This window comes from Acanthochromis polyacanthus, chromosome 1, assembly GCF_021347895.1.
Source record: "Acanthochromis polyacanthus isolate Apoly-LR-REF ecotype Palm Island chromosome 1, KAUST_Apoly_ChrSc, whole genome shotgun sequence".
Classification (NCBI taxonomy): Eukaryota; Metazoa; Chordata; class Actinopteri; family Pomacentridae; genus Acanthochromis; species Acanthochromis polyacanthus.
Genome location: NC_067113.1, coordinates 42,172,838 through 42,387,743, shown reverse-complemented (window position 1 = coordinate 42,387,743; position 214,906 = coordinate 42,172,838). Strand labels below are relative to the sequence as shown.

Sequence of the window (214,906 nt, the reverse complement as noted above, 5' to 3'; positions counted from 1 at the left end):
TCACCAAAGACGCCTCAATTGGAATGCTGGCTTTAAAGTGTCACCTCAGATATCACTTAGTTTGGAGATAATGAGGTATAAAAGGTGCATGGGTAGACACAAATCATTCTCGGGCTGGTGGCTGAGAAAATGGGCTCCTGTGATGAAGTAGACCAGAAGGAATGGGCAGAGGAAATTGCAAAAAATATGTCCAGTATCATCCCATCCATCCGTTTTCACTCTTTCTGGCGTCCTGACCCCTGCTATCCTCTGTGCGGATGAGTGCCTCCTTGCTCCAGGGACCCTGGAGATTGAGGAGATTGGTCGAAGAACCAAGAGCATGAAACCAACTGATAATGAAATATGGCCGAGTGTCTTCAAGAACAAGATAAGGCCTGCTTCTCATCTCCGTCCCAACTATCAGTCTCTCAGGATCTAATGCACTTTGTGGAAGAGGGCATGTCTATTCACAGCGCAAATACACAGCAAACAACACAATGATCATTATTACAAGCTGGCATCAATAGATTGATTTGAAATACAACAAAAAATGTGATGTTAGATACACATTGTAAGCAACCATAATAGAAGACGTAGTTTGATGCAACTGAGAGGTAGAGCGCGTTAATCTTAGTTGTTTTCATAACAGTTGTCAATGAAAATCAGTCTGACATGACACAGGCAGAGATCAGGCTCACAGATAAGGTACATTTATGTCGTTTCCTTCTAATGACTTCGCCGCAAGTAAAATTAGCTAACGAAATGTTAGCTTAAAAACCCACAAGTAGCTACTGTAGCTAACACTATGTGGTAAATTCAGTAGTGTCATTGTTACTAGGGTCAATATATACTTGCAGGACTTTTGTAACATAGCTGGCAGGTATCATAGTTGACATTTTTGCCGTTTTCAGGCCTAAAGTCAACATGGCCGCCTTTAACCAAACACCAGATGGCATTTTTACAGAAAGATTCTTCTAAATATTACATATACAACTGAGTAAAATAGAAATTGAAAGTTATTTTCAAAGACATTGTAGTAAACCTGTTGGCATGCCATAAATCCACACTTGACTCACACACTACTTTATATTAAATAACTCAGAAAGCCTTGGAGTCTGGCCAGTCTTTTCTTCAGGAGGAAATGACATCATGTGGAGCAGGTCATGTGATCTGGAATTAACACACTTCCTGGAGAGGTGTTTTTGTAATGGATAACTTAGTTGAAAGTGATACAATTTGTTATTTTCCATATAGAATTTGATTTTTTGCCAAAAAAATATCCGTCATGATTACCTCAACTTAAAGAAGGAACACAGTCAAAACTTTTTCTGAATGAGCTCATTTTATTATTGTTTAGCTAATCAAAAGGTGGTTATTAAATCTAGATGGTTATTTAGTTGACATTTTAGTGATATCCAGTCATTTTTTATTAATAAGTGAGTGCTTCCATAATAATTCTCAAATTTGTAAACAAGGATTATCATGAACATAACATTTTTTTTCCACTTTTAATACCATCACATCACATGATTACAATCCTACTAAAAGTCCACCACTGCAGACTCATCGGGACTTATCAGTCAGAAACCCTACAAGGAACAGCTGATTAAATTGTGGGGGTGTTTCCAAGTCCCATCAATTCCTGCCGCCAGCTACATATTTAGGTCACGTGATTCGGTATCCGTATTTAACGTACACATGCATAACACACGCCTATACGCAGCACAAAGCAGCATCTTTTCAAATGTAGACACCAGGCGATTAGGCCTCCCAATGAACCTGAGGTTTTTTACACAGAGGTGTTTTTCTATCTTGTCCCCGACAGACACAGCAGGGCAGTCTTGTTCTCCTGTTTCAGTTGCTCTTTATCAAATATTTCTTTTGTGGGACGTGATACGACTGAGCAGCCTTGGATTACTGCGCTCTCTGAGTGATTCACCTGTTGTTAGATGTTATAATGCAAAACTGTTATACAGTCTACCTTTGAGCCTTTGCAGCTCTCATGCAGGTTCATTACAGTATATAAACCTGAAAAATCATCAGAACAAACACATTATGAATTAACTCAAGCAGCAGGAGTTGGGATAAGATTCATGACTTGTAGAACAAGGCTTTAGATTTCGTTTTTTTCAAGTTGGAATCAAACAAATTCACTTCATACTTTTCAGAGCTTCAGTGTTTGTGGAGATTATGGCCTGGGAACGCCTCGGGATCCCCTAGGAACAGCTGGAAAGCGTCAACCGGGGAAAGGACATCTGGGATGACCTGCCTGGATGGATGGATGACAAATGGAGTCTTCTCGGTCACCTTTCAATTCTCTCTGTCACTGTTGAAACAGAACTTTCCCAATGTTAAGGTTAAAGGCATGTAAATATAACCATGAAACATTTTTTCTGTTTTTCTCTGATATGTCACATAGATGTTAAATGATTACATTTGTTGTTTTTTTGCTCTGTAAACATAGAACTGTATTTCCACCAGATTTCTGCAGACACAGGTTTGTCATTGATGAAATGCTGCAGGCATTTCTTACTAACTTTCCAGCAATGTATTTCACAAACTAATTTGAAAATTAACATGAAGATAAAGCTTGCAACATCTGCTAAGTTTGTGCTCTGCTACATGTGCTGCAGTACAATAAACCAATGAGTTTACTGGACAAACTATGACGATGCAATTCCCCCAAACATCTTTTTCTGTATGAACAACATATACGCTGCTACTGATACATCAGCAGCCAATAATATCTGCCACACCATATATCGGCTGGGTCACAAAACTCGCTATCATTCAATCGTTTTTTCCACTATACAAGACAACACAGATCGTGTCCAAATGTTTGCAGAGCTTTAAAACAAAACCCCCAGATCCTCTCTACACAAAGATTTGCTGTGTTAACACGTAGCGAAATTTGCAATTTACCGAGCGCTGATAAGACAGAAAGGACTGTGTTTCCATCTGAACTTTAGTGCAGGTCTGATGGTGCCGCTGAGAGCCGACTCGCAGCCTATTGTGACAAACCAAAAGGCAGATATGAATTGTCTGTGCCCTCTGTGACTATTCCAAATGACAAACCCTACAACTTTCCATAAAAATGCTAATAGGGATTACGGAGAGAGCCTCCAGCACTTTCCATCATCCAAAAGAGGCCATTATGTGGAAATTTAGATGACATTAGTCCTGATATGGTCCCTATATGGATTGTTCCCTCCTCATTCTGTCACTGGGTGAGGGAATTAATGCGTTTCAGTAGCATAATAAGTCCTCGAGGTGTTATGTCCCAGCAGCAGTCAGGTTGGTGATTGGCATGTTGAATCATCGTCAGCTGCGAGTGTACGTGTGCACCGGTAGCTAAGCAGAGGAACCGAACCCCCCGCCACCGTCACATTGCATTACCGACTCAGTGGCATGGCATCATCACATCAAATTAGTCTTAATGAACACAAGCGAGTCGACTGAGGAGAGAGATAATCAAACTTTTATTAAATGACTTAATCTTCTGTACATGCATAATGTAATGGAAAGAGAGATGGATCTGTGATGTCTGTCTGCAAGGGGACGATCTTTACCCCCTCAAAATGTGTACGTGGAAGCAGGTTGACCGACTAAAGATTATTTGCCGCAGCTCCTCGCTGGGATAAAATACAGAAAGAGAAAAGCTACCACCAGCCAAGCCTTGTTCCCTTGAGTAAACAAAAGAGATGCATTCCAAATAGTATGTTCCTTCGGTTCATTTGGTTATCATACAACAGAAAAATGCACTCCACGCATTTTAGAGGCTAGAAACAGAGTTGCTAAACATCTATGAAATATTGCAAAGACCGCAACTTGTAAACGAGAGCAAAATGCATTTTATAAAAGATTCCACATATATACTAGACTGAAACATTTCCTCGCTGACAGGTATAATACTCAAGATGTTAACATTGAAATGCGTAAAGCATACAAGTGATATAGTCTTGCTTCAACTTCATTGTTTTCAATTGGATATATTTAAAATGCAACTTTATTTATTCAGAATTGCAGACACCCGAGTGGGATTAAAATGTACCAAGACGTTGCTGGAAGAAAGTAAATCTGGCACAGTTGTTCATTAATAAAGCTCCAGGCTTTAACCAGTTAAAAAACACAAATGACTAAAGAAAATCTCACATGCATTGCGAGGCACTGTGCCCACTTTGGCTGCTGATACTGTAGCAGTAATTGTGTTGAATTTGGTCCAAGTGCTCCGAGACGTCAGACTCAATTCAGACATTGCAACACTGGAGATCTTTTTAAGTTTATGTGGATGGCTGCTGTGTGCACAAAATGGAATTATCTCTAAACAAGACTTTGTGCTTGTTTTTGCAGCACATACATTCATTGTATTTTTTTTAAACCTCATCAGAAATCAAAACATGAACAATCTAAATGGCCTATATACAAACATTTACATTAAATATGTATAGAATGACAGATAATCCTCCACCACTCAGCTCGGCTTTCACAACAGAAGGAATAAATCCACCCCAGAGGGATGTGTTTTCAGGTGGGGGAGCCTCTGGACGACTAATTTACAGTCTCACCTCTAACAGACGAACCGAACACAAAGAGAGGTCATGCAGCTGGACTTGACCGAGGGCAGGAGAGAGAATAGAGACGCTCCGTTCGTCACGGCGAGGCTGGTTGTTGTGTCGGGTCTGAGCCGTGCAGAACACTTCTACCTCGTCAGCTGACCTACCACTTTCAGCAGAGTCTTGTTCTCCTGTTTCAGTTGCTCGTTCTCGTCTTCAATGTCATCCAGGTCCTGTTCAGAGGGCACAACACACACACAGCTCTGGGTTTAGTACCTGTTGGTCACATTTGAGCTCATGAATATTCATCGCCCTGCCTCTGTACCTTTGAGGAGCCTGATCGGGTTGTGGAGTGCTAGTCTGAGACTTAAAATGAGCCTTAACTCGCTGCCAGGTTTCCCCTTGTAGTCGTGCTGGCTTGATAGCGACAAATTAGACATTAACAGCTTCAATTAGTTGCAAATGAGAGAGGCTGCAAGTTGCCGTGGCGCCGTCTCATCAAAGTGACACTCCTCATTCTGGGTTTGCTCCATCATCGGTCACGAGACTTTAGGGAACGAGATGAACGACATTTACAGGAACTTGAAGAGTCAAACCCAGGAGGCTGTGAATTTATGCACAACAGTGATGGAAAGTTGCATGAGATACAGATACTAGAGACGCTACTCCCCATTTTGGTGGTATCAGTACTTCAGGAACTACAGGGATTTAACAGAAGCCTTTAAGTGTGCATTTTCAGTACTTTGCTTCTATTCTCTGCAGGTATACTGGGTGTTCCAAAACTTTTTTTCCTCTCTCTTAAGCTACGAACATATAGCATTATTTTGCTCTGAGCCAACAGTTAGGGCACAACAAAGACCATCTGTAAAAGATGTTTTTCCCCACACAGACCAAGAGAGCCAGCACATTCAGCTTAGCAAAGCAGCCGACGTGTTCAAAGGATTCAAAGGGGTTGTGAATGTGACTGACAGCATGATCATATGCCCTCAATTAAAACGCAAACTGTGTGCTTTATTTTGCGACAAGTGGACTTTTTTCACCACTGCAGTTTGACGAGGCAACTGAAGGCAGTGATTAGTTTAGCTTTATCTTTCTAGCAAACATCTCTAAGTGCAAACACGAGACTTCGCACCAGTAACACCAACTCAAGCTACTAAAAATCAACTGAATACCTACAGAAACAATGAACTTGAGTGATTAAAATGTGCACTGCTGGGTCAATATATAATTGTGGGTCTTTTTGTATCATAGTTGACATTTGTGCTGTCTTCAGGCCTAAAATCAACATGGCCGCCTATAACCAAACACCACATGACATTTTTACAGAAAGATTCTTCTAAATATTATATATACAACTGAGTGAAATTGAAAGTTATCCATAAAGATATTGTAGTAAAGCTGTTGACATGCCATAAATCCACACTTGACTCACACACTACTTTATATGAAATAACTCAAAGCCTTGGAGTCTTGCCAGTCTTTTCTTCAGGAAGAAATGACATCATGTGGAGCAGGTCATGTGATCTGGAATTAACACACTTCCTTGAGAGGAGTTTTTGTAACGGGGAACTTAGCTGAAAGGGATACAATTTGTTACTTTCCATATAAAATTTGAAACATTGTCTAAGAACAAATATCTGTCATGATTATCTCAATTAAATTAAAAAAAAACACAATCAAAGCTATTTTTGAATAAACTCACTTTATTAAAGTTTAGCTAATTAGAAGGTGGTTGGCATTAAATTCGGACGGTTATTTAGTTGACATTTTAGTGATATCCAGTCATTTTTTATTAATAAGTGATTGTTTACATTATAAATAATTATGGAATTTGTAAAGAAATGATCCTAAAAAAATCAGCTTTCATACTTTTAATAAAACATATGCAAGATATATCCCATGAACTTCAAAAGGCCCTCAGGTACATATTGACCCAGCTTAGTTTCATCTTTTTAGTACATTTTTAATATAACAAACATCTCTAAGTGCAAACGTGTCCCTCAAACCAGTAATGTTAACTCACGATACTGCAAGATACTAAAAACTGAACCAAAAAAAAACAAAACAAAAACTGAATACCTACAGAAACGATGAACTTGAGTGATTAAAATGTGCACTAATAATAACTTAATGATGAGGTCCTCAAGTTCTGGTTGGATATGAAACTGATTGCAGTATTTCACTACTGCCATTTCATTGTTTTTTCAATTATCTTTAAGTAATAAAAAAAAACACAGTAAATGCTCAGTTTCATATTCTGGCATATGTTTTTATGCTACATTCCCTGATGTAGGTTTTTGCTGTGGTGTTGAAAAGACTACTTTTAAATCAAATCTTGGATTCCTCGTGTTAATTCAGACTGGCTGCAGTCAATATTTTTAAAAACACCAACGTGAAAACAATGTGAAAATGGAGACTTATCTCAACAATCTGCAGCTTTCCTGGACTTTATGAAGCTTTATAGCGAGTTTTATTGCCAGTTGTTTAGCTGTTCAACCCACAACTTTACAGTTCTGGCTCCTTATCGCTGCTCACGGTGTCGTAAAACACAGTTTACACCAACCAGCAGACAGACAATGTAGTGGATATTTTATTGTCTTTAAAGAGACGCGTTTCCCCTCAGGAGATAATAAAAAAAAAAACAGAGAAAGGGAATGTGACTATTGAATGCTGATGTTGCTCTGCATCTCCTGCATATGCAAATAACAACTCAACTTAACTCGCCCAAAAAACAGTTATTGCAGGTTTGACGTTTAAAAATACAAACTCTCTCCAACTTTATAATTAGACGGATGATCTCATCAGCGTCTATGCCACGACTGTGTGAGCTTTGAGGGATCTGAACTCTTTGCAAGATAGGATTTCTCTCTTCAAAGCATATCAAGGGACAGATACACATCCAGCATCGGTGCTTTATCTCTTCTTTCTCTCCCAAATAAACTTCTACAGTGACTGAGGGGTTCAATCTTCCCGCAGAGACTGGATCAGCTGTTATCTCCAGCTTTAACATCAAGGCCTGCAGGAGCCTCTCTCAGGGACATGTCTGATGGCTCTCACTGCGCTGTCCTTCTCTTATGACCATGTGATGTTATCAGTATGAGGTCTCCTGCAATATTGCACCCTTTGTGTTTGCAGATGGGCTGTATGTCATAATAAAAAAAGTGTCCAGATAATAACCAACCAACATGTATTGGACTTGGGTTGAAAAAAATCTACACACCACCGACTGCTTCATTCATTGGCAGAGTTGAATGCCTTGTTTAGATCTGATCAGCTCCACTGGGGAGAGCTAAGATCTATTTTCTCTGAATATTTAAGAAGTGAAAGTCTTTGAGATCCGTCCCGTCCTGCAGCGTTTGCCTTCAGAGATGCAAAAAAAAGAGACAGAAACAGAGATTTTCCCCACCAGAAAACACAGACAAAGGCTGCAAGTAGAGGAGGGATTGTTGACAAGTGTGGGGTGAAAGGGAGACGAGGGTTCAGAGGGTTGAGGGAAGTTTCACTCGAGCCGCTGAATATAAAGAGACATCAGCTAACATGTGGACACCCTGACCTCTCAACCCTGACCGCTGTGTGAGGAGGAAACAGGACCTTGATCTACGAAGCCAAACATAAAAACACACATAACCCTGCTGGTGGGTTCACTTTAGAGTGAATTATCAAACTTACATGGTCTGAAAATGTGTCAAAAGCTCTTTTCATGATAAATTTAGCCATTTGTCATGACTTGTCAGGGCATTCCTGTGTCTTTAAAATCTAAAAACACTCAGTATTATCACTTATTAACCTTTTTTTCCTCAATCCATCTGAGCTATGTCAGTTTGAACGTGTCCAAATGTTTTAACACTGCTGTAGAAAGATGACTCCACACAGTGAGAGAAAAGAATGTGTCCTTGTCGTAGTCCTTTTGAAGCAGCACTTGGTTTGTAAAGGTTAGAGGCTGTCGTGTTTTTTATTCATCCTCGCTTTCTGCACAAGTATGCGGGGAGGCAAAACTGCAGCGCTTTGACGGACAATGTACATCTGTTCAGGGAGTAGCCCTGTTATTTAGCAACCAGACTAAAAACCTCTGTTTTCAGAAGAGTAGGAGCAGAAAATATCACACGTGACAGCTGTGTTGTGGTAGGTTTTCATACCTGCGTCACATCCTTGGATTAGGATGATTCATCTTTAACCCTCAGGAGACGTTTTGAGGTGATTTTTCCTCACAGTGCTACTGACATTGCTACAGCCCATTTAAATGAGGTGTTATTCACAGTACTCTGTACATCAAGTCTATAACAATATTTCACCACGTATAAAGTGCCCTCCAACAACTTTCTTCTCGGTATGCTGTTTATAAAACATGGTGCATTTATTCTATTGATCATGTGTGTTTAAATTTCCAGTCCATCCAGGAATTTTTTTTTCCCTCCAGCAACAATCAATGCAAATTCAACCAATCTCCTTGCAATTTTGTCCAATCACTGCAACTTATCCGCAATTATGGCCCGCCTCCCGTGAGCTCCACCAATCAAAGCAGTCCCCATCAGTAATGCATCACCGAGTTCACTTCCTGGTTTATGGTTTGAAGATGCAGGCATGCCCCATTCTAATGTCTCTCATTAACCAACAAAAATTACTGCTGAAGACCGTGCAAAACAATTCCCTGACGTTCTTCACAAAAACGGAGGTAAACTGTTTTGCAATATTGCGGTGGAAGACAAACGGAAATCACTGATCGACAAACACTTTTCTAGAAGAACAGCTAAAACGAGTGGACCACAGACCAGACATAAATGTCACAATTTTAAGGTTAGAGGTTTTGCTAATTATCCTGTCGGAACATTTGAGGAGGTGGGAATTTTGAGAATCTGACAATTTTTCTTGCTTTTACAGTGTCTGACTTTGATGAATGGAATAATTTTAGCTTCTTTTTGTTTTTTTAAATCCACTTGAGGTTTAGAGGGTTAAAACACGATTTGGCAGTCATTTCAAGAAAATCTTTCAGGTATTCTGGTGAGTAAAAAAATCTCAATTACAAAAAAGTCAGAGAGACAGCAAACGTGACCTTTACCAATAGTACTCCACTGGTAATTAAGGTAGAACCCCATCATTGTACACACATCAATTATGGCCTAATAATCTGTCATAATTGTACAACTAACATGTGAAAAGGTGCAAACACTGGAGAATGACCTTTGGAGTACAACAACCAAACATATCAGTCCAACAATGAACAACAAATGTGCCGGACTATGGATTCATTCAATAACAAAGATCAAATTGTAATCAACAAAGTCACTCCTGTGGTTTAAAGAGAACCTGTAAAACGTTTCTTTGAGAGGAAGACCAACTGTGAATTAAAGTCACTCTTCTAAATGGCGGCTGATTGTGATCTTTTCTTTCCAACAAAGGTACACTGACAATACCACACTGATTGGGTGAAGCTGGCTCAGTTGTAATTCAGTGATTATTCAGTTTGGCCTGTCGCTCTGCTTTACTTAATATGAAAGCCAGGGTGAGATTAAAATCACTTTGAAAGTTTTAATTGGAGAGCCTTTGAACTTTAAAGGCTGGTGACTTTTCGTCTATACCGGCAGACAGAACATCAAAACAAGATGAAGCGAAGATGAAAAGAATGGAAATAGGTGGTTAAAGTTAAACACTGTGGTACTGTCTGCTGCCGACGCGCAATTTCTTTCTTATCGATTGCTTTCTCAACAAAAACCGTCTGTCCAAGCCCTGTGAAAGCAGCCACTGGAGGACTGTTCGTCCTTAAGTGTTCGTCCAAAATGGATGAAAATAGGCTCAAATTTAAGCGGACAAAAAAATCCAGTCTCTCTCAATTTTCTTGACAGATACAATCATGTTTGATAAATCAGTGAAACATAAATATTATCTGCCACGCTGACTTCTGCGGCTCAAATATCATCAAAGTACTTGTGAGTGTTCGTATAGTGCATAATCTCCAATGTAACAATTATACAGATCCAAAAATAAAGCCTTGTGGACATCCAAATCCTAATGGACGAAAAGAAAAACACATAGCTATTATACAGAACTCCAGGAAAATGCCAGATGATGATTTACAACCCCCACAAGCCGCCCACGCACGCAAACACAAAGGAACGCTCAAAAACATCAGACATCAGAGCAGAAAACAACGGAGGCTGGACTCACTCTGTTCAGCAAGTCGATTTCCTCCTTCAGCTTCCCGATGAGATCGTCTTTGTCCTGGTGGGCCTTCAGCAGCCTGGCGTTCTCCTGACGCTCTCTGGCCAACTCCTGAAAACACAGAAATTACAAACATGATTAAATGAAGGCAAAGCAAAGAGAAACTGTGCATTAATGTGTATTTATCTTCACATATATAGAAATAAGGACTCTGTGTTAAGTTTAACTGTATAAAAAATAGGATTTCTCACATTTGCATGGGAGCATTGCTGCCTGAAATCTGTTTATATCAGAATAAATACAGCCAGGATTATCATAATTGGTTGTTTGCTTGCTGTGAAAAAAAAGAAATAGAAAGAAACAAACAAATCTTTGGCAAACTACAAGAAAAACAGGCATTCATTGCGTCTTAAAGTTTCTAAAAAGTCAAAGCTTATCAAGTGAGTGTATAAAGTTTTTTTTTTTTAATAAAACTGGGGTTATTTTCCCCAGAATTTAGCCATTTATCATCGACCGTCTCTAATGTGACGCTTTAAATTTTGCAGAAAAATGCATGACAAAAACACAGCTAGTGTTCTCTGTCTTCTCATACAACCCCAAACTGGCACCATGACACTGATATCGGGGCTTTGTGGAGACCTTTAGATGCAGGACACATTTTGGCAGCACGGTTGGGGGTTCTGTCATTCTGTAGAATAACTTTGGGAGCAATCCAATGCCTCCTTAATGGATGATGGTCGACACCATTAAAGTACTTTACATAGTGTTTTATATGCTGCCGGGAGGAATCGCGCATGGTGAAAGGATTATACAGTATATTCCATCTGGCTTGGGATAGGATTGTCATGGAGGAGCTGAGGGATGGAGCTTTGGAGAAAGTGGCCTGAGCCACATCGCTTGGTTTGCTACCAGCAGGACCCATAGAAATGATCGAAATGGACAGAAGATAGATGGATTGACAAATGTTGGTTTTGATGAAGAAAATGGCACACCTTTAGCTAGAGATACCTTCTAATATGATGTGTCACTCTTTCACTACATTTCCCACAGTTATCCACAATTCTTTTCTTTGTTTCTGTCTATCAGACCTAGGGCTGGGCGATGTGGCCAAAAAATAAAATCTGGATTTTTTTTTTTAGTCGTCTTGGACGATTACGATTTTAATCGATTTTTGTTGTTTCTTTGCGGTCTGTTTGCTATGGCTAGTGCTAGCCATGCCAGCACTCTTCCCATTCTTTAGGATGCCTCTGCCGGAGGTGCTGAAAGAGGTTAGTTGTGCTGCTACTCTTCGTTTTCACAGTACTTTTGCAAACCTTGCACATGACTGTAGTTTGCTCTGTGTCAGTCTTGTCAAAGCCGAACCACTTCCACATAATCGATGTAACATCAGGCCCTTTTCTGGCGACCAACTCTTCGTCTGCTGTTCTGTCCGCCATGACGGGGGTGAGAGTGTTTTGGTGGAAGGAGATGAGAGGCGAAAGCAAACGCCAGTGCACAAGTCGTGAAAGGCAGAAGAAGAATCTGTATTGTTATATATTTAAGCTCGCCTCGATTTTACGATTTGGCAAATTTTCAAATCGTCAGGTTTTAAAAAGGCGAATTAATCGAATTAATTCAATTTATCGCCCAGCCCTAATCAGACCTCCTCTCACTTTTTGTTGCTGCACCTTTATATTTGCCAGACTTCTAGATTCCGTTACTCTTTGTTCTTTTTGTCTTACCCTCCATTACTGATTAACAAACATACGCAAATGAACCATTATTGACCCTTGTATTTCCACTTTGACCATCCCTATAAATTGTGGACTCTGCAAACGTTCTGGGTCGGCTTACTTTCACAGACTCATGCTCTGTGTTGGCAAGCCCACTGTATGCCGGAATACCAATAAACACCAAACTACAGCAAACTTCAAAGGACTAAAAGTGAAATTCCTTCAACAGTTTGTACACAAACAGGACATCTGTCACAGAGAGGTGTATTTTATAGAAAACCTCTACATTGAACAGGTTCACTCAGAAACTGACTTCAGTGTGAATTTATCTAAACTACTGTCCAGCTTCAGGCAGCTTTGGACCATAAATCTGAACCTGCAAACAGCCGTATCAAACACTTGAATATTAATGGCCCTAATATTAATCTCGTGCAAGAGCTACTTTATTAAAAACACATTTTATCTGTAAAAACACTGGCTTTGAAAAGGCACCACGATGTTTTGACTTTTTGTGAAATGACAGTTTTAACAATTCCACACACTCTTCAAATAATCCACAACAATGATTGCCAGGGAACAATGCATTTAAAGTTCCTTTTGTGTACTTTTGTGTTTCTTTCAAACTGTACTTTAAAAGCCAGTGTGTTTGTCTCCACCTCCTCTGTCAGTGAAATATTGTTGTTGATGGTGTTCCTTACTGAGCGAGACGGGAAGAAACACTCACGTATTCAAACCGCTGTGTTTTTGTAATGGAAATACAGATCAGAACTGAATCTCCACTTTCTCGTTTCACTTTTTTGCTTTTGCAGAGGAGTATGAAATTGTTTCCATAGAAACCAATCGGGCAGGTACAGTAGAAGAGGTGATGTAATGAATCTGACGTGAATGTGCTCGCCAAAGAAACTCTATTCATGCTTGCTTTTAGAGGTACTACGGATAACTGCAGCTTTGAATTCTTACAGAATGCCCTCTCAGAGACACCCGAACAAACATCTTTTTAAGACCAACACAGTCACGTAGGCGGAATCTCCATTAGCAGTTTCACTCTGAATGAGTCGAAATGTGTCATCTGACCCTTCTCCATGACCCCTCCATAACCAGAGTTCACTCTACAGGAGTTTTAAAGTCCTGACTGATTTTGAAATCGAGTTGTATCACGCACATAAGGAGTGCTGTTTTTTTTTCACAACCCAAAGCTAGACAGTTTACTTCTGTAGAGGAAGGAAGAAACCAGAAAATATCCAAATGTAAAACAGTAGAATCGAATAATTGGGACATTTTTTCTTGAAAAAGTTACTTAAACCTTTATGCAATTGTCTAAATAGTTGGCAATTGATCAATTAATTGTTGCAACTAAAAGTAACAAAAAACTAAAGCAGGGGGCTAAATGAGTCTGAACGAAATTGTTGAGAAAATGGGAGTTTACATTTTTTGTCTTTTCTTCAGCAAGAAATGGAGGGGACATTTTAAAAATCAGTTTTAATACCTGGAGTTAACATTAGCCTTCGGGCTTAGCATTGCTTACTGCTATGAACGCTAGCATGATAAACATAATGATCAAGATTTTACCTGCTAAATATATCAAATATTTTGGGCTAAACATCAGTCCAGACTAGACATCTCTTGCAATTGAAAGTAGGGTTGAAATGAAGTGCGTCTGCTTTGGAGAAAAGGCAATTCCAAAGATATAGAATTACGAGATTCTACAATATTTCTGTACCTTTGGGAGTTTTCAGCAATGTCTAAGGATAAATCAGCAGCCTGGAGTCTCTGAGTTTTGGCTGACAGTCATCTCTTATGAATAAACCTGTCATACCCACATAACCTTATATGAGAAGGAAAGAAACAGCATGCACAAATATAAGTGTCTGAAATCTGACTTCAAAAGTGCTTTCTGGTCATTTGACCCGGAGAAATACCTCCCACTGTGGTCATTGAGGTCACAGCAGTACGGACATTAAAAGCCTTTTTTTGAACGCCGCACAAGTGACATTTGATTCAGAGTAGAGTTTCTGCAGTGGGAGCAGTGAAGGGTTGAGAGTCTGATAGCAGCAGAATAGAAGGTGAAGACATCTGGACTGTAGAAGGTCATCTTCTCAACCATACCAAGGAGAATTTCTACCAGCGCCACCGTTTCTACCTGAAAATCAGAACTTGGGCAGCCATGTAAAAGACTTAAAGTGGAAATTTAGCTCAACAAAGTTTACCGATAAAAGTTTTTAGGTGCTCAAAGGACTAACATTGAAACATGGATAGGATCTGATGGAGACAGCAGATAAATCATAAAACTCAAATTTTAGAAATCCATGGTGCTCCTGCAGGTCAGTTCAGCTTTGGAAAGTACAGAAAGGAAAATCTGTGAAACTCAGCACAGGATGTTCCCTCTTTCACTGATTGCTTAGAAGATTATGTGTCCTATTTTGATGGTGTGATTTGTGGTTTGACGGTCTAACAGTGGGTGCTCTGGAAGTACAGAACATTTTTTTCAAGGTTTTCCAGACATTCACAAATTCAAGATTTGTCAGGATGCATTTTTCTAATTTTAAAAACTGGACCGAGCATTAGTCCTTGGAGGCAATAAATAAATCTGACTCCCAGGGCTTTCTTCTTTTTCTATCAGAGGCTACATAACAGAGCTGCACTGAGCACATCCACAATTAACAAGGCGTGGGCGAATTAAAAGACGAGGCCTGAGACGAAGGAGTGTACATGATTGTTCTCCCATGTCAGACAGTATCACACAGCTAAAACATCACACAAACTGTTGTATTCTAGGAAAAAGCAACGGTTTTCTTACTGAAATGTCATCTGTTTGTAATCAGGGTGATTTCTGGTCATGCCGTAAACATATGCTGGAAATGCAGGTTTGTTTTTAGCAGCTTAGGGGAAGTGTTGGGAACCTGATCCACTCATGGTGCAATAAGTTCCTTATCTTTTGCAAATAAGTAGGAAAACATGGCTGCTTTGTTTGGAGTGGTGATTGCACATAAGTTAATGTGTGGAAAATAGACTCAAGTGTGTTTGCAAATACATTACATCTGGGAAGATTTTAAAATCAAGATAGAGTACTAACTTTTTTCCAGACTGAGGACAAATGTGTTGTTTCCTTAAGTAAAGCACCTTGATGTGAACATTCATTTCTGTTGTTCTCTTATCTTATACACGTCACTTTCAAAATAACTGCATTGTATTTAATTTAAATATGACTTGATGTCTGTGACTATATGTTTAAAAGAAACTTAAGAGACATTTTAAGTTATTTTCTGAGGCGAGAGTGGCGCTGGATGAATTTGGTGTCACATCTTCAGCATCTTTCAAATATTTTCTTTCCCTTTCTGACAAACATAACTGTTGCAATGTTTGGTATCTGGAATAGGAATTAAATCCACAGAACAAACCAGAAAAATTCAAAGATTGAAAAGAATTTGCGAAATCGAAGAGGCAGTAGTTGAGTGAGAAACTGAACAGACTTTTTAAAAAAACACATTCAATTCTTTTTTCATAGAGGTTAAGCACCTCCTTTACAAAAGCAGCACATAAAAGTTTCACTCGGGAAGGTGATAGAAATCGCCGAAAAGACTTGGAGAACTCTCAAGAACAACAGCCGCTGACCTTCTCACAGCAGGGAGGCAGTAAAACCTGCCAACATGTGTATTCTGACTCATGTGGACCCTGAACGAGTCCAGTGTTAGAGCAGATGCTTCCATTTACTCACCTTTTTTGCCCAGAAAAAAACAAAATCCAATGTTTTCAGACTGATGCTAACCATTATGAAGTAAACTAGACAGCAGAGGGAGGTGCAGCGCTCATTTAACACATAATATGCTTGACTTGTGTTTACACGGAGGAGGTTCAACTAGTTAAATGCCATCCATGTACCTTCTCCAGCTCCTCCATCCTTTTCTCCAGACTTCCTGCTGCTGCAGCTCCTCCATCTCTGCCGTGACGGTTGTGTCGTTGTCTGTTTCCACCCACCTCCTCCTCAGACCCCTGTCCTGCAGAGCTGTTACAAACACAAACAAACAAACATGCTACTAGTACACATAGTACAACTTTGAACGCTCAAGTGACTTAATGTCAGATTATTCACAAGAAGAAGAAAGTTGGAAAAAGGATGACATTTGTGTTTTGCTTCCACGATTCAAAGTGTCCGGTAGTGTATTCACACCAAAGCTGTTTGAAGGCATGAATCATCCCCGCATTATTAAACTTCAATGGGGTGACACATCCATCATCAAAAGAACAGGTGGGAATATCTTCTGCGCATTTGCCATTTCAATTAGGCATGCATTATTAACAACCCCTCTTCCTTTTATTCCTTTAATGGACAAAAGGCCGTCAAGGATTTGCAACTTGGGTGCAAAAAGGATTCTGATTAAGAAACAATTTACATATTATAACTTCAAATAGACTCAGGAATGGCAGTGGAAACTTGAGCGTCACAAAAGGTTTTAAAGGTTTTTGCACGCAGTTTGAGCAGAACATTAACCTTATCTCCTTTTCACCTCCTCGCTGCTTAGAGACGGAGTCTGAGGCAGCTGGGAATAAAAAGAATATTCATGTGCAGCTTATTTTCTTATTGACCTTATTCCAATAAGTATTGATGTGGAAACTGGGAATGAATTTCTGGCTCCAAACTGAGGACTACAACAACTCCCAGTCCCCGTTAGGAACAGACTGATAGGTTTAGGAACCAAATTATTTGGAAATTGCTAGGATTCACTGAGCAGTCTGAAGGGGGCTGTGGGCATATTTCTGAAGCTGAAACAGACAGGAGAGATGCTTGCAAGACGAGGAACAAAGATAACTCCTTTGTACCATCTGCACTCTTTTCAAGGTTTGCCAGACATGAGGTCTCTGGTATTAGATGACTTCGCAAAGCATTTTTAACTCTGGGATTTTAGAAGCGGTCGTGGGAATTGTGGAAATATCATAACATATTGATTTATTTATTTTTGTAACTGAATAACAAAGTGTAGAGACAAACAGGACATATGGCAAGAAAAAAGGTTGTGAACAGCCTGTCTTTCTTCTTTTTTGGCTAATTTTGTCAGTTTAACCTGAAAAAATAATGCGTTTAAAATTCAAATTTTCAGGTAAGAATTTGGCATGTAATGCTTGCAATAACAAGAACAAGTACCAATGTCTCATTTGTCATAGGTTTTGTATTCAGCATTCAAAAGCACCAGCAACTAACATCAATACAAACAAGTATGTCGGCAACACCTCAACCCCCGCTTCATTTTCCCCTACAACCAGAAAGACTGTGTCACAAAAACTAGTCCAGCCACAAACATTAGCCTGCACTACAACTAAAGTACACTGAATGGGTTTAGCCAGTAGGGCTGGACCCGCATATCCGAATATTCGGTCGTTGTGGTGGTATCCGAATATTAATTTTGAGATCCGAATACTCGGCTCCCCCACCCCCACACTTTGGATTGGCCAGTTGGCTGGCTGTATCACACAGACCTACCAACTCTGACACCACGCTTCCCTTCGACCACGTTTGTAAACGGAAGACAAAATGACAAAGACTGAGATATCCATGCTAATGCTAATGCTAATGCTGTCAGACTCCAATGATGAAAACCCTGTGGAGCAAGATCAAAGTGCCAAGCGAGACATGGAGCAGTATTTGGTGAACTCTACCGGAAACCAGTCGGGTTCACTTGGATGGTGGAAACAAAACTGTGACCGCTATCCGAAACTGGCATTAGCAACCTGTGCGTTCTGGCTACTTTCACCCCATCAAAGGGCATTTTCCCCCCTGGACGAGCCGAATATTTGGATATTAGTCATTATTTGGGCCCGAATATCCGGAGCCCAGAAAATGCTAGTCGGACCAGCCCTAGTAGCCAGCTGTTCTCCACTCCAGTCAAGCAATCTCATTTCAACTCTCTGTCCAAGTTTTTTCTGTTGTGTGTGTCTGGTGTCACAGTCAGTCAGACTGGAGCGACTCGTGTGGAAACAGAGAAACACAGACTGGAGCAGATCAGACACAAGCTGAGGAGAAGCAGAGGACAGCAGCAACATGGCAGTAGAGCTGAGACATGGAATGAAACATGCACACAAACCACATTTTATCTATTTTTTAAGGGCAATGGCCAAACTGTGGACTTTCGCTTGGCCCATGCAAAAGTCATTCTCTGTTTATGAACATGGGGAAGTTTCAAATGGAGGGACCTGTATGCACTAACATCAACTTACACCTGGACTGTCAATCAAAACATAAAACGAAGGAACTCAAATTAAAACAGAGTAAGTGTGATTTCATGCTATGATAAGGGTATCTTTACTATCCTGCTATATTTATGTTCATATCTTGCATAATGCACATTCAAGGGTCCTGAAAAGGCGAATATTCGGATACCAAAATTAATATCCGGATACCGCCGTAGCGAACGAATATTCGGATATTTGGGTTCAGCCCTAGATTTCACAACATCTGAATTTGAGTCTGACAACAGTTCATGTGCTGTTTCACCAATGCCAATTAAAATGAAGAAAAGCCCACTTACACAGTCCTGATGAAGCTGATTAGCTGAGCTTTAGAGTTACAGACTTGTTCAAACGTGACTGCTTTCACTGTTGTCTCTGTAGTCTTAAAATGTTCGTGTTTTAGAGAAGTACTTAAGGTCTGAAAGCCCTTTCTGGGGCCTTAAAGATAAACACAAACAAAAATATGTTCAATGGACTGAACAATTTGTTCTTAAGGGTAAAAACATTTCTAGAAATATCTAATTAGAAATGCTGTATCATCTATGTTCAGTAATTCCCCCATGTTAGCACATTGTGGATTATCTGGAACTGCCACCGCCTCATGATTCATCTTGGGTGAAAGTGTTACAGCTGAGAGATCTGGGAAAGCAATTTGCACACGGGAGACGGCTGAACTTCATTGCAGAATGTATTTGAAACACATCAGAATGTGCATTTTCATATCTCCCAAGTCTAAGCAGCACGACTTCTATCTCTATAAGGACTCGAAGTGACAACGGTGACAAACGACAGAAACAAGCCTTATATTGTAAAATGTTTTTTCTCTCTCTCTGAGGTTTATATCTGTTTTTGTCAAATCAGTCATTCTTCTTTTCTCTATTGAAGCTGCCGAACCACGTCCTGACATCTGCAGAGGCGGTAGTTTTTTTGTAACTTGACATTTACAGAGCCAACGGCTTATTTTCGCTCATTCTTACAGAGAGCGACACATTACAGTGACCATCGCTTCTGATCAAGAGGGAGTCCTTGAAACGCTCTTCTTGGTGCTCGCCTACACCAAGATAAAGTGAATTTCATTTGTCTCTCTCACTGTGGCTCTTGAAAGCTGCTCTTTGTTTATCAGCGCGACCACACACACAAGCACACATGCATATACATTACAAAGTGCGACAATGAATACATCAGCGTGCCATGATGCCCTAAAAAAAGCCAACCGCAAAACAATAACATGCCTTGTGTGTCTTCATTCATGCCTGCCATCTTGTTTCGAGAGATACGTCCCTGGTCGCACCCACAATCAACACACATACACGGGTACTCGAGGATGCACAGCGGGGGCCGAAGCCAAGCCTAAACATCCATGGCCTCGATACTAAATATCACACCGGGGCCCATTAGTGCCCCGCCGGGTGAGGTCTGGGAGAGAGGGAGGCTGAGCCAATCAGACACTCCTGGGTGCCTCAGCAGGTGGGAGGCAGAAAGTACAGACAGGAAAGCAAATAACAACAGCAGCCACAAGTATAACAACGTCTCTCCACAAACGCAATCGTTGATGTGGAAAAGTCAAAGCCATGCTGGAAACCACAACACACAGTATTCAAGCATCTGATTAATGCCCTGTCTAGCCTTGATGCGTGCCGTTCCTTCAAAGAGCGAGAAAACGCCAAACAAGTTTCCATTCAGAGCTGATAGTTGCAGTCACTCCCCTGTTACCTTAATGGATGTTGGGATTTCAGACTTTTCAAACGAGCAGAACAGGCTGTGCTCTGGTTTTGAATGCTTCAGTCTCTCAGGGCGACGGACTCTTTAAGATGAGCTCCGTTTGAAGTTTTATTTTTTTCTTTTGAAAAGGTAGAAGCTTTAGACGCAGAAAATTTTTCAATATCACAGTATTGCCGATGGTCACATCCAGCCCTAACCGCAGCTACAATTTTCAAGACGTTTGTCAATTAACGGATGACATACACAAGTGAGCCTTTTATTAGGAGGCATGGCAAGTTCCTGCTAGCTGAAAAGCATGGTGTTTTTCATCCGACTCATTTTGTTCTTTGCATAGGTGTGGCTAATTCCCAGTGAAAATATTAGTTAGTGGTAGATAAACTAATCGTTGTTACAATTACGGCTGTAGTCTAGATATGATCTCAAACAGTTTTTGGTTGAACCAGCCAACCTACAGCCTATAAGAATTAATTCATTCCTTTTGGCAGTGGGAGGAGCAGACTACTTGTAAAGAAACTCTGAACTGGCCCAACATAATGGACACTGATAAATGTAACTTATTTAACATTTACTCCATTGGTGTGGCTGCATTTTGTTCAAATGTACGGCCAAAAAGTTGAATGTAACTCTGCTGTTTGTCAAAGCTCAACAGCCAACATGGAACATCATCTAATATTGGTCGTCTAACTTGTTGGCATCATGTTCGTCAAGAGTTCTTGTGCTGATATCACCAGTTAATTAAGCTCAATATTAAGAAATCATAGAAATCTCAGCAAGTGCTCTTAACTGATGTGCTCCACGTCTGCTGTTACAATGTTGGTATACAATAATCAGGTTGAAATTATTAGATATGTTGTAAATAGACTGCAAGATGTTATTAAAGAGCAGTATTTTTCTGGTGGCATCAACAGATCATGTTTGTGCTGTCTGTATCAGTGGAGCCCAACCAGTGTCTGAACAGTAATTAACTTCTGTCAGGCATGTTCAAATGTTTGAATGAGATTTGGTGTGAAATCCCTTCATAAGATGGAACCAAAGGGTTTTATGAAGCGCAGGGACTAACTGTACTGGAGAATAGTTTGAAAAGGAAGTGAATCAGAGGCAGACATGTACTTCTAAAGTTGCTCTTTCAGCCATCTTGCGCTGCCCAGCCCACCTGGCGGGTTACCCGTTGCAGAACCGCAGAGCGTCCAAGTGTAGCCGGGCCAGCTGATGAGAGCAACAGCCATAATTACATGGCCAGATTGAATGTCAGCTGGTGAACCTGGCTGCTGGGGTTGGCCACAATTTCTCAATTTGGTTGCAAATAAGGCAAAATAAATACACGCTAGACTCAAGCAACGACTCCTAAAGGACTTCATTTAACGATGAGGGAAACAATTTTCTGTAATTCACAAACATATGAAATCATTTTTATCATCTTCATCATTTGAACCCCAATACTGTGTCCATAAACTTCTACAGTAAAATGTGAGAAGGACAAAATATCAGCACAGCATGGCGTCTTGGTTCAAACATTCTTTTTTTAGTATGTAAAAAGAAAAGAAAAGAAAAAGTGTGAAAGTCCCTTATCCAATGCCAAAGCAAACTTGACCGAGTGACTCATTTTAGACCCAAAAGCTTTCAAAGCAAATCATTTACTTTCGACACTCCCTTCCAGCCACAGCAGGGGAGTGATGGCCTGACCAAACTGTCCGAGGTCCAGATGGTCTCCTGTCAGCTACTGTTCAAAACAGCCATCAACCATCATCCTTCTTGAACCAAAATAGCAAGAAATAAGCAGCATGGCAGGGAAAAAAACAACAACAGTGAGACATCAGGAAAAAAGGCCCTCAGACAATTTCAGAGGAAATCTGCTATTAATGACTCAAACTGCTGTTTTCTCATACCAGCCTGTGTTCCTTCTTTTGACACATTGCTACTGATGCTGAGACAGATAAACTCCACTCTTAGTCAGGATTAAATAAATGAGTCTCACCTCTTGTGGCGGCCACTTCCAGATCTGGGGGTCTCCTGGAGAAAAAAACAAAACATGAAAAATAAATGCCTTTAGTCCAGGATTAAGAGCTCAAACACGTAAAATGTATTATTAGTGCTTCAAGAAATGCAACATTTTAAGTGAAGCTGTTAATTTCAAATAGGTATCACCACCATATTGCGTTCACCTGCCTTGGGTTGTGTTAGTTCACCAGAGAAGAAAAAATAAATGTATCAGGGGCAGCATTCACAGAGAGCCTTTAGGTTGTGTATGAACGTTTGTGAATTGCAGCCGCTGAGCTGATACATATGAGCTTTGTTGCATTTAATAGCTCAGCAGCAGCCCGATAGCCCCGAGTTGTGGAGGGCAATCTTGTTTTGCAACGTTGAGGTTCATGTTCATCTTATTTTTCCCATTTCTGTATGATCTAAAGGTTGTTTAGATCCATACAACAGTGACACTTCAGTAAAAGCGCCTTCGGTGAAATAGCGTTTCCGTCAAAAAATGAAGTGTGTGTCACAGATACTGTGAGATGAATACGTATCTTCTCTTTCCTGAGGTCTTGTGCAGTGAAGGGTCCCAAGTTTGATTGAGGAGCTGAGGCTCTGCTCTAATCTATCAGTCAGAGCTTGGCTTTTGCCTGATTCTCAGCATATTCCATCCTCTCCGTCTCACTGACACATCATCCATCACATGTGGATGAAATCCCGACCCTCATCTCTTCTTTGACTCTTCTCTGGATGAATAGATTCACAAAGATGAAGGACAGTTAAGAGGGCACTATGTGGCAACGGTAAGTCTACAGAAGATCACATCTAAGCATCAGGGTTAGTTCAAGCAGCACCTGCAGTTCGGAGCAATTTGTTGAATAGTGTCTGTCAAACTGACATTTTTTGGTACATTTCTTTCAGCTGCTATTTGCTGAAGCGGTTGTGTTGCTCTGTCATTCTCTTCAAAACACTCTAAAGGCTTTGTGTAGTTTTCACTTTTTCTTCTTTAGAAGCTCTTGTTTGATTTTGGCATTCTGTTTAGGATTGGTATGCTGGAATGTTCCTTTTCAGTCAAGCTTCTGCAGACGGTGAACCTTCTCGTCAGCCAGTATGTTGGCATGTCCACAGACATTCACGGTGTTGCTACTCCGCCAAGGAGGCGCAGCAGAGTTATGCGATGATTCGCCTGCGTTTGTCAGTGAATCTGTTTGTCTTTCAGTGTGCAACATTACTCAAAAACAGACTAATGGATCTGGATGAAATTTTCAGGGAAGGTCAGAAATGACTCAAGGACTGCCTCATTAGATTTTGGCAGTGATGTGGCTTATAGTCTGGATCCACGGATTTGGTAAAGATTTCCCATTGCAAAGTAAGCATCCGATGGGATGGCATCACTGTAACTATGACAACAAGTGAACGCTACATCAGCTGCCTGCTGACGATCACAATTGCGATCCTACTACTGGCATATCAGGATTTATCAGTTGGAAAGGATACAAGGCACAATTTATTAAATTGTGGGGGTGTTCCCAAGTCCCAGTTGTCATCTTAGGACGGCCACTGCGGCTCTATTTAATGGTTCTATGGTTCATTTAATACCTCCTAAGTACGGCTGCAACTGAATTTTACTTGTTTATTATTGTGCATAATGCAATTATTGAGAGGTGATGCAATTTTAAATTATTTAACATTTAAGTGAATTTGCACAGAAGCTTACTCAGTTCTGTTTTATACTTCAGTTTTACTACAAACTATATTTGAGACTACATTTGACTCTGCAGTGCTGGCACAGCGCTAAAACAAAGTCTAGAGACAGGTCTGGCTATGTGAGAGCAGCATTATGTTTTTCCTTTCTTTTGTCCCTGCATTTTCCTGGAAAGTTGGTGCCCAGTGCGATACACAGAAATCAGTCCACAGGATGCTCTAGGTAAGCAAGGATTTTTTAAGTCACATTGCAATCCTTTAGCAAATAGGCAATACAAAAGAGACTAAAGCATCTAAAGTGCATCTCATTTTTACACATGGTACTTTTACTGTCAGAGAATTATACAGAATGAGAATATGACTGGTACTGCAACAAAACCACTTTGTTTATTGTGTAATATGTCAGTTATTTTCTGGACTAAGATTGTTTAGATTAAAAATTCTGAGCTTTTGTCATCGTTTGATTTGAGAAGCTGCAATCACAATTAAAAACCGTGAATTTTTCAGTCAAACAGGTCGACGTATACAAATAAAAAATGCTGTCTAAATGGAAATGTGGGTCTACACTCTGCCTCTCATCTCAAAAAACTTGAATAAACCAGCAGGATTCTTTGAATACACTGAATAAATTGACCTGGAAGCCTGCTGGTGTCCCAACTTTGTAGGAAATAATTATTTGCTTTCATATTTCCCTGGAAAATTCAACACATCTATTTTGTAGGACATTACACGAGCCAAGGTTTCATATACCGAGTCCATCGGCTGACAGATAAGGATCAATGAACTGCACCGATTATTTTCTGAGGGTGAAATATGAGTCAAAACAACAGTATGAAGGAAGGTCACAGCAGTCAGATGCTGGTGGCACTGTGCCAATCCTCATTTGCACATTGTAACACGCACACTCAAAACAAAAAACGGCAAGAGTAATGTGATACAAGTACAGCCTCTCCAGCTATGGCACAATAGTTTATACTGTAAATAAGCATGTCAAAGTAAGCATTTATGAACCTTTTGACTGGAAAATAATATGCAAAATAAAACTCAGTTTTTGTCAGAATCTGTGAATATCCCCATGCAGCCTGCTAGCTGCTAAAAATGAAACATTACAAAAAATAATTCTAAGCAACTAAAATCCAAAGTATTTGACAGCAAATGAGCTGCAGTCTTCCACAGTAAATAACCTGGAATATTACTGATCTATTCACAGCAGTTTGATATTAATAAAATCCTCATAGCTCATCTCCATGATGAGGCTCATGAACGCTAGCAGTGTTAGCAACCTCGGCTGCTCCAAACCTGCCTTAGCATTTGAGAATCCCAGCTTACCATTAGCATGTGCCACAAGTAACTAGCTAAACCAAACCACAACATGTTGGTAGAGATTTCTTTAGCAGGATTGTTAGAGTTAGCAGTCAGATATCGAGGAGGTGCGCTCGTTTTGTAGACCTTTGTGGGCGGTTAGCAAGCAAACACACCTGTAACTCCAGGCTCCATCCGCTGGCTTAACCGGGTGGGAACAACATAAATAATTATTAGTTTCTTTCATCAGTTTCCAATCACACTGTCAGAATCTTGTGCTAAGTCGTTATCTCACACCATCCACCCTAATTCTCTTCATGCATCAAACAAGGCTTTGCTTACATTAATTTCACAAATACTTCTTGCAAAAAGCAATAGAAAAAAAAGTCCATTTCCACTTTTTACATCATCTAAATGTCACAATTATTTGTATAAAATACTATAATATCAATCACTGTAGCAGAAGGAAATCCTTTATACTATAATAAGTTTCTGATTTGTTGTAAAGGTCTATTTTTAAACCTGTTAAAGAAGGCTAAATTGTGCAGTACCAAGCATTTTTAAGGAAATACAGTAGGTTGCAGGCTGTCTCTCCTTTCACAAAGGAAAACCACAGAGACTCAAAGCATAAACTGATTAACCCCTGATTTGTAGCCAGAAACTTTACAGAAAACAGACTTAATTTGCCACATTACTGCAGCACCTTCAAGCAGCGTTTCAATGTGCAAAACCTGTCTGAGATATGAATCTCTAAGGCAAGGTCAATGGAATTCATGTACAACTACTTCACTGCACACAATAGCAGCCGGTGCAACTTTATTATCATGCTTGAGGGGCGCTGACAGCTCCCATAAGCTGCACTGCACAGCTCAGAGTTACTAAGAAAATACAGAGAGACAAATATCTGCAGTAAAACAATCGCTGAACTCAAGCACATTTCTCCTTCATGTACATTTCTGTGGGTGTATAACTGCTCCTTTTCACAACACACCATATCACTTTGTGATAAAAACCCATTCAAATGTCTCGCTTGAACACGTTTGGCCTGGTGTGATCTATAATTTATGACTTGACAGCTCATTAAATTTAAAAATCCCTGAAGGACCGCCGTCCTCGCCCATGAAAAGTTTTTGAATTCCATCCAGTCACCAAACAGCCTTGCACTCAGACTGTATTTCTGTACAAAGCTGATAAAGATCACAATTTCACTGGAGGCATTCAATAAAGTCTGAGAAAGACCTTCAAATAAGACCCATGACTTGCGTTTTAAAGAAGTACACAACCCAACGACATCAAGCAGCAAATCGTGGCACCAGATAATCCCTGAACCCTGGGAGAACGGCAGCTACTGCTGTGTTTGTTCAAAGAAAACAGATACACGTGTTTGCAACTGTGCATTTATGATGTCTGTGTGCTTGTCATGATAATTATAGGCCAGCGTTGCACCTATTGTGCCTCAGTGCTCTGTTGCTACAGATGAGATGTTCTGCAGTTATCTCACACGTTGTATTAAAATGCTAACCACACTTTGCTCTCAGAGTCTTTGATGCCAGCTGATGAAATCAACGTGAAAACCTGAAATGAGATTTACCTATAAAAGCACTGTAAACAACTACAAAAAGCCATGCTAACCACATGACCTTTTTAAAACCATTGCATGTGTGTTAGTCAAACATATTCCTTCCCCCAAAACTTTTACAAGAGCCTTCCTTTTATACAAGCAATGCCTGTATTAGAAAAAATCAAGGTTATTTTACTTGTAATTGCACCCTAGCTTTTATATTTTTATGTGTTCATATTTTAAGTTGTAAGTTAAGCTAAGCTATTGAGGCCCTCCTGTCAAAGACAAATATTGGTGTGGTTTAGTTGGTTCATACATCTAGAATCCTGAAAATCTTAAAATCAACACGTTTGAAGGTGGTAAAATATTGTTTCAAGGAACAAAATGAAAAGCAGTTTGCTGTCAGCACACGCTCTGCTGCTCCTGTTGGAAATGCCATGTGATGCTCAGTGAACATTTCCCTGCTGTTCAGGCAAGATGCTCTGCATCAGCACCATTATTGGAATGAAAGGTGATAATTAAAAATGCAAATGAAGCTTGTTAAAAAGTGCTGGATGGAGACTGCCACCAGTATGTCCTCTCCAGGTGACAGAAAGACGGAAAGACCGTTCTGCTGTGAACCTGGCGCCTCATTGAAAGCAGATGATCCCGAGGAATGCTCCATATGGTTCTGTCTGCTGGATCACAGGAACAGGTTTCCTTGTAGGACCTGCATACCAGAGGGAAGTAAGGCCAGATAACCAGGACCACATGCCTACAGAGGGCCTCTCCGACTATCACAGAGCCCACACATATCAGACACATGTGTTCTGCCACATGGAGAAGAACTGTTTGTGCCCACAGTCCAGAACACGCACAAAGAACACATGTCAAACTCATTTAAATGCATCTTGGGCGCTTTAGAAGGAGGTGGAAAAAAGACGTCATCGCAGAATTTGAAACATCTGATGAAATATTTCATACTCTATGATTCTTGTTGCACTTTCCATTATGTCTTCAGCAGCGAACACAGAAGAGCCACGGCTTGTTTTGGTTGGAAAATGCTCTGAGACAATTAACAGCCACTTGGCTCTGAACAGTAGTTGAGCGGAGTTTCTTTTACAAACTTCTTGCCCAGATATCTTGATATCAGCTAAGAGGCCTGGCTCGATGCTGTATATCATAATGGGCCTGACACGGCAATTGCTTGTCTCCAGTTGATAAATGGGGCCCGAGAGGATCGGCACATTTTTGAGATGCTCTGTCTTTACAGATGTCTTACTGACAGCTCTGCAGTAAATCCACTGACCGAATTGTATCTCTGCTGCTTTTTATTTCTCCCCGTCTGCCTCTTCATGAGCAAGCTGGCACAGGACCCCCAGCAGAATAGAAATATCAGTTTTATATGAGTGACAGTGAGACATCTAATGGTTACTCTCTGCATAGCCACATCTGCTCTGCATTAGAGCAAACAAAGGTGGGAAAATTAGATTCAGTGGGCATGATTGGACATATTCTGTTTCAGATGATGGACTGAGGGTCTCCTAAAAGAACCAGATGTGTGGCAAAGCATCAGAAAGCCAATTCTACTGAACAGCTTTCTGTCTGTTTACATGCAGACTACTTTATGTAAATAGTTGAATCCTTTGCTTTTTTCCCCTTTATTTTATTGAGGCTGGGTCTCAGCAGGTGCTGTCACAATCTTCCTGTTATTGTGGCATTTGTGTACATATTTCAAACACAAGGCTTTGCTTCGCGTAAACAGCCTCAGACAGCCCAAAACAAAATAAGCCTGCTGATGCATAACAGCCTATCCGTGTGGAACACAATTCCAAGCTACATCCACAAGAGTTGTCACACAGCAGCAGTGCCATTTGATATTGGTTTATTTCTTTTAAATGGCAATTTTCATGTCAGTCAGACGATTTTTCTACAGAAACACAAAAACAGACAGGACGTTTCAGCCACTGTTATCCAGCAGGGGGCTTTTCATGTCCTCTCTGCGCAGAATTTGATATTAAAAAAAATCACTCTGTGAGCGTTTGAAGCGAGTTTTGAAATTACACACTCTGCACGGAATATAAACTACTGTTCCTGTCAAAACTAAAACACCCCATTTACTAGCATGTCCTTTCTATTTGTGTTTCACTTCTATTAATTCATCTCTGTCCTCGTTTTATGGAGCACCGCCTTGACTTATTGAGAAGAAGAGCAGACTGTTTCTGCAAGGGTTCATTTCGATGGAATAAACGCAATATTGCCTGCCAAGATAAAAAGATTCATTCTGTAAACATCAACAGTGTCAGATTCACCCTCGTAAAAATCAGACACCTTAAACACAAAACAGATGTGAACACTAAATCCAAATGAAGTTTGATTCATGTGGCTCTCGACTCCACACAGCTCTACCCTAAGCGATGGACTGCAGCTAATCGTGACAAAATAGATTTTGCTGAGTTCAGCCTAAAATAGTGGCAAATACTCCTCATAAGTGCCCTGAGCCCTCGGTGACACCCATAAATTTCTTCTCCAACCACAAACCCAGTGATGCATCATTTATTAAAGTGAGTAGCAACACTTCTGTTTTGGAAATATCTCAGTGTCTCAAAGAAAAAAAGAAAAAAAACACCAAAGGCTAAAAGTTCCAGACTTGTAAGACCTCTGTCTCCAAGTAGCTTTAACAGCAATTTAGGGTGTTTCTTTTTGCTTTTAACCTGATTTCTCAGTGATGATGAAATACCGAGACACCGTTTGGTTTTGCATCACTCCGGCTTTTCACAGTACTGAGCTCCTGAGCTCTGCTGGCGTCTCCCTGAGCAACAGTGCCTCTGTTTGGCAGCACCGATGTAACAATGTAGACAGCACGCATAACAACATCATGTGCCGATTCAATAAATGGCTTTCTTCTTCTTCTTCTTCTTCTTCGTGTCATGCTGCTTCTTACCAGTAAGGAGCCGGTGGCAGGGTCAGCTGTCATGGCCTCATTCTGGAAAGTGTTGGCCTGGACCAGCTCCTCCTCCTCCCTCCTGTCCTTCTCCCCCGTGTCATCATCATCCAGCTCATCCAGGCTCTGAGAGGAGACATTAAGAGATGAAATCAGACAGCTCACACACACTCGGCCCATTTTAGCAAACTTACAACATTCAGCGCTGGCTTCCAACTAAAAATAAATTCTTGTACGTAATTACGATGCATTTCACTCTTCAGAAGAAATGTTGTACACGTAAAAGGCCTGGAGGACTTGCAAATTTGTCGGGAATTACTTGCGCAGCCACGATTAAGTGTGCTCAAAACAGGCCCCAGGTTACTGTTAAACCCATCAGTGAGCTAACTTCTTCACTAGCAAAGCCATATTTTTAGCCTACGACTGTTAATTCTGAGCCCATTTTAAGATATTTAATATAACTTTTTACCCGAGCATCTGGACAGACTAGACCCTTTGGTGAATACATAGGCTTCCCTAGCCAGGAAAAAGTATCTAACCCTGCTATTTTAGTTTTAGTGTCAGATACGTTTCTGACCTTTAATCATTTTCGATAGCTCTAGCTGCTCAGTTAGCCTTTAAACTTTGCCAGGAAATCAGTTTTCCCAATAGAAATCTCGGGTTTAGAATCAGGTTTCATGCATTTTTTTCCTGTGATGTAAAGTTTTTCGCTTACAAAACCAGCTCCTGCAGAAAGCCAACAGTAACTTTGTCACTTCAGATGGCACAGTGACAGACAAGGTCATTCCCACAATGACAGTGATATTGACCTCTGCCTCAACACAACCAGAGTCTCCTCTTAATCCTCTTAAGACATGATCACATTCACTTCCAGGAATCCCTGAGGAGCAGCAGCTAAAACGCTACCCCAGCACCAGATGGACTGCAGTAAGGCAACAGGAAAGCAGCCTGCATAAGGGCCTTTCACCTCCTGGGGACAGTCCGGGGGAATTTTTGAACAGTGGAATGTCCCTTGAAAACACAATAAAAGACAAGTATAAACATACTGGGAGCTCTGACAAAGAAGAAGGGAGTTAGCTTTCATTATTTAGGCAGAGACCATGCACATTGGCTGGGAAAACCTCCAACTTCACTCCTCTTAATCTGGATTCTTTGCTTTATCTTGAAATATGTGCACAGCCTCGGCTTCCTATTTGCATTACTTTACAATGAACAGTGCCACAGAGTTAGCGGGTTCATCTGTCGGGAGTGGAGAAGACGCACGGCATAAACAGAGCCTGACATTAGGATGGACGCTCGGATCGTGACGAGAGACAGAGGCTGGGGTCAAACTCCCAGAGGGGCACAATGCAAACCGGTCTTTCCTGTTTCATGCTGCACGGCGAACAAAAGATGCCTGCTCAACAGTCCCTTCAGTGGCAAAAATAGCCTTACAAGGTTAACTTGGAATGCAGTCATTTGCAAGGCCTTTCCTGCCAAACGGTTTATCAGCTGTCCTTGGGGAAAATGCCAGCTCCTGTTCTCTTTGACTCTCACTCAGGGCTTAACAGCGCTCTCCATCGCCTCCTGATGCAACTCCCTGCATCTCTCCCATGCACGTACAGCAGCGAACAAGCCCGGCCAATAAAAATTCTCTTATTAAAAGTCATAGGTTTTGACTTTCAGAGCGTGCCGTTCTCGCATTGGACACAATTTCGTACTTGAAGTGTATCCGTCATTGTGCACACAATGCAAATAAAATGTTTTTCTACAGCAACTTACAGTTCCCAACTTGATATGGCATCATTTTGGGATTAGGAACTAACAATAAGTGGGAAATGAGACATTTCGGGGCTTAGAAAAACGACATTAAACAGGAGTCTGTCTGTGTCAACAACACACAGTGAGTTGTGCAGTGACTAACCACACTGCTATGCGCAAACTTGCCCGAAAAGTGGGATTGGGAATCTCAAAGTTTATTTTGGATAGAGATGCAGCCCGTTTTGCACCCTAGTATTGCAAATTGCTCTGCATTTTCTTCTGCTCCAAATAAAGGGAAAAGGGGATCTGTGTGCAACCATATAAGGGATGTTTTTGCCCCTGACATCATCAAAATGTGTGTATTTTTCTGGCCGGCTGAAATAAGCGCTGAAGGTGCTGAAGGATGACCAGTTCTTTGACATTGAATGTTTTGAGCAAAGTGTTCACCTTTCAGCATTACAAGGGGTCCAAAGCTACGAGTTACTCAGAACAGGACAATTTGTTAAGCCCAAATAGAGTAAAAGGCACAAAACAACATTCTTTAGTAAGACAGTTGGCCTAAAGTTTTCAAATGTAAGTACAGCTCATTGTATATAAAAGCCCTATGTATTTAGATATCTTGAATGGCTGCAAATAATGTTATCTTGTGGTAATACTTTGCAGGATTAAAGACTCTAGATCATGTTTTTAACTGAGAAACTATTCAGAAGATAAGCGTTAACACATGTAACCTTTTCCCCAAAATGTTAATTTTAAAGTCTCCTAAATCTGAATCGGTTTTGGAAAGTTGCTTTCATGCTGCCCAGATGCGACTGATAGCATGTGACAGAAACAATTTTATTCAATACTACAACATTAGGTAAAATCCTACCCATTTCCCACTGAGCCAAAATTTTGATACTGCAGCAAAATGCAGCCAAAAGTCCACGCACATAACTACACAAACAACATTTCCGGTGAGGATGACACAAGCCACTCCAAAGACATTAAAAACTTGAGTGGCCAGATCTCCAGAATCGTTTTTGCTTCCTGTTTACAACAGGACAGAGTGTCAGGGCCTCACAAGAGTGTTTATGTAAGTAAAGCACGTATCCTGGTCTGCTCCAGCATCAACAGCCATGTCCGTCACTCTGCACATGAAGAATGAGAGAAACTACATCTGGAGCTGTGCTTCATGGTCTATTAGAATGTCTGTTGTGGTTGGAAAGTCTCTCCTTGGGGAGGAAAATGATCAGTCATCTATTCTGAAGCTCCATCTCTGGCTGCAAGAATGTGAACGCATCTCTGCGTTTGTCTGCAGCACAGCAGGCCGTGTGCTTTACCCTTCTATGTTGATATTTGCCTTTTAAATGACTGTCAAAGCGACGCTGTTTGATGGCAAAACAGGTACGAGACGACAAGCTGCCAGACTGAGAGTCTACTTTGAAACTGTTGATATGAAACTATAACTTCACTACAGTATTATATGGTAATAATATTAGAAGTAGTAGTATGAAATCAGCATTCACAAGGCAAATAAAGTAAATGAAATTATTTGTGAAGTGGTAACATTGATGCTCCTCTAGAAGTTTTACCCCCTGCATGCTTTTTTCAAATCCATTGTTTAAAATGAGCACATGAATAAAAACTCAAACTCAACGTGAAGCGTGCTGTGCCGATTACTGGCTGCATGTTTAATGACAATGGTTTAACACGCAAACAGGTTTCAAAGGGACTTCAAGTCTCTGCAGAAAACTGCACAGCAGCAGTGACACAATAGAGGTAGTTAAAGCTCTGGTGGCATCCATGGCAACCAGTGCCGCACCAATACAAACATATACAGTAAAATTAACACTGAGCTTCACACCAGCAATAAGCAACAACATTACAGGACTATATAGTAAGTCATATATATTTCTTGATTAATGTCAACAAAATGCTCTTCTTTACTCTGCTCATATGAATGATGTTCAGACAAATGTACCATTGAATCTCAATATTGATACATATTGTACAATGTATGTAAATACAGTCACATAAAATAATCAGTATTATATTAATATTCTACTGCTGCACATTATGTAGCCCATCGTAAAACTTTTTCACACATATTTGAAAATAAAATAAACCCATAAAGATGTTTTTGTTTTAACTAGTTTGCTTGAAATCCCACATTTGGATATCGGACATTGGTAAAATGACTTCACTTAATGACTGAAAGGCTTTGAACAATAACCCTGGCATGCAGCACACACTCCTCCACTACACTACGGTTTAGTGGTTGAATGTTTAGCTGATCTAACAACCTACCTGCTGTTCCCGGAGCGCCCAACATGAACATACATGCTGTTTTGTCACCCTGCCAGTGCCCCGTCCACTTAGTGCTCGGATTTATCTCTAAACTAGCAAAGGGCACCTCCACCAGAGGCACGCTCTTCTGCAGCAGAATTAATGACTTGTGTGTATTAATCACCTGCCACTGGCCACAGCACAGTGACTTCATTACAGTGATCTATTGGAGGAGAGGCGCGCTGCTACACTGACGCCCACTGTCTTTTAATCAAGGATGCCAGTCAGCTCAGGTAACAGACAGACGCAGCGCTGGGCTCAGGTATGGCAGAGATCAAAGTGAGGACATCCACCCCGGAGCTGCTGGCTGATTAATGCGACACCACCGACTGCCAAGGTCAGCGTTTGGTCCAGCCGAGGTATGCCAGTTCTGAGCAGGAGTGAGACATCGTTTGACAGCCTCAAAAAGATGTGACTGGGTCATCCATGATCTGTGGTGAAATGAGTAATGACAGCATGTTTTCTGTCACCTGCCGTGACCTCTAACCAAAGACATGCTTTAATCAAAAAATCATAAAGAATTAAATCATTAAGAGTTACAAGTGTGGCGTGTGGAGGGTGCTCAATACCTTCTCTCATTTAAGTTTAGCATGTAGAAATGGTCTGTATGTTTTTCTCAACAAACCTTTGCTTGACAGAATCAAAATCTCATTTCATGTTCAGACCCAAATGGCAGTATAATGATGTGACTCAGATCAGCCAACATTCACAGACGAGAGGAACAAAAGGAAGAAAGCATAAAAGGCATTAAAGCACTTTTAACAGCGGCCCTTCTCTGAAAAAAAATAGAGCTCTACATTTTAAAGATTTACCATTCATCTCTAATTGCAAACCCTGTCCAGTTATAATTAGAGCTGGGCGATTTTGCCTAAAAAAAAAATCTTCGATTTTTTACAAAAAAACTCGATTCACGATTCACGATTCGATTTTTTTTTTCGATCACAGAAAAACAAGTGCTGACAGCAAAAATATGAAAAATACATAAATTTATTGTTTTTGTTAAAGTGCAACAACAAACCTTGAACAAGACCAAGGAAAGGTCATCATTTGAAAACAGCAGCTAAACAAAGTGACACTGAATAGTATCTTGTTTGTGCATCCTCGCAACTGAGGGAAAATAAGTGAAACATTTTAGTAAGTAACTAAAAATGATCTGGACTGATTATCAGCAAATAAAGCAAAATCATTTCCTGAGATACCACTGTTCAAAATGTGAACAACATCATTAAACATGAAAAGTTCCATTAAACATTCTTTGCTAAAAAAATTAGCCGATCAACAACAGCAGGCTTAAGGCAAGCTCGGTGACAGGTGACAATACCCCCACCTACACTAAAGACTCTCTCCGACGGGGCACTGGTTGCAGGAATGGCCAAGTACTTTCTTGCAAGACGACTGAGTCTTGTGAAGTTGGGTTGGTGCTGCCTCCACCACTCTAGTGGGTCAGTGTCTGGATCCACCACAGGACTCAAAAGATAGGAGTTGAGCTCTGCTTCAATTTTGTCACTTTCTGTCTGGTGGGGTAGTGAGGTTGGTACTGCTTTTTTGAAGAAGGCAGCTAAAGTTTTCTTCTTTGGTGGAGAGTCTGAGCGTTGATTTTCACACACTGATGTTTCAGAACTATTCTGTGAGTAGAGAGCAGAGAGTTCAGTCACAGCTCTTTTTTTAATGAGGTCTAGTTTGCTAGGGTCAATGTAGGTGCTGCGAAAACGTGGATCCATAAGCGACGCCATGTCTAATAACTCATCATTTTCAGGGTCACTGTATTTTTTGTCAAGATAGCTCATGATGTTTCTTTTTATTGTAGCAGTAAGAGCTACATCTTCTTCTTGTGGCTGCAGGAGGCTAGTTCTAAATAAATGGAGGACAGGTTTAATATAGCTAACACTAACGTAAGCCTCCCCACTCAGTGCATCTGTGAAGTCTTGAAGGGGCTTGACCGCCTTATTTGTTGCTTCCAGCACTTCAAGATCTTGCCACGTTGGTACAAGATGCCTGCTTTTCTTATCTGCACCAAGAACCCGGACGATCGCCTTTTCTTGTTCCAGGAAACGGTCAATCATTTTTTGGCGTGATCCCCATCTTGTTAAGGATTCTGTAACCAGCTGATGAGGAGGAAGACCGAGCTCTGCCTGAACTTCAGCCATGTCCCTTCTTTTCTTCCAGCTGTAGGAAAAGGCTGAAACTGCCTTTTTGCACACTCCTATCGCCCGGTCTATGCGTTCATCTTTCACACCATTAACTGTAAAAGATGAAACAAAACAAAAAAACATAATTGTATTTGCATTTTACAGCTTAGGTTAACTGAACTGAAAAAAAGTTACCCCTTAAATTTACAACTACATATATCCATAAATATGCTCTCTAAATTTAGATGGTGACAACTAAACCCCCATTTTTTAACAAATACATCTAGTTTTAAATCTAATTGTGTTACAAAACAAACACTACAACACAATAACTCATAAAACCCTGTTTTACCAGAATCATATTATTAATAAAAGTGAAGTCTACTATAAATTTAATACTTGCAACACCTCATAATGATCATACTACAGTACATACATGTTTGTTTATCTTCTCAAAAACGTACCTATGGCATTGTGTAGTCGATGCCCAAAGCACTTGAGGTTTGGCCAGTTATTGTCCTTCATAGCCTTGATTACATTGGTGCCACTGTCAGTTGTCATACATGTTAGACGCTCTTCTGAAAGGCCCCACGAGTTGAGAGCATCCTTTAGCTCTTGACCAATCGTATCGCCAGTGTGGTCCTCGGGGAAATATGACGTTTGGAGACACACGCTTCGTAGATTCCAACTTTCATTGATATAATGAACAGTAAGGCACATGTACGGTTGCATGGTTCGACTTGACCAAAGATCAGTGGTTGCTGCATAAAAGTCAATGTCCTTCAACTCACGGTTTATCTTCTGCCGAGTCGTATTGTAGAGTTGTGGAAGTGCAACATCAGAAAAGTACTTGCGACTGGGTACAGTATATCGAGCGTCCAAAACACTAAGCATGTGGTTAAACCCTCTCTTCTCCACACTGTACACTGGGAGCATGTCCGTGGCTATATAAAAAGTTATTGCCTCCGTAATTGCTTTCCACCTGGCTCCGCTCTTCTCGTATGGGACACCGCGTGAAAAACTTTGCTCAAGAGTCCTTTGCTTTACAGCCTGGGTGCTGTCTGTGCTGCTCGTGCTTGACTGATTCTCACGTCGAAGAAGACGACACTTCTCCCACTCCGGAGCATGTTTTCTCTTCAGATGCTGAAATAAATTCGTGGTGCTGCTGCAGGCCACAACAACAGCTTTCTGGCATATTTTACAGCGAGGCGTTGTTTGGCCCTCATCTGAAGCCGTAAATCCAAACCAATTCCAGATTATCGACGTCGTTGTACCCTTTTTGGGGAGAAGCTGCTCTTTTGCACCGGGTTGTTCTGCCATTTTGTTTGTTGTCATTACAAGTGCTGCGCGCGCAGGGGGAGGGGGCCGCTCAAGATTCCCGCTCCGCAAAACTACGGAAAGCCAGTTGGCGATTGCAAAATGTGTGGGGTGGGGGGAAAAAACTTGAAAAACTCGATTTTGTGAAAATATGAATCGATTCGGCCTCCAAACTCGATTTTAAAACAAAACCGATTTTTTTCCCAGCCCTAGTTATAATCATCCTCTCCAAAACTTGATGCCTTTTCGTTTGAGTCGAGTCCCAAAATTGCACAACAGGGTTTCTTGTGACAGGGTTGTTTGGGGACAGAGCCGAGTCAAACAGCGTTCAAGATATTCTCAAGGATCAAAGCTTGTACTGGCCTCAACGCCCCGGGATGCTTTCTTTTAAACGGCCTGTTTATCAAGTAAAATCCTTTCACTTTTCTTGCTTTGAACTTGAAGTCTGTTTGACCCTCATTTTCACTCCAACTGAGTCTATAATATTTTAATCAGCACTTAGCAAGACCTCAAAATGAGCTCCCTGTACATAGGGGGTACAGCAAAAGAAAAGAAGAACAACAAAAAAAAGCTTTTGGCAAACAAGCAAATGGAGTATGGCTGTGATTGTTGACCCAGAGAGCAGCATCAGCATTCCTCTGAATGTGTCAGACTGAGCTAAAAGCCTGAGGGCAGGCCAGCTGGGTTCAGCAGAGCCGGGCAGAGATCGTTGACTGTCTGTAAGAGCTTTAATACGTCTGTGGGAAACGGCTCCCTGCGCACTTTTAAGTTTGCCAAACTTGTTCTCTTGTCTATAACCTCCACAGTAGGTTGGAACGGAGCAGCGGTTTCAGCCAGGCTTGTAAAGAATCCGGCTGTGGGTGTGTTTATGTGTGTGTCTGCAGGGCTGAGAGGACAGAGGGATATTTGCAGCTTCAGGGGGGTCAGTCTGTTTGGGAACACCGCAGACCAAGGCATAAAACCACAGGGACCCCACTCTGCCCTCTGCTCAGTGATGTGGGACACGGCAAGAAGTCTGAAACTTGATCTGGTCCAAAACAGGCAGTACTGGACTTCTGCAGAGAAATCTGTGTCTGCATGTCTGCTAGCAGATACGCAGAAAGAAAATGTTTAATTGGCAACATTTGCTAGTTTATTTACCTTGTTGCAGAATCTGGTTTATTTTTTATTATCCTAAGTACTGAAACTATTATTGGCATGAAAAACCTGGTTGATCCCACAACAGATGCCTGTAATTAGTCCCCACCTATGATGTCGCCAGCACAACACTAAAGTCAACGGGTGAATTACAAATTGAACTGTATTGTACTTTAATTACATTCCTCAAAGCAAATTGTATTTACATTGTAATGTACAGCTATGGTGGCCTTTAAATTTTGTAACATTTAGGGCTCCAGACTATCTTTTCTACTGGTAGTACCAACTTTCTTGATAGGTAGTACTAACGCAATGGTCACCAAAAGTAAAAGTATAATTAAAAAGTACTATTTTCTACCACATTGGCTACTGCATTAGCTGCTGATACTGGCTGGAAGGGCACTAAAGCAGCCCAATAATCATCATGCACTGGCACCAATGTCGGTACGTGAAAATTTAACTGGAAAGCTCTCAAAAAATAATCTATATTACAGTCTGGAGCCCTGACTATATAACTGGAGATCCATGTAGGCAACTTCAAATCCCCCTCTGTGTGAAGAGAAGGTCACAGTTATGTAAACACTGTGTTAATGTTGTGTTATTCACCATGACGGGGGGAGTGTGGCAAGCAGAAGGTTACTTTCCTTTGCATTACTAAAAAAGAGAAAACTGCTTTCCTCAAGTCCCTTCAGTACCTATGCTCTCCAAAGGCAGGAGAAATTTGCACAGAAAGAAAAGAAAAGCAGCCAAAACCGAGCAAAAAGCAGCCAGAACTGACCAATCAAAGTTCTTGCGGTCTCCATGTTGTCTCTGAAGCCAGCCCTGTCTCCCACAAATGATGCTTTTATACAACTAAACTGCATTCTCACTTATAATTTGAGGAAAACAAATTTTCCACCAGAGTACGTTTGTTTGGAATATATCAAAAATACGTTTGCAAATAAAAATATGTGTCTCTTATTTTATGGCCTTAGTGTTCTCCAACCAAATGTATATTAGATCGGGAGGCAACCAAGAAAATAGAGGAGAGGTTTAAATTATTTTGTGAAAGGGTTGGATTTCAACCCATTTTACAAAATATTAAAAATAATTGTGGCGCCTAAACTTTACCCAGATGTCGTTTTCTTTGTGAAAGTGTCAGCCACAGTGTTGCACTTCTCCAAATCTACTCATGTAGTTTTGTTGCCTAAACTGCAAGTCAAAACTGAAAGCAAACACTGAGTGAAAACAGAATTTCAGTCTAGTCATAATGGTCAAAGACAGGATGTGAAGGTCAAAGTCCTGTTGCTGACGTACGCCTGCATCCTCCCCTTGTACCTCCTTGTGTGGATTTTGTAGCTTCTTTAAACTAGATGCCTTTAGTGGTACTATTTTTAGAGAAGATACATTTCTTTTTAAAATGTAAAAAAATTATAATATCAATTATTCTTACAATGCTTTCAAGAAGCTATATGAATAATAAGACAGCTATGAAACATGGATTACAGAAAAGAAGTGTACGAGAAGTCAGTACAAGACCTCAAATAGCTCTCTTTCCTGCTTTAGACAGGATTACCGCAGTCCCACGCTGTAACTCTGACCCCTCGGCAGACCATAATAGTCCAGCAAGTGGGACCCCTCTGCATGCACAAACCAGCAGGCTTTAAAATTAGCGGTAGTCTACCAAGCTTGGCACTGCAGGAGCTCTACCCAGCTGAGTGTCAATCCAAAGAGTAACCGTATCAGTCTAAAAAACAGACGCATTTTGCCTGTCAACCTGTGGTGCAAAACAATGATTATCAAATCAAACCAGAATCCAGCTGTGGATGAGTTCAAAAATGCTTATTAAAAGTGTTCAAATCAAAAGGCAGGTGAAATGAAGAGTTGCAGGTAAGTGACACCTAATGAGTCAAACAGAAAAACAGAAGGGATAAAAAAACGTACATGAAAAGCAGAGTGAAACTATAAAACACAGCTAATGGAAGACATTAACTGATTATGTTAATGCCATGAAATTATTCAAGATCACGGAAAACTGTGTAATTACATAGTTTTCCCTTGATCCCCGGTAAATATTTTGCTAGCAGTTGAATTAACCAATTAATTTTATGCAACTGCGGGGAAAATGCCAAATCATCACCTCCACTACTGCCTGAATTAGAGATTTCAAAACATGTGTGTACCTTAAGCTCCATTATGCATCCATGGTACCCAACTGAGGCAAAAACAGAGAAAACAAAGCTCTCAATAAGGTCCATTTACTAGTGTGGGAGTGTGTGCAAGTCAAACACATTTTCCTTTTGTTTCATAAACCCCAACCAATATCTGTTTTTTTGTGCCTTGGACAATGTTTCCTGCAGGTATGAACACCGTCATCCCAGAACAGAGAGCAGACTTGCCCTGCTGCGTAGGAAGTTTTTATCTTTTTGTGTATTTTCTCCAGCCTCTGCCTCACTGACAGTGCTGACCTGCACCTGAATGGAAGATAGGCACCTTGTAGTTACAGCTAACGTCTGTCAAAAACATCATTTATTTGGATATGTATATGCCATGTCTCCCATCGTTATTAACTTAATGATCCACATCATATGTTTGAAATACGACGGCGGAATTTGGGATTTTTTTTGGCCATTATTCAGAGAATATAAATGAGAAGAACTTTTTTTTTCCATTCATGATTAGATGAAGCCATTTATTGTCGAGCAACTGTGCTTACTCTTTTTAAAATATAACGACAACAAACTACCCAAATAACCCTGATCAAAAGTTTACATACCCTGCTGATTTTGGCCTTAAAACACGCACACAAGTTGACACAAACAGGTTTGAATGGCTCCTAAAAGTAACCAAGCCTCAAAACTTCTGGAACAAAGTCATTTGGAGCAATGAGAACAAATTTTTTTTTTTTTTTTTGCCACAACCATAAACGTTATTTTGAGAAGACTCAACAAGGCCTATGACTCAACAAGGCCTAGGGATGTGAGAGCTACAAAGGCACAGGAACTTGGTCAAAACTGATGGCAAGATGAATGCAGCATGTCATCAGAAAATACTGGAGGAAAATTTGCACTCATCAGCCTGGAAGCTGCACATGGGACGTACCTGAACGCTCCAACATGACAGCGATCCAAACCACAGGGCCAAGTCAACCCGTCACTGGCTGCAGCAGAATAAAGAGAAGGTTCTGGGGTGGTCATCTCAGTCTCCTCACCTCAATATCACTGAACCACTCTGGGAGATCTCAAATTTGCAGTTCATGCATGACAGCCCAAGAATTTACAGGAGTTGGAGGCTTTTTGCCAAGCAGAATGGGCAGCTTTACCATCTGAGAAAATAAAGAGCATCATCCACAACTACCACGAAAGACTTCAAGCAGTCATTGATGCTAAAGGGGGCAATACACGGTACTAAGAACTGGGGTCTTTTGATCAGAGTCATTTGGGTAGTTTCTGTTGTCATTATGATTTACAAAGAGTGAACACAGATGTTTGACAATAAATGTCTTTACCCAAACATTAACCACAAGTGAAAGAAAAGTCTTTATCATTCATATTCTCTCACAAATGGCCAAGAAGTGATACTGTACATTCTACTAGCGTATGTAAACTTATGAGCCCAACTGTACATGTTTAGCACATTATCTATACATACATTTTACCAAACAGATCTGCATTGCTAAGCTGCATTTTAGAAAATTGGACAAGTTAAACGAGCGCTTTCAGTATTCCACTGAGTTCTATTTTATGCAGCATTAAAATTATTAGCTGACAACTGAGTTGTGTAATCCATCAAATTAAATAAATGACAGCTTACATTAGCATCATTAGGTAACCCACTGCTGTCTTTTTAAAATTATAAGCACATAAATTACATTACGAAGACACTTCAAGCAAGTTTTAAGAGTCAGAAATTTTGAGTGTTTTCAAGTGTTGAAAATTCGTCCAAGAAAAAAAACCTGAATGATATCATTTAAGACAAAACTCGCAAAAAAAAGTGTTCTTAAATCAATATCACTACTTAAAAAATAAGAGGACACTTCAGAGGAAGATCAGCAGCTTAAGAGGCTGGAATACATAGAATGGTTAGGGAACATAAAACTATATGAAGGAGAAAAGTGATGAATATGGTAGTTATCTGCAGGGTAACAAATGTTCAGCCATCCTGACAGGCCCATACAGACACTCATCCTCCTCTTACATGACATTGAGTAATAACTGCTGTCTCTTTCTTGAGATAGTTCTAACATCTGTACGTCCCGACCACAGACCAGGATGGCAGTAACTCAAGGCAGAGGGAGCCGGCCAGCGGTGGCGGCTGCTAGAGCGTTTATCCCGGCAGCTTCCCAGTAATGAATCCTGCTCCTGCAAGCCAGCGCTAATAACGGGGTGCCTTCTGTGTGCCGTCCTGAGGCTGCAGGGGGAAGTGGTGCTTGTGTTTTGTCTAAACCCTAATCTTGTTTTCACTCCAGTGCTGGCATGCGCACTTCTTCCTTCCTGCCCTGATGGTTTTTGCACAGCACGGCACGGAGCATAAACCCGCACGATGGTAGCGTTCCCGAACTTTTAATGTACATATGTTTTCAACAAAACAAACCCGCTGAGCTCTCCTGATGTTTTCTATCTTGCCCAAATAAAAGCAGGATTTAGGAACCCACAGAAGGTGCTAAAATTCATACAAAGGAAGACTGAAGAAGGCAGAAAACAAAAGGACACCAAGATAGAAATCATCATCTTACCTAACATCCTACATTATGCTCATCTGCAACCTGTCAATTTGGAATTTTATGATAGAAAAACACAAAAATATGTGTTAGCGTGCTAGCCACAAGCTAAAAATATTGCTTAAATATATCTTTTCAGGCATAATATGACAAAAATAAAAACATCTGTGTATGTACTTCACTTCTTTCTTCACTTGACATTACCAATTTGTGCAGATGGGATGATCGTTCTGTTATGAAGTGTGATGTTATATAGAAATAACAACCACTTATTCGCTTCTTCTACAGATTTAAATTGCATCTCACGGTGAGCAGATGGAGTTGGTTCGGTTAGCACAGTTTGCTGAGAAAACTCCAACAGCTGCTGGGCATTTTTTTCCTGTCAAAATAGTGCGGTATTCAAGTGGAACATAAAGTCAGTACGATAGCCCAATTAAACTCCAATTCTCCTTTGAAAAAAAACGCACGGCTGATAACGTGAGCTTTTGTCATTATTTTAACTTCTCAGCTACAGAGAGCATATACCATATATCTGACAGCATACATGTTTGCCTTCTGACGGGGAGAGATAAGAAGGATATATTGTTCTCAGCTTACAGTTAATAACGGCCTATCTCCTGAGCATTTTATCATAAGACTACAATGTGACCTGTGACCCTGAGCTGTGGCTGACAACCTCCACTTCACCACAAACTTCTTTCAAGGAATGTCTGGCATCTCCTCTCAAAGTACGACTGATCACTGCCCTGGCCTGCAGCATGATGCCAAATGGGTTGTTGAACATCTGGTATCCTGGGCCATTCTTCTATTTTACCTACAAAGCCTCCTGAGTGTGTGTTGGCCCCGGTCTACCTCGCAATCTGGCATGGACTGAGCTCGTCCTCTTGGCAGAAGAGAAGCGAGCACAGCTTTCAGACAGAGAGGTATTGTGTCAGCAGACCCTTCTCACGATGGACACCTCACAGAGACGTCCTGGGCCGACGTGGAGCTTCGACACTTGAGGAGCAGAAATCCTGCCCTGCCTCTCTATTGACTGGGTTTATCTAATGAGAGCGAAGCGATCGGGGAGCCAACGGCCATTCAGTCCTCGCTGCCTTTCTGCTGGGCCAACGTGTTTCTTGGCGGCTGGCGCTGGGTTTTCTTGGCCCAGGGCTCGAGCTCATTCAGAGCTCTAACAACTCTGGGACTATTCAGGTTTCATAGACCTATCAAAAGAGCCACAGACACGCTGGGCAGGAGTTAAGCCAGGTCCACTGCATCCAGGAAGCTACAAAAGTGGCAGCAGAAACCGCAGGGGCAACTGGTCTTCACACACTGTCAGCCTGCTTGATGATACTTCTGCAAAGCGTCCTCTAAGTTGCAGAATGTACAAGCCTCACAATGTAATCCACAGCCATGTTCACACTTCAACAGTGCACATACATTAGAACTGGTCTCTAAGTAACCTGCACAACATGAGTGTTTGCTTTGAAACCTGTAATAGTATTTGTCTTGTGTAATTACGCCCCATAGTCAAATATTGGAAGCATTTTTACCAACAATGGCCGAGCACACGCCATCATGCAAGTGGAGACAGTCCAAGTGTTTGTTCTCTCCCCGTCGAACAGGTTTGTATAAAATAGATTTCACAAAATCAACAGTGTTAGACCAAACCCAGACAGTTAAATTCAGAGTGCACCTCTGCATGTTTACGTCTCAATGGGGTCGGTTACAAGAGGCAGAAGAAACACTCTTCTTTGACAAGTTTCTATAATAGTTCCCTACCTTTCTGTAAGTTTATACAGTGCAGCTAAAACAGACGCAATGATTTCACTGAAAAGAATCTGAGTGGATTTATGACCTTCTTGGTGGGAGCACTTGACAAATGAACATTTTATGCAGGGTGGCAGACCTGACCGCACATATATTTCCCTTACAGTTTGCCCAAAGATGATGAAAATCAGAACGAGAGCTGATCAAATCTAATAACCCCAGATATGTGACCGGCCTAAATGAAGTCTCTTCTGCACAGCACATAAGATTGCCACTGAGATGGCCTGCACCCGCTGAGTGACTAATTCTGAAGATTATGAGGAAACAAGAAGCAGTGAGGAAGCCTGGCCTTCAGTTTGTGCGTGTCTGTGTGTGTGACTTTGTTGAGCTGGGCGGCTGGACAGCAGTAGCAGCCTGAGGGCACCTGATGGCAGTGCTTAACCATCCTGTTTCACGAGCGACACCTGAGAAACACACCTGGTAATAAAAGGTTTTGTGGTCGTGTCACATCTCCTGGCAAACACAGCTGCTGCCATCGAGGAGTCTCACAGGAGAAAGATCTAAAGCTGTCCTGAAAAACACCTTTGTGGCTGAAAGGTCAGTTTGTGTCGGAGAGGAGTATCATTTTATCGCAGATTATCTTTGCGATATGTTTGTTGGTCTGTAAAGTACATTTTCGGTTTTATAGTTGCCTTTCATAAATGATAAAATCCTGTAAAATGTAACTTTCTTTGGTTAGCAGGAAATAAAAATAAACAGCCCTTTAGCCCATGTGAGGGTTTGTTCATAATAAGTTTAAGAGAAACCTGCTAAGTTTGATATTTGCTAGCTATTGTACAATTCATGAGTGGAAAGCACAGAATTTAACAATCTGTGTGCAGTTCTTCTCCAATAAAGCCCCTTTCAGAAATGCTCTTTTTTCCCGTTATTCTGACATATTCTGACACTTTCATTACACAGACTTAAACAAATTTTCTGGTAAAAACATTCCTATAGAAATACATACTTCAGCCAAAGAGGAATGCCGTATCTTTTGAAACAGAGCCGGGGTAAATTTAGCATTCATAAAAATACCACACAAAAACACTGTGGTCCACTCAAGATGCCAGGACGCTTGAGTATTGTCGTTTGCTCAGAGCCTTGATCTAGTCATTAGTGAAGAATGGCTTGGAAAGCAAAGATTTCCTCCAGAGCTTGTTCGCCTTTTGTCATGTTAAAGGGCCTGGCCCGTTGGAGAGGAATTTCTGAGCCTAAATCACAGCCTAATTAAGGAGATAATGTCTTGTCGAAACCAAACAAGTACCTCTGGCAACCAGCATGCCCGGCATCTGCAGAGCAGGTCACAATTCAATTATTTTAGACGAGGCGTCTTGCTAGGCAAATGCCGTCTCTTAAAAATCAAATTTAGCAGTGGGATTAGGCTGCTTTACAGAAAATAAATTGCCTTCTTTGTCTTGTTAGCTCTGGATCATTTTGCATTTTCCACCTGATGTGCTTCCTTTTTTTTTTTTAAGTCAGAAGAAAAGCTCATGTTTTGCCTTGTAGTCAAAGAAAGGACTAATAATTCCAAACAAAATCCAAACACGTAAAGGTGTCTTTCATCGATTTGTCCAGATTTCACACAAGAGAGGACATTCAGTAAAAAGTACTCGATGAATCTGCATGCTCTTATATTTAATGCCATCTGGTAAACAACCCTAAGACCCTTTGTGAGCGCCTTACAAATACACAACAGCATCCATCTGTTCCTATTTATTTTGCACATTTGATTTTGTTTCATAATAGACCTTCAATTGTGGGAGAAAATTCTAACAGGAAAAAACGTAATTATTCACAAGACAAGGCATTTCTATGGATCACTGGGAGTTGCTGCTGTTATGACCGTACATTTGGAGTAAACGCATCCACTACAGGCGGTCCTCGACTTACATCAGAGTTCTGTTCCTACAGATTGATGCAGGTCCATTTCCAATGGAAGTCAGAACTCTGGAGAAAATGTAGATAAAGCCGTTACGTGCATCACGATATTGATCAGTTCTTCATAAAAGTCACGAATACCACGACTTTCATGCATGTATGAGTCATTTTACAAGAAGATAACAGAATACATCTCACTGTTTTTACAACTTGATCTAATAATGCCGATATTTGTTGGAGTTTTAAATCTAATTTCACTTCCATGGTGTGTTGCCCTGAAGACAGAATAATTAATGAAGGATTTATTTACATGTATTTATGTTGTCTTAGTCTGTTTTTGCTGCAGTTTTCACTCTGTAATGTGTACCAAGAGCCACAGTAAAGAAGCAAGTTTGCTACGACTCACATATTTTGAAAGCACGAGTTTAACTAACCGGATGGAGGTGGCTTTTCTTCCCTCGAAGCTCTGCAATCAGAAGAGTCCGACTTACACTTGGGAGCCATAATGAAGGGCAAAAAGTTAGCAAATGTAGCACAATTCTAGGTATACAACTGGAGAATGTAAACAAAATGACGCCGCATGATGACGTGTTCGTCCGCTCCACTGCCAGCTGGTTCCGACGTAAAAACGAAACGCCGTAGGTCGAGGACGCTGTAAACTGAGGACCCCCCGTACTAACAATTTAAAGCAACATGTTTATCTTTTGTCCTGACAATCGTAAGAATATTCACAGAATTATACCGTTCACACTGCAAAGAATTCTGTGTCCTTACACATATTTTATTTATGAAGCTACACTCAGGCTGATGTTGACACCGGATTAAAGAGCAAATTTTACGCACATTTATAGAGTCATACTTGTGTTTAGGGCTTCACTACGGGGTCCACCACAGCTCTGGCTAGGAAATAATGGTGGAATTTGTGGAAGCTGCTCATTCTGTTTAGGGGTGTGCCCAATCAGCTGTCAGACAGGCCTTATGTAAATACATTACACAGTGATGTAGATGAGGAATAGAAGAGAAGGCTGCACTTCAAATGAGACGTGTCAGGCAGCTAAGCAGCAATGTTTCTGTGGGAGGGAAAAATTCCTCACAGGGAAAACCCAAAAAGCATAAAATAAGCTCTTTAACTTCAACTAATAAACCTAATAAGTGTATTAAAACACATGCCAAATGCAAAATCTGCTTAATATTAAAGAGCATGAAAATCATTCACTTAAAAAAAAAAAGCATGCTAAATTTTAAGTGCTTCATAATATCAGTTAGTTGTGCTTCATGTTGCACAGCAACCTGTGCGGTTAAACCCAGATGTGCCCAGTTTTAGGCCATAAGAGCAGCTCCTCCAAACAAACAGCGGACCGAGCACCATCGACCTACCGCACAGCGCAGCAGGAGGGAGGCCTCTGGGACTACTGTAGCTATGATTGACGCAGCTTAGAAAGAAAAACAATGAGTAGAACACACAGAGAACACTTCTATTTAAAGCCCACGTCTGACAACCTATTCTCTGTGCGGCACCGTTCCCCCTTTTCATTTCTATTCACGATGGCTCCTGTTGAGAGAGGGACCATTCCAGATGAAAGAGAGGGAAGCTGGATGGCAGATACACCAAAAGTGATATGTAATCAAAATAAAAGAGGGGTGACGCCCTCGAGTTCCTTATTCATGAAAGGCATGAGTGTTGAAAAAAGAGTTGCGCTTCTGTCAGTGATCATAATTAAATCGCTTTGTGCTGCGTTGCAAGCCTACAAGACAGGCAGTAAGGTCACTTCAACAACAAATTCCCAAACCATTTGGTACCATTTAAGATCTAAAGTATGCATCGTTTACGCTTGTGCATGCCTTTTTTCCCTTTATAAACCTTGACAATTACAGACTACTCACAAAGACTTGACTAATTTACCCTGCTTGTAAAAGTGGGGCGTTGACGTGAGCAACAGGCAGGTGCTGTGTGAAATGGAACAACAACTAGACGCTGTTCAACAGATGTGATGGACACCATGCACATGTTTAACTGTCTGGGAATTTTTGTTTGTTCACAATCAAAAAAAACTGAATGTTATCATATGAAAAGGACTGTTTAATCCATATGCCAACAGTATGCAAACTATGTGGTCACCTGGCTCTGCAGCAACTGAATAATCCCAATACAAATATGAAATAAACCATTTGTCTAGCAGCTTCTATACCGAGGTTTTATAGGCTGTTTATGTTTAAGATACTCTTCTGCTTTATTTATTTGGATTGAAATATGTTCCTTGCATTGTAATACAGGGTTCCTCCTGCTTCAAAAGGGCCCTATGGGGAGAGATCTCACACAACAGAAAGCATAAGCATCATTCTGTGTAAAGAAAAGGTGTCTGTTATTTCAAACCAAGTGATTAAAAATTTATGAATTACGCTTGAGTAAATTAATCTCCAATTCGAAAAAAAACAACATATGATTTTTTTGTATTCTCAGTCCCTCCCATTTTGGCCCCCTTGGGACTTGCTAAAACCTCGTGGGAGCTAGGGCTGCAACTAACAACGCGTCGACTAGTCGTCTGAGCACGATACGTCATCAAAAGCGGAAGTGAGCGCGCAATGCAACAGAAATCAGCGTCCGACCGGAGCGCGGAACATGGACGGACTTAGGCGCTGATGTCCGCGTTTAGATACAGCTGTGTAGTAAACGCTGACATCAGTGTTTACGATAGATCGCGGATGTCTGCGCTGCATCGTGCTGCATAATATATGCACGATGCAGCGCCGATGTCCGTCCGTGTTCCACACTCCAGTCGGAAGGTGATTTCTGTTGCATTGCGCGCTCACTTCCGCTTTTGATGACGTATCGTGCTCAGACGATTAGTCGACGCGTCGTTAGTTGCAGCCCTAATGGGGGCATCAAAAAACAAAAGCAAAACCCCTACAATGTATTTCTACCATGGGGATATTTTCCCTCAGTTTTGAAAAGTAATCATGTTACTTCAAAAAATAAACATTTTCATGTGTTTTTCTGGCGTCCTAGGATTCACAGCTTCTGGAAGATGATCAGAGGCAGCATGGAGAAGGTTTTAAGAATCAAGATTGCTTTTTGTTTTCAGGTCTTGTACTGGGGTAAGATGTCAAAACAACTCACTGGTTCCCCTAAGATATACTTGTATAGAATTCTGCTGTTTACCAAAAAGCCATTACCAAAAAATGGCTGTCAGGACTCACCGTCAATAGAAGGCTAGTTCAATGTGGTGCATGATATTTATGTAAAGGAGAAATTAACATTCTCAGACATATATGTTTGAGAAATGTTGAAGTGGTTGGATTGAGTTCATCATCCCATATAGATCAGACTTTAAATGACATAATATAAATTGTACTACAACACCCCTGTTGTCTGATACAGTTTTTTTGGTTTGTTTTATTTTTGTTTGGTTTGTTTTTTCTTTTCTTGGTGTATATGTATGAGTTCTATTTTTTTATTATTTCATATGTTTGCTCTGTATGTCTGTTCATCTACAAAACTGAAAGACAGGTTGCAACATATGTTTGTAAGAAATTGTTCATCTGCTGACTTCTTTATGGAATAAAAAAGAGAATCTCAAAAACAACCTGTAGCAAACACTTATTGTCATGACTGACTAATTATTTCATATTCAACTGTTAAAAAGGGACGTTTTCTCACTATGACAACTTTTGTTCGAGCACGACTTTTCCTTGATTTATTGTTTAGATGCAGAACCTTGGATACCGCTTTCTCTGTGCTCTCTTGCTGTCATGTTTATAAGTGCAAGTTACAAACCCAGTAATGCATCTACAAGGCCAAAAACAACCTTATAATGTCCAGCATTTTCTTCTTACCTGCTAAAGAAATGGTGTTTTTCACATTTACATCAGAAAGCTTAGTGCGGACAAAAGCCAGGTTACTTGGGTTCACGTCTTAATGAAGCAGCTGAACAAGCTCTGACAGTTCAATAACCAGCGCTAACAACCACAGGACTGTGACAGCATTTATGTGAGTAGGGAGTGATTATTTGCAGAACAAAATGATAATATAATAAGAAATGAGAACAGCGGAAATTGTTTTTTTCAATATGAATCAATATGAAAATTAAGCATCGCAGTAGCAGTGGCATATGAGAATGGAAGCTTCTAGTTCTGGAGGAAAAGGTAATCAGTCTGAAGAAAGACCTAGCAGTGTGCGGTGAGCCAGGTTTCAATATCAGAGGAATTTCAATGAACTGCGAGTTGATCCCCAGAGCCACGGCAGTGGGACACTTATCAAGTTTCTGTGGGTTTGCTTTGGCAGCTTACACCACATTCTCTCCAGAGTCAGCTCTTCTCGCCAGCAAAGATGAGTAGCAGACACTCAGGAAAATAACCGTTTTTTTCCCCTGTGCAGCTGCCGAACATGAAAATTGCATCTGGGGGAATGATTAAACCTGTGTGGCCACTGACCACTTAAGCCAAACCACACTTGCTATCCCACTGCAGATGTACGTGTAAGTAGAGTAAAATAGAAAGTCCTGCTTCCAGGCCGGGATATAAATTCAGACCTCGGAGATAGTGTTGACTTTGCACTGAGAGGAACGCACGGTGTGTGAGATTAATATGACAAGACGGGCTACCGGTCCCTGAACAGAATCAGCGTTCAATAAGTGAGCTGATATTATCCGAGGCCTCACAATAAACAGACTTAGACACCAGTCTCATTTCTCTGGCAGGTACAGTCTTATCTGACTTCAGCAGGCACATATCAAAACACAAGACAACACAGATACAGCTGGGAAGATGAAAGCGAGTTACTCGTCTTGTACACTGGTGGGCTTGCTGCGCTTGGTATACCCTCAGGCGGAGGACAAAGGATGTTTTGCCGAGACTGGCATTTAACCAGCTTCAGATATGAGCACAAAGCAAACATGTCACTTTGCTTTTCTTCTCTTGCTGCCTGCTCGCTGTGTTTTGATGCTTTCTTCTTAGTTAGGGATGATAAAGGGGCCAACAATGTGGTCCCCAGCAGTGCAGAGTTTCATTTAACATCAAGTAAATGATAAGAAAATGTAGCTCAGTTCCTTACTGCATGCCACTAAATCAGTCTTATCTTTGGCGTACACGGTTTCAGAATTAGTTTCCATAAAGTGTTGTTCTGTTGATTGTTTTTGTGTTGTCTGCTGTCACCTCCTTCATCCACTTGTAGCATCTCTTGCCTCCTCTCCTTCTGTGGGCGTGCATCTATTTGTTCTCTCCAAGTATCTGCGATTGTGTTGGTCCAGGTTCTATGAAGACTTGGAAGTTGCTGGATGTATTTTCTGATCTAAATTCTTCTTATAGGGTTTAACCTATGCATCACCTCATTTTCAGGAGGGTCGTAAGTTATTTGTCTACTTTTACATTCCCAAACTCTCTTTTTGTTTTCTGTTAAAGTTTGTTTTTGCGAGTGTGTGGGAATTATCTGTGTCTAAAAAAGATGTCAAGATCTTAAAAACATCAGGCTAACTTGTCTGTCGTATATTCCCTGCTATATTGGTTTAATTCCCAGATATCATAGGAATATGGGAAGTTGCACACCAATAAGCTCATTTCAGTAGAAAGTAATGAGGTTAAAATGATCAAGTATGGTGAAAATATTAGTTTTTGGTGTTTATTTATGATTCATTTAGGCTAACATTTTCAAATAAGATGCTATTTTTTCCCTTCAAGATATAATTAGATTTTTTTCTTTCCATCACTATCTTCTTCCTTGCTATTAACAAAAAACAACGTACAAAACTGATCAGCAGATATAAAGTGACATTCAACAAATTCGAGTTTGACATTTTAAATATTAGGTTATGTCTATTTTGCTAACTTAGAATTAATTCAATTAAATACATTCATTAGAGGACTTTGATTTCAATTGATTGATGCCAACGTAGAACTGCAGTAAAAAAAAAAAAAAAAAATGCCATTTTTGTATATTATGCTCCTGTACTAACAGGTAAAATGCAACAGAGGCCAATTAAAGGTGACTTTGAGACGCTAATGCTAATTAAATGTAAAAAGGACAAGGCTAACATGCTTTGTGTGTGCTCTTTTAGACGTGCCTGCAGCAGTCTCACTACTACCCACAATTGGTTTTGATTTTGTCCTCTCATAGCAAAAAGATTTTGTTACTTTAGTGGGCGCACTGACGTCTTTAAATTTAATTTTGTCGACTCAAAACCTGCTTAGAATTTAGACGTAGTCTGGAAATAGAACACAGCGAAAGCTTCGTGCCCAAAATAAACATGTGGCAGAGCATTACTGGGGGGATTTGATAAAGGCAAGAGAGGAAGAATTATGTCTGTCTCTGTGTGTGTGTGTGTGTGTGTGTGTGTGTGTGTGTGTGTGTGTGTGTGTGTGTGTGTGTGTGTGTGTGTGTGTGTGTGTGTGTGTGTGGCTACAGCAGCCTGTGATTATGTTATGTAATTTCCACTGGAGGTAACAATGGTTTCCCTCTCACTGCTGCATGCCAGCAGCCCACTCTCTCTCTCTCTCTCTCCACACCGATTACCTCCTTCCCGGCATTAACGGGGTCAAAACGGGCTCTTATCTTTTTGGGGCAGGGGTCTGTTTTTCCATGCGGGCTGACTTTGCATATGTCCTCCTTCCTCATCCCTCAAAGTGCACGAGCAAACAGAGGGAACTAAAAGCTCCCATCTGCTCTCCTTAAGGCAAACTCTCTGGAGCAATCAACACTGCAATTTCAACCAGAAAACAGCGGTTAAACGGATTTCCCTGCGGACAAACTGGAATTTGGAGTGGAGAACTGAAACAAGCATTAAGCTGACTACACATCCCAGCATGCTCAGTACAAAAAAAAGCAAACCAATCAGTAATAACTTGGCAACACTCGTGCAAATTACGATAAATTCAAATGAATTACTTTCTAATGAGGACTCAACTAAACTGGTTCCACAAGTTCCAAACAAACTGATCTGATGGGCGTTCACAAGCAGCAAAGCACGTAATCAAAGCAAACACGACTTTCCCACACTCACACTAACGTCACTTACTGCACTGCATGAACATGTGTAGAAACACGTAGCTGGTTATTATATTTACGAGCTTTTATGATGAGCGTTCACTTATTCTAGGTCTCTGCTGTCACAAATCTTTCCCAGCTCGCTTTAACCAGTCGCTCAGAATACATTCTGGCACAGAAACGCTCAGGATGAATAAATGAATAACTTTGTGTGCTATGAGACTATAATAGTAACTATAAAACTACTAACACAATACGCCAAACTCAGCAGGGAGATCCCCCCTTGAACTTGGGTTGCCCAAAGTTTTTACGAATTTTCGTCAGTTGTGGTCATCAGTGGAGTCTTTCTTGTGTGCACTGAGGGTTTAAAAGCATTGGCGCTAGAAAAGCTATGCAGGTTTTGTTTCCCCAACATGCTATTTTGCATATTGGACTTTGCCCGTCTGCATTTTATGTGGCCGTGCTCTGTATTACATAATTACACATTTTGATTGGCTTTGTGTATTTATGGAGGCTGTAAAAAAACGGCTTAAACTGGCCCTGGAACAGGCAGTGATGACAGCTCTGCAGGGAAGAGGAAAGACAAACAGTCATAGTAACATGTGAGTGTTAGAGAACTCCTCTTAGATAACCTCTAACCCTCCCCTGTCTAACTCTGCTGTAAACCATCTGCCTGTTCCTCCAGCAACAATTCTGTCAAACTAATCCTTAAATAACAAACAAACTGAACACTATTGGAAAGAGTTGAACAAATGTGCAGTACATGTCTGTAAAAGTTTATCATGCTCAACTAGGGCTGGGCGATAAATCGAATTAATTCGATTAATTCGCCTTTTTAAACCTGACGATTTGAAAATTTGCCAAATCGTAAAATCGAGGAGAACTTAAATATATAACAATACAGATTCTTCTTCTGTCTTTCACAACTTGTGCACTGGCGTTTGCTTCCGCCTCTCATCTCCTTCCGCCAAAACACCCACACCCCCGTCATGGCGGACAGAACAGCAGACGAAGAGTTGGTCGCGAGAAAAGGGCCTCATGTTACATCGATTATATGGAAGTGGTTCGACTTTGACAAGACTGACACAGAGCAAACTACAGTCATGTGCAAGGTTTGCAAAAGTACTGTGAAAACGAAGAGTAGCAGCACAACTAACCTCTTTCAGCACCTCCGGCAGAGGCATCCTAAAGAATGGGAAGAGTGCTGGCAGCTACGGGAGTGCGGCATGGCTAGCACTAGCCATAGCAAACAGACCGCAAAGAAACAACAAAAATAGATTAAAATCGTAATAGTCCAAGATGACTAAAAAAAAATCTAGATTTTATTTTTTTGCCATATCGCCCAGCCCTACTTTGTGGTATGTAGCGATGCATCCAGTTCTGGCTTTACTTTCTCAGATTTTAAGATAAGATAATCCTTTATTACTCCCCGTTTCCAGGGCAATTTCCCATGTTACAGCAGCATACATCATACAACAATAGGAACAATAAACAATATCTACTCCTCTGCCTGCTTCTGATTTTCCGATTATCTACGTACTGCTTGTCGTGCTCCAGCAGTGCCAACCACTTAACTCACATTAACCTAAAATTAAAATAACTGCATTTATTTAAAGTCTGAAATGAAGGTGCTTTTTAAATCCATTGATAGGTCATTTCAAAGTGAAGGTGCATCTTGAATCTTGTATGATCAGTACAACAAAGAATACTTAAATTCATGTCATTATAATCAGAACACTATTAATTTTAGACACAATAGATAATACTAGTGCAGCGTTCATTACCAGCTGCAGCATTAGTCAAAAGCTGGGTTCCACTGGAGTTCATGTTCAGATGTTTGAGAGACTCACAATCTTTGATTCAGAGGTTTTTTAAACCGAGAAGCTTGACCTGATTTTCACGACACAAAGGGTTATTGTTTAGTCTGCTGCAAAAGACACACAAACCGACACACAAACCGACAAAACAAATGCAAAAGGGAAATGCTGCATACAAACCCCGAAACAACTGCAAGAGAGAGACACTATAAATTCACGGAAGGTCGCCAGGCCACTAGGGGGAGCTGTTCTGATCGGCGTCCCTAGCAACGGTCTGCTAGACAGACGCACGCTAATATTTGCTACGTAAATTTGCTGCTGTTGGATAATACTGTAAGAGACTAGGGCCGAGTGTTTAAAAAACACATAAGGGAAAACATACCTTTTTATTCTCCTCTCCAAGTGTTTGCAAACTTTCTTATCCCGCTGTCTTCTTTGCAACTTCCTCCTGGGTATTTCCTGTCGGTATAAAAGATCAGTCCCTTCCGTATGGTCAGCTCCCCCTAGTGGCCTGGCGACCTTCCGTGAATTTGCAGCGTCTCTCTCTCGCAGTTGTTTCGGGGTTTGTATGCAGCATTTCCCTTTTGCGTTTGTTTTGTCGGTTTGTGTGTTTTTGCTTTCGCAGCGTTTCTGTGAATGCATCGTTTTTTTGTTGCAGCATTTCTCTGTTGCATTTGTTTTATGTGTTTTTGGGTTTGCATCATTGCTGTGTTTGCAGCGTTTTGGCTGTTTGTATTGCGTTTTTTTGTTTGCAGCGCGTATGCCCTTGTCGGCCACCGTAGTATTGTGACTCACATGAAAACACAACTCGCTGCACCTGCTTTAAACTATTGTTGTTATACAGTCAAAAGTGTCATGCTAGCTCCATATCAACCACAGAACCTTTAATCACCTCAATCAGGATCCGGGTAAAAGTGAATTCTCAGTAACCCGACACCGTCTGAGCTGTGACCTAAAACACCTTGGTAACAATCTGTTGAAAGCAGAACAGCAAACTGGACGCGGTGCAGCATGTGACGGACGGCGCATCGATCATCATGTGAGCGGCTCAGAAGCTGTCAGTTTGCTTTGACATTTAGAACAATCCCAGGGCTTTCGTGTTTTGACTGCTGGCGTTTCCAGCCCTGACATCTCCTTATCCACTCGACACACTTACAGAGACGCGGGCTGGCTGATGCTGTAAAGGAGGCAAGCCAAAAGAGAGGAGGGAGGATTGTAGCAGCCTTTGATAACACTGATAATTGGTTGTTTTGTCAATGAGAGTATGTCTGTTTGCTTATTCTGGCTGCAGTTATCTGCTGCTTTACAGGTCAGTCATTTATTGAGTTGAATTCTAAAGTAATGATGGACACTTGTCACAGCAACAGCATCAGCAGTAGCTCCTTACTATATGGTAAAACAATAATTTTCTCATATTTTCTCTCGTCTATAGCTGCATGTACTTGTTGAATCACCGTGTTGCCCACTTTTTACTGTAAGAGTTAAACGAACAAAACAATCCAAAGTTTTCAGTCATTTTTAATTAATTAAAAACATGTAAGTGGGAGTTGAGTGTTGAGGGTTAATGAGTGTAGCAGCCGTTTAACCCGTCAACCGTGCCACATTGACAAGAGCAGCAGCAGGCAACGGGCTGATCAATCACGTTGCACATTCGCTTTAATAAGAGCAACTAATGAGAACAGCGTGTCACGATGTCTGCGGGAGAAGAAAGAAAACCTTCCGAGTTATTACAAGTCGAGAAAAGTAGAGACAAACAGCCCAATCAGTCGTAATCAGGTGCCGATGAGTGAGACAACAACTCGGATTCTAAATTGGAAACGTTTATGTTCTTGCGCTATCACACAATGCTGGTGGCAGGAAGCCTGCGACTTGAATGAATTTGCAATTTAGTCGTCACCTATTGTTCGTCTGAGGATTAATTGCAACACTATTATCGGCAGTCAGTCAATCTGAGAGTGACAGCAGTACCAAAATATTCAAACTTCTAGACACTTTCACAAAAACGAAACTCAGAGGAAGACAGACAAATCTATGTTTTCTAACAGTAATTCTGTCAGTGATTAGAACAAGTAAATTTCATGAAAAAATATGCAAATCAAAGCAAATATGTAGGGCTGGGGCGAATAGTGGTTTCTGGCCTCCGAATATTCAGGCCCTATTAAAGACGAATATCCAAATATTCGTTCCGCCCCGTAACGTAATATTGGGATCCGTTCGTCTGGTCTCCCGGGTCCAAATTTTTCCTATTTGTCTTCAGTTAAACTAAAGAATTCCCAAACAGCAGAGGTCTTCAGCATCTTGTCTTGTGTTTATGCAACGAAGTGAAGCGTGACTTCAGAGTCGGCAGCCACCCGGCTATTCGGGTGGTGGTAAGAAACACGAATGGAGGAGCTGAGATGAGCCGAACACGACGGGATGAGCCGAAGTGGGCCGAAGGCGAAGGGAAGAGAACAGCTCCGAATATTTTCGTCTGGACAGAGGAAGGGGTGATCGCATCGACATATTTGTATATGTTTATGTGATCACACGACGAGATGAGCCGATGTGGGCCGAAGGCAGAGGGAAGACAGTAACACCGCATATTCTTTCCGCCCGGTAACGTCGAATATTCAGATACCAAAATGAATATCTGGATACTCCCGTAGCGAACGAATATTCGGATATTCGGGTCCAGCCCAACAAATATGATTAACTTGGTGCAAAAAAAAAAACAGTAACTGGATTTGATGACTATGCCTTCAGCAAGAAATCCAGAAACTTCACGGTGTCTCAAAACTCAGCCATCAGAAGAATACACCAGAGGGAAATAAGGTAGGCCTAATGATAAAAATGTACTGTGCTTCACTGTGCTGCAGGCCAAACCATCAAATCATGTGGAGCCTGACATTTATTTCTATAAAATGGGACTGGTTTCAACGTTACACTTAAAGACCAGACCTGCACTACAGTTTTACTGCAGGAGAGGAGAGCACAGCATGTTCTAGGAAACAATAAGTTTTATGCTTCAGCTCAGAATAAATCTCTTTGCTATGTAAAGCATGCAGCTCCTGTGCCGACAGTTCTTTGACTGCTTAACTGTGGAGTTTATTGTCTCGTAAATATTTTTTTAAGCAAACACCAAGGGCTTACAAAACATACTGCAACAAAAGCCATCTATCATAACTAAGTAACTAAGCGCAAACGGTACTGATAACAGATAACAAAACTTAGGTCCGGAGATGAGCTTTGAAGTACTGTGAACATGACTTATTCGTTCTCTTAGGGGCAGTTCAGCTCTAGTTTCTGTGTCACAAAATTCCTGTCATAGCAAGACAACAGGACAAGATTGGGAAGTCGGGGGGGCTTTAGGTCTTCCTGGAAGCCCAAGACAATCAACATTTCCCACTCTTCCAGCCTTTTTTTTTTATCTGCATGTCACTGTGTGTCACATAGAAAATGAGAAATGGTTGAAACCTGCGTCGTTTTTTGTTTTGGTTTCCAACTGCAGACAAAAGGTAGGGCAGCTGGTAAGGGCGGGGCAGCACAGTTGCGTGATTAGTGCATTCCTCACCACTCCACCCCACCAGTCAGTGGATGAGCTCAAAGCAACACATTAAATTTCCCTTCTCCATTCCATTCTAGCTCCCTCAAAAGAGCCGATTCCACGCATCGCTGCATTCCCGTATTTACATATAAATAAGAGAGAGGATGTGGATGGTTATCACTGCCCCCCCTCCCCCCCTCTCTGGGTCCCTGCATGTCTGGGTGTTTGCCAGTTTTGCCCTTTTCCTCTAAAAGCTGTAGGGATGTCAGATTAGGGAAGCCACTCGATTTGCCGTGGGCTATTCGAGCTGTGGAGCTTCCTGAACCTGGATAAGACAACACAAAGAGGATGTGAATGACAAATACGACCGAGGACTTGAGATATCAGCCAGCGACACTGCACTGAAACACACAGGACACGTGGAGGATGGCAGCTTTTAGATAAAGTTTTGTGCATGCTGCATCGGCTTGTCAACTTCCTCTGGTGAGAAGCATGTCAGAACTTAACCATACTGCCCTTTTTGCAAAAACACTGCATCTCCATTGTTGCTCTGTTGAAGGATGTAGATTTATTGCTCATGTTTCTCCTTCTGCTCAAGCCCACAGAGAGATCACCCTAGAAATTTGCAATAAAATCTGTGGGGCTTTCAGAAGCAGCCTGAAGGTCTAAGGTGAGGGAGCAGAGAGGAACAGAGCCAGTGTGAACTCCCTCCCCTGAGCAAAAAGCTCTGTTTGTTATTCATGAGAATGCTGGCTCTGCTCGTGAGACTCTGGGAAAACTATACTGCGGGGGCTGGGCAAATGAACTGCTTCTCTCCAGCGCTGGACAGAAATGGCTGCCGTCAGTCCACAGTTCTTCCATGACCCCGCGCCCCGCTGCAGCTTATCTTGCTGAGCAGAGAAAAAGAAGAGGGTTGGATTTGTCGAGTATGTGAGAGGAGGATGAGGGGCGAGGAGACTGAGTGGGGGAATTAGTTCAGTATTTCGATAATGGATATGCTTGGAAGAAGCCCAACTGCTCATCAGGGCATGAGGAGGGGGAATATGCCGGGAGGACAAGAAAGGGATGAAGACAAAGAGTGCAAAGCAAATGAATGCGCACTCAGGCATGTCCTGAAGCTAAACCCAAGCTCACTAATTGCAAAAACAGATTTGAAATAAACATATTTCTACTTTAGTTATAATGCTAAAAAGGTACAGCAGCATTTTGTCTTCAACACAAAATGACCCGCTGTAGAAAGTGAGCAGCAGTGCCTCTTCAATGACGCAAGAGAGGTATTCGTTTACGACTCCTGCCACATAATATATAACCACAGACAGCTGATTGGAGGCTCTAAATATTTCAAGACTAAAGCTCTTTATCTGTTCTTTGAAGTGTCACTGGAGGAGAGAAGGGCAGTTCTAACGCAAAAAGAGAGAGAGAGCGGCGGGGCTTTGCATGCAAATGAGGAAGCCAGCTGGAAAACACGGCCAGATTAATAGAGAGCACCTCAGTCCAGACAGCACACAGCAGGTCCTGGACTAACACTCGGGCATCAACACATGCCCGTCAGTGTTTGGGATCCCTGCTGGAAATAATGATCCACACATAAAACTGGACAGCTCGTAACTCGCAAATTAGTCGTGTCCATGAAATCCCAAATCGTCTGGTGGATGTAAGAGCGGCGGAGGTGTATCGGACCGGCTCCTGTGCAGGGATTCGGTTGCATAACAGCACATGCAATGCAACATTATGTAACTGATCTCCAGAGAAAATCGATCGCCACAATAAATCGTTCTTCGCTAAGAGCAGTCGAGATTAACCAGGATTTTTACGGTAGGCGTTCAGAGGCGGCCACACAACCTCCCTCACAGTTTCATCCCTCTGCCTCCTGCACGCAACGACACGCCGGGTGTCTACTTAAACAACTGTTTGGGAGGGAGGAGAAGCATCAAAGTGGAGGGTGGACACGTGCTCAGCAGTGGCAGGCCTCCTATTAACCCTGAACGAGTAGGAGGAGAGTAAACTACCTACAAAGACGGCTGGGAGTCAGACTGAAATGTGACAGCAGAGTTATTACTTCTTGTGTTGCTCCTGTGGATCTCAGCAGCAACATTTCTGTAAAGCAACATCAAGCAGTACCCTCTTTCCCCCAGTGGAAGAAAAGTCTGGTGCACACAAGGATAACTGGCAGTCAGCATGTGATTGGCTGTTTCTTGAGGCTGTGCTGCTTCAATAATCCCACTGATGTTCATGAATGTGCCACAGGTCCCAGTGGAGCTCGACTTCAGAAGCGCTTTTCTCTCATGTTAACACATCCTGTTTAAACTTTTCCTTTCCACTCAAAACGAATACAAGTCGATATTTTACAGTAATGCAATGGGTTTCTCATTGTAACAAGCAAACAGAGAGACTTCACTTGCAATTTTAAATATAAACAAGCAATTAAGATGTTCTTTATTTAACCATAAAGGTTGGTAATGGAGGGATTTTGGTCCAGCAATCGTCTGTTAGAGCAGTCACACCAAAAATACAGACACAAATTCAGTCTCCTGCTAAAGGAGGATAAACACCAAGGCTGGTTATGGCAATTAAATGTGTTTGAAAGCTGGGGGTATGTTGTCGAGTGCACCTTGCCTGCTTGCCGAGTAACACAATACTCAGATACACGGTATCGGAAACCGTTAAAGCATGTTTTGCATTCCAGCAGGAGGGAGGCAGGACTATTGTGTACAGAGGCCATTGTGTCCACTGGCAGACACTGAACCAGACTATGAGTCATGCTAAGTACAGACTGAACTCCTCACCAGCGGCAGCAGCAGAGAGGTTAATGTCTGCTCACCACACGCGCTTTGAATCAGCTTAAAATTCAAGCATGGCTCACCTTTATACCCGACTATCATGACTGGGAGGATATCACACAAGAACATGAGCTTGGAAATGAAAGATGAGTTCACAGTCCAAAAGAATGCACCGTGTAAGTAGTGTTCCTGGCAAAATCATGCTGCTGTGACAAAACAAGGAGCACTGCAAATAAGAAATTCAATTCTGCATGTCACACTAGCTACAGCAGATGGATGCTCTCTACCAGTCAACAGAAAAGATTGAATTTCGAGGTTGTTTAGCTCTAACTATATCACCACTTTCTGCTCTTTTGCAGTCATGAATACGGATCTAGGAGTTAGTCACATCAACAGGGCAATGTTTAATACTGTACTGCCATATTTAGACAGCAAAGTCTTTTAATGGAAGACAACAACAGCTACTTTAGTGAATATAGACGACCAGCACACACCCAAGCTTTACTTGGTCTTCCATTGCCAGAATAATTCAACCAGCGCTAGCAATGCCAGGTATAATGGCTCAATATTCCCAAAATTCAACAGGCAGTTCAGTCAAAAGTGCCCCCCAAATCACTCCCCACGTTGACCGAGCCGCTCTAATTCAGTGGTACTCTAAGCGAGGGTAAGGACTGCCCCAAGGATTGCAAACACCGAGGAAATTCAAATTAAATCCAAAAACAATTATGGATAGTATACTTAGCTGCAGTTGCTACGAACAATAAAAATATGAATTCCATTCAAAATAAAATACTCAGTCTTGTTATTGTCTTTTTCCCATATGATCCCTGAAGCGATTATTTTAGCAGGTTAGTATAAGGACATGTCTGAACTAAAAGCTGAGGATGATCTCCAAGAGTTGAATGGACTTGTTGTGCTCCAGGCACCCATTAGGTCAGTTTAATATTGAAAATGAAAGAAATGAGGAAAAATTCCCATTGTAACTTTGTACAATACAGCAACAGGATGGGAGTCTCCTGGTAATTACAGACACTAGTGCAGCATTAGAATTTAAACATGGAGATTACTTTGATGAATTCTGATACAAGTCTAAACTAAATTGCTACAAAATCTAATTATAGTTGTTGGGCTGTTTAGCATCGTCATTATGACAGCGTTTAGATAAGGCTGGAGTGTGTGTGAATGGATCTGCAGTGTTCGTACGCTTTAATCACCTCCAGGGAAAGTGCAGGTCTCTTGTACTGTTATTTTGGGGGTTGAACGGTTTGGGAACCACTGCTATAAATAACATTTTAAAATGCAACCATTTCTATTCCTACACCTCAAACTAAAAGGTTAACTCATGGAGCGTCACAGGAGGCGCTTGTGTTTCATTGCAGCCTCAATACAGGTAAAAAAAAAAAAAAAAAAAAGAGGTTACAAAACTGTGCTCAACTTCATTTTCAGTCACAATAGCCACAAAAATATCCCAGGAGGACCAATCTGCAGCCCCCTAACTACGATTCTCCCTACTGTGGCTCCACTTTGCGATCAGGCAGAAGTACTTGGATGTAAACATCAAGTCTAGTGTGGCTTGAAAGCTGAATAGAACGGTTATGCTTTGTGTATTGCAGAAGCAGCCAGTTTACGTTCAGTAACATCTCAAAAGATTTCCCAGGGGGGGATGCAACTCTCTCTCTCTCTCTCTTTCCTCTTGATAATGTTGAGCCGACGACTGTTTGCACTTGATTGTGTGACCTTTCAGGCTGACACGAGGAAGATAAATCCAGCCCCATGGACAGAAGGCGCTGGTGACACCGGCCCATTCACCGTGCCCTGGACAGCTCCACATTTGGCTACTGGACCAGCGGTGAAAAGGACGGGAGAGAGGGAAAATACAGACGAGGAGAAAGAGAGTTCACACGGGCCACACACACACAGCTATACCTCATGTTTACTTATGAGCTTGAAGTCTCAAGTCTTTAGACGCAAACGCATGACTATGGATGCATTCAGGCTCAAGGACTGATTTACTAATGAGCTGTTTGAGGAGATGGCTGAGAGTTTTTAATAGAATTGGAGAAGAAGAGTACAAATGAGAAAAGGAAAATAAACGGTCTACATGCCAAATACCAGAAGAAATATGAAATACAGAAAGAAAGGGACCAGACAAAAACACAAACAAGGAGCTGGAGGTGGAAACACACACAGTAGAAAGCAAAGTATAGTCAACCAGGGCGGCGTGTGATGAAAATCCAATCTGTCACAGTGAACACAGAAGTTTCTTTGGCTATGAATCTTTTAGAAGGCCGTCAGCGCCACAGGCAAAGGTTAATATCCACAGAGGAGAGAGGGCTACGAGACACCGCTCTGCTAAAAATTAACGCTCCGCTTTTCCTGCACACGGAGACATGACGGAAACCTCTTAGCAACTGTAATCAATCTTGACTCGGGTTTTGACACAGTGATACAGGTAGCAGCCACTTAGCTACAGCATCAATTATGCATCGCAGCTTCTATCAAAAGAGAGTTAAAAAAAAATGAGAAAAGAAAATGGCACAGACAGAACAAACATGTGCGTAACACTCCAAAATTTCACCCTGGAGTCTGGAATATTCCACTGCCGTGATCAGCTCAGTTTACAGCACAGAGCGTGGATGATGCAAAATTAAAGGGGTGAGGGAACAGACCCCCGAGGAAACAAACATGGAGGAAATTACATGCTCTGTCTGCACTTCACTGAACATCCTGTTACAAGTCGCTCTCTGACGATGCATCGCAAGTCGTGTTTGTGTCACCTCTCGTCAGTTACTGTGAACGTACCGGAAAGTCAAAGCAGATTGGTTGGTGCTTTCTAGGGTTGGCTTAAATGGTAGGCAAGAGGCTTTTTCTCTCGTTTTTCGACTATTTTAATATTCATGAGTGTTCAAATCATCATGACCACCTGTCAGCATGTTCAGAGCCAAAAAGGGCTGATGACTGGGCTAATGTGGGCAGGTCAGAGATCAGAGGAAACACAAATCAAAGTGTCAAGTTCCCGCTCTGTGCTGTGACCTTTTTTTCTGTTCATGGCAGGCATTTTAAATGAATTTACTGCAGTGAGAAGCTTGTAAAACACAGTGAAATATAACAACAACAGGTGTTCTTAACTGCAATAAAAGGAGAAGAGAAAAGTGAAGCAACTGGGATTAACGGAACAAAAATCACCAACACAACTTCAGGCTTAATGGAAGTTTTTGCAAATTCTTTTCTACTAAAACAAAAATAAAAATAAAAATGATGGAGTGAACAAGTATGTTGTCTTACATACGGAGAGCAAAATTTGTAGGCTGGGGGCATCTCTGTAGCAGCACAACTCATTTATAATGGTGTGTTGTGAGGGATTTTGATTATTTAAAAATAAAAATGCAGCTCCTGCAACTTGGATACTTGGTACTTGTCGATGTACTTCTATTTTGAAAAACCCTTTATTGTGAAGTTGTTGACAGTTGTCACTTCCTATCATGACGTTTAGCTTTACACATGTACATGCTTTTCTGGATGCACGGCTCTCTACTTTGTAAACGGCAAGGGGAAATGTCATACATAATTAGCTTAATTTTTGGACTTACTGCTTAAATTAAAATGATTTATTTACATGTATGTGCGTTTGTAATGTAAAGAAGTCAAGTTTGCTACGACTCATGATTCACTTTGCAAGCACAAATTTAACTAGTCAGACAGGAAATGCCTTAAGTTTTTTTAAAAGCTCTGCCATCAGAACAGTCTGACTTACACTTGTGAGCTAGCCTAGCCGCGCTAGACAACCCACGGCAACGAATTTAATTCTCTGCCAGGGTGGGTCTAGTTACCCTCCATAAGGCTCGAGGTTGGATGCTCCTAAAACTGGCCGGACCAATCACCATGAAGTGTAGAGTCAGAAGGCGGGTGTAACTAAGTGACGACAGAGGTGCGACAATTCTGACAGAAACAACCAGAAACAACTACCCTAGCCGTGCTAGACAACCCACGGCAACGAATTTAATTCTCTGTCATGGTCGCCAACAAAAACGACAACAGTCGTTGAGCTCCATTAGCACCGACTCTGAATAATCTTTCTGTTAACATGTCTGTAATATACTTGAGCTTCACCCATTGACTGTATAAATAAGGCTTCACCGAACTACCGCATCCTCCGATTTCCGGCGCTCTAGGAGCCTATTCGTTGCGCTGATTGGTTGTATACCTACCCAATTGCTGCAGAGTGATTTGATAGACAACCTTTTAGCCCGCCTCCCTCCCTGTCGAGCGTGCCTAGACCCTTGTGCCTTCAGAGCATGGGTCTAGCACAGCTGGGCTACTTGTGAGCCATAATGAAGGGCAAATAGTTAGCGAATGTAGCACAATCCAAGGTGGTGTACAACCGGAGAATGTAAACAAAGCCATCTTATAGCGGCTCGTAACAACGTATTCATCCGCTCCGTTCGCCAACTAGTTCCACGTAACCAGTTCTGACTTAACGATTAAACGCCATAGGTCGAGGACATCATAAACCGAGGACTCCCTGTATATTCATTCATTGTTCAGGCCTAAGAGAAAAATACATTTATTATCAAGCTCTCTGTCTGCTGTCCCCAGGTTTGCTTGAAAATAGATTACTAAACAACATCGAAGACAATCTGGGTCAATATCCGCTGATGACCTGGTGATCAGGATGACGTTAACACCCAGAGATCAGGGAAGATTTTGCAACAACAACATCTGAAGCCAAATGAAAAGAAAACACAGCAAAGGTAAACATGAGTCAGACAAGAAACGTTCACAAACACAGTGAACCTCTGATGATCCACACAGGTGTCATCATCTCAAGAAGTGACGCAGATCTTGTTGTTTTGTTGTTTGAAATGTCTGACACTTGACAGACAGCATGCCGTCTTAGTAAATTCATCAGAGTACAAGACTTCAAACGCACAAAAGGATAAAGTTAAAAACACATCAAGAACCATGAGTCACTGAAAGGTGTCTGATGCAGCAAGGCAAAATAAGATCCTCAGTATGGGGTGTTTTGTGTTGGTCTCAGCTACAGCAGAGCCACATTTTAATGTCAATGATTTTGACATTAACATGCTGAAATTCAACAGTATTTATGGCTGTAAATCCACATAATTCAAACGGAGGCAAGTGAAGAGCTTCAAATTCAAGAAAAAAGATAAAAAGAATTTCAATAAAGTCAAAGTCAATATGTGGCTGAAGTATCAGACATTCCATCAAAGTTCTGCCACTGAACTATTGCAGTAATGTTCTCTTGCTTGTTAGATTAGGGTTTTTTTTTGCAATGCTTAAAACAAACACACATCGTGACTTAGCTCCCATGACTCATGCAGAAGGTCAAGAACATTCTCGGTTGACCTAAAAAGCTACAAACATTCTTAAAGCTATCAGGGTGTGGCATGGATGAGTGTAATATTTGTCTGCATTGTTGTGAAAGAACTGTGTTTACTTTTAACTTTCATATCACAACTCGACTCGGTCACCGTACACCAGCCTCACGGCATCGTAATGAAACAGCAGCTTTATCGAGGTTCATTCATGACAAGTTTGTCAAATTCTAACTTTATTCAATCAGTCACTGCGCACATATTATTCATTTTTAAGCATTTTTCCTTTTGTATCTTGTGCTTCAGGACAGCGGTTCCATCATTAACCCGTGGAGCTTGTGCAAAACTAACGGCATTAATGGCAATTTTACACAACTAATCAAAGGCTATTGTTTTAAGACTACAATGATATTCCTTCACAGGTTTTCTCTTCTGCTAGAGAAGGTGCATGTTAATTAAATAATTGCACATTCACCATCCCTTTAACTGTCTGTTTAAACCTCCAACAGCATTACTGTTCATACTGTTTTAAAGATATAGACCGATCAGCCACAACATTAAAAGGGTCAGTATAATTGAGGGACTTTTGAAGTCCAGGGGATACATCTTGCATACATTTTTATTAAAAGTAAAAATGCTTTTTATGTTCATTATGATCATGTCTTTACAATTTCCAGATTTATTTATTATGGAAACAATCACTAATTAATAAAAAATGACTGGTCTGGATATCACTAAAATGTGGACTAAATAACCATCCAAGTTTAGTAACAACCACCTTCTAATGAGCTAAACAATAATAAAATGAGCTGATTCAGAAATATATTTTTATTAAGTTGAACGAATGAATGAATGTATATGTACCACACAGAGCCTCAAACACACGGTGAGAAGTAATTTTTTCCAAATCAGCAGGAGAGCTAGAATGAGAAACCAGAGTATTTAGTGGGTGGCGCAGCATACGATCGCTCCCTGTTGAGTGTGCTGTGCGTCAAAGTGGCACACTGCCTTGGTAAACACGACTGAATACACAGACATACAAACAGTACATGCACAAACACAAAGGCACTCGAGTTTCCAGGCAGGAGCAGGCTAGCTGGTAGGCCGTTCTCTCGACTGAAGCAGGCTCCTTTGTTGGGAAGGAAGGCTTAAAGATCAAGGCTTTGTGCGTTTGGCAGTTCAGAGCCACATATTTATTCAATTTCAAGGGTTCAACTGCATTCCTCAACTGAGCTGTGTTTTCAGTACTGTGTCCTTTTGAAGTGCGACTTTCTGTGGCTTATATGCATTTTTTTTTTTTTCAAACAGCTATTAGGAGAAAATCCTCTGTGTCTGTGTAATACTCAGAGTTTAAAGTAGAAAATTAAATCAATCCACTGCTGTTGAAAATATTCTCACTTCTGCCTCAATTACCACATAAATCCTTATATGTCTTGTTCTAATAAATCCTATTTGTTTTCATTCAAGGAAACGAATGTGCCAAGAGCACCACTGAACTTCAATATTAAAATGTGAGGTTTCTGGAGTTCTGTTTATGTTTGTGAAAACGAGGTTTGTCCTCTCCATGGTAAGAAATGAGAAATAAATTGGCCAAACAAAACACTGGACGGCCTCAAAAACATCATCCCATTCAGCCAACATTCCTCAGTCTTTCACTTTCCCTCCTAACTGGAACAGGAGGAAATTATGTTTGTTCATCATTGCTCAAGTGCAGGTTAGGTAGCACGTGTAAAACCGGCTCATCTGATAACGACGATGCTTATCACGAGAGAACAGTTTCAGTGAGCGCCATGGTGACATAACAGAGGCAGTGCATGAAACCTGTTGGACAAAATCAGTTTGTTGGTGTGCATTCACTCATAAACATAACTGAGGCTTATTGTCTCTCATGCAATAAAACGGCAGAGTGAGCAGGACGGGAATGTGGCTCCATCGAATGTGGAATCTCAGGTTGAATTTCAAACAGAACTGGTTTCATTTTGATCAAACTATGCTTTAGGTTTGAAATGTGAAGAAGCATTTGAGGCTCAGCTGGTCAGATTTTCTGGCACGATGCCGAATGGTTTTGGTTACTTTTGAGAACATGCCTGATGCTACTGTTTTTTTTTTAAACATTTCTGACTTCAAAAGGTCACTACGAAGGTTAAAAATCCATCTGGTTCTCCACTTAAACCCAAATAAATCCAGATAATGTGGGAATCTTGGGGAAGTTTGCGTTCATTTAGATTCTTTGATCATTTGTCGCTTCAAACGTGGACACTTCATAGTAAAGCTGACAACAGTTGGGTTTTTAATGCTAAAGAACTCATTTGTTGTCATCACAGAGCTTTTCTACCAGAGCTGCCATTGTCTGCAGCACATGTAGCAGAGTACAGATCACAGCCGAGCAGATGGTGGTGCAGGATCTAGTCGAGTCTTCATTGTAAATCGGTGTGACGTAATTCGATTGTCGCCGTAAGTCGGAACTTGAGTGAAAACGTAAACAAAGCCGTTACGTGCATCACGATATCGATCAGTTCACATATTTGTACGACTACAGTAATGAAAACAGTCATTATCTCACAGTGAAACACAACTCGGGAGGAAAACATCGCTGAAAATGTAAACTGTAAGTCTAATCTACGCTTGGGAGCCATAATGAAGTTAGCAAATGTAGCATAATCCAAAAATAAAGCCATCTTATAGTGCCACGTGACGACTGCACAAACAGTGTTCATCCACTCCGTTCGCTGCATGACGACGCATTGAGGTGTATGAGGAGCTCCTTGTCTATGGGTTAACCCTAACCCTAACCCATATACACTAACAGTCAAAAGTTTGTACACACCTACTCATTCAGTGGCTTTTATTTAATTGTTTATACATTGTAAATAAACACTGAAGACATCAAAACTATAAAAGAATACATATGGAATTATGTTGTAAACAAAAAAGTGTTCATCTTCAGTATTGATCTACAATGTACAAAATATTACAAATGAATAAAAAGCATTGAATGAGAAGCTGTGTCCAAACTTTTTTTATATACACTGGTAGTGCATATAAATAATTTCAGCCGATGTGTCAACATTAAAATTTTTCACTCCTTTAAAATCAGTGTTGGCATCAGCCCCAAAAATCCAGTATTAGCGAGGCCCGAATCTCGATTCAAACAAACTTTTCTCAAAATCCATCAATGAGGATGCTGCGCTTGTGGGAAATGTGTTGATGTATGACGAACATTTGGCGATATATGCGTTTCTTTGTTTTTGTTGGGTGTCTGTGGTTCCTGTAGTTGTTTTAAAATAATCTGCACACCTAAACTCCCAGCCCCACTGACACCTGGTGAATTCTCCCACATTCTGATCAGAGACAACAGCTTTGAGAGGACTGAGAAACAGGCCTACTCTAAAATAGAACACAGTGGGAAAAGGGAAACTACTCTCCAAGTAAATACTTTAATGAATACAAACAGACAAGCTCCCAAATGCCTAATCATGCAGAGTGGCCTGATTAGGGCTGACTCACAAATTCCCCAAAGTTGTCAGCAAACACACAGGAATGTCCGACAAATAGGTTACACGTTGCAGTAGCACAAAATCACAACAGCCATTCGTCTAATCCACGACTCCATTACTTAACAAGCCCTGCTGTGTGAGTGTCGTGTGCGTCTCCGTGTTGTCAAAACACCAAGATGCCCGACAGCAAAGTACAGAATGATCCTCAACGACTACACAACAGGGAGAGTCTTACTTCCAAAAAGCCAAAGCATGAAACTGATTATCGCTTATCTCTGCATGCCTCTGTGAACTATTAGGATTAAAATCCCAAGCAGGGCATTTCTATAAACCACATGTCAGTTACCACAACACACACGGGATTGTGTTTATGTTCTCAGAGTAAATGCTGGTAATGAAGGAAATAAAGAGAGAGGAAATTATGACAGAGACTCTGAAAAATGTGTACACAAACTTAAAGACAGAAAGTGTAATATTACACAGTGAAGACAGGCTGAGTTGAACTTTCAGGGCAAAACAATTGCCTCAACTAAGGGTCAGATTAGGACATGGCTATTCACCCTGACATTGTTTTGTGTCTGCAAAGAAAACAGTCGGAGAGCCTTCGGTCAGACATTTACGAGGGTTGTGCTGAACACTCTGTTTAACCCTTTTTTTTTAACAAAGTCTTTAGAATGTTTGACAAATGCAAACATCACAGGATCAATCATTTTCTGCTCTATTTAGCACCCTATTTATAATTTCAGGCCGACGCCAATACAAGAGTAGCTCAGTGAAACCAAGCCTCTCGGTCCTGGAGAGGCTGTTAAAGATTAGCCAGAAACACGGCATTTGTGTCACTCAAGCAGTAGCAGGGAGGCGAGTCATGTCACAAGCAAAATCCACATGCTTCCGCGTCAGAAAACCAACCTTACCAACAGCCTAGCGTCAGAGGTTGGCCATGTTCCCCTCAGCTGACCAGAGCTCTGTGGTAGAGTTCACTGAGCTTTTAACTTTTAAGTGAGGGGAGTGGAAAGACAGCCTGCAGGCGAACACGAAGTCTCACTTATTCATGAAATGTGTGCATGAGACGTCAGTATTCAGGGGCAGGACAGTTGACGGTGCATTCCTGTGCTCGCTGTGTGGGGGGCATGTTGTTCTTCGGTAATAATCTACAGTCTGCTCCACAAAGGTCCTGAACAGACATAACTAAAGAGCAGTGACCTAGATGAAAGACACTTTGAACCTGAGGTGCAAACAATAGCAAAAGTCTGACAGTAAAGGTCAAACCAAGAGATCAGCCTTTGGATATCTAAACATAAAATGTTCCGAAGATAACAAGACAGGCAAAGATCATCAATGTATGCGATTCTTTTTGTCACTGTTTTAACACAAGACTGCACTTCTCTCTCCTCTAATAACATCACTATGTGAAAGCAATTCTGATGCGAATTAGTAGAAGCATTTAAGAAACTAGAAAAGCACTCAGAGAGCACAGACCTCCGCCAAGGACAGAGAGGAAAACAGGAAACCCATGCAGTAAAGGATCATGAGCTGGAATCGAACCTGCATCTCTGACACAGTTCTGTTTACGAATCACCTTCTTAACCAGTTGAGCTATCTGGACACTCCATTTTGTTGGACGACATACTAACCTATGATGTTTTTGTCATATTTTGGACCACATACTACAACACACTAAAAAATTCAAAGCAATCCAGAATCCAGGATCCTTTCCGGATTGCCACCAAAATTAAATCAGTTCTTCCTCTTACCATAGTCTACATCCCCTCAAAATTTCATCTGAATCTGCCCAGGCGTTTTTGAGTTATCTTGCTAACAGACAGACAGACACACAAACATCGGGTGTCACATAACCTCCTTGGCAGAGGTAACAAAATACATGCTTTAATCCTAGTATGACTTTTGACACAGCCATATTTGCTCATGTCTTTGTCAGCTGTATCAGAAAAGAAAAAAAATGTTTTAGTGTGTTAAACTACCCATAAATGGAGTGGAACAAGCAGCTGGAAATGACGATTTTTGCTGAGCTAATTATGTTAATGAAGAAATCTCAGAAATGCTCATGAGCAGGTGGTGCTGATCAGACTCAAACAGGCAATTTACAACAAGTTTGTGTATTTAAGAGTTTGGTAAATCTCACTTGCAACACTTGTAAAAGAAGTTTGGGGTGAAAATACAAACATATTCATGCATCACGCTCTGTGACTCAACACATGGAAAGATAATAAAGGGACAGTTACCCTAGAAACAGCATTTCTGTCTCCTTAACAGCCCACAAATGCATGTAGTCTGATGCTGCATTACATTACCCTACTTGGAGGAACGCTGTGTTTCAATTCACAAAAGAAACCAAACTCTCCAAACATTACATTTTATCCGACCATAATGGCACTTCTACAGAACTCTGCCCAAATAAAAATGTGTTGGCACCAACTACTAAACAACATCAGTTTCTCGAGGCTACACTCGGATTTTTCCCTCTCACAGCCTCTCTAGCTCTGATCTGGTGATCAGATGCCATCTGACAGCATGGTGGGTGCTCACCTGGTCAGGGGCCACTCTAATGGGAACAAGCGTTTATGTAACAGTCGTCCAAACTGAACTAAACCACATGCCACAGCCCATTACCAGAGCGTCGTGTGTTTTATGAGGTGCTGAGAGACCCCCAGGTGCCTGTATGGATAGGAGCTGAGCTGGGAAAGACTTCATCGCAGAAGCAGACAAGCAGCACTTCCTCTTTCTTTCCTTTCCCCCTCCTCCTCCTTTGGAATTCCCTTAAAATTTCACACAGCTGCTCTACTGGGACGCTTTTTTTTTTTTTTTAAATCAGTCACTCCTTTGAAAGATTTCCAGTGACAGTGGCCCTCATAAACAATCCAGAGTTCATTCCAGTAAGTCAACCAAACAAAATGTTCTTAGTGGGAACTGGTGCTTCTGGCTTGGGAAACTTCACTTTGAGAAACACGTGTTTTAATTAAAGAGTTTAGCATTCCTGTTGTTCAACCAACAAGTGAAAAGTAGGAAACAAAACACCCAGCCTAAATAGCTCCTTGCTTACCTAAGCCTATGATAAAACCCCTGAGGTATTTACTGTGATGATGTGACCTTGTTTGGAGAAGGATTTAACGGCGAGCAGAATACGCTTCACCCCATGCAAATGTACATTCTTGCATTCTTTTGTACAGCTGTGAACGGAGTTTCTAATAATCAACCTACTGAAGGCTGTAATTTCTACTGTCAGTTTATTGCAGCTTCAAACTATGTCCAACTTTTAGTGTTGAACAAAAGCTTGAAAAGAAAAGCTATTAAAACTGTGAAAGTGCCATTGATTCTCATAAATATCCAGGAGGCCCGAGGAGGCAGAAAGGTGAATATGGTGAGTAAATTTACAGCCACAGTCAATAAAGCAGCAGCAGGGGTGAAGTAACATGAACTTAACCATTCACAAGTAGACTACACTTTAGTAAAGCAAGATATTTAATAGCCTTAGGAAGATGTGATTGCTTTTTCTCAGTTAAACACAGAAAAATAACAAGCAGATGAATTAATTATCACCACAATCATCGCTGGACTGAAGCAAAAAACACGTGCATCTTCATCCATTTTATTACACCAGCCTCCAAATATGCATTCTCTGCAACTGCACTGGCATGAAACTGGATTTAAAGGAACTAAACTCTGCTCTCAGCACAGCGATCATCCAAATATACAACTTCACCCTTCACTGAACTTCACAATGGAATAAAACGGAGCAGAAACGAATTGGCAAACAAACGAGGCAGGGTTGTTTGCATTTAAGGCATTTGCTGATTAATGCCAGCACAGTCCATTTTAAAGAGAAAATGCTGATGAGAAATGAGGCAAAAAAAATGATGTGATGACATGAGACACATTGCTCTGAACTCACATTTATATAAAGTGGAAGAAAGCAACGAATAGATCAAATTTAAAAATTTAAATTTAGCATAGTTTTTGAAAATGTATAGCGACAAATAAAATCAAACTGCTGCTTCACATGAAATGTAAGTGGAATGTCGATTCTTAGAACACATTCTGCATCTGCTTGTTTCAGCTTTCAACTCAATTGCAATTATTTTTGACCCCAAAGACGAATTTTGCAGAGAAGGTCCTAATCTATGGTGCTAACAACATTTACAATGTCCCAATTTGAAGGGATTTTTGCAGCCATTAAAAACACAAGTCTTAAGTTTTATTATTTCACAATTTTAAAAATTGATGTGGGACTTTTTGGATCATAGTTGACATTTCTGCTGTTTTCAGGCCTAAAATCAACATGGCTGCCTATAAACAAACACCACATGGCATTTTTACAGCAAGATTCTTCTAAATATTATATATACAACTGAGTAAAACTGAAGTTGAAAGAAATTTATAAAGATATTGTAGTAAACCTGTTGACATGCCATAAATCCACACTTGACTCACACACTACTTTATATTAAATAACTCAGAAAGCCTTGGAGTCTTCCAGTCTTTTCTTCAGGAGGAAATGACATCATGTGGAGCAGGTCATGTGATCTGGAATTAACACACTTCCTTTAGAGTTGTTTTTGTAACTTAGTTGAAAGTGATACAATTTGTTATTTTCCATATAAAATTTGATATATTACCAGAAAAGAAATATCTGTGATTATTATCCCAATTTAATTAAACAGAACACAATCAAAACAATGTTTGAATGAGCTCATTTTATGTTTGTTTAGCTAATTAGAAGGTGGTTGTTATTAAATCCGGACGGCATTTAGTTGATATTTTAGTGATATTCAGTCATTTTCTATTAATCAGTGATTGTCTCCATAATAAATAATGATGGAATTTGTAAAGACACGATCATAATGAACACAAAAGACTTTTTTTTATTTTAATAAAAATGTATGTAAGACATATCCCATGGACTTCAAAAGTCCCTTAATTCCATACTGAGCCTTTTGCTGAAGCTTTGGGGGGGTCTTCTGGAACGTAAACTAAAGCTCAGAGATTTCTCCATTGTTTGCATGATCATACTGACATCTATTTGACTATCCTGCTGATAAAATGACACCATTCCAGTGCCTCAACAACAATTATGCAAATTAAACAGTGTTAAAATGTTGTGTTTCTTCTAAATAAATGCTGCATTTCTTCTGTTTTATTGGCTGTATGCACCAAAACCAAAGTTGTTACCCCATGTTTTTGTACTACTCAAACAAAGCGCAAGACAGCAGAGTTCAAGAAGTTAAGATATGTTTCTATGAAGCATAAAGCATATGAACAACCCTCAAGTTCCACCAAAGATCAGTTTAAACAAAGCCCCCTCTTGTCTTCCATAGCCTCCTATCATCAGGGTGTTAACTCCCTGAGCACTCAGCGCGGTATTGCACGTTGAACCTGTTGACCTTTCGAGTGAAGCTGCAGACAAATAGCTGCGAGCTGCTGGCGAACTCCACACTCCCCAACAGCAGCAACCTCTGCAGGATAGATTCAGCCAAGAAACGAAGTTCACACTCCTCGTCTGGAGCGTCTGACCACAGCCTCATAACTCAGACTTTATAAAAGGCAGCAGCACAATGAGCGACATGAATCACCGTGAAACCGCATGCGGCGTGACCGAGCGGGAAACACGCTTACATCACAACCCAAAACACTTTCATGTGAGCGAATTCACTGAACACACACACTCCCTCGTTCTCCACATTCCTGTGTTGCATAAGCGTGAGCAGGTCAGAGGTCATCAACAATGCCCTCCGGTCCGAGCTAGCGGGCGGGGTGAGAGAAAGGAGACACCTTGCTGGATTGCAGGAGGTGGTTTTGATTGATGCCGTGCAGAAGTGTCTTTTCTCCTGCAAACCGGGAAGCCTTTATCGGGTCATTATAGCCTCAACGTGCAGAAGATTGGGTTCCCTAGATGCTCTGAAATCCCGCTCAACAGCTATTATGCTGCACAGAACGAGTGGGGAGATAATCCCAGGCATCTCTATTCACACCTGTCCACCCATATTCACATCACAAAGGGAGCTTGTGTGAGCGAGTCTTCATTTGCATAGTTTGGTCCTTCATGCATGCAACAGGGGGAGAAAGGAAAAACATTTAACAAAAGGAATATATACTTGCTGCATGACCAGTTCTTGTGTTTTGTGTCTGATTTTAGAGGCTTGCAGGATCTGAGACGATGTGATGAAACTTCCTTTGTTAAAGGCAGACTACAAAACTGGAGCTGCAATGTAGTGTTAGTGGCTACAGTCGACTAAACAGCTCAAAATGGAAACTGATGTATTGCCAAAACAATAAAGAATCTCAACACATCATCAGTTAGAGATCAGATGTGTCAGGAACAGGAGGTAGGATAAAAATCACATTAGCTCACTAAACATTTTCTCTTTGGGTAAAATGTGTAGAAATTATTGCTTGAGTTATTAATAAAGTGTTCAATTAGCAGCAGAGTGCAGCAATTTTTGCTAATCCATTTATCATTTTGTAGTCAATAATGGTGAATATTTATTGGTTTGAGCTCTTTAACAGTGAGTGTTTTCTATTTTAAAGGGTCTCTATCATTGCTAAAGGTCTTAAGTTATTTTTAAGGGGAAAAGCCAGAGCCACCATGTGATGATGTGACTAATAAACTGTCTTGTTAAAGTTCCTTAACTTTGAAGATTTCACAATGACTCCATCTAGACACCTTTAAGACAGTAGGGTTTAACTATAGGAGGGGCTTTTAACACATTTCATGCCCATGGGCCCCGTTACCTCTGAGCTGCTTCATGGTTTTGAGGTTTTGGAATGCTGGTCAGAAGAAAAAAAAACAGCAATTTGAAGACATCACCTTGCGGCTGTGAGCAGCTGTGATGGGATTATCCACCAGCTTTTTGCTTAATTAGTACTGATCAATTGTGAAAATAATTATTAGCTGCAGACTGTAAAGCTGCTCGTCTCAAGTTTTAGTTACGGAGCAAAAGAAAAAAGTACTATATAAACTATGTTACATAACTACACACAGCAACCAAAAAAAAACTGTAAAGGGGATGTAAAATACCATACATTCCTCTGACATACTTCTCAGTACTATAGATGTGAACAATTATGTCCATTTGGGGTTTGGCATGACTGATGCAGCTGCCAAATGAAACCACAGAGGATCATATACGGTCTCTGGGATGAACTACAAAGTCACACCACAGACTGGTAGCCTGGCTCTGTGAGGAGACAACAAGGAGGAAGTGTAAAAACATGTTGTGGTTTTTAATAGCGTTCATGTCCTCGTTGGCTTCTTCTCTGAAAACTTCCTGAAGTCTTGGCTAGTTTGCTGGCAACCTCACAGTGAAAACAATACTCTATTGAAGAGGAAAAAAAATAAAGAACTATTTTGATGGTCTGGTGTAATTTAGTCTGATTCTAGACAGCGAGTCATTCATCATCCAGATCTGCAGTTTATCCAGCAGTTCAAACAGGTCCAATGCTGTGCCAACCGTGGTCTATTTCTGGAGAAAGCTGAGTGTTTTTGACAAGAGTAACTATGAAGATGTCTTCTTCCTATACAACTATCTACCTGGCTATTATGAGATATGCACAAAACATGGAGCATTTGTGAAGTAGATCAATGTAGCAGTCCAACGTAACAGATATCTGCATATACCGCAGAGAAAAATCAGGTATCTAGAGTTATCTACCCATCTGCCTAGGGTTCTGAAACCTCGGGAAAGGTTTCAAAATATGTACAGGAAAAAACGCACAACAAGGACATCAATAGCAATGAGCAATGTAGAGATTGGGGACAAATAAAAGAAAAAACTAACATACGTGGTGTCTCGGTAAGGTGTTGGTCCACACATGCGACTAGAAGAGCTTCAGTGCTCTCCACAAGAAGAATGAAAAACACTCTTCCAAAAGATATTCCTTTATTTTGGAAACATCAATCCAAAATCTCTCAAAGATGTTAATTTGTGTTGAGATCAGGTAAGGCCATAGTTAGTGACCCCTGGTTCTCTTAGGACGGGGACATCGTCATCCTGGAAGACACCGCTCCAGTTAGGATGGAAGTGCTTCACCATAGGAGAGCAGAAGTCACTCAGATCAGCTTTGTATTCATTTGTCGTGACCCCTCTGTCTAAAGGCTGGGTTATGCTTTCCGCACAAACATGATACGTGGAAATAAGACGCTTGGTAATCCACTCGAGAGAACATGTGTGGTTTTATATTCCATGCGGCATCTGCTCCCAAGCTGCAGGGGGCAGTGTATCACAAACGCATGTCTAAAACAGCGCTACACTACAGCAGAAGAAGTTTGCCATCGTTTACACCACTTACAACACAGCGTTTTTACGAATAGTTGCATTTCAATAGTTAGTTTTAATTTTATGCCATGAATTGTTCATAACCCGGTTATCGCAGTGATCTCTGCTGCTAGCAGCTCCTGTTCTTCCACCAGGTTTTCGGTGCGTCTCCATCCACGTTGTTAGAAAATTTGGATGTGCACGATGAGGAAATTTTCCACTTGAGAAGGGCCGTGTGAGGGGGCGAGGCTGCTAAAATGATGCAACTCATCCGCACGGACTTCACAGACGCGTCAAGCATAAAACAAGCTTAAGGTGACAGGTGGAGCCAAATGGAAATGACCTCCACAGCATCACAGAGGCACCCGATCCCCTCAGTATAGGATCAAAGGTTCAGGTTTTTCCTTTAATTTGTCACCAGCCTGTGTTTACTATATCACACAGACAAGGTGCTGACTAGGTTTACTTCTACAACCTGTACTCAGACCTCAGTTAGGATCAGAGACTTGCGGTTCTTTCTTTTCTGCTCCACTCACACAGATCAGCTCACCACCTCATTAGATTACCTCCCACCTCTCCCCATCATAGTCTGCTCACCCACTTTACTCCATAATCAGTTGCCTATGGGCTCGATCACATACCTGGCACAGACCAGGGTGCTGAAGCCCAGCATTACCGCCTGGCTTGTGACCAGTTTTCAAACGGCTTTGCTCGGCACTGCTGAGCGCCTAATAACAGGATGTGGAGCGCCAACCGACGGACTGGTCAAACTCCAAGTTGTGCTGCCTTGAGGGCACAAAGTTCTGGGTGGTTATCAAATAAGGGAGAGAAGGGGATACAGGAAACAGGGTGGTTATGGAACACTTCTAAAGGCATCACATCACCATCACCTTAGTGAAAAAAGAAACATGTACTCCCACCATTCTGATATAAATTAAAAGCTTTGAAAGCGCGTGTGTGAGTGTATATAATCCCACACGGCGCTGGCTCACAGTGTGGCCTGGCACAGCTTCATATCAGAGTTCCTGCATGTGTCTGAACCGCAGGAATCAGGCTGGAGTGTGACATGATTTAAGTTCAATAACAATGAACATACAACGCCGCCTTCCAGCCCACACCTCCACCAGCCCACGACTCCCTCTCCCTCCCTCCCATCATCCGAGAGCTGCTTTCATTTCTTTTCGCTGCGGAGGGGCCGATTAAACAAGACACATGTATGGGAGGAATTTGGAGGCTTGTGGAAAACAAGTGCCGTTCTTTTGAGGTAAATTATTCATGGAATTACAACAAACACCGAAGCCCAGCAGTAATATGTTTCGGGGAGAACATTTTTCAACACCATGTTGAAAAGCTGTGAGACAAACAAGAGCATAAACTAACCCTTTTAGTTTACATCAATCCATTTCTACATTTACCACAAAAATACAACAAAAACAATCTTAATTTGTCCCCTATCAGTGGTATCCCTTGTCTGTATTTTTAGTTTATACTTTATCTTTGAAGCTTTTGTATTTTTTTTGACTCTGCCCATTTGAAACATGCTCTACAAATAAACTAGCCTTGACTTGCCTCTGTGAAACCTCAATGCATTTGGAAAACTTGATTTTTAATAGCAGGCTGGATGGCTGTTTGGAAACAGGATAAAAGAAGGGGGCTTTTGCTACTTTATTTACTTAACTTGGCATGAGTGCACATTAGCCAGGGGGGTGCTATGGCCATGACTGATTGTTATTTTGACAAAAGGCGTTTTCGGACGACTGGTCAGACAAAACAAGCACTCAAACATGTCTCACTGTCGATAAACTCGACAACCGATTGACAAATGTTGACCCAAAAACAATATTTATGGTCTGTGTTGTGTTAAAAGAACACAAACAGCTGCTAATACATTTGATTTTCTTTAACTTCGAAACATCAGGATCAACTTCAACCTCCAAAAATCAGTATAACTTGTTCTGAATTGACAAAAAAAAAAAAGGTTTTTAAAGTTATGACAACCTCCTCCATCCCATCATGGGACTCCATATTCTCCTACTTTGTGTCAGCAAGGATGACCCAACCCCTGATCGGCATAAACAACCCTGTGACCTCTGCCCTCCCTGTGGACATGTCACCCTGCAGAAAAACTATGCTTTACCTGCAGGGGAACCACCAGAATTGTCTCAACGTGACACTGAAGCTGAGCAGGACTGACTCACCTCATTGGACGGTATGCTGACAACACCTGTTGACCTCCTCTTCTCCCTCAGCTTCCTCTTCTCGATCTGCCCTTTGCCCTTCCTGGCGCTGGGGCCGCTGCTCTTCTTCTCCTTGCCCTTGCCGGGTGATGGGCTCTCCTTGTCGCTGTCGTTGCAGGCCATGGGGCTGGAGTCCGGCGACTGAGCCTTCTCCGTCTGAGGCGGGGCCTTCTTCAGGTTGCCCCCCGGGGTGGCTACGGGCGTCGCGGGGTGGTGCGTTTCCTCCTCGGGTCTCTTCAGAGCCGAGCCGGAGGAGGACCGAGCCACCGCGTAGGAAGAGGGGTGGCAGTTCCCGGCGGGGGCGGCTCTCTCCTGGTTGCCGTTGTTGGTGAACTCGGTGCCCGGAGGAGCGGCGTGGCGGCTGCTGCTGCTGTTTGTGTTTGTGGCACCCAAGGGAGCACCAGTGGCTGCGGCAATGTCCCCCAGCATTTTAGCTCTCATTTTCTCCCGCTTTGCCTTCCACTCCTCCAAAAAGTCCGTCGTGGCGTTTGATTTAAATCCACCCGTTGCCATGATCCCTTCTTCTCGCTCGTTGAAATTAACTTAAAAGTTGCAGCTACTGTGAATTTTCAGCTCTCGGCTACCGACCTAATGGCACCACATTCCTCAAGTGATTAACCCGGGAGCTGCTGACAGGTAGAAAGAAAAATAAATCAGCTTCACGGTAAACTTTTAGGGCTCATTTTCAAACCTAAAAGCATTTTTTCTTACGTCGGGCGACTTTTTAAAAGTTACTTTGTTGCGAGCTTAAACGCTTGAACTGTCTGTTTATCTAAAAACAGAAGTTTTCCTCCGATAAAACAAACTCAAAAGTGGGGAAAAGTTGACGAGAGGGCAGTAAAGTTGTATATTCAGGTAGAAACTCACCTGTATGGAGCTGTGTCAGTCGCCGAACTGCTCTGATCGCTGCGACCAGGTGTGCCCGAGGTCCGCTCAGATGAATGGCTCTGCTCGGTGCTGCTCGCTCTGCCCTCTGGCACGCCGGGCGAGCCCGAATATGCACGAACGCTTCCGACTGGAGCCGAAGTTCAAACCGAGCCCTCCCCGAGCACAGAGCTGCCGTAATGGTCTTTTAATTTCCCCACAGGGGCTTTCAGCAGGTGGTTTACGGGGATGTAGAAGGGCGTAGGTTTCCTTTGAACATTAAGTGAGTTGTTCAACTCAAACACTTAATTTCCTGAATTTGTGGAATTTTTATAGAAGAATTTGTGGGTTTTCTGCATCAATTTAAAGTGGAAATGTCTATTTGTATGAACAAAACACAAAATTCTATATGGAATGTCGTGCAGTGAAGATCTGGGATTAATTGTCCTCATTTAATGCTGTCATTAATTATCCTTTTGGCATTTTTTTAGGTTTTCACTGAGGGAACAAATCTTCTAAATGTATATATCATATCTATAATACGGTATCTCGTGGTATTTTTGGAATATTCCCATGAAGATAATGATGAACATGTTGTTTCATGTTATGGCTCTTATGGCTTACTATGCTTTCATTCTCTCTGACTATGCCATTTATAAAGACATCATGTTATTTCTGTAATTTCATGGCTCACTAATGTACAAAATATTCCATATTATTATTATTATTATTAGTAGTAGTAGTAGTAGTAGTAGTATTGCACTTTTTCCCCAAGCAATAGAATAAAAAAGCCATGAAAACATCAAGTTTGAAAAAATTATGAATTTATTTATTCATAAATAAAATACATTTCAAATGTTTCTTTAAAATATTTGCTTTATTTATTATACATAAGATAATATATTTATTTTACTTACTTATAAATTTAAATAATATTGTTTAAAAATGACAAGAAATAAAAATGTAATATAATTCAAATAAAATAAAATATTTATTTTAAAATATTTACTCCATGTTTAAATAAAAATACTTATTTTATTTATTAATAAAATAATATTTTAAAATAACCAAAAATGGCAAAATGTAAAATAAATAAAATAAATTAAATATTTATTTGGGAATATTTATTTTTAGATATTTACTACATTTATTTATAAATAAAATAGCAGAAAATAATAAATACAAATAATATTAAAATAACCAAAAATAAAAAAATGGTAAAAAGAATAAAAATAAATACAAAAATTAAAGTCAGTTCAAAAGCAATGAACACTCAAATTCAAAGTTCAAAATCAAAGGTGCATATTAGAGGTGCATAATGTTATCTCATATTCAGTTTGTTCTATAATTTTTTCATTTTAAAACTTGTGTTGTGTGAAGCATTTTTTACAGTTATGCAAAAATGAAATAAAACTGTTAACAATATTTGCAGCATAATTATATTATGAATGTGGGATGAAAGCCTTTTTGGTCCATGACTGTAATATGTGATTTTTCTTGACATTTTAAATAACTGGGTAATAAAAACTGAAGTACAGAATAGCTGCAGCCTCGCACGGGTGTGTGATGAATGTGGCGTCCTTGTAAAACGTGCAGCATGACGTCCACCTCCTTTATAAAGGAATGTCATGTCGACATGTCATATTAATTCAGACTAAACCCTTTAGAAGTGTTCTGAATAACGCAGGAATTGGCTTGTTTCCACCTTTCGAATGACGCTTTTCTTTTGCTTTAAGAGTGTAGCAGAAGTTGGAGAGCTGAAGGCCTTGAAAGGCATGGAATTTATCCCATCAGCCAGACGCATGTGTTTATAAAAGTCACCGTGCACCTTCAAGGTCCCGACGTACATCAACAGCACAATGTCACTCATTCCTAGCTTCAATAGCCCTTTGATAATTGCACAGTTGGAGTGCAGCATTGGAGCGTTTGTCAGCGATTGAGTCTCCCACACAGATCCCACAGACTCCCTCAGGCGCCGGATGACTCACCGACCAGCTCTGATCAGGGCAGCACTTCCTTGTTCGAGTCCACGAGGCAGCATACTGATGTACGGTACGAGCTGAAGGGCAGGTTGAGGGTAATATAAGAAGACTGACGAGTTTATTTCTTTCACGTTATGATGCTGCGTTTCACGAGAAATGTGATTAGTGAGTGTTGACATCTCCGCCTGTCCACAGGAGCGTCCCTCCAGTGAACATGATGTCTCTTCAGGTTTGGCAAAACATTCACTTAGATTCAAATATGAACTTGCAGGTCAAAGGTCATCTTGTAAATCATGTCTTTTGTCCATAACTCAAGAACCCATGCTCTAACTATGACCAAATTTCACACTAATGTCCAACAGAATAATACAAAAATTATTACTAACAAGCAGACCGAAAGAAATCATGGAATCCTAAAAGCTGTTTTTGGCAGAACAATGCCATAGCTATTGATGGAAGAACTTCAGTGATTTTGGCTATTATCAAGAAAACCATGGAACATGTCGAGATATCAACTCTTACATCAAACTCTTATGAGCCACTTTTGTTGTTGTCATGATATTTGTCCAAACAGACGGACCTTTAGTTGTACCAGGCACTAAAATAAAGAAGAAAACAAGAGTGGTCTAATCATTTATTTTTCCATGACTGTAGGTGACACACACCCACATCAATCATTTTACCTTTAAAATTCTGAAGAACACACGACCAAGAGAGTGATAACCGGCTTCATGCGTGTTCAGGGGTGTGTTTTCACAGGAATAAATGTAATCACACCATCTCAAAGAGGAGTGATACGCTAATTTGTTGATGCTAATATGATGGTATTCCTTGAAAAGCAAGCTATGTTTAAACACCAATCTGAACTTTAGTATTTCTTAAGATTTGTCTGTGTTATTTTGCTTACTTATAAAGAACACGGGAACTCTGAAAATGCTCTATGTTCACTCATACCATATCTTCAACCTTTGTGAATATAATCCCTGAAACTGGTTAGCTACATCTCGACACCTTCACTTTTGTGTCACACCTCGACTTCTGTCACGTCCCGACATGCACTGGTTTGTGAGGACTCGTTCAACGGTTTAATTTGTCTCATTTTTGTTGTTTTTTGCCTTTTTTTTTGTCTGACTTTCATCGTCGTGTTTCACGCTTTTGTCATTTTTCGCCATACTTGAATCATTTGTCCATTTTTTTTGTCGCTTTACAACTTTTATGTCTATTTTTTTGTTGTTTGTCTCAGTTTTGTCACTTTGTTTCTCTTTTTTGTTGCTTTGTGTCTCATTTTTGTAATATTTTGTTTTGATTTGTTGGGTTTTTTTTTGCTTTTTTAAAGTAAAATCCTATATCATTCAGTTTCAGATACCTGTGACTAAATATTGTGTTCCTTTGTAGACACTCTGTGATCTGGAAGTTGTAACGTGTAAAAGATAAACTGAGGCATAATGTTGCTGAAAATGAACAAAAACGAGTTTGACATCCCTGATCTACAGTGTAGATTGTGAATTTTCTTTCGTGGGTCAGTAAAATTTGACTTAATCTATAATATTAATCCATTTTTTGAATATATTTTATACTATTAAACCAAATCTACAAAATACCAAACAAACATAGTGAAGTAAAAAATTAACTGTAGTGTAGGAGAAGTAAAAGTGGCAGAAAATGGAAATAATCAAGTGAAATACAAGTAGCTCAAAGTGCACTGAAGTGCAGTGCATGTACTTATAATCATGACACTTTCCATCACTGTAAGTAACAGCCTTAAGACGTTTGACATGATAATAATGATAATAAATAGAAAATATTGTGTTTGTTTCGCATTAAGGAGCTTCTGTGTGAAGGTCTAGTCGGCTTCAGTCATTTTACCACTTTTGAAAAACGCTCCACAAACACATTTCAGCTCTAATAACATTAAATTAAGGATAATCAGAGGAGTTTTCTCTGAGGACGTGAGGTACATTTGTAGTTTTACGAGGGAGTCACAAATGACACATTTTTAAGCTCAAGGACAAACTTTCCGTCTCCACAATGAGCTCATCTGATCAGACAAGAAGCTGATTAAAACACGGCAAATTAGGTTTTCATCTCAGCCTGATAGTTTAACAGACCACAGCCATTTCAGACTCCTTCTGGAGCTTCTCTCGTACGATTAATTTAGAAATCTGCAGTCGTGGCTGCGTGCTGATGCAAAGCTCCACTGTCATAAGTCTACACGGCGTTCCAGGGATGTTCAGTCGGAGCGTTTTCTCCCCACGCTGTGATTTAAACCTGCTATAGGAGCTTACTGTCACAAAGCTAATTTCATGCCACGATAACAGCGCCATAACTTCACCGTGCTGAAGGGTGCGAGCCTCGTGCTGTTAGATTTGTGTGCATCTGGCCGGCTCCCAAGGGTGCTCTGACTTCCAGGGCAGTTTATCACTGACATTTAGACGTATTTAAGAAGAATCCGTCCACATGCTAACAGACCAAAGGGGCCGTAAAGATCTAAAAGTGTCACACCCGTCCACATCCCACCGGTGAGTGGGAGGTCAGGCATCCAGCCATTATCTCTCCATGTGCCAACGCTGTTCCAGATAATGAGAAAACCTGGGTGGAGTAAAGGGAGTGAGGCGCCTTTTTCCTCAAAATAAACCCCTGATCTATGAACTCAGGTCACACTGCTGCATATTTTGCATATTTCTGTCTGCTTCTGAGGAGGATAAAAAAAGGAACAAGGGTGCACAAAGGTTGTCGCTGAGCGTTTCCTTCCATGCCAACACAAACGCTGCTGTGCTGCTTTGAGCTAAATTCTATTTAACATTCCAGTAATGCATTTCTAAAATAACTCAAACTGCAAAGATTCTTTTCTTTTTTAACCCTCCTGTTGTCCTGCAGCTCAAAATTGACCCGTTTTAAAGTTTGAAAATGCGGGGGGAAAAAAAATCTATATTTTCACAGTGAAACTTTTGATGCCCACATTTTCAACACTTCTGGTGGGAAAAGAAGAAATGTTAAAAATGTTTCTTGAGATCATTCACAAAAAAAATCAACCTTGCCTGATTTTTTGTGTGAATGATCTTAAAGAAAATATTAGAATTTTTTTGATATATATGTCGTCATTTTAGATATTTTTAGGATTTTTTGGAAGGTTTTTACTCATTTTTTTGAAAACATTTACAAGAATTTTCTTGCCAAATTTGGGGATTTTTTAAATAAAAATTTTTAAGGAAATTTTTAAGCAATTATTAGAATTTTTTACTGAAGGTTTTGCAAATTTTCAGATATTTGTTGGATTATTTTTCAGACAAGGAAACAATATTTTTTTGGTGTTCGTAAATGAGGACAGCAGGAGGGTTAATGAATGGCCATATCATGTTTCTAAATGGGAGACTAGTCAGACTGTAAAACGTAACTAACCTGAATCTTAGATTAAGTGTGACACTGTGTAATGGCTGCTCTTGCCTTCACACATTTTCATTTATTTGACAGTAGTGTTTCAGTCAGAAGCTATTAGGTGGGTAATTCTGCCTGCGCTGAGCTCACTCCCCCGTGAAATTGTTTATCCAGTAAGTAAGTTCAAGAGATGATTCTTCCAAGCTTCCCAGATGTTGCGCACAGATGTTTAGCGGGGCAGGAGTGATCCGGTTAGCCGCCGCCACACATCAGTCCTGCACACGAGGGAGAGTCGAGGGAATCACGGTTTTAACGGTGTCAGTTGATGCTCATGAAATTAACTCAACATCTATACCGCTGTGATAAAGTCACTTTTACTTCATTCATTTTTAAAGAAATAGTTAGCTTTCCTGTGTCTAAATTTATGATGGTGAGCCAAGAAAACTGATTCCAGGTGTGTTTTTGCTTTTTTTTTTTGTCAGATATAGCAAATAAAGTGGACATGATACATAAATGAGCTTTTGAGGTGCCAGTTTTGGTAATTTTGGAGAGAAGTAGGTCGGCTTGGCTCCCGGTCATTATGCTCAGCTAAGCTAAGCTAAGCTAAGCTAAGCTAAGCTAAGCTAAGCTAAGCTAAGCTAAGCTAAGATAGATGCATTGGGTTGGGGACTATAGCCACTTTCTAACATTTATTTCATTGTTTTTTAAGGTTTGTTTTTGCCTTTATGATTGGGTTATGCTTAACTCCTGGGCAAAAATCAAACCTCAACCACTACAGTAAAGCCTCAGCCTTTGTCCATGGTGTGGATTATTTCATAAAAGAATGGATGCTGTGTGTTGTGGAAATCAAAAACCTCTTTTCTCATCACAGTGAGCAGCAGCCTGTTGTTTTCTCAGGTTCTGTTTTTTACATTGAAGGTGAGCCACTGCAGATGAATAAGTTCATTTTTTAACAAACAGAGATGAATCATTAACCATGAAACACGATTTCATTTATTTAATGCCTAAATATTCAAATGAAGCATTTTATATATGAAATACTGTCATAATTTGTTTTCTAGAACAGAAATCTAAACACTGGATATTTTCTTGGATGCCTCTCTGTAAATCAGAAAATACTGTGAGCAGCCAGATAAAAATAATCCAAAAAAAAATCAATTTTCACCATGGTTTAAGGAATGAAATGTTTTACATAGCAGGCTGCTACTGATAAATAAATAAAACCTTCAGCAAAAACCTTCAGAATATGAAGAGGACTTGATTGTATCTCAGTCGTAAAATGCAAAGTGTAGCTTGTGAGTGTGTGTTTTGGATATCTTCCCTCCAGTATTCTGAATAGCCTTTTTTAAGTTGAGGCTTTATCTTTCTTCCGAAGCTCTAATTAATTTATACCACTCTCTATTTGAGCCACACCTAAATTATTGTAATGTCATCTGGTGCAATACGCACCCTAGTTATTTGCGGAAACTAATAGTTCTTCAGAAGAAAGTAATTTGTGCTATATCTTGGTCTGAATATTGTGCTCCTTCAAATCCTCTGTTTCACTGACTCAAGCTCCTGAAACTTATTGAATGTAATTATTTACATAACGCTTGTATCATGTATAGTGTTGTACATAAATTAAATCCAAGATTGAGTCAACTCATTCCAATCACTAAAGCCTCCCATGAACATGATACCAGAAAGAAACACCTCTTGAGAGGAAAAAATCGCACATTAGAGTGTACCAGACTTATTGTAGCGTATAAGGGTCCTCAGATCTGGAATGAACTTGACGACAATATCAAAAAATCTAAAAGTCTGGATTTATATAAAAAGAAATTAAAACGCATTCTACTGCAACGATATGCCTGTTGCAGGAACAGTAGTAGACAGTCATTGTAATCCTTTGCTGCATCCTAGAAATTTGTTAGTAAAATCCCTAACACAAATCTAATAATAAATTAAAAAGTTAAATAAATAAATTTTGATGGATTGTAATAAATTCTCTTCTGATGTGCCGTAAGTAGATGGACAATAGTGCTTTTATTGTATTATGTAGTGTTGTAAATGTATTATGTATATAAATGTATTCTTTTGTTTTTGCTTCTTTTTGTTTTTTGTTTTTCTGACTGTTGAATTTAAATTATTGTGGACTTATGGTGGGAGGGAGTGGACATTGATAAGTTCTCTGAACTTTTTCTGCTCCTTTTTTGGGCACAAACTGAATTGAACTCGCCCTATTAACTCAACAAATGTCTGCTCAAAATAAACAAATAAAATAAATAAATAAATAGTGTCTCACCTTCAGTGAAAAGTCATTACCTCTCACTGATAATGACCAAAATTAAAGCAGCAGCATCCAACTGTGAAAGCTCGTGTGATCATCGTAATTAACTTTTAGAATGTTTTAGGTTAAGGAACTAAACAAAGGAGGGAATATGCTAAAATATGGCCATTAGCTATGAGAGAAAGAATAAGAAAATGTGAACAAATATCAGATTGAGTGCTTTGCTTGAGGAGCATTTAGTGAAGGCTGGAGGGTTTAGTTTTGGTTCACTTTGCCCACCTCGTTTGCTGTGGATTTGCAGTGCTCAGCTGCTCTCCTGCTGTGGTTTAATCCTCCTCCATGTTCAGGACTGTGAGTCAGCAGAGCTCTGCACTCAGCTGCAGACAGGAAGGACGTTCGACAAAGGAGCAACAAACTTTTAGGTGACACACTTCCTCCACAATACGACAGAAATGCAACAGGACTCCACGTTCCCATGCAGTACGTGAATCTTCAGTTTGAGTTACTCTGGAACCAGGATTGAAAACGAGTTAACACATTATTATGGCTGCATAATGAAGCTGTTAAACAGTCTTTATGTTCCCTCTTTTGTTCCACAGATCCTGCCCTCTGTCCAGCTCACAGGTTTGTCCGTTATCCCGTCTGTGGCCTCCCAGTACCGTCGCAGTCCCATCTGTTGATGATGATTGTGGGTGACTAGACAGGTCACCGTGGCAACCTCCTTACATCAGGCTCCCTGTTACTAATTAATAGTGCAAACTGATAAGAGTTTGCTCTATTAATACTAGATTCCCAATAAAAACTAGGAAATGATAAATTAGTCGCATTTGCGTAAGTCAGCTAAGTTGAGAAGTCCCCTCAAAAAAACAGGTGTTGTTGTTCACAGTTTTACCCTGTTAATACTGTCCAATTCTTCAGTTTTCTTTGGCAGAAGTATCTGAGATTCTCAACTGAAAGAATGAGCTACACAAAACATAGAGTAGTTGGTTCTGGGGTAATCAGTCCCATATTGATGTGCTTTCATCCTCTGCTTCTGTTTCCGTTTCCTCATCCGATTTTTCAAAACTTTTTTGGCTTTTAAACTCATAAGAAAAGGTCAGTTTCTCTCAGTTGGTGTTGCAGCTACAAGTCCAATTCTCAAACAGGAGGATAATTATTGCATATTACAGTAATTGTTTAGTTCATATGAAGTCAAAACATCCCCAAGTTGCTCATTTTGAGTGAATCATTGTTAATATACTTTACATTCACAATGAATAGTAGCTGCATCCATCCATCCATCCATCCATCCATCCATCTCCACTTAAACAGGGTTGGGTTGTGATGGCAGCAAATTAATCAAGGTATTCCAGATGTCCTTCTATCCAGTAACATTTCCCAGCTCCTTCTGAGGAATTTCAAAGTGTCCCAAGGCCAGATGAGATACGTAATCCCTACAGTGGGTTCTGTGTCAACCCCAAGTCCTCATCCTATTTGAATGATCCTGGAAAAACTCTAAAAGACAGTTCCTCTGAGGCCCAACCCCATCAGATATGAAGACATGAAGGAGCAATGACTCTACTCTGAACTCTGTGCCCAACCACACAGAAGAAAGTTATTTTGGCTGCTTGTACTTGCGATCTCATTCTTTCAGTCACTACCCTGAATTCTTGACCTTTAGTGAAGGTTGAAATGTAGACTGACTGACAACTCGAGAGCTTTGCCCTCCAACGTCTTCATTACTGCTGATGCTGCACGAGTCCATCGCTTCATTTCACGCTCCATTTTTCCATCACTTACGAATAAGATCTCAAGATAGTTAAACCCCTTCGCTGAGGGCAGGAACTCACCCCAGAGGGAGTGATCCACCAGCTTCCAACCATGACCTCAGACTTGGAGGTGCTGACTCTCATCCCGGCTGCTTCACACTTGGTTGCAAACCATCCTGGAGATGCTGGAGGTCATGGCTTGATGAAATACGCCATTTACAAAAAAAATCAGAGACTGAGTACCACAAACTGGACACCCTCCTTAACTTAGCTGTGTCGTAAAATCCTGTTTGTGGCAGTTACAGACAGGATCGGAGACCAACATTTACTGGAAATGTATTTGAATCTGTGCCAAGGATAAGACATCTGGCTGCTAGTTTTATCTCATTAAACGGATTCAACAAGTGAAATAGCTCATTAACTTTCTATCATTTGACTAACCACACTCTACTCTCCCTGTCTAATCTCGTTAATGTTCCCAATATGGAGCAGGATATTTAGTTTAATGTAGATGCAGCTTCCTGACACCACATCAGAGAGTCAAAGACGTCTTTATATCCTCTTTTCTAGCTGCTTCCACGGCAATCCGTCGCTGCCTCCAATCCCATTTTTCTATCTGAGTGTGTTCGTCTTTGTTTCACTGACAGACTCGAGCTGTCACTTCATCCAGACCTCTCGATTTGTCATTGTTTGTCATCGGAGAGAAACCCCGCTGCTGTTTGTCCTCGGAGCAGAGGGGTTTTTGCTCAGCCAGTGTGTCTAAGTCTAGTGAGTGTTGGTTGAGTTCAAAAATTGAACTGGGGGAGGAGGTCTGTTTGGATTGCTGCACTCTACAGTAGGGAAGAGAGAGGGAGATTAGGCGGCTGTGGCAATAAAACGAGTAGAGAGGATGAGTGCGAGTGACTGTGTGTGACAGCAGATCCCATTCTGTCTTTATGGGACGATTTCCAACCAAGAAAAGCGCATTTCGTCATCTATGGTGGAGCTACAGGAAGGAATCAAAGAGAGCAGCCAGCAATCAGGAGAATTTCTCCAGGTCTCTGCTGTGGTTTATTACTCATCATGTTTCTAGTGACCATGATGCGTACAAGGGCACGCCAATGTTTTATTCCATTTATTTCAAATTATGTACCTTTTTTCTGACAACTTCTAAAAGAATACTGCCCTGTTGCTGATGTTTGAAGTGGCCAAAAACTAAAAAAGATGTCATTCTTAAATGACTATCCATGGGTGTTAAATGCTTTTGGCTTTCTGGTTTTATCCATCACACAGCGATACAATGGATGTGACTCATTCATCGAAGGTTTTCACCACAGGTTTCACAAGTTAATTGACGGGAAAGAAATGGAAATGGAAGAAAATCAGGCGTAAAAAGGTAAAAATACAGGATATGGAAAACAAAAATGTGAAATACGCATAATTACTGTTATGCTTGTATTGATAGCAGAGGTTTTGACTGAAATATCACAATAACTATCGGTTGCTTGACCATTAACCCTTTGATGGGCCATTTTCCATTGGATTCGGGTCACTTTTGATCCATGTTGTGCATCAAAGGGTTAAATCAAGCATTCGTGGTCCAGAAATAATGAATCCTTTCCATCCTCTAGAACTCAAGCGCTACCATGGTTGACATATTTTAGGATTTTCATGAGCTCAAGTTCTTTATAGTCAAGTTACATCCCATGGAAACCTTCTTGATAAGTTAGCATCAGCGGTTATGTCAGGACCAGGCTCCTATATCAACAAATAGAACAAAGAGCCATTATTGTAAATTTAATGGTAACCGATGCAAAAAAAACCTCATGTATAGTCTCACCAGTCAAATCTGATTTTAAAAAAGCCTAAAAGTTTGTCGTCTTTGTATTAAAATGGCATTTAAAAAACACTAAAAGAGTTGCTATGCATGGTACAACAACACGATTGGCTAGATTTTTCTTGGTTTGGCAACTACCAATCGAACAGTTGGCTAAACTGATGAATTCATGAACTCAATGACCAATTTTTAAGACTTTTTCAATACAACATGAGGTTCATTTTGTAAATTATGGTCCCATTTAGAGTGAAATAAATGACAATAAACACTTTGGGGCGGGTCTAGCTTGTGACTGACATATTGGGGTTTGTAGTGTTCTTCAGCTCTCAGTGTGATTAAAGAAAAACAAAAATATCAGCGGCTAAATTTCAAACCTGAGGCCCTAAAACAGCAGTCCACAAACCTGGTGGCTACATCCTTTTTAAAAAATAAACAGTCTATGCTAAAATAAAATGTCTCCCATAGAAAGCGTGAGAAAAATCTGTTTTAACACGTTCTAGTAGATCTCAAAAATAGAATGACAAACCTGTGAATGTGCAGAATGTGGGCTGTTTCAGTTCAGTTATGACTATTTAAACATGTTTTTAAAACATATATATATTTTGTGTATGGGACATTTTGAGCATATTTGAATTTTAGTGAAGGTTGTGTCCCCCCTCAGTATCTAATTAGAGCCTAAAGTCATTCCCATTAGTCACACCTCTACATACACAAATCCCAGAACTTGAATGCAGGTCAAAGATCACCAAACACACACTGACGCTGCTGTAATTACAGACGCTAAAAGCCTCACGCTGTCCCTTTAAGCCCTTTCAGTCTTTGAGGGATTCAAACGTGGTGGAAAGGCAGCATTAATTCAAACCATTTGTTGCTATAATTACATGGGGTCAGTCTTAAGGCCAAGAATCCGTCTTTTTTCTCCCAATTATCTCCTGCCAAAGTCCTCGTGGAGACATTTTGCTTGCTTGAGGAAGCGTGTCCGTGGCACAGAGATTTGTTAACCGCACGCTGAGGCAATGGAAAAACAAAAAAAAAAGCACGACACTTTTGCGTGACTTTGCGCAATTAAGGCAGCTTATCCCCCAAAAGCTTTCTCTAAAGATTGGAGATCCTCATCACAGACAGTGAGATCAGGCCACACCCAGACACAACAAGCAGAAACAAGGGCTGACAGGGAAAGTAGCTCATCAATTAAATCATACAAATCAGTGGTGGGAAGAAGCAGCAAAAGTCTACTACAAGTCATCAGGATTGTGTGTACTGGGCTGAACTTTAGCTGCTTTGAAACCACACAGTGAGGCATTTGAGGGTTGATGTAGAACTTTAAAAGACAGACAAGATGGGAGCTTTGTGTTTCAGTTCTTCAAAGTACAGCCTTAAATACCGACATGTCTCTGATCAGAGCTGCATCCATGGACCAAACCTCCTCCTAACTGCAGTGAATGATGTGAGCTGCACCTGACTGATGCTCTGTAAAGCTGTGCACCATCTGCTGGTAAGATGGAGAGTAGCAGCAGCAACAGCTCAGTCTGAAAGGAGTGTGAAAGACTTCAAAAGTGTTGACTTCATATATTGACACACACAACCGGTTATAGGCACAATGTCAGGAGTTGATTTGTTGGTAAGTAGTCAGTGCATAGTGTGTAATAATTCATTAAAATCTGATCGGCCAGCTTTGAAGAAGTTCTATCTTCGCTGTGGCATCATTTCGATCATCTTCTGCAATCTCATAGCATCTATTTCTGTCCAGAGTTGGATTCATTCTCTACCAAGATCTTATATTAATGAAGTTAGAGTCAGACAAAGTCTTCTCCAGAACATCCCAAAGATTCTCAGTGGGGCTGAGTTCTGGACTCTGTGGAGGTCAATCCATCTCCTGCTCCCTGATCCACTCATTCTCAATGTGAGCCCCATGAATCCTGGCATCATCATCTTTCAACATGTCCATACCATCAAAGAAGACCATTTATGGAAAGACCTGATCATTCAGTATATTCAGGTATCAGCTGACCTCTTTCTTTGGGAACATAACATTGGTGAACCTGACCAACCCCAGATCATAACTCTAACCCCCACAGGCTGGTAGACACTAGCCATGATAAGGGCATCACTTCATCTGCCTCTCTTCTTACTCTGATGCCCCCATCACTTTGGAACAGGGTAAATATGGACTCGTCAGACCACATGACCTCCTTTCTTTGCTCCAGAGTCCAATCTTTATGCTATCTAGCGAACTGAAGCCGTTTTTTCCCCGATTAGCCTCACTGATCAGTGGTTCTCGTAGAGCTACAGCTGTTTAGTCCCAATCCTTTGAGTTCCCTTCACATTGTGCGTGTGGAAAAGCTCTTACTTCACTATTGAACACAGCCGTTGATTTCCTATGATCACGTAAGAGTTTGTTCTGACCACATTTGTTCCTAGAAGATGATGGTTCACCACTATCCTTCAGGTTTTAATAATGCGTTGGACAAAAAGAACCTTATTTGTTTTCCTTGCTTGATGCAGGCCAATGATTTGATCCTTCTGAGACAGATCAACATCTTTTCCATGACCACAGGATGTCTTCCAACATGGATGTTTTAGAAATGAGAAGCTCCTCACTGCACCAGCTCGGGTTAAATAAGTTGTTGCAGCTGAAACATATTCATCACTGGAGTAATTATCCAATGGAAGACTCTTATTTATTTGCCGAGTTAAATCTAAGTGGTGACTTTTTTTTTTTCTTTTTTGGACAGGCAGTGTATAACTGGAAGTAAAATTAATGCAATCAATGGTTTCCAATAGTTTTTTTTTTTAATTATTATTGCAAATGAATCAAAAATAATGCCTGTGCCACACAAAGATTCCTGGTATCTGACAGATTTCCTCAGTTTGTTAAATTACAGATATTTAGTGAAATCATAGAGAAAAGTAATAGTTTACATGGCAACTCTGACAAAAGAAAAAAAAAAGGGTAAAATGTGCACAATGTCCACATCAAAAATGAATGTGTTCACAAGAGATAACTTGTTCATTTTTGTTCCATTTTACTGCATTTAAATAAACAAAAAAAATTGTCTTTTCAATATATTTTTTCATTCAGCCTTCCAGCCAGATTTTCACTGCTTTTGTTCTAGTGTGGACATTTTTGTTCTGGATGGATTTCGTTCAACTTTTCGGGACAATAAATGTCCGTCTCATCAGTCGGCTGAAAAAAAAAAAAAAAACATTCTCTTCTACCTCTGGGAATGATTGAATCTCAGGGTCGTCCTGTGAAGTCTCCTGTCAGACAAGCTTCACTCGCTTCTAAATTCAGAAACAGCCTTTTTGCTGTCGACCTGTGCGCTTCATATAAAAGGTTTTTCTATTATGTCTTGTAGACAGGCTCCTTTGGCTTTTTGCCTTCCTGCTGATTTGTGGTCCTCTAGAGGGTCAGTCTCCCTTTAATATTTTTCTATTTTCTGCCTGAACCTTTTGATTGAAGTGAGCCCTCTTGGGAAAACCACTGTTTACATTTTTACTATTGTAGGTAGACATATGCTCACATCTCTTGGGTGGATTTAACTGTTCCGAAAGTGTGAGCGTCTTTGTAAGTTTTGTATAAAGCTGAAGTCCAACCACTTTAACGGCCGTTTAACCCTCCTGTTGTCTTCATTAAAAAAAATATTGTTTCCTTGTCTGAAAAAATCCAAAAAAATCAGCAAAAATATTCCCCAAATTTCAGAAAATTTGCAAAACCTTCAGGAAGGAAACTCCAATAATTCCTTAGGAGTTTCGATTAAAAGTTTTATTTTTCCAAAAAAATCTCCCAAGTTTGACAAAAAATTCTTGTAAATATTTTCAAAAAAAAAAAAAAAGTAAAAATCTTCCGAAAAAAATCCTAAAAACATCTAAAGTGATTACATTACTGATATATATCAGTAATTTTCTTTAAGAACATTCACATAATATTTGTTGATTTTGTTGCAAATGTTCTTAAACATTTTTAACTTTTTTTTTTCCACCAAAAAATGTTCAAATATTTCCCAATAATGTTAAAAATGTGGACATCAGAAGTTTCACTGTGAAAATTTTTTTTTTTTTCCACATTTTCAAACTTTAAAACGGGTCAACTTGACGACACGAGGGTTAAACCAAAAAGGTGAGAAATGAAGAGACGTGGGAGCTTTACAATGTACAACTTTATTTTTAATGAACTCTTCAGTGGTTGGTAGTCACAGCACAGCTTGCATGTATTAAGCCACACACCTATTTTACAAGATGACGGGAAAAAAAAATAAAGAAAAAAAAAACACAAAAAACCAGAGTAGATGGTCGTCAGTCCATCTGCAGTGACTTTTCTTCTTTACTAAAATATCCTTAAAAGGCCACTGAAATGCATAAAATGGTGTTTTTTTTCTCCGATGAATGGAATATTTGACGGTGGCGATGTTGCTTTAACCTGACATCAAGACTCCTCACATGGCGCTGACAGTGCATGTAGACATTTGTAGAAAGGACTGGGTTAGCAATACCTAAGATATTCTCTTTTTTTTTCTTCTTCTTTTAGTGACAACACCTCGGCTATAATACTACAGCTTTAAAAAAAAATGGAAACAAAATTAACAGCACTCTTCCAAGATACTGAATACAATGAAAGTGAAATGTAGTGAAGCGATTATTCTTTTCTTCTTTTTTTTTTTTTAAATCTCACAATTATGTGGGGGAAAAAAAAAAAAAAGCACTGAACACTGCCGGCCGTCCCGTGCATGAGAGAGGCTCTACTGTACTGTATCCAATGTCTATGAAGAGAAAAAAATAATTAAAACACACCTTTTTGTCCTCTGGAATTTAATAGTAACAGACGGGAACCATAAACGCATGCCATGTGCTGGTCTCAAACAAATACATACAGGTATATACAGCGTCACTCAGTACCTGCTAAAACAAAGTGAGAAATACAGAGTATAAACTGACTACACTACAAACTTAAAAAAAAAAAAAAAAAAAAAGGAAGAGGGGTGAGCGGTTGAAGCGGTGGAAGAGTGAAAAATCCTACTTGTGATGGACTCGTCATTAAAGCATTAAAAAAAAAAAAAAGAAGAAATGCATATTGCACATACAGTGAAAGCTTAAATTCCACCAGGTCCGCGAGAATTTTTCCACACAGAGGTACAAAAAAAAATTATTTTTAAAAATTCGACAGAGGATGGGCGAGCGTGCGTGTGCGTCGGTGATTTGTGTCGGAGCTTTTAAAGGGTCGAAACTGGGGGGGGGAGTGAAGGAGGAAACCGCACGGCACACGACGAGAAGAGGAAACGGGAAAAAAAAAAAGAAAAATTACGTCAAATAAGAGAAGATTGTGGCACAAATAAAATCAGGTGTTGGATAATATCTGTTCTCCAGTGATAGCCGAGAGAAGAGAAGAGATCGAGTGTTTTTTTTTCCTTTTTTCTCTTTATGTACAACTAAGGCTTATTGGTTAAATAGTATTTCAGGCTTCCCCGCCCACTTTTACATGCTCATCACGCGACCCTTTTTTTTCCTGCTCTGTAAACTCGGTGGTTTCTAACGGGAGGATGCGTAGATGGCGGGGTGCTGCAGTTGTGGAGGAGCAAAAAAAAAAAAGGGGGGAGATTAAGAGTTGAGGAAGGAAAAAAGAAGAAAGAAAGGAGTCTCGTCTCTGATGTCTGTTGCAATTAATATCTAAATGTGCAATTCCATTAGTCACTGCTAGGGGGTGCAGGAGACGGGGAGGGGGCGGGGCTTGGCGATGGGGGGTTCTGGTCTACTTGGAAAGCTTGCTAATGACTCGAATGAGCGCTCCGTTCTCGTCCTTTAGTCTCTGGTTGTCTGCTTTCAAGTCTGGGAGCATCTGGAAGGAGAGAAAAAAGGAAAGAGGGAAAGGGGGAAGAGAGAGAGGGCAGGTTTAGATGAGTCTGGACATGTCATTCAACCAGTCAGGCCTGTTTTGTTCTTTTTTTTGCAAACTGTTAATTGCAGCCTGGGTAAGAGATCTTGGGAGTCACACGGCATCTCATGTTTTACGGTCTCGCTCTCTCGGTTTTGTTTTTGCAGGAATTAAATCACATCTTTGCTCCCAGTTTGAGAGGAAGCGGGCACACAACAGGCCAAAGATCCTGAGAAAAGCCATGCAGAATCTGATCGACTGCTCCACCGGCAGCCGGGAAATAAAAAATACACACAGCAGAGATTAAAAAGAAAAGCCACACTTTTGTTTCTCTTCAATGGTGTTTTGAAAATAATGGATGTCCAAGTTAAAATGCTGTCAAATTTGAAGGTTTGAGGTTCATTTCCTTCATGACATCTGCTGGATTACAGAAAGAAATATCTTCATATTAGGGTCAATATATAATTGTGGGATTTTTGGTATCATAGTTGACATTTTTGCTGTTTTCAGGCCTAAAAACCAACATGGCCGCCTTTAACCAAACACCACATGGCATTTTTACAGAAAGATTCTTCTAAATATTATATATACAACTGAGTAAACTTGAAATTGAAAGTTATCTATAAAGATATTGCAGTAAACCTGCTGACATGCCATAAATCCACACTTGACTCACACACTGCTTTATATTAAATAACTCAGAAAGCCTTGGAGTCTGGCCAGTTTTTTCTTCAGGAGGAAATGACATCATGTGGAGCAGGTCATGTGATCTGGAATTAACTCACTTCCTGGAGAGGTGTTTTTGTAACGGGTGACTTAGTTGAAAGCGATAAAATTTGTTATTTTCCATATAAAATTTGAGATGTTGCCAAAAAAGAAATATCTGTCACCATTTATCTAATTAGAAGGTGGTTGTTATTACATTTGGACGGTTATTTAGTTAACATTTTAGTGATATCCAGTCATTTTTTATTAATAAGTGATTGTTTCCATGATAAATAATTCTGGAATTTGATCATAATGAACATTTAAAAAAATATTTTTAATAAAAATGTATGAAAGATATATCCCATGGACTTCAAAAGTCCCTCAGTTATAGATTGACCCATTAGATCAGGGGTGTCAAACATGCGGCCCGTGGGCCAAAACCGGTCCTCCAGAGGCTCCAATCCGGCCCTCAAAGTGTAAAAATTACAGAGAAGACATTAACTGCAGATTGTAAATTAGTAAAACTATAAATTTAAAATAATTTCTAGACCTTGACAAGTTGTTTTCATCATAAAGTAAAATAAGGGATTGTTAATGTTATGCCTCATTTTTGTAATCTTTTGTCTTGTTTTTGCTGTTTTTTGCCTTTTCTTGTCTGACTTTTGTCATATTGTTTATAAAGTAAAATTCTATATAATTCAGTTCTAGATAACTGAATGTTTTGTGTCTGACTGATCTGGAAGGTGTAATGTGTAAATGAGAAACAGGCACAATATTGTTGAAATTGAACTTCGTTTTCTTAAGAAATCTCAGGTTGTTCATGACATTTTGTATAAAGATAATCTCTTAAAGGTGAACACTTTCAGAATGTACTTTTTGCACTAAAACAAAGGAAACATTTGGAGTTGTGATTATTTATAGGTTAATATGCTGTGATTTTACTGGTCAGTCCCACTTCAGATCAAACTGGGTTGAATGTTTCCCCTGAACTAAGATGAGTTTGACACCCCTGCATTAGATGATTCCAGATATTACTTTGAGACTAAAACAGTTTGTCTCATAACACACATCACTGACAACCTCCAAGAGATTTCAGTCCACTTCAACACAAACTTTCTTCCATTGATCACAGATGACAATCAACTGCTGCTACACCTCAGAACAGGGTTAAACATGTTCTTTATACTGATCAGGCAACAGGGCAAACCCAGGATCCAAATGAACCCGTCCATGCATGCAGTCGTCTTAAGTATCTGTTGATGTCATCTGTTTAAATCAAAATTTGGGAAGTACAGAGGGAGGGGCGGGAGGGTTCAGTCTTGAAAGATTTGGGCCAAAAAAGGTTGATGCCACAGGGAAGCCACTTCATGCAAAGATGCCAGAACAAGCCAAACGGAACAACTGAACTCTCCCTCTGATGGAAGCATCACAACTCGGAGTTACAAAGAGGACACTTTCCTTTACAGTACTTTGTTTTCTTAATACAGGGGGTCCTCGCTTTACGACCTTATCGACCTACGGTGTTTGGTCGATACGTCGGAACGCGCTGGCGAGCGGAGCGGAGCGGACGAATACTTCGTCATGGCTTTGTTTTCATTCTCTGGTTGTACACCACCTTGGACTGTGCTACATTCACTAACTTCTTGCCTTCATTACGGCTCCCAGGCGTAAGTCAGACTCTTCTGATGCTTCGAAGAAAAGCAAACCCATCTCCATGGAAGTGAAATTAGATATAATAAAATTCTGAGAACAGGGCAAAACACAGTCAAGCTGTAAAAACAGGTTCCCTCTGTGATGAATCAGTGAGACTTTATCTGGTTCTCTGGTGGTTTATTGAACCTTCACACAGGCTACTGTGGGCCGTAACCAACGCCAAAATAACTACAAAAACCTGATAACTTGGCTCCAGAATTAGCCGCCGTTTCCATCTCACACAGACACTACTGCTGACTCTCAGCCAATCAAAAGTGATCTAACAAAACATGGCACGTTCACTGACATTAGGTCAATCTGGAACTGAACAATAAACACTGAAACATCAACAACAACGTCAGTCCATTACAATATCCTGTTATCTTCCAGTAAAATGACTCATATACGCATGAAAGTCGTTTCAGAAGAACTGATCGATATCGTGACGTACGTAATGGCTTTGTTTACATTTTCGCTGGAGTTCCGATGTACGGCTAAAACTGACTTACATCAATCCGATAGAACGGAACTCCTACGTAATTCGAGGACCCCCTGTAATTCATATTTGGAATAATGGTAGAAATGTGTCACCCTTAAACACTTACCTGAATCATTTATCTTAGTTTCTTGAAAATAAATTTAGGATTGAGTTTGTATTGGTTGCAAGGTGTGGAAAGCACCTGAGAGCTGCGTACTGTAAAAGGAGTGTCCTGTTGTAAGAAAAATAAAAAAATAAAAGACACCCTCCCCAATCTGAAAACCAAAAGCTCTGGGGAGGCAGAGAGGGGAGTTCACAAAACCAAAGGGATGTCTGGTCGGCTGGACACCTGCCTGTCTATGGGTGCGGGGCAGAGCGCGAATGGAGCATGAGAAGAATGGGGTTGGAAAGGAGGGGGGATAGTGAGGAAGAAGAGGAAGAGGAGGAGGAGGAGATGGTGGTGGACAGACGGACGTGGCTTAGAGGTCGACGCTTGGCAGCTGGCTGCAGGCCGACTGCGAGAGCTTTGCCACCACTCGGGCCAGGGCCCGGTTCTCAGCCTGCAGCCGCTCCTTGACCTGCCGCAGGGCCTGAACCTGCTTTACCTGGGGGAGGTTCTGCAGGGGGAGGGAGGGGGGAGGGAGGGGAGAAAACAACCACAACAGAGGAAGAACAAAGAGAAACAAAGAGAGGATGGAGGAGAGAGTGGCAGAACAGAAAACGTGTGCTCGAAGAGACAAATCAGGGGAGAGAAAAGGATTAATGAAAGACAGGACGATAGAAATTAATCAGAAAGGAAGGGGAGGCCGAGAGAAGGAGAGAGGGAAAACAGAAAAGGAAGACTGTTAGAAAATGGGGACAGACTTTGGAAACCGAAGGAATGATTACGAGCTTTCTGGTTCGGCATGATGCTTGTAGACAGAATGGAAACGTGATAAAGATCGGCCTAAAAATAAACACACTTTGTTATCACAGTGAAGGAAGAACATGTGCCGACTAGACTTTAATGGATTTTTGTTGCTCCCTTCTCCCCAAATTAATTTTCCAGAATAACGAACACGTAATTGTCCATCTCAAAACCAGAACTGAGACATTAACGGTCAACTTAAGACTATAACATCTGACCTGAACAGCAGAAGGAATGCAGAAGTGGACATTAGCGGGTATGAGGACAGTAAAATACTGGCACAAATACAGAAAAATAGCTTTTCTGGAAACTAAAATAACATCATTATCATCTCACAGCTACGAGCTAAACATTTAGACACAACATCACACATTTTTGTTGAAGACACACTATAGCCTGAGCAACAGCAGATTTCTGGGGATGACGATATTATATTGATAAATCAGCTGATATTCTTTATTTATATACATATATTTGCTTGCATGTTTTTTACAGTATGAACTAGTTAGCGTGTTACTATGAAGCCACCGCTGTGATACTTACTCTGCTACATGTGCTGCAGGCAGACCTCAGGGTATTCTACAGAACGGAGTTGGAGTCGCTCTGCTGGACAAACTGTGTGTAATATCTAAATTATCCTAAGCGTTGTTTTCTGGCTAATATTAGCCAACCCAGGTGTAGAGCAACTTTAATTAATTTAGAGCAACTTCAGCTAATATAGAGCAATTTTAGCTAATCTAGAGCAACTTTAACTGATATAGAGCAACTTTAATATAGAGAAATTTTAACTCATGTACACTAATGTTCAAAAGCTTAGGGCCACTTAGAAATGTCTTTTTTTTTTAAAGAAAAGCAGTTTTCGTCAATGAGGATTACATTAAATGAATGATAAATACAGCTTCCCAAAGAGAGCTCGCCTCTGGATTTGGCAAAAAAATGCATCCGAGATGAATTTGAAACAGAGATGGTGAGATAAAACGAGTGAGATAATTTATGCAGCAAGAACAAATGGGAAATCTATTTTCCTAAAATCTCCAGTACTGATAGGAGGACTGATCAGATCAGAGCTTACTGATCCTCTGGTCTTCAATCATTTTGCCCCATAGCCTGTTGATAGACCACATTTTGGAAAACAGACTGATGAGATTTATGTCTGTTTTGTTTTGATGTAACTAAATAATGTTTTGCTTTTACCAAAGAAAATGGCTTTTTTTGTTTTTCCTTTGTTAGCGGTTGCTTAGAAACATGCGGTATTTCAAGGCAAGTTTTTGCAGCGTTAGCCCATCACTGCTTTCACAGATCAGAGTCGGCAGCTAAAAGACAGAGGAAGCCTTCAGACAAGCTGCTGAGAACAGGCTGTTGATTTGTTTACGAGCTCTCTGCTTGTCTCACTGCTCCTGACTGACTTTGTTGCGGTCATGTCACCATGTTTCTAGATCACACAAATTAACTGAGGACAAGCTTAAAACCCAAGCTGTTCCAAACTCATAACGTAAATTAAGCATCATGGTATTTGAGCTGACTCCTATGAAACAAAACAAAAAAGTGACATTTATGTAGAAATTGACACCTACAGCTTGAGTTTAAATATCTCATATATAATAATACGCTGTCTATGTGTGTGACGTTACCTTAAGTTCCTCCTCCATCTCAGAAATCTTCCTTTCTAGAGCTCTTCTTTCCTGTTGGGTCAAAGAAAGCAGATTAACTACAGACTCGCACGTCGTAGACACAAGCAGCAGAAAACAGGCTTCAGTGCAGGCTCTACACACAGCAATAAACAGGAGGTGTGAAGGACGTGAGGGTGTAGCGACAGCACACAACTCAACACACGCATGTTTTGTGAGGCGTCTGCAAGCAGCAGCCAGATCAGACCTACATATTCAGCGAGCTACATGTAATTTACATCCAAAAAGGCAAGAATGAGTCAAGAAATGGGGGATGTAGATGTTTAGAAGCTGTGCTGGATGGTAAGTTAATGAAATGACTCATGGACAGGGAGGTCAGAATGTCTTTTTTGAAACAAAAAAAATGACATTCTTGGATTATAATCAGCCCCTCCAGGAATTTGCGATGTCGTGATCGCACCAATTCACCCTAATTCAACCAGTCTCCGTGAATTTTGTCCAGTCATCGCAACTTTTTGCGATTTCGCAATTTTGGCCATGAGCCTCCCAGGAGTTCCACCAATCACAGCAGTCCCCAGCACAAGTGTAACACACGGCCGTCACCGAATTCACTTCCTTGTTTATGGTTTAAAAATGCAGACATGTCCCATTCTAATGTCTCTCATTTACCAACAAAAACTACTGCTAAAGACCGTGAAAAACAATTCCCTGATGTTCCTCATGAAAGTGGAGGTAAACGGTTTTGCACCCGTGCAATACTGTGGTGGAATACAAATGAAAATTATCGAATGACGAACACTTTTCTACCACTAAACATATTAGTGAAATGGCTGAAACGAGCGGACCACGGACCAGACTAATCACCGTGATGGAAGCTGTTGCATCCAGATCTGTTGCGAGTACTGAAAAGTGAAGAGAAGTCAGACTAATTTCTCCGGCAAGAAAAACGTCCTCTGTTCGCAGCATCACTCAAAAACAGACGGATTTGGATGAAGTTTTCAGGGAAGGTCAGAAATGACACAAGGACCAAGTGATTAGATTTGGCAGTGATGCGGCTTATAGTCTGGATCCACGGCTTCGTTAAGGATTTCCCATTGAGATAGCGGCACGGTAACCATGACAACAAGGGGACGTTGCCTCAGCTGCCTGCTGATGATCACCTGATTGTGATCCTACTACAAATCCACCACTACGGACGTATCGGAAATGATAAAAGGAACAACTGATTAAACTGTGGGGATGTTTCTCAGTCCCATCAATTCCTGCTGCCCACTACATACTTAGGTCACGCGATTTAGTATCCATGCATAACGTACACACGTCTAATATTCTCAAATAAAATGTTGAAACATGTTCTAAAAGCCGAAAAAAAAGTAACTTTTTAGCAACTGTCACCGTCTCCCGCAATTTCATCGCAACAAATACACAATTTTTTAGAAAAGCTGCTGTGAATTCATGCATATTGGGCCACAACAACGCCCACAAAATCCTGGAGGGACCGTTTACAAGGCTGGAAGGACAAATGAAAAACGAATGGTGATCTCATATGTTGCTTAAAAGTAGTGGATGAAGTTCACAAATCCTCAGGTTATGATATGATGTCATGGCTACACAGCTGCAGCTGAAGACGCCAGCGTTGTTACTAAATGCAGCACGAAAACACACATGCACAGTTCTTAAAAAAAAAATAAAACAGCAGTTCAACAACCTACGATCTTCCTGAACTAATGGAGATAAGACACACTTTCACACACTCGAAAATAAGAAATTAAGCAGTCTGGAGAAAAGTGGTGACCACACGCTGGCTCTGAGGTTCAAAAACAAGTGAAAGAGAGGGTGGCAGTGGAGGGAGGGCGTCCCTTTAATCCCAGCTACATGTGTGACACGACAGCCAGCAGCAGAGAGGAGACTGATAACAAAAGCTTAGGGTAAGATCATACCACCACCCAGATGATATTGGGGCCTGCTTGTTACCTTCAGACATAAACCCATTGGCAGTGTTACTGTGACGTTTATTTAATCAAAAAATAATCGACAAATACTTCTCATTCCATATTTATCCTGACAGTTGAGAGAGAAAGATATATTTTCAGTAAAGTTCATAGTGTTAATAAAGAAAACAGTGGCTTCAAAAAAAAAAAAAAAAAAAACTCATTCAGTCATTACCCTTTTCTCCATCTCAAGCTGTGATCGGTCAGCATAGCGTTCCTGCCTCTGGAATGAAAAAACAGAGAGTAGTGGAACAGATCAGAAAACTTTGATTGGGATTTCTACAGATCATCTGAAGTGGGAAGAGCTCGGCGTACCTGTGTGGCCTTCTCTAGTTGTAGCTTCAAGTCTGCCAGCTCCAGGTCCGTGTCACGTAACTGGGCCTTCAACTTCTCATTCTCAGCTAAGATCTGCTCGTAGAGCTGGAGGGAGAACCAGACGCATCCAACGCTCAAAAACAATCAAATTAATAATCATCAATTAGCTTCAGTTTAAACCCTCTTGTGTTCTGTGTATAATCATCAAAAGAAAGGCTATGATTTGTCGTTTCGGTCCATGTGTATTACCGAATTCCCCTTATAACCTTTGCTTTGAAACAAAACCTATAATTATGCATGTAAACAGATTATTCCAAGTGACATGATGGGATTTCTCTTAAAGTGAGCAGAGGCCTGAATATGGATTTATTTCATGGCAATCTTTTACAGAAATGAATCTTATTATTGTGACATTTTACACATTCATGCATCAGCTGCAACACTGAAGCCCTTAGTTTATCGGCATTAAGACTTATGATTGATGATAATTACAACAGTCATCACAGTGAGCTCTATAAGGCTGGGTGACTCTGACACTGGGTTATATTTATTTATTAGGCTCTTGCTGCATTTTTACCCCCTTACAATACTGCATTGCTGTCTTTCAACTCTTCGTCTGACTTTTTCTTCCTGTAAGTTTAAGGTTCATGGTGAAATTGCAAATGTGGACTGTAAATGGGTCAATAAGTAACTGTGGGACTTTCTGTAGCATAGCCGATAGGTATCATTGTTGACATTTTTGCTGCTTTCAGGCCTAAAATCAACATGGCCGCCTATAACCAAACACCACATGGCATTTTTACACAAAGATTCTTCTAAATATTATGTATACACCATGGAGTAAAATTGAAAGTTATTTATAAAGATACTGTGGTAAACCTGTTGACATGCCATAAATCCACACTTGACTCACATACTACTTTATATTAAATAAGTCAGAAAGCCTTGGAGTCTGGCCAGCCTTTTCTTCAGGAGGAAATGACATCATGTGGAGCAGGTCATGTGATCTTCCTTGAGGTGTTTTTGTAATGGGCAACTTAGTTTAAAGTGATACAATTTGTTATTTTCCATTAAAAAAATTTTGATCAATCAAAACTATTTTGAATAAGCTCATTTTATTATTGTTTAGCTAATTAGAATGTGGTTGTTATTAAATTTGGACAGTTATTTAGGTGACATTTTAGTGATATCCAGTCATTTTTATTAAAATTGTTTCCATAAATAATTCTGGGATTTGTAAAGACACGATCATAATGAAAATAAAAAACATTAGTTTTTTTTTTTTTAAAACTTTAATTAAAATGTATGCAAGACATATCCTAAGACATATTCAAAAGTCCCCAAGTGGTCTAAACTGGGCCTCTGGAGATCTACAGAAGCATAAAAAAACACTGAATCCATACCTTCTTATAGTCAGTGGTGTCGTCTCTGTCCAGTCGGCTTGAATATGGCCTTCGACTCTCACCATAGCTACGGCTAAAAAGAGCGTCATTGCGATCTAAAGATGAGGTGCTCTCATTCCTGCAACAGTAATGACAGACGCTTGTTTAGAACCAAAAGTTTCAGTCGCAGAGACGCATAACGTGAATGACAACGAGGAACATAACATACCTGGACAATCTGTCACTCTGTAAGGAAACAAAAAACAAGGCTAATGTTAATGAGATAGAAAAGTACTATATGACTCCTAATATGTTCACAGAATCAATAGGACAAGTTCTGTACACAGAAACCAAACTGACGAGCGGGACGAAATCAATTATTCACTTGAGACAACAGCCTCCTCAGTACGTCTCAGCACTTGAACTTCACTCCCATGCAGTCAGCCTCCTACAAACTGCTCTTCATGCAAATACACACACAGTAATCCCTAAACAGCTGACAGACAGCTAGTGCTCTGGAGGCCCGCTGCCTCTCTGTGCTTGTGCAGTGCCACAGCAGCAGCAGCCCTCAGAACGGAGCCAGACATCAGATAGACGGGTCAGGTTGGAGGGGTTGGGTCTTCCAGCTATTTTAAAATGGCGGGCTCCTTCCTGAGGCGGTGACAACGACGCTACAGCCTGAGAGGAGAAGTCCTGAGAGTGCTTCCAGGGGAAAAACATGGTTAGATATACAGCTTGGAGGTACGACTGGAGAGAAGATGGAAGAAATGTAGCCATATTCTGTGAATAACAAAGCAATAACCTTTTGATTCGTTCAGATTTATGTCTTTAATGTCTCCTGCACCAATCAAGAAACAATCTCAACTTTTCAAGAGTCTGTTCGACCAAGTTTTACGTTTCACATTTTGATATTTCTATTGGAAATAGTTGAGCTGGAAAGAGGCTGACTCCAGAGGTTTTCCTGTGTGCTTCTGTATCTCCACGCAGAGATAATATCTTGTTTCCTCTTTAGTCCTCTGCTGCAGCTCCACCCTTTTTACTGTCCTAATGTAAGTGACGGCCAGCAGCTACTTCATCACATCCTCGTCTCCCCTGATGACTGCACACAAACAACAACCGTCTGCTCTCTTCTGCTATGCTGCAAACGACACTCCCCTCTAAACAAGAATTTCACAGAGCCGGCTGTATTTTCACAATGCTGCCCTCTCTGCCCTTTGCTTGAAAGGATGAATGCATTTAATTAGATTCCAAAGCTTATTTATGGCTTGATCATTAATTCCTTGCATGTTATTTCTCGCGTTCCGAGCACAGAATGCAAACACTGAAGGTTCAAAAGTGCTTTCATTCCTCTTCGAATCTCATATCCAAATTTTAAATAGGAAAAAGCTCTCTGCTATCTCATTCATGTGTGTGTGCTTTGACCGCAAAGACCCAGACTTCCTTTCCTTTGTGGACATGTGTGTTTTCAAAACCTATTGATCTATGGCGGAGAATGTCGGACAATCACCGGAAGATGGAAACGGGGGAGCAGCAAAAAATTCAAAGGCAGCAGACAGTGAGAAGAAAAGTTCAGTGGGAGGGGAGGAAATCATAGTGGTGCAGGACATAGTGGGAACATCAAAGACTAGCGGACCTCCTTGGCCTCGACTAAATGAGAAGAGACACGAGGAAGGACCAGAATAGAGAATAAAAGCAGGAGGGCAAAAATCAAACGGAAGTACAAGAAAAGCAACGGGACCGGTTTGATTCGGTTCACGGACCAGAGGGCTCTCGCTGAAGTCAGTTTCATCTACTTTCAGGGTGTGTCGGTTTCAGATAAGTTACCTGTGGCTCTCCCTTGGTGCTGCCCTCCTCTGAGTCCGACTGCTGATCAGGGTCGTTTTCATCACCCTGGAATTAAAGGAAAAAAAAAAACAGGAGGGTCCAAAGGATCAAAGAGGAGCACTTAGGGTTGTGGTCTGAACTGCTGCAGCTCACAAAGACTGCAATGAATATTTAAGTTGAAACATGTCTTACATCTTGAGTCCAGAAGGAAACCCCAGTGGAGCGTCTCTTCTCGCGGGGCCGCCTGCGATCCCGTATGGAGCGGGGCTGAGACTTGTCCTCTCCCTCCTTCTCCTCCTCCTTTTTGTCCGATTCTGTCCGTCGAGAAAAATATCAGATGAAGAAAACAGCGATTGAATTACACCTGGAGCGGATGATGTTCATGTAATCGGTTCTTAAATTAGCCAACAGGTGGTGGTCGGGCAGCATAAAATATCATTTCAGCATTGAACTCAAACCCGACATGCTGCAGTTCTTTTGCTGCTTGATAGAAAAAGGAAACTTCCCCTTTCCTGTGACTAATCCACAAGACAAATCTGTCAAAAAGAACAGAATTTACTCTGATTTAAGCCTTATTAAATATGCTACTTTGCTTTTCCCTTTAGCTTTATTGACAAGACACAAAGTTTATTGACAGTCAGGCTGAGAAAAGTGGCGAGAACAAATGCAATGTCAGTTACAAAAAAAAACAAAAAACATTCACAGTGTTTGCAGTGGAATTGTTGCAGAACTGCTTAGTTTGACCATTTAAATTAGCACAACAAAGTTCTGTATATCGAGTGCTAAGGCAAATCTGAAAGTCATCCAAAGCACAGACGTATTTTGGATGCTTCTGCCTTTGCTCCACCATAAGATCCAGGTTAAAATGACTTTTTTCAGCTCTGAAAGAAAAAAAAACTAAACATTTTCCCCAATGCAGATGCACTCCCTTATAAATGCACACAAATTATTATTTTTCCAAACACTCTTTTTCAGGTTGTGCGATGGAAACGGTGGCATTTTTTCATGTTGTTATACAGAAAAACAGAACATCACAATGTCTGTGTTATCAGATATCACGCTGACTGAGTAAACAGTAAATTTAACATAGTAAATACAAACATAGTGCATAGTAAATATAGTGCACAGCATAGTATAGTACAGAATAATATAGGTCTCAACAGTTGTAGCTAGTCTCCCATCTTGTGAAATGTTTGCCAAAGTCACAGTCAGCATGTGGAAAGTATAGAAATGACATCATGATGAAAGGGAAAACATAGCATCTGCTTTTCTATATCATCTTTTTAGGTTTACATCAACAGTGTGCAAACTAATCCCACAAAGAAAACAGCTTCAGGTCAAACGGAGAACGGTTCGACTGCACAAGGCACACTCATGACAAAATGACTTGGCCCCTGGTCAGAGAGGGAAAAAAAAAAAAATCTTTGGTCACAGAACAATGCGGTCACTGTTTCCTTCAGTTGAACAGACTAAAGCTGCTTTCTTCTTTTCCCAGGGATGCTTCATGGATTTATTTGTTAATAGAAGAGGCACTTTATTTAAAAGGAAACCCAATGCCTTTCTGTCTCAATGCTCCTAATCGGCATGTGGCAGTTTGCCCGTGTGAATGCAGACCTGTGCAGAGAGAAACAGTATCAGGTGGAATCCAACAGTCTGCATGTTGTGCCTGTACGGCTTTGTATCGGAATTATTTCACTGCTGGTGTAATGACAGTTAAGACGGCCAAAGAAGGCTCGTTAGCAGCGTTAGCACAGGATTTTGACAGACCGTCCCACATCAAGGCATCTTTTATCAACTGCAAACGGCTTGCATTGGATAAGCACATTTAACACAAAAATTAAAGCACTTCTCTTTGCATTTTTAATATTAAACACCCACTGACCTTTTTCTGTATCTCTGGAGGAACGGCTATAGGAGGAGGTGATTCCCGTCAGACTGTTAGGTCTGTTGAGGGAGCTGGAACTGGAGGACAATGCGGTGCTGGAGTAGGAGGGGGTAGAGGCCGTGGTAAGTGTGGATATGGCGGAGGTGGAGGAGGAAGATGAAGGCCGGTAACGCTGGGAGTGAGAGAGGAACAAACATTCAAGGTGTAAATTACTGTGAGGTTCCAATGATCCGTATTAATAGAAGCAAATACAAAAAGGAGAATGTACCTCTTCGAAGCTGCGGTACTTCGATCGGTAGTCATCTTCCTTCGTCTCCACCTCCTTCTTCTCCTCTTGTTTCTCCTTGTCCTGCTTCTCTTTCTCCTCCTTCTCCTCCTCTCGGGTCTTTGTGGGACGACTCCTGCCGATTGTTTTCTCAGCCTCTTGCAGGTCGGTCAGAGTCACGCCCTGGAACAGGAGGGGAAATTTCTCTTACAGTGATCTCTAATTCAATTCCAATCGTATTATTATTAGTTGCTCAAGACCTGCGGGAGAATCTGAGGTCTGTAATGGTTAATTTCTGGTATCCTAGAGTCTGAAAACCAGCGGTACAGTTCAAGTAGATCATACTAGACAAAGCTTGAAGTCTGTCGGCTTGTTAAATGATCGTTTTTTTTGTTCAGAAATGCAAAGAAGCTAAGTCTAGAGCAATACGTACAACAATTTCACCTTAACACTATAGCAGTTAAACTACAATGCAAAGCTGGGACACCTACAGGTCTCCATTTGTTAGTTATTAGTTTGAATTTGGTGACTATTTGTCAACACATGGAAGGTGATCTAAGTTCTAGCTCACCTGAGTGGACCTCCTCGACTGTCGAGCCTGTCTGGAGCGAGCTTTCCTCTGAGACTCCGACTCTTCGTCTCGCACTGGCGTCAGGTATGACCTGAAAACACACAGAGGTGAACAAACACTTAACATTAAATAGAAAAACATTCTTATGCTTATCACGTCAACAGGTTTACAATAGTAACTTTATAAATAACTTTCAATTTTACTAATTGTCTTTCTCTAAAATGCCATGTGGTGTTTGGTTAAAGGCGGCCATGTTGATTTTAGGCCTGAAAAAAGCAAAAATGTCAACTACGGTACAAAAAGTCACACAACCATATATTGATGCCGTTAATGATTTCCAGCCAGTGTATCTATGGAGAACCCAGATTTACCAGGACAGCATTCCTATAACTAAGTGGCTAAAGACGACGAGCAGATTTTGCTACAGCACAAAAGCAATAACAATTAGCTGAATATTTACTGATAAAGTGGGCAGCAGTGGGCTTATGAAACAGAACTTGCATCCCTACCAGTGGTGTTCATGATTACAGGTTAATTGATTGCCGTTGTTAATGTAACGAATTAAAAACATTGGTTGATACCAGTGAGAAGATGAAGGGCATGCATGTCAGGAAATGGACATCAGCTGTAGTTGGCTACTGAAACAACCAAACGAGGCGGTGACTCGGTCAACAGGCAGAGTCACGTCGACGGGCGTAATATCGTCGGTGATTAGTTATCCCTATAAGCTGCAGCCAATTCCAGCCATTTTCAGCGCAAAAAAAAAAAACAAATCGCTAATATTTTATTTGTAAATAAAAACATGACGAGAAATACAGGGAATATTGGACGCACATCGTGAGGTGCATTTCCTTGAAAACGACCGATTCGTGGATTCTATGCCGACTTCAAGGCATGTTTTGGACAAAATATTTTACTGGCTTGTTTCGTCTGGATGTCCAAGGTTGGATTGTGGCCGTTTTTTGTGGAATATTTTCATCTGTGTGTAATAATGAACCCGGAAATGTGAGTCGCGCTGTGTACGTTGAAGCCGTGTATAGAGAACGGATGGATGAATATTCGTTGTTTGTTGGACAAATGTGTTTTTCTCACCCGCTGTAGTAATCACATCTGAAAGTGGTTTATACCGGCGGATTCATGAGAATCTAAGCTTTCCATCGGCGTATAGTGTTTGTATAATCGCGTTTGCAGTTTCAGACATTTAGCAAATTGCTTATGCAGATCTCAAAGTGTACCGCGGGCAGAACACTGAAGCGCAACAGGTTAACAAAAGGCCACCACAGCAGAGATTTCTATTGCGATCAATGGATTGCGGCCAGCGCTCACATTTGCAAGACAACCCTTGCTTTATTAGGACAACGTTCCGAGTGCCAGGTGGCAGGTGTAACCAATCCAATGGGAAAAATCACGTGTCCACAGTTGAAAAATACTGTACCAAGAAGAGAGTCTGCTGCAGTTGATTCAAGTTAATGATTAATCAGTTATTGACTGATAATGCGGCTGAAATTTTCCTGAAATGAACACGTCAGAGGCAAAATATTCCTGGAAAAGAAAAGCATATGGGACTGTTTTGCCTCCAAGACAAAGCTTTCAAAAGCATTCACATCTCCGTTTTAGGCTCAACAAGCAGCACATTGTGAGAAATGAAGAAGTGAGCTGCTCTGTCAGCCTGGAGCACACCTCTGTTGGCCACACAGGCGTATGAACTCATTCAGCGCAGAATGGAGCCTTGGCCTTTGAGGAAAATGTGCTGCTTCTGCCCACCTTCCTTATAAGGAGAAGTCGCTGGAGCAGTCTGGGCTCTTAAACAGCACTTCCCCACTCCCACTGTGACAGGTGGCTTATTTCAGCACCGCCAGAGGAAGACATGCACTCGACCCCACTCAAACACACACGTGCAAACACATACTTTCCACGAAAAAACTCTCACATGCTTCCTCTTTCACAGACAGGCAAACTCTCACTCGCTTCCCACAGTGACTGTGCAGGACGAAGATCACTAACTAGGAAGGAAATGCATCCGGATTATTGTTGAACTGAAGGAGGCTTTTAAGGGTTAACGGTAATAATTATCTGGACTGCTTACAGTAAATATTCTGAAGCGATATTAAACCCATTTCAGCTGAGAAATGGATTAGAAATGGGTAGGAAATATGTACAGTAAGTAAAAAAAGATAAGATGAAATCACAACTTGGAAAAGGCTCGTCTAAATCCGAAACAGCAATAAACAAAACTGCAAACAATATGGAATCAAACTGTATATATCATATCTAAGAGAGTAATAATAACCTGAAAATGTCCCATTCATTAAGAGGCCAGCATCAGCAAACAAAAACACAAATTCAAACTTTTTTTTTAGAGACCAAACACTTTATATTTCAGCACTATGCATGTTTGCAAATGTTTAAGAGCAAAACTAAGCTACGACACAAGAAGTATACAACAAACTGACACTATCAGTCATGAAAGGACATTCCTTTCTATGTTGCGTGGTTAAACAGACGTGTGTTTGCGTTACCTGCGTCTTTCAGAGCCAGTGACGGTGCCAGTGGTAGTGGTGGTAGTGGTAGATATGGCGCTGGTCGTAGTGGTGGATGTCGTGGTCGTGGTAGAGCCAGTGTTTATAGTGGGGATGACCGCAGCAGACTCTTTCTCCTTCTCCTTTTCCCTCTCTGCACTTTCCTCTGACCAGTACCTGTTTATACGCCAACGTTTCACAGAGAAACTTAGCTGGACAGATTCCATTTCGACTCCTTTTATACCGCTGAACTATATATACGATATGGCAGTCATACTGGATTTATTCCTACATCCAAATATACATTGATGCACTTCTAGGGCAAATTCCTCTCCATTTTATTTCCTGCAAGATGATCACGTTTAGATTTTGTTACAGAATTAATAATCTGTTAGCTAAATATACAATTGTTTTACGCAGATTACACAGCAGAGTGCTTCACTATGGGCTGCACAATATATTTGTTTTACTTTAAAACTTTACTTCAGAAAATAAATTTTAAAAAATGAGGCTTGTTTTCAATAACTGTTGAGTAAATAAACTAGACTGTGTAGTGTTGATCAGTTATGTGAATATTCTCTGCATTAGAATACTTTTTTACAATCCTATCGCCTTTGAAATTCTCTCTAATTCTTTTCATAAAAGCTTAAAACCACCTTTAGCGAGGATGAAAACATTTTTGGTTGAACTGGGGGCATTTTCAAAATTCTATTCTCGGTTTACATGAACTTTTTTCTGTCCAATGTGATACTTTAAAAACACGTTATGCAGACACAGCTATGGGCCTGTCGGCATGCATCACTGGATCTGGTTGAACAAAGTAAACGTAGCTTAAAGGACAGATTCAATAAACACACACTACTGAAAATGAGACTAATTTTTCTGTCCCAGGTGTGAATCCTGTACCTGCTGGTGAGACTGGTGGAGCCAGTGCGAGTGGAGGAGGAGCCCAGGCTGGAGAGCAGGCCGCGATGGCCTGTGGGCGAGGTAACAGATGAGGAGGTGGTGGTGGTCATGGAGGAGGAGGTGGTCGAGGAGCTCAAGTCCTCGTGTCTTCTGCCAAAAGAGCCGCTGTAGAATAAAGGAGCCACTATTAAAAGAGAGCTACATGCAAGCAGGGCTGAGTGACTGCAGCTAATGGCAATTATTTTGTTCGATACTGTGGCAGAAATCTTGAACCGTCTTAATTAGGATTGATGAATCTAATTCCGGTGAAATATTTTTGCTGTCTTTTTACATTAAGACAGTTTATTATATCACACAGTTTTAGTGCATTAACTGTGCTAGAATGCACTGGAAGCTGATATAATTGAGGGAGAACACACAAAACTAATAAATCATCCCACAAAGTCCGAGGTTACTACAGAAACAGAAGTTACGTTAGTTTTAATAGCTTTGATTAATTAAATGGGGAAATCCCATTATCGATTCTTTTAAAACTAAACTGAACACACTTTTACATACAATTAAAGTATTACAAGAGGACATTATTTGTGTCGTAGGCTCATGAATAGGGCTGCAACTGAAGATTGTTTTCTCAATTGATCAATTATTTGCTTGGTATTAAATGTTAAAAAGGGCAGGAAAATAGCGGTATGCGTTGATCAAACCCCATCATCACGTCCACTAATGTTCAGTTTTCACTACATCTCAGAAGTTTGGTATCAGGGAATTTTTTTGTCATTTTTTCTTAGAAAAATAACTTAAATCCTCAATTAACCCTCTTGTCATCCTGCAGGTCAAAATTTACCCATTTTAAAGTTTGAAAATTTAGAAAAAAAAATACATTTTCACAGTGAAACTTCTGATGTCCACATTTTACATTTTTGGGAGATTTTTCAACATTTTTTGGTGGAAAAAAAAATGTTAAAAGTGTTTCTTAAGAACATTCACACACACACACACACACACACAAAAAAAATCAACCAAAATCCAGTGAAATTCGCTGGATTTTGGTTGATTTTTTTGTGAATGTTCTTAAGAGAATATTAGAAGTTTTATTGATAATAAATATCTAAACATTTTAGATATTTTTAGGATTTTTTTTTTGGAAGATTTTTACTAATTTTCTGAAAGTATTTACAAGAACTTTCTTGTCAAATTTGGGGGATTTTTTAGTGCCCGTAAATGAGGAACACGGGAGGATTAAGCGATCATCAAAATACTTGGCAATCAATCTAATAGCTGAAAACTCTTTAATTATTTGATAGTGCACTACTTCTTCTGTTCAAAATCAGTGAAACAGCATGACAAGTTGTTCTATTTTCCTGCTAAAATTAATTTAAACTTTGTCAAGAGCAATTGGAGAAACCGCTAAGCCAAATCTTAACCACGTCATCCAGCAGAATGAACTCATTTGGACATTACACATAACCGATGAGTACATGGTGGCCACTCCAGCAGAGCAGAGATGCAGTCAGAAAGGACAGGTGGGTGTGGAGACGACGGTGCCCCGGTGAGGCTGGTGTACCTGCGGTAAATGCTGTAAGACTGGTAGTGGGAGGCGGGTGGCTGCCAGGGTTTAGTATTACAGGTGTTAGGGTCCAAGCTGGAGGTTGACGAAGACTTGGCTGGCACGTCCCGCGTGCTGCCGCTCCGCCCTATTGCTAGCGTATGGGACGTGCTAGCGTGTTGGCAGGCAGGTGGGCGAGAGAGGCATGTTAGCGGTGGAGGCGCACACACACATATATAAAGTACAGGAAACATACATATTCAAGACTATTAAGCTTTGACACACTAATGGTGCATTCATGTCGTACGGGAGCAGCTAGACAACCGAAAGCAGAACTCGTGGGAAGCTCAGGAGTTCAGTAATGTTTAACTGATTTCATTGTGAGAAGGAGTAAAATTTCCTCACTAGATTCAAGGATTGTTGAAATCAAAAGTCAGAAACCTGGAAAATTACAAGAAATGACAAGTTCCCAAGTAGCTTTTACAAGCTGAAAACTGGGGTGATTTCATCAGCTGGATCATAGCCAAGTTCTCTCCCATACGATATGAATGCAGCATAAGTCCATGTCTAGGTTCTGTGCCATCAACAACCCTGGGAATGTGATTTATCTCAGCGTCTCGGCTCGTTAAAACATCCGAGTAATGCGATGCAAATTCAGGGGCACAGCAACCTGACAGGACAGGTACAGTCATGCAACAGACTCCGTGGCAGTGATAGAAAGAGGCGTTGGGCTGATTTGCATGGCTTTCTCAGTAGCTGCTGCAAATGAAAGCATGTACGTACACATCTCTGATGACATCGTTACAAGCAAAATGCAGATGACTGATACAACAACTATCAATCATGACTACATAATAGTTTAGCTCCAAAGCTATGCAAGTCAACCAGGTAATGGATCAACACATCAGATCAGATGGAGCAGAGATCTGATGACGAGATGAGGGATGGAGGTTTGGTAGAGGTCTGTATTGCCGTGGAGGCTAACCTGCGCTGGTAGCTGGGGGTTCGGTTGGTGGAGGCGCTTCCTTCACTGTTCTTCAGGTCGTCATCCCAGCGTCGCCGGGTGTAGGAGCCACTACGTATCAGAGCGGTAGAGTCCCTGGGGAACCACAAGCTAGAATAGCACCCTATGCTTCCAGTAACAAATACTGACATGTAATACTAAAGCTACTGTATGTGCTCCCCTTCATTTTCATGAATTCTATTAAACTGTCAAGATCTATCATAACATTATTGCACAACATTACAACTATCAAAGGCAGCTGCTCAGGGCCACACACACCATGCAGTGCATTTGGGCTTTTTGCCTGCAACACAGCAGCGGGCAACAGGAGCCACTCGTGCCAATACATGTTTGCACAGAGCCGCTCGGCTCCGGGGCTTCACCTGTTTTCCTTCTCGTCGATGTCTGATGTGCTGGCCAATCTCCTGGGGATGGTCGGGGCCACATAGGCAAGTCGGGTTCCTTTGTCTTTTTCCTGTAGGCAGCAAAACAAGCAGGCCCATGTTAGTGAGCATTTGTGAAGAGCTGTCAAGCACTGCTACAGGAGTTTTTAACTAGAAGTGCTGTTAAAAATGAATGATGGCCCTTTAGTCTTAATGGATTGCTTATAAAAACACTGCAGTTCATAGAAGCAATGACTTCTTACTTTTCAAGCAAATACAGTCATGGGAAACAGCATTAGATGACCCTTATCACCAAAAAACAATGGTTATGTAATCAAGTACTAGCTCATGTGTGTATTACGTGACTACAACAGACAGAAAAGAAAACATGGAATATCTAAAAGCACTGTTTTTTAAAATGTGGGGAAAAAAAGGCGAAATTCGCTGGATTTTGGTCGATCGTTTCGTGAATGTTCTTAAAGGAAATATTATAAGTTCTACTGATACATATGTAATCACTTTAGATATTTTTAGGATTTTTTGGGAAGATTTTTACTCATTTTTTCAAAATATTTACAAGAATTTTCTTGCCAAATTTGGGGGATTTTTTTATACAAAACTTCTCAGGGAAACTTTGAAAGAATTATTGGAATTTTCTTCCTGAAGGTTTTGCAAATTTTCAGAAATTTGGGGAACTTTTTGTTGAACTTATGGATTTTTTTTAAACAAGGAAACAATATTTTTTTGTGCCTTCAAATAAAGACAGCAGGAGGGTTAAGTGATTTTGGCTATTATCAAGAAAACCATGGAGAATGTCTCAATATCAGCTCTTAAATAAAACTCTGATGAGTTATTTTTTGTTGTTATCATTACAATTGTCCAAACAAATGGACCTTTAGTTGGACCAGGCATTAAAATGTACAACAAAACAAGGCTGGTCTGAACATTTCTTCTGTGACTGTATATATTGTAGCAAGGTAATCAATGAGATCCATAAAAGGAGCTCATTACATGGATAAAAGAAGCACAGACTCAAATACACTATCCATTCATACTTTTGTATATGTATACTACAAGGCCTTTCTCTAATATCTGCAAAAGGAAACAGGAAGAAAGGATTAGATAACTTGCTGGTTATGTGACCATCTTGGGACCTCCTGGTGGCACTGCCGTGTTCGATAGACATAAAACATAACTGAAATATATCAAGAAAAGAAAATATGGCTGACCTTCTCCTTGTCTTTGTTGTCCAGGGACGAGGAGAGACGAGGACTGGAGGCTGAGCGCATCACCCCAGTAGTGTCCTTCTCCCTCTGAGCCTCCTTGGTGGCTGTAATCTCCGCTAGCGCTCCATAGCTGCCCGTCTTCCTCAAACCGAGACGCCACGACGACGGAGACTCGTCCTTCCTCTCCTCCTCCACTTTGGCCGAAACCTTTCCTGCTGGCTGAGTGACCTGAACAGGCGGAAATCGCGGCAGCTTAGTTAACGACGAATCAACCGTTTCTAAGCACGGAGATATTAAATGAGATTTTTAGTCGTTCTGGTAAGTAACACAAACATCAATCGGGTCAAAACGGTTTGGATTAATCCACAGGGGCTGAAGTTTTTAGTTTTTAGGAAAAAACCCTAAAAAAGGCCATTTTAAAAGGGACGACATGCCAGCTGAGAGATGCAGGATCAGACTAAATTCAGAGGCAAAAAAATATACACTTGTTTCTGATTCCACTACTGAACAACGCGTCACTCAACCTGTGACACATTAAGGGCTTATTTTATAGTTTTCACAAAAAGCTGTGGCCACATATGCATTTGAAACAACGATCAGAAGATGACAAGCAACTAAACAAAACACAGAAGCCACACGGACACGAAGTGAAAGGAGGATTAGGGCAGTGCGCTTGTGGATTACAAGTGAGAGCGACACCATGTAAGGTCGGTGAGTGGAAGTCGGCCACGGAGAGGTTCAATCACGACTTGGGTTTTTCCACTGTGGGTGGTTCTTCACGCCGCACCACGCCAGGAACACTACATACGATCTGACAATTTCTTCACAATAAAGATTAACAAGCTTTTAGTGTGAAGCACCAACAGCAAGAAATGTTTGGTTTACATCAGCAGTGACTTAACACACGTCTGAGATTCCTGAAAACGACGAATAAACAGTAAATTAAGGCGAATACCTGAATGTGAAAGCAACAGCTTCACAGCACAGAGATTCAGATAGAAACTTCTTAAACAGGGGTGTCAAACGCGGCCAAAACCGGCCCTCAAAGTGTAAAAATTAAAGAGAAGACATTAACTGCAGATTGTAAATCAGCAAAACTATAAATTGAAAATAATTTTTATACCATGACAAGCTGTTTTAATCATACAGTAAAATATTATATTGCTCATTCTTCTTTTGTCATTTTGTGCCTCATTTTTGTAATATTTTGTCCTGTTTTTTGTTTGTTGTCTTTTTTTGTCTGACTTTTGTCGTTTGTGTAATGTTTTTGTCATTTTGCGTTTTACTTTATTCATAGTTTTGTGTGTTGCTATGGCGTTCCCTTTTTGTCTCGCTTGTGTTTTTTGTCTATTTTTGTCGTTCTGTTCTTTTTTGCCACATGTTTGTCTCGTTTGTGTCCATTTTTTGTCGCTTTGTAACTTCTTTGGTCTAATTTTTTGTCTTTTTTTGTTTTGTGTCGTTTGTCTCTTTTTGCTGCTTTGTTTCTCGTTTTTGCAACATTTTGTCTTGTTTTTGTAGTTTTATGTTTGACTTGTCGTTTGTCTCATGTTTGTCGTTTTGTGTTTCCTTGTCTCGTTTGTGTTGTTTAATCAATTTTTTTTGCCATTTTATGTTTTGCTTTATCCGTAGCTTTGTGTGTTGTTTTGTCGTTGTGTGTTTTCTTTTTGTCTCGCTTGTGTTTCTTGTCTATTTTTGTCCTCCTGTTCTTTTTTGTCTCATTTGGGTCCATTTTTTGTCGCTTTGCGTCTCATTTTTTTTAGAACATTTTGTTTTGTTTTTGTTGCTTTTGTCTTTTTGTTGTTTTTATCATAAAGCAAAATACTACATCGTTAAGTTCCAGATAGCTGTGACCAAATGTGTTCCTTTGTAGTCACTGATCTGAAAGTTGTAATATGTAAATGATAAACTGAGGCATCATGTTTTTGAAATTGAACTTTTCTTTAGAAATTTCAGGTTGTTCATGATGTTTTGTAGAAAGATAATTCCTTTCAAATGTGAACATTTTCAGGATGCACCTTTTGGCACTAAAACAAAGGAAACATTCAGAGTTGTGGTTATTTACAGGTTATTACGCTGTGTGTGATTTTACTGGTTCAGCTCACTTGAGATCAAATTCAACCACATGTGGCTCCTGGATTCAAATGAGTTTGACAGCCCTGTTTTAAAACATCAAAAGCTTAACTACTTTATTACTTGTTTCTTTCTCGTCTCCAGCACAGTTTAGGTGTTGCAGACATGAGAAGAGACCGGTACAGGCTGGTCGCGGTTGATAGTGAGATAAAGTGGGCCGACCAACGCCAGTGGAAAAACCCTACATCACCTCGATCAGGCCAGGGTGGTTAGGGGAGTGTTTAGTACTTTCTCAGTGCACAGGTGCATGTGGGATGAGAGAACAACTCTGGTGCACACCAATGCCTCACCATAGGTTTTTTGGGCACTAGAGAAATGCCAGTTTTGCGCAAACCTTGACGCCACAATGCAGGACAGCCTGGCTCCGGCACAGGCATGAGAGGAGTAATACAATCAAACTAAAGCCAACCAAGACAAGAGCCCAGGATGAGAAGGATGCAGAGGAGGGAGGGAGGAAGGGAGGATAACAGAGAGGTTGAGACAGAGAAAAAGCCAGAATAAGACAGAAGCAGCAGCAGTAGCGGCAAAAGAAACACACTTTATGGGCAAGGACAGGTATTTAAAAGCCCAGTCACACCACATAGTGCTCACTGCCGAACTGAGGGGGCTGCAGCTCGCATGTTTTCAGTTAGAACAAGTGATAGATCCAAACGTTTGGATCTGGACGTCGTTAATGATTTGCTCACTTATTAGACAGAAGACATTGTGGTGTGTGATCACTAGGCTTCAAATAAGGTTTGGAACAAGAAGTTTATTGCAAGAAAAGAAGCAAAAAAAAAAAAACAACATTTAGAAAGCCTTGGATAGGTGGCCACTGGGTGCAGACAGTCGACTGCAGGGTAGAATTTAACCTAAAAAGGAGGACGCATTCAGAGGAGACTAACAAGTGAAGTCTGCAGGTGGTGACTTACATAACGAAATGAGTCAGGGCTTTTAATATTAAAATGTATCCGTCTACTTGCCAGCATGTCGGCAATTAAAACATTTGAAATTTGTTTCAATTAGTCACATACAAGGTCACATATGAGATAATATTGAGTAAGATATGTCCTCGGAGACATTCATCTGATTCTCTCTGGTTAAACGTTTGGCCATATTTTGCCAGCAGAGGGCAGCAGAATCAAAAGTGGGACATTGCTGCCATACAAGCCTTGGTTTTCTCCCAAACCACAACCTCAGTCTACTGCACAAGACACTCTGGCCTACTAGTAACCAGACAGCCTCATAGTAAACTGTTAACATCATCCACCAATCATCCTCACTGTGCAGCCTGTTGCCATTGTTGTTACAGACTATTAGTTGGAAGTAGTAAATCTCATGACGTCTGTTAGCTGCACCATGAAGAGCAAATCACAAACACGGTTGGCCTGGTGGCCTGGAATATGTACTTGAGACTAATTTATGTAACTCTGTGTATTTAGGTTTGTGTTCGAGGGGGGAAAGCTGGCAAAGAGGTTGTAAATTCTAGTGATTTGCGCACATAATGTGACACAAACAGGGCAACAAAAAAGCTTCATGTAACAGAGGAGTGGTAGCTCCTACTTAAAGACGTTTGATTACATCATGACTGCACTGTAGCATTTAACTTCCTCAAAAGCCTTTCAAAAACAAACTATTGAGTGAATTGGTCTGTTTTTTAAATGCAGCTTATGCCTGAGGAGCAGGTCGACAGGAGCCGTTCACCAGGCCATACCTTTTTAACTGGTGAAGTGGGGGACGTCACCTGGTTAGTGGGGCCAGTTGGAGAGGACACGGCGATGCTGGTCGGGCCGGACGTTGTGCTGTTGCTAACCGCCGCCGAAGGCTTGGTCTTGTCTGGAGGGGTTCAAATAAAAAGCTGCGTGTCATCAATAAAGCTTACAAGATCATGATGGCAAATTATATTAAGCATTTCACAGTAGCTCATAAAACTGTTTATTGAAAAGCATGCAGAAATCCTGTAATTATACATTACGTGGTAAAGTCGGACAGAAATGTATGGAATTCCAAAGAGCTTACTGAATAAGTGAGTTTAAGTGTCAAACAGAAAATGCTTTGGCTTTAGAAATGATTCGGCGATCCCACACAGTGAAGTCTAAAATAGGACGCACACAGTACCTGCTTCTGTCTCCGACTCTGAATCTTCTTCCTCCTCTTCTTCACTGGAGCAGCTTGATTCGTCCTTCTTCCCCTCCTCTTCTTCGTCCACCTTCTCCGGTTCTAAGGTCTCAATGCGAGGAGCGCTCTTCTCTGGCTCCAGAAGCAGTGTTTCTTTACTGCAACACGAAAATATTGATTCCATTAGTGGAGAACTACTGCATTGGTAGCCCTGTTTCCATTTTACTGGCACTTTCACAGAACATTGAAAAAAGGAAAACAAATTAAAAACCAAAAACTTTGGTCAGCTACGAGAGGAAAATTTCTGTCAAGCAAACAATAATCTGATTTGGCATTGGCCATGTTTCTTGTGGTCTGGAGTACGGGTGGGGGAAGATTTCCGATTCTTCGATGCGTCGCAATTCGGACGTGGACGAATCTGAATCGATTGAAAAACGTCCAAATTTCCATTATTTAACTCAGAAGGTTCTAAATAATGTGGAACTAAGAAGCGTGGTACACGTCATCTCTGAGACACTTTGGGATGGCCTCTCATTAACTTTTCTTAATGTGACACCTCAAAATGTACAAAAAAATCTAAATGAAACAAAAAGACACCTAATTAGTGATAACTTTGCCATAGAGGTGGTTAATAAAACCCTAAAACTAACTCAATATACCACTGATTATTTTTCATTGTCAACCATTTACCTCTTGATTGGTTTCAGTGATTGGTTGTTGTCCCCTGTGGTTGTTGTTTCAATCAAAGGAGATTTCTTAACGTCTTTCTTCTCGCTCATTAGCTGGAATGAAGGAAAGACACTTAGAATCCTGGCCAAGCAATGAAATCAGACAATAAAAATAAGCTTTACTTTAAGTGCAATACTTTATTCAATCAGCAGTCACACCGACTCACCAGATTTTGTTTCTTTTGTAGTTCTTCTAAGTATCCCAGAACATCTTCGTCTGCTACATCAAACGGGGTCTGGCCCTGAAGGAGACAAATAAATGTTAAAGACTGCACAGTACCTAATGACAGGATACCTCACTGTTCTGGTTAACTTACCATTTTATTAATGAGGTCCATGTCACATAGATTCTCCACCAGTATCCTACAGGCCTCCTCTTTGCCCCAGTGTGCTGCTGCATGTAGAGGAGTCCAGCCGTCATAGTCCTTAATATTTACATCATACCCTGCTTGGATTAAAAGCCTGCACAATAAAGCATGGAGGGAGGGGGAAACAAAAATAGTTTTCATTTGAAATGTTCTTCTCGGATTTGATTCTGTAAATTAATCTGTCAAGGTGCTGCCGGGGACAAGGTTTTTATAAGCGCGTCAGCATTGTAACCCTGGGTCAGATTTATGAGAGGCGGAGTCCACCCTGTAAAAATACACAGACTTAATCTGAAAATCTTAGTCATCCCATCGCAAAGCTGGACGAAGTTGGCATATTTCAAAGCCTTTCAACCTATTTCAGCCAATAAATCTGCCATTACAGGGAAAACATTTAGATCCCTGTCTTATGTATGGTAGTCGCGCTAAACATCTGAGATCTCAGAGCTATCTATGGCAGCAGCGTGTCCTGGCTGGTTTCCCAGACCAGATGGACAGGCGGTTGCAGTTCCTATCCTCAAGCAGTGTAACTGTATTAACAACCCACAGAGACAATGTCAGAACGGAAGACGACAAGATGCAGTGATGGAGATATGTCTGGTATTAGCAAAGAAAAACAGCGCTAGGCATCCCCACTGTCTTTACTATACACAGTATTTGTATAATATAGCATACAATAGAGCATTGATGTAACAACAAACCATAAATATGTTGGTCCTAAACTATTTTACACCAGGGCTTACTTTAAAACCTCCACGTATCCTTTAGCAGCAGCTACATGGAGCGCCGTTCCTCCTGATTTTGCATGTCGGATATCTTGGATCTGGCCGCTGTTGAGCCACTGCCGGGCATCCCTCAGCATGATCCGCTCCTCCTCTTTCCGGGCCGCCTCGATGTCCACTCCTGTTGAGACGGAGGAGAGCGATACTGTAAAAACTGACATCCAGGGATTACCCGCTATTTAGGAACAAGCTGCCAACTGTAACAGTGAACCCACAGAGGGAACAAGGCACAGTTACATCGAGACATTTACGAGTTCTACTTGCTTTACATCCCCAAGTAAGGTGTGTGAATGTTCGTAGAGAGAACAGAAAACATCTCAGTGCAAAGCGATGAGATAAATTATTGCATAATTTAAATACTGCCATGATAATGTTGTTAAACTGAAAGCCGTTACACAAGCTCAAACCCACACACCCCAGTAGTTAAGCCACACTTTAATGCTATACAATGCTTTTAAGCTTCTGTAAAGAAAAAAATAACATTCCTCTGACACCATCTCTAAATGCTAGGGTGCTGTCAGGCAGTTGTTCCGCTTTAGGGAACAGTTTTGTGCCAATATTCTGTCAATTCAGCAACGAAACAGTGGCTGCACACAAAAACACACACATCAGCGGGTTAAGTAGGTCAATATGTCTAAGCTATATGCTGCATGCAGGGCAGCAGTGAAAACAGGCGTGTATTGTCTTGTTGACACCTGGCTGGAACACAACACGGTCTGAAACACACTGCTGCATGAATCGTTGACTCTTCAGCTGAGCGTCAACTGTGTTGAACTGTATAAATAATGATCCGAGAAGTGCTCTGGGGCAGGAGCCAAAACCTCAGCTGATCTTATAGGTTTTTGTTAGACTCCCAAGGACACGTCACTCATTTCCCGGCAAACCCCAGAAAGCTTTAAGACCTCAGGTTTTTAACTCAATGAAAGGGCATCTGTTTAGAAAGTCTACCTTTTTTCTCAGGTTTATCGCCACACAGCAGGAGAGGAGCACAAGGAGAACACTTGATTTGCAAACAAAGTTAGTGATATGATTTCTACTCCTCCAGATACCCGATACTGTGTCTTTGAGTTTTTCAAAATATAGTAGCGTAAAGCAACTCACACCCAATGCAAGCTTACAGCAGGAACACTTGTTTAAGACTGGACATGTTGCTCGTTAAGAGGATTAGTGAGCTAAAGTCTAGGAAAGTGAAAGCAAATGGGAAGGAGGTGACATAGTGTCTGACTCTGAGTGGATTTCAAGTTTCATCTCAGCCAGAGCAGCTTTGTGACAAGGACTAAGGCTCTGTCTCACTATGCCTGTCTGGTCAGAAAAGCAGTAGTAATTCCTTCTTTATATGGGTACAAACAACCAATTTTTATTTCAGTCAAATTAGAACTGAGAAATGAATCAAAATGTTATCTGGGATTTGGTGTCACAGTAGCCACCTAAGTACAACTCTAACAAACAGCTAATATGTATTTATTCAAGTGAAGACTTCTACAAAAATGCCATAAATCAAGCTAAATTCTTCTGGACTTCATATGCCAGGGAATGTGAATTAGAGATACAGTAGGTTATAGTGAAATGGGTGCCAGCCAGGTAGGGCAACATCCTGTGATCTCTTGGGAAGCAGCCTACACTGCGTCTATAAAAAGCAGGGAGCCTAATGGCCTCTAAGTAGGACTACAGAACAAGACCCGAGTGGAAGAACTGGCAGCAGTTCAAAGATGAGTTTTACAAGAGAACAGCACATCTTCTACCTGAGCGTTAAGATAAAGATAAAATCCAACTAGACCAAAAAAGGACCTGTCTCCCATGTCGCCTTGCTAACACTATAACTACAGTACGCTTGGCAAAGACAGAGAAAAAAAATATTCACAGAAATCTACCCTGAAGCTAACACTCTGAACCTCAGATGTACGTGAAAGGTTTGATCTAAATCATCTGTCCTCTCTGTAGCACCCAGGCTAACAAGGACAGAGAGTGAGTTGGAAGCATTTACGAGGGCGTCCGCCTTAACAGGGACAGGCAGCAGCAGCTTTCACACAGCAGCTGATGGAGAAGAGAAGGCAGGCGAAGCAACACGGCTCCCTGGTCACTTGACCCAATCAGGGTCAAGAAGAGGACCTAGAGGTTGGCCCCACAGAGGGGCAACTATGGCCACACCATAACAAGTTTAACCCCATGACTGGTATCTCTTTGAGAGGAGACAATCACATTAGAAACATACAGACGTGTTACACAACAGCCAGTTGCATAATGCTGCCTGCTACCTCCAGCATAAAGAACTGAGCTATGGATTGTCTGCTGCTGCCCTCCAGCCAGGATCACCACAAACTCACTCTGCAGTCGAGTTTATCATGAAAACAGCTTCATGCAAGTGTGAATAAATACAAAAATATAAAGATAAGGATCCAACTTGAACATTCAATATCCATGTGATGAAAAAGTAAAGTCTATGATTATGGCAAATGAAGATTCACGTTTGTTTTTGTGCATTAGCCAGTGATGGACATGAGGAGGCAACGGCAAATCAAAGCCGACAGCAGCCACTGTATGAGGAGCTCGAGGTTTGGGTGGGTGCAGATCTCACTACTGTTACATAATATGGCCAAGGAGCGTAACATACAAGCAGCACTCCGGGTGTGATTATCACTGGATGCCATAGGTTTTCAAACACTTGGACCTTGAAATGAGAGTCAAGGGATCGACAGCTTAGAGGTGACCTTTTTTCCCCCTCGAGATTGTTGAAAGTGTAAGACAGCTTAAGACTACACATGCACTTAAAATCAGTGTATAGTGCGAGTATGGCTATAGTCAGCCAAATAAAATTACGGAATTTGTACCTACTTTTCATATAATGGATTGGTTACAAGGGGAAAAAAATCTGCACATTGCCTCTAGATTAATTAAAAATCAGCCACAACAAGCTGATTGCACTCAATCTGTTAAACTTACTGGAATGAATTAAAATAAACTTAAAAAGTGATTTATTATACATTGAAATGACGACAGACTCGAAGCAGAACGGTGCACACCTGCCCATACTTATACAATTCCTGATCACCGCAATAGAACTATTTTGAAATGCAAAGCAGACAAGTTAGTCCACTGTTTTGAGGTGTGAAAACTGCTGTTCGCAAAGTTCACACTGGACTCTTTATCCAGCTGCTTTAATAAAATTGTAGCCACATCAACAACTTCTTTGTCATTTGTTTGCAGCTGAATCTGAGTAAACATTCAGTAGATGTTAAATAAGTGGTTGAGTGACTTTAAAATTGAGAAAATAAGGAGGTGCTCACAGGTCGTTTGTTCCTCCTGCTGCAAAATTAGGAGCTTTTTCCCTTTCACACCATGGACTGTTCATTGGATGAGAGCCCATCAACCAACCGACTGATCACTCGATACACTCGACTATAGTCCTAATAGGGACGCTCAATCTTCTGACCTTGTGGGCAAAATTTCATATAAATCTCTAATGAGGATGGTGCATCCATATCAAGACACATACGACTGACAAACTGTGCAAGATTTGCATCTCAAACTTACTGCAAACCATTAATAACCACGATAAAATGTCACTCTTCTTGCTGTATGCAAATAACATTGTGTAAAAGATTAAGATGCACAGTTTGGTAAAGGAAGTGAAAAACATGCCACAGAGAAGGGCAAGCCAGCCAAACTTTATTTGTGAATATGAGCTGAGGATCACCCCTCTGGCCTGGAGCCAGTTAACACATCTGTGCATGGCCTCTCACCATAGAGGAGGGCCTTTCATCAAGAATGCCCAGGACAAAAATAGAAAGACCAAACGTTTCAGTTTGGATTCATCACATGAGAGCTCACAACACAGCTGGATCAGTTTTCCATGTTATGTAAGTTTTCATGAAGCGAGCAAGTGAAAAACAGCAGGTGACTGACACCCAGTGAGAATTCAGGTACTATTTGAAAACATACTCATACATGCATGAAACGCACACGGGGCCCCTACCAGGTATGTTACCTTCAGCATGGCCCCAGGGATCATGACGTAAGGATTGTTTCAAGACATCATACGAAGTAAAGATTACACAACATTGCTGAAAGCATCTTAACCATTGTACATACTCTAAACTGAAGCTTCCAAATACCGGCATCAGCCACACCACCAGTACTCACCTGCCTCCACTACCTTCTTACATACTGCCTATATTATCAGTCATTACATGAATTTGATGCTGACATACTGCAGAGCATTTTTAAACCAGCAGCAGTAAGGCAAGTGTGGTAAATAGAGAGAGGTAGTCCAGTGTGGAACAAACAGCAGAATTCAAGGTGTTTGTAATGCTGTACCTTGCCGGTTGATCTCATTTTGCAGGAGCTCCTCCATTGCCTCCTCTTCAGCGATGTCCAGAGGTGTCTCACCCTCACTGTTGACAACTCCTACACTAGCACCCTGGCTAATGAGATACCTGCAAAAATAAAATGCAAAACACACAAAACAATTACACCTGTGGCAGAGGGTATTTTTGAAAACCAGTTGGAGGTCTAACTTTACACTTCGACGGGGTGAAAAGGAAAGAAAGGACTTTTTTAACACATGAGGAAACAGTAGAAGGGCAGCAGATGTGTAATGTTTCTTTTGATTTAATGCCAACATTGGTTGACACTACGTCGTAGTCTGAATCTTCTGGTTACTTCTAGATCAAATTATATTCATTTATTAATTGCACAGATTCTAGTGATTACAATGCCTACAGTTCATTATTATTTATTCTAATTTAAAAATCACTGTCCCATGCTGGTATCACCTCCCCATAAGATGGTAATATGGAAACTCTTTCACATAAACAAGCATCCAAATGAGAAAAGAGAACTTCCAATCTCTTAAAGAACATTTTTTAAATTGTGCAAAGATTTAACCTGAAGGCACAGGTTCAAAAAGGTAAGAAGCTGATGTGCACGTGCTAATAATTTAAAGCACATGGTAAAAAAAACAAAGACATTTTTTTTCCACTAAGTTCAGAGACCTTTTATATAGGGAGGCTCAATGTCAGTATTTACATTTTGATGAGGAGCATAGGAGTTGTAGGTATTTTGTAAAGAAAACAGAGCTGCACATATATGGACAAAATGATAACCGTGACTATTTTGTTCAATGCTGAGAGATCATGACTATTTATCACGATTATTCATTGATTTTGTGAAGCTATCACCCTGCTAATGAACATGTCTTTTCATCAAAGTAAGACTTAAAATCTTCATCTGAACTCAGTGAACCCAAGCTGAAATCAATTAACATGGGATGCTTTCTATGAATGGAACACGCTTTTGTAAACATCAATACTGCAATCCTGTTTATTTAATTTAATTGTGATTAATTTACAATTTATTGTGCAGCTCTAATATAAAAGAAGCATTCTGTGCATAGTTATGGTATTTATGGCCGCTTTAATATAGATAACATAAGTTATTTTTCATTTTTCCTTTAGAAGATAGAATTTCTCAGAATTTGTCACATTAAGAATTTGATCCAAACATTTTGTTAGTGGAGCTCTTGCTTTTCATAAATAATTTATTGGAATGAATGAACAGCTTTTGTCTGCGTAACCCCAAAGGCTCATCATCTGAAAGCATGAAAAATGCATTAAAAAAAAACCTCCATGGATGAAATCAGACAACCAAAATAAAGCTGAACACTGTATTTGTGGCTAGATAGCGATTTAACCCTTTACAAGCTCACCTCCCCCCCAGCAGTGATTCAACACATTTTAATCATTCACCATGTTGAGTTCAGCTGTTTCTAATTAAAGCTGTGGCGAGACTCGGGCCCTTCTCATTAGACCGACACACCACTTGAAACGCATTCAGCGCTTATGACTTCCCCCCAAATGGCAACTGACTGACTAGAGTTACATTTCAAAGTTTTATATCTTTTTGATTGGACTTTCTATTCTGCCTATTTTAGGTTGACTTTACTAGGTTTGATGGCTTTGCGGTCTGGAGTCCCCACTGTGGGCCCCTTAACCAGCCCTACAATTACATGGCTGTGGTGCCACCAGGGGCTCACAGATACAGGCCTGCTTTGCAAGTTCCTGTTACTGTGAATGAGGATGCTGGGATTAAAACGGGCCTTCTGAGAGCTTCACCGCCCACGTCAGGTTGCCGGGTTTCTCTCTGTGACATCATGTCTCCCATTAGTCACACATATCAGGAAAGCCACTTGACCTTTTCATTCAAAATCTCAACAAAAAAACTTTTTGTTTTCTGTAATGCCAGCCCTTTACTGATGCTGTGTTCATAAGGCCTTCTGACACAGGGTCAGAGGGGGATCAAGCCCTTTTCTGATCTGAAAAGTTAACAAACATGTTAATATGAAACTGTCTGTGTATTATAGCTAAAAAACGCTATTAAACTCCAGTTAAATTCTATGCAGCATTTTGCCTGGCAGCTAATATTTACCAAAGTAGCGTGCTTATTTTTCTACAGCCAGTTGCATTTTATTGGAAAAACAAACATCAACGGGGGGATAAATCTCGAGCCAGGTTCCTGTAATGTAACACAGAAGTAAAGCAGGTCACAGCACACTCCCAATAAGCTGAACAATGAGTACAACTGAGCTCCTTCAGCCCCCTTCAGCCTGTTTAAATATCCTCTGATAACATCTGTGTTGTGCTCTATGCCCTAGGAGCTGTCTTCTTACCTGAAAAACACAAGGGGCAAGAAAATACTGAAGTGCAACTCTGGAGCTCTATTCCAGCTAGAGCGGGTGACCCTGATCTCTCCATATTTGATTACATCACTATAACTATGTTTGTCCGATTTATCAGATGGGCTGACGAGAGCTGTGTGGTGCTGACAACGTTGGCCCATGAAATTTTGATTCTGGCACACCAGTGGGCATTTTCTCAAGTAAGCATGCCCCAATTGGCAGCTGCTGAGGCTGACGTAGTCAAGTCAATTTTATTTACATGGCATAATCACAATATTTCCACAAGGGCCTTGTGATATTTACAGCACACAAAACCCTCTTGTACAGACGGGGAAAACTCTGTATCACATTAAAGGATTCCATTCAAAAATGTAAAAGTCATCATAGCAAAGGGTGATAGTAGTGGAGTGCAACTACTGTGATGTGCTCACAGTGACCAAAGTCTCACTGTACTGAGGTAGAACATGATCAGAGGACTGCATTAGGCCTTACTAAGCAGCAATAATCCCAGCAGCAACATAAAGACAAAGGTCACTAATGAGGGGCCCAGAGGGAACAGGGTGGTTCAGGCCTCAGCTGGAGGCCAGCCATGTCAGTCCTCATGTCACTTTTGTGCATGACAGTCCAAATGAAAGCCTCAGTGAGTAGTGCAGCAGTTCACAAAAAAAAAAAACACAGTCTTCAAATAAGCAACTGTCGACACAAAACAGGATGCGAGGATGAGTTGGCAGAAACCAGACCCGATGAAACAGATACGACTGCTTCTCAGTACTTACTCTGCTATGTCAAGGTATCCACAGGAAGCTGCGGCGTGGAGGGGGATCCAGCCCTCATTGTCTGGCTGGTTAATGCCGGCTCCGTGCTCCACCAGGAAAGTCACCATGTCAACGTTGTCATCTATACATGCCTGAGAGAGAAAGGAGAAGGACAGTAAGAGCCTTGTTTTCATGTATTAGTCCATTTGCATACATACACAAGCTTATGTCAGTGGGACGGTCTGTGCTATAGTTACAAACATGTAGCATGGAGAGAGTTTTACATTGTGCGTCTGCTCGCTTGTCATGCGCGTCAAGAACTGTTGGATAATTTTGGCAGCCGGAGCGTTCCCAAAATGCCGGCACATAGCAGGGGTGCTTGAAATACCACATAGCGTAGTACTGGTGATGGAGGCTTTGAGGTGCCGTGCAGATATGCTGATAATTTATGCAGAAGTGACACAAACACCTTCAAAGGCTGTTTTTAGTTTAAATAAAAATCTGTTTTGCACATCAGCTGGATATTTTCACTCGTGATAAATCAGACTACTGACACCCGTACATTCTCCTCGTCTACTGATTGGTTGAAAAATTACTCGATACAATACTGAATACAAAAACAAAATTCCACGTGAAAAGAACTTAGTGTGCACCAACCTATGGAATAAGGCTCATTTGAACTGATTTGTTGACCAAACTTTCACTGGCATCATTCAAAAGTAAGCAACAATACTGTGAAATGACATCCCACTAAAATATGAAGCATGTCTGAGAATGAACACCACATCCTTCAGTCGCACAAAGACCCCACTGCATCTTTATATGGGATTGGTGCAGTAGAGGGTGCTTGTTATAGACCAGTATAATTTTCTTTACACTGGCAGTAATGCTGTTCAACCATTTTTTACCCTCCTCGCTGTAAATCAAACCAGATATGACTGTTGACACAACGAAAACAAAAGTGCTACCCACAGAAATGAAGAGCAGCTGCAAGTGGGAGGAATCTAATTTAAGATCTTCTGACTCATGGAGTGGGAGATGTTGTGGGTTTACCTACATTAAAGCTGAATTTGCACCAAGGTGGGCATTTACATTTAATTTATACCAGCTTCCGTCAAGCGTTTGCAAAATGTATTACAGAAATTTACATTTTTGCAAAATGAATTGAATAGATTTAGTGTTTTTCACATGTTTTCAGGCAATCCGTATTCTACCCATTTTCTTTTTGTTTTAAAATCCTTAAATGTTTGCACTGCGGCCATTATAAAGCAACTAATGTCTGGCCAAGATGTTTCAGACAATGTCCATGTAACTGGAGCATTCCCGTTGTTAAAGTCCAGCCCTGGACATTTGTTGCATGTTATCACCAATCTCTCGCTCCTTTTCTGTCTCTTCTCCCTTGTCTCCGGTCTATTGAACAAGACAATGCCATCAAAAGTAATTCTTTGTAAATAAAGAAGTCTGTTTCAGCCATGCTCTGCCAAGGACTTGCACCACTGTGAAATGTCTCGTGATGACAAGCCTCCGAAAGTAAACCATGAAGCCACCTTTTTCAGCAAGGAAAAGCAGCAGTAGAGACACTTCTGTGCACTTTTTATTCATGCCACACAAAGACCATGATGTTAAGTTAAACCACATTAAACATACAACAAGGCTACCTGCAAATCAGTAATCATAAATAAAATCCGAAAGCAAAACCTAATTTTCTAGTATATTTGCAATGATCCTGAACACAATGCTCAACAGCTAAAAACGGATATGCGTCCACTGACACTCATTGTAGTAAATAATCGAGACAAACACTCGAAATCCAAAATAACTGCCACTTAGCAATATTAAAAACAAACTTTGCTCAGACCCATAACTGAGCACTGTGCCTGGACTGTCTCGCTCTCTCCTGGGGTTGCTATGACAACAAAAGCGTCGACAGGGAAAACAGATACACATGAACACACGGCGGCCTCACGTTCAGGGCACACGACTATCTGGCTGGAATCCTTGTCCAAATTTGGGCCGTTTACAGCGCCGGAGCCGAAGAGAGCCTGCAAAAGGCCTCGCTGAGCTTATCTGACAGGGCATGCATGTTTGTGTATGATGGGTTTTTGGGCGCATTTATGTTCTGGAGCCTCTAAATTTTGCTACAGGGCAGATGAAAAAATGTGCAGCTCTCAATAGTTTAACATCACCCTAATGGGCTTGTTATTTTGATGCCATCATTACATAAAAATATTGTGGCTCTCTATAAAGGTAGAAGTAGTTCATAGCCTTAAAATATTCCCTATATTTATTCAAATGTATGAGACAGCAGTTCTATATAATCGCATCTATAATAGCCATCACATAGCAAGAAATCACATTACATAATGACGAGCGCTGGGTTTTTACCCTATGAGGAGTGCAGGTTCTTATTTGCCACAACCAATCCCCGTCTCTGACTGTGTTCATGTGTGGCCATTTTGCTGTGCATTTCCCTCCAGAGATTCATTAAAGTGCAGTCTGCAGCCTTGTGGGAATCAAAATAAAGACAAGTGGCCCTTAGGGACAGCTTCGCCGAGCGTGTTCAGTTGGAAACCAAGACAGTAAGTGAAAGTGAGCCGTCTGACTGGCAGTTGTTCAGCCTCGTGAATCACTGATTTCACCCTTGAGCACGGTCTCTTAATTTTTTGCATCTGTTTTCTTCTTCCACAAACAAAAAGACGGCAGATGATCACACAAATTCAAAGCAGACAAAACTGTTACAGTTAAGAGTTTTTTTTTGTTTTGTTTTTTTAACAACAACAAAAAAGAGCAAAGATTCCCACTAGAAGAAAAACTGGCAATGTAGGCTACTGTCTTTCTGCAAACTAATAGTGCATCTTTCAGGGGGTTTTGTTGAACAGAAAAACACAAATAGAATGCTTTACTTCCTCTCATGCATCTGCAAAATCACATATGTATATTGGAAGTAAGCAGTGGTATTGAGTTTTGAGTATAATCTTTCACAGAAGATGTGAGGGGGTGGTAGGCAAAACATAGCTTAATCTTTTTTTGGACATTGTTGACTTAGGGATGCACACTGACTTTTTTTTTTTTTTTTAATTTGCACCTGTTTTAAAATAGGAAAAAAAAAACTATTGTTACAGCTTCCGCCTCGAAAAACTGTCGTCCATACCCTGATCTAAATCCTGTCCCTCAGTCACTCGCCACGCTTATCTCTTCAAAGTCGTCTCCTTGTCTAAGAATGGAAACAAGCCCCTTAAGGTGAGCACAGTGATGCCGGTGACCTCCCTCTTCAGTGCATCACCGGCCTCCCTTCGTTGACTCCTCCTAGCGGCTATTGGAGCCCAACAAAAGTAATCCCTTAATGGCTGTAAATGAGTCATTCCATGTCAATTCAACAAATGCTTGTTGCACCACTTTCTCAGATCCTCCCAAAATTTTTTTGGGCTTTATTTGGGTAATTTTATGAACAAATGCAAAGTATTATGGTTATAAACATACAGTATAAGCAGTAATGATCTAATCTAATACCCATAGTCAGTCCAAACTTAATCCTCGCCTATGATTGTAGGGTTTTAAACTACTAAAAAAAGCAATTTATACTCCTTTTACATGGTCAGAATTTTTCCCCTTCCAAAACTTTTACCCTTCTGGTGAGAAAAGTATAGAAATGAATGAAAATAAAAAAATACTGGACTGTGGAATTTCCCAAAATATCCTTATTATTTCATGGGCGACTTTATTTTGGGTTTTTCATGCCTCTATTTTAGGACTTATTCTTGTGAAAAGACATTGAAAGAATGAATTTTCTTCTTTACTAATGAAAGTTGCATAAGGTAAAAGTTTTAAAACATTAAAATAAAGCTTATTTATTGATTTATAGGCTGTTGAACTCAGGTGTAGACCCAAAATAGCCTAACTTTAGGCATTAAAAAGTGCATGTGGGATACATGGTACGCGGTTCAAATTTTTTTTGGAGGAACTAGTATGTGTGAAGTATGTGTGAACTTACTTTCATATTTGTTTCTTGTGCCAAAGATGAGCAACTGCTGAATCAATTTACTATATATTTTGATCCTCGTTTTTGTTTTTAGGAACCATTTACATGACCAACTAAAGATGAAAGATGAATCTGAAGCATCAGCATCGTAGTATAAGTTACAAAGGGCATATCTGAAGTTAATTATTATATAGACATTGTTTTTTCTTTCATACAGTAACTGAATAAGAAGAAATGGCATCACTCCCAGACTGCATTCTCAGGACAGCCTCGGTATCGTATTTGACTTATCAGCTGAATTTGAAGATTTGCAAGTGAAATTCATGCACCCAAAAGGTCCCAGCAAGAAGTTCACATGGCCTAGAAAGGATGACGTAGTGTGGGTGCCTACAGCCCACATCCTCTGTCCAATCACTGCTCCTTCAACACGCCGTGGTGGACAGTACCACATATCTGGTGCAGATGATGGCCTGATTTCAGAGAAATTCAAGCAGTTCAAAGGACAGAAATAGTGGTGTGATAAGTTGGGGACAAATTACATGTTTTACATGGGACCTAAGGCAATATAACTCATTTTAACTGCAATATATTAGTTAGAATTCCTAAAAAAACGCCTATAAAACATAGTGCATTTCTTGGTTAAATTGGCCATGAAGGATTCAAGAAACAATGTTGATACTTCAGATATCAATTATTCGGATGTTTATTGTTATACAGACAAAGTTTCATGTTTCTACTCCATGTCCCACATTGGTTTCTGTGCCAATATATGTATGGTGTTTTTCAGTCTGTTTCATAAATAGGCATCGTTTTGAGGTCTAAGGAGACTAGCTAGCTCTTGGATATTTTTAGGTTAGAGAGAACTTTTAAGGTACTTTGAGATTTTTATAACATATGAACCTTGTTACTTATTAAAATTTGTGAAAAAAATGCCTAAATTCTTGAAAAATGCCATTTTCGCCAAATTTATAAATTGCCCTGTACCACAGAGAAATGGGTATATTCATTCCAAATTTTTTTTTCCTGCTCTATTGTTAAGGTGTTTGAACCCTTCAGATCACTTGTAAGTCTATATCATCAGTCAGTTCCCAGTATTATCTTCCTAAATCAAGCCTTTCTACCTAAAATATCAATTTCCGAGTGGAAAAATAGGGATTTAAATATTTTATAACTTAGCAAATAGCAATCATATGATGTTAAAACTTTGCAAGTAATCTATTCTTATGTTGGGATAGTTAAAAAAAAGTTTGGAGATGATCAGAGGAGGTCATGCAACAAAATTTCCTCAGATTTGTTGAAATGAGATGGAATGACTCAAATGACTGTGGTTGACAGGTGCCCAAGTTACTGCCCGCATCGAGAGTATGCTTATTCTAGCAACCTGAGGGACGGGAGAAAGAAGCACCATGGCATCCTTAATCATCATTTCTACAGCATCACAGCATCTAAAAGCCTGCGATGCTTCCAGCTGGGGATGGCACACTCCTAAACCAACAAGAATATACAGAGAAGAGCAGCAACATAAGGTGGCAGCACAGACTTGTGACGCTCCATATTGCATGTACCCTCCGTAAATATACAAAGACAAAATGTTTCATAACTACAGCAGGCAGAGTGAATGAGTCTGTCAGAGCAGAAAGAGGGAATCAGAATATTAATTGGAGTTATATTAGGAAACACTGTGGGATTAATCCTGTCTCACACATCACAATCAGCCCCCGTGTGACATATAGAACCTGTACTGCGCTCACTGAAACATTCAGACGTGTAGTGACTCACTCTCAAACAGACACGTAGGCCATTGAAACCTGTTTGGCCAGTGTGCCTCAGAGGAGAAGAGAGGAGGCCTTGTCGAGCATAAAAGGTAATAAGATGGATGGCAGTGAAAGAAGGACGACTAAGATATGAAATGCACCAAGACAAAGGTTAAAATGTGATTCCTATCAGAATTAATTCATAAATGTATACAAAAATAGATTATAAAGTCATACACATACCACAAAAGCTTGACTAAAGGACCACGACAAAATATACAACAGCTTTTGAGAGCAACTTAGGTTGGATTTAATTCATTTGCATTCATCCTTAGATTAACAAAGACACACATCATAGATTCAAGAAAGCTCTACAAGCAGCCACAGGATATTAGATATCACCTGGATGTTTGCTGTCAGTTTGTCAGACAAGACATTGGGATGAGTCCTCGCTGCTCTTTCTGATAAAATGGAAACTGATGCTTCTGGGAAGCTGATGTAACAGCACAAATTAAATCAGGCTATAAACTAATCAATCGACACAGGATGCTCCATTTGACGGGTCGATAAGAGTTTAATGTACATTGTGTGCGCGGCTTCTGAAAAGGGCTGCGTTAATCCATTAGGCTTTGTGGGGATGTGGTTAGCAGATGAAGACAATACAATGAAAAATCACTAATCGCTACATAGAAATTAATTCAACTAAATCAGACAGGTCGTGAGTGGGAGTCAAAGGTCCAATAGGACATAAATTTAAACTGTAGAGAATGTTGGTAGAGGTACAGGAAAAATGTTGGCCTCTTCCACCAGTAGGGTCTGATGAGAAGGAAACCCATTGATTTTACATAAGGCCAATCATGTTGCATAGAGACATGATACCACAAAAGGTCTAATGTTGGTGTTGTAAAAATTAGCTGTCAAACAGTTATTGGTTTGGTTGATTGCGTGCTCCAATTTTCAACTTTTTTTCAGCTGCATTTATCTTTCTTTCTAGCATTTCTTGACAACATTGATGAATTCAAACAAATCTGTAGTCAATCCATTGATGAAAGATTTAAACACATTTAAAATATAAAACATAAGTTGACTGCTAGTAGAAAGGCAAAGTGCTGCAGTGTACAGTATATTGTAACACCTTGGCAAAGTCTCTTATATTCTGTAGGCAGTGACACACCACTTGGCATGTAATTTTTACAGCTGTTTCTACCATGCTTCTTCTCCAGCTCCCCAAAACATGTTCTCTGAATCACAAAGTGTGTCTTCTGCATTTATGAGGTCATGTATGCTAATAGGAGCATTTTAAAATAAGCCCTTATTTGTCAAGAAAGAACTGGCCTCAAGCTGCACTCCGTGAAAGACCAGGAAACCCGTCAACATATTCAGCCAGAGTTAATATTGAGTACAGCAAGCAAACATGACACAAAACTGGCTTTGCAATTGGAAAACATTTTACTGGCATAGCCTAGCTTTGCTAGATAAATAGTCGTTGTGAATCCTGGATACCTGCAAATTACTTGGCAGCGCTGTTAATGTTGACTTGCTCATATTAACACAAGGTTATATAAAGTACAGCTGCCAAAAAGGCAATTTAAGAACGACTATACACATATCTCACACTTCACCCTCTCATCAATTAATTGCACCGCGTTGGGCTGATTAAAAGCAGAGTCATGAGCTTAACTTTAAAACAACAATCCCAAGCCGGCAGGGATAAATATGGAGAAGATCAGGACAGCGACAACAATATAGCGAGCATCATATGCAGTGGTCTAATCCTAAAATAATATGGAGGAATTCAAGCACCGCTCTCTTCTAGCGCCGCAAACAAGATAGGCTAAGCCATTCTCGGAGTGGGCCCAAAAATGCACCCATGACGTGCACCTAAGAAAGGAGGCCGGCCTGTTGCCACGACAACAAAGCCAAAAAGAGAACACGGGTTCAGTCCTTGTCGGGCTTTTGTAAGAAACATAAATAAATAGAGAAAAGACTTCATTTTAAAGCACATGGGGGGGGGGTTCCTTGGATAGCCCCTGAAGGCAGCGCTTTAAGCAAACCGCTGTGAGAAAACATCAAAAACTAACAATGAAAGGAGCATCTCGAGGTGCCATCTTTTTTTTTTTTTTTTTTTTAAATCTCTCACAGGCACAACTTTAAACTGTTATTGAAGCGATTCTCATGACCTTTTATGGCCAAAAAGGAGAAGGCTCGCGCTGCGATTATGTGGGAGCCGCCGCTACTAATTATGGTCTCTAATTTATAATGTCATTAACAGCACAGTAGACTGAACATAAATGAATACGAGACACAGTGTGGAGATATTTAATCAGTCACCTGAAACTATGACTAAAGCGTTTTGAATCCATAACAGTTCAATCCTTTTGTTCCCTCATTCCTGCAGATGCAGTAGCTATCATGACATTAGACTTAAGGTGACCGCAGGATATAATCCATGAATCCCTAACCTCACTGAGCTGGGCAACAAAGTTTCAGCCTAATGCAGGGGTGTCAAACATGCAGAGGGTCCGATCTGGCCCGTGTCAGGACTTTGTGAAGTGTAAAAATTACAGAGGAGACATATTAAATGCAACTTGTAAAACTATAAATGCAAAATAACTTCTAGACCATGACAAGTTGTTGTGTTAAGTAAAATACTAGACTGTTCATTATTCTGTTGTCATTTTGTGTCTCATTTTAATAATATTTTGTCTTGCTTTTTTGGCTTTTTTTGTCTGACTTTTATTGTTTGTGTCTTGTTTGTCGTTTTGTGTGTCCTTTGTCGCTTGTGTATTTGGTCATTTTGTGTTTTGCTTTACTTAATTGTGTATTGTTTGGCATTTTGTTTCACAGTTTTGCCATTTTTTGTCTCGTTTGTCCATTTTTTTTGCCGTTTTGTAACTTTTTTTTCTCTAATTTGTGGTCACTTTTTGGTTTTGTTTCATGCCGTTTGTCTCTTTGTCACTTCGTTCCTTGCTTGTGTGTGTCATTTATGTAATATTTTGTTTTGGTTTTGTTGTTTTTTGTCTTTTTCAAAGTAAAATACTACATTGTTCATTTCCAGACACCTGTGACTAAATGTTTTGTGCCTTTGTCGATACTCTGATCTGTAAGTGGTAATGTGTAAATGATAAACTGAGGAATAAGGTTGTTAAAATTGAATTTATTTTTCTTAAGAAATTTCAGGTTGTTCATAATGTTTTGTAGAAAGATTATTCCTTAAATGTGAACATTTTCAGAATGAACTTTTTCGCACTAAAACAAAGTAAAAATTTGGAGCTGTCGCTCTTTATCAGTTATGTTGTGATTTCACTGCTCTGGTCTTCTACCATTGGCAGGGAGTCACGTTTACATCTCTTCAATGCTCACTAAATGTCAAAGGTATTATCTGTAAAACATGCAGATAGATTGAAGCCTGAATGGTAAAATCACATCAGATTACCTGCAACATTTATACAAACTTCTGTTGTACTAACAGAGGCCTTCTTCTGCTCAGATAGATACATCTGACACCCCAGACAAAACACTTTACAAGGCGCTGTCTTCCTCCAGCTATAGTAGAAGGCTATAGCTACTGTGTGTGTATAAAAAGAGTAGGTTTATTATCTAGTGGGACATCATGCAGAGGGCTCCAAGCTTAATTTAGCAGCACTCCACATCAAGGAGACACTTGAAGACCCCTCCCCTCCTTGACTTCCTTTAGTAGCACCCTCAGATGGCCGACTCAATCACCCTGCAGAAAGCTGCTGCTGTTGTAGCCTCTGTGCTTTTTACTGCTCAGAGTGGCATGGGGTATATAGTCTATAGTCAATGACCGGGTTAATGTTGCACATCCATGGTAACAGCCACGACTGACAGCGCTGTGACTGGTGTTTAGAGATATAAAGAAAACTGAACCAACCAAACTGAATTGCAGATGTTAATGAAAACCTTTGTTGGTAAGAATGTCATGAGCTAATGCAGTGTTTTAAAAGCATTTTAAAAATCTCAAGAATAGGTAGATGTTTGTAATAACAGTGGACACATTTCTTTAGTATTACTTCTGATGCCTTTGTTAGTTTTTAGCACTGTATCAGTTATGCTACTCTTTATATTATTTTTCTACATCTTTATGCAAAATGTTCCTTATCTTTGTCTGACATATGGACACATTCATTTGATAAACAAGTGTCTGGCGCTATAAAATCTTAGCACACATGCCACTTGGCACTATTGTATATAACTGCAAATCTCTGTTTAGTTGCTTGTTACAGCTGCATTATATATATATATACATAAGAACAGTACGGGGACACAAAGTAAGTCTTGAACAACCAGATCTATACATCAGATTAACATTTGAAATGCTCACGTGTTGTAGTGAGCATCATTTTATGATAAGATGTATACTTTTAATCCATGAAATCAGCTCACCTTAGTAAGACACACATACGAAAACACCTCTCTTTTCCAAAGTGGTGTCTAGTTTTGCACATAATTGTGATTTAGACTTCAGAACATAACAATACAGAGACATTTCTTTTCAGGAATAATGTCCAGATTGCTCATGACAACAGGCCTCACAGTCAACAGCTTTCACTGGGACGACTTTCTCCTGAATAAAACGACTAATAAAAACACTCCACATGAATGTCTATATATTATGCCATATTCAATAAATGTAAAACTACAACAGCAACAAACCCAAAGATAATTACAGCGATGGGAGAACTGTGTAACCACTAAACCACAGAAGGCTTGAGTCACTCTCACTACCATTGTGATCAGGATTTGGAGTTGGGATCAAAGCACCTAAACAACCACAAGACACTCAAACACCCTTTAAAAACATGGCATGTGGAGCAGAGGGGTGATACCACTACAATTCACTACAGGGAAACAAACAGACTCATAAGCACACAACTCCATTTGCTAATTTTTGCCGTCCTTCGCAATCAACCCATGCTTTCAGTAAGGCCTTCTTTATTCTTAGTGTGATGTGGGAGGAAGGAAAGTCAGTGGTGAGATAGATGGGTGAAGCTCTCTTGTTATCTGTGTACATTATCTATTTCTCAAACATTGCATGCACAAAAACCAAGAAGGAAGAAGGCTTCGAGGCTTTCAGAATTTGTGTTCAGGGCATTCACAATGAAGCTTAATAAGCAGGAGTCTTTTGTTTTGGCTGGCAGGAAAAGAGCAGCTTTCTCCCATATAAAGCAACAGTATGGACAACAAAGTAGCTTCTCCTGGAGCTCACAACTGGCCTCTCTTACTTTATTCCTCTCCCTCCCCCTCCAGTAGTACGACTTCTCTCTACAGCCACCTAGCCAGTAAGCAGCAAGGCCCTGGACTAGCATACCAGTGGAGAAATTCCCAGATAAGTAATACTCCTAGCCTTGGGGCTTCAGGCATCAGCGCTCTGGCCACTCCTTGCGGGCTACGTCATTGGCTCAGAGGCGCACAGCCACTTCCACAAAAGGAATTCCTTCTAACTGCCTGCATGTAAGTATGAGTGCCTTATGTGTCTGCATTTGCATGTGTGTTAGACAGGTCAACTCAGGCGCAGAGTCGGGACGAACATTAAAAATGAAATTAAAAATGCATGACACCAGACACGCAAACAGGGGATCGGTACAACTGTGTTTGTGACAAAGACTGGAGCATGATGATTCATTTGGTGTGGCAGTGTACATCTGTAAGCGTGCATGAGTGTGTGTGTGTGTGTGTGTGTGTGTGTGTGTGTGTGTGTATTTACGCCTGAGACAAAGAGCTTGCAGCTCCTGTGCTATTGGCAGGGTTCAGGAGGCCAGAGGGTACGAGGGGGAGGGTTGAAGCGCTGCAGGGCGACCAGCTGGGTCCCTCCACTAGATGAGCTCTGTTGGGAGCTGTAACCAGACTGCAAACACGCACACATATACACACAGCCTTCGCCTTCAGTGCTCCAACTACTGCTGCTGCTACTGAGGACGACCATATATGGCCCTGGGATTCCCATGGAAAAAGAAGACCAGGATTGTGGAAGAGCGGGGAAAAATGCCGGCATCATTCGTACTGTATGTTTCACTTGGGCTTACGCTCGGCGGCCAAAACAATAGCCCCACTTGAGAGCCAAGTTTGTTTCCATGTGAGGGGTCCAAAGGCGAGAGGGGGCACCGAGGGGAGAGGCAGAGAGGTCAGATAGTCGTGGAGAGATACAACCTCTGTTGATATTTCCATATAATAGAACCCTTATGTGGAGGCTTCTATACAGAGGACAGCGGATAGCTCAGTCAGCAGTCACTGACAGTCCACTAAAGAGGCATTGAGCATGAGCCACAGCCCTCCCTCACAGCTCTTCCCCAACATACTGGCACTGTGTCACCCCTCACGCCAACAAGCTCCAAACCCAAGAGGTTAAATGGGTAGCGTGGATGCCAGTGTGGATGCCAGCGCCTTGCCCTGTAAGCATTTTAATAATGTATGGGCAATGCCAGCGCAAATATGGATCATCATCAAAGGAACAGAATGCATGCAAAATGGCTGCTACACTGTCATGCAAAGAAAAAGAGCGATCCCGCAATTCATGGCCCAAAACAAGCTCAATGCAGTGTAATCTAAAGAAAATAACCTATGTGCATGCAAACAAACATAATACATTTGTACATTGATTTAGAAAACTTCAGGTGTCAGTATGGTGACTTTTGCTTCTTTTTTATTTTTCATGCAGTACTACAAAAGACAAAACTAGACTTTTAGCTCTTCAGTAGTCTGAAATAGTAAACTGATTATGTATGGATACAGTGTCAACGCAAATCATCTCTAGACGGCAAACCAGGAAAAGAATGAAATTGATTATTTTTAAATATCAATGTAATCACTCAAGCCACATAAAACATATCTGCTTTACTAGATGATAAAGCATGCTCGTTCTCCTTGTTTTAGCAGAATCACTGTGCAAAGCGGCGTCGACAGTTGTACGAATACGTGTGTAGATGTGTCTATGTTGGTGTCAGTGATAAAAGCAGAGGGAGTGGAAGGAGCAGGCTCACTAGTGGAGCCTCAAAGAGGAAATGAGAAAAATAAACAGCCTCTTCCTGTTCCTCTCCAGCCTGAAATCTCCAACACCCAGATCCCTCCCACCATCATCACCTCAGTGTGGACAGATGAGCATTAGCTCTGCTCAATTATTACAAAAAAAACAGTCAAGATTATTTTGATCAATATTGACAATTTCTCACTGACATCAGAAACATTATGCATGTTTTTAACTTAAAATAAAACATGTTTTAAATAGTATGTTAAATAATTTGTACTCAACTGAAAAATGAATTCAGAAAGAAAAGTAAAGAAGAAAATGACAAATCAGATCAGCTGCAAGTGATTTAGGACAAGGTTCTCTACAAATATGCGATGCAAGAAAGGAGAGGGGTGAAAATCGTCCAGTCACACTCCAGTACCTTCACGAAGGCCAAAGACGACTATCTGAGAACAGCCGAGGTTCTAAAGTACCACTATAGCATCCCATCCAGGCAGATTCAGACTCAGAGGTTCTCAGAGGGTTCCTTGACAAATGGTTTTGCGCCATGTCCTTCCCAGTCCTTATTCCAGAGCATACATAAAGCACCGACCAGCATAACTCCTGCAACAACACATCATCAATGCCGTAAAACTAACCTGTGTCCTGACAGGCTAACTCCAGCTCATGTTCCTTATTAGTGAGAGAACAATCCAGTGGCTGGTCAACGTGGGAAAACGGGTGCAATTGATTTATAACACAAGACAAAACAGAACCAGAGCATTGTTGTGAAAGAGAACGCGGCACAATGACCATTTTATCTCGATTATCTTGTTTTAACCGCTCGAAAACAGAATCAGAATTGAAAACAAATTCAATCGATTGTCCTGCCCTAACGAGCAACAATGTCCACTTCTGGGAAAACACAGCACAAGGGCATCCAGTTTCACTGCCCTTCAAACAGACGGAGTAAAAAACAAGAGTATGGATGCAGATTAAAACTGATATTTAGTTAATTAATGATTAACAACTGGCATTAGCATCTTAAAACATGCACCGCCTGCAGCTGATCCCTCAGAGTAAACAAATAATGTGCACCACCTTTGTCTATTGTCTGTTGAAGTAGAAAACATTTATTTACCAAACTGTGACAGTTATCAGACAATGATCATACAGTAGTCTTGGACGTCTAAATATAATAAACATAAGTTAACTTTTTTCTCAAAATGATGTATAAAACACCCAGGGCCTACGTATGGAGGATTGTACCTTGGTTGGGTTTAAGAGCCACAATGTAATGAACTCTTCATTCACTATACAGCAGCCTGACTGGCTTTGGTTCATTAATTTAACAGTCTATTAACATCTCGGCTTGATTGGACTCAGTGACCTCACATGTATGCGCTATAAAACACAGATATAAAATTCAGTGTGAGGACACCGTACTGTAATTTCATCAGGCTTTATTTTGCAATCAGTGCATGCTTTTTGCCATCTCTCCCTGAACAACGGCATCATTATGGCTTCTTTAGGTACAATAAAATAGAATTCGTTCATGCAAGGCGGATTCCTTTAATTGAAATTGTCACACTACAAAGAACTGATAGTAATAAATATCTGTTGACAATATTTACAATGGCATCAGCAAGAAATGTTGACATCACTAAAGGCCTATGTGTTCTTCATATTTGTCCACTGCTGCATATTTGGCATGAACCAAGGTTTAAACATTTTGAAAACAAAACAGCATCAGCTCCCGGCACACACAGAGGCCATACTTATGTAAGTGCATTTGAATCACAAGTCAAAGTACTTAGATTGTCCAGGTCCTGGCCCATTTACTGACACTGCCATTTATCTGCAGGAAGAACATCACCCACATGTGCTTACTCACAAGAACACTAATGGGGCAGCATCACCGCAAACAGCAGCTTCATTCAATCTCATGGCTACCGGTGGATCAGCACTAACAAAAATCAATGCCAGTCAAGTATATGTGTTACAATTAGAGAATATATTCCTCAGAGTTTAATGTAATTTACTGCAAAATTAGCAACATAATAAGTGCATCGTGATGAATTTTTAAAAACACCAGCAGGCTCGAATGAAACACGAAAATCCAAGGTTAAAGAGGTTATACAAAGTTCTGTGACAAGTGAAAGCAACACGGAACAATAACTTTGAGTCCGCTGGTTTGACAATACCACAAAGACAGGTTATGTGTGATGAGCCAATCATCGTTTCCACTTGTGCTCCTCATTTTGTCAGCTGAAGATGCAGCCATTTTGAGAATAAATGGAAAGAATGTAACCTCACCCTTCCACAGACAACAAATGGACATGCGCTCTCTGCCTTAATTGTACTCGCTGCTCTGTAAGACAATGAGGAATTCACCGTCTCTGGGTCCAGGTGTTTTCAGTTCAAAAACATCTCATAAAAAACACTCAGCGTGAGGCATGCGACTGCTGCCAAGCAAACAACAGCGGGATGGCTTCAAGAAGACCTGGCTTCAGTAGAAGGCAAGCACTGTGTGCCACAGGGTGGGAAAAAAAACAAGCTGAAGTCATCCCACAAACATTTCACAGCAGCTCAATACTATGCACAGCCTGAATAAGTGGGGGCAAACAGAAAAGCAAGCGCTGGTCATTAATCTGTTCAGTCACCTGACAAGAGCCTGCACCAGTCCGTCTTACATAAACATCTCAACAGGTTCAATGAGCTTGTATTCATCATCAGCCCCTCAAACAATAACCTTCAAAGCAGCACACACTGACATCATCAAAACATATTCAGTAGAGAGGGGCCGGTAAAAATAGCAGCCTTTGGTTTGAGACCAGCTTCTCATTTTGCAAAATTCATATAGAGCAGCACTGCCAGGTCTGAGCAATGCAATAATTACATGTGGCTAAAAACTGAAGTGTGACATAAGAACATTCCGTGCGACATAAAACGCACTGCTGGGTAAGGTCATGTCCGTGTCCGTTGCCCTGCCGTCTAGTCAGCAGCGCTCATATACGTGGCAGCAGCCTTACTCTACTGAGGAATTCTCGTTACGACCCCAGGTGAACCAGTTCCAACCTGCAGCAATGCTCATCTGAAATACTTCACAGAAACCCTCATCATTCCAGATCCTCCAGTGAGGATGTCTCTATGCATCATCACAGCAGGGTCAGAAACAGGGTTTGGATGCATCATGTATGTTTTTGGTTTCAGATGGAATCTATACTGCACATCTAAGAAAATAAACAATACTCTATGAATATACATGTACCAGTTTAGCCTGACATGATATATTCTGCACTAATTATGGAAATTACCCTTTTGATTTCTACTACAGAGAAGTTTCTGACTGTTTTTGTTAACAGACAAACCTTCAGCCCTTTTCAACACACACAGTGCGTTTCAATTTTAAAAGTCATACATGTTATCTTGACACAGTGTGCACAGAAACAACATCGACGTGTCACAATCAGCAGATGACCTGGCGTGTTAAGAAGCACTGGCGCGCAAACAACACAAGGACTTCCTGCTGTTGATTATGGGGTTGGTAGCGAGGCTGAATGAAACAGTGAGTGAAGCCAGCTTGACAAGGAGAGACCTGCCAATTATACACAGGTAAAATACACATGTTGTAGGGGCTCCCATTCTAAATTAACGCTCTCAGTCATCAAGCAGGCTGAGGTTACAATAGTGCTACAGTGATTCACTCCAGACTAGAATGCACTGCATTTGATGACCTGGACTTCTATGTAATAACTTAAATTGAGGGTTATATCTAGTATTAGCATATCTATGGTGCAACTGTGCCAATTAATAACACCAAAGTTCAACACACCCTTCAGTAGTGGTCAGCCACTGCACACAAACCATCTGTAATGTTCTTAATGTTGCTACTGCCATCTGTTTGATTTAATAGATAGGTCACAGTTTACTTCTGCAAGACCTGTTTTGCTTCATGTGGTTAATAATATTTCCACTAGTAAACTGATCATTCATCAAAATGATGCATATTGGCAACAAGAGACAAAATAAGAATATGTTGAAACAAAACCTAAACTACCTCAGTCAACAGTGGGTTTTATTTCAGCATCCTTTTAGATCAGGTTGTGAAATATTAAACAAATTTGTGGCATTAGCAATTACATGTAATCATAACTCATGCAGTGAACAGTAATTAGGTCTAAATATTAGCCAAAACAAATCACCAAAACATTAAAAAAAAAACTGTTAACATTTGAGGACTGGTAGTTGGGTGTTCGAGCTAGACAAAGAACAATAAAATCTAGACTGTCTAGATTCCAGACCATGAATTATTAAGTTACACCTTAATGTATTCAGCAATATGTTAGAGATGCATGAGTGACTCGCTAGCTGTTCCTGTAAGATGGTCTGTAATCATAACAAAGAACCCAAAAGTCTTGTACAATATTTTGCAAGAAAGGCGGCCTGAAAGCAGACTTCTTCGGAAGTGGGGCAAATGTGTGACAATTATTTGGCACAGAGACTCTGTTACAGTCTAAATACTGGAGAATGTCACCATAAAAAGCATACAAAACACTTACATTTCATTAAAGTCAACATTTTAAAATGCATTTCCCTTTATTCAAGCTACTTTAAAACACCATCATATTGCCAAGAAGTCTTTTTTTTTTTTAAATTCATTCATTTCAGGCAATTTCAATAACAATGCAAAAAACAAACATTCCAATATAGTAACATATGCATAGAATGCCTGAAAAGGGAGTAGGAGGAAGAAAACTTATTAAATCCTACCCCAAGCTCATCTACGGAAACACTATGAGCTGTGACTCATCATAACAAGGTTATGTTACAATGACAATTACAATAGTCTTCAGTTTGAAACTAGTTTTGTACATGAATTCAACAAATGAAACAGGAAAGTTAGCCACAGTCATAACTTATAGTGCACAACTACTACAATGAATAAAACATCAAATGAGGTCTTCACATTCATCCATCCATCCATTCTCTATACATCGCTTTATCCTCACTAGGGTCGCGGGGGTGCTGGAGTCTATCTCAGCTGACTCAGGCGAAGGGAGGGGACACCCTGGACAGGTCGCCAGTCTGTCGCAGGGCTACATATACAGACAAACAATCACACTCACATTCATACCTATGGACAATTTAGAGTCATCAGTTAACCTCAGCATATTTTTGGACTGTGGGAGGAAGCCGGAGTACCCGGAGAAACCCACGCATGCACAGGGAGAACATGCAAACTCCATGCAGAAAGATCCCAGGCCCACCCCGGGTTTTGAACCGGGGATTTTCTTGCTGCAAGGCGAAAGTGCTAACCACTACACAACTGTGCAGCCCGTCTTCACATTCATGTTCAAGAATAATTTATTTTGAAATACTCAACCAGGCTTTCCTTTAAGGTTATCCATCTTTCTCCTCAGGCTACCTGAGAGCAAAACATTCAAAAACAACCCACCAGCATGCTGATTTTACGACCATGCACATCATAAGGCAGTGAATTTAAAATGCTTCACCTGCTTCCAAATTAAATGTACATGTAAAGAAGCTGTTATTCATCATCTGGGCTCATTTTCTAAGGCTATACCTCTCTACAAACCCTACAAGCTGCTGAAAAACTAAAATCAGCACAGTGTGTTACATCTCATCCTCAAAATATGTCATCTAAGGTAGTCTTTATCTAACAGTCTCCAGAAATGGGAGTTATTATGCAGGCAGCCTATTGAGCTGGACCGCGCACAGATTTTTTGTGGATTAAGCCTTTCTTGGTAAGTCTGCGTTTCTTTTGTGTGGGCAGGCGGAACAGGTGAGAGCAACAGGGAAGATCTATAATGCAATGTGATGCACACGTTTCGCCTGTCTCCGCCGAAAGGCCTCTCCACATGACATGGCGGGATTTTCACCCTCAGGCAGAAAGAAGGGAGGACTTGGGGTCTGTAAGAGGATGCCATGCTGCCTTTATCAGGACAGGGACATGTCAAAGGCATTTTTTTCACTCTTCTCGCTGGCCAACTGCAAGCCTCTGGCACAGCTGAGAATCCCAGCTCTGCGGCTGTAGTGAGATTCACGGCAATTATGTAATGTGTTAATATGACTGATGCTGGTCTGGATGAAAAGAAACGCAGCCACCTCATCGTCTTCCACCACATGCTCTGTAATTGTTCCATTACAGATTCATGAGGTTGATTCTCATTTTGAATTGTTCAGCACTGCCAAAGACTCTCTGTTCAGTCTGTTATGCAACTCCCACTCTGTCCATGCAAATCCACCAACACAAGTGACTAGCAACCTTCCGAGTCGTTGTCATGGAGACAGCGCAAGATAATGTTCATAGACTTCAGGGCCGTAATGAGGGTGTGTAATGTCAACAGAGCGCAGGCATTGTAATGCCCAGCTCTGACATGTTAAGCTGAGCTGAGTCCTGTCACCTTGGTCCTGGGGATCAGTGACGGCCGTGAACGCTAAAGAAAAGAGTTCAGGTGTAGGTCAGCGTGGAGATTTTCGTGTGTGAAGCGACAAGGCCCGGATACCTCCACTCTAATTGCCTCGATGGAGCTCAGTGGGCAACAGTCAGCTGGGCCTTGGCATCGTATAGGGAAAGGCAAGCCAGAGAGAGAATGACTTGAGGGGAGGGGTTAAGGTGACAGCTGAGGAATGTCTTCTCTGCTCTCTCTTTGCTATGGTTTCCAGCGACCGTCATGTGAGGAATGCACAGGCTAGGACGACAGGACTTGGAATGCTACCCTCTGAGACGAGTTTAGCCGACGGGATCTGGAATCTCCACTTGTCTAGCGGACCCCTTCATTCACTTGTACAACCTCTCTGTATCCACCTGCATCGTGCCAGCTGTGTTTGGGTAAACCAATCTGGCTCGGTGACTCACAAAAAATGTAAACGTTACTTTGAGACTACAAAAGCTATATCGTGTCTGACCTGTCACTCTAGTTTTCTTGTGTGTTGATCTACTACATTATGGATTCGCTCACTACATCCTTACATGCAAGAGGTCTTCCATCACATTATTGATAAAAGAAATGAACATGTATACGGGTCCTTCAGCAAAGTCATTTTTTTAAGTGGCAGAAGGTATGTGACTCACATTGACACCCAAACTCTTGCTTAAGTGTGAGATTATACCAGGGCTGCACTACAAAGCAGAGCTACAGACTCTGAGTCATACCCAAACTTAGTATCATCTCCTGAAACCCAGTTAGGAGAACTTGTGGCAGAGGTATTTTTAACCCTGCATCGGTCACCAGCAACGGGAGTGATACTGCTGCACCCAGCGAAGAGTGAGCCCTCATGTCACAACATGGCACACTTCACAACAAAGGCAGAGGTCAGTCACTCGCCAAAATAGTTATCCTCTGAAGTTTTAGTCTAAAATCGAAAAGAAAAAGCAGAACAAAGACATCAAGAAAGACAACAGGTGACTCTGACCGTGCTGACTCCATTCCATCTAAGAAAACAAACATCAGCTCGACCTGGGATTAAAACACAAATCCTCGTATCACCTTTCTTCAGCTTCCTTTGTAAGACCCCAAAACCCAGGGATCACATGCCGGCCTACAACACACACAAACACACCAACAGCAGCTTCACGTCTCCAGAGATGGTTAGGTCTGGAGCGCGGCACTGCAAATTCTTTCCTCACTCTGGCTCATCCCTGGACATCGGCCCAAAAAAAGGCAACGTTTCCACCCAATGAGTTTGCACAGGGGGCCATGCTAATTCCAGATTCAATTAGAGCAGACTCTGAGCTCAAAGAAAGGTTGATTTACCAACACCGTTAATACACACAAAGATAAAATACAGAAATGAAATCACCTAAAGATAATACCCTACCCCAAGAGAACCACTTTAAAAACATCTGATCTGTGTATTGGAGTAAGTCTTGGGCAACAAAAACACCATGTAGCCAGGTGGTACTCACTCTTACTGAGACTAGACATGTGGACGTGAGTAATGAGGTGACATCACTGGAGATCTATGCAAGCATAAAACATTTAATGTGAATTCTTCTGTTAATCCTTACATCATTCAAACACTTGCTATCCAAGCAAGTAGAATGAGAAACAATCATTGCTGATATAATGATTGAAAATGCAAAAGGGTATTTTGACCACACAGAAATAAGTGTAACTTTAATTTCTTCAGAATTATATTGCTAACTATAATGCCCTGGGCACAAACAGCCAGGGATATATGTAAAAATGTCACTGCACATTTCTGCAAGTATAAAAAAAATGGAAAGAATTATGTGATGAACAGCAGCTGATAGAAACTGCAAACATAGTATAATCTTCTCCCACTTCTAATAAACATCAATACAAAAACAACATAATAATCAAAATGCTACATCTTCTATGTTTATCAGTCAATGGTACAGATCAGAGTGCAGAATGAATGACAAGTGAATCTATTAACTACGCAGATCTATTCTTCAATTACAGTTAACATTTCCAAAGCCGACAATTTGAATTTCTGACGCAAATCTAACGTTTGTACACACCATGACATCCAACCTGGCTACAACTTTCTGTAAAGTAACCGCATCAACAAGCTACCCATACTAATCCATACCAACACTAAAGTCGTGGCGTTGTTTACAGGTGGCAAATAAGACGTTTTGCCCCGTTTGGTTTGAAATAACCTCACACAGAAGGTGGTACCTGACGCTACTGACTAACGACTGCCAAAATGAGGTGCCATTTTCAGTATTTGGCTGTGGAAGCACAGAGGCTAGTCAGCGTAGCTATCGTGGTTAGCGGGCAAAAAGTTAGCTTGGCACTGCTGATATTCCGGCAAAATAGCAAAGTAATACCACACATACGTTTATGGTCAAACCCACACACAATAAGGTCACTAATCGTCAGATTTGGACTACATCAATTGGCATTGACGTCGTTCCTCGAGTCAGCTAATGAATGAATTAACCTAAGCTAAACCCCAAAACAGCTAGCGACAGTTAGCATGCTAACGTAGCGTTAGCATACCTTTCGCTTGGCGATATATTGCACTTCAGTCATGTACTGCTTTATCATAATTTAACTGCTATATCGGTAGCTGATGTCAGTGTTGATATTACATTAAACGGCACACAGTTAATGTCGTGCAATGGTATCGTTAGCTTGTAACCGAACGATGATGTAACTAACTACAGCTAGCTAGCTTTTGCTTCCTCTCCAGAGAGTAGCCACAGTCACGGTGGAGGGTTTATCAACAAAACGACTTTTACTGCTAGCCAGGTAGTAGCCATCCACTGCTTGAACTCATTCTGCTACTGCTGGAGTATCAGTCAATGACAACATTTACATAAAACTCCTAACATGACTCGAGTACAGCATCAGGAATGACTTTTGTTCAACAACATCACTGGACTGTTCATACACTGCTTGGAAATAATTTACAAGACAAAATGACCAAACGCATCTATCTGAAATGCAGGAGCACAGCAATTAGACTGCACCCACAGACTGGATATATGGACTCAGTCTAGTTTATCGAGGCAAAAGTGTCATTAGCCCTGAAAGCGAAGCGTTTAACTTTGCTCCTTAGAGTACTGTGCAGGCTGTAAGTAGGGTTAGCGGTGTTTACTACAGAATTAAGCTGAGGCAGAAGCCAGCGGGTTCATCCCTACTCTGCGTCGAAAAGGACGAGTGTGGCTAGGTAGGTAAACAACGGGATGAGAATGGCTTCCATTTGACAGGTGTTCCAGGGCGAGCAGTAAGCTCGCAGCAGACCGATATTTGTGTCTTGTGGTGACATGGACAGCTACAGCGGGCTAACACAAACCTGGTGGAGGGCGGTGAGACCGTCTACATTGGCGTAGTTGATGTCAGCGCCCCGGTCAAGCATTCGGAGCACCTCCTCGGTATCGCCGCTTGAGCAGGCGGCCAGAAACACGGCGCCATCATCGAACTTCACCTTCGTCTTCTTCTTTTTCAGAATAGGAGGCTCCAGGTCCGTCTCCGAGCCCAGCCATCGCTTTAACTGCTCATTCCTCTTCTGCTTGGCGTCCGCCATCTTCATCCCCCTCCTGTCTCGGGCTTCTTATCTTTCTCCGAGAGAGGATATACTTATAGTGGCACTATCCCACAGCGCACTGGGGCGTGGGAAGGGAGGGCTGGGGAGGAGGGGGGGAGCCGAGAGCGAGAGAGAGGGCGTCTAGATTGTTTTCCATAATCTCGCGAGAACTGGAGCCCAGGAGCTGCAGTATAACGTCACCGTGAGCAGATTATGAGGGGAGAGTGAGCAGGGTAATCCCTTATAGGCTGTGTACACCAAATAAGACAAGAGTACTTGAAAATATTATATAACACTCTGCCGGCTCGCAGGCATTTTCACAGAGAGCCACTGTTACTTACAGTAGCTGCTATTTTTACCACCTGTTTTATATTGTATAGGCTGCTGTTTACTGCGTTGCTGTTGGGTACAAAGAAGCCATAGTCCACTTCTAACTAGGGGCCAACACACAGTTATTAGAAATCAAAGACACTAATCGCCGATATTTAGAACTGATATGCAGTAGTTTTGCAATAAACATAAAAATAAATGAATCATAATACAAAATAACACATAATTTATCCTTTGGTGCTGATAGGCCAATCAGACAGTGGCACATGTGGAACATTGCTCAAGATTATAGATTACAGATGATTGATAATCATAAAGAAAAAAATCCAGATTATCAGATCCAGTAAGCAAGCAGGCCCTACTAATGTATTACTACTTCTAAGGGCTAATGTATGTGTCATTTCTAAACCTTTTCATCACATCTCCTGTCTTTTCTCTTGATAAATAGCTTCAATTTAATTCTAATTTACCAGAGCTATGTTCTTAAATGTTGCTGATGCTTTGGTTTTTTATTCATTTAATGCTTTCATTTGATGACAACAAGAAGATCAGTAATTGAAATCAAACATTTACTAGTCTCTAACAATCATTAGTTCTTAATAAAAAGCACATAAAGAAAACATTTTCCAGCCGATAATTCAGTTTATCTTCAAGATCTTATAACTATGCAGTGTCTAGTGCAGTACTGTGGACAATATGTGGCTTGTTGTGTTCATGAAATTGGAAAACTATACTAAAGACATGAAAGAAAGAACAATCATGTACATTTGATAATTCTAACAATTCAAAAAGTCAGATTGCTATTCCTACATTACACTGTTGTGCTGCATGTGTAACTGTAATTCTGTGCTAACCTGGAAGTCTGCTACCTGTGGGACTCTGAAGTTTTCCTGAGCTCCATCCAGCTCTGTTCAGGCTGCTGCACTTCATTTTTATGGACTGAATAACAACATATTCATTCTTCATATATATATATATATATATATATATATATATATATATATATTCCACTGGTGGATCATAAAAAACTAACCTTATGAATATGTCTATTCACAAATGAAATACCTCATCCTCACATTAAAAACCACTTGAGGAGGGAGTTTTTGTGCCACACTGTGTTTTTCTGATCATTCTGTTTTTGTCATTTTGTACACTGTGAAACAGCATAAAGAAACAAAGTCAAATCAGCTTATCTTTTCTGATGTAAACATGAGTTTTACCCCTTTCTCATAAGTTGAGCATTTAACAATTTAATTGAATTATCCATCCATTCTCTATACACCGCTTTATCCTCACTAGGGTCGCGGGGGGTGCTGGAGTCTATATCAGCTGACTCAGGTGAAGGCAGGAGACACCCTGGACAGGTCTCCAGTCTGTCACAGGGCTACATATGCAGACAAACAATCACACTCACATTCACACCTACGGACAATTTAGAGTTATCAATTAACCTCAGCATATTTTTGGTCTGTGGGAGGAAACCGGAGTACCCGGAGAAAACCCACGCATGCTCAGGGAGAACATGCAAACTCCATGCAGAAAGATGTTCAGCCCTTAATTTAATTAGATAAATTAATTAATTAATTTAAATTAATATTAAATATGAATATTTCATTAATTTTAAATGTAACTTAAATTATTTACATTTAAAAGTAATTTATTAATTTAAATTCCTTAATTAATAAATAATAATTAGAAATGTGCAAATTAATCATTTATTCATTCAAATTTAAGTTAAATAAAATTAATGAATTTTCTCATCAATTGAACATTTAACAATTTAATTTAATATGTTTTGATGTAATTTAATTTCATTTTTTATTTTATCTAAATTTAACAATTAAAAAGGTCTTTTTTTATTTTTTTTATCTTACATCCATTTCAGAGCTTAACCCATAAGAACCCAGACCCATTTTTCCATAAAGGAAAATTATGTGGACCACATAGACTGGGGCACTCAAAGTGCTTGTTACACTGGTGTAACTGTGGGTTCTTATGGGTTAAAAGCAGAAGTTTTTACAACTTCAGATTTTGTTTTAAATCATGAATTGAGTGAATGAAAAGCAGAGAGTTCACTCAAGTCAATAAATTAGGTTTATGATAGAGCAAAGTAGCATGTAAGCCAGCTTGCCAGAATGCATTTGTTAGAGCGTAAAATTCCAGAGAAACTCTTGGTTTCTGTCATGGTGAAAACTTGATGTGTGTCTCTGATACATCTTAATTAAATGACGGTTGTTTCTGTTCATAATAATCAAAAATCATCACTAACCATGACACAAACATGAATTCAGTCCCTGAACTCAAAGACTTGCAATATATTTTATTGTAACTGAGAGCAGCCTCACAGATTGACTTTCAACTATTTCAGCTGTAAGTTCTCAGTGTTAAATGAGAATGAACTCTTTAAATTCAAAAATGTAAAAGAAAATCAAGCCAGTCTGTAACCTGATTATGTGACTTGTTGATTCAACCTAATATCTTAAGTTTCTTGAATTTGTTTTTGAAATCTCTAGTTTTTAACTTCCACAGCTTAAAAAAAGACTCTAATGATGACCTAATTAAGCAGCTGAAATGGAGTTACCTCACATTTTAAAGGTTGTAGGGAGCTTACGGTTTGTAAGCTGATCTTGAAATACAGTAATTTCCAGTGTGCAGAGGTGACTTTTCTGTTTTTCTTTTCATTTCAGGAAGTGGCATTTTGACCTGCTAACCAAATAAACATTGATTTTAGAGGTATTTCCCCATTTCTTCCACACATGAATGCATTCATGAAATGGCAGTTCCACTTATGTTGCATGTGTAGTTTCCATCTAATAAAAACACATTGCTCACTGAGGGAACATAAAAGCTTTCTTACCACAGAATACCTGCAATGATTTGATGAAGTTCTAGGAATGTCTAGCGGACTCGAGCACAGGGGTGGTCCAGTTCAACCTGGAGTAAAAGCAAGGCGGTCAGGCATAAAGTGTTGCTTTTATTTTGGCACCACCATGTGTTATTGTTGGCAGACACCCATGTGTACTCAGCGGGGGGTGTGGTATTGCCTTCTCATGTGCCAGTTGTGGGTATGAAGCATGCAGGCGCTTTTGTTTTATTAGACTGAGGTGTCATTACACATAATCACAATGGTATTTTTTTCAGTTTGAAGACAGGATTCAACATCAGATGAGGCACAAAATGACAAAAATGAGACACATAATGACAAAAGTGAGAAACGAAATGACAAAAAATTAGACAAACGGCACGAAACAAAACAAAGAAGAGAAAAAATTCACAAAAATGGGGGTAAACAAAACGGACAACTGACACAAACAAGACAAAAAATTGCACAAATGAAACAAAAAATGACAAAAGCATAAAACAAAACGACAAAAACATGAAACAAACGACAAAAGTCAGACAAAAAAGACAAAAAAATCTGACAAAAACAAGACAAAATACAAAAATGAGACACAAAACGACAAAAATGACAAAAACATGAGACAAACGACACAAACCAAAACAAAAAAAGACAAAAAATCTGGCAAAAGCAAGACAAAATGCAAAAATGAGACACAAAACGGCAAAAGCAAGAAACAAAATGACAAAAACATGAGACAAACAGCACAAAGCAAAACAAAGAAGAGACAAAAATTAGAAATAAAAAATACAAATGACAAAACTCAAACAAAGAGAGTCAAAAAAATTAACAAAAACAACAAAATACAAAAATGAGACATAAAACAACAAAAGCAAGAAACAAAATGACAAAAAAAATGAGACAAACGGCACAAAGCAAAATAAAAAGAGACAAAAAATTAGAAAGAAAAACTTGCAAATGACAAAAATCAGACAAAAAAGATCAAAAACTGACAAAACAAGACAAAATACAAAAATAAGAGACAAAATGACAAAAATGAGGCACAAAGCACCAAAAAAACGGTGGTATTTTTTCATTTTAAAGGCATTTTAAAGATGAAAATGATGCTGCATGTGCTCGATCAGATACCACCCACCCACTGACATCCTGTATAACAAGCTGTTCACGCGAAATCATGTTCCAAAACATTTATACAACTCTAACCATGAGCCATTATGCAAAGTCACGCCACCCTCATTTTCTCATTTTGGGACCATTTCTCTTGTCGCTGACACTAAACGCAGACACATTTAAATAATTTACTGTCTGCAAACGCAGCAAATGAGGCCTGGAGGTTAGGCAGCAAGGGGGACCGGCGGCTCAGCTGATACTGAGAGGGAAATTTCTGTGGTTCTACTGAGTCATGGGGATGTGGAACACCAACGGCGTCAGTGTCAGGAAGCTGCTGGCCAGAGGCTTTACCGGGATGATAGCTGGAGGGTTGGAGGGAAACTGAAGAGCAGTTTGGAAGAGACTCTCAGTTACCGAGCAGAGTGAGTCATGTGGCAACATCCAGCTCTGATACTGTGTAGGTGTTTGTGTATCTGTGCGATACACAGAGTCAGACAGTGTTAGTTAACGGTCACAGCACCAACAGCAAAAACACGTGCTTAAACTCAAGGTTTTGGTTCAGTGATTTCAAAAGTGGATTAAGTGATTTTTACATTCTCCATAAACACATGAATACCAGCTTCTGAATATGTGAGAGCACCAAAATTCAATTAGAAGTACACAATACCTTTAGATTCCACGTGCTGTTGATTTCATTTTAATTATTTAAAACCTCAAAAAACCACACAGGGAGAGAATTAGACCTTTCAGCGATAGCAGATATAGACAAACTTGAAATTAACTCTCCTGTTGTCATCATTTACAGGCGCCAAGAAATATTGTTTCCTTGTCTGAAAAAAATCTAAAAATTCTGCAAAAATATTCCCCAAATTTCTGAAAATTTGCAAAACCTTCAGGAAGAAAATTTCCTTCAAAGTTTCCCGTAAAAATTTGATTTAAAAAAATTCCCCAAATTTTGCAAGAAATTCTTTCAAATATTTTTTAAAAAAAGAGTAAAAAAAATCCTAAAAATATCTAAAGTGATTACATATACATCAGTAAAACTTCTAATATTTTCTTTAAGAACATTCACATAAAAATGTGTTTTTTTGTGAATGTTTTAAGAAACATTTTTTAGCATTTCTTTTTTCTACCAAAAATGTTCAAAGATTTCCCAAAAATGTTGAAAATGTGGACACCAGACGTTTTATTGTGAAAATATAGATTTTTTTCTCCACTTTTTTAAATTTTAAAATGGAATAAATAAATTGCAATAAAAGAAAAATACATGGTGATTTCAGTTAAATTAACAATGGTTAAAAGTAGGAATTAATGAGATAAATAAATAAAATCTTAAGTACAATTAGAGTAAAAACGGTTGAAAAAAATTAAAGCAATGACAGTTTCAGATTCAAAGGCAAATTCATATTCATATCTATCTATCTATCTATCTATCTATCTATCTATCTATCTATCTATCTATCTATCTATCTATCTATCTATCTATCTATCTATCTATCTATCTATCTATCTATCTGAATGCTCTACATTTGCCTTCTCCAGTCTGCTTAAAATCAGCTACATGCTTATGTAAGAGGGGCCTCTTGTTGCACTGAAGGTCTGGAAACTTTTAATGTATATCCGCGCACTGCACTTAACACTGTTCAGATATCTGGGATGCATCCTGTTTGTGTGTCCTGCTGTACCCCCTCTGCAGCTGTATTTACCTCAGTGGTGTGCAGCAGTATGGCTTGTTTGAGTGAAGGTATCTGTGGTTAGAGAGCTCACTGACTAAACACGTGTTGATCATGAAGCTGTCACGACTTTTACTGGGAATAATTGTGTGTATCAATGTGACACCAGATTAATTTCAGTATCAGAGGATTCAACATCAGATAGTAGAAATCATTTGACAGCATTATCCATCATTTCTTGTCCTAAATGCACGAGGGAAATTCCTGTCTTTCATCACCCTTCACTGTGACCTGTCACTGTTGTTGAGAACGATATAGCATTTTACTTTCAAAAAGACAAAAAGCAACAAAAACAAGACAAAATATTACAAATATGAGACACAAAATGCCAAAAATGAGACACAAAATGAACAAAAGCAAGAATCAAAATGACAAAAAAGAGACAAATGATATGAAACAAAACAAAAAAGAGACAAAAAATTTGACAAAAAAGTCACAAAGGGACAAAAAAATGGACAAATGACACAAACAAGACAAAAAATTACTCAAATGACAGAAACGAGACAAAAAATGAGAAAAACGAGACACAAAATGACAAAACCGAGACACAAAATGACAAAAATGAGACACAAAATGACAAAAATGGGACACAAAATGACAAAACCGAGACACAAAATGACAAAAACGAGACACAAAATGCTGATCTCAACTTTACAAAAAGAACACAATCAAAACAATTTCTGAATAAGCTCATTTTATTATTGTTTATTAGAAGGTGGTTGTTGTTAAATTCTGACGGTTATTTAGTTGACATTTTATTGAAATCCAGTAATTTTTTATTAATATATACGAGATATATCCCATGGACTTTAAAGCCCCTCAATCATTTGTATATCTACCCAGCAGCACTCACAGAGCAGTGGCTGGTGAAGTGTGGACAACTCAGTCCCATCTGAGAGAAGCCAGACTCCGTTCTCTCATGTCACCCGAAGCCTGTTGTTGGCGCCTGTGGCACCGACACACTCATCTCCTTCCCCAAGTCGCCGCTTTATCCAGCAGATAGAAATAGTCGTGCTTTGATGTTATCGGAAGGCTTCTAAAAAGTGATGTCGGGAATCACTCTGACAGTGCTTGCTCAGCCCTCCACACCCTTCCAATTAGCCTGTCCCGGCCTGTGCTATCAGGTGAGAGGTTGCAGCTCAGCAGACAATGAGCAGCGCGACTCCATTGGAGCACAGAAATATGCTTCTTGGAAGATTCATTAGAAAGAACCTGAAGGTGACATCGGCTGCTGGACTCAGCCCAGCATCGCCGTCCATCACTCATGATGGGCCACTTTACTGCATGTTAACTATGTGCAGAACGCCACCAGAGGCTTCAACTGTCAGAGTATTTAGGGGCAGAGTGGAACGCCGACTCCATCCAAGACCAGTCATGTGTTAGGCAGCGAACTGGACGAACAGAAACCGAATGGAAACGAAAGGAGAGGCAGTTGAGAGGATGGCAGGTGGCCGCAGATTGGTTCAGACCATTCTCATCAAGACTAAATAATAGCAACCCGATCCATCCTGCAGTCACACGCTGCGGCCTTCTTCTCAGCTGTGGAAGCCGCTTTGCATACTTGTGTCTGGGTTTGTCTTTGTGTGTTTGTGCTGGGTAAATCCACTCTAGGTCCGTATAATCATTTGGAGCAGACACTGAGTGACTGAAACACCATTTGGGATTGAAACGCAAACTTGCAGGAGGCTATCTAGAAAGCCCTGGAAGATACCAGTTTGATCAAATAATGTGCTCTGTCTGTACATATTACACAACATATTCTGAACTCTTATACATTATATTTTGTCTATATGTGGGGTAACACATATAAAACGACATTATGTCCATTAAAAATTTTACTTTTAAGTGTATAAATTTTTCGTCTGTTAGTTTGTGAAGTAAACTTATGGATCAGTCAAGATCAGGAGTGTTGAATTCATTTTAGTTCAGGGGCCACATACATTCCAATTTGAGCTCAAGTGAAAAACCAGAGCATAATAACGTATAAAAAACCGACAAATTTTTCCTTTGTTTGGAAAAAATTTGGAAAATAGTCACATTTAATGCACTCTTTTTACGAAACATTATGAACAACCTGAAATTTGCTAAGAACAATAAATTCAATTTCAACAACATTCAGCCTCAGTTTATCATTTACACATTACAACTTCCACATGACAAAGTGTCCACAAAGACACAAAACATTTCATCGCAAGTGTCTGCAACTGAAAAATATAGTATTTTACTTTGAAAAAGACAAAAATAAACAAAAACAAGACAAAATATTACAAAAATGAGACACAAAATGACACAACCGAGAGAAGAAATGACAAAAGCGTAAAACAAAATGACAAAAAAAACAACAAAAACATGACAAAATGTTACAAAACTGAGACACAAAACGACAAAGAGAGAAATAAAATTTAAAAAATGAGACAAGCAACACGAAACAAAACAAAAAACAGACAAAAAATGTGACCAAAAAGTTACAAAGTGACAAAAAATTGGACAAACGACACAAATAAGACAAGTTACACAAATGACACGAATGAGACACAAAATGACAAAAATGACACACAACGACAAAAGCGAGAAACAAAATGACAAAAAAATTAGACAAAAAACTGGACAAATGTCACAAACGAGACAAAAAATGACAACAGTGGCAAACAAAACAACAAAAATGATACACAAAACGATGAACAAAGCAAAACACAAAATGACAAAAACAAGACAAAAAACACAAGTGAGACAAAAAGGCAACACAAAATGACAAAAACAAGAAACATAACGACAAAATCACGAGACAAACGACAAAAGTCAGACTAAAACAACAAATCAAGACAGATTATTATAAAAATAAGACACAAAACGACAAAAGAACAAAGCGCGATCCAGTATTTTGCTTTATGACTTTACCAAGCTGTCCCACGAGCCGGATTGGACCGTCTGGAGGGCCCGCAGGCAGCATGTTTGACACCCCTGATCTAGATGATAAGCTCAAAATGAGCCCAACTGTAAAAACAACAGTATGGAGATATACATGGAAAATTAGCGGGTAGAAGTTAAACGTTATTATACTCATTTTCAGACATTATTTTAGATTCTCTTTCTCATTTTGTTTGTTTTATTTTCTCTTTCGGTGTGAGATATCTCAGCGAAACCACCCCGCATCCTAAACTGGGGTGCTTTTAGTCCAGGGCTGTTGAGTGTTCATGAGGTGATCGCCTCGCAGACGACAGCTGAGCGCTAACCCTGGACAGAAATAGGGCAGTCGCTTTCACTTAACAGAGTCTGTACAGCCGGAGCATCACTTCATTCTGCTCTTTCAATCCCAGACCATTACGCCGGAACGACAACAATGGATGTTTGATTGCGAGATCAAATCTGTGGTGACTGCATTATGTCAGGTGTGTGCAAAAAGAGCAGCCGCCACGCATGTCATTCTGTGACGCGTGTTTCTTTAAGGCCGAATGAGTCGTGACAGCCTAATAAGACAAGGCTATTTGAGTGACCTTGTTTCCTACCGAAAAGAGGCTAATAATAGGCCAAAATCTGGAGCTGTGGTGAAGCCTGTAATGGGTTAGTGCTAAAAGCTACGATGAATCATTCCAGCCAAGCAAACCATGGAAAAAGAGACCATCAATTTCTGCTGTCAGGAGTGAACATCATGGTCCAGCTAGAACATGATGATGATGCTGTTTCATATCTTTATCTCCAGTGGACAGCGGAGGAGGCTGTGAGGAAACAGATTACGAGATTACAAATGAGCAAACAGCAGATGTATTGAAGGATGGCTTCACATTTATTTGGGTCTATTTTAGCTGACCTCACAGGCCCTCATTAGTCACTGTGATTGTTGCTCGTGTCCAGACTAATCATGAAGATTTGTTTCCAAAGAAAGAGACCTGGTCAAAATCTCCAGTCTTCTAACCCCATATGAGACATCAGAAGTTGAAGTCAGTCGTGTGAAGTAACTAATTATTAGCGCTCTGAACACATTCTTGACCGTATGTCAGCCTGAGAATGTCATCAGGCCTGGCAGGCTGGAGCATGTACACGTCATTACGAAACATTTCCTGTGTCATAGCAAAATGTTGAAATTCTGGGGACCGGCATTTCCACGCCCTCAGACTTTATGAAGCATTTTGATAACTTTTGATCGCCCATGCCTGGTGTACATCCTGGTCAAATCTCAGCTTTGTCTGGGTTACCTTCAAATTTTAAATCATTCTGACAAAAATATATAACAATTAGGTCAGAGGTATTTGCAAATATGACTTGATTTTCTGATGCGACTTCATAATTTCACCCAGCAGGTTATTTAGTTGTACGTGATGACAATAGCCTATGGCATTTTATGGTTTTTGAGGATGAAAATAGTATTTGATTGAGTTTAGAAACTGTGAGGGAGTCAAATGACTGGGCACTGAGCTTGTTGGCAGTGTTGGCGTGTGAAGAGACAGATTTAATTGAGTGACTACGATGCGGCGTTAGAGGTTCCTCGAAACGGCTTCCACAAAAGTTGAAAAGGATACGACCACTTCCACCAGCAACACTCGTCTCCTGTATCATTTCTGGGCTTCGGTTATCTGGTTTTAGAGTTCTTGATTAAGCTATTCCAACCCTCTGCGCTCATTATTTCCATTCACCTTGACGAAAAGGAAAAACAGAGCTGTGTTCAGTCTTTTAAAGCCTCTGCCCTATCGGGTTTAAATACCACTAACACGCTGTGAACTAAACTCAACCCCTGTGGACAGTCGGGGTCTGTACGCCTGGTGAGCGCATTCTGTGAGGTCTAAGGTCGCTGACCATGTCGTTTTCACGGACAGTACTTCAAGGGATGTCGCTACACATGTGGAAAGGTTCATCTTTTAATTAACAGGTGACATATATCATGTTTCCGAACTGTGCCGATTTTCCCACGACCTGGGTAGCGTCCAATAAGCTACAAAAGATATCCGTAGGCTCCAGCAACAATTACACTCAGTTTGTCTCTATAAATACATGATTCACATTTGTAAATGGCACTAAAAACAGACAAAGTACTTCAAATCAAGAAAATGAAGTCAATGTCAGGCTTTAATGGTGAATAAAGATAGTGTCCAGCCTCAAAATGCAGCTTTTAACTCTCCACCATTACACAGAAATGGTGTTCAGTTGAGCTCCATCCACACACTTCACAAAGGAAGCCCTCAAGCTGCAGCTTAAAATAGATAAGTGTTACTTGTGCTACTCAGCTGCAGTGAAGCCACCCACATATGATTATTACCCTTTATGCCGCCATCTGACAGTATTATCAGCACTAACTTCTGCAGCATACTGTGCGAGCCAGCATAAAGGTTGCTGGAAAGAAAAAAAGATAAGAATAAGAAAGATAAGAATTTCTGACCACTTCTCACAAACTGGGGCAGTCAATCACTGTTTAAAAGAGGCGATGAGAGGTGAAGAGGTTTATAGCAGTGCTGTTGGTCTGGACGGATTTCACTTCTGGATAATGAAACGTCCATGTGACGTGTGATTTTACGAGCTGACAATGGGTGTGAAACAACAGGTAGCGGAGATGGAAAAATACCCCACGAGACTGGATGTCGTCTCAGCTAGAGCACACTTTCAGGTTGTTCTTCATAACTTACCATGCAAATATAGTGTTGTTTTTTGTGACCGATTTGGAGGCCTGATTAGTGAACCGCTCTCTGTGATGTAGTTTAAATTTAGAGTGCGCTACAAACTGGGTCAAGGCAGTTTTAGTGCCAATATTCACAATCCTCGTCTCCCATGTCCAGAGGAATGCAAGTTAAGTGCGCTTTGAATGCTGTGGACAAAGTCTCGGACAAACTGAAGGCGGGTTCGAGGACACATTTCGATTGCGGTGACCTGCTGTGGCGCTAGATTCAGCCGTGTTATCTGTCAGACATGGGCCGCACTGCAAGGTGTGGTTGTGTTGCTGCAGACAAGGTGACAACTGACATTGTTCATCACATGTGGTGCCTTTCAGCGGCCCCAGTCTGCTCGTATACCTGCCCTAGAGAGGAGGATGAAATAGGGGGTGGGGGTGATGGGAGTCTCCTTTACCCCTTTAAAACACCTCAAGGGTAACTTGCAGTAATCAAGACCTTTCAAATGCGACCTGAAGGCAGGCCAATGCCCAAAGGCCTATGACTGTCCTGTTTCACACCGAAAACAACCGTTACCCCTAAAAGACCCCATATGATGAATGTTTGTTCCTTGTTAACATGTCCATATGGTGTTTTTTTACGTGCTGGAAGATAGATCATGTGCAAAATAAGTAGTGAACACCATAACTGAGCATATCTACATTGAGATACCATTGCTATATTTACAGATGTTTATAGATGTTAGCTTATCCTAGCATAAAGACATCGTTAATGTGGTAAATGACTATTCTAGCTGGAAATAGCTGATTTTTAATGGAATATCTCCATAGGGGTACAGAGGAACATTTCCAGCAACCATCACTCCTGTGTTCTAATGCTACATTGTGTGTTAGCTGATAGTGTTGAAAGGCTCATTGATGATTAGAAAACCCTTGTGCAGTTATGTTAGCACATGGATAAAAGTGTGAGTTTTCATAGAAAACATGAAATTGTCTGAATGACTCAAAACTTTGTAATGATAGTGTACATTAGGATCGTTTAATGCACAGACATGACGGTGGTATCAATCATCTCATCTACCTCTCAGCAACAGTATTTCCCAAAATGTTGAAATGTTCCTTTAAATACCATTACTTCGGAGGCTTAGATTGTTTTTATGTAGAAGGTAGAATTAGCATTAACAAGTAGAAACCTGCAAAATGCAGCTAAGGAAGTAAATTTGGCAAAAAGCAACACAGAAATCCATCCATCCATCCATTCTCTATACACTGCTTTATCCTCACTAGGGTCGCGGGGGGGGGGGGGGTGGGGGGGGCTGGAGCCTATCCCAGCTGACTTGGACGAAGGCAGGGGACACCCTTGACAGGTCACTAGTCTGTCACAGGGCTACATATACAGACACACAATCACACTCACATTCACACCTACGGGCAATTTAGAGTCATCAATTAACCTCAGCATGTTTTTGAAATGTGGGAGGAAGCCAGAGTACCCGGAGAAAACCCACGCATGCACAGGGAAAACATGCAAACTCCATGCAGAAAGATCCCAGGCCCACCCCAGGATTTGAACCGGGATCTTCTTGCTGCAAGGCGAAAGTGCTAACCACTACATCACTGTGCAGCCCCCCACAGAAATCCAGCTTGACAGTAAACAAACACAATATGAAAAGTGGGTATGAAGGGTAATCAAAGACAAACAATCCGATTTATTTCGAAGGCCCATGTGACATCATCGTAACTGCCACCAGTGGCGGACTGGAGCTAAAAATAGTGAAGACGTCAAAGGGCTGGTACATATATGTCCATGAAGTGTGCGAAGAACATTCCCCAGATAACGGCAGATGGCTCATAGATTAGAGCCTCGTGAGGAGCTCGCCCACACACGCCTGACGCATCTCACTCCAGGCGCTGCGGCTCACCTGGGAAAAGCCAACGCAAAGCCTCTGAAATGATGGTGTGTGAGGTTAAAGGGGGCAGAGGGATCTGTTTGGGCCTCTGTGTACATGAAGTGGATCTTGACCTCTATTGCACGGGTTACGATGGAAAAAATGAGTGTGGCGTGCTGAAACATGGAGGGCAGCAGCTGTGTGAGAAGACATCCGCTATTTAATGCATCCTGATTGGTAGCTGATGGATGCAAAACGTGTCTAAATGAGACGGTTAGCCAAGCGCGACTTACACAAGGCTACTTCTGCATGTCTCGTTGCTATTGTGACACTGCATTTCCTCCTTATTTCTGCTTTTGCTTTGCAATAAAGGGAACTTTGCAGCAGTTCCATAATTTAAAAAAAAAAACATAATTTAAAAACACTCAGAAAGTCAAAGCAGACTGACTGACTGAGCACAGGAGGGTAGAATAACTCCCAATCTAGGAAATCCTGGCTTTCATAACAAGCCTTTCCAGGCTACTGATGGATGGAAGCCCTATTTCAGCTCAATGAAGTCATCAGTGTCGTGTGTTTCTCTCATGTGCATGATGAGTTTGGCCAAAGCTCGGCTCTGCTGCCGGGCTTCAACGCTGCTGTCGGAGGGAAGAAAGAAAAAAAACCTAAGAGGGGGGAAAAGGAAAGAGTCCACGACATCATCTCTCCAGGCCTTTTAAGGAGCTCTCCAGTGGAGGGCTGAGAGTGCTGGCCCACTTTCCCATCAGAGCTTCCCAGCCTCATCTCCTCTCCCCCTGGGAGCCAGGAACATAGAGTGACTGAGCACAGACTCAGAGACACACTAGGAAATGAAATATGGGTATAATATACTTTAAAAACACACAGTAACACGCTGAAGACAAGAAAACACAAAATGCATGCATCATATGTCATGTGTGAGAGAAAGGAGCTACAAGTTGCAGCATGTATTCAGCATGTTTTCAAGGTGACACTTATCATTTCTGGATGTTTTAATGCCCAAAGAGGGAAAATGGCTGTATTTGTGAAAGCTTTCATGAAAGCTTTCATTCACGTTTTCAAGCTCAATCTTCACCCTCGTGTCGTCCTGCGTGTCAAATTTACCCGTTTTAAAGTTTGAAAATGTGAAAAAAAAAATGTTTTCACAGTGAAACTTGTGACATCAACATTTGCAAGATTTTTGGGAGTTTTTTGAACATTTTTTGGTGGGGAAAAAAATGCTAAAAAAATGCTTCTTAAGAACATTCACAAAAAATCAACCAAAATCCAGCGAAATTTGGTTGATTTTTTGTGAATGTTCTTAAAGAAAATAATAGAAATTTTACTGATATATATAATCATTTTAGATATTTTTAGCATTTTTTGGAAGATTTTACTAACTTCTAAAAAAAAATACAAGAATTTTCTTGCCAAATTTGGGGGATTTTTTTAAGGGAAACTTTTAAGGATTTACTGGAATTTTCTTCTGATAGATTTTGCAAATTTTCTGAAATTTTGAGAATTTTTGTTGCTGAATTTTTGGATTTTTTTTTAAACAACATTTTTTGGTGCCTGTAAAAGAAGACAACAGGACGGTTACTGATAGAAACGCTGAAAAGAGGACGAGCTTCTTCGGGTGTCAGCTGGACCCCACATGGTCCGGCTCTCACCCCACGGCCACCGCCTCGCGAATGAACCCTGACCGGACACGACCCACGCACTCACTCACACAGAACGAGCGAGGAAAACAAGCAGAGGACGGGTAGGGAGGGAGAGAGATGGAACAGGAGGAGCAGGAGGGTGATGGAGCAGATTGTGTAGGCGAGAGGGAGAGATTGATGGAGGGGAAGTACCGGTACGTGTGTGACAGCGCAGACAAACGGCGAATGAAAGGCTGTTGTGTTGGCAAGTTTGGCCCTGCTCCGCTGCCAGATCAGCTCCATGAATTCAACTTTTCAAGTGGAGCTCGGAGCTCCGCAACCTGCCTCCGTAGACAATAAGCCTCGCTGAAATACATAATGAGGCTGTTTGAGTCAGCCCGATGGACTGATTTTGTTTTCTCGAAGTGAAACTGACGGCATATTACAACCCTGTCGGTCCAAGAAAAGCCACAGAATTTGAAGAGCTGCCTTTTCGAAATTTCGAATACTGGTTCACAGAGACTCACAGTACTAAAAACAACGCCCATCTAGCCAAGCCAATATGTTTTGTATTGAGTTTAAAACTGAAAAATCTGTCCGTGAGGTGAGATTATTGGGTTTGTATACAGAGCAAATGAATTTAAATCCAAATATTATGTTTAATGTCATTTAATACAGCATTATTTACTCTTCAAATCTGCACTTCTTTTTAAAGCAAGGTTTCAAGATTCACAGTAGCATTTGTGAAATGTCAAACATGCATATATAATTCTCTGAAATTTATGCACTGATTACAGTTGACCTTTTGCAAACTATAGTTAACGCAATTAAGCTTGTTCAGGTTGCATTCCCACTTCAAAACAAGCCATGATTTCAACAAATATCTGTGGTGTTTGAATGTAAGTTGTACTTAACAGGTTAAACATGACGAAATTCAAATGCAAGGCTTTTTGCCTACGTTTCCCCCCAGGTCAAGCAAAAAAAGTACTTTCAGGAAGTAATGTCAAGCAGATATTTCGTAGGTAGTTACGGATCACAAACATACAGACAGAAAGTATATCCAGTATATATTTTATCAAGCAACTAGTCAGAGGCAAAGGAAAATATGTGTAAATTCTGTGTAAATGTATTTGTTGATAAGGGGCTTAAAAGTGAAGAGCAACAAACTGCAGTTCCTTAAATGGCCACTTGAAGGTGTCTCCAGAAGTCAGTCTGTCCTCATTGACCCCCATGTTAATATGACCAATCTTAAAGCAGAAATAAACTGGTACAAAAAATGGTTTTGGTCCTGATAATTTCTCTTTTCATAACAATTCTACAGGAGGTGAATTTTTATATCACCCACTGGGCAGATTGGACGATGAAAATGCAGCTGGATCACAGCCTACGATGTACGTGAGTCGATGTGAACGCGCAAGAATAAAACGTCATAAATGTGCGTCATCCATCCATCGCTGCAAATCATCTATTTGGGTTTAACCCCAGTACGTCATTTCATACCACATTTCTATTGGTTAGTCAGTTATCGTAGGTCGTAGCAGCAATCACACTGTGAGATGATCACCACAAATTTATGGCACTGTCAGAATTTTATCGCAGCTTGTCTTTGGTTGCAGGACCATGACAACAGCCTTTTCTAGGACAGACATTTTTACATAGTCCCCAGAGTAAATATTACACTACTCTCAGATATTACAAGTCACTAGGCTCTTTATTTTGCACTAGGCTCTTTATTTATTTATCTACTAAATATTGCACTAACTGATGGTTCATTGCACAGATATTTAAGTTGTAGATTTGTATATATTAGTAGTGTCTCTTTATACTTATATTGTCATTTATGAAAGTGTTTTTATATTGTCTTATGGCTGAAACCAGGACCAGGGTCTAATTTCGTATTGTTTCATGTGCAAATGTGGAATGATATGACAATAAAGAACCTTTGACCTTTGACCTTCAATAACTGTGTATGAAACTCTCTAAAAGGCATATTTCAGACATTCCACACCTTCTTATTCCTTCCCTGTCTTGATCAGATTACAACATATGGATCCATTCTTTTAAAATAGGTACACAGTTTCCTCAATACTATGTCTAGGTAAAGCAGTGCATTCTGGGAGGAGAGACTACAGCTCCCTTCTGCATTATCCTGTGGCCCCAGCTCCAAGGCCAGATGGAAGTTGACAGCGCATGGGACAGCTGCAAGGCCCATTGCTATGCGGTAAACGCGTGCTGAAATAGCCAAATTAATGGAAGGGGCTCAAGTCCAAACCAGGGTTCAATACCAGGCTACATTTTAGTGCTATGAGCTGTCATCCAGTCAGGCAGACATCAATATTTACCGCTGCCATGGCACAACGACAGGCGAAAAAAGGGGCAGCAGAAGCCATTTTGGTGCCTCTCACATTCAGGGGTGACTTTAAACTGGTTTCAGGAGATCCCCCTTTTTGGTGACACATTGGTGCACCAACTTTGGATTGTAGCTTCTTAGTGATGCGACAGAAATACTGTAAGAGTTGTTGTGTAAGTATTGTACAAGAACATCTGATGTAAGCGAAACTCACCGTAAAAGACCATAAACCAAACAACTAATTCTGCAGTATAATGTGAATCAGCATCCTCGGTTTTAATTGGATTATTTGAGCTCAAATGGTACGATTGCGTCGCGAGATTGAAAGTCCTGGTACATTTGAAGATTTCACAGCAAAAATGGTGATAGCGAGCCCGAGCTATTTATGGGTCTTCGCGCAAGGATATAAAAGGTAAGACCTGTTGCCTTGAATCATATTTCTCTTGACTTGCAGATTCACGGGCCTCACAGCTGTTTCTCAGGGAAGACACTTTTCTGCCTCATGAGCCCAAAAGAGTTTTCCCCTGGGTTACCACGGCGACCAAACTTCTGTATACCTCACAAAACCTTTCTGCGCCCCTTCAGGCCTCTCCGCCCACTGGGCTTTAGCAGATCTTCTCCTTCTGCTCAGGGAAACTTCAATTACCGGCAACACTTTTTCAACCAGCGCAAGGCCTATTATGGTCAAATGAGACACTATGGCCGGCCAGGAACAGCATCTCCTCCCCTGTAAATCTAAGAGCGTTGTCTCATGCTCGGGGTGCTGTGACAAGACAAGGTTGAGGGGTCGCGCCTCCAGGTGATGTGTTTCCATGCGGCCGAGGAGAGGAAATGCACATATATGGTGCGGTCTTTATTTATTGCCAGCTCTTTTACTGGGATCACTGCAGACTCTCCTCCTTCTGCAAGCTCTGCAGCTCTTCTGTAGCGCCGAGGCTGGTTGTCTGCGTGGGGATTTCAGCCTTGGATCTTCTTCCAGAATGCTACGATTTTTATCTACTGTGTATTTACAGTATAAGTGACTGTATATGATTTTCAGTTAAATAACAAGGCCCCAAGCTGTAATCCGAGAGCGTAAATGGTCGAGGGGTCTGGACTTTGTAAGTTGAACTTGACAATCAGTAACACAAAAGGACTGTGTGTTTTAGCGGGCTGCCGAACACAGAAGGAAATCGGGGACGACTCAGCAGCCTGTCCATGTTTCCTATGCAGACAGCGATGGGGAGGCCCTTGTGACCCATTATACAAACACAGCTTTATCTAAAAGCTTATCATCCAGCCCGGGGTCCTCATTCAGTGCTTCCTCTGTCTGCCTGACTCATGTGTAGATATTGGCACTCCCAGTCTATACCTACATCCCTCGCATTTATCTCTTGGCTAATAAACTCTTCAGGCTTGTCACGCAGTATCTGAAAAGGAATGCACAAGGAAAAACGAAAGTGATGTTTCTGGATTAGGTTCTTCAGGTTCCATTAGTCACCAGAAGAGCTCGAGGAAAAAGGTCCAAACACCTACTGTATGCCTTCATTAATTTCTCCCAGATATTTCCTCTTTATTCTGCTTCAAAGAGAAAGCAGCCCTGTGAATTTAGACACTGGCTTCAAGCAAGGTTTTATATTTACAATGAATCAAATGACATCTTGTAAGGGGTTGCAAAAGAGTTTGGTCACAGCAGCCAACAGATTCTTATTTCCTGACTCTGCAGTGTCTAGCATCATTTAATTCAAAGCAGCAAGCTCTAGGACTGAAAAATAACGCAAATCCTGTCTCCGTATGGTCAGTCTGAGTTTGTTTCTGTATATTTTGGGATCCAAAGTTAAGTTCTGGAAAATATTTTTGGCTCAATTTTGAGAATTTCATGTGTTCTCACACTTGGAAATGTTGGCAGTTTCGCTACCAGAAAAAATCCTCGGAAGGCATTTTTCTGGGTCAGTATCTTCGAATGTACAACTCAGCTGTGAAATTTGATGAGCCAAAACGATAAACCAATAGATCCAACTGATTAGATGGCATCAGTAGAGGCCAAATTTTCAGTTATTGGCACTTGAAAATGTAGTGCAGATGAAGAAAACGATAATCGTATTGGGGCAACGGAAAGTTGTTGAAAAGTTTGGGGTCATCCCATGGACTGTAGTCATCCAAGCAGTTTCATATTTTCAATGGAAACGTTCACTTTTATTCATGTGCGAACTAAAATTGCACAAGGGTTTTCTAATCACCAGTTAGCCTTTCAACACCATTAGCTAACACAATGTAGCATTAGAACACAGGAGTGATGTTTGCTGGAAATGTTCCTCTGTACCCCTATGGAGATATTCCATTAAAAATCAGCCGTTTCCAGCAAGGATAGTCATTTACCACATTTAAAATGTCTACACTGTATTTCTGATTCATTTAATGTTATCTTCATTGATATATCTTGCTTACATTTTTATTAAAAGTTAAAAAAAACTAATGCTTTATATGTTCATTTTGATCGTGTCTTTACAAATTCCATAACTATTTATAATGTAAACAATCACTTATTAAGTTTTTGGTTTTAGGCGGCCATGTTGGTTTTAGGCCTGAAAACAGCAAAAATGTCAACTATGATACCTGTCAGCTGTGTTACAAAAAGACCCGCAATTATACATTGACCCTGAGATGAGCTCGTGAAAATAGTGGAACATCTTGATGTTAAATGTTAAAGCAAAAATCTGAGCAACAAGAAGAGTGACTCATCAGATGACTCCAAATGAATACTTTTAAATGTAATGAAAACATTATTAAAAAGTGGTGGTATGTCAGTGTTCTATCATCTGCTTGTTCTGTTGCTCCCAAGCTGCAAGAAACTAATTAATGCTGCTTTAAAAATACAGGTTTATTTCCACAATGTTCACAGAAAGCAGGTAAAATCAAGAGAAAACATGCATGAATGGTATAGGAAACTAACATCTAAAACGCCTCTAAAACAAACGGAGCTCCGTGCACAGCACAATGGTTTGCACCAAGTCGAGACTGAAAGCAACGAAATTCATTATCCATCTTGAACAGCTCATCAGCAGGCAGCCCCAAGGGGAGTACACGTTCCCTCTGACAATAAAAGAAGCCAGGTGCCTGCTCACCCGTGGCTGACACTATAAACACCACTCTCCCTGCAGTAAATGTCAGGCATAGGTAGGCACTACACACTGTGCACATGACTCACACCACTGTATACAGATTCCCAAGATGCTATCTATCTTCAACTGTTCTCTGACCCAGGAATGGCCCGACTGCTTCCCTCCTTTCAGGGTAAGACTGCGGCGTGATGCTGACACCTTTCTTTCTCCTCCACACTGCAGGATGTGTGGGCCTGAGCGTCTTTATCGAGGCTCCCAATGCAAATTTTTCACCCTTACGAGTCGAACCCCCCTCACAAGGAGACATTTGTTTTTATCACATCATGAGAAAGTGAGTGGAGAGGGGACTGTTTCCGCCCACAGTCTAGTTTGGTCATGTCAACATTGTCCAAGATTGTGGTTAGATCAAAGGCTGCCTCTTGAGTAGGACGGCTACAGTTTGATATTTAGCATCCTTTTTCCCATGTCGGGCTGCATTCCCATACCCTGACCCTCAGCTACACAGCCGCGAGCAAAGCGGAACCACATGATCTCTGTGGCGAGCTTAAAAATTAGATTTAACTAAACCAAACTGCATTTGCTTTGTGCAGTTTGATGCAACCTGTGAGGCTTTGATGTTGGGAGCATTGATGTTCTTCATGCATCTTGCCCCCGGTGAACAGCTCGTCAATGCCGGTGATGTTAGCACTTCAACTTCAACTTAGAAACAGGGCCGAAGTGGGACTCATTTTCAGCCCTGGACTTTCATGCCTCAGACCGGCCCACTTTAAATCACGACCTATTACTGTTAAAATCATGTAATTCTAGCGTTGTCTTGTAATTCAGTGTGTTTTTCTAAAATATTTCCAATTCAGTACAAGTAAGGGTTGCTTCACAATGAGGATTTATTCCAACATGAGCGCACATGCGCTTTTCAAATAACTGTTCAAGGACATCCAAACCTTAAAAAGGAAATAAAAGAAGAAGTAAAAAAATTAAATTTAAAAAATAAAATAAAAGGTGCTGCACTTTCTAATAAAACTATCATCTCTTTTTCCTCTGCAAGGAAACAGTTCCATCACAATTTAAATTTCACAAATATGAGAACATCAGTTAAAGGGCTAATCTCCAACACTATTCTTTACAACATCACATTGTCTTTTTTTGCAGTATCAAACATCAAGAAAATTAGTGTTCACAGATATCTGATCCTCATGAATAAAGAATAATTATTGCACTGTTGTCTGCAAGTTTATTATTCACAGTATAACATAACTTTCTAATGATTTTTTTTAAAAAAATGCTTTGATTTTCATTTTATATTTACAATGGCAAGAAAATAAAATCAGTAAGAGACAGAAATGAAAAATGGTCCATTTTTTAATTTTCTGAGACCGGAAGTGGTCGTCAGCAAGTGTGGAGCCAAACAGAGTACAGTGCATAGACTTTATATAATTTTTCCGTTAGTTTTCATGGTCAAAATGAGAGATATGAGAGCCTATCTTAAAATAAATCAATATCGATTTTTTTTTATAGAGCGTTAAAGTTTTGCGAAGCCAGTGGGCGGGGCTATTTGATTGACAGTCCTTGTGTCCTATGGAGGAGACAGCCCAGACTGTTCTCCTCGTTTGGATTAATTCTGATCAATAACTGTTGGTTTATTTATCGGTGGAACAGCACAACCTCTTCCACAGGCAGTTTTTCTGCCTGTTGGCTTGTTTTAACCAGTTTTCTACCTTCGGCTGATTCTACCAGCAGACACTGAAAGGACTCTGATTGGTCAGTAAGTGTTTATTTTGCCTTTTAAGGCACTTTATATGCGCTGTAGTGTCAGATATAATGTGTACCATGCACTCCAAATGTTGGTGGAGTTTATTTCAGTGTGTGTTGACCAGAGAAGAGAGTTAGCATCTGGTAAATATTAGCTTAATGTTAGCGATGCTAACCGAGCTAGCTACTCAGTGGTAGCCTTATTAAAGCTAACGTAGCATTAAGCTAATGATGTTTCTGTTGAGTTTCATGGAAACAGCTGAAGGGTGTTGTGTTTGTGCAACTGTCAGTGGAGGCACTGGTTCACACTAATGTAATATTTAGAAAACCTAAATGTGATTAAAACTGTAAGGTTAAGGCTCTGTGTTATCAGTAGTCCTGAATATCTGCTGAGTCTCTGAAGTTAAACTGGAGAAAGCAGTAAATCTACTCTCTAGTCGTTAGCATTGTTTAATGACTGATTCACATGTTGTAGTACGTATTCCTGCAGTGTAGATTGGAAAAAATAACCTTCCAGAATATGTTCAAAGTAATGATGAACACTACAGTTATTGCATGTAAATTGCAGCACAGATAAGATGGATAATAAAATCCTCTCTCCTAAAGCGAAAGTGACTACAAGCCTTTCTGTCTTTCAGTGCTTAAAAAATACATATGACAGAGGAAATCTTTCCAGGGATACTTTAAAATGAACCTCTGCTGTTGATGCTGATACTGTGACGTCTGTCTTCATCTCAGGGGTTTCATGTTCACTGTGAGGATCTTCTGAGTGAAGCCAACAAAGCCTTCGCCCCCACCCTCACCGGGGACATCTCACTTGCTCGCACCCTGGCCGGCGGGGGGCCACGGTCGGCCGGCTAGCGGGGTGGTCGCCGCCACCACCACCACGCCACTGCCGTGCGGGCGGGACCAGCCACAGGTGCCCCGGCTGCCCGCAATCAGCCGGCTGACACGTCATGGGCTGCCAGGGAGACGCTTCTGAGGAAGGCGACGGTGCTTGCTGAAACTGTCAAGCAAGGTAATCAACATTTATCTAATCGGGGCGCCCGCATAGGTGAATGGTTTACGCAAGAGCCAACCATGGACAGGTCCTCGTTACAGCGGCCCGGTTCGTTTCCCACTCGGAGTCCTTTGCTGGATGTCTCTCTCCACTTGTTTCCTGTCTGCCAATCTAATCTTTGTTAACAAAATAACTCAAACCGAGTGTATTATTATGGACAGTTTTAAAATGCATTTCACTGCAGATGGCAGAATGGACTTTAATTTGCAACATATTCTGTTAAAATAATCAAAGCATGCCACGTATTTTGAACATTTTGGATTACAGTATAAATGCATGCAGAGTGAATGGATTTGGCATTCACACAATACTTCTACTGACGGTAAAATGAACTCACTCTAAACACTCTTAACATATTAACTGCAAAAGAGATGCAAGTTGTAATTCTGTGGAAAGACAAAAGCAAAGTGATAGTTTGTCTGGCAACAACAGTAAACAACAGTTTTTTTCCTTCAATTGTCACAGCATTTAAAGTTATGTTTCAAACTTTCCACTGGTTTGTTGGTTAGCCCTCCTTTGCAAGCAAGTTACAGTGCTGCTAACACTAACAGGCTGATCTGCAGTCAGCTGGCAGTTTGGCTTAGTAGGTAGCTCGCCACTAGATCTGTAAGTATTTTCCTTTAGACACACAAAAACAAAACGTACCTCAAGGTGTTTCTTCATGTTAAAAGTAGAGTCATTGGATGCGTAAACCAGTAGAGGTTCAACTGGACAACAAAGTTCTCTATTTGTTAGCTCTCTGTGATCCTTAAATTTCCAGAAATGCAAACATTTTTTTCATTTTATTTACTTGTATCTTTGTAGCTAAGCTTAATTGTGGAAGAGTTACCTAAGGGTTCAACAGGTTTGAGGCCAATCAGAGACGATATGTTCACCCTAAAAGGTTTTTGTCTTTGGAAAGATGGACTCAGCATTCCTTAGATGGTGTAGGGCACCCGGGTCGGACGTGATGTTTGTAATACTGACCAACAGCTCAGATTAACTGTCTGTAGTTCTGTTTTGATGGATGTTAAATTTTCACTCAAAGCCACCAGGAGCTGAGTCTTTAAAATAACCGCCGTCTCGTTACAGAGTGAAAGTAGCAGTTCCTCCTAAAGGTCAGAGATTGCAGCATCTGAGGGCCTCTTCAAAAGAAGATGTAGTTGATAAAGATGTTCTGGAGCAGGACCAGAAAGACCACGACCAAGCAGCCTGGAGATCTTAGGCAGAGTCTCCCTCAGGTGGGTGTCAGCGGTGTTCACGGGCAGGTCTGTGGTAATCCTGTCAAAAAACAAAACAGAAATAAACCTAGATTATAAATCAACATGTAACCGAAGCACTCTGTGTGTAATGCCATAGTATAGGATGTAGTTCAGAAAATGTCAAAGTATAGTTTACTTTTCAAGAATAACATAGTATGGCCTGGAGTTCATAGTATTGCATGTCGGCCAAAAAAAACCCCAAACCCCATAGATTATGTGGTTCAAAAAGCGCAAAATGATTGGATGGTGCCTAAAATTGTCATGTATGATATGCGGTTCAAAAAATGTCATAGTGCAGTATATTGTCAAAATAGTGTGTTATTCAAGAAAACATCAGAGTATAATGTGTGGTCTGAAAAATGCCATAGAATAATAGTTCATTGCACAAGTAAAAGTATAGTCATTTTTAAAACTGTTCAAATTCTTCTATGTTGCTAAAAAAAAACAACAAAAAAAACAAAAAAAAAGTCATAGTAATATGTCAATTAAAAAAGCCTATAGCATGTAGCTCTAAAAACATCATAGTTTAGCCTTTGGTCCTCAAAACGTTGTTCTGTACCGGCTGTCTGAAGTAGGTGAAGAGCGACACAAAAACAGTCCAAACACTGGTTTCCAGAGGGTTAGGCAGCTATTTATTTGAAAGAGTAAGTTTACAACAACACAACATGTGAGCAGAAAAAAAATCACAAAGTCTGTCTTTAGTTCAGCTGAAAATATTAGTTTTTGTCTTTTTTTTTATTTTTTTTTACCAAACTTTTCAGGAAGTAGATGAAGAATAACTAAAGCTCTCATGTAGAAGTCCAACTTATTTTAGATCCTTGTGGAGAGTTTAGTCTTCATGTTTCATAGCAACATTTAATGAACCTAAAGCTTCCCTGTTGGCTCATCGGTGGAGTTTGTTCCTGAGCATCTGAACCTTAAATCCAGTCAGAGGGCCATCTTCAGTCAGAGAACTTCAAGACTTTCCATCGGCTGGACCAGATGTGGCATCAGCTCCCTCTGAACATCTGGATGTCAGGAGAAAAGACAGAAATCAAACACAGATCACAGAAAAACAATTTATTCACTTTCATCATTTTATAAAAATAGCATGAACTTTATTAAAACTGGACAACATCAGTAATGAAAGTAAATGTTTTTATCTCATCCTGTTCCCTTTCAATTGTGGGCTTTGTGTATTTACTGTCTTTTAATGATAAAAAATAAAATGGGTCACTACTATGGTTTGGGCATAGAAAGTATTGGAACTAATGCTTGCTTGTTCACTCTGTTCCAACAGCTCACCTGTTCCTTCATACTGACAGCAGTAATCCCCTCATCACTACTGGCTCTGCCTCTGACACTAAATCACATTTTTAAAATGGTCAAAATTCTCAGCTCAAATCTCCCCTTTTTACAAAGCCATCAGGTCAGTTTCATGAATGTAGAGCTGAATCATCTTCTCACATAGAGCAGCTGTACACCAGACTCTTCATTATATTAATTCTAATAATATTCACTCAATGAACAATCCTACCTCCCACTCTGGACTTGTGGCTCTTGGCTGCTGCTTGGTTCTGGATCTTTCTTCTGACTCTGAGGGCTACAGGACAAAGTTTCCCAGTTATGTGGTCGCATCATACTATTACTTAAATTATATAAAATTATGTTTTACGCCACAATGACACACAATTAATTGTTTTGATAATTAACTTGAACGGTGGTTTGCAAAGTTCAACAAAGTCTGCATCCGCATTCTCGGCCTCATATGTTGTTTCAAACCGTGAGCTTTAGTGAAAAAGTTTCCAATTTCTGTTACGTCGCGGTGCGTCTGCAAAAAAACAAAGAGCTGCCAGTGGAGGCGGCCCAGGAACAGCGGTAGCAGCAGAATGATCAACCCAGAGCCATGACTGAACACCAACCCCGGCGGCCCAAACATCGGACCGGCCCACCAGGAATTGTCCCGGTCCTCCCGATTAGCCACCCTGGGCCTGCTTGGAAAGTTCACAACAGGGCTCTCAGATCAGGTTCAATCTGCTGCACCTGTGAGGTTGATCTCGGCTATGTGCTGTTGCCAATCAGCTGGGCGGGGATGTAAGGAGGGATCTCCCAGCTGCTCAGTTGTTTGGGGGTAGGTGAAGGTTTGACACCATCAGTTGGCCTTCTTATAGAAACCTAATTGTCTTTGTGTTGTGTCAGTGCACAGAACCCAGCACTTCCTTGCTTTTGTTTTGGGGAATGTTTTTCTTTTTGGAGGTTTTTGTTTTTGTTTGGTCACCTTTGGTAGATTTAGTGGGGGTGTGTGGTATTTAACCACACACTATCCTCTTTTAGACCACAAAACCCTGTTTTCCATTTGTTTGGGCAGTTTTTGTTCAGTTTCACCCGTTAACAACTGAAGTTCATTTAGTTTCGTCTGAGAAAAGGGGGGGGGGGGGGGTGAAATTTAACAACTGTGTTCCAGCGACACCAGAGGGTGCTGTTGTGTGAGGAGGAGACCTGCTTCAACTCAAAGTGCATTAACAAACCATTATCAGCACCGTTTATAAGCTGGGCACAGCTCATCCCTATTTTTAGAAACATCTATCAGAAGAAACTAACATTACTGGTTTTTCTGATACTGTGCTCTGACACTTCCCCTTTAACTGGCAGCAGAACAGTGCTGCTGCTTCTTCTGGTTTTTGTTGTTTAGACAGCCACTTTCCTTCTCTGAACGTACACTCAATCTTTCCGAAAAACGCAGAGAAAATATGTTCTGTATAATCACATCTTTCTAGGTTTTAACCATTTTACAACATTTAAAAGAAAATAATAGCCTCAATGTTTACAGCTGGTAGCATCATAGTACAAGATAATCTCTTTTATGTGCCACTTTTCTATTCTGGGCGACATTATGTATTGAGGTTTTGTTTTGTCAATGTCACTTTTATTGCTGTCATAATAAAAGGGTGTTGAATGAAGTTACAACTGCAAGAGCAAAACACTCTTAAAAACACTGATGTGCAAAATTATGATGGATTACATTTAATACCTGAGTTTGACTTAAAAACTTTAAGATGAGGGGCAGATTTTGACTTGTTACAGAAAGAAAACACAGCTGTAGCATACAAAAAACCAATCAGCTGTAGCTTAAGTTTACATTTTGCCTGACAGCCAATCACCACTAAGTACTAGAAATGCAATGATTAATGGATTAGTTGCTAACTGTTACATTCATTGACAGCTATTTTGACAATTTAGCCATCAGTTCAAGCACTTTTTAAAGAGAAAATGTCCAAATTCTCTAATTCCAGCCACTTAAATTTGAATATTTTCTCATTTCTTTCCCTCTCTGACAGTAACTAGAACATATTTGGCTTGAGAACATAACGACACATTTGAGTATGTGATCTTGGGCTTTGGGAAACACCGATCAACATTTTTCACCATTTTCTGACAGCTTATAGACCAAATAACTACTTGAGAAAATTTGTGACAGATTAACGAACAATGAAGTTAGTTGCAGCCTTAGTAAAGATTACATTTGCAACAGCAGCAAGGTTCATCCTGAATACACACAAAAGTGGGCATGATCAGTCTGCGTACATTAACGCAAAAAGGCTAAGTTACCTAGCCTAGCCGCGCTAGACAACCCACGGCAATGAATTTAATTCTCTGCCAGGGTGGGTCTAGTTACCCTCTATAAGCCTCGAGGCTGGATGCTCCTAAAACTGGCCGACGAATCACCATGAAGTGTAGAGTCAGAAGGCGGGCGTAACTAAGTGACGACAGAGGCGCGACGATTCTGACAGAAACAACCGGAAACAACTAGCCTAGCCATGCTAGACAACCCACGGCAACGAATTTAATTCTCTGTCAGGGTCTACAACAGTCTCTGAGCTCCATTAGTGCCGACTCTGAATAATCTTTCTGTTAACATGTCTGTAATATGCTTGAGCTTCACCCATTGACTGTATAAATAAGGCTTCACCGAACTACCGCATCCTCTGATTTCTGGCACTCTAGGAACTACGTCAGCTTATTCGTTGCGCTGATTGGTTGTATACCTCCCCAATTGCTGCAGAGTGATTTGAAAGACAACCTTTTAGCCCACCTCCCTCCCTGTCGAGAGTTCCTAGACTCTTGCATCTTCAGACCTGGGTCTAGCGCGGCTAGGCTACAAGTTACCATGTTTGACAGAAGTCTTTGCATTTTACTTTCATTTCTGACCATTTGATCAAATGGTAAATGATGATATTTAGATGTGCATTTGCAGCCAGTAGAGGGCAGAGCTGAACCTTAGGATTCCATCATGTCAGAGAAATATTATTATTTTAACCCTGGTGTCTTTAAAAGGAATATTTTTTCTTTTCTTTATTCTTTCCACTTTTAACTTGGTTGGAAGAGATAGTTTATTTTCCTCATAAAATTTACTATTTTGTCAAAAAAATATCTGTCATTATTTCAACTTCATACGAAGAACACAATCAAAACAATTCATGAATAAACTCATTTTATTGCTGTTTAGCTACTTAGAAGGTGGTTGTTATTAAATTCGGACAGTTATTTAGTCGACATTTTAATGATATCCAGTCATTTTTTTTATTAAGTGATTGTTTCCATAAGAAATAATTATGGAATTTGTAAAGGCATGATCATAATGAAGATAAAACACACACACACATATATATATATTTACTTTTAATAAAAATGTATGCAAGATATATCCCATGGAATTCAAAAGTCCTTCAATCATATATCGATCCACTGTGTCTTGATTCCTTAGTCCCTGATGAAGACATGGACTGAAAACATACTTACATACTGATTAATCTTTCAAAAAAGTGTTTGTCAAGATTTCTCAAAAAAATTTAAGAAAATCTAAAAGAAATCCCAACTTTTTGCTGTTAGTTATTTTTAATATTATATTTTACCCCGTTTTTCTTTCTATAGTTTCTTTTTTCTTTAATTATTCTCTGTCCATATTCCTAGGGTGACACCAACAGCAGAAACCAAATTCCTTGTATGTTGTGTGCGTATTTGGCCATTAAAGCTGATTCTGATTCATGAAAATGCTTCACTTCTTTCAGAATATAAAATGGAGGTAGAGCAAGAGCAACTGTCGCAATCTCTGCCCCAAAGCAGCTTGAATTGTCGTACCGGAGCCCCTGATGCTCGGACTGAGAAACCCCATCGGTCTCTTCGTACGGCACCCAGTCTGAAGACGGTATGGTCTTCATTCTTATCCTCCAAAATACTGAAAAATAAGCTTAATAACGGCTTTGTAACGCGAGTTTTGTCTTTTGTGTGTTTCAGAAACATGCCAGCTAAAGGTCCTTTGCAGTCTGTCCAGGTGTTTGGACGTAAAGTGAGTAAATATGTACAATTTATTCCACATGTGGTAACGCGGCTAACTTGTCTTGCTAGCGGACAGTGGCTAAACTGGCTAACGTGAAGCGGCGAGCCGTCATTTTACAACGAAACACCCCAGTAATTATACAGTTCGGTACGCGGTCATAACGCCCAGAGGTGCTGAAATTTTACACGAAGCTGAATTTTAGTCACACCGGTTTGCTGTGTTCGTGTGAGGCTGTTTCTGTGTTAGCCACCGGTCGGCGTTACTGTGTGTTAGCTTACCCAGCTAGCCCGGTTGCTAACAGGCGTTTACAGGATGACAACCACATTTTTAACACATATGTCAAATAGTTTACTGTCAAGATTTTTAACTTCATTGTTAAGATGGCTTGCTTAAATATGTGTCACTGAGCAAATAATGACGAGTTATCAGCATCGCTGTTGTGAATTAATGAGATGCCAAAGGTTTCATTGATAAAGATAGCTGAATTTGAATGAGAATCAGATTTTTTGCTAAATAGGTATTCTCATTTGAAAGATGCAACACTGTACACAAAAGCAATTATAGCACATTGAAGCCATCATAAATTGATAATTGACTGTATAAATGTTATCTCTTACTGGTTCACTAAGGGTGTCTGATGCTCTGTTATAGAAAACCGCCACAGCAGTCGCCCACTGCAAGAGGGGAAATGGTCTGATCAAGGTGAACGGCAGACCCCTGGAGATGGTGGAGCCCGCCACCCTCCAGTACAAGGTGAGGAAGAAGGATGAATATGGAAGGAGAGAGATTAGCGGATGCCTTTAACATCTGCAATTGAGGCAGTGCCACGAAGTGAAGTGGAAAGTAGAGATGTCTGATATTGTCCAACTCTCAATTTATGATTCCGATACCAAACGATAACGATATATGTGGGCTGTTTGCTAATTTTAGGTAGCATCACATATCTCATGTCATGGAATTAACACATCATGCTTAATTTTATTGTGGCACCCCATTGGGAACATTCTCAAATGCAACAAGGCTTTCCAAATGTAAACATTGTAGAAAATAAGAAACTACTTTAACTTAAGTTATGGAAAGAAGGCGTTTTTGGTCTCATACAACAGTTTACACTCTCCCTCCCTCCCTCTGAGTCTGTTACATTGTGGCAACTGTACGGTTTTGAAAACTGCACATTTCTTTGAGCTACAAACTCTGCTTTAGGCTTGAGGTGAAGTGCAAAAAGAAACATTTTAAAGTACACAAATATAAGCAGGCTGTGTCCTTAGCCCATTGTTTGGGTTGATACAATCATTAAAATTAAGAAGTGGTAAAAATAAATGCCGGCAAAATCCAGGCATTATAAATCGATTTTTATGATGGGCAAAAAAAAATGATAATGTTGACCAATCTTACGTTTTTATGCCAATATCTGGCCAACAGTGTTGATATTTCTGCACCTGGCAGTTAATGTTTAGACTGCATTATGTGAATAAAAGTTTAGTTTTTTTTATTTTACATTTTCTTCATTATATCAAGGCACAAGGCTAGCTAGAGACAGTTCCCATGGTGTTTGCAAGGTTTTTGGGTGTGGATTTTTACTGTTTTTGCACAGCAAACCCTTGTCTATATTTTTTCAAGAGTATTATTGCATTAAAGTAATTTGAACCTCTGAAATCCAAAACATACCAGCGGGTTTAAAAGGCTAGTTTTTAAAAAAAAACATTTTTTACAAACTGCTACAATTGCCGCACAGCGGGCAAGAAACTTGAGTAATGACGAGAATCATAAGATTTCCAACTTTCAGGAGATCCTTGAGTGAATGATCTGTAACTTCAAAAACAATCTAGTAGAAATTCTGTCAGAAGGATTTTCAAAAGCATCTTTTGGGCTGAACTGCAGGTAGTGTTTATGCAGAGACGATAGGAGACTAACAAATTTAAAAAATGTATCTAAAATGTAAATATAGAGTATGTAGAGCCATCATATTTTACCACTGCTGCTAACACAAGTTGGAGCATGAACAAATGTTAACATTATTTATGGCATTCTAACTTTTTCTGTACCACTCAAAAAATATTTCTTTCAACTTCTCACGGTTGTTCTGTTTTCATGGAGGTGCAGGGCTTCATATTGCTGTGAAAAATGAGCCCACAGTGACTGAACATGCAGCAGAAGCAAAAAAAAGAAGCACAAAAGCTGTTTGGATTCTGAAAGTTAAAACTTGGCAATATTCTGTTCAGTATTAGTTTTTTTTTTTAATCAACCATGAAGTACAAGTTTTTTTTTTTCTCTGTGTTTAGTTAAATAGAACTTGAATTTTCACTTAAGAAGAATGAATAATGTTATAATGTGTTTTTCTAGCTTTTGGAGCCGGTGCTGTTGCTGGGAAAGGAGCGCTTTGCTGGAGTTGACATCAGAGTCAGAGTGAAGGGTGGTGGACACGTCGCACAGATCTACGGTGAGCATAAACATTATTTACCTGGGATTTGGGTATTGTGATGTTTGATGATTGCATTGCTTTACCAAGGTGCTCCGATGTAATCCTCTTAATTATTTTTGTCTTTCAGCTATCCGTCAGGCCATCTCCAAAGCTCTGGTTGCATACTACCAGAAGTGTAAGTATTCAGATGTTGTGCTGTTGAAGGGGATCGGTTACAGTAGCTTAGGATAGGTGGAAAGTATTTTAGATATCCTTGTTGGATTTCATAGCAATAAGTGTGAATAGTGGATAGAACTGGACATAAATTATTGTTCCTGAGAAATCTTGTTGGCTGAAAGTCCACCTGCATGTGCTGAACCGACATTCTTGGCTGAACGCTGCATTAAGGATTGCAGCTGTGTGCTGAGCTCCACCATCGAATTTGCTGTGCAAGGAAAGGTGGTACTGTGTCACCAAAATGTTTTGTACACGGATTACTCTGCATTCAGGAAGAGGTCGTCTAATGTCAGGGTTTTCCTACTAAAAGGTTTAAACCAGTCTCAGTAAGCATCATTGAAATGCTAAAACATAGTATATATCATTTAGATGAATTAAAAAAGATGTTATATTTCTGAAAGTGGGTTTTACAGCGTTAAATGGGGTTTTGATTACTTAATAATAGACGTGTGCTTATCAAATAGTAATTACCTGTAAAATGCTTTGATTTCAGTTTAATAAGGTAGAACAGACTCATGGCCTTCACGGTACACAGACCAAATGTGCTTATTTTGTAGTTGATCAGAAAAAATGTTAAAAGTATGGAGAGGTAATATTGAGTGCATAAATTCTGTCTAATTTTTGAAGTGCACACATTGACATGGTATTTTGTCACATTTAAGACCAATTTGATTGTTATAACAGCTCCTTAATATTGAATACCTTGTAGTTCATCCAGAAGCTGAGACTAATTAGGAAGATTGAAGATAATTCCCTGCAACTTTGAAAGGTTCGTGGTAGATTTTTAGCAAAGATTGCGATGAGAACGAAACCAAGCTCTTATGAGAAAGTCTGAATACACGTAGTAGAGGGCTCGCGGCTTTGTATGTTGTGTGTTTTGTGTAGGTGTATACGCAATGCAGAGGCACAACAAAGCCATTGAATTGTGAAGGACACGCAGCAAGAGAGCTGAATTAACCCGAAGCGTTGTCGTCTTCCTGCAGATGTGGACGAGGCCTCCAAGAAGGAGATCAAAGACATCCTGATCCAGTACGACAGGACCCTGCTGGTCGCTGATCCACGTCGCTGCGAGTCCAAGAAGTTCGGTGGACCTGGAGCCCGCGCCCGCTACCAGAAGTCCTACCGTTAATCGCCATGTACATTTTCATAATAAATCGGGTGAAACAAAGAACTAAACTCTCGGGTTTTTTATTTATTAACCTGCCGTATTCCACGAGGAAATCAGACACGATTCCTCTCGGCCTCGACTGCTCAGACACACAGTTCATAGTAAACTACTTGTTTAGGTTGCTAGGCACCCATCAGCCAGTTTGGATTCTCAGCAGCTCAAGTATGTTTAATGAGTGGAAAACGATGCGTTAAGTAAGCAGACTGTCAGCGACACGGAGAAAGAACATGAGCAGCAACATCCTCTGCTGCTGAAATGAGTCCAAGGTAGCTGTAATGTAGCTGAGCTTGACCCTGACCTCTGCATGACGACACACTGGAGGGTTTTGAATGAACAACCTGTAGTGACTTCAAACATGATCATACAGTGCAAAAATGGCCATAAGTGTTGTGCATGTTACTGAGCAAATGTAGAAGTCTGCAGTTTTTATTTGAGTGGTTTTCAAAGATCAGAAGAGATGCTCAGATCTCAGCGACGCGGTAGGATCTGCTCACAGCACACATTTTGGTTTTTAAATTAAGTACAAGTGTTCCTAATTTCAGCTCTGTGCTAATTAAGTGTCCCAGTGAGCCCCTAAGTAAAACATGACGGCGAACCAGCATCAAAAACACAAGGATCCTGAAATTAAAGATGGTAAACTGAACGCTTTTCTGTCAAAATATCCTCTGTGCAAAATCCCTATTTACTGTGTGATCAGTGAGGAGCTCCATGTGACTAATAACTAAACTGGAGAAGCACTCGGAGAGGGCAGACCTCTGCCATGCCATCTGTCTGTCTGTGTTTGTTTGTCTGTTAACAGCATAACTCAAAAAGTCATGGATGGATTTTCACCAAATTTTTACAGGATGTCCGGAAGAGCAAAAGTAACAATTGATTAGATTTTGGAGGTGATCCGGATCACCGTGTGGATCCAGGATTTTTTTTGAAGGTCTCTGTACAATTGAGAGATGGCCTGGCGGCCATCTCTCAATTGTGAGAGTTGTCCTAAGAGCAAATCTCGTTCCGAAATCGCATGAACCATCGTGAGATTTCGAGCCAAAACACCGGGTTTGGCACGAGCTATCGCATGATTTCGGAACGAGATTTGATTTCTAGCGTCCTGAGATTTGGATACAGACCACAACAAATAGCGATCGCCAGGTAATGTGGAGCTTTTCGTTCACTTCTCATCTCTAGTATGTTGTGGGACACTCATTGAGACTATCTGAGCCGGTCAGTGTGGGGAAAAAGCACATTAGGGCGGACTTTGACGCGGGGGGGCAAGTTGCTCCATACTTTTCGCTAGCTGAGCTGCTAAGCTGCCTGCCTGTTTAAATACTGGAGCTATGTCGAAAATTAATTTCTCCATCACTCACATGTATGAAATGACATATGAAAACAGGCCCCAGGTTGAAAAAACCGAAGTTCCCCTTTAAATTAAACTCTTATGAGCTATTTTTGTTGTCATCATTCTATTTATCGAAGCAAATGTACCTTTAGTTGTACCAGGCATTAAAATGAACTAGAAATTGAAGAAAACAAGGGTGGTCTAATCATTTTTCCATGACTTTCAGACTGTATTTATCTCTTTACATGCAACGTATGAACGCACCTTTTATGAATTTTCCTTCTTGTTTTTTGCCTTTATGATTACAACCATCCACCAGCAGAGGGCGCTACAAGACAATGTGAAACAATAATATCCATTTTCTCCTCTGCAGCCATTAGGAAAGGTGTTCAACTGGCCTGCTGCCATTTCAGAAAAAAGCTCTTAAACCTTCGGATCAGCAGATATATTATCGCTGAATATGCATGACAGTCGGCATCCTGAAGGCACAGAAATCTACCTGCGGGGATAAGTGACTGATTTGCAAAGTGTTCCCAACCTGAATTTGCTTTAAAATCTCCATGAACAGCATCCTGCACAGAGAAATGCGACAACAGATGTTGACTATTGTATGTTAAAAATGAGCTATTGTGTCCAGACAGCGTGTCCCACTGCTCTACTGATAGATGCTGCATAATGAGTCTCTGCCAAAATGTCACATTTCATTATTCTGGTTGGTGCTTTTATTGTATTGTTCTCCTGTGATAAGAATACCCTGCACAGTTCGTTTACAGTTATTTATCTTCCACACACACAAAAGCCCATTTCCTGCTCCCTCTTGATTATGTCCAGGGTGACATTTTTTATTTTTTTAGCATAAAATTGCAGCACTCTTTCGTCAGTTTTTTCACTCCGGCACAACAACAGGAGTGTGATGAGGTGAGCTGAGGCCCAGATGTTGTTGGCCTCTCTGTGGGCAGCCAGCAGCAGCCGTTCCCGCTCGGCGAGCTCCCGGGGGGGATCAGGCCTGTTTACAGCCCTCCAATAATCAACACAGCAGGGAAGCCCGCTCCCCACTGCTACTGTTGTTTACTACTGTTTATTTTCTGGCCCTGCCTGCCGCTTCACCCTTAAAGGCCATAATACTACATCGGGGACATTCTGCACCTGTGGAAATGGTTGTGTTTTCTGCAGCATTAAGAGGACAGAGAGGAAACTAATGTGGATAAAGCTGAGAGCTGTGGAGGGAGCAAAGAGCTGCGACGAAATCAATGTTTGTTGCTGGCTTCTCTCAGCGATGAGCTCCATATCTGGTTCTGCACAGTAATTTGTGTGCTGGGTTAACACATAATTGAGGGACTTTTGAAGTCCATGGGATATATCTTGCATATATTTTTATTAAAAGTAAAAAGAAAATAATCTTTATGATCATGTCTTTACAAATTCCATTATTATTTATTATGTTAACAATCACTCATTTATACAAAAAATGTCTGGATATCACTAAAATGTCAACTAAATAACCGAATAATTACACTTTAAAATGCAAGAAAACAACCATCTCAAAAAATACAGTAATTTTTCATGAATGAAATACATTCGGTCATCTCAATTTTCCCTGAGATGAAGTGCATCACATACAATATATGATTGTAATAATTGATAGGTCAATGATATATGAATATATAGGGACAAATTATTTACTGATATTGTACACTACCAAAAACGCATTAATTCAAAGATTTGTCATGAAAACTTTGTAATTATATATCTCTCCTTTAACAAACAAATCTATGTAGTTACAGAAACAATACTGTTTTATTGTAAATGCCTCACATTTTATCTAATTTGCAAATATATTGACAGCAGTAATTTGAATCCAACAGTTACATTTTTGTGTATTTGAAAAATACAAAAAGAATCTTAAAAATAAAATATAATATTTTATTTCACAGTGTATATAAATCCTATAGCAATAAAAGTCTTGTAATCTGTATTTCAGAATAAAAGCATAAATAACATATAGCATTATTGGAGGGTTTATTAATCACTTACCTCTGCTTTATAGATTACACAAAAGCCATTATTAAAAACATCTGTCAGGTCGACAACTCCGTATGACCTCTGACTGTTTACGAAAGCATTTTTAGTATTAATTAACAGTATAAACTCCAAGCTTATTTGATCAAAAACCCTTTAATATTGACTTTTACCTGTAACTGATTCGCTTATATTTACTTTTACTTTACCTCATCACCCCATATTAATGACTTACCATGTGAACCTCCATAATTTATTAATAACAACGCCTTAATGTGGCTATTTAACATTTTAATATCAATAACCATTAACAGTACAAGTTACTCTTATTAACTGAAAGTGGCCCACAAAGGAGAAGAATGGAAATTTCAGCTCTTTATGTGGTTGAATATCATTTTTCGTCTCACATGTGCAACATCTTGGCAGCTGTGTCGGTTTATTTTTCTTCCTCTTAAAGTGCTTTGATTCAGTTCCATTTCATTTCAAGCAAGTTTTAAAAAACGACGAGCCGCGATGGCAAATTAAGTGAATTTGATCTGGAACACAAAAAGGTGTCGGAATTATTTTTGCACAACAAGTGGCGGAGTGCTCTTGGTGTTAAAACTGTGTAATTGGGTGTACGGGATTTACTCCTTTATGGCTGAGCAAACACACACACACACACACACACACACACACACACACACACACACACACACACACACACACACACACACACACACACACACACTCAGCAAACCTAACACCTGCCTTTCCTCTGTTAACACCTCTGCCTCTCTAGGTCTCCAAATCACACAAACATGGAGGTGCGAGGCCAGGATGCATTTTGTCATCACTTGCACTTCATCCCCACCTCTCCTCCTGATGCCTTATGAACACACACTGTGCAATTAACACACGAAAGCACACGAATACACCCACAAAATCAGCTTCATTTTCAATTTCAACCTCTTTTCTGCAGTCGAAGAAAGAACAAAAAGACACAAGGATGTTCATTAACATATATCGACCGGCGCTCTCCTTTCCCTGCCTGCAGCGGTCGACTCCTCGTCGAGCCTCATTGCCCAGAATGAGTAAACAACAATTGGTCGACGGGGGCCAGCGGCTCAGGATCAGGGTGCTGCAGCAGCAAATGTTGGCTTCGTTTCAGAGGAAATGCAGGTGACGCGCTGCTGTTTGGGCTGAGAGCGATAATGAGGGGCCTGGTGATTATCTGTTGCATTGTCCTTGAGAGGAGCTCGTGCGTGTGTGTGTGTGTGTGTGTGTGTGTGTGTGTGTGTGTGTGTGTGTGTGTGTGTGTGTGTGTGTGTGTGTGTGTGAAGGAGAAGGAATGTTTCCTCTGAGACTACAGCTGAGCCCTGTGTGTGCCACGTGTTTTTCTGTCAATCCCTTTTCTTAACAATGTCAAACGGCCTAATTTATCAGGCTTTGTAGTGCTAAATCATCTGGCTTTAGCCGAGGCAACCTTCTTTTGCTCCCAATTTTCCTTTTGTTTTCGGATTATTGGTTACCAGTGATGTTTGGAACCTTTATCAGCTAAAAAAAATCAAATAAATAAAGATAAAAGTAGAAAAACAGATGATTAAAATCGTATTTGCTGCTGTGGTCTAAGCATTTTTTTGGAAATTAGTTTGGTTGGAGAGAGTTAGAACAGAAAGTGAGCACCCCTCTCATGTCAGTGCAGGAAATAAGTTGCTCACTCAGGCCATGTCCACATGTATCCGGATATTTTTAAAACCGAATATCCGCCCCCCTCCGTTTTCTACAAAAATCTCCGTCTACACGTATCCGGAGCGGCGGCGGCGGCGGCTCTCATGTCGAACATGCCGAGGACGTGGAATGGTTGTCTGGTGCAAAATAGCGGAAGCCACAGCAGTCCTCCTTCTCCGATGCTCTTCGAGGTGAAGCAGTAAATGAGCTTGTAAGATCAAACAAGCAAAAAGCGCCTGTAGTATTGTTGAAACCAGTACATTTTGAACGCGTCCATTCTGCTCCGATTGTGTACAAAGGTCGCATGTCTGACGTCACAGCAGTTTTGTCGCAGGCAGTGTCGTCTGCGCTCCTAAAACTCCGGTTATGTCTGTCCACACGTAAACGCATGCCCGGGGTTTTTCCCAAATCTCCACTTTGGTCGGAGTTTTCAAAACCTCCGTTTTCAGAACCAAAAACCTCCGGTTACGTGTGGATGACAGGCCGAATCGGAGAAAAATATATGCGTTTTCAGACTTATCCGGATACGTGTGGACAGGGTCTCAGAGAGCGCAGTACTCCACCAAGGCTGCTCAGCGGTGGTCCTGATAAGTCCACAGTGGTAGATTTCTGGTAGGATCGCAATCATGGGATCATCAGCAGAGAGCTGATGTAGTGTTCACTTCTCATAGTTACTGTGACGCTATCTCGCAATGATAATGAAATCTTTAACAAATCCCCGGATCCAGACTATAAGCCGCATCACTGCCAAAATCTAATCAGGTGGTCCTTGTGTCATTTCTGACCTTTGCTGAAAATTTCATCCAAATCAGTTTGTCGGTTTTTGAGTAGACAGACAAACAGGGCAATGCCGATCGTCACATAAAAAACACCAACTTGATTTTCACCAGATGGGATTGTTAATTTGTGAGCTATAGATGCTCGTAGCTGGATTTTGCTAAGTTTGAACATACCTTGGTTAGCTGTTTCATAGTGTTTCCAGTCTTAATGCTAAGCTAAGCTAACAACCTGCTGGATCTAGCTACCTAGAAGAGTCAAAAATCAACACTTAACAATTAAGACAATCCTGCCATGATGTTAAAATATTCTTACAAAAGAAACAAGAGTTAATAACAAAACAGCAAAGCACACACAAAGGGCACCATATCTGAAATAACAAGCCCTGATAAATTGTGCAATAGGCTCAGACTAAAGTGAAGTGACTGCTGGTTTTCTGAAGTCTGTCGCTTGCGGCTCCGTGCAGAGAACGCGGCAATAATCAACTCTTCATTCATCTGGAGCCAGACTTTGCAGACGACGGTTAACAACCCTCCTGCGTGTTCAGTGTAAGTGTGTTTGTGTGTCTGTATGCATAAGGCTTGCTACAGGCAGCAGCTTTGAACGCTGTTTTCTTTGGTCTTCGGCGTAGCAGACAAAGCAGTCTGCAGTTTCGTTATCATGTCAGATCACGGCTGGGATCGTTGGCTGACTAGTTTACTGTTTCTATGCACAATCTTTATTGCAGAGGAACAGTAAGTACATATTCGGCTCTTAATTTTCTCAGTTTTATCACTTTTTTTCCCCCACATTAGTGAAAATGACTGCTTTGAGCATATTTTTTCACTTTCCGTTACACATTTTTATTGTTGCCTCTGAACTGCTGTTGAAAAGGACAATTATCACAAATGAGCAGCCACCTGAGTGTTCTGACATGAATGCAGATGACTGTATTAAAGTCAGGTTTTCTTGTGTTTATTCAACAATCCCACGCTCCACTTAGTCCCCCCTCACCACCACCCACCGCCACCACCCCCAGCCTGTTCCCTTAAAGCACCCTTCGTTACCGTCAAGGATTGAGAGAACATGGAGCTGATGATGGATTCATCTCATCTGTTTCACTCCCGCACAAAGAGGCCTCGCTGGCTCTCCTCTCAGCCTGTTTTTGGTCAGAAAGCAGCCAGAAAAAGGGCTCCCTGTTACTGACCCGCTCTGTTAGTCACACTCTCTGCGGCCAGCATTGACTCATTCCCAACGCATTTAACCTAGACTTGAACTAAAGCAGAATTAGTCCCAGTAGGCTCATGCGGCCGAACCTTTGTCTCCCATTAAAATCCGCCTCTACCCTTGCCTCTGCATGTCTTTTTCTTCCTTCATGTTTGCGCCGGTGGCACCGTGCCACTGGACTCGGCCTGAGCCGGGTCATGCTGGGGTTTTTTCCCCCTGAGAGCTTGGCTGTTACGCCCGAGCCGAATCAAGGGGTCAGAGGCTGCCTCGCACACCCTTCAACCTTTAGCCCTGAGCTTTGGCTGCGGTGCTCTGATGCCCTGCGACACCCTGCAGAGGACCTGTGCTGATCCCCCTCCTCAGGGGTCAGCCTGGATCTATTTTAGTGAAAACACAGAGAAAACCTCACCTCCTGTGCAGACTGGGCGAGGAGATTATTAGAGATGAGATTCCAGACGGCTTTGAAGTATAGAGGTTCTCGTTCATTTTCGTTACACTTGTTGTTTCTTTTAACGTCATCATTAAAGGAATATGTGAAGATTGGTGTTCTGTTTGAGATCAATGACTCTTCATTAAACATTTTTTGGTAGTAGTAATAAATCATTAGTTATTTCAGCTTTATGTGGCTACTAATCCTAATTTCAAATGGACACATACACCGATCAGCATTTAAAATTAAAACCACTGACAGGTGAAGTGTTTAACATTGATCATCTCATTAAAGTGCAACATCCTGATGGGAAACCTTGGGTTCTGGTATTCTTACTCACATACTACTGAAACACTGTTCCAGACCAAGCATGCCAACAACGAATTCTGCAGCAGGACACTACAACAGTTCAGTTAATGACTTGAGGAACGTGACCAAGAGCCCAAGATGTTGACCCAGGCCAGAACTTTCCTGATCCTAATCCAATCAAGCATCCTCAGAATGCAGCGAAAGCCCCACACGTACCACACAAGATGCAAAGCCTTTCCTGTCAACATCTCAGTGCCAGACACCACAGGACACCACCAGAGGTCAGAGCTCTGTACAATATTAGGAAGTTGGTTTAATGTTGGGGATGATTGGTGTAAAATTTCAGGCGCAGAGTTGCTTAGCGGATCAGCATATCCAAGTTCGAGATCATGGTTCCCTGCTGGAAACCGGTGGATTGCTCCATCCGGGTTGAGGAGGAGTTGCTTCTCCAAGCGAAGGAATACAAGTATCTTGGGATCTTGTTCAGGAGTGATGGGAAAATGGAGCGAGAGATGAACAGGTTGGGTGTTGTACCGAACCATCGTGGTGAGGAGGGAGCTGAGTCGCAAAGCAAAAGCTCTCGATTTACCAGATGGCTACATTCCAACCCTCACCTATGGTCATGAGCTCTGGGTAGTGACCAAAAGAACAATATTGCGGGTACAAGCGGCCAAAACGAGGTTCCTCCACAACCCGACCTCAGATAAGTGGAAGAAAATGGATGGATGGATGCATGGATGGATGGATGGATGGATGGAAAGACTTGACTTAAACAACAACACCGATTTTCACCAATATCGTATCATTTTCCAACAAACATAAACACATGCCATCAGATTACTTTGAATGATGCTATTAGAACATACTGACTTAAAGACAAACCACAACGGATCACTTTATCTGCTTCAACAGTGGTTAAAGAAGCACGAGATGTTGTTATTAGGTAAAAGTAAAAATGGCTAATAATTCTGCATTTGATGTTTAACTTAAATAAAAGTACAAAGCATTTGCATGAATATTTACTTTAAATACTACGAGTACTCAGTGAGCAGAATGGCATATTTCAGAACAATATATATTAAATCGTATCATATCATTATTAGTGCATTAATGTGTTCATCACTTTGATGCTGCAGCTGGTAAAGGGGAAGCAGATATTTATTATTTACTGTTGTTTACCCCCTGAGGATCAATGAAGATCTAATAATGAGGCATCACAGTGGGGCTTTTAACAACAGTCAGCTACATGATTATTTGTTTGTTGATTATATTTTGTATTATTAATCTGAATATGGAATGGAACTAGTAAATAAAGGTATTTAATAAATGCAGTAAGTCAAAAGTACATTTGTTTTTTTGCTGGAAGTAGCAGAAAATTGAAAAGTAGAGTTTCCACAAAGTAAAACTGTACTTTATTACAAGCAAATGTACTTCACACCACTGTGTTCATGGACATAAAAGCTGCCTAACAACAAGATGTTGTTTCAAGCTAAAACGCTTCCCACCAGTTGAATCTGTATTAACTGTCTGAAATACTTCCAAAAACTAAGCTGAGTTTAAAAAAAATCATATTCATGAAACACCAACAGCTGTTTTTTTGTGTGAAAAAAAAGCATTCTCTCTTATTTTACAACTCTCCCAACCTGTGCTGTTGAGTCATCTTTTATCACAAGCGCCTGCTAAACACCGGGATTAGGAGGCAGGTGAATTTTATTGCCGATGCTCTCATCACTTAATGGCCTGTGTTGGCAAACCTCCCAAAAACCTGTTGCTCTCCTGTGAGGGATTTGACCTCCTAGTGGGCTTCGCTAAACGCTGCCGAGTACATGAGCCGCTTGACTCAGACCTGTCAGGAAGAGCTGTGAAGAATGTAACCGAGGGAGAACACTGCGAATTGATTGCCCCCCGACTGCTGCCAAAACGCGCTCGGTGTGCCATCCTGTGTCGAGTACGTGTGTGTTTCGGCCTGTCATGCCCCCTATATGTGGAGATAAGGGGGACATGGCTAATTAAATGGACTTAAAGCTGTTGAAAGGGGCTGGACACTGCCAGCACGAGAGGACTTGACACCCATGTGTTCTTGTTTCGAGGGAGCGAGGGGCTAAGCGTGACGGAAGCAGGAGGCCCACATTGCAGTACCCCCGCCTGGCTGCCAGAGCTCAGTCATGGGGCAGCGACCTGTGGGGAGGAGGAAGAAGAGGCCGTAATGGAGGAGGCTGGTGTTAATATTAACTGCAATTCCAGACCTTTTCTTTTCTGCATTTCCACCCGAGCCAAGCAGAGCGCTCTGAACCCCGACACCCCTCCTAACTGCTGCACACACACACACACGCACACACACACACCAGCGTATACACACATTCCAACAGAAAGAGATGGGAGCGTGACAATCGGGAAACAACGGCTGTTAGTTACAGAAAATGCATTACGGCATGAGCCCGGGCAGCACAGCGAAGAGGAGGAAGTGGTGGGATTACGGACGGGCTTGTACGAGGAGAGCACGGGGCTATTTACTCCCCCTCTCTGTAGTAAACTGTCCAGATTTACAAGGCCCCCAGGGATATGGATATCCCATCCTCGTCCCATCAAACCTCGACAGCTCCTGATTTAAAAATAATCCTAAATCAGCGCATGACAGTTGTCAGTGGGGCATAAGGAGGTCAGAGGAGAAAAAGCAAATCGCACAAGGCAACTGGATGTGTTGGGTAAGAGAGAAAACTTGTGTTTACTGTGTATTGTAGGATCTTTGGATAGTTGGAACAAAGTGCACTCTTACTCACTTTAACAGTGTAATTCTGGATGTAAATGACACTTTTCCGACACTAACATTTGAATCTAATACTTTGTATGTGAGCAGTAAAGTTGATGTATTTTAGGCTTGTAAAATACATCAACGCGATGCAGTCGGGACTCTAGGGTAAATAAACGTAAACAAAGCAAATATGTGCCTCACAATATCGATCGCTGCCATCAGAAGAGTCTGACTTATGCTTGGGAGCCATAATGAAGGGAAAAAAGTTAGTGGATGTAGCACAATCCAAGGTTGCGTACAACCGGAGAATGTAAACAAAGTCGTCTTATAGCGCTGTGTGACGTCGCATTCGTCCGCTCCGCTCACCAACCAGTTCCAACGTAACGACAAAACACTGTACGTCGTAAACTGAGGATCCCCAGCACTGACATAACGACTCAGTGCCATCGGTCAAGGACGTCGTAAACTGAGGACCTCCTGTATATTACATACGCACACTTGGCTGGACCCGAATATTGGAATATTTGGTTGTTGCGTTGGTATCTGAATATTAACTTTGAGATCGAAATATTCGGATCTCGTCCCCGCTGCCCTTATCTCGCAGACCTACCAACCCTGATGTCATGCTTTACTTCACCTGTGTTAGTAAATAGAAGATAAAGGCAGAAGATGGAGATATCCATGCTATTGCTGTTGGATTCCGAAGCTACATCTAACTTCTCGAAAATGCGCTTCACCCCGCCCCCCTGCTCGACGGCCGATGCACAGGGGGTGGGGCATTTTTGAGACGAGCCGAATATTCAGTCAACTGGGCCCAAATATCTGGAGCTCAGAAATTGCTATTCTGACCAGCCCTAATGCACATACATACAGAGACAGAGCAAATTTTGTGGTGTTTAATGACATAAAAAAAGTCTTAATTTCCTGATTTTCAACTTTCACATGATGTAATTTGTATTTTCAGCCACTTATCGCCTCTTCCTTGACTTCTCAAACCCATGGATGAGGACTCCTGAGGTGTGCCACGACAAATCCCATTGGCCACAAGAATATTAAAGAGATAAGACAGGGAGAAAACCATTATTGCTACTCAAAATTGTGTCAGTTTTCATATTATTTCTCTCCAAACACAGCTTCCTCTTTTGAAATCTCAGCTAATGTGACATCTTTTGAAATTTATTCCAAAGGAAATCTGTCATGGCTCTGGCAATGCTATTTTCCTTCATGCTTTTCCCTCTGTTTCCTCTTTTTGTCTGTTCAACCTGTCAACATGAACTACTTAAGACCCTTCTATTTTGTGGTGGTGATGCTCGGCCCTCTCGGTCATTTGCTCAGCTGTGTCTCATTGTGTATTTGCTTTCAAGTCACCAGGTTTCTCCGGTGCTTCAGGCTCATTTCTCCTCCAGCCTGCCTGAATGCTGCCCAGTTTCAAGCTGCTTTGCTTCAGCAGCCTGGCCAACCCTCCCTGCCAGCCCATTCTCTGTCATACATCCAGCCATGTTTCCTCCTCTGCCCACATTCTCTTCCAACTGCTCAGCCTTCAGCATCACCTCTCAGCAACTCTGTCTCCATTATTCTGCTATTATCCTTGTTAAACTTTCCAACAACTGACACACATACACATACACTCTAAGGGATTGCAAACAGATTCATGTTTGTTTCAAAGGCTAATCCAGTTTATTGCAGCTTATTAGAGTTGTAAACTGCAAAATTATCATGCAAGCAGTCAGCAGTATCAGTTCACACCTCAACTCCCTGGTTCAGCTTTGACTTGTCGCACTTGCTGCAGGTATGCTGGTAATTTATTAATATTAATGGCATATTTTGGACTTTCTGTCTTTTGCTCTGTCCATCCACTTTCTTCTAGTCATTCCAGATGTCCCCCTCAACCCAGCCACATTTCCAAGTTCCTCCGAGGGGATCCCTTTCAATGCGGATGAGATGCAGTATGTAATCCTCCCAGTGAGTTTTGAGTCTAGCACCTAGTCTCCTCACAGTTCAGTGTACCTGGAAACTTTCAAAAAAGAAGGTTCCCAGGAGTCATCCTAATGAGATGCCCAAACCTCCCCAGATGGCTCCTTCCTGACATGAAGAAACACCAACTCTACTCTGAGCTCCCTCCAGATGTGCAAGCTCCTTACCCTATTCTCTCAGGATGACCTCAGGAACTTTTTGGAGGAAAGTTCTTTTGGCGGCTTGCTTCTGCAGTCCCATTCTTCCAGTCACTACCCACAGCTCAAGACCACAGGTGAGGATTGGAACATAAATTAACTGGTTAACTCCTGGCTCAGCTAATGCCTGCATTGCTGCTGAAGCTGCACCAATCGGCTGGCCCATCTCGTGCTCCATTTTTCTGATACTTGTGAACAATAAACCCAGATGACTCCTTCAATTGGAGCTCAGTCCCAACCCAACGAGAACAATCCAACAGTTTCCAGCAGAGAACCTTTGACTTGGAGGTTTGGCTGCAAATCGCCCAATTGGTGGTGAAGCCAACGGAACCACATCATCGGCAAAAAGCAAAGACTTGACTCTTAAGTTACTAAACTGGACACCTTTCTTCCCATGACTGCAACTTGAGTTTCTTTCCATGAACAGGAGTGAAGACAAGGGGCATCCCTGGTGGAGTTGGTTTCAAACCAAAATACAGAGGTTGAGAAATCAGGCTAAACTGTTGACTTCTGACAACTTGTGTTTCTTGCCTTATTGGACTTTGTTTTAGGGATAGTACAGCATTATGACAGCTTCAAAAAAAATCCAAATAATGGCCAAAAAGTAGCTAAATTGTAATACAATATAACGGTTTTTATCAAGTTAAAACAAAATTAGCATCAACTGCTCTGAGGAACTCCATCAAACATCATCAAGCCTGCAGTCTAACACTATCTCTCCTCTTCTACATCCTTCCAGTCTGAGTGAACATATTTCTCCCTGTAGCCTTCCTAGCAGTAAATAATAGCATCTCCCTTCTCTTCTGTTCCAGCTACTGCTCCGTTGATGTATGCTTTTTACTGTGGCGGCATCACCTCAAACCGGATACACCGCCAGCCTCTCCTGTGATCACCGTGTGCCTCGGAAGACCCCTTCAACAGAAACAGGAAGCAGTTCATGGCGTGGGTCATGACCCCTCTCATTCAGCCCCATGAGTCAGGCAGGGCCCACCCCGGCGAAACACGGGAAAGTTCCGGTCCCATCAACAAGGTGTGGAAGGATGTTCATGGGGAAGGAGGAGGGGTGGAAGACTTCTCCCTCGCACTCCCAATGCACGTCTGTATGCATGAAAGGGAGAGGTGCACATCTGTCAAGCAGTTGCCGTGTAACATTATTACACACAAGGCCTGGAGAAACACACCTAAACTCAGCTCCAGCTGCCTCCAATACAATCCTGCATCCTCAGGAGGGAACTACTGTATGAGCTTCTATTGAACAAATATTGAACAGTCATGGGTCCCTTTTGACTCCTCCTGTGAGGCTCTGGCCCATAACACAGTCTATAACTGGACATGCATGCATGCCTCTAGTAAAACAGCCTTTCCCCTAAGGTTCCCAGCAGCATCACTTTTTGCAGTATTTCATTTCACAGTAACTGATTGTTTCTCTTCGTATTTTAACCGTTTTCCTGTGTTTTCTTCTCATGTTTTATGCTGCCCCGAGGAGCAGTTCAGGCATCATGTGCTGCACGAATTTGTGTAAACCGACTTCACGTAAGATAACTTGACATCATGAGATATGATGCAATGTGCCGTGAAATTATATAGCTTATTTTGATGGCTGTGTTTGAAAGCAGAATAGAGAGTAGTTTATTCTGTAGTGGGCAGTAAAAGGAGATTTCAGATTTTACTGTAGATTGTATATAAAGATGGATGAACACCCTTTGTAATGTCGCCCGCAGGGTTTCCTGAGGAGCAGTTTTGGACCTGTTTGAAATGAGCAAAGAGGTGGAGCATGAGTGGAGCTGAGGCCATGAACTGTCTGACAGCACCCATCTGTAACTCAAAGCATGACTGCATTGAGCTAGTTAAGCATAACTTCCAGGCTTTGCACAACTTAATAGGGTGAGGTATATAAAAATTCACTTCTTGTACAGTTGTCATGAAGGTGGAAATTAGTCTTAGAGACCAAAACCGGGCTTTAAACATGTTTATCTCTGCTATAAAGTTGGACATTTTAATGTGTGGTTTATGGGGTTGACTTTCTTTTGGAACCAGTCTGGAGGAGTTGCAGTCAAATGTTCAGACCCTTCTACAGCATAGAATGGTCTGAATTAGCATTCATTAGCATTCTACTATAGGGGAAAACACACTCTGAGACATAATCTTGATTGAATTGAACTTACTTTTCTTAAGAAATTTCAGGTTGTTTATGATGTTTTATAAAAAGATAATTCCTTGAATGTGAACACTTTCAGAATGTACTTTTTTGTACGAAAGCAAAGGAAAAATTTGGAGTTGTTGTTATTTAAAGGTGACTGTGCTGTGATTTTACTGGTCACTGGAGATCAGATTGGGCTGAATGTGGAACTGAACTAGGATGAGTCTGACACCCCTGACTTCCACTAACATAAGTTGACTTAATGCATCGTCACTTGCGATGTTACTTTTGTGAAGTAAAGTAACATAACTCAGTGCAAGTCCATTGAGGTAATGTGACTGGACTGGACTTGCCCTGACATGTCTGCAGATTGAGAAAAGAAACACCATGGTTTACACAGTAGACAATGGTTTCAGGACTATGCAGTAACTATACTCTCACTGTAAGCCTTAAAAACATAAAACACTTGCTCAGTGGATGTTTTGTGGCAAAGATTCAGCCTTTTTGGCCAAAACAAAGCTGATGTCATGGGAGCTGCGGTAATGCGAGGCCACATCTGATATTTCACTTTAATGGAGGGTTGTTAATAGTGAGAAGCGGAAGGGAAATAGTATGAGAGAGAGAGAGAGAGAGAGAGAGAAGAGAGATCATTGGCTTAACAAAGCAAAACTATAGTCTTTCCAAGTGAATCCCATATAGGTTTCTACCGTGTGACTCCAGCATTATCTCTGGACTCCCCTGATTTCAACTTCTCAGATAATCTATACTTAATAGCTTCCTCTCTGAGCCTGAATAATTCAGTCTTCCCAGACATGTCTAACTGCTGGCAGTGTTATTAGCGCCCCAGATAAATTTGTGAAATCAGTACTTAGCAGGAAGTCCATTTCACATCCTATAAGAATAAGTTTATTAGCACACGTTGGCTCAATATAACACTGTTACCAGTTACAGCGGCACTAAGCAATATTTTTTATATTAATAATGAATCAAATGACCATGTGGAATACCAGAGGGGCATCTTTAGAGAATTATCATACAGTTATGTCATTTCTTTCAGCTTCCCATTCATTTTCTGCTAACACACATGACCAGAGTGTTTTTAGCATTGAATCATATGAATTCCCAAACAATGACATCTTGTTTTGTTTTCTTAAATGTGAGAAAGAAATGTTTTGAATTTGCTTGAACTCTAATTTGCCCATCTAATTGCAAACTTATCTGTTATTTGTCTGCTTTACCCTCGCCCTAACTGATTGAGGCAGATATACCCTCCCGGAGACTGCCGGGAGGGCCGGTTGTGCCGCTTCTTCCTGTTCAAATGGAGTTCTTTCTTCCCACTTTCACCAAAGGCTTCCTTAAAGGGAACTGTTGAGTTTCACTCTATAATAAAATATTTAAAAATCTTGATTTCACCATGTGAAATGCTCTTAAACTACCTAATTTGTGAATTGACGCCATGTAAATAAAAAGGAACTGAACTGAATTTAAACTGACAAAAATCCTATAATTTTCAGAAAGTGCAAATAATACAACATATTTAAAGCCCACTGCAAGTCTATATACTTTACAAGACTCTTGTGGCTCCATGTCGAGGGAGACTGAAGAAATAGTTATAAGAAAAATTTTAAACTGGAATTTTCAGTGTCAATAAAACGTTTTGAAACCTCTTTCAAGACCCCTTCTATTACGATGAAGTTTTTTGTGGCCAACTGGTAGGAAGTTGTGATTGGGAAATGCAGGTATATTTAGGAGGAAAGCTTGTTGTTCCCCAAATAGTGTGCACTAATCTGAGGTCAGACGTTGTTTTATGATCAGTGAAGGAAAAGACACTGTATTTTATTGAATAAACAGTCCCATGGGAAAGTTCAGTGAAGGCAGCTTACGAGAGGAAGAAGGCTAAATATGCAGACTTAAAGACAGAAGCTGAGCAGAGGGGATGGAAAACCAGAGTTTTCCCATTTGAAGTGGGGGGGCTTTGTTGCAGGGTCAACTGTTTCACTTTTGAGGGGGCTGGGAGTACAGCGGCAGAATCTGCGGAAGACGGTGATGGACATGGCAGATGAGGCTGCTAGAGCTAGTCAGTGGATATGGATTAGGAGAAACAATAATAATTGGGAGGTGAAATAGGGGCGATGAGGGAGTAGAGGGAGGCAGAGGACAAGCCCTCTCCTTCACTTTGCTTTCCCCGCCTTCTTTTCAGTCTCCCAATGGGCAGAGATCCAGGAAGAGGAAGTTTAGATAAGGTGGGGGAGTGGCCTGTTAGAATCTTTCTGGGATCATGTGGCCATCTCAGGTGAGTTTGTGTTGTAAAGTAGTGGCTGTGTCTTTGTCTTTTTTTGTTTGTTTTTTCTTGTTATGTAGCATTAGCAATTTGCAGTTAGCAATTGGTACTTGCATCTTCGATGAAGTCTGCTTGCATAGTCTCTGTCTGTGGTGAGCTTGGCTGATATAGTTAAGTATTTTAGCAATTAGCATTAGTATGTGGCACTAGCAAGTTTGGTGAGCTGGCTTGTATAGTTTCTTTGTCAGTGATAAGTTTGCTTTGGACATGGTAGTGGTCTTGCAGCTACCATTAGCATTTTGAAAGGGTTCTTTGTCACTTTTTAGCAGTTGGCACTAGGTATTCAGCATCTTGCACTAGCTAACTAGTAACATCAGCACTGGTCACTACCTGGAGCATCTCCTAAACGGGCCTGGGTCAGTTGAACATGGCAGTGCTGTTTGGATTGTGTAGGAGTAGTGTGAACTGGCACTAGAGGGGTTGAATCTGGGATGCCAGAGTTCACCGCCTAGCCTCCTGGAGGTGTTGTGGGACTAAACGGGTGAAACACCATTGAAGAGAGGTTTTCACCTGATGACCCCCAGAGATGTGTTAGGAATCACTGGTGTGTAGAGTGATATGTCAGGGATCCTAGGTCCTTCATTGAGTGTGCATTCTTTTTGTTTGGAGCATGAGTGTCTTGTGTTTAAACTAACATAATTTTACCTTGGTAGCATGTCCACACGGTGTTTTTTATATTATAGAAGACATGTCATGAGTGAAATAAACCATGGTAGAGCATTTCAACCTGAAAACTGCAGTGTACCAACGAAAATCTCAAATACATGGATGTAAGCTGGTGTGTTTGAACTGTAGTGAATGGTGGACAAGTGAGTAGAGATCTCCAAATTCTAAAGGACGTAATGGTGTAAGGTTAAATCTGAGCCATTTCAAAGCATGAAGAGGTTATTTTCATGGACAAAACTTTTAGAAATATGACTTTGAATACAAGACAATGAGTTTTCACAGGTTTAATCACTAGAGAGGAAATTTAACCTTGTTATTCTGGTTTTCTGATGGACAATCTTTGATCTTACCTTTTTTTTTGCACAACAAGGAGTGGTACTTTTAGTCAAAAAATCAGCGGGCAACGGCAGACAAACAAATGTGTATTTTTTCAGGAGAGTAAAAGCAGAGTATGTATTGAATTTATGTTCATCACGTAGACAGAAACAGATGATTTTTTACAGTTATTTCTTCATACTTTTTGTCTTTATTGGATGGGGACAGCTAAAAAGAGAGAGCATTGGAGAGATGAAGGGTGACATAACCTTTGCTACAGATGCACAAATAGGCAACTGTGTGCCTGTTTGAGCTTGTCTATAAAAGTATGATAATATGTGTGATGTGCCTTGATGTCATGTCAGATGAAAACTTCCTTTTTGTAAAAGAAGGTACAGAATGGTTTTTTAAGTATTTTATCGTCACAAAGCGCCTATTTAAGTAACTCCATCCTGTATCTGTTTTACTGCGGTAAGAATCATCTTTTTAACAAATGAGTTGGCTTTTCTTTGGTTGAATTTATGCCTTGCCAGTTCTGGTATTTGTCCTTTTGCCAGCTGTTTTCTTTCCTGAGGTAAATCTCTATAAATCAATGGGAGTTAATCTGCTGAGAAGATTGTGTGCTCGCCCTGGCTATGGGGGCACTCCATCTCCATTGGTTACAGAGCATCCATCAAGTGCTCAATGAAGGCTCAGCGGAGCAGTGACACCCCGATCCTTCCTAACCCCATCACCCCGACCCACCCCCGAACCCCTCCCCGGCACTTCTTCATATTGTTCTCAGGATAATTAGGCTGTAAAGATGGATTTATTCCGAGGAGATAAAGCACGATCACTTGAAGAAATGCATTGTATCCGTCGTTATCTGCTCCACATTCTGTATCTACTCCGTCTTTATCTGGATGTCCTCTTGGCCTCACTGTGAAACATTTCTTCCTCCGGCGCTGTCTCAAGGGCGGCTGTGTCTTGCTGCATTGGAAAGTTGATCTGATTGCCCCATCATTCATCATGTAACTTTAACTCCAGGGGCGCAGGGAAGTGAAGTGAAGACTTCTTTGCAGTGATATAAAGCCAGGTCTGCATGGGTGCAAATCATCTTTGCACTCAATGCAGGGAGGAGATGGGTTTTTGAAATTCCAACACGGGAGCGTCCCAGCGGATGGATCTCGCCTGGCACGATGGTTTCAATGACAAACGCACGTACAAACATATCATATGCAGATACGCCCATCATTCGTCAACTCTGCAGAGTACTGTATGGCTGGAATAGGAAAGTGTCATTGCATATGCGGGGAAAAGACAGAAACCAGGGAAAATAAAAGGAAACTCTGGAGGGGAACAAAGGGATTTCAGAGGTGTCTGACAAATAGACAGAGAATAACAGAGAGAGCAGAAAGACAGAAGAAAAGAGAGACCTTACCTTTGACTAACTGGGTTTGAACCCAGAATGACCCTGTTGTTTACTCAGATTGCCCCAGAGCTCCTCCTGCTTTAACCACCATCCCAGACCTGCATCCACTCAATCTAGTAGCCTTTTCCCATGTCAGGACATTTGCTGACAAGCAAAATAATCACAAAAGTCAATGACATGTCTAATGGATACATTAAGGCTCTTACAGTATGGGCAGAAACTCTTTAGTGGTGTGAATGCCACAGAAATGGTCCCATCCAGGTCCCAGGTAGCTAATTAGCTGCTATGCTATATACTGTGGCATGCTGAATGATAGCAGGGGAGTAGAATTATATTAAATATGAAAGGATCATAATGTCATTAAGCACTTCTTGAACTAAATGGGCACTCATCTGAAGTGTATGAAGAAAATGTCTCAAAAACAGGCTGATTTTTGAATAGAGTTTTGATATAAAATTAGCTAAGTCATGGGTTTATTTATATTAGAAAGCACTGAAGAAACCTAAGAAAGGCTTCAATACCTGGTTAAGATAGCTACTGATGGCATTTCAATAAAAATCCACTAAAGCTTTTTTATGTTACAAATGTCTCAGATTGCTGAACTTGACATTTCAAGTGCGTGACTATTATTCAACATAATGTAAGCTTGGTTAGTTTGAAGCACATGAGACAAACTGGAGGGGTGCAAACGATGTTGGTATACAGATATAGCATTATCAGTTAAAAATAATACTATATACTAGAACATATGCTACCCAGGTGTTTTCTACTTACATAACATCTGTGCAATATCAATACTTATGCCAATATTTCCATTCATGAAAGAATCTGTGCAATACCATCAGTATGTGCAATAATATTATTTTTCTATAATTAATACTCATGTATATCTTGATTTATTTTGTTAATTTTTATCATTTTGTGCTACATTTCCTAAATGTTTGCACTGTCTTTGCTGTTGGAGCAATGCAAATTTCCCAACTGTAGGGTTTAAAAAACTTATCGTAACTTATCGTAACTTATCCCAGTGAGATAAAAGCTACAGAGCTGTTAGATAAAATCAGCAATTCTGATTTCATGCATGGATACGACACAGCAAATAAACACATTTGTGTAGATAATAAGGCATGATTAAATTGTTTTCCTTGCATGTACAGATTTATTTTTGTGATTGCTTCCTGGCAGCACTAGTTAGATGTTGGGCGTGAGCGTCACTACAAGGACAAATTTATGTCACTAGTGGATCATTTTATGTCACTAGTGGATGATTTTATGCCATCAGTGGATGATTTTATGTCACTCGTGGATCATTTTATGTCACTAGTTAATTATTTTATGTCACTAGTGGATGATTTTATGTCACTAGTGGATCATTTTATGTCACTAGTGGATAATTTTATGCCATCAGTGGATGATTTTATGCCATCAGTGGATGATTTTATGTCACTCGTGGATCATTTTATGTCACTAGTTAATTATTTTATGTCACTAGTGGATGATTTTATGTCACTCATGCTGAATGGGTCTCTGCATCTTTAAATGTAGCTGAGCTGCTGCTGTCCACGCCCCCTTCAGGAAGAAGGCCCTCTCTTTCTGTGACATGAATAAGTATGTGACTTTCTGTTGCTTCTAACTTTCTCACTGAGCAATCAGATTACATCGAAATATTGCTAAATTTACAGCACAGCCCTTGTTTTAAACTCATGCATTTTAGCGGTGCAGAACAGCTGCTTGGAAGCTGAAGTGACTTTTGGTTCACATGTCATCTTAATGGCCTGTGTTTCAGACACCATTTCATGTTTGCTATGTCGTTTGACAACAGAAAGAGGAAAAATATGTAAATGAGAGCGGCTTTATTTTACTTGGTTGTATTAAAATGCAATAACAGATGTAAACAGTGGCTGAGAAGCACCACAGGTGACATGAAAACACAGCGGGGTCTAAAACGGAGGCAATTAAGCTTTTTGAACGCTATTTTTCAGTGGGAAACAGGTGCTAACTACCTGCTGAAATATATTCAAAGAAATGCTGTTAAACAAAGATTATTGTCTTTTCGTTTAGGCTTCCTCTGCTGGATGTCGAAACATTTTTCAACCTGCGAATCACCAAATCAGTACAGTCATAATATCATTACTGCAGTTAGATTCCTTCATGTTTGTGTGTGATGTTTCAATGTAAATTTGCCTCCCTTAGTCTCAGAAAACACTTTATCTTGTGGCTTTGGTGGGGTTGTGTGTATGTAGTGATGTGAGGCCTAAATTGTTCCTTCTTCATGTTGCGGTGCTCCTGGGGAGATCAGCATTCAGACTCCATGTTGAGCTCCTTCTTTCTAGCCGTCACTTCTCCCCAGGCTCAAAGGCTGTTTTTGAAAGCAAGCCAGTAGGGACCACACGGAGAGAGAGAATCAAGGAAAACATGTCCGACAAACACAACCAACAACCCCTGACGTCGCCTTTCATCTGCCTCGATCCAGTGCAGAAAGCGTGGGCGGGGCATCACTGATGAATAAACTTATCGAAATTATGACTACAGTGATGATCTCAGGGTGGTAATAGCCTCCCTTTGTTGGTGTGCATTCCTCTGTGAAGCACTAGCAATGGGTCAGGCAGGTCAGTTCTGGACATTAGTGTGTCCAAGTGCCAAAGAAAAGCAGAGGGGAAAAAAAAGGGGGAATTACTGGTCCAAGATGACTCCATTCGCTCCTATTGTTCATCATCCTGATCATCTTCTTTCCATTCGAGAGGCGTGAAGAAATGACTCAAAACTCAAACACTGGCCCCAGAGGAGCTCCTCACTCACAAAGAATGTCCAAATGAGCGCGAGGCTCTCAAACATCAGCGCCGCTCTCTTAAAACAATGTCTAAAATTCTCCGGCGTACAGGCGGAGCTGGCTTGACTTTCAGCCGGCAGCGGAACTGGACTGGTGGGAAACTGGAATAGCGTCTAATAGCAGTTTAAAGTTACAGTTTGTGTTTTGATAATTTGACTGGGAGCCAGAGGGTGGTTTTAGTTCTAATGGGCTGGAGCCATGCTCTGTGATCGGCTCGGGTATGGTGATTAGCTGGGAGGCTTACGGATGAACCCCGGGCAGCACAGGGTTTCAGCTCCCCACTGGCAAGGAAACTGTGGGTGGCAAGGAGATAAAACACGAGGCAGACTCAGCATTGTTTATGCTGCCTGTTTGTGGTCTGCATCCACGCAGGGGTGTGTGTGTGTGTGTGCAGCCCTTATGTCTCTGCAATGTAGCACGGGGATGCTAAAAGCTCCTACACAAAGATAGAGGTGTCAGCCAACACTTGAAAGTTGAGAAATCCAATTTCCAGTAAGTGTTTAAAGAGTGTTGTAGGCTCATAAGAAGCAAACATGTATCAAACAAATCACTTCCTGATATAAAAACCCACCAAATGAATCTGAAGTTGTGTATCTACCTCAGCAGACAGGAGTAGTTGTTCTCTACTGGAGGTCCCTGGTTAAGTATGGGGGGTCCAGCTCCACCTGTCCCCCTGCCCCATGCACCCAGGGTCACCCACCAGAGAGGTGGTCCCACTTGGCTCCGTCCACACCGAGCCCGCCCTATCAACGCCGAACGGTGTGAAACAACACATTAACTAGCGGCCTGTCCAAATGTCAGCCAGGACAAGTGCTCTCTTTAAAAACGACCAACCACACATCCAGTTATCTAGCTGTGTGGTCTCCACATGAAGATATGTTGCTAGATTTTGTTGTTGTAAACCCGCATGAAGACCTCAGCTGAACAACGTCTGAATCACCGAGTGGGTGAAAAGGAAGTTTTGGAAAGCTGTGATTCTCATACAGGAATTTGTGGCAGTGATGTACGACCTGCATGAGTGAAGGAATTTACGGAGTTTGAGGATGTGTTGACGTCTTGGTGTAGTTATTTGGAGGCATATTCCTCCTTAGTACATTTTATTGTAGCACAAAGCAAACACTGTACAATCAGTACAGTGTTTGCTTCTTATGTGGAAGTAACAGTAGATATTTACGAGTGGCATCTTTAGAAGTAGACGTCATTGGTGCATTAGGAGACAAGGAACACTATTAAAAAATCTGATTTTGATTTTTGATTTAGCCATACTAATACAATGGATAGCTCAGCTGGCTGGGCAGGCGACCCATGAACACGGGCTATAGTCCCTGATGTGGTGGTCATGAGTTCGAATCCAGCACAATTTTCTGCATGTCATTCCCCCCCTCTTCTACCCATGTTTCCTGTCTCTCTCTCTCACTGTCCTATCTAATAAAGACAAAAAATGCCCCAAAAATAATAACTTTAGACATACTGACACAATGCAACCCTGCAAAGGCCTTGTAATCTAGTTATTTTAGTCTGCTTTGATTCTCTAAAGTCACTTTTTCCTCAACAATTGACATTCAGGCAAAGTTAAATGAATATTCAATTTGCCAGTATGTTGTCAAAATGTTAAGTTGATCTGACATTGGACTCCTGTCGCCCAGTACAGTCAGAGATTTGATGAAATACTGTGAATCACAACAATCCCAACCTGTTTGTGGTATAGTATAAATTATACAAAATATGTTGCATTGCTATTGGCTAAACCACCCAGTAGTAAAAAAATACACTTAAAATGAGCTCTATTCACGAACTCGTAATGGGAAAATGCTACTTGCATGGGCAGAGTGTATTGCTTGGCTTGGACATCGCTTTCCTTGCAATGCAGTCTGCACTTTTGCAACTTTTACAGAAGTAAAAGATACTTCCTCCACCTCTGCAAACCACAGACGAACAATAGAAGTTTGGTGCATTATTGTTTTCTTTATCACCTAAAGGCCATTTGGGGCACATTGCTAATTAAAGCGCAGGGATGTAATTAACCGCACTTTCCTTGCATAGCTGCATCCATCCGACGACAGA

At 40.7% G+C, this 214,906-nt stretch overlaps 4 protein-coding genes across 9 annotated transcripts; 1 reads left to right on the top strand and 3 right to left on the bottom strand.

The window, feature by feature from the left end:
* Positions 1–3,435: 3,435 nt before the first annotated feature.
* On the bottom strand, positions 3,436–82,233 carry pawr (PRKC, apoptosis, WT1, regulator). Of its 2 annotated transcripts, none has more exons than XM_022201753.2 (7): positions 82,122–82,233; positions 81,216–81,883; positions 29,800–29,925; positions 22,320–22,354; positions 16,280–16,403; positions 10,695–10,799; positions 3,436–4,765 (listed from the first exon to the last, which is right to left on the bottom strand). In XM_022201753.2, exons 2-7 carry the CDS (start codon positions 81,765–81,767, stop codon positions 4,679–4,681), a joined length of 1,029 nt encoding a protein of 342 aa, XP_022057445.1. In that variant the 5' UTR covers positions 81,768–81,883; positions 82,122–82,233; the 3' UTR covers positions 3,436–4,678. The 2 variants fall into 2 exon arrangements, with proteins under 2 accessions (XP_022057445.1, XP_022057446.1); XM_022201754.2 differs by having other exon boundaries at positions 81,216–81,880.
* On the bottom strand, positions 34,839–37,533 carry LOC110969141 (E3 SUMO-protein ligase ZBED1-like). Its single transcript, XM_022219179.2, has 2 exons — positions 36,461–37,533; positions 34,839–36,109 (listed from the first exon to the last, which is right to left on the bottom strand). Exons 1-2 carry the CDS (start codon positions 37,329–37,331, stop codon positions 35,112–35,114), a joined length of 1,869 nt encoding a protein of 622 aa, XP_022074871.1. The 5' UTR covers positions 37,332–37,533; the 3' UTR covers positions 34,839–35,111.
* A 15,220-nt stretch (positions 82,234–97,453) lies between the features above and the next one.
* On the bottom strand, positions 97,454–156,784 carry ppp1r12a (protein phosphatase 1, regulatory subunit 12A). 5 transcript variants are annotated; one of them, XM_022201749.2, is made up of 26 exons: positions 156,432–156,783; positions 133,958–134,088; positions 130,823–130,941; positions 126,470–126,629; positions 125,679–125,823; positions 125,529–125,603; positions 125,324–125,415; positions 124,634–124,791; positions 124,230–124,351; positions 120,410–120,634; positions 119,181–119,272; positions 118,780–118,893; positions 117,813–117,965; positions 116,249–116,413; positions 115,343–115,519; positions 112,824–112,914; positions 112,256–112,435; positions 111,985–112,159; positions 110,295–110,416; positions 110,103–110,168; positions 108,508–108,524; positions 108,300–108,417; positions 106,897–107,001; positions 106,757–106,804; positions 104,594–104,644; positions 97,454–99,141 (listed from the first exon to the last, which is right to left on the bottom strand). In XM_022201749.2, the coding sequence occupies exons 1-26, from the start codon at positions 156,666–156,668 to the stop codon at positions 99,055–99,057; spliced, it is 3,225 nt and encodes a 1,074-aa protein (XP_022057441.1). In that variant the 5' UTR covers positions 156,669–156,783; the 3' UTR covers positions 97,454–99,054. The 5 variants fall into 5 exon arrangements, with proteins under 5 accessions (XP_022057441.1, XP_022057444.1, XP_022057437.1 ...); XM_022201745.2 differs by lacking the exon at positions 97,454–99,141 and adding an exon at positions 102,409–102,672 and having other exon boundaries at positions 156,432–156,784; XM_022201746.2 differs by lacking the exon at positions 97,454–99,141 and adding an exon at positions 102,409–102,672 and having other exon boundaries at positions 124,260–124,351; positions 156,432–156,784.
* Positions 156,785–186,412: 29,628 nt separating this feature from the next.
* Positions 186,413–190,446, top strand: rps16 (ribosomal protein S16). Its single transcript, XM_022218365.2, has 6 exons — positions 186,413–186,500; positions 186,590–186,641; positions 187,284–187,385; positions 188,976–189,072; positions 189,182–189,229; positions 190,254–190,446. Exons 2-6 carry the CDS (start codon positions 186,594–186,596, stop codon positions 190,397–190,399), a joined length of 441 nt encoding a protein of 146 aa, XP_022074057.1. The 5' UTR covers positions 186,413–186,500; positions 186,590–186,593; the 3' UTR covers positions 190,400–190,446.
* Positions 190,447–214,906: the final 24,460 nt, after the last annotated feature.

Coding starts and splice junctions, on each gene's coding strand:
- pawr (XM_022201753.2), bottom strand. CDS start 81,767: ATGGCAACGGGTGGATTTAAATCAAACGCCACGACGGACTTTTTGGAG. Junction 22,355..29,799: donor CTGCCACCGGCTCCTTACTG/GTAAGAAGCAGC, acceptor TTTTTTCTCCAG/GAGACCCCCAGATCTGGAAG. Junction 4,766..10,694: donor AAATCGACTTGCTGAACAGA/GTGAGTCCAGCC, acceptor CCCTCTGAACAG/GACCTGGATGACATTGAAGA.
- LOC110969141 (XM_022219179.2), bottom strand. CDS start 37,331: ATGACAACAAACAAAATGGCAGAACAACCCGGTGCAAAAGAGCAGCTT. Junction 36,110..36,460: donor TCGACTACACAATGCCATAG/GTACGTTTTTGA, acceptor CATCTTTTACAG/TTAATGGTGTGAAAGATGAA.
- rps16 (XM_022218365.2), top strand. CDS start 186,594: ATGCCAGCTAAAGGTCCTTTGCAGTCTGTCCAGGTGTTTGGACGTAAA. Junction 186,642..187,283: donor TCCAGGTGTTTGGACGTAAA/GTGAGTAAATAT, acceptor GCTCTGTTATAG/AAAACCGCCACAGCAGTCGC. Junction 189,073..189,181: donor ACACGTCGCACAGATCTACG/GTGAGCATAAAC, acceptor TTTGTCTTTCAG/CTATCCGTCAGGCCATCTCC.
- ppp1r12a (XM_022201745.2), bottom strand. CDS start 156,668: ATGAAGATGGCGGACGCCAAGCAGAAGAGGAATGAGCAGTTAAAGCGA. Junction 126,630..130,822: donor AAATGAGATCAACCGGCAAG/GTACAGCATTAC, acceptor CCGTCTCAACAG/GAGTGGACATCGAGGCGGCC. Junction 117,966..118,779: donor ACCCCCAGCTACCAGCGCAG/GTTAGCCTCCAC, acceptor CCAACACGCTAG/CACGTCCCATACGCTAGCAA.